We start from the raw sequence: 248846 nt of genomic DNA, 5'->3' as shown, positions 1-248846 counted from the left end.
TGTTTTGAATAAATTAATAAAACACGATTATTGACAAATCAACACCCAGGACCAGAACTATCAGTTTTATACACAAAAATGTTTTATCTCTTGGGAGCCAGTGCAGGCACATAAGCAGATTTAAGAACGTGCATTCACACTCAGGTAGAACATGTTGTCCGTACAAATTCCCTTTTTTGTTCTCTGTGTTTTATATAATAGGCAAAACCCGGAGCATGCAGGCATGACGTAACCTGACAGTCCACAGTCTTCCTCATATAAACAGCCTCTGCTTCCCCAAAGGCTTGACCCAGTCCCAAGATCTCCTGCTTCCCGTCTGCCTGCAACCCCCGTAGCGTTTAAGCTTCTTGTGACCTGGAATATCCCGTACAGCCATTCATAAACACTAATGCTGTACAGTACAGGAAGTATATACTCATTCAATTCTTTGTGTGTTCTTCACAATGTGTTGAATTCTAACAGTAGATGCATATAGGTTTATGGTGTTGTCAATGTTAGTATTTTATTTTTAGTGTAACAAAACTTGACCAATACAATACAGCCTCTTTTTAATGGGCCTTTTAATGCTTCCCTCGACATCTGCTTCTTGAAATGACAAAATCATGTTTTTTATGAAAATGCTGAATTTCAGGATTGATGGGCTTGTTTAGGCATGTGCGTTTGTAATGCTAGACTAATGTGGTAAAACCTAGACAACAATATGTAACATAAAACAATTAAAATGACATCAATGTATAAAATATAACAGAAAGCACTGCTATTTTCATCAGATTTAAGTTAAGAGTGATGCGTCAGTAACGTCTGGGGACAGTCCTTTTATGTTTTAACATAATGACAAGGCACCACGTTTTAACTGTATATTGACTCTAAAGTCACTTGTTTTGTTAAATATAATTTAATATAGAGTGTACAAGTAAAAGGCAATGTGAAATCTCCCAAACTATTTTATAGTAAAATCGCACGTATTGCCTTCTTTAATCTAATAACAAAAGACCACAAGAGTACACATATCAACTTGAAAAGGGTGCTCGACCAAAAAAAGATATGAAAAGTTGTCACACTAAAGCTCTAGAAATATTGAAAAAATGACAATAGACTTTCACAAAAACGTTTTTATTTCCATATTTTTGTCTGTCTTTATATAGATCTAATATAATGTTAATCTAAAATAATTTTTCACTAAATACAGTAAAATTATTTACAATTATAAGGATTTTACTGTATCACTTTTCCAAAATTTTCAAAAGATGTGGTTAAATCTAAAGATTTGCTCCAGTGTAGGAGAGTTCAGGGAGTTCCAGTTTCTCTCTCCACTTTCTCCTTCTCAATGCCTGTCCTCATCTGACCCTCGTAAGTGGAGCTGAGGAAATGTGGGGAGAGAGAGAGAGGGAGGCTCTTACATAATGGCTTTATACGTGTGCCGTTATAAACACGTGTGTGTGTGTGTGTGGGAAGGGGTGAGCGACAGAAACAGGCAGGGAGAGAGACGGAGAGAGCGGGGTTGTGTCATACTCCGTTCCTACTTGTTTACAATCGGTGCTACCAAAGGAGGGCGGGGGAATTATAGGCCCATATGACTATTTCGGCAGAATGTGAGACCTCCACATATAAAGCGTGTTAAAGCTGAAAAGGGGGTTTTCTTTAGAGATTTATCTAGGACAGTAATCTTGTGCAAGAGACATACGGATGGCGCGTGGTCAATAAATAGCGTGTAAATCTCTGTCAAGTACACATAGGAGCTGTAGCAAACTCTGTCACAAGTTGATTTACAAATGTTTAAAAGCAGGACTATACTATTTTCAGAACACATTATTAATAATAAATGTTTTTTATCATTTCATAAATTCCAATTCTTGCTGTGTATCACCATTGACTAGCAGCAGGACAAATGATTCTCTATATTTTTTCTGTTGAATGTGAAAATATATTTAGAGGAATTTAGGAAAGCAAACAATTCTGGGGCACCTTTGACAACCATTGTAATTTTCCCTACATGGTAGTCAATGATGTCCCAGAAATGTCACTTGCTAACATTTTCCATATATCTTTCTTCGTGTTCAGCCGAACAAAGCAATTTATACAACTAGAGGGTAAGTAATTCCTGACAGAGTTTTCATTTTGGATGAACTGTCCCTTTAAAACAATGGGGGCATGAATTAAATTCCGTACACATATTACATTTTCATTAACTTCCAATTTAGTTTGGTGCTGATAGTCAGAAATCAAACTTCTGCTTTGAGCAAACAAGGGATGGATCGAAAGGGTGTGAGGGAAAGCATGCAGCATACTTGAAATTATTTTCCAGCTGACTGTGATCCCAGAGGTACATTTTATAGCTCAGAAGCTGCTTTCTCAATACTCTCAGGGGTTATTGGAGATCTAAGATATGTTTCATATAAGCTTCAACTCAGATGTTTCTCATAAAAATCCTCAGGATAAATAAAAAGAGAGTTACAGTGAGAGCATAGCACTGTAACATTTATGTTGAACTTGGAAAATCTGATGAGAAATGTTCAACTTTTGTTTACTTATTTTTGAATCTCTGAAAGTCTAAGCGCACGTTGAGACCCTTACAAGATCTCCTCTGAAACTCCAAAGAGAAAACGGGAGATCACAGAAAAAAGTACATTATGCAAAATTCATTTAATTACATTTCTGTCAAGAAGCAACAATTGGGATTATTGACTTTTCTATGGCCTGCATCTGAGTGGAACATTCTTGATGAAACTGAATGAGTCATAGAAAGGGAGAAAGTGCGATGGCCACTTGAACATAATACTGTAGTAGCAACATAAGAGGTGGGATAAGAGGGAGGAGCTTAAATATAGACTGTCAAGTGGTGATTGGCTTTGCAGAAAGCTGCCTTTATGAGATCACAGCCTCCACAACAGCTTCCACCCACATTGAGAATCAAGCCGGTGAGGCTGCAGTTTTCTCAATGAGGTCTCCCAAAGACCTTCACACTGCAATGTTAAAAGCTTGTTTTGGTGTGAAATGTGATGTGAGATGTGATTTAGGTTTTGTAAAACTCCCAATAAACGTGTTGTGGATAAACCAAGATGGATGAATCTGTAAAAGTTATCTCTTCAATGATATCACAACTTCCCTCTTGCATATGATCATCTTGTTTAACAATGATGATACAGAATGTTGAGGAAATGGAAACTCGAAGGTCTTTTAGCGTAATAAAGAGATAATGAGAAAGAAAAATTTCATCAACGGCTGACAGACAACAAAGCACAATGAGAAAGTAAAGACAGTGGTAGGAAAACGCTGAATTAGAAACATATTGTCCTGGTATGAGATGCAGCCCTTCCATAACAAAGGAGAATTTAAAGAGAGCTGTACCTTGGATAAAAAAAGTACATACTAAATAAGCTTTTTATATAGAGAGCCCTGACCCAACAGATTCATAGTTGTAGTGTATAAATGAGTGAGGCGCACTTTCCTTCAGCGCGTTTGGAATTGATTCTATTACATCAATACTCTACTTTCATATATTATCCCACATAGACAGGTAGAAAACTAGGTTCATCAAAGAAAGTATAGCGAAGTGGCGTTTATTTAAACAAAGAATGTGAGCAGACTTGAATGTCCTCCATTGAGACTCAGGCCTGGGAGCTGTTTACTGTCTGTGCTGGATACTGCTGGCACCCGGACAACCTCAGTCACAAACTGCAACAGTTTTGCCAAACATTTGTGATGAGGACAATAATTCAGAATTCACACAGATACATCAAACGTACCTGCATCTGAAAACCCTCAAGTCCCACCAGAACAGAAAATGGAACTATGAATGATGTCAAAAACAGACCAGGGAGTCCGTGATGTAAATTGAGTCACATATTTATTACATAAATATATAGTAAAATAGACCAGCGACAATTACCATAAAAATATCTTCCTTTAAAATCCTGACCATAAACAAAGAAGTTGAAAATCACACATTGACATTGACAAACACGCTGATTGTCTGGACCTGTCGAAAACAGCCCACCACAAAAATACCTGACGTCACACCACCCAAAGGACTACAGGACAGTTACAGGTGAACGGGTGGTGGGGGTTGTCAGCGTGATGGAGGTGTGGTGGTGCGAGAGGAGATCACAGTAGATATTCAGAGGTTTTGCTGTGTGTATTTTCTTTTCAGTTTTGAGATCTGAGTGAGTGTTTTAAACGTGTCTGTTTGGCCCAGAACTTGCATAAAAGCCTTTCTACGCACTGTTAGGCAGAAATAGATCCTACAAATCTTTGAATCTGGTCCACTGAGCTGAAGGTTGCCAGAGCTGTTGGCTTCCCTCCGCACAAACTGCCCAGTCAGCGAGAGACGGATATTCTCCACTGAACTCAGTATTGAGCGTTCCCACGAAACACCTTTGATCTGTCCCCTGCATGGAGCTAACACTTAAATCTCTCTGTACATCTGAGGATGAAATTTGTATCTCCATTATGCTTCCATAAGGCCTCGAGTAATGTCACCTCAAGGCCCTGTGCGATAACATCATGGCGCTTACTCTGCATAGGTTAAACACTTTCAGCTCTCTGAGCCAATCCTCTGCCAGCTGACCCCTGATCTGAGCCTCTGATTGGTCGCGACCCCAAATTCTGATGCACATAATTTCCAGCCTCCTTTTAATTCACAGTGACGCTAACAACTTAGTATAGTTTAAAGCATTGTTTAAGTGAGTGCTACTGTTATTTTCCTGTCAATATTATTTTGCCAGAATCATCTCTGTAAAAATATGCAGAAAATAAAAAACAGCAAAAAATGAAATCTCATCAGTAGACCCACAGCAAAACGTAACTGTGCAGAAATGCCTTTTGCAGAATATGTGTTAATAATATTGTTTTATAATTCGCTGCTGTTTTTAGCTACCAAAAAGAAAGCAGTACTCCAAGGTCTGTTTAATATAGAACTGATGATATTTAAAACCATTTTGCAGATGTTTAACTAAAATCAGTGCAGAAAATGAAAAGTCTGCAGGTTTCGTTTTGGTCTGCTTATGAGGGGCATGAAAGAAACGCTGAACATATGGAAACTGTGGTAGCGGAACGTTGAGACAGAAAACTGGCGAAAGCAGAGACATGGACCTTTCCGTTTGCATCAGGACCGTGTGAGGAGTTCCACAGAACTTCCATGTATCCAGAAATACCGTGGTCAAAAAACCACATTTTATACGCTAATCTTATTTATTGTGATAAAACCATACTTTTTCAGCTATTCATGTGATGCAGGATCAGAGTACAGGTACAGTTTGCCACAAAAGCGGAAAAAGTGAGGCACCCTTTGAGGCCCTTAAAATCAAAAGCGAGCAAGCCCACACTCAAAGCACTCACTTAAAACCTGACAATCATTGCATAAGCTCACATATTCTGCAGCTGTGTTGTATTGCATAATATTTCTATCTACACAGATTCCTGTGTGGTTGTTAAATGTGGTTTTTATAACCTCTTGTTTGGCACAATTCGTTTATTGGTACATGTACATTCCTCGCTGTCCAAGAATAACCTTTTTGAAAGTGTTATCGAAGGTAATCGAAGCATAACACCAGCGGCACATTTAATCCGACTCAATATCCAACAGAAAAGCAAAATACGAATGCAAAATGTACTTGGAAAGAAATTTAATTTAGCAAGCTAAGTTATTTCTTAGAAATCAAGTGGCCGTATCACATCAGCCTCTAAGAACCGTTTTAAACAATAAGCCAAGCCCTGGGGAACGATTTGATTGGAGGATAGATCTACTTTAGCACTCGTTGAATTGCCACATGGACACCTGATACAGTCTCTGGAGACCTCCAGCTTCTACTGCACAAAATGTACTTCAAAAGGGCCTTTGTATTAAACAAGCAACCAAGTAAAGCACTCCTAAAAACACTGAATCGAGATTCATTAACAAACTAGCATCCTTCTTAAAACTGTACCACAAAATCTAATTATTTCTATCTTTCCATTCTTGCACCTTAAAGCATACACAGAATGTAAATACCTATAGTCTATAATGATAATATATGTATAGAATACCTATTTGCACATGTTTGCTATATACAGTACGTTTTGGGTTTTTGGAATCAGGCCTCAAAAGTTGCGAACAGGCAGGATGACAAAAGCATCACGTCTTAAAATAAAAAAAACGGTACCAAAAGCAGAAACAAACAGCACAAAAGCACGCACGCACAACATGCACAGTCTACAACTTTATGTAAAGATTTTAATGTATCAAAATTGGCCTCTGTATTACCATCGGATCTAGATAAAAACATTACAGGACATAAAAAACACTCGTCCAGAACCATTTCCTGTTTCAGTTTTTAGTTAATATTCTCATAAAAAGTGTGTAAATTAAGTCTTAAAGATGTTTCATTCTTTAAATTAACTTTTCTTAAAATGTATTTGTGTACTTACTTGTGTAGTATAAAACACTGAAACACAAAGTTTACGTTTTGCAAAAATATCTATATACCTATAATTCAGGTCATTGGTAAATCAACTCTACAAGACACCAAATCCAAGCCAATACTCCATTACTCTTAAGTGTAGCCTATTTACAGAGTGGACAAGCCTGCGCCTTTGTGTTCATCTTTAACTATCCAATGAAAAGAAAATGGTATCTATTGATGAAAAGTCAGACTATACTGGACTGTAGAAAAGACCCACAGACAAAGAGATAAAAGGGGCAGCAAGAAATGATAGAACACCTTGGGGAAAGATAATGTGTTTAAACCTTTTGCGATGGTTGGGGGTGTATTCAGATCATTACAGTTGACTTACTTTATGCTGTACATACATGCTGCTGTTTAGCCGCTGAAAAAATACAGTTTCTCTTGATGCAACATTTATAAAAGCTTTGTCCTGCTGGTTGATTATTGATTTCCGAAAAAGAAATGTAATTCACCTGATTATGAGCACTGCGTTTGCTATTGCATATACGTTTGTGAGTGCGCAAAACACTATTTATGGATGTGTGCACATTATGGGTTGCATTCTGGCCTCAATATCACAAAACAGTGACTATAACTTATTTTTTATATTCAATATTTTAATATTTACATTCTTGGTGAGCAAAAGATAAATACAGTAAATTGAGAAAAATCTATCACATAAAAGTAGGCAGTGAATATATTATTTAAGGTCCTGTAGTCGTTTGACTATAGTTCATTGGTGACCAAATGTTAACTGTTTTCGCTGGGATTAAACAAACAACAACGACGACAACCCAGATAAATGAAGATTTAACTTACTTCATAAACTTCACTGGTTTGTCTATTGCTAAATAGATCAAACACGTGAAAGATTTGGCAAATAACCAGCAGACCACTGAGACAACAAAACAAGACATGCATGTGTACTTTGTAATCCATAAATATCAGGTGTACACAAATAACTAGAAAGAAAAACCTTGATATATGAACCTTTTTGTTTGCACCTGTATTGTGAGACATTTAATTCCGCGAATCTCGTTTTTTGAAAACATCCAACATACAAGTCAGATTAACGTCCTGAAAGTAAACCTGAGCAAGCCGATTCGAAAGCAGCTGTTTAAAAAAACCTGACAAACATTGCATAAGAATTTCCAAGACGTAGCTTTCTTTGCATAATATTACCATCACAAATATTGGCCATAAAAATAGGTTCTTGTGTGACTGGCTAAACACATCTGCACATTCCTCTCTGTTTATGCATAAGGTTTTCTCCTCTCCTGCTTTGAAAGAAATAACTCTGAAGACAATACCAACAGCCCGTATTATCAGGCTGAACGCAAAACATTCAAACACCAACCAAGTGTCACACTGGTGCAAAGCGGGTTGAGGGGATGATGGCTTGTATCTCAGAATTTATCTTAAGGACTACTATCCCCGCTTGAAACAACAAACCAAACCCCACTGAAAGATGAGAATGAAACATTTCTTTGTGCATGTAACCGCAAATGCCATCTCCAAACTAGCCGAGATCAGTTTTCAGGCTACGCTTCCAAATAAAAATCGTCTCCTTTCCAAGTAAGCAAATGAACAACATTGACTTGGACTGTTTCTCTTTTTTTATGGGTTTTTTAATTTACTTTCCAATTAGTGTTTAATTACATCGGATGATATTGTCTCTGGAGCCCACGTGCAAATTATTACTGTACCTTCAAGTGAGCTAACTTCACTCAATACAAAAAGCCTTCAGCTACTCAACGAAGTCCCACAAAAAGCACAAGGGGAACAGCAACCGCCTTGACCAATGAATCATGCGATTGAGAAAAACAAATATTCCTTTAGCGACCGGAAAATCATTAGTGATTCTGTTTTAAGTAGGAACTAAATGCAAATGATTGAACTGTGCTGTCCTTCGCCAACATGTAACATTCCTCAAAGAAACAGTCTCAGTTCTAAATAGGATTTGTTTCTATACTGCATCAAAAGAGCCTCAAAGCACGCTCGAAGGTCCAACAACAAAAAACTCAGTCAGCAAATTCAGCCACAGAATTGCTACAAAACAGACGCACAAACACGCTCACACCCACCAGCTGACACATATTCACAGCACAAAAACATGCACACAAAGTCCAAATGATGGATATTTTGATGGACGATTTAAGACCCCATGAAAACAACAATGTAATTTTGTGTCTATTAGCTTTAATATTAGCTGTATGCTAATGTACGCCTATTTAAAAAATACACATTATTTCTCCTTTCTCTTCAGGGAAGACGGACCAAACGTATTGATAGCTTGCGCTGTAAAATACTTAATGGTATGCCCTCTAGACCCAACATTTGTCTGTGGTACAAAAATGTCAACATACGACAGAAAACAACAATTGTCAAGCGAATTCATGAGGTCTTGAAGTAGTTCCTTTCCATGAACCTGTTGAAAAAAACAGCATATGCTGGGTTAGGTATGTTTTGATGCTGGTTCAAGCTGACCGCGTGCTGGTCATGTACTGGTTTGAGCTGGTCCTGAGGAACCAGAACATGACCAGCTAAAACCAGCAAATTACCAACTTAAACCAGCACATGACCAGCATCAAAACATACCTAACTCAGCATATGCTGGTTTTTATAACAGGGTAATATGAACATTTCATATTTTGCATTAAGATAAGGAAACAGATGATAAAATTGCATTTGACAGGCTGTTCACGTTTAAAAACAGTGTTGTCTGAATCTGTCGGACAGTTTTTCATATAAAACATAATTAATTTGACCTGTTGCCTCATGCTTGTGTTTAACAGAAATACAGGCTCCCATATTTAATGTTGACATGAGCAGAGATGTGTTTCACTGCTGAAACTTTATATGGCATCCTGTTACAAGCTCATTTGAACCAGCCCCAAGATGGAGTGCAGGAGAAATGTGTGTAGTGCGGTGAGTGAAACATATGATGAACAATAAATGGAAAAAGACCACAGGACACAAACAGCACATCATAAACTCAGAGAGCAAAGAATGATGAGCTAACAAAAGGGTGTGGCTGGAATTTTTCGGTATTTATTAAAAAAAGTTTGTTATATTTCTTTTTTCATCTTTTTTATTTTGTTGATACCTGAGAGAATCCTTCAATAGCTTTCCTTTCCAGTCTCATTTGAAACAGATGTTTTGGACACCATCCCCGCTCTCTGCGCACACTCTCATGGCTGGGTGCATTTTCAACACACTTCAACATATTCAAGAACACAAATCGAATCATTTTAAGACACTTACATTCAACTTAGCAGTAAATACACGGAAATTGAGGGCTTTGACATCACAATGTCAAGAGCGACCAATTGAACTCGACAGTTGGGTTCGTGCACCTCGATTTTATGAATGTGGTGCAGTTGTTAAAATCCAGTTGCTGAACTGCATGCTCTCCAGATGACTTATGTTAAGTATGTTAAAGCTAAAGTGTGTAATTTCTGTGTCAATAGCATCACCAAATACAATTGAAAATGTTGTGATTTCTCCCAAATCTACGGCCATTGGCTGTCAATTTTGCATACTAATTTCAATACTCACTTAAAAAATAAAGCTAACCATTCTCTGCATAGTTATACATTTTATATAAGTGCATAATACATTTGAACAAATTGAAACACTTCAGCTTTAACATAGGTAGATTCAAGTACCACAGCTAAGTACATTTTCTTGGAGAGGGAACGTAAAAAGGTGTCTATAACTGGGTAATAAAAAAACAGTAAGCTCATTTATTGATCACTTCAGCTCATTCGAGATGTTTCATTCACCAGCTTTAATCTGTTATTAAATCCAGCTAAGGCTGTCTGAAGTGGGCCGCAATGTTGACTTTTGTGGTTTCTAATAGGCAGTACCAATCCACCAAACCAAGAGAGCGTTTTACACACATACATACAAACAACAGCGGATGACATAATCGAAGATCAGCGGAGAGTTGAGCTGCTGCTCGTGTTTGTGAGGTCTCTGGCTCCGTTTAACAGAGCAGATCTCGGGCAGCGGGTTCGGTCTTCCTTCCCATGTCTATGAGATCGACTGACTGATGAACAGACAAAACTCACTGAGGCTCATGCACTTGCAGTGGGTGGGGCTTTGAGGTGGGAGTGTTAGACACACCCATTTACCGGAGCTTAATGGAACGGCCAGCATGCTATCAGAGGGCAGAGCATTGCATAGACATTCTTGCTAATGGGCATTTTTTCCTTCTCTTTGAAGAAAAAAGAAAACACAAAAATTAACATTTGTTAAAAGGGTATGAAACAAAACAAAACCACCACCAAAGCCAATAAAAAACAAAACCAGTATCTACTGTTCTCCTCATTTCTGTTAAGCGAATGTGCAAATGTGTATGGACGCTTGGAGCTCTAGGAGCCTGAGAAATCGAATTGGCAGTGGGTAGGCCAGCTAAGTGCTTCTGGGTACCAGACATTGTTTTAGGGGTATAAAGCTCTTCCTCATTCTCTGAATGCCTCTTTTTTTACATATCTACCATCTATCTTACAGATCAACCATCGTGACCCTGTTAGAAACGAGTGGTCAGCATTAACATGGTATAAGCGCAGGGCGGAGGGAGGGAAGCTGAGGCACGGGGTTGGATTGTTAATTTCATGGGGCACTTCTTCATACCAGTGTCTTAAATGCGGGCTTGTGAGTGCACATAAAAGCACACGAACACGTGTGTGAAGCATTTACAGAGCAGAGTAAGCGGTTTTCTTTTCACTCTACAAACTATTGGGATCAGCCGGCGTGGCTCGGTTCTGGCCCTCAACATCCAGTATGTGAAGTTGCATATGGTTAACATATAGTGATTTAATCTTTCAATATTTTCGTTTTGTATTTACATCCTTGGTTATGGCCAAAACATTGTATAAGTACAAAAAAGAAAAGCAAATCAACAGAACAAAACTGAACAAAGTATTGCACCTCGAAGGCGGGCAATATATGCTTAGTACGTTGTTTGTGTAACATCATTTTGACAGTACTGTCCACTCTGCTGGTGACCTGAAGTGAGGTTCTTGTTCCCAGGCTCGGTTCCGGCCCGGTTCTGTCAGCTACATTCAATACCATGAAGCACCCTCTGCTGTCACAGATACACACAACTTCACCTTCAGCCTTCATGCCGATTCCTGTCTGAATTTATAAGCCATGTTTGAAACCGACGTAAATGGGCTCTCGCATTGAAGCCTGAAGAGGAAGCCACGTGTTTCTGCGATGTCATAAATGCTCACGCGCAACAAGCGCGCGCACATCCCGTCGTACGGTTCGACACATTGGATGCACTCGGACACAAGTGCCATACAGAAAACAACTCTTCCCAAGTTCATTTAAGCATTGTGTTGTGTGAGGTATGAGTAGATTGTGTTTCAGTTTTTTTCCATTTTCAGTTTCTGTTGCATTATTTCTCATTTTCTAGTCTTCTTTTGTAAAAAAAGGAAACAAAATATAAAAAAGAAAATATTCCTGTTTTCTTGTTGTAAATTCCTCTTGATAAAAAGACGGACAAAGGACAGATACACAGACAAACAGAGCAGTTGACTTATCAATACAAACTATAGTGAGGTGAAAAAAGAGGTGGAATTTCATCTAGTTTACACTGCACGCATGGTCAAAAAAGTGACTACGGCTGTTGTTTTCTCTCTTACATAGAGCAGTTAAGCATCAAAAATGAACAAACACATTTTTTTAGTTAAAAACATAAAAAGAAAACTGAACAAAACCAACAGCTTAATCAGCTCCTTTTTAACTTTGTTCTGGAGTCATCTTTTTTATTAGTTTTTTTGGGTTTGTAATTATTTGTATTATTTTTTTAACTCTTTCTCTCATATAAGATTGAAAAGGTAAAGCAGCATCGACCCTCCGATATCAGCCAATCAGAACCTCCGTTGCCATACAGCCATTTTTTTGGCGATGGTCTGTGTGAGGTTCGTTTCTCCTTCTACGCATGACGCAGACAATCACATTCGTTTCAGGTGGACAAACAACTGTCCTGGGTTTATCTCCATCCACTGTGATGTCATCAGCAGCCCACGATTGGCTGTCTCCTTTGCTTTCCATCCTCCAATTATAGAGCGAGGATCCTCTTTCACTCTGCTCCTCGTTCACATTCAGGCGGTGCTGCCATTCCTTGCGTGGCTACGGCTGCTCCCTTGTCACACAAAGGAAAGGTCCGTTCCTGTTTGGTGATCATCTAAAGCCACAGCCGGCTTCAAAGGGGCGAGGACAAAGGGTGTGTGTGTAAGACCGTTCCGCCGTTTGTTGCTGAGAGAAAAAGTAGTTGACTTAATACTGACTCTGAGGGTGTGCCCAAGAGCACATGGAGGTGTGGCCTCTGTTTGACAGAGAGGATGGGGGAGTGTCTTTTGGAAAGAGTGCACGCCTTACACGTCAATCAGCCGCTGTGGAAAAGCGAGGAGAGGCAGGTGTTTCCCATCATGCCTTAGTGCAAAAACCCCTTGGAGGTGCCTCTGGAATTGTCCATGAAGCCTCTTTCAATGCTTAGTCCTCTTAGTTGCCCCAACTGCCCTGCCCCTCCTCCTTTTTCCTCTCACCGCCAACCAGAAGAAACCAACCTCGCTCGACTTGCAGTTGATTTTTGTTTGGTGCTGAAATAATGAAATAGAAAAAACGCCGATTAACCCATTCGGTTTAGGCCTGGGTCCATCTTCTCACATGTTCGAACTCTCTCCGCAGCTCCTCTTCATTGTCAGCGGCTTCTACGGTCGAGATGGCTGTCAGCCGAAATGTGCTCCCGTTTTGACTGAATTTTCAAAGTGACACGTGGTCCCACAAGCAAAGAAACGAAATACAGAATTATTTCTCTCAGCCCAGAGTTAAGAAACCTGGAGTCTGACAGGCTACGAAAAGGAATGGCGGGCCCTCCTGTCTTCAGTGGTATTACAACTGACAACTGAGAGAGTCTGAGTCTTTCTTTCCTCCTCTTGTGTTGTTTTATGGCTGTCAGTGTGTAATTGCAGATGAGTGTATGAATGTGTGTGTGTGAGGGGCTGAGGGTGTGTAGCTGCCCTGTGTTCAGAGGTGAGGTAGAACCTGTCAGCACAGAGGCAGTCTTGGATCCACAGCCAGCTGGAGGTGTGCCCACATTTGAGGTAAAACAAAAAACAAACAAACAAAAGAAAAAACAACAACAGCCAGTCCACCAGGGCCCGTTAGGAGTGTGTATGTGTTTTCACACAGACCGGGCAACAGTAGCAGAGCGGCGCACAGAGGAACTGGACAGGACCGCCAAAGCCCCGCGTCAGCGTCCGGAACAACAGCTCCACAGTGCATACAGTAAAAATGAGGCATTCGAGTTTTGAGGTGTGTTTGAGTATAATTGTGTGTGTGCTGGGTCCGAGAGGATTTTAATACGGACTCCCTCCCAACACCTGTAAAACATACAAATCAGTGCCATTCAGATGCGTGTCAACAAATCTCGGGGGTGAAACCTCTCCCTTCTCTATTTCTCTCTGCGTGACTTTCGTGAGAGACAGAAGAGCTCATTTATCATTCTGAAAGGGCCAGCGTGACGGAGCACAAAGCGGCGCACACGGCATTCGTGAGCGGCACCCCCGAGCGTGCACTGAAAGGCCGGAGGGAGGGTGTGTTCTCTAAAGATCCCAAATCATTTTGAGAAGCTTAAGTTAAATATAGCACCTGATTTGGTTCAGAAATCTCCTCCCACTCAACACACAGGCTCAATTGAACAAGCAAGAGAATATTGAGGTCTGTTAGGACAGCTCCGCCTTAGGTGCGGATCTTGAAGTATCTGCGGTGGGTATATACTTTACTGTAACCTCTCGAAACGACTGGAATTAACTGACCACTTCACAAACTGGTGAGAATCTATGTCAGCTGTGACGCGGGGTATGCCAGCGAAGCCCTCGCCGTCCAGTCTTAGCAGATGGCGCTGACATGCTCCTCCGAGCTCTGAATTACAGAGAAGTCATCACAGCAGTGCAGTGTCTGTATGTATAATGTATATAACCTTCTGGAGGTTTTTAGTCTGTACTGCATCTGTAAGCTTGACTTGAGAGCGACTGAGTGAGTGTGAGTATATATCTGTATGTTGTGTGTCTACGATGTTGATATAAGACATTATACACAGACAGAAGGGCCAAGCGCACAGAGTTTGGTAGACGGGGAGGGCTGAGCATTCTGTAAAAAAAGCTGTCGGCTGAAACCCCGTATGAAAGCCGTTTTGGTGAGGACCCCTGCCAATGCAGCTGCTGCTGGTGAGTTTGGTGCATGGAGGGGCGTGAGAAGGGGTGAGAAACACGGTTTCGAAAAAAAGTTCCTGATTCTCCTGCCGCGGCTCGCCCGGGAACCTCACACCTCCTGATCCTCGAAGACCTCCAGGAAAAGTGGAGGGAAGAGTTCGGTGGGGCATTCCACCTTCATGTGCAGGAAGCGACTGGCGTGGCAGGCTCCGATCATGCGCAGGTCCGTCACCTTCATCAGCAGCTTGGGCCAGAAATGGGGAATGTTGTGCTTGCGATAGTTGATGTAGTGTTCGAACGCGAGGAGGTACATCTCCTGGCACTGCTCGATCTTCTCCACACTTGTCAGGCCTGTGCGATCTGGAACAAAGACAATACCACGTGACCATTTTTGACCCACATCTATTCTAACGAGAGCCTCATTTCTTCTAGTTAAAGCTGCAATCCTTAACTTTTTTTGTAAAAAATAAAATACAGTTACACAGCAAGTACATAAACAATTTGAAAACACTCCTTATCTTACCCCTCATTCACAAAGATCAGTGCACCACTACAGCATTAAGCAAACTGGTGCCAAGTTGAATCAGCAGAGAAAACAAATGCAAATGTATGCTGCTTTATAAGATAAGAAGTTTGATATATGTACACAATGCATTGCGATAAGCTCCCAAAAATGGATATATGGAAGTATATTTTTTATAAAACTTTTCATTACTCTCTGTGATAAAACATTGTGGTATCTTCTCACCTGAGCTCATGAGCAGGACGGCCTGTAGCAGGGCCACTTCGGTGTCATCCAGGTTGAACTGCGCCAGGCTCTTGCCCAGGTCGAAGATGGCATCAGACACCACGCCCAGGCCTCCGTTCTTCAGTTGCTCTCGCTTGACGGCCATCTCTCCGCTGAGTGTCAGGGTCTCGCTTTCAGGGTCATACCTGACCGCAGCACGCAAGGACATTATCTCCATACAGCAGCCCTTCAGCAAAATGATCTGATCCTCACAAGGCAGCTACACAAATGAGAAATCACACAATACATAAGCTGTCAATCAAATATAGGCCGGGAAAAATGTTGATAGCTATTTTATTAGGTCCTTAAGGAAAAAAGTCAACCTAGAGTCGACCTTAAAATTTTACATACCCCTTCAGAATCTGCAAAACTTTAATATAAGAGAAATAGAAATAGATAAAAGAAAAGAGGATAATCATACAAATAAGAGCAGGTATAATAAGAGAGTAAGAGGAATCATATAAATTACAGTTTGTGTTTCATTCGGTACTGCCCTGTACAAGATATTTCACATAACAAATGTTAACATACAGCACAAATGAATATCTGAATTTACAAAAATAACTATACTTGTAAAATAATGGCATGTGTTGTTAGTATCAAGCTTTTATTATTAAACAGACTAAAAAATGCAAATCACATTTTTTTCATGCTTTTTGAACATAAGCAAACGTGCAAGTATGCAGTTCTCTGCTTTTCGCATTTACATTTTCATAAATTACAGCGTAACACTCGTGGATGATATTTTATATGCAGATTTGATGATAATTAAAATTCAATATACCAAACTGCAAATGGCTCTTCTTAAACATTTTGTCGGGGCTTGATTTATATACCAAAATTAACTATTTATAAACAGGGACTTTCTCCATCATTTAGTGAAAAACATGTGTACTCAGTTTATTCCAAAATAATGCTGTGTATAAACAATTCAATTAATTGCATGTCAACGCATTCATTCTGAAGCAGCAAATAATATTATGCTTTTATACCACATAATGGCCCATAATCGGCCCTGAGGCCTACAGTAAGTCCTTAACTAACTATTTTCTTTTGTCAATAAACCCTGTGGCTTCTGAAATGCATTTCAAATATTGTTATATACCAGTCAAGCCTGAAACTCAAACAGTGAAGAGAACACAGGAAAAAGTGAAGGCAATCTGGCAGCCGACTGGAATAATGTTTACACTGATGTATAAAACGTTTCACATCATTTATAAAAGCAACACGCACAATGGAAGCCGTCCCTCACTTCATATAATTATTATTTTATTGTTTTTCAGAGTGTGCCAATGTGTTTAACAAAATGTGGAAAGTAAAGCCATGAAAAAAATTTAAGAAATTACAATTATTTTCTGTTTTTCTGAATTTACTATTTATAGGTTTCATTCTAAAAATATTTCTCCCAAATTTCCAATGAAAATAATATTTCTATTTGCATTTATTTGCAGGAAATGTAACTGGAGAAACAGGTCAAAATAACATATTTTTTCAGACCTCTAATACAGCAAAAAAAAACTAAATAATATTTACGGTTAAACAGCACTACAAAACCTTGGTTTTTGTCACGGTTTTCATGTGTCTTGTCATGCTGTCAGTCTTTCGCATTGCTTTTGGATGACTTTGTCACTCCTGAGGTTTGATTTTGTTGAATTTCAACAGACACTGGACTGGAATGGCCACAATACATCTAGAAATGCTGAATAAATGAAAATTTGGAATGGACTCCAGGGCTATATACATCAACGAACAAAATACACTGGGCATAACACTAGATGGATACTGTGGATGAGATAGTAAATTTATGACGTAGACAATAACACATTTCCTGTCATGAGGGTGTTGTGTAGTCTAATGGGCAAGAATGTTAACACTTGCGGTTTAAGGAGAGTTTGTGAATTTGAGATATGGAGAGAATGTCACATAGCTTCGGCTGACCCAATGTGGCAATATCGCATGCAAGTTTACACACACGCTCACCAAAGCCACAACTGTACAACTCTTCCCAACGTGAGGGATAACACACATATGCAAACCTGCCCACGCAAACACACACACTGACACATTCCCAAACTATGCCTTACTGTTCTATCAACTGAATCATTTTGGCTGGAAAGCAGAATATCTTCAACTGACAGAGGTTAGGGCAGGGGTCTCCAAACTTTTTGTAAGCGAGGGCTACCAAAATATCTAAATCCTCTAGAGGGCTACTTGTTGATAACATACATTCAAACTTTAAAAATGTGATGCCTTATTATATATTCTTTCAGACATTAAAGCTTATAACACTTGCTAAAAATAAACTTTCATGACAATGTAGCACTTGGCTGATCGGTATAGTCACAGATTTGTCAACTGTCTTGAGCATTATTGGTGAGCCCTGTGTTTAGCGGGCACCTTACAGAGTTCATGCCGGCAACCAGGTGCCCACGGGCACCACGTGGAGACCACTGGGTTAGGGTCTACTGTAATTACACGAGAGGAAGCGTTACCTCAACAAGCTTATCACTTCCAAACACAAATAAATTCAAGTCGCTAATGGCTGTCCAAAATATAACAAACACAAAAAACAATCTTAAACTGCACACCGCACTCACCTCCGAAAACATGGACAGCTTTTTGGCAAAGTCGACGACACGTGTGATGGCCGGTGTGATGATCTTGGTAAACTCGCTGAAGGCTTCCAGATCTACTTTGTCCCCGTCTGATGTGGGGGCAACTGGAGATTGTCCAATGTCCTCTGGCTGTGGACAGACAGATTCACTGAGAGTTAAAATAGCTTTTTACAAAAGACAACCTCACTAAGGAACCGCAAAGAGTGTTAGGAACAAGAAGTAGTGGTTATTTTTGGGTAGCGTTTTTGACCAGATTTGACCAATTTATCGATTCCGCTTGTTATCGATTCCCAGTTTCTGTTCAGAAAAATGAGGTAATACATTTAGATGTTTTTTACCTGTATGGTAATTTGACCTGCTTATTAAATAAATATATAAATGTATTTATGAGCATCGTTCTGTGTATATAATACACAAATAAATGTAGACAGTAGAAATATGGTTAATTTTCAAAAAGGGCTTATACTAAGATATCAGCAAATCACATGTTAACACATGCACATTTCTGAAAATAGGCATATAGGAATTAATAAGAGGAATTTAAATGTTGGTTTTATTTGAAGTATCCTTACTTATTCTAACTTTTCATTCTTGGGTCTGTGTAACAGTGGGATATGTCCCTTTGAAAATAAAGTGATTTTTATTCAAACTAAAAAGCTCCCACTAGCATCAGACTCAAAATAAATGAATACATAAAATGTAAAATCTTCTTTTTATATAATCCTCTCTTCACTGCATGTAATGTAAATGTTTAAAACTGCATAAAATATTTCTATAGTTTTGTAAATACTGTTCAGAGGTTTGTAGGATTATGAGAAAAAAATCTGTTTTCATTTGCCAACACTGCAAGTTGCATGACATAAGAAAAGCTAATATGCCGAATCCGCAAACGTCCAACCGAGTATTTTCAAGTCTGCAAATTCCTTAAGCAAAGCTGTTTACTGCAGTTACATCTGGATAAAGGAAAATTGACCACAGCATTGAAATAACAGATCTGCCAATTTCTTTAGGGCTGTCTACAAACCTGAGTGCTGAGCCATGTTCTCACACGCAGAATAAAGGACAACGTGGTTAGACTTCATGCCAATAGTCAAATGTCTGACTTGCATGACTACATCTGAATTAAAGAGCAGAGCTGTAGCTTTGAATGGTTTTATTAGTGACACACATAACCAGGTACTAAAAGTTTGCGGAGAAAAACATTCAGGGCTCTTCACTGGAGGCCCACATCTAACGTCGCCCATGATCATGACTGTCTGTAAATGCAGCATGGATTAAGCAAACAGCATTTTTTTATTAAAGGACAAATATGAAATAAAGGTACGAACACACGGAACAAAAGCAAATCCGGCAGCAGTAATGTAGATAGACGTGTGGTTCTGGCTCCTGAGTAATGTCATTTTTGGAATACCTCGGCGCATGCTATCCTCAGGGTGGATTAGGGGTCAGTGATCTGAAAACTTTAGACAAACAGCCAAGTTGGCCTCTGAATTTAGAGTGACGTTCAACTATGTATGTAGTAAGAGGCGGTTTACATGACTGAGTCAAAATAAATGCAACTACTCGAGGGCAGAAGTGCAATTACTGCGATTTGAAAAGAGTTTATAACAGCTAGCCATCGCGAATACCATTTGAATGCAGGCACGGCTGTAACTCAAGGGTGGCATATCTGTTTCAACAGCCCACCCTTCATTCACACCTTTTTAACATATGGTAATAACAACGAAATAGTGTAAATTCGTAAGGAAACGTAAGGTTCAAGGGATAGTTCACCAAAAAAGGAAAATTCTGTAATGATTTACGCATCCTTAAGTAGTCAAGATCTGTATACATTTCTTTGTTCGGTTGAACACGAAGAAATATAATTGGAAAAATGTTAGCAGCTGACATTTCTGAGGCATCATTGACTCATTGATCATTGACCATATTAAGAAGAATGTTGCTTTTTGTTCTGTTTAAAACAAAAGAAGATCATTTGAGAAATTTAGGAAAGCAAACAGATCTGGGGCACCATTGACTTCCCTTTTAAATTTTTGTCTACTATGGTTGTCAATTGTGCCCCAGAAATGTCAGTTGCTAACATTTTTCCAAATATCTTTCTTTCTGTTCAACCAAACAAAGACATGTATGCAGGTTTGGAACAACTAGAGAGCGAGTAATTCGTGACAGAATTTTTATTTTTGGTTGAACTATCCCTTTAAGTTTACATTTAGAATCAGAAATCTGAATCAGGAAGAGCTTTATTGCCAAGTATGTTAACACATAAAAGGAATTTGTTTTGGTGAAAGAAGCATCCAGTGCACAGAAACAGCAATTGCAATACACAGAGACCATAACACAATATAATGCGATACGCCTACAATACACAGATCATCTAAATATAAAAAAATAGAATACAATAAGATAAAGATTTGAAGATATTTAGGGTACCTCGTTTGTTATTGACATTCATTTCACATTTGAAAATAACAGTAAACTCATAAAAGACTATTGAGTAAAACAAAGGATTTATGTAGTTACCAAAATAAATTCAAACCAAAACTATGCTTTACTTGAGCACCTTCGAAACAACCCTTTTTGCATAAATGGTCTCTTGGCATTTTATCACATTTATTCTTGGCTCTTATTGACTCATTTTTCTTCAATACTTGGTCCAAGTCATGTAATAAATACATGGGTATTAATATGGCATATTCCCAATATAACTAATTTTAAACATTCAGATATGACTTCAAGCAAACACGTTTTCAAGATCATGAAAAGAAGTCAAGTGACCCTAAATTTTTACATGGTAGTAATGATGAATAATTTATTTGAATATATACAGTGATGTTCTAAATAATAGCAGTCCAACATCACTAACCAGATCAGTCACTGAAGGCAGCCAATGTTGTACTGTGCATTTCTCTCTTAAAATCTGAGTAAAATCCAGACATTGTTCAGAAGAACAGAATTCTTTGATTAAATGATTACAGAGGGAAAAACATATAAAGAAGTGCGGAAAATGATAGGCTGCTCAGCTAAAATTACATCAAATGCTTTAAAATTTAAACCAAAACCAGAAAGACGTGGAAGAAAATGGAAAACGTCCCGGTTACGACTGTAACCTCCGTTCCCTGATGTTGTGAGAGACTGACTTGGGTTTGATCTTGAGAACCTATCAACTCCGAGATAATTAAAAAACACGCCAATGGGCTTGGCGAATGGCACGCACACGCCAGTCTCCGCCCCGTACATACGGGTATAAAAGGAAGATGGCTGTGGTCATTCACTTACCCTTTGTACTGAGGAACCTGAGGGCTCCTACAGGGGCTTGAAGAAGCACTGTGGCATGAAGACACAACGTCTCGTTCCCTCCATCAGGGGCGTTCGCCTTCAGTCGGTCTCTCGACGTTGTAAGAGACTGACTGGGGATATATCTACACGCCACAGCGCTACGCCGTAACACGACCTTCAGCTGCGCGACCCTGACCAGACTAGCGAGTCACAAGAGTGCTACCGCGAAATGTAATCTTCCAGTAACAGAGTAGTGGTCATACGAAGAAGCCTGAACTAACGGTCATCACGGACAGTGGCGTACACCTCTATTAGCGAGGTGCTGTCCGGAGCCGAAAAACTGGGAAAACACTGCTCTCCTCCTGGAGAGTGTGTTGCGGAGGCCACATCCTACCAGAGGGGAGGTACATGTGGAGACACATACATGGTCTCACCGATGGGGAGAACGACATGCGAAAAAGGTGTCAGCCCGAGTAGGGGGACAAATCCAGGTGGGATAGCCACCGGCGGGGAGGTCACAGATTCACCAACAGGGAAATCGGGAGTGAGGAACTCAACATACGGGACGACCCAGAGGGAGTCACTACGTATGGGGCATAAGTCCTAGTGTAGGGGTCCACCTGAGTAGGGACCAGTACTGGACTTGGTTCTAACAGACTGCTCCGCCGAGTCTGCTACCAGAATGCCAATGCTTAGTGATGGATGTAATGCCTATACTTCGCCCTGAGCGGGGGGAAAGTAGGGAGGCTAAATTAGCGCGCTAGACTCCCCTGAGGAGGGGAGAAGGCGCTTTCGCAGGCGTACACCCAAACGCTTGCAGCATTCAGAACACGGGCTGCAACCGGTTCCACTCGGAGGTTGTAAAACCTTGCGAAGGTACTGGGCGTAGCCCAACCCGCAGCACTACAAATGTCTGCCAGAGAGGCGCCATGTGCCAGTGCCCACGAGGAGGCCATACTCCGTGTGGAGTGGGCTCTCACTGCCAGTGGGCACGGGCGATCTTGGGATTGGTACGCCACCGAGATGGCCGCGACAATCCCGGGTGCTGTCCCCCATAACAAACAAAGAGCTGCTCGGAGCCCCTAAGGCTCCTTGTGCGGTCCAGGTAGAGACGTAATGCTGGTACCGGACACAACACGTTGGAGGTTGGGTCTTCCTCACTAGAGGGGAGCGCCTGCAGGTCCCTCACCTGGTCCCGGAAGGGAGTGGTGGGAACCTTGGGCACGTAGCCGGGACGGGGTCTCAAGATAACGTGAGAAACACCGGGCCCGAATTCTAGGCATCCTTGGGACACGGAGAATGCCTGTAGGTTCCCCACTGTAATAAAGTTCGTTAAAAGGTAAGGAAGGAGGCGGGAACCGGCGAACATTCAAACAATAAAACTTTAATTGAATAAACAATAAACACGGAAGTAACTGACCAGCAGCCCTGACACGCTGTCGCTCGGTCCTCAGCCCAGCCGAGAGGCTCTTCATCGCGGTGCTCTGCAGTGGTGCTGGACGTCGGGGGGGAAGGTCCGCTCCTCCTCCACCCCCTGGCGGTTGGCGGTGGCTTCTTTGGCTGAGGGCAGCCGGAAGGAAGTTTTCCGTTCCCTGCTCCTCCCCTTTCCTTGGTGGACGGCAGCAGGCTCCTGCCAACGGCCCGAACTCCTCCGCTCCCTCTTATACGGCCGCCACCCCACCTAGGCCCAGGAGTATGGCAGCGAGGTCTTCGTGCCCTGGCTCTGTTGATTTGTCTGCTTTTCGGCTGCCCGACGCAACATCCGGTTGAGATTGCGGTCGGTGGCCAATTCCATCCAAGACACCGTCGAGACGAGAGTGCTGTGTTGGAAAACCCAGGGGAAACTTGTCTCTTTGTGAGAATGTGGGCACCTGGCCCTGAAAAGGGCCCAGTCTTGATGGTAACGCAGCAGGCAGCGTCCCTCACCGACCCAGCGTTTGGCAAGGCTAGTGTCGGGCCCGATATAGTTTCCGCCGGGTTCGTCCCATCATGGCTGCTTAGAGAATCTCCTGGCGGCTTGCTGACGGGGAATAGATGCCTTTCCCGCGAGGGCTGCATCTCGGGTGGGTCATCCTCCAGGAGGAACCCGAAACCCGAGGAGCCACCCGTAGATCCGGGGCTGTTGGGAAGCAGACTGCGCTCGGGACCGTGACAACCCATAGGTGGCCACATCATGGCGCTGCCTTTGTCTGCTTCTGAACCACGGAGAACTGCCGTCCTCCGCAGTGCCAGCAAACAGCCCCGCTTGCGAGATGAGCGCACTCAGAAGGCGGACCCCCTGGGTGTCACCCATCTCAACAGACACCCTCTTGGACCACCGTAGTGGATATCGACTGACCCAATGTGAATGCAAGTTAGGTCGGACCTCCCACCATCCAGATCCTTCAGGGTTTTAGCCCGAAAGAACTGGGGGACCGCCATAGCGTGGAGAGCGGAAGTGGCCTGTCCCTCAGCATTGGAAGCCCCCGACCCGTGTCGGAAAGAGCCTACAGGCCTTGAACGGAAGCCCAGGTCGACCCCCTCAGGTGGCCGCTGTCTGCGAGCACAGGTGCCCCGCGACCGCATGGTCCACGCGGGGGAAGTAGACCCCGCCCTCCAGGCAAGTCACAGCTACAGAGATCACGGAATGTCCAAGACTAGTAAGCTCCTCATGCACCACCGGAAACAGATGGCACAGGGGCAGAGCGCACGCTCCGCCCCCGAAACCACAAGTGCAGCCGCGAGCGTCTCAGGGAGGGCATGTTTTAACGCCCTGCAACCCAAGGCCCGCGGCTGCCCGGGTAAGCATGGCCAACATCTCAGCGTCAGTCTCATCTTGAGTTTGACTGCCCGGAGGTAGGAGCTCAGAGAGATCGTCCGCATCTGATGCCAGAAGGTAGCTGTCCGATGCAATGACAGAAAATTCATCATTACCCCCCCTTTAAAGTCTGCCCGCTATGGGACGGTCAACCGCCTCCCATCGGGGACGAGTCAGGTGAGCGTGCTGGGATATGGGTGGACCACGAGCCGAAGCTGACGGAGCAACATCCATAGATACTCCCAAATCACCCCCGCTGCTCGTCAACGCGGTCGACCTCGCCGGCAGTCAATGGGGTGGCGGCAATATTCACACGAAAATTGCCAGCCGTGACAGCAAATCCTAGATCGTCATGTTCTCCGAACATGCTGAATCAACGAAACCTGCCTCAACATGCTGCCAAGCATGTGACGCAAGTCTCATGACCGTCTGACCGAGGGATGAGTGAGTCTGTCACAACCAAGGAAACAGCGGAGGCTGTGAAAACAGCCGTGAGAAATTCGCTCTCCTAGGGAAAATCCGCACCAGAAGGGGAAATCCGCTGCACTGCGTTGTAGATCCAGCAGGAAAAGGTCTCTCGAAGACGATAGAAGTCGAACATCATGTGTTAGACAGGTTCCGAAGAACAAAGGATAAGTGAATGACCGCAGCCATCTTCCTTTTATACCCGTATATACGGGGCGGAGACTGGTGTGCGCGTGCCATTCGCCAAGCCCATTGCCGTGTTTTTTAATTATCTCGGAGTTGATAGGCTCTCAAGATCAAACCCTAGTCAGTCTCTCACAACGTCGAGAGACCGACTGAAGGGGAACTACCATTCGAATGGATCGAAACATAACCAAAATGGCAAAGACTCAATCAATGATAAGCTCCAGGTTGATCAAAGAAAGTCTGATGTTACCTGTGAGTACTGTAAAGATTAGAAGACGCCTATGTGAAGCCAAGCTATCGGCATGAAGCCCCCACAAAGTCCCATTGTAAAAAAAAACTAAATGTGCTAAAGAGGTTACAATTTGACAAAGAACACAATGACTGACCTAAAGAGAAATGGCGCTAGCATCATGATATGCAGATGTTTCTCATACTATGGTGTTGGGCCTATTTATTGGATTCCGGGGATCATGGATCAGTTTGAGTACATTCAAATACCTCAAGAGGTCATGTTGCCTTATGCCGAAGAGGAAATGCCTTTGAAATGGGTGTTTCAACAAGACAACGACCCCAAACACGGCAGTAAGCGAGCAGCATCTTCGTTCCAGACCAACAAGATTAACGTTATGAAGTGGCCAGCCCAATCTCCAGACCTTAATCCAATAGAAAACTTGTGGGGTGACATCAAAAACACCGTTTTTGAGGCAAAACCAAGAAATGCAGAGGAATTGTGGTCTGTAATGCAATCGTCCTGGGCTGGAATACGTGTTCACAGGTGCCAGAAGTTGTTCGACTCGGCTATACAGCTAAATATTAGTTCAGTGATTCACAAAAACGCTAAATTTGACTTTGTAAAGAATAATGTAGACACTGCTACTTTTGTCATGATTCTGCCTTCTCTTGTCTTGATCATGACAGACCCACGTGTTTTATGTGGAGAGAAACATATTATTGTCAATCAGGACATAATATGCGTTCTCTCCTGTCTCGTCATTTCGCCCCGGCCCTCTCGTCTCTAGTATAGCTTTCCTCCTGTGTCGCATTATCCACACCTGCCCATCATTATCTCCTTTGTTAGTCTCCCTATATAATGCCCTCTTGTCTATTGTCTTGTGCTGGTTTGTTGTACTTGGTTCATGCTTTATGCTTAATGCCATGTCGTGGAGTGACTGTTATTATATTATATTATATTATATTATAGTCTCGTCTCCGTCTCCGTCTCCGTCTCCGTCTGCGTCAGCGTTCTGTTAGTCTTGGTGTTTTTTGTTGTCAAAGTTCTTGTCAAGTGTTAGTCCTCAGTTTATTGTGTACTCTGTTTTGTTACCCCTCGTGGGTTTTTGTTTTGTTCCTGTTTTATTATTTATTAAAGTCCTTGTTAACCCCTTCACCCCTGTGGCTGCCTGCATTTGGGTTCTCCCCTGAGATCTCTCCCCGAGATCCGTGACAGCTTTTTTGAACAGCTTAACATTAATTTTCTTCACTTTCTGTAGAGTAATAACAAATGTGATACTTTTTTATTTAGAATAGAATGTGCAGTGTTCCCAATGCATTTCTCTATTGAAATTAAAGTTATTATAAGGATTTTGAGCTTTACTCACTTTTTGTAAACAAAATGCTATTATTTTGAACACAATATTTTTTACATTTTTACAACCAATTATCTTCTGACTTTCTTTTATCTGAAGAGGCAGTGCCACTTCTGAGAAAACATCTCTGCTGCACATTGTGTGATAGTTCCCAAAGTTTCAAACATCGCAATCACATCTATATCTTTGTTTCGGATCAAACAAACAAACAAAAACACTGAAATGGAGGAAAAAAGCACAGATAAAAGTGCAGCCCAGGCCTTTAGCCAATACACTGTTTATATCTGACCACAATTCACTGTTCAGAGACTGAGACACAGCGCATGGCTCGACCTTCACTCGTAACGCTTTACCTCAGAGAAACCGGTTGTTAGAACAATTACTCTTATTAATATTACCGTTTATTAGCACTAAAGCTGATGGAAAGCTTCGGTAGGAAATATACCGATTCAAATTTACAGCGCAGACCTCACAGAGAGGTATCAACAAAACGGTAAATAAAACAGAAAAGAATCTGCTCTGCGTTTCAGAATATGCCTCTGAGGTCCTTCTGCAGATGTTTAAGATTTGTGTGTTTGTGTTTACACTGCACTGTCCCAGGCAGACAGGACTGTTTTAACTATGCCGCTCTGGTAGATTTGTGCAAATTTTTTCAAAGCAGTTCCTCTTTCTCTCTTGCTCCAGGAGGTAGTGGGGTTGCACAGACCTTGGACACGTTCCAACTTGGCATGACACCTCGCCAAAGAGATCTAAAGACGGCCCCTGTTGGACAGGGAGCATGTTTCCATGGAGAATGAGGAAGACGGGAGGTTTCGGGGTCATGTGTGGTCCCGGCCTCGCCGTGTTATTGGAGGAATATCTAGGTAGTAAAGCTTATACAGGCTGGATTCTTTATGGCCCGCTTTATAGGAGTTCTCCGGTGAAGAGGAAGTTGTTTCTCTGTCCCATGTGGCCGATAGTCACAACGGCTCAAGTATTTTGATTGGTGCGAGTCTGGGCTCTGATAGCGCTAGTAATGGTTGAGAAGGTGGAGAGTAGACTTTGGGATGGGAGTCGCTTGCCCATCTCAAGAATTGAATATGCATTTTAGTCATTTTATAATGAAGAATAACTTATTCACCCTCATGTTCTTACAAACTTGTATGACTTTCTTCCTCCTGCAGAATACAAAAGAAGATATTTAACAAAATGTTAACCAAATAACAATTGGTCCTCATTGACTTCCATTGTACGAACACACAAAACTTTTTTTTGAGCACGTCTTCCACAGAAGAACGAGTCATAAACAGGTTTTGAAAAGCATGAAGGTGAATAAATGATGAAAGATTAAACTCAATAAGACTACATGTTTATGCAACATAGAGCGCTTTTCCACCATCTCAGTGAATCGTTCTCGTTGCTTAATCGTTCCAATCCTATTTTTTAAGCCAGTGTGTCACTTCTGAACTCAATTTTGAATTCTCTCTTCCGGTTTCCTGTCAGGCAGCAGGTGGTACTTTATTGTCATGCTGCTGTCACTGCACAGAGATTATGACTGTCCAAACTCTCTTTTCTTTTCATAAATAGAGACATATCCACAAAGGCCCTGTCTGACAGCACTGCATTTCTGTGATACCTGTCAGTAGCACACCTGAACGCTCGCAGTTGCCTGGTCACAGCAGAAAGCCATGTCTTGTGCTTTGAAGGCTTGTATTGTCACTCATTAGTTTGATTGAAAAGCTGTGTAAACAAATGCTAAGCCACGCTGAAAGACTCATTCACAGAGAAGCGCTAAACTTAAATGAACTGCTGTGAGCAGACTGACAGACAGGAAAGGTAAAAAATAAAGTAGTACATGTAGTCTGTAGGACAAAAGACATTGTAAGAGAGACATCAGGCTGACAGAGATACTGTAAACATGTAAACAATAACGAAACCGGATTTTCCGGGTTATGAAGCGTGTTCTTACTAAAGAACAGTAAATATATCCTGGTTTCTGCCCTCAGGCTCACTGATTTAAAGTATCTTCAATGTCATTGCAGATTATGTATCTGTTTGCTTATGTTTCTCAATTTCAGAGACGGAAAAGCAGTTTTTTGAAAGATGAGCTGAAAGCAGCATATCTAGTTTTGCTCCTTTTGCATCGTCCACAAAGGTAAATCGAACATCGCAGATCACATTCGGACAGCTAAGCACATTTGCCTATAACATTCTTATGTGGAATTCAATGCTTTAAGACATTAGAGTAGAGTTCTTTATTTTATTTTTTATTTTTCAATTTTATTCATGGCTATTTTTGCTATTTCTATTTTTAGGTTACCTTTTTTACAAAGACTACATGACTGATTTAACAAGTGAATTGCTTCTACAGATAAGTACACAGAAATGAATCATCTGATAGCTCATCTGGTTGTGTGACACGTTATAAATAAATAAACAGTATTTTGCAACATATGCAATCGTTTTCCAACTGTGTACATATTTATGGTCATGTTATAAACAGTCAGATTACTTTTCATGAATAAATTGTTTTAGATATGATAGCAAATTTTCAAAACTAGTGCTAAAAGGAAAGGGATATTTCACCCAAAAATCAAGTCAAATACTTATCATCAAGTTGTTTCAAATCTGAATTCATTTCTTTGTTTGTTTGAACACAAACACATTTTTTTGAAAAAATGTAAGCAACTGAGATTTCTGGGGCACCATTGACTACCATAGTAGAAAAAACATATTGTATATTTTTTCTGCTCTGTCAAACACAAAGGGGCACCTTTGACTTGACCTTTGAAGTCAATGGGTACTGCTGTTGTTCGGTTAACAGCATTCTTAAAAATATCTCAGAAAAAAAGAAAGTCATACAGGTTTGGAATAACACGAGGATGAGTAAAAAGTTTGGCCTTTTAAGTTTTGGGTGAGCGTGGTTCTTTTTGAGTTTTCTCTCCTCAGAAAAACTGACCTGACATCCTATAGTCAATGCATGCTGTGCTCCTTACCAGGAACTTGCGCTTCTGTTTCCAGTGAGAGCCCTGTGCGTTGGTATGACGGTGAGCTTCTGTCACCATGCGAATCAACTCCCACTCTGAGCTGCTGGGTTCTGGCCGATTCTGCAAAGACTTCACTATCTCCTCCTTCTTCCTCTTTTCACGGTTCTCCTCAATGAGACGTCTCTTCGCAACCCGTTTGGAATCATCCAGAACCACTATCCCAATAAAAGAGAGGGGGATTTATTTGATATTTCCATGATATAGAAAAACAAAATGGTTAAAGACGAGACGAATAAGAACATTACATTAATAGGGGTGAGGGGATGCGTTTTCTCATTTTTAATGGTGAAGCCCCACCCCTTTTTTGAGCACAAGCCTGAAAATTGCATATCTAAAACTAAAAAGTTTTTACATAAAAAAATCCATGCGAAAGAGACACTTAGAGACAAAAGGCCTCCAAGTTTTTGTAATATAAAAAACATTGCTTTGCTATTTAAAAATCAATATTAACCTAGAAATACTTAAGTTGAATATATCTTTTAATTTTAGATGATCTTTCAAATGACATATAGTTTGTCAAGGTTTTTTCTTTTGCAGTTAAAACATTCATTAGATGAAATCAAACACATAATGGGTAACTGTAAACCGTCTCCTTTAACGCAACAAATACTTAATGTCACACGCATTATACCTGCCTTGGATCTCCACGGTACAATACATAAAAAAGGGATTTACGAATCACTGAACCCTTTGTGTTCAGTGAATCATTTATAATCCTTCGGAAAAAGAACAAGAAGAACACTACTGTACATATGAGAGCAAGGACGGCTTAAGAGAGCGTGTTTGATTCTTGCTTTGAAAAAAGGAACTTCTGATCAAGAGACATAATGCATTACAGCAGGTTCGGTAAAAACAGGACTGTGGTGTGGGCTGAACATGTGCTCTACATATGTGTGTGGTGCATGTTCATATGAAGGGGGAAGCCCAGACAAGGCCTTTCAGTTTGCATAAGATTCATTTACATTGGCTGTCAGTATGAATTTGTGTATGCAAGAGCAGGGCTGCATTTGTGAGCCACTAACCTGTTATGTAAGTATGTGTGTTTGCCTTGAATGGATTTTGTTTGGTTCGATTATGAATGCTGAATGCTCGCGTACGCATCATTCCGCATTCACTTCTGTGTCGATTAAATCCTGGAGGTTAAATGTGGTAAAGTAAAAAACAGTGACGGTTTAGGACTCAGCTCGGTAACCTAAGTCTACAAGGTCATGCCCATGCTTGACATTGAACCTCCGACGTCAACACATGTTCAGACTTCATGTGTTTAGTTCTGCATGTGTGTGTTTGCATGTTCGGTGACTTTGTATGGTATTTGCATGAGTTTGTGTGGGGTCACTTACGATCCATTGCCATGCCCACGGCGATGCATTTCTTAAAGCGACACAGCTGGCATTGGTTCCGGGTGATCTTGTCGATGATACAGCAGCCATCGTATTTACAGGAGTAAGCTGGGTGGAGGTTCTTCTGGATGGTGCGCCTGAAAAATCCCTGAATGGGAAAGACGATAAGATGAGAATGAGATGAGCTCTCTTTTAAAACCTAGACATCTGACTTGAGATTTACAATAATTTACTTTATATTTGCAATTAACTATTTCTTATTGATATTTTTAAGTATTTATTGAAATCTAGATTTATCTGCATTCTTTTTTTATCCTTCCAATAATGTTCAAGTCTTTGTTTCTCCAGTATAAATATCTAAACATTTTCAATGTTCGCTCTCTTCCACCTTCAATACCACGACCGTGGTGAGACCCTTGTGTGTGTGTTCACTTCTCACTCATGTGTGTGTGCACAAATTCAGAGTATGGAACACCATACTTCGCCACACGTCACTTCACGTAACTATTATTACTGTACACAATATTTGTGGTGTTTATTACTGCAAAAGTTTTGCAGTGGTGAGACTGCGAGTCTGTTTGGATAGGAGCGGCAAAGAAATCTCACTCCGCTTACAAGCAGACACACACACCCTGAATAAGATGAATGGTGTGATTATGGAGTTTTCGAGCTTGTGCTTTGACAGACTTGAAGCCTTAAGGTTCTCTAAGCCGTGCAGTCGAGAACACAATGTGCTGCAGAACAGATGAGATCAGCTTCACACCATGACCCTAACATAAGGTGATAGTCTGGTGTGTGTACATATCCTTATTTGTGTGAGGCAGTTGTACCTGTTAACAGATGTCGCTGTATATAAACAATAGCAGATATGTTCTACCTTGCAACCTTCGCAGGTGATACAGCGGTAGTGATAGCCGGTTGCTTTGTCCCCACACACCACACATGGCTCATCCTTCTCCAGGTAGCTGGGGATATACCCTACAATACAGAAAACTCGTATTAACACGTGTGTATTGACACTTAAAGGGACAGTTCACCCAAAAATACAACTTCTGTTATTATTTACTCACCCTTGAGTTGGTCCAAATCTTTATAACTTTCTGGTAACCCTTTAATTAAAGCATATATGTATAATGCATTATAAACGCAGTTTTAATGTATTCATCATGCCTTGTAATGCATTGTAGTGTGTCATGAATAATTGTAATTATTGTAACAATTGTAATACATTATAACATCAATTCATTGTTACACTTTTTATTTGGTTTTAATTCTTTAAAATGAAAATGTCATGTATTATTACATATATTATAATACACCATGCCCTTCAATAACCCTTTATAATTCATTATACATAAAGGCTTTAAGTTAAGTGATACCAAATTTCTTTGTTCTGATGAACACAGAGAAAATATGTTTTATTTATAGCTTTTAACCACACAGTTCTTGGCCACCATTGACTACCATAGTAGGAAACATTACAATGGTAGTCAAAGGTAACCCAGAACTGTTTTCTTTAAAATATCTTTTTTTTGTGTTCAACAGAACAAATACATTTTCCAACTATAGTAGTCAATGGTGGCCAAGAACTGTTCGGTTACAAACATTCTTCCAAAAATCTTTCTCTCCGAGAGATTTGGAAGAACTCAAGGGTGAGTAAATGAAGACAGAATTTTCATTTTGGGGTAACCTGTCCCTTTTAAGACTAAATAACAAGAACAAACACCACCATACTTGCACTAAAAAGCACATGCTACTATACGGTCTCAACTATATGTTTGTTTGGGGTGTGGATGTGTTTGGCTGACCAATGGCAGAAGTGGGACATGTTCTGAAACCTCTCATTTTTACAATACTTCGCCTTTAATACCCTCTATAGAGAAGACTGTATTGTACTGTAGAATGAAAGAGAGACAGGTACTTCAAAGGCTTCTAGAAAAGCCTTTGACTTTAAAAGCATCACTTGACAGCAAAATAGATCTGTCAGAGTTTCTGAGAGAAAAGAAAGGCCAATTAAATGCCCGAGCTTCTCTGTCCATTTGTAAGACATTTCACATGTGAGAAACAAACTGCTATGGCTTTCACACAGCAGTAACTGTCTGTCGACCACCACTTAATACGAAGCTCACAAAATACAGCCTAGAGAAGATAATACACAGCAGCAGCAGTGCATTTCTGTATATCGTCGCTGTCCTTCTGAAACCTTGTACCTCCAAATTCGCTGTTTTTCAAAAACCTTTAAAAATGATGAATGACTACTGTGTTGTTACAGTTGACAAGCACTTTTTAAATACTTTTTATTGGTTAGATATTTGCAAAAACCAATGACAAACATAAAGGGTGAGTGAAAATAATGATTTATCACTAAATCTAAAAATAAATATCACTAAATATGGAGATCAAGGGTTTCAGAACGACAGCAGCGATGTCAAAGTTCAAGCCATATTAACTTTGACAAAAAAAAGATAACATTTTAACAAGCAAAATTGACATTAGTCCACATTTCCTATTTACACTCCTCATTTGCCATTCTTAAAGTTAAAATAAGACCGGACCTAATAATAATAAACCAGCGTAACAATAATAATTGATATAATATATCATATATATAAAATATGCTATCTTCAGTGATAAGCTCATAGACTTAAAAAAGTAAAAAAAAAAAGTTTGTTCAAAATGAAATGTTCTTGAAACAAGGCTGCGGAGGTGAGACAGGATGGTGGATAAACGCAGGACTTTCAAACTCTTTAAGCCTCTAATAGATGGGAGGCTATTTTTCTTACACAGTGTCTTCACCAGACGCAACAGGTGCGATGTGACATGACAACCTGCTTGTTCTTAATGGGTCTGTCCCGAACCCTAAGAGCTTGTTCGGGTAGCTCTGGCTTATTTAGCTGCTGTTGGCATGAGGTAAGCAAAGAACAAACAGCAGAGATGCAGGAACGAGCATATCAGCACTCGGCAGAGAATAGCATCCAGAGGATGTGGCGGCTGCAGAGCTTAACACTGACCGCCCAGTTTCTCAGTAACCTTGGTTTCTGCAATAGTTTTTCTATTTTCTCCACAAAGATTTAAGAAGAATTTCTGCGCTTTTTACCATGAACTAAAGTAATTGGCTCTACATTATAGACTTTGATTTGAAGTGAAAAAGTAATTAGAGGAAAAAAATTTAAGAAACACCTGAGGTGATGGCATTATGCATCCAAGGTAACATTGGGAATTGCATAAAAGATTAAGCAGTATAACTTCTGACTATAAGGTACAGATTACAGTTTATGGGAAGTGTATTTCTGGGATATCAAAGGAATTTGGAAATATATTTTTAAATGAAGTTGAAAACACTGTGCAGAGTTATCTGAACCAGACTGTTGTTTCATCGTCCTGGAAGGATGGGGCTAGCAGAAGGTTGGCTCTTTTTCACTACATTCTGAAAGGACAGCCTACCCTAAGGTCTTGGCTTGGAAAAATGTTTTAAAAATCAAACCAAATCGCATAATATAACATGAAAAACACAAGACAAGTCACATTGGCCCTAATAAAAAGCATGTCCTGACCTTTTTACATTTGTAAAAATAAAAAAACCTTGACATGCGCATAAAGTTCAATAATTTGTTGTATTGATGTAATGGTATTTATCAGGCATTCATTGCCTTAGCCAGCTATGAGGTCACCGGTCTGGACCTCTGTGATTTTTTTCATATTAAAAAAATGTGAAGCTCTGAATGAATAATCCACAGTTTAAAACTCTTCTGAGTGTCTGCGTTACACATATATGATTCAGTCTATACAGTTTACAAGTTGTTTATTGTCCGTGGTGTAAAATATGGATTAATTTCACTTGATGCGGGAGGCTGGCGGCGTCATCCCATTGAAAGAGTTCTAACTGCGTGCGTGGAGACTGTATACCCGTAATGACACACTTGCACACCCGTTTTCACATAATGACACACTTTAAGAAGTTAATATAGTGGGTAGTTGCATATGGTAACATTTTCACATGCTTTTATTTTGGGCCTGTTTTTTCGACGCATGATCTCACAGCATGCCATTGTCAACTTAAGTCATTGAAATAATTTCCCCGAACCAAAATTGTTGAAATGCTGGGTGGCTAGTGTAACAAGTAAACCGGACTCCCCGACTTCAAGAATTGCTTTAGCGACGGACGCTTAGCCTCCTCCTGAGAGTGCCTGTCTCCCATACCGGACCGATGTTGGTGCGAGGCCCACTCGGAGTGGGTCAAATAGGAACAGTTACTCCAGTCATTGTGGAATACGACTAGCCACAGTCTCAAGCCCTGTTCATAGGTATAATTTTCAAAGTTGAATGATTTATAGCATTTACTTGTAATATTATGTATTATTATTGACACCCCAACCCGGACCTCACTCATTTTCAAAACCTGGCTACAGCCATGAATGCATTTACTTCTTTACCAAACATCTACAGCAAAACTATGATGCTGGATGTTAGTATAGAATTCACAAATACATTCTACTTTATGGGACTTTCAAACATACAAATCTACTGCAAAAGAAAACAAACATTTTACTTTGAAACCCAAAACCTTACTTAGATATTGTATAGACCTTGTGACAACATTCCAGCATGTCATATATTAAATACATCTACTGACAACCCATAACAAGCCAATGCAGCTAAATATCAAAGCTGGAGTTGATGCGAGGAGCATCACGAGGTAACTAAAAACCTTCTTCTCCCTCTGGGTTTCCTGTGTGTTTCTCAGAAATGTGCAATGAGAGATGGGTTACAGAAGTACAGGGGGGTTTTTTGGGGGGGCATACTGCAGCAGATCTAAGAAACAGCAGCGATGTCTTCTGTGAGCTGTTGTAAGTGGCTTCTTACCCGACATGCTCTTCATCGAACACTGGCTGTTCTTTCTCTTCCTTTTCGGGCCATCGAGCCACCTAGAAATAATGAGAGAGATAGAGAGAAGATTTGCATTAGTATATACCGCAGAGATTTACATTTATTGCATATGATATAGCACATGAGATTTTATAATTGAACAAATGCACATTCAACTCTGAGTGTCATCTTGATTTTCAGGCGTGAAATCACAAAAAACTAAATCAGAAATACAAGCAGTAAAGCGATGGTGTGGGTGGCCCCGACAGACGGGTTCGCATTTGGTTAGTGACCTGGGTGGATTGTTCCTTGACACATGATATGATTAAAACCATAGAACCTTGAATGTACCTTAAATTGGTTGGTATCCTGTGAGATATTCTAGTAACGTATGAAAAAAGACCACTTTAATATTATTGTGACTGATTGTATTATTCAATACGAGTCAAATCTGCCCACATAAAGGGATATCATTTGTTAAAAAAAAGAAAACTATGTCAGATATGGTGGCTCAAGCATTCATCTTGATATTTTAAGTATTATACACAGCTGTACATTTAAAGTCGGCATGAAACGGAAGTAGAGATTGTATTTTATCGGGACGTATACTCGAGTGAAACGACTTCTGAAATGCGAAAAAAATGTAGGGCGGGACTTGAGTTCCTCCTCCGACAACTGATTGGACCGTTAAAAGGTGAAATACTTGAACGGCAGTTTGCAATCTGTCAGTCATTGCAGCCCCGCCCTCACACCATTCCCGTGACGATAAGTGAAGAGGGGTCGATGTCGAGTGTGGGAGTAGGTTAACGTATTTGATCAAAGTTTACAAGTGCACATTTTTTTTAAAGAAATCATTGATAATAAATACTTCACCACTGTGTAAAACAATCATAATGATAATTTTTCAATTCATGCCAACTTTAATAGTTCAGTCATTCAACCAATAACAGCCAGAATCCAGCCGTATAGTGACAGAAGCGCTCTGGCTGTGATTAAAGGGTAAGTTGTAATAGCGCACCACTAGGAGAGAAGGAGCAGAGTTGTGTAACAGATTGCCCCAATATAATGCAGGCAGAGCCTTTGGAGTCTTAACTGATGCTTATGCTAGAGTCTTAAAATATACATCAAGAAGAGGGTTATTTCTGTGCAAAGAGCTGATTTAAAGCTTGGCAGACCATTTTTTTACGCTAAGTTATATGCCAGGGTCATTGGATTCAATACAATGCAAAATTTGGAACGGCAGGGTTGAGAAAGGTTCATAAAAAAATGTAAAACACTGGAGCAGATTGCATAATAGTAGTATAGCACAACTATGGTAGTTTGATATATCCCATGGTACTGAATAATACGGTGCATTGTTTAAATATTTCTTAATGTAAAGTCACAACTAAAAGTTTAAACTTAAAAGAATTATGTCACTGCATTTACACTTTAAATGAATGCATTTATATTATTATACAATATATGAATATATAGCATTAATATTACTCATATAAGCAGTAACGCACAAATAGGCTTTTTTGTCAAATACTGATTTTAGCAAACATTTTGAATTTGATTCTGTTATTTCTTAGTTTCTTACTTATTGAAACATTTGCCAATAAAAAAATCACTGTTTTGATTGTGTTTTCAAAGACCAAAGTACTACAAACACGTGCATTAAGGTATAGTATAGCTCATTTATTGCTGCATTGTTAAATCATTTCATTGAACATGGATAGGATATTTATCTTCAACAGTTAAACATTAAATAGCAAACTATATTTTATTATTTTGAGAAAACTGTTGGCCAATGCAACAGGCATTACAAAACTCAGTCCCTTCAGGCAGATAAACTGTTGGTTTGTTATAGCAGCATTTTGATCTAACAGCTGTCAATAAATGTCAGTATATATCAATACAGTGGGTCATCTCTAATTAACACTATACCAAGTTTAGAACAATACAATATTACAAAGTAACTGGTACCAACCATATAAGCGGCTATTGATTCTAAATTTCTAATCGATCTGTCTATCCTGCCCCTTCAAAACATCTCCACAGATCCCTCTTTGGCTAACCGAGCGCTATTCTCATTTGATCGAATCTTCCGGTAATTACCAGGAGAACACAAAACAAGGTTCATGTGATGGGTCATGGGATGAAGGGCCATGCCCCTGAAGCTATTGCTATGTCACACTTCAACACACAAAAGGCGATCTTTGTTCAACGCCATGAGGGCAACGTTATAAAAAAGGTTTAAAGGCTAATACTGGTGGCTGCTATTTGCTTCTTCCGCCCGTCACGTCGTTTTCGTCATTCGCCATATTGATTCTGCAGCTGTGGCGGAACGTCATTTCTGAATGTCATTTAATATGTCTGACAGAGGTTCTGCCAGGACACGGGAGCCTCTAGACTAAGTCTTTCTCATTCTCTCACACTCTCAGGCAGACGAAAATGTCACTCTAAAGCCCCGCTGTCTTCGTCACAGTTACTGTCCCTGATGGATTTAGCGATAAAACTGTCAATCATCCGGATCAGCTCCTGTCACAGACCAAAGTTTCACGCAAACAAACCCAAACAAAAGAGAATAAACAACTAAATGCTTATTTCTTTTTGATATTTTTTTCATTTATTTACACAACTAACATTTCCAACCGGCAGCGCAGAGGGCAACCTGACCTCCACAAATGCTTTTGATCTGGAGTGATCAATACTGAAACAAGAATCATTTAACAACCATCTCCATCAAAGCACATACAGAGAAGAATCTAAAAATCCTGCCCATTTCCTTTAAAAAGGACCAGGTTTTATTACCCTAAATAAGATTTTTAAAATCCTAAAACGTAAAATAATAAGGTTCACTTTAGATTCAAATCGTCTTTTAAACCTGCCCATTTTTTTAAAGTGTCAACATCAATGCCCACAAGCACTTTATGACCAAACTGCAAAATACTGTGTGTGCAAAGCATGTTTTGCTGAAATGATGTAGGACTTGATCAAATTTGCCTTTTATATGAAATGCTTACTGTCGGGTCATTAAGCATAGTTGCTGTAAACTTGTTTATGTAAACACGTTCGTGAAGGCAGATACAAACTGTTTTTTTCCCTGCTGTGACACTCGCTATAAATAAACGTAAGAGGATGCTAGCTAGTCAGAAAAGGGACGAGAGAGGAAAAATCTAACAAATAAATAAATAATAGCCAAGTTGGTCCTTGCTCGCCACAGAAGGCATCAATTATTCCGGATCCAAATGGATGTGCTACACAACTTTCCCATTAAGCGAGAAAAGCTGTTGCAGTAACACAGCGATATATGCTGGGAAAAAGCAGATATCACTTAGCATACAAATCAGCATACAAGCGCTCCACAATATGTCCGATCTGATAGTACAGAAAGGATGTTCACCATTTCTTATTACATTCACACGGCACCTCACCATATACGGTTTAGCGAACAAAAATAAAAGCTGTTCCACACCTCACAAAGCACCCAAAGGTGAACAACCACCACACGAGCTTCTCCACAAACAAGAACCTGCAGGTATAAAACCATCAGAGGCAAATTCACGAGATGATACAGGTGTGAAGAGAAGAGTCTTACCTGATGACACAATGAGATTGGAGGATGTGCATGGTGAAGGCGAACCGTTCTTTAGATTCTCTCGATTTCTGCTCTTTACCACATTAACAGAGTTTGCCGCATGAACTACCAGAGCTAGATGAGCATGACGGGATTCACTTTGATATTCTCTTGCATAAGAGCTCTCTCTCTCTCTCCGTCACTCTCTCTGTAGCTTTCCTCCTGCAACACTCCCTCTTTTTATTTTTGCCCCTGCTCCCGGTCTCTTTGACACGGCAACAGAATTTCACCTGACTCCTCTTTGCAAATTTTTCTAAGAATCCCTTGTGAGAGATTCGCTCACTCTCTCTCTCTCTTAATCCCCCCTGTGGCCTGCGATTGGGTGCCGTGATCCTTCTTGCGGGTGGTAATCCGGGGTTAAGAGTAAGAGATGGATAGATTGGACGACTGGCATGATAAAGCAAAAGAGACGAGGCCTGAGGTGTGCCAGCCATCATAAACAAGCCAACCGGTTCTGTCACCTCTTTTCACCTTTATTTGCCAAAATCTCTGTGTTATTTTTATCCAGGGGTTTTTCTTCCAAAGGCAGAACAAGCAGTTAGCAGGTTTTGGGATAACTCAAGTTTTTGGGTTAATTGAGTCACATTTCTCAATGTTGGAAAAGCAAAAAAGCAATGTGTGTTAGACCCTGAACTAAGACATCGGTACATGTGTGTTTGCAATCCCAGTTAGGGTCAAATAAAATAAATTCCAATTACGCTGAACTGACAATGAGGTAATGACGCGAGAAACAAGATACAGATTTTGCAAGTTTAACAGAATTAAACATGAAATTCTCGCTTTTATTCAAACATACGGTATATGATGAAAGTTAATGGGGTCTGCTGTATTTTTTTACATTTAAATTGAATATGGCTTGCAAAATAGCGACCAGAATAGTCGCCAAAAATATCATCTTTCGTCTTCCAAAAAAGAAAGAAACTCATGCTGAATAATGAAAGAAGTTTTATTTTTTGATGACCTATTCCTTTAAGAATCCACAGCGAAGAATGTCCCAACTTGAGTGGCAGACAGCTGAGAGTCTTAGGAGCTGTCAGACGGCTCTCTCTTATGCAAAGAGAAGTTTTGGAGCCGCTCCATCCTTCATTTCCTTCCTTCTAAATCCCTCATTGTGTGTTGTGCTGCTTTCCCTCCCTCTGTGTCTCTCACGCTCTCTCTCTCTTCTCTGCCAGCTTTTTGAGAGCTTATTTTAGACCCTGTCTAAATGTGATCTGGCAGTTCCCAGCTAATGTCAGAACAAAAGCCACGTGCTGTCTCAGAAAGACAGCGATGGAACGAGAAGCGTAGAGAAATTGAAAACAGTATTTTGGGTGTAATGTATTTACATGTGCACATGTGTGTATGCATGTGTTTGTTTTGTATGTATTTGTCTTAGAGCTTTGAGACAACAGAGCGAGAGAGCAGATGATGTGAACAGCCTGCAGGTCACATGACTCTAGCCAGAGGGCTGGTGGCGCTGTTTTCAAACTGTGTGATGATTTTAGAATTAAGCTCTGAATCTCTCAGCAGGTGAAAACCTGGTTATTTTTTCTATTTTATTATTTAATAAGAAATTAATGCAAACTTGATGAAAAATGAAAACAAACTTTAGGAGCCAAATCTAGAAAGCAGAAATAGTATTTTTTGTTCTCACAGAGTACAAGAGTTTTTTAAGTACAAACACTCTCATGCATAATCCAATCAAATCTCATCTTGTTGGACTCCAATCGATTCAAATGCCTAATTTCACAGGGAAAATAGATTTTGCAAGACAACGGCAGGTGAAAGCGAGATATGCATAGTGACTGCTTGCATTGATGGATGATGTAAATATAGCTTGAAGTGCCCCAGTCCAATTACATTGTGCAAATATAACACGCTGAGCAGGTTTGCGCATCTTAAATTCTCAAAATCTTAAAAAAAAGATGAATCGTAATTATATACAAATGGCAATACACCACATTCAATTCAATTCAATTCAATTTTATTTATATAGCGCCTTTCACAATTTGCATTGTTCCAAAGCAGCTTTACAGGGGAAAAACGAAAAACCCAAGAAAGGGTAAAACACACTACATGGTGTGTTATATAATAAATCCAATTATTCTAGTAAATAATATCTAATGTCAGCATCTCCTGGTGGTTTATTTAGCATATGTTGCATTAAGTGAATGCTTGGCTGAAAAGATGCGTTTTTAATCTAGATTTAAATTGGGCAAGTGTGTCTGATCCTTGAATAATATCAGGAAGGCTATTCTAGAGTTTAGGTGCTACGTATGAGAAAGCTCGACCCCCTCTGGTGGATTTAGATATTCTAGGTATTATCAAAAGTCCTGCGTTTTGAGATCTTAGAGAGCGTGATGGGTTGTAGTGTGATAGAAGCTCTGTTAGGTAGGTAGTGCCTAAACCCTTTAAGGCTTTATAAGTGATTAAAAGAACTTTAAAGTCAATACGATACTTAATGGGTAGCCAGTGAAGGGTTGATAACATTGGGGTTATGTGATGGTATTTTCTGGACCTGGTTAGAACTCTGGCAGCTGCGTTCTGAACTAACTGTAGTTTGTTTATTGATGATGCAGGACAACCACTAAGTAGTGCATTACAGTAGTCAAGTCTTGAGGTCATAAATGCATGAATAAGCTTCTCCGCGTCAGCAACACACAGAATATTTCGTAACTTGGCAACATTTCTTAGGTGGAAAAAGGCTGTTTGTGACATTTGAGATGTGATTTCGAAATGACAGGTTGCTGTCTAATATAACGCCTAGATCTTTTACTGTATTTGTTGGAGTAACAGTACATCCTTCAACTTGCAGTTTATAATCAGAAATATTTGTTTTGCGTGTCTTTGGTCCGATAAGTAATATTTCTGTTTTATTCGAATTTAAAAGAAGGAAATTACAGGTCATCCAATGTTGTATATCTTTAATGCACTCTGCCAATTTGGATAGCTGGGGGGAATCATCTGGTCTTGATGAGATATATAGCTGAGTATCATCTGCATAGCAATGGAAGCTAATTCCATGTTTTTAATAATGTTTCCGAGGGGAAGCATGTATATCGGCACTGGTCCTAAAACCGATCCCTGAGGTAATCCATAATTTACTGACATGAACCAAATACAAAACTAAGACTGACAAAAAGAAACTAAAACCAAGCAGCAACACTTCCGATCTTGTGAAGCCAACACGAAAGTGACTTAAACTGCAATTCATCGACTGGCCACTAGTGACTGGCTACAAAAGAGAGCAGAATCTCATTGAGCCCCATGTTAAAATGCCCAACTTTACAGCGGAAAATACATGTTTACACCCTGGTACAAAAAAAGGATTTTGGTCTATATAGCTAATTTTACCCTCCAAGACAACTGTGAGAAGGGTGAATTTTTCTCAAGGTAAACTCACCCGTTTAACTTATTTTTCCGACCACTTAAAATTCTGCAAATCAGGTTCGTGGCCAACTGAGTGACAAGTGGTTTCAGCGACCAGGTGCCTTAGCCCCAACCACGTCCAACCATTTTCGATTATCTGAGAGTGACGCGTTGCCAAGATGGCGACGGCCGGCTCCACCCACTCTAAGCTTCAAAACAGCTCATCAGAAACCTACGGGTGATGTCACGGACACTACGTCCATATTTTATACAGTCTATGACTGAAACCAACTAAATTTCTTTGTTCTGATGAACACAAAAGAAGATATTTCGAATGTATGTAGGAAAGCGAACAGTTCTTGGACTCTTCTGACTACCATTGTCATTTTTCCTACTTTGGCAGTCAATGGTGGCCAAGAACTGTTTGGTTACAAGCATTCTTCTAAATTTCTTTCTCTGTGTTCATCAGAACAAAGATATGTATACAGATTTCGAACAACTCGAGGGTGAGAAATTGATGACAGAGTTATAATTTTTAGGTGACCTGTCATTATAATTCAAGATCTTTGTTATTATAATTCAGTCTGTGTTATTTATGTTGATAACACCTTTCTGAGGGTCAGACAGGAAAATCCTGCCATTTGAGTTTATGCATATCCAGCTGGATTTGAAAGCAAATGCTGAAGACCCAGGATGTCAGCACCATGAAGCAGCAAAACAATATATATATATAAATACGGGCATTATGTTCCGACCACTCTGGCAAACTGACTCAATGTTGTGTTTGTATAAAAACAAAAGAGCAACAACACGCCTCATTCTCTTCTACACGTAGCACGTTCAAAATAAGCCCAGATGTCTGTAGGACATAACGTCCTGATCCAGAACAAACTATACTGTTTGAGACGATTTAAATTAATATTTGACTGGCTCAAACCCTCGACTTAGAGACTTGTGTGCTCGCGAGAAGAACGGCAGAAGACAGACAAATGATAGCTGCAATCTGATTGGTCGAGCCTGATGATGTGATTTTGAAGACATGGTTCTGGCCAGATGTTTGAAACCGTCATTTTTTGAAAGTGCCACCAATAGTACAGAAATTACAGACTTGAAATGTATAGAGGAAACAGGAAAGGTGCTGATTGGAGGGCGGTTAGAAGAGTTGCCGATGAGGGTGGTGTGGAAGTGATGAAATTAGTAGAACAGAAACCAGTAATCAGGTCCATGCTGTTTGTGCTCTTTGATTTCACCCAGAATCCTGCGGTGCGTGATCAGCTAATCTGCTGACAGGTGGCCTGGGTGTAATGAAGCTGAAGGGCCCTTGTTTAATCCCTTCTTCAGCGAGCACGCTCAGAATATGACCCTGCATTCTTGAGGGCCTGCCTGTTATGCAACCGCACACGGTTACACAAATACACGCAGACCTGTAAACACCGGTCTGCCGGTCTCTGGCTCTTTGAATCGTGATCTTTGACATTGCGAGACGGACCTTCTGTTCCTTACACAATGTGTGTGTAATTATATGAGAGAACTGGTGATTACAGATAAAAAAAAAGCTTTAGCGGCTCATTGATTTAATGACTTGAATTACATTTATCGTCTTATTAGGAGAATACATTACACTGGGTGTTAAATGGTAAAAGTTTAACTTCCAGCCATAAATTTTTTGTGGCTAGTGGGAGGAGTTCATACATATTCTAATTAAAAGTACAATGCTTTTTATACAGCTCCAGTTTTACCTTTGATCAGCATTTCTGCATGTATTGTGTCAAATCCAGTCCAGTGTGTTAAATGTCATCATAAAAAAACCTCAGGAATGATCACCCAACGGCAATGTGAAAGACCGAGAGAATGCGAAGATGCATGAAAGTTGTCCAAAAATCAGGCATATTCCATTATACATTTATTTATAAACTAATCCTAAAATACATACATGTAAAACATTAGTATCGTGTTGCTTAAACACAAATATTTCGTTTTCAAGATGTGTAAACATAGCATTTTCATTTGGACTTTATAATGTTTTTGCAAATAAAACAATATTTTCATTTGGAATTTGGGAAAAATGTTGTCACTAGTTGACAGATTGAAACAAAATTATTATTTTCCTTAAACATTTACCTATAAATAGTTAATTAAGAAAAAATGTTGTTCTGTGGGTGCTCCGAAAGAAACACAGTAAATCGGACACTTTGTGTTGCAAATGTGTTGCTGGTGGTTGTAAGGATGTTGCTATGCACCAGCTAATGGTTGCTATGGTGTTCAGAGGAGATTTTAGTGCACTGCTCCATGATTTACTCTTAAAAATCAAGGTACTAAAAAGGTTCTTCACAGTGATGCCATAGACGAACCATTTATGGTTCCCCATAGAGTTAAAGATTCTAACCACTTGTTTCTTTCTCCATTACAAAGAACCTTTTGTGTAAAATGGTAAAGGTTCTTTATGTAACCATACTGCCAAAAATGATTCTTTCAAGTCAAAGAGTATCACCTTTATTTTAAAGAGTGTTGTTATGATATTCTAGGATACAGGGATTGTGGGACCAAAGTCTCCATGATTTAAAGTATTTATCACATTGTAAGTTTTATAGCTTAGTATCAGCACACCTCTCCTCGACAATCCACAAGAAATCTGAAGCGAAGCAGAAAACCAAGATAACTTACTTGCATTTGCATATCAGACGTTCCACTTACACACAAAGAAACTTTTTTGGAACGTGAGGTGGCAGTCTGTGCAGTCTCGCCAGACTATCAGCCCACAAGGCAGCACGTGTGTGCTGAATTTGGACTGTTCCGGGAATTCTCTAAGGCTTTCCTGTCGGCTCCAGGCCTTATATAAAAGTGTGTATGTCAATGTGAGTGTCTGTGTGTATGGACTAGATGGCGAGGTAAATGTCAGTCTCTTAGTCTTTAAACTCAAATGCACAGCACAGAGCCAGCACCACACTTAATGTGCGAGTTATACGCAGCAAATGGAACTGGTAACCGGGAAAACTGAATTATGTAGTAGACTGTGTGCAATGCATTGACCAGAAAGCCTCCCATCACCACGTGAGATTGAAAAATTTAATAAACACACATGGACGCGCAAAATCGACCAATTCACTGAGAAGCACAACTTACAATAGTAAACATCTTTAACAGCTTCTTGGTAGCCAAGGGTCCCAACGGCAGTACTGCAGGTATGTTTTTGAGCATATAAAACCTTACAACATTTATCAAATGATGATTAAACCTGTTCTGAAATCAGATTCCAACAATGTCACAGAATGTGGCTCACCGTTTCTCTTCTCCCTCTGATTGGTTTGTGTCCTGCTCCTTGGGCATGTGTTCCATTCACCTTATTTCCATCCAGCTGCCAATTATGTGAGACTGAGGCGGGCCCCACCCTCGAATGCACGCCTGTCATTCGCGGGTTGTGATGAGTCAGACAGTCATCGGACGGCTCTGCGGAGCGACGCCCGCAACCAAGCCCGCCTCACTCTCCGACCCAGATGCACAGCGATAATGTGACAATATATGATGAGGTCTGCAAAAAAGAGAGAGAGAAACAAAGTTAACATACAAACTAATGTGTACAAGAAAATGTAACAAGAGCGGTTGACGCTAGTGTTCACTTGTCAATGGGTACGTCTTTGCGCTACTTGTGCTACTGTCTTTTTCATGTGACATGACTCGCCTATGCATTACGGAACACAAGTCAAATCGTCTGGACCATCATCCCATCGCTCCCTGTACAAAGAACAACCTTGTTTAAACCAAATGATTTCACGTGAATCACTAAAGATGCTTTTCTAGTCCTTCATAAATTGTTCACGTCAATGATAATTGCTAATGTTGGACAAATGGAATAAATATCACCAAAGCCAGATTTTAGAATATGTGGAGGGGCAGCGTATCATTCCATGCGAATACCCTCTGAACCGGAGAATTGAAGCTGTGAGAAATTTTGGGTGGAAGCATGCAGTGCTAATTTGAGAGATGAGGACCACATCACTACTGAAGATATCAAGTTCACAAACACATACCAAAGCCTGCAGTCTTGCTTTTGTGATTTCAACAAAAGTTTCTCGACAAAACATGTTATATTTACATATTTTTGGCTATTGTTGAAAAAAGAAGACAGAAAGATCTCATTATTATTAATAATGCATTCACATATCATTGCTTTCAGACCTAAACCTTTTTCCAAATGTCCATTCATAAATCATTACTATAATCATTACTTGATGTTGTCTGTGGGTTTTGCCGATATTTTACCAATAAAAAGCATTTGATAAACAGCTTACATGTACATGTAACACCAACAAATTAACTACAAAAGTGATTTATGATCTGTGTACTAAAGAGAACGATCAAGTGTAAACACAAAAAAAATGAAGGAAGCATGCTTGCACTAGCAAACCGAGGATCTTGCAACGCAACACATCACCACACAAATTGTTTGGCACCGGTCAATACTGTCAGACAACATTATTCACAGCACAGACTCCGTCCAAATTTCTTTCTAAAAGTAAAATTTTTCTGGTCACAAAGGCAATATTATTTGAAAGTGATACAGTATATTGAGGCAAATAAATAAGAAAAGTTCCTTGACAGATGTGTCTGAGTGGTTAGATGTGCAATTGTGTTTTTCATGGTTACTAAGTGCACTCTTCAAATACACGATGACTTGTTACATAGCGTGTGGGCTATCTGAATCTATCTATGAATGGGTGGCTCTGAACCAGAGAGTGGAATTAGATCTCTTTTTAGTGTGTGAAGTGAAAGTAAGGGGATCCGGCAGCTTAAGCTGGAAGCTTGAGAGGGCCTGATCACACAGCCGAGAGGTGCCATGAGAGCGACTCCACGGCTCTGCTGGCACCTGGCATCAAGATCAGTTTCAGACGATCTGATCGCAAAACATTCGGATCACTCCAAATAACACATCCCGGGGATCAATCAAGTGACCGCGTAACTCACTAGTCAATCTACTGCCTTTAAACAAGGATTTTTAAAAACAAAACTTGTGAAACAGAACATAAAGACAAATGCACAGGACTTCACAGAGCTTCTTTAGTCGGCCTGACAGCATTGTGCTACTGGTCAAGACCACAAGTGCACATGTTCATAGTCTGATTTATTTGTTAACATCATCTTTTTTTACAGGTGTGCCTGGTCAGAAATGAATGGAATGTTTAAAAAATATCAGCAAAATGAATACTTACTTTACTACAAAACACAAATCTAAATTTTGTTATACAAATTAAAGATAAAGGCAAACTGCAAAAATTTACTAGAAATGTTTCATAAACAAGAAATTAATATATTAATATATATATAGTGACATTTTAAAAGCAAAAACTTTTACAATTTTAAAGTGTTTATAATTGTGTTTGTTGCAGCAATTTAGAGTTTATTTTAGCTTGCTTGTAGAAAAATATTCAGAAATCGATCGATCAATCAGTACACGAGTTATTGACTATTTACATTACAGTTCTCAATCCATTTCCTTCAGTATTTTATAATAATAAATCTCAAAATCAATTCTTTCATATTTCGATATTTATTTAACAATTTCTGTCCTCTGCATGGATTTTTCATTGTTTTGTTATGACAGGTTAAGGTTGACAGGTTAGGGTTACGTAGACCTATAAGATGATTTTAAGGAGTTCTGGTCTGGTCTTAAATCTGTCTTGTCCTGCTTGGTCTCAACCCTTAAAAATCTTGTTTACGTCTTGATCTCAGTTGATGTAGTTTCAACTGTAAGACGCCTAATATCATTGTTCATTTAACCTGATTATGTAAAGAATATTACAAATGTCATGAATTGCTCTCCCCAAGTCCAAATCTGTTAAAAATTCTTAGCTCGTAGAACACAAAGAAAGATATTTGGAAAAATGTTAGCAAATGACATCTCTGGGATATTATTGACTACCATAATAGGAAACATTTGAATGGTAGTCAAAGGTACCCCAGAACTATATCTTATTTTGTGTTCGACAGCACAAAAAATGATACAATAATATTTCCTACTATGGTAGTCAATGATGTTCTGATGTTCAGAAATGACAATTTTCCAAATATCTTTCTTTGTGTTCACATTTATACAGGTTTGTAAATGATGACAGAATTTTTGGGTGGAGTATCCCTTAAATCACACAACAGCAATGTTGTGACATGTGAGTAATGCATGTGGTCATGAAAAGAGCGGCCCACGTTTCAAAATCGGATCGCAAGAGGTCACAGGAGACGCATTTGATATGCATGTAACTACAAAGCATAAACAACAGTATATCTTAATTTCAGGTGTAAACAGGGCCTCTGAAACTGTGCTTGATAGAGGGTGTATATCATTTGGCATGTGTCTGTTTTATATTCTGACTGCAGAGGTGCTCTGCTATTCAAGGGCATGGCAAACAGTGATCCAGCGTGTGATGCAACCCTTTGACAATGAAGCCAAGAAGACATTTGTTCAGCATTAGTTAATGCTCGGCAGTCCTATCATCTTTCATCAGACAAGCCCGTGTGCATATTTACCAGCCTAAATAGGCCTTTTCATCTGGCCGCACAGCTGACGTGTGTATTAAAGTGCACACAAATCTATTGTGCGAAACTATGTGTGTGTGTGATGAGTTTATTAACCCCGATCATCGGGACGTCTGCAACTAATTATAATAATTAGTCCCTAATGATTCACAAAGGATACGACCGGATTATTGCTTATGTGAGAGAAGCTGCTCTGCACTTCGATCGGGGATACTATTTCCTAATTGGTGGATGGCCCGTAAACCCTGCCTCTCACGTACAATGGGTAGGCTAATGTATACACGGACGTGTCGCCGCTGCACAGCCATCTGCATACTGTAGGAGGTCCGCCCGCCCCTTCTGGTCGGTCAAGGGCAAAGTCATAAAACTCCATATAATCAAACATACGGGATCTATAAACGTGGCTTTACAAGCTGTAGTTCCTGTTAAACATGCAACGTAGCAAGAACAGGGCAGGAAGGAGAAAAGGCGAATGAAGTCAAAGACGAGTGGCAGAGATTAAAGGAACAGTTCACCAAACAAAATTAACATCGTTTCTATGTTATATGGAAGCACTATGATGTTTGCATGAAAACAGACGAGAAGAGAAATCAAATGTGTTATTGAAACTATTGGACACTATTTACTTTTATACGTTTTTGCAATAAATAACCCCTTGTGAGAGTCAGATACTAAAAAAGACACTATTCTTTTTTAAACCTGTGTAGGACTTTAAACAAGGTACCAAAGACAATAAGGCTGTGTTATAGCTTCTAAAAGAGAGCAAGATAAAAGTGCAAAGAAAGCCAAAAACGAACCCAGGCCACATTAATTCTAAATGGAGCAACACCCATATGTTTGACACAGCACCTGTGCGTGTAAGCTTATTTGTGTGCTTGAGTTGTATGTTTTCTACGTGAAGGGGCAACGCATGACATATATGTTGACACAGTGCATACATTGGTTCTGAAAACTGCAGCAGGTGCAGCTGAGTAAGATTTTCAACCTCATTTTTCTTGCTGTAACTTTGCCTGCGGTTTCTGCATTCTCATATGCGGTGCTGAAACTTTTTAATTGGCAAGAAGAAAGAATGTTTTATTCGTGCTGTGTTTTCTGCATTCCTCTTCTTCTAATTGAATGCTTTAAAATGCTGCCTTGAAAGCAGCATGAATAAGAATAACTCTCTCTCTGTCTCTCTCTCACTGTTTCTCTTTCCATTTAGGTTTTAAGGCTTAATCCACCTTTCGTAATAATAAAAAACTAGGACCGTCAATCAATTAAAAATCGAATGAATTACATAATACATTAATTATTCAAATCAATTGCACATATCACATATTTCCTATTAAAGGCCCCTATGATCATGCATTTGATGATATGTTGTAAATGTTTCAGATTAGTAAAGCATTTTATAGAAATGTAGAAAAAGTGCCTCTAGTGTTTGCTTCATATTCAAACCATTAATATGATCATAAACCTTTTACTGGCCTGCAAACATTAACAATCCAATTTATAAAACTGTATACCATCTAAACTGTTGTTCAATTGATAATGTATGTACGCATGCACAGTGGACGTTGCATTTAGCAGATACTTTAGTTAAAATCGCTATCATGATTAGAAACAAATATGATTAAAATACAGCTGTAAAAAACTTAAAGGTCCAATGTGTCATTTATGGAGGATCTATTGACAGAAATGCAATATTATATATTAAAAAATGATCTTAGAATGAGCTTTTCAATCTACGCCGCGGGTCCCCTTACATGGAATTCAACGTTTTTTCTAAACAGACAAACAAAGCGCATTTCATAAATAGTTATCTCCTTCGGCAAAGATGAAAAAACATGACGACCTCTTAGTTCTGTGTCAGCTACCGCAAAACATTTTAAGTATGTGGGTGCAAACACTTTTTAAAGGCGGGGTGTCTGCTTTCCGAATAACGCTTGTTTAGACAAAGTTGAGCCGAGTACCAAAACATCAGCAGTAAGGTGCACAGGACGGACATAAGTCAAGCCGAGCGCTGATGAAAGCGAAAGATGAGGGAAGGGGTGTGTTTGTTTTGGTGATTTGAACTTCAACAACGTAGTATGTGGGTTCAGTATGTGGGTGCTTTATTAAGCGTTAAAGTGAAATTTTATGAACATTCAATTCATGCAACATTTACTCAAAATCCACTGAAGAATTTGATGAAAAAGTAATTGACATAATAAGTACGTGGATAAGTCTTAAAACACAAACACTGGCAGGTCAATGCCCTGGGCCGACGTGTCACTGTGTGTTCACACCGAGCGCGAATGAGGCGTCAAGCGCGAGTGATTTACATGTTAAGTCAATGTAAAGACGCGATAGACGCGCTTGCGGCGCGAATAGCGCGAATGAGGCGGCGCGAATGACGCGAATGACGCGAATTGCGCGAATGACGCGAATGAAGCGAATGACGCGAATTGCGCGAATCGCGCGAGTTGAAAAATCTGAACTTTGGCGGAAATTCGCGCCGCGTTAACCAATCAGGAGCCTGCTTGAGTAGTGACGTAGACGACGTAGCGAGCAGAGGCAGAAATAAAAAATGGAGGACACGCTCATCTCAGTGTGTGGACACCCGGAGCTATATGATACGTGTTCATAAAAATAGGAATAAAAAGGATCTTGCTTGGAAGAAAGTGAGTGAGGAGGTCGGAGAATCCGGTAAATTGTAAAAACATTTTCGTGAAGCGAATTTCACTCGCGAATGACGCGAATAGCGCGAATGACGCGTTTTTCACGCGCGAATAGCGCGAATGACGCGTTTTTCACGCGCGAATAGCGCGAATGACGCGAATGAAGCGAATGACGCGAATGACGCGAATGAAGCGAGTAAACACAAAATGTTCAAGCGTCAAACTACTCGCGAATAGCGCGTTTTTGACGCCTCATTCGCGCTCTATGTGAACACACAGTCAGGCTACTAAAAAACACCCCCTTGAACCTGATCAGATTTCTTCCAATAACTCAAGAGCTTTTCCTGGCAAGCCAATAAGCCTGTGTTTCCAACACTTTGCTTATATTTTTATAAAGTTAATCATAGCAGACATTTATTGTGTTGAATAATCCTCATCTTATCTGCGATGAGAAATTTGGCACACGTCTGTTTAGCATCCTTGGCTGAGGGATAAGCAGAATGAATGGGGTGGATCTGATCCAATGAGTGAGTGAGATTATGCTGCAAGGCGGTTGTCCTGTGTAGGTCAGTCTGTCCAGGGGAAGGCTGGATGACACAGAAGGCTCTACCAAAGTCACTTCCCATGGGCACAGATGGATGTTTTAATGGAAACAAAATGGAAAAGGAAGGGCATTGTGGGAAACTGACCCCCCAAAACATATACACACATACACAAATACTTCCCTTCAAAGGCCTCATCCCACCACGCCTTGGCAGACGCAGGTTAAGACGCTGCCAAGAATGTGACTTTGCTTGAAAAACAAATTAGAGCCTTTCTCCGTCTTGATCTCGCTATGTTTTTAAGACAGATCAATCAAAAAAGAAAAACTTTGAAGCTCTCAAAAGGTAGTTTGAAGTAAGATTCTGAGAGTTGAGCTCTCTGTGGGTTTGCCGGCTTTGTGCATAGCTAAATCATGCTGTATTAATGTTTCACAAGTCCAAGCAGTCAGGAATAAAAAGAACTTAAAACACATTTATTTTTCATAACCAAAACACATTAGTCAAGTCTAGCAACTTATCAAACGAATTGGAATGTACAAACCACATGAATATGGTTTTGCAGGGATAGTTTTTTTTTCTTCATTTACTCAACCTCATTTTATTTCAAACTTGTATGTCTATCTTTTCACTGCAGAACACAAAATAAGATATTTTGAAGAATGTTGGTCTCTGAACAACACTGACCCCAATTGACTTCTATTATATAGACACAAAACCAGAGACATTTCTCAAAATATCTTCTTTTGTTTTCACAGGAGAAAGAGTCATATTCGTTGTGAATGACATGAAAATGAATAAATGATGACAGACACTGTTAAACCTATAGCCCACTTCACTTTAAAAGATTTGTTAACTTTATCTTAACACAATGAACATCATACATACTTATGTAAACAAATATAACAAGCTAAATGTCATATAGTATTTTAAATCTGTAGTTTTACACATTCCTAACGTGGTGTGTGAAGGGCTGTGATTTTTCTGGCAGTAGAACACAAGTGAGATACCAGAGTGTGAAATATCCGACAGAGCCGTAATGCTTCACCACACTTCTCCAAATACACACAGCAGGTGAGGCTTGGCAGTCAATCAGGTAAACAGGTATAGTATTTTATCAATGGACGTGAAGGCAAGCCAAGTGGAAACAAAGGGAATTCCTACGTTTTGTGTGTGTTGGCACAGGTTGGGACAACCCTGTGGCTCAGTGGCACCCGGCAGGTTACGCTGAGAGATAAAGCAGATTGAGAGGTGTGGTGTCTTGGCCAAATGCCCTCTTTCTGTTCCCGTCTCGGAATAGACCAAGACACTCACTGCCAGCGAAGCCAAGGGTTTGGGCAATCTCAACCCAAAGGCATTACATTCTTTCCTCTCTTCCTCCATCCCTCCCATTATTTCTTTTACGCTTTATTTTTTCTCTTCTAGTTACTCAGAAACATCCACAACAACAAAGTATGTCAATGACGGCAATTTACCCTCACAGCTCAAAACGGTCTGACCTCCACTCCAGGATTTTCATTTCGCCGCTACAAGTTCACTCCAAATTTGTACCTGGTTATCACTTCACTGTTGGGAACAGTTCACCGTAAAACAAAGTCTGTCTTAATTTATTCACCCTTAAAATGTATCTGTTCTGATGAACACAGAGAAAAATATTTGGAAAGAATGCTTGTAAGCAATACAGTTCTTGTCCACCATGGACTACCATAGTATAAAATTTTTCTTTGTTCTTTTGAACACAAAAGCAGTTTTTTGAAGAATGTAGGTTCTGGGGCACTTTTTTTTTGGGACGATCACTGTAATTTTTCTTATGGTAGTCAATGATGGACAAGAACTGTTTGGTTACAAGCATTCTTCCAGATATTTTTCAAAGTCGGCTTGAATGCTGTATATTGAAAAGAAACACTCAATATTTGTCATGATACAGTGCCCTCCACTATTATTGGCCCCCTTGGTAAATATGAGCAAAGGCGGCTGTAAAACATAAATCTGCATTGTTTCTCATTTTTATCTCAAATTTTCCAACATTTCATTAAAGTAAAACAATTTGAAGTGGGGGAATATCACATTGTGAAAATGTTTTTTCTCTTATACACCCTGGTCACAATTATTGGCACCCTTGTATTCAAAACTTTCTGCAACCTCAATTTGCATGAAAAATAGCTCTGAGTCTTTTCTTTTATGTCTGACGAGGTTTGAGAATATATGGTAAGTCATCCAGAAGATACAGTTTTCCTTTATTTTATTAAATGCTTTTTGACCCCAAAATTCAACTGATAACTGCAATTTTTTGCTCTTTGAAGAGTCTTTGGCCACTCAAATTCTTCTCCTCGCTGTAAATTGAGACAATATAGATACACATCTAGTTTCAAGCTGATCTTAGACATCTCCAGTCCATTAAAACTTCTTGATCATTGGAAATGATATTTTATTATTGTTTTACCTATTTCCTTAAAGCCATTTTGTATTTTGTGTAGCTCAACAGAACTATACTGCACATCAGAACTATATTCTTTGGTTTTATCCATGTGATAATTAAGGGTCGTTGGGCTTTGTGTTAGTAATATTTATTCTCCTGTACAACAAGAAGTCTGTTTCTTGTCACCTTGGTGTGCTATGAAAATGTAAATATCAATGGGAATATACTTGGGAGATATTTTACTCATAAGAATTCTAAGGGTGCCAATAAATGTAACCAGGGTGTAAAAGAGAAAAAAAATCATAGTGTTATATCCTCCCCCCCAATTCAAATAGATTTTTTTATAAAAGATCAAAAAGAGAAACAATGCAGATTTCTTTTTACAGCTTTTTTGCTCATATTTCCCTAGGGTGCCAATAATAGTGGAGGGCAATGTATATACACGTTATTTCATTCTAAGCCCATTTTCTTTGAAAGCCAAAACAATGCCTTAGTTGTCGTGGTAAAAAGCAAATGATGATGTACTGTATCAAGCTCCAAAAATGACAAATTACATTTGCTATGAAGTCAGATGCAAAAAGTGCCATATCTAGTTAAATACAAAAGATTCAAAGCTACAGCAGGAAAAAAGTTTTTTAAAGAACAATTGTTATCAATATAATTTATCAATATAATTTTTAACAACATAAAAAATGAGCATATGTGTTTTGTCATCAAATCCTTACATTGCATACCAGACTCACGTGAACGGACACTTTGAATCATTAAAAGGAATTTCTATCTTCTCTAATGTCTTGCTACACAACTGAATAAATGTAAATGTAATATACAGATTGCCTGTGGTTTTGTGTGAAGACTGACGTTTATTGTCAGCAGTTGAATCTGTGTCCAGAAAGTTCTTACAAAATACAAAACAATTGATGATGTGCAGTGTGAAAGTACACACGTGGCGTAAGGCCAAGCATCAGCACAGCACAAATAAAACACACCGGCTGCCGGCCAAAGGCATAAACACCAGCGCAAATAAAACCAGGGAAATAAACAAGGCCACATTTAGAAAGACTCCACGTAGACTTCGGTCAGGACATAACAAGAATATGTGTTTCTAATACAGAAATATTTGAAGAATAAATGCAATTTTAATGTATTATTAATAAACATTTCCAACTTTCATATACTATGGTTAAGATATTGCAACTGATATCAATACTTTCGCTGGTACAGGTTTAAGCCTGTATATTTAGTTTGTGACATCAATGGCCCCATTGGCATCCTTTGACTGGGTCTCTTTATAGTCAAAAACAGCAAAATCCCAAAGACCACTCTAAGCAGACCATACGAAGACCCGCCCTTGAATCAGCCACACGGTACTTTCATCCTGCATCAGGCCCCAATCTGCCGCACCTCGCCCTCCCCACCTACACCACCCCACCTGTCACCTCCACCCATCACCTCCTCATCTCAGTCACCTCGGTAATGAGCTATAAATGTCAGCCGCTGTGGCATATGGGAGATCGAAAGAGCTCGCACGCACCTCTGAGACTAAAGGAGCCGGCGGGTGGGTAGCAGGACCGGGTGGGTGAGAGGGGGCCCTCTCCCGGATGCTACGCAGCCTTGAAAACCGAGAACGTGGCGGCATTCACTGGGATGACGGCGCCTGTAGGAGAGAGGTGATTTTTTTGGCCTGGTGCCGTAGTCGGGACACGTCCTCCCACGCCTGTGTGGTCCTGGATCTTATTAGCACCCCTAGTTCATACAAATATTGTACATAAAAGATCCATGTACATGTATATAGAAGCTGTGGGGAAATTCTTAGTAATGCTGACTTGAAACATGCACACTTTCCACACCCCCGGGGCAAAAACCTCTCACCCAACCAGAATCAGAGCCTGGTGGCACATGTAGCGATTGGTTGATCAGTCTTTTAGTTCATACGGTTTTAGCCGCAGGACTTAATAATGTGCTGTGTTTAAGATATGTTCTGGGCAATTCCAATGTTATGGATGTGATATTTTTTAGTCAAAACTTGAAATATACATTCTCAGAGAATGTTTTTATTACTGATATATTGAACCATCTGTTTATGTATTACTAAACCCCTGTTGATAGACTCCAGACGATATCAGTTCATGCACAAGTTTTCTATTTTAAAAGAGGGAAAAGATCATATGTTATGGATGTGAAAAAAAGGACACTTTGGATTTCTGTGAATTCAAATTCACAAACCAGAAGCAAAAATAGTCAACAAATGAAGAAGGGATGGCTCTTTATGGAGCACAAAATTGTTATTTTATATTATGGTTATTCTATTCATGAGGAATATGGACCGTAATGGATGTGACAATTCACTTACATGACTATGGAAAACTACACTATAAAACGTTTTGCAGCAGGTTGCCAGTAACTGTAGATTTGATTTACAATTTTATTTTAAACATAAACTTTTCAATAAAAAAAACTAATTCTGCGTCCCAGTTCGCCTACTTATACTATGCCTTTAAAATATGTACTGTTTTTGTAATTGTTATTTATTTATTATTTACTAACACGAAATCGAAGTGGCCGTTGTCGCCAAGACGACACTGTGATCCTTAACTGTCACGAACATCAAAAGACAGCATTTCCTTGCATTTAAGTATTTATTTAGTTTCGTATGTAATGTTTACTGTATACATACATTTATTAATTTAGCGAAGCATCTGATTATTTATTTTTATCAATGCACTGTAAAATCACTAAACTCCGCCCTCTCAAGTTGTGGGTAATATCATCCGTTAAGTGTCTACTCTAACGTAATGTTAGCAAGTGTGAGAATTCTTCACTTGTCTGTTGACGGCTTAGGTGCGTTATGAGGGTGGGTGAGATGATAAATCATCACCGTATCAACACTGAAAACAAGGGGATGTTTCTTATTTTTAGACGACACTCGCACACTTTTCGATTTTCTATTATTCAATTAACTAATCGAACATTCGAAAGTCGTGACTCATCCCTACACCAAATATTGACATCTGGGTGATCAGTTGTGATTTTTACATGTTGAGAGAGCTATGCGCAGCCTACGGCGTAGCTACGGCGAAGGTCCTACGGGCGACCATAACTTAGCCTTTAGGTTGACATTTGCATCAATTTGCACTTTTGCGTCTTTGAATTATTTAAAACAATGTTGCAGTCAAAAAGATACAAACTCTTGTCATTTTGTCTTTCTCTATTGCATTTGTTGAGCGTCCCACCGCGAATGTTGCATTAAAGGGATGAAAATGAATTGACCATTTTCTTAATGACAAGAGGGTGAGTAAATGATGACAGAATAAGTATCTTTGGGTGAACTATCACTTTAAGGCACTGAAAAAAATACGCAAGAGGAAGACAAGAAGAGGAATTTTGGAAAAACAATATTCTACCTAATATAAATATGAACTTTTAGGTGAACTTCTCCTTTAAGATCGATGGCCCTTTTGTCGGTTTTAAGGAATTGTAGTTTTGCACACCCTAAATGCCTCTCTCAGGACTGTTTAGCCCGGTTTTCTGTATACAGACAAAGAGTGATGCGACAGGTTCAGGGACGTAAAGCAGATATTTCTGTAAAATAGGCCCACAGAGGCAAACGAGAGACTGATGCATTGAAGGAGTGAGGTAGATGAAGCGATCCTAGCAAATTGCCCCAAGGTATAAAATGAAACTTCATCACTTTTTTTACGTTCCTCGCTTCTCCTGTATTTATTTCACATCCTTACCCAGAGCCAAGACCGCTTTCTAGAACATTCCGGAGAGGGAGAACAAGAGAAGGTACAAAATGAAAAACTAGGTGTCTGATGGCTTTAAGCAGCAAATTCATCATTTTTCCTGTACACTGTATACGTCTGAGACTGGGAGGAGAGTGTTTGTATATGTCTGTGTATCTTAATCGGGTTATTCCAGCATATATGTTTGCTTTTCGGGAAAAGGGGTGAAACGCGTAGCTGTGCAGCCACTATGGTCCCGTGTCTGAGATTTATAAATGTCTATGTATAAATGCAAGTCTCTGTGGATCGCTCTGTCGATTTATTTTTAGGTAAACACAACCCTTCCTCTGCTTGTGAATTGTGGGTGATGGGGTCCTACTTTTTTCTTTCTCTGTTTAAGCATGCATATTATACATTATGCAACCCATATGCAGCAAAGCCACAGAGCTGTAGGTGTGGCCCCTGAGGGCCCAAAGTACAACCAGCCCCTTTCTTATTGGATACCAGTGCATTTCTTTCTTTTTACGGTGGTGTGCCACAGAGAGGAAATGGACTTCGATTCCCAGAGCGCTTGCGGCGAGACAGCTCGCACATGCTCAGTGCATAATGAGAAGAGCCGGCCCCTGGAACTTTTTCAACGGGAGTTCAACGTGGCCTGCTGACATTCTGTAGCATGATGGGGCGGGTCAATCTTTGCTTCATGCGGATGCCTTGCTAGAGACAGGAAACATTATGGAGCATGAACATTGATCACAAGCACATGGGGTGGGCTGCCGAGATGATACAACTTGCCGGAAGAGGACGAGAGGATATGAACCCTGTTTTCTCTCCTGCAGAGCCTGAGGCAAATGTTTCTCCAATAGAATGTGTCCATTCCATACAGAGCTTGAAAGAGTCTTTGAGAGACCAGATGGCTCTCTATAATAGAAGTCAAAAGCATATCCACTATTTGTATTAGTCACAATGTTTGTACTCAGATGTCTGGGCCAATCACAGGTAGAGGACAAATGAATGGTACAATCTATGAGACACAGAAAACCATAAAAACAAATGCAGATAACATTCAACTGCACAAATTCATCCTACCTGTGAGGTAGACTCGCTTAGATTTACTTTAAGATTACCTTAAGAGGTCTAGATTAATCCTTGGAGTGCCACATGAGCAGATATGTTTTCATTAGGAGTGGGAATAACTAGCGATACATTATTATACAGATCTTCTTCACAATATAACAGATAAAATGTTTGTAAAATACTGTATGTTAGCATATTGTAGAGCCGTTTTTTGCAATCCTTCTTGTTTCTCACCTGCTTAAGTGCTTTGAGCCATTATATTCACACAAGATGTTGTAACTCTAGAAATGTAGGATTTATATTATATATTTTTGTATTGTGTGTTTTTTTAAAGTGATAGTTCACTCAAAAATAAAAATTCTGCCATCAATTACTCACCTTCAGGTTGTTTCAAACCTATATACATTTATTTGTTCTGATAAACACAAAGAAAGATATTTGTAAGAATGTTAGCAGTTTTCATAGCAGGAATAAAAATATAGTGTATTTTTTGTTGTGTTAAAAACAAAGTTAGATATTTTGAAGAATTTAGGAACACAAACAGTTCTGGGGTACCTTTGACTCGCATTACTATGGCAGTTAATGATGTCACAGAATTGAAAATGGCTAACGTTCTTACAAATATCTTTCTTCTGTGTTTACCAGAGTTTATTCAACATTTTTGGGTGAACTATCACTTTAAGCTGCAATCCATAGTTTTTGCCTCTCTAACGCCATCTCGGTTTCTGACAAAAATGCAGCTTTACATCAATTGACATTAAAATGACACTATCTGCAAAATCGTACCTGACTCTGCAACTTTATTTACTGGTAAATCGCATGGGCTAAAATGGCAGCATAAAAGTTCCAGATAAAACAGCTAAACAATACTTAAAATGCAACACATAAAATTTCCTTTAGTACTCATATGTCGAATGATCAGATATTATTTCAAACATGTACATCTTCAGATTGGTTCTTGAATTTTATAAAATTTGAATGGTTTATTTTACAGAATTTTAAAAGCCTTTTTTAAATGCGGTGAAAATTGTAATACATTTGGTAATGGGGTGTAAAATAACAAGAAAAATATGTAATTTTACTTCACAAAAAAATTATTTGACGTTATTCTGATGCTCCAGCTTTCAGAATTATTATGTTTTCACAGGTATTTTTGTCAATTTTAACCAAATGTCACAGATTGCAGCTTTAATTCTTTAGTAGGCTATGTTGTACCATCTCACAGACTTGCTTCTGACAAAAGGTTGGCCTCTCCATTTCACCAAAAGTCTTAATGTCACTAATGTAACCAAATCAAACAAGAAGGCAAAATATCGCAATCGTAAGAAATATCAGTAATTTCCCCACCCAAAAGTTTTCATCTTCCAGGGGTCAAATAGCGTTTTGGCAAAGTACATGTGGTATCATGATACATTATTTTCCCTTTGTTCCTGCTGGGACTGCTGCAGTGCATCATGGGCAGGATTTGAAGAGAGTCAGAATGTTGGCAGACGCAACGTCTTAAGATGACAATGATGAAACCGACACTTTGGGCAGAGGGAGAAAGACACCACTGTTCTGTGCATTAGAGGGGTGGGGAAAGTGAGAGAGAATCGAGTGAGAGGGAAACAGGTTACACTGTAACACACTCAGAGAGTGTTCGCACTCTGACATACATACTGATTCAATAACGCTCAGGTTTCTTTCAGGTAAACTGTCTTCTGTAATCTCCTGTAACGCTATACAGTAGCTGATCTTTGAACGCCTGAATTCAGTTCAATGAGTGGACATAACACATGAACGACATAATTGAACGTAATGCTTGACAAATTGGAGTCTGAATTTATTCATACATGTTTCATTTCCTTTTTTCTCTATGGCGATATAAAGGCCACCTTGAACATCAATTAGATTTTTATGGATTTTGACAGAAGTTTAAGACAGGAAAACGGAGCCGAAATATTGGTGACTCATCATGCACTACACAGATACAACCAATCAGGCGCTCTTTAGCAAACAACTTGTTAAATTCAGATTCTGTTTCACTGAGAAATAGGGAACCTATTTAGTGGGCTCTGCTAGCCATCAAGCTTTATAAATAATAATATTTTAGCTTATCACATACTTAATACTGCTGCTATACGTCACAGGTCAGATGCCACGGGTTCACCAACAGCATGAAGAGAGAATGTGAGAGATAAAGAGAGAGAACAAGAAAGAGAAAAAAGGATGAAAATAGTGGAAGGTGTGAAGGAAAGATGTGCTAAAAGATTGCATTACTTCAGCAGGTTTGAGTTACACACAAAGCTCACCTGTGGTCACACACCTGCCAGTGAGTTCAGTTGTGATATCTCCTGTTTAAATGCTCTTTGTGAGAGTGTGAGCAAACTTTACTTTCACACGGCAATAACAGTTGGGTGATAAAACCCCCAACAATATTTTCCTTATCAGTGTTTTTCGTCTTAATAAAAACCAATAAAACATTAAAACATTCTAATAATAGGAGACATTTACTTGAAATGAAAAGCTTGTTACCTCTTTGGTAAATCCCATGTTTGTTTTCCGAGCATGTGACTAAAGTTTATTCTTAAAATACTAAAAAAGTAATGTGCCAATGGGGGGTGGAAAATAAACTTGAAAGTAAAAGTTCTCCAGAAAATGAAAGTTCAGTTATTATTTAATCACCCTCTTGTCATTTCAAACATTTTATTTCTTTCTTCCGCGGAACGCAAAAGAAGATATTTTGAAGAAACTTGGTAACGGAACAGCACAGATCCACATTCACTTCTATTGTATGGCGCCGTTATCAACATTCTTCAAAATATCTTCTTTTGTGTTCTGTGGAAAAAGGAAAGTCATAGAGGTTTGAAAGGACAAGAGGGTGGGTAAATTATGACAGATTTTTTATTTGATGGTGAACTATCACTTTAATTCAAGATATATTTTTCTGAATCTACTTTGCATATGTTTTGGGAATGTTTAAGAAGAATGTAAGGTTTCTTGTACAAAGCAAACAGAAAATTATTTCTGCTGTGAAACCTTAGCAGATGCTTTTACATCAGCACATTCTGAATTCATTTAACAGTGTATTCTTTCTTAATCCATGTGCCCCTTCAAAACATTGGAAGTGAAAAGACAAATTGGTTGCTGAATCTCTTTTAAGAGACAAAGCGTAATGGGAGAAAAGGACTGATAGATTGGAAGAGAGACAAAAATCTAGAAAGAAAATGTAGGAGCTACAGTATGCACCTGAGACCTGAGAGAGAGGGAGACAGCAGGAGGTGAGAGACGCTGAGGGATTTTGATTAAGTGCTACAGCTGAATAGGTACCATTCTTCTCAGAGCTATGACTCTGGTTTCACAAGAGGAATGTTGCTTATAGAGTCAAATAGACCTATCTACACACCCTGACACACACAGACAGACAGACACAAAGACACAGTGGCATTGGCTTTCTGTGAAGTGTGTATGATTGATGGGAGTTAAGGGCTCCACCTGGCAAATGGGTTCCCAGTATATTCAATTTGGCGGCTTAATCCAAGTGTTGTGCTATAAATGTGTCTCCAGATGTTTTAAGGGATAGTTCACTCAAAAAAGAAAATCCTGTCATCATTTAATAAGCCCCTTGTCATTTCAACCCTGTATGACTTTTGCAGAGCACAAAAGAAGATATTTTGAAAAATGTTGGTAACCGAACAACAGCGGTACCCATTCGCTTCTTTTGTGTGTACACAAAACCAATGCAAGTGAATGGGTACCGCTTTTGTTCTGCTACTTACATTCTTCAAAATATCTTCGTTTGTCTTCTGCAAAAGAAAGAAAGTCATACAGGTCATACAGTCAAGTAGTACAGTCGAACAATTATAAAACTCCTAATATTCGAATACAAATAAAAAGAAGATTGTGGTTTATCTATCCTCATGATCATCATGATGACTGGATTTTTATTTGTGAACATCTCTTGATATGATCATCACCAGTGATATGATACAACAGTGTCACAATCTGCACATCTGGAGGATGTGATGTCAGCTGTGTTTACATGTCAAAAACTAACATATACTGTCAATGCTACAGAAGTCTTTTATATGAGCCACATCATCTTTCTCTTTACCTTCTTTCTCTCGCCTCCTCTACACAACAGCTGTTCAGAGTGATAAGCGTTTCGTAAATGAATGAATTATTGCTCATCACATGATTAACATACAATTTTGTTAGGTTTTAAAAATAAACCACAGCTGTCATGTGGTTAGTCAGAATCTGATAGATTTACCTGTCTCTATTTCTGAAATTCTAAATTTAATGTGGGTTATTTATTCACGCGCTGCTGCATCCTTAAATTCTTCCATATCAATTAAACTCCATTCTGTTTCGACACAGCAAAGTACAAAGTATTGTTGTCCATTATTACACGGCTTCTTGGAATGCTTGATTCTGATTGGCCAGTCGCAACATTTGCAGGTTTGTTTTTCCCAGATAACAACCTCAAAACAAAAAAACGCACGGCAACAGGATGCAGCAGATCATCTGACAGGTTTTTTTGACAAATATAATATTTTAATAACATATATGACATAATATTTCCAAATGATTAAAACAAAGGGTCTTGTATCACACTGAAGGGGCTTATTTCGTGATATCAGCCGGCTGCAAGTACATGATCCCGCTTATTACACGGCTACTTGCCACATGAGAACAAAAATGGACATAAAATGTGAATTTAATTTTTATTTGTAATTTTATATATATATAAAAATTTAAGAAGCCCTTTACTAAGAAACTACGTTCACATGACACAAACAGGTAATTTGGTTTAATCAATATTAATGTCATATATGTTATTAAAAGACGCATTCGAACTTGCGTTGATATGTAGCATCAAAACTGTCAGGTGTCTTTCACACCACATCCCTGAAGCTGCTGGTATTTTTTCAGGGGGAGGACCAACCCACATTTGTGCTTTCGAGTCTCATAGATTGTAACAATGCTTCCACTAGCAAAAACACATTTCAGCTGTTTCATAACAAATACTGAGCACATATAATAAATACATATCTTTTACGTTTCATATAAAATACAAAAAACTTCAATAACATCAAAATACTTATATTTTCACATCCACTTGCCCCAATGGTAACAAAAATGGTGCGTAGAGAACATCACACATGTATGTTTGTGTACATCTAAAACCTTTAGTGTTTACAGACCATTCATCCATAGTTGCATACACAAACTTACAGAATGAAAACAATGAACAGCTTAATGCAGGAGAAGAGCATCTCTCACCCAAACAGTTCTAAACACTGACCCACACAACAGCAACAAGCTAAACAACCTATGTAAACACGATGTAGTGTTTTTGTGTTAGTATGTGTTTATGACATACACATGTACAGGAAAAGATAAGTGAAAAACGATGTATGCTGCATCTATAAACCGAAGATTTATGCCAAAATGTCCCTTTAAACACTGATTCAAAATCAAGCAAAACAAAGAAATTGGGGGATGCGGACAGCCTTACGTCAAACCATCTCTTTGCATGATGTTCGTAAGGCACCATTAAGACTGGTCATCAATGCAAATGTTGGTGACCTTGCCATTTGAATCAGTATGGCCAGGTTTGGTGAGGACAAATAGGGTAAACAGATGCTGACAAATTATGCATTACTAAATATCCCCGCAACAGCATGGATAAACAAACATCTTCATTTTATAGCATGCAAGGCAAATGAATACCTTGGAAATAATAGGAGGACGAATTTCAATCCAGATTTTAGTAGCTGGATTAGAAGCAGTGGGTAGGTGATTGAGGGTCCGTTTGCTGCAATGAAAGGATCATAGGTGTTGAATTAAACATCTGAGCTCAGAGCTAGGATACCCAGTTCCCAGTGAGCAGTGCTTTGATGCCCCACACGTCTTACAAGCTGAGGTTACACTTGCCTGCTCACACAACACTGCAAGCTGCTTTTCATCCCTCTAGTTTTTAAACCCCACTCCCATGGATATTAGTGTTAAACTTTAGGGCAACAACCCAGACGTACAGACATCAAACGACAAGGTAAAACTCAGTGTTATTTCTGGCCAAAATGTCATTTATTCATCGTATAAGGAAGGAATGATGAGTTAGACTTTAAATACCGGTTTGATTGGGATGTTAGGTTTGTCTTTCCAGAGTATGAACCAGGCTGAACTACGTAATTCACAGTAAATCAGGGGTGTCTAACACATTTAACATTAAACAAGTTTAACATTAAACAACTACGTTACATGTAATTGCATCTGAAATGATCTGTTCTGGCATTATTTTACTACGTTAAACGGCATGAACGCAAACAGCAAAATAGTTGACTGCTCCTAATGATTCGGACAAAGAATGAACAAACTAGTAGTAAAATAAAACACAAATAAACAAGAAACACCCCAGTGGGTCATCTGAGTCCATAAGGAGGCCACGCTAATATGCATCACTATGAAAGTAATCGACATTATTCTTCTGTAATGTATCAGTGCTGTGATAAAAATATGATCGTCACTCCCGGCGGTACCGAGACACTATGTACTTCCGCAGAGACCGCTGTTAATTGACACAGTGTATTCTACTGTTTTCTCATGTTTCATTGAAAACTCTTTAAAGGACAGGGCTTTGTTAGCTAATGCACAACAGCTGGATAATACAGATACGTTTGTTGATTAGCAGTCAGGTATTAATGGCTTGTATTAACAGAAGGTCATTAATCACATTGACTGCGTGCACTCGGTTCTTTTGACAACTGTGTCTTTAATGTTGCAGATTCGTGTTTTGCAGGAGACTAGCAAGAGTCATAAAACCCTCTAATATGCCAATGCTTAATAGTTCAGAATTAAAAATAATCAACAACTACAGATTTTCTTCACACCTCATAAGGGAAAGATATCTGTTTTGCTGTTAGAAAAGCAACTAAAGTCTGACAGACTTATTTGATGTGGTTTTAATTTTGTTTTTTGAGGCTTAATGCATGCACACTGAAATATAGCTCACATAATTCTGTAGAAAGAATGAAAAAGAAATGTCTTCATTTACCCTCAAGTTGTTCCAATGAATTTGTATTTGTTCTGATGAACACAGAGAAAGATATTTGGAAGAATGCTTATAACCAAACAGTTCTTGGCCACCATTGACTATCATTGTAGGTAATATTGAGTTTGATTTATTTTTGGGTGTACTGTCACTTTAAGGCAGGAAAATCCTTAAGCTTGTGACATTTTAAGTGGACCAAAGAAGCAGTGCTGTCCTAATAAAGCCTCTATAACCCAGGATACCCTGACCTATATTCCTCCTTTTACATACAACCTCACTGGCCTGTTGTCATGGTGATTGATGCTTCCCTTACCCAATATGTATATAGCCAATACGTAAACAGTAAGATCCTGTTAGCTCCTTCGATCCTGACCTGTGCACGGGCTTATCACATTGTGCAGTAACTATACACCATTAACCAAATCCCAGGGGTCATTAGGGATTAATTGACATCCATAGCGTTTGCTCCGGAGTTACACACATATTTGCCTTATTAATTTAGCTCGCCCCCGATTCTGCGCTGTTGCCCATCGCCACACATGGCACAGCTTCCCGGAGGTTCCCTGATCGGGTCAGCGACCCAAGGAGAGAAACGTACAGGCATATTTTCACTTAATTGGGTATTGTGGATTTAATTAAAACTCATTGAGAGGTAAATTAAATGATGGCACTGAGCCTGCGGACTCGACCCTGGACAGCTGCAGCTCACGCTCCGTGCTCTGCCAAAGATGTGCTTATCTCTCTTCACCTCATCTATAGCTTCTTTATCTACCTTATTCCCTTGTACTATACTTACTGCATTCTCGTTTCATTTTCTTTGTTTTTCTTTGTCTCACACACACAAAGCTGTGAGCTCATAGTATGTGTGTGTTCTGAAAGAGCTGTATTGTGACGAGGCGAGAAGAGTTAAACAAAGTCAAGTGAACATTTTTCTGTGCTGCACATACAACAAGGTGAATGTCAGAGTGAATTGACATCACAAAAAAGTAACTTGACTTCTATATACTGTATATTCCATAAATTCCGACATCATTTTGTCATCCAAATAGTATTCAAACACTGTATACAACGCAAAAGAAGATATACAATGGAAGTCAATGGGGGCCAATGTTGTTTGGCTACCAACATTCTTCTAAATATCTTCTTTTGTGTTCTGCAGTACAAATAATGTCATACAAGTCTGTAATATATCTTTTGTTAATAATCTATTCTTTTACTATAGATGTCACTTTCTCAAAACCATTAAATCAATTTCGTCTAACCTGGACAAAGCTGGCCCAGAGCAGGCACAAGCCCGGGAGAAAGATCCATTGTGTTGCGATGAAGAGCCTGTGCCGAAGAGGATCTGTTAGCAAAGTGCTTCTCCTTTGGGAGCCCAGCCAGCTTCTCTCTGTGTTCTGCCCAGACAAACACCACTCCTCCTGGCAGCGAACATACCGCTCGCTGTCTGTGCCAGCCCGGGCCACACTAGTGGAGGAGCACAGCACAGCAGCACCTTACTCCTACTTGAGAGGAACCTCTATGTGCAAAATCTACAGCCAACCTCACAAGACACACCTCTGGAATATGACATTACACATTTAGGAACAATAGTAGCTCTTACTTCTTCAATCTGATAAAAGAGAAACACCATGGTTGTGACAGTTAAGAAGGTGCTAAAATATTGTCAATAATAATAACAAGATGCTATTCTCTCAAAGGAAAATGAAGCATAGACTGTTTGCTGCTTTTACTGCTCAAGTTCCCATTGGTAAGTGTAGTAAAGCACATCTTATTGTTTCTAATTACAATGCAGCTATGAGCATTTGGTGCGCACCTAGATAAAATAGGTTGATTAGAAACATCCCCATTAAAACATTTACATGTGCGCAAAGAGGAAGTCCTCACTTTCCTGTGACGTGGTGGTTTCATATCCTGCTTTGTTTTCACAGCAACGGAAGGTTCGGTTTTGCTTTTGAACACTTTAAACAAAGATTTACGAAAGTTACGACAAATACTTATTTGTCAAAGAATTAAAACAATGATCATGATCAAGTCCATGGAATTGAAAAACAGCCTTTATTTGTTTTGGGATTCATAAATGCTGTACTGCAAATGTGTGACTGCGCCCCCTACCACAAAACAATGAAAACACATATACCCGGAAGTCTACGGAATGCATTATCTCAAATGACAGAAAATTCTGTAAATGCTGTGAAAAGAGTTCAACTGCTGTATTTGCGCAAAAGCACTGGGAAGAGCATTTGTGTCTCCCGGAAATCTGGTTATGTGTGAACGGTTAAATTCTTTTTTTTGGTCAACATGTAAGAACTGTCTTTTTTGTTTCGTCTTACATGAATGTCGACAGAAACAAATTATTAAAGTACCTGACTACTGTTGCCCTGCAGTGTAAATCCCAAATAAACCTGTCACCGTCTATGATGTGTCACTTTTACTATTATATTTCTATGCTTTTCATTACTGACTATTTCCTTCAACCACACTATGTAAGCAACGTTTCTCAGAATGTCACTCTACATGTGACTACATCACCTTAAGCAATCTAGTTTACATTAGGTCCCACATTCCACTGTGAAATCCATTCATGTTTTGTTTAATCAAACAAGACATTGACATTACCAAGGGATGAGATCTAGTTCAGAAAAACAGTAGGAATTAACATATTAACTCAGGAAGGAACTTATAACTTAGGAAGGAATGCAGGCTGCGTAGCTTCAGTTTGCGAGGCTGAATTATTCTTATGGGAATGTTTATGGTAATTATGCATTTGCGAACCATACGACGTGACAGAATATGACCTGCCTTTTTTGAGAAACAGAAATGAGAGAAATGTATTTGACGGATGGGAGTCCAAATAGACTTTCGCTCAAAGCCATGTAAGGGAATGGAAGCAGAGCGAGCTTCTACTGACTGGTTTGCTTGTCTTCATGTTGTTGGTATTTCATCTGGGTTAAAGTTGAAGCTATCATGTAGTGGTTGGAATTTCAGCTTTGTTCCTATCTAATGATCCTAATCCCTCCTACAGGAACCATAACCTTTCACTGTGGGGAGGGGTAGCTGGGCTACACCTGTACAGGTAAGAATGATTATAGTCATTTGCAGGCAGGTTTTGAAGATTAAGAAGTTAAAGCATTGAGAAAGAGTGGGCTTGGTGATATGACTGTATAACAATAAAAATGTGTCAAACCCCTGGCAGACTTATATGCACAGTTATCAGTCAGCTTGTCAGTTAGCCTTAGTGACCACGTTTTAATCTATACACAAATTTTGGACACAGTTGGGTTTCTACATATTTTCTAAGATGTTCTCTTCTGATACCCCCGCACTTAAAACAAAACAAACTGTGGCTGGTCACTTTACATACACAAACAAATTGAAAACTTGTAAATTGATTTTATTTTTTTATTTTTGAATTTCTGAATTAAGATAAATCAAGATTCTTAAATTTAAGCTATTGAGTCTTGTTTTCAGAAAAAAACTATAAAAATGAAAGGGGGATAGTTCACCCAAAAATGAAAATTCTGTCAACATTTGCTCGCCGTCTTGTCATTTCAAACCTGTATGAGTTTCTTTCTTTTGCAGAACACGAAAGAAGATATTTTGAAAAAGGTTGGCAACCAAACAAGGGCGATACCCATTCACTTCTATTGTACGGACACAAAACCAATGCAAAGTGAAAAGTCAAACGCCTTAGGTAGGTAACCAACCTTCCTCAAAATATCTTCTTTTGTGTTCTTAAGAAGAAAGTCATACACATTTGAAATGACAAGAGAATGAATAAATGCTTTGAAACCAGAAGTAAAATATCTGCCAATGGTGTATACAAAATAAACTTGAATTAAGTATTTTATCATATCACTTGATATGTTTTGTCATTCAGCTTTTTTAGGTAATGTATCTTCTCGATTTCTGAAAACTGTAGTTGTTATTTGAAACCGACAACAAAACATACAGCTACTCAACAGGAACACGCACCTTTCTGCATTGCTCTGCCCACAATGCATACTGTGCAATGCAGGGATAAAATGCTTTGGTTTATAATAGGTTGGACCATGAAATAATCAAAGATGACACGAGTGCAAGCAGCCCAATGGTTCCAGATGATGCTCAAAACTGCTCCGTTACACATCTAATATTACTACAAAAACAACAAAAACATATCTTTGTTCAGACAAACTGCAAAACCAATGTTACTTACATACTGCCCGAATCAAACCAACCTCATCGGGGGTGATTTTTAGACGATATTGCTCTCTTGCATCTCTCTGCTGGAAAGCAGGTGCTAACGTTTCCCCGCTAAAAGCCATACAGCGGGTCCTAACGCATCTCCGCTGGAATATCTTTATAATATTAATGCGGGTCCAAGCTCCTGCCTGGCTTTTATACTTCTTTATATACTTATACCCTTTACTTTTATGTAATAAATAAGACATCGCTCTTTCTACAGTCTTTAATTTGTACAAATTTTATTTCTTAATATTTGTACTAGGGAACAAAATGAAATGTATATTTTCAGTGTATAAATTCTTTACACATTATATAGAGTAAGCCATCTTCAGTTGAATTTCCTGCTTTTTAGACAGTAAAATACATAACTCATACTGATTTTGGCCATAGCACCCATCCCTATGAGATCGTATGTGCTTATTTGCAGGTGTGGTGGAAGCAGGTGCATCATGCATCATAACTGTGACGGATCCATAATCTATTTAAAACTAAATAGAATTAATAACTAATTAAACTGATTAAAGAATACAGACTCTAATGTGTTTCAGAAGCACAATCCGGCTCATTATGCTACCCTTCCATCACCACCAACAGAGACTGCAAAAAACAAACAAACACTCTTTTCATCATTCTTACAATTAAATAATGCAAATACAAGCCCTGCTGCACGTCTGACACTAATAACAACACTTACGATCGGGAACTAAACATCATCCAGATCAACTTTCCGTGTCGATTGAAACCACAATATTTTAAACCTCACTTACATGAAAGCGTGATGTAGGTTGACATTGCTGGCAATGTGTTCTACATGAATTCACCAAGCAAAATTGGTAAATCCTCTTGGAGTATTATTAAATGAAGAACAGATGTCACAAACTACGAAATCAAGCCCCGAGGGACAAAAAAACACAAATTGATTACACTACAAAAAACACACAAAATGATTTCCGTCTGTTGAAAGTAATGTCTTTAAATGTTCAAACATATCCACTGGTTTCCTGTCAGTGTTAGGGGCAGGCATATAAACTATTTGATTGAATGTTCATCCTTACTATACCTAAATATTATTTTGCGTGATTTGTGCTTTAATTAAGTACTATAAAAAATGCGTGTACACGTTTTCCAAAGAAAAAAGACTTTCTAGTAGAAAGAACACCTTTTAACATGACTTACTGTAAATCTTTTACCTGTTATATAGTCTAAATGCAATGCTGGAAAAGCCTTTAACTCTTAAAGAACAGTTATTTTAGGACCACCAACTGAATGGGTAACTTTAGAACTTGCAGTTAAATATGTCACTTTGTTAATGAAAAAAATTAAGTGTAAGAAGCTACCTAGAAGGATAAAACATAAAATTCTCTTTTTAAATGATTTCATAAATGATCGATAAAGAATCTGTACAGATAAAGACCACAATAGGCTTGAGCCCTTTATTATCCACGCACTTTAAAACAAAGACAGCAACACATCCATTAACATGGCGAAACAGAAATACAGCAAACAAACATCATTAGTGTCTGTGAGCCTCATGCTGGGAGCTCCCCAGGAAGTCTCCACATCCATGCCTAATCCATTTATAAATTCACAGACAGTAAGTTTCCTACACACATGCAACCACTTCAATATACACACACAAACCCACAGGCTACATGAGACACACACACACCGGACATAAGCATGTTAACCTTTTAAGATTTTTTATATGGATTTCTGTATGAGGCTTGTTTCACATCAGAACAGTTTATTCTTGTGAACGGCAAACTCAAAATGCTTTTTTTCAACCAGCCTGTGTGATTTTAGATCCCATTAAATGAATTTATGCAGAAATGAACCTTTCAGCTAAATCCATCCTTTTTTCTGCAACTACATGCAAACTTATAAGGGTGGAAATGATCACATTTCAACTGCTTTTAAGAAATAAAATGATTAAATAATTATTATTAAAACATGTTTTTCAAAATGTAGTGAAAAACTATGTGAATATGATAAGATACTTAAAGAGTGAAGAAAATCACAAGAGCTATTCACATTGTAGATCTCCTGGGGGGCGACGCGTGAGGCCTGTAAATGAAGCGTATGACATTTAAAATGTGTCTGGGGGTTTATGATCACAGGGCCAGTACAATTTTTGAGTGAGCAATTCATATCAGCACTACAGCGTGGATAGCAAACCAGCGTGAAATCTTTGCTTTCAACAACGTTTCCATGACCCGAATAGCTCAGAGTGGACAAGAGTCGCCATCGGCCGGGAAGACACAACTGCAGAAGATCACGAGCACGAAAATACATACACATACTAGGGACGGGCAATATAGCCAGAAAAAAATAGTTAATTAATTATTATTAATAATAATCATAATAACATAAATGACATCATATATACTATATAAAATGGTTATATAACATTATATAATATATATTACTAGGAATGCCCAAAATACCTACAAAAAATTAATTAATAAATAAGAATAATATAAATGATAAAAAAACTGAACTTTGCACCGCGCAGCCATTTTTGCAACTGGAGTTAAACAGAAATGCTATAAAAACGATTTTATTTTCATTTCCATAGATAGAATGTTTAAAAGGTAAAGGCTTTGCAAAAATAGCCCTTTATCCCTCTTCAGAAGGATAAAGTGAGTTCTTGTAGACCTTTTGTGGGAGGTAAACTGGAGCCTCTCCGTCCTAAATGTCCCGCACAAACGTTTAATAATGCTGGCAACATTGGAGGGAAGTGTTATAGGAACGGGACACCCACCTTTCCTCCTGGTCTATTTACCCAATTTCCTGTATTAACGTTAGGCCCGTAGGAAATCCTGACCAGCTTTGCAGTGAAACAGAGCAAGAGAAGCAGAGCTACGACACATGTGCTGTCTACTGTCTATTTTTTATTCCAGGAAACAATTTACTGATTTAGGAGAAACTAGAAAAATCAATGATGTGTTAAAGGTCTTGTAGACACTGAGCATACAAACCTTGGAGACAGAAACACTTAACACATGTGTATGCTGCTCTGCTGCATACTTTTGAGAGAAGAGCCCCGGGACAGTACGTACTGTACTGTTCCCTTCGACAAGTCTTTTAACTTTTCTATTTCTCCTGTGTGGGGGATGGTAAGTATACATTTTGCCTACACTCAAAGCAACTGGAAATCATTCGATTTCAATGGGGGTCGGTGAATAAAATCCTTTCTGGAGGCTGCAGCACTATGGAATTTGGCTTAATAGAAGGGTTCATATATTTTTTACCATATATATTTTAGTCAGTTACAATTTGCAATTGATGCATTGAATTTTCATTGTTGCATTATTGTAAAGTGATGCATATACCAATTATTGGTATTCAAATAAAACAAAACATTGAAATTAAATACATTTTATAATTGAAAAAGTAAAATAGAGACTAAAATCTCTTAACAGGCACTGAATGTGAATTTACTTTTTATTTGACTGATTCCAGGTACATGGGCAAGCAGCTAGGCAGTTTCTTGAGCGAGATCTTTATCCGATCTTAAGACACTCTCATTTCGGGGTTGCCTCAACGAACGACAGGATGGGAAGTCACGGCAAAGCAATATCCCGCACAGATCTCCCCGCATACTTCACTTCCAGTCAGCATGCTTAAAGTTCATCGGGCATTGGTGGCGTCACAGCAAGTGTAATTTATGAGGTGTCAAGAATGTTGGGCCGAAACTGAAAAATACACTGTAAACTCCAGCTCCCCCACTACCCCTCTAACCCCGAAGCGTGAAGCCCCATAACACAGGTAGAGGGCCTCTTACCCTGTAAAGTCCCCTATGTAAAAAACATTTCACATTTGGCTCTGGTTTCCATTCTGCAACACCAATTTCAGAATTCCACTGAAAAAAGAAAGCTCACAGCTACCCAGACCTGTAAAGCTGGCAAGGAGTTATGTGTTATGTATTGGATAATGGTGCTTCAATAAAGTTTCTTGCTTCCCAATAAGACCTTATTGGTTAAAAAGCTTCACCAGCTTCATTTCACTTTGAGGTCTAGCTGCCAGTCTAACAAAAAAACTGAATAAATCACCCAAAACTAGAACAAACTGGCCAAAGCTGGTTCACATGGATTGGTTCTACACTTTGTTCTACTGGAGACATGTGTGCTCTTCACATGCTGCTGCTGACTGAACTATTTGTGCAATGCTCTGGATGGCTGGTATTCTGGTCTGATGTTTCTTTCTAAAGCCCTCGGACTGAAGCAAGCATAATACTACAATTACGCTGCGTTTCGATAGCGGCCGTCCGGTTTTGAATGAGAGAGAACAGAGAAACCCACTTTCGACACAGCTGAGATTCTGTACAGCCAAATCTAGATGCAGACAGGTGCAGAAAATCCACATCCTAATCCAATGAAACAGCAATTCGTTTTCAGCGTGAGACCCTGGCATAGGACATCTGTCATGCTGTGATATCCCGCTGCAAAGACGTATTGAATTAACTAAATTAATATGAGGCAACGTTCGCAAGTCTAGACTAAAAGGGTGTTAAATTTCATTTGGAGGCAGTTTAAACTCACGTTCATGGGAAGAGGCAAATTTCCAGCCCGACGTACAGTAAGCTGGAATTCAGGGAATGTTTGTCTCCTATTTCTTTCTCCAGAATGGTAAGGCTAGATGTCATTTATATCAGTGTCCTTCTTAAAGTAAAACCACTGGACAACCTAGACCCTATTTGGATACATTTGCTCTCAAAGCCAAAAAAGTTGTGTGTGGAAGCGGATAGCTTATGTGGATATGTTAGGTGTGATTTTTAAGTGATAGTGCGCCTACAATTTAAATTCTGTCATCATTTATTCACCCTCGTCATTTAAAATCTGTATAGGACCTTATCTACTGTGGAATGTGAAAGAAGATATTTTAAGAAATTGTGTCCATACAATGGAAGTCAACGAGGGTCGAAGTTGTTTGGTTACCAACGCTCTTGGTCAAAAATGTAATCTTTCGTGTTCTGAAGAAGTAAAATAGGTCAAGTTTGGAATTACATTAGGGTGAGTAAATGATGAAATATTTTCATTTTTGGTTGAAAACCCAGGATCATTCTGGGTCTGTCTTTCATCTTCTCAGATCTGTGGCGCTTCAACCTTTCTAAAATCAAACCCAGCTCACTCCCAAAATCTGTTTGTGATTCCTAAAAATGGAATTACTTGAGTCATAATGTGCAGTGCCACTCTCAAAACCAACCAAACTCATTATGTGTGAATAGAAGGACGTGTACCAAGCCAAGTACAGCAAAGAGATTGGACTTATTCAGGAAGGGAAGACCACAGAACCTACCAGTGTCCTGTTGTGTGTTGTCTCTGGTTAAAGATTTCCCCAGGCCTGAGATCTCTGGAACTATAGGACGCCACCCTGCAAGAAATAAACAGAAGATCAATCAGAGGGGATTCAGACGCAGGAGGGGAAAAGAACGGCATGAGGAAAACAACAAGGCAGAGCAATACAGCACAAAGGCTAATGAAGGCCCCCTCCAAAAGCCATTCTCCTCTTCACAAACCCCTGCCTGCATTGGATCCCTTCCCTCGGTCCTGATGGAAAGCTAATCTTCCATGCCTTAATACCAACCCCGCAGTGAATCGAAAAACTGTCTGCTATGCACGGCTGCACCCTTTTCTTAAAACACCGTGTTCTCCTTTTTAAGTGTGGGGTGGGATATTTTCTTCTGCTCCTGTCATCTTTCTGAATTCCAGTGGCTGCAACAGGTAATAACATGTACATTCCAGAAATGTCTCAAATCAATGCATCATTGTCGACTCAGAATTATAAGGCAACACTAACAACCCTGGAGCAAAAGGAACTATGCACAGTTGAGTTACAGCCGAAAAAAAACATCAACTCCAAAACACATTCCTACATGTTTGGGTGAACTAGTAAAGCTAATCGGCAGATCTGAACTTTTGGGGTTAATCTTGTTATGTAATTAGATTTTAAGAAGTTCTTTGTTGGAGGGAAGGAGGATTGGAATGGGGGGACTAATGATGTCATAGAGCTTCGAGTTGAAAGAAGAAGGATGACCCCATATGCCACACACAGGCCGAGCCCAAAAAAAAGAAAATCGGGGCTTGGGGAGTGTGTTAATAGTAGCGGAGATGCAAGACTGAGGACAGGCTTTCGACATGCCGAATTTGTGCCTGATTAGCTTAGGTCAGAGATCAGCCCATCTGTTTGCTCAGAGGAGTTATTACAAACTCTCTCACTGGGAGAGACGCGTGACAACGGCTGCTGAACGTGTTTAAACCTACAAAAGCACAATGCTGGTGTATCGTACACTGATGCAGATATCAGAATTGTTACAGAACAGCACATGTACTGTACATCTTCAGCATGATTATATTTTTATTTAGCATGACAGTTTTATTTAAGGATACAAAATAAGTATATGATACTAAACGTGGATTACGTGGAATATTACATATTACAGGGATAATAATATAAGGAGAGGGATATAAAGGGAGATATTCTTTTCAACAGGCTTGTCTTTTTAGAACTACAACAAAAAGTTTAAATGTAAAAGTGTATATAAAATGCTACAAGCTTGACACGATCTATTTGCTCATTGAGAAGTACCAGTTTCACCTTTAAAAATTGTAGCTGTGTAGTTCAAGTTATGCAATAATGGCACATCTGTATTGGACTCACACACACGTTCTTCCCCTTTATGCTTATCAAAAACACAAGGTTCTGCACTGTGAACGTTCACTAGATAAGGTGAGCCTAAGTTCGTGCTAAGTTTCTTTTTTTTTCTTCTCTCATTTGGTGTTAAACACACTTCAAAGACTTCTCAGGTCTTTATTTTTGAGAACCACTCTACAGCAGTTGCATGAATGGGTGCCTTTGTGTATAAAGAAAACGCGAACGATTTGTTTTAACGGCCAATGTCTTTAATGAAACAACAATTCAATGCTTTGCTGAAATTGTACGAATGTTTAAATTGGGACGTATTAAGCTGCTAATGCTGAAAGATACTTTTAACGTAATAAAAGAGTGACAGAAGTGTGGCACTTTGTCTGTTTAACTGTGCAGTCTAGTATGGCAGATCTTGAGAAGGTTTAGCTTCCTCTGGGGAAGGCGAGAGGGAAAACGCAAGGGCTCTTTCTTTAAAAGGCCCCGGTCTCAAATTGCCAATAGAGTCCCTGTTTTAATTACAGCTCTGGCATGGCTTCTCACTAGATATAGATAACAGATCTAAAGCCACTGAGTTGAAAGCCAGCAGTATTAGCTGTCTGATCGCTGAAATAAATCCACATGCTGCGACTCCATCGGGGGGTTTGGTTGTATTATATTTATCTGACATTCAAATTCATCTGGTTTCTCTGTTCCACTTCGTCCAGATATAATATAGGGACCCAATATGGGCAACTGTGCCTTTAAGATTCTAAAACGTCTGTAAATGTTTCGGGAGTTGTTGAAGGAAAGCTTTAAAAAGATAGAGGAAGCCCTTGGTTAAAAGTAACTTAATTAGACTTTGAGTTTGACTTTATTTGGTTTCATATTTGGTACACTCCACGCATACATTACATATACTGTAAATAAAAAGATTTTTACAAGCATGGATGTGTATTGCATGTTTCAGAACTATATGATGTTTATGTACTGTATGCAAGCTGACAAAAGCATCTTGCTTTTTTTAGACTGTGTAAACATCTACATGTCCTTTCCATGTTTTGTTTAAAGCATGCATACTTTGAAATACAAAAGACTGCATTCTCATTTTTTGGAGACATCAAACAGCTGCAACAAAACAAAAGCAGCAGGAATGTTACATGCATGCACAGAGCATTTCTATTGCCTAAACAAATAGATAATAAAATCACATAAACCACAACACTGCTATCCTTCTGAAACCTCGTATCTCCATATTTTGTGATTTCTTTTTGCCCAATTTCATTATAAATCATTATTATTGGTCACCCTTTGTTTGTCACTGGGTTTTTTAAATATCTAACCAATAAAAAGTATTCAAAAGTGCTTGTAAACTTTGACAACACAGTATTTTATTCGATTCTGTGTATGTTCTCTGAAGGTCATCTTTTGAAACTATTCACAGATTAATTTGAACTATTATAAACTTCCATGTCTCATATAGCAGAAGTGTACAGAGCTACATAAACCTGCAACGCTGCTCGATGGCAACACACTTCCTGAAACATGGCTGCGAGTCCTCCCCACACACAAAAGCTTTCACATAAACACACACACATTCAGTCTAGAACAGACATTCCCTACCTGACAGCCAATCAGATGCTTGAAATTAAGCGATGCCAGCATGTGCAGTCAGCAGTTGTAAACATATTTGCCTGACCTATTCTGAATCTTGAACCTCAAATCATTAAATTGGAATCGTAAAAAATGGTGCCAAGTCGAGCACTTCAGTATTTACAAGCAGGAACTGGCTGCATTCAGACTGGAAGCATACAGACTCACATTTCTTGATGTGGAGCATCTGGCCACGACCATAGCAAAAGGACTTCCGTGCCAATGCCACGCCGACATTACATTTCCCAAAGACCTCATCAATGTTTGGTCATTATATTTAAGTAGCGCAAACACTGTTAGATTTGAGTTCAATTGTTTTCTGCGAATCACTGACCTAGTCAATGAACTGATTTTAAACTAAATCGCTGAACCATTTACAGCATATCATCACTCAGAAATGTTCATGGATGTCCCACTAAACAACAAGTCAGAGTTTAGCCTTTGGAGCATACTGTATAATGTCAGGAAACCATGAGAAGAAAGTGCATGCTGCAAACCGCCAGAGACAACCAAATCCATTTGTTTTCTAAACCTCTTCAAAGACTTGAAATGTTTGCTCTAAATCATAAGAGTGAGCACATCAATAATTAATTAGATTTCAGGGTTCACAGATTCATTTCATAACTTGAAACTGCATCACGAGTAAAATAAGAGCAGAAGAGAACAGAATGCGTGTCTGTTGTCTAATAAGCCGATGCAGGTATTGCTTAAATATTGTTGCAGTTTGAAGATCATCGCAGTTTTGATCTAAAGCTCGTGGCCCCTGCTGCTCCACGGGACGTCCGTCAGAACCCAGTCCAATGGGAGAACAACGAATGCTCGACCTCCAGCGGAAAGCGTACTGTAGATAAATAGAAAGACAGAGAGCAACAGGCTTCTCTGTTTCTGGATCAGAGCCCTCCACGTTGCTCGCTTTTTGGGTCCAACCCAAGCTCCCACGGCCAGGGGCCACAAGCACTTCAGATCGTTCAAACACAAACATGGACGCTCCTCTGGGACGCCAGCGCACGGCACACATCCTGTAGATGACTCTTTCGAAAAATAGCTGGTTTGTTTGGTCTAGAAGCTGGATAGGAAAAAGCGCACGGAGATATTGTCTTTCCTCCGTGGAAGACTGATGGAGATGTTCCAGGAATGCTCCTGCTCTCTTCTACAATAATAGTGGATAAGGACCAGGGGCTATCAATCCACATACAATTCATGCATAATACTGAAAGCTATCCAAAGGCAATCGATAGCGATATGAGAAGAAAAGACTACAACATTTATTGCTTTTCCATGTCAAATCTGTCCTGCTTGTCAGCTGTGGTCTCCACCATCCACTTGTATTGTTTAAGAAAATAAACATTTAGCTTTAAATATGTCACATGGTTTTTGAAAGTCGTGAAGGTCAATTTTGCTTACTCTTGAAGTGCTTAATGCTGTGGCAGGCTAAATGAGGGCCATGGTCACATTAGCACAAGTGTGTCACTGAGGAAAGGTGCAATCTAGAAATGTGGGGCTTTAAAAATAAATACAATATTCTTCTTGATTCTTTGGTGTCCGCTTTTACTTCACAATAGTAAAATATTTGCCCAGATGATTTAAAGCCTACTTAAATTTAAGCACATTTTTTTATTTTTTAGTAGCACATTTACAAAAGTAAATAATGGAGTATACTATCGTTATTTTTATGCGGGCATGTCATAGTTTGCTCAGGTTAACCACAATAAAAGTCCTTTTCAGTGTGTGTTGACAGTGCAGCTCATATATTTCATTGCTAACGGATGACATTCCGCATAATATTGCAAATTCTATTTTCATGCCTGGATGCCACGATTACGCCTGTGTTTTCCGTGTTGTGGAAATCGTAATTGTAGGACCCTAGCAAGGTCAAGGTTATTTTGATTAAGATATATGATTTTGCATACGTTCTGATATTGTAACCCTGATGAAAGCTTAATAATTAATGCAGCGGATTAAAACACGGATGTTATCTCCAAGGTTTACTGCAGTCTGGTGGGCAGGGCAATATCAGGAGAACAGGGAGATCTTGTAAAAGTCAATGCTCCCTGTTGCATTAAACCCTCTGATATTCCCATCTGCCTACCACTGCCTACACTCCTTTCGCCTATGGTACATTCCACATCATACTGACCTTTTCCACGGTGACACCAGCCACCACTAAAGCCCCGCCCATGCTGCCTCAGTGCAAAGGACAAATATCCACAAACACGCCATAAACATGAGATTACAGGACTGTCAATGTCACCTATGCTTTATGTGTACAGTATGAATTCACACACTGATCGACGGACTATGAATGAATCATTAGTTACACATTGACTTCAATGCGCACGTTTATTCGTTGATGCGTTGAAACTCGATCACAGTGTCATGCCAAGGGCACACGTTAAGCCCCATTGAATGAGTCAATTCAGAGGAGGAACAGATGCATAATGAGCAGCGAGAAGCAGATAGAGATTGAGAAAGAACAAGAGAAATAGCATAAGAGAGCGAGAGAGAGACCACGTTTGTGTGGAAGAAACAGACAAGGCCACGTTGAGTAGCAAACCACAGCTGGTCAGCTCTGAGCTATGGGTAGGTTAGCTCAGGGTTAGAGCTGGGCAGGGGAAAACAATGCAGCCCAGCTTGTCAAAATTCTAATTTATGGCCGGTCGGCCAGCGAGCAGCATTTTGGGCCAAGTGGCTTACAGTTGTGTTACAAGGGGGATGGGAGGGAGAAGAAAGCGTGCAGCCGTTTGCTTGTAAATGCGGCGATTGTGCCTGTTACAGGGATAGATAGAGGAAGAAAGAATGGAGGAGTTTGTGTGGTCGGACCACTCGCTAGATCATCTGCTGCGTTGGCACGAGATGAAACTACTTGTGTGTAAACAGATCTAGGAAGGAAGAAAATAAAAAAAAAACATTACATCTGATTTGGTCTCTGATTTTATTCAGTGATATCAAACGCATTCTAATATACAAACTTTGTATATAAATGACCCGAAGTTATTAAATAGAAATATACCATACATACACCATATGCTGTAAAATGTAACCTTCTATAAAAAGTAATATGGTAAAGTTAAGTATACAATGTCAATTTGTACAGTATCTGGACAGCTTTGCACATTGGCAGATACAGTAAAGGTACTCTGCACAAACCTCCCTCAATGCCCTTAGCAAGACACCATTAAACAGTTACTGACAGAAAAACTGACTGCTTTTGAATAGAGAATCCCTGTTAGATGTAACTGGATGAAAAGAAACAGTAATAGATCAGTTTACAGTGACTGCTCTAAATATACCCTTATGAGCAGGTTCTTACTTAGTCTAAAAGAAAAATAACACAGGGATTAATGCGCTAAATGTGGATGCATGCTTGTGTGACAACTATTGTATATACGTGTGTATCCAAGAGTTACTTCGATGACTCTAATTTAACTGGCCAGAGAGCATTCCAAAAGGCTTGATATTTAGCAATGGGATGCTTCAATGTTTGTACAAGTCTGCTTGTTTGCATTAATAGCATTGCATAGTATAATACATAGTCAAGCAAGCAGTGGACCTTACATCATTCTCTATGATATATCCGAATGGGTTCTCTCAATAACTGATGCTCCAAATAAGAACCGTGTTAATTCAATGATTGAGTCAATCAGGATTTCCTTATTATACTTTGTGATGTGATGAGAATATAATTGTGATGAAAATTCAACTTTTCTTAATCTATAGCCCTCAACTCAGGGTAGAAACGAAACATTTTAGTGAATGAGTCGTTTTGAGCTATGTTAACTAAGGTTTTTTGAGTAAACACTACTAATGTAAACCTGGTTTCTCTACTACATCCCATAAAGGGATAGTTCACCCAAAAAAAGAAAATTCTGTCAACCGAAAAAACGGTGGTAACCGTTGACCATAGGTTTTGTGTTCATACAATAGAAGTAAATCCGTTGTTTGGATACCAGCATTCTTCTTTTTTTGAGTCCTGCAGTAAGTCATACAGGCGTTAAATGACAAGAAGGTGAGTAAATGGTGACAAAATGTTTATTTATGGGTCAACTTTTCCTTTTCGGTTCCATATTAATACAAGTAAACCCGTTTGGTTTCCTTCCCTGTAAGAACTCAAAAGTTTCCATGCAAATTTATAGTAAATTCAAGCAATTTGTGTTAACTTCGAGAGTTGTTGTATAAAAGCAACATCCCATCACTATTGTGCTGAGCAGCGCAGCTGTGACTGCCTGTGGGCAAATCCCACTCATGCCTCCCACATGTGACGCTGTTAAATTACACTGTTGTCATGATCATCTTTGATGAGGACAGTCGCAACCAGGGAACGCTTGTCCTTCTTGTCCAGACGCTTTAACCTCTGTTCCCTGGGACGTCTGCAGCCCTTTGGGCGATTTGTTTTTCCTCACTCCCTTCGCTCGACTCCCTGTGTCAAGTCCAATCGTCTCTCAGCCAGCGTGATGGGGACAAACACATCAACTAACAACCCAATACACATCACCGGTACGGACGGGGCGATTTCCTCAACAGACGTCCCCGGCTTAGAGGCCCTGAATCATCTGCTTGAAAGCCGGTAGCCTGCCTGTGTCAAAGGGTAAAAAACGTCCCACATCCATCACAATCACTCTGATGCGTTAGCTTTGCTCGACTAGGTCACCATAGTAGATGGTATGCTTTCATGACTCGCCTCTGGGAAGCAGACCGTCGCAGCACCCAATAAAAATCCATGTTGTTTCACACATCCGCATCAACAAACGGAGCAGTGCGATCATTAGCAGGTACTATGTGGAGTGGAGTGTCATCTCAAATACACAGAATGAGAAAGAGTAAGAAGGGATTAATAAAGGAAGGCGTGGCTTGATAGACAAGCTGAGCTGTACAGAGGGATTACCATGATGGACCAGGATAGTTAATGAAAGGCAAGCGGCATAGTCAGCACGAAAGAGGAGGAAAAAAGACACCAAAGCCTGCAGGAGGGGAATACCAGCAGATGAAGGCTGTTACACTATTATATAATTAAAACAGTCATTAAAGCCAATTTCAGATCCTTGAGGGCCTGGAGCCAACAGTACAAGTCTCATTATATCCTGGGTCTGCCTCATCTCAGATCATAGCAAAAGTGTTTTTTTAAAACAACCAGGATCAGGATTTCTTTTCTCATTTTCCCATTAAAAGATATACATCAAGCTACATTTACAGAGGTTCATAAAAGGTTCAGATAACATTTCCTAAATTACTTATTTTCTTAACCATTGTTATTTTCTTGTTTTGTCATTAATAAACGTTTGCTGATGAAATCATGAAATTTATATTGCACAGTTATGCTTCTCCGGTTTATTTTGTTTTATGATATTTTTACTGTAAAACAAAGCAAAAATGATGCTTAAGAAACAATGTAGAATAGATAAATGTATATATCTGGGTAGTTGAGAAATATACCATAAATGCGTCCTATGGTGTGCCTTCAAATATGTAGAAAAAAACCCTAACAATTAAGATAAATCTCTCTTATGTTTTTTTACATTATAAATATAAATGATATAAAATAGTATATTATTAACAGTTTGTTTTTTAAATTGTTTGTTTTTGCGATGTCACACCATAGGACACATCTATATCTTAGATCTATATAGATAGGTAGTTGAGAAACATTTCTAAACAAATTTTTTCTTTATTTCTTCAATTTTTTGCTGTTTTTTAAGTCACTCTTAAATTAGCATGTTTACAAACCTGATCACCATACAGCCTCACAATACGCAACCGGTCACAATGTTATTGGCACATTTCTGACATTGATTTTATATTCGATTGGTACAGACAACAGAATCCCTCCAACCGCCAGGGTTTCTATTGACTTTTCTGAAAGTAGACATACAAGGCCATGAAACGACACAATGCCGGTTTGTGTCGATGTGATGTGTGTAGGTTCAGTAGAGAATACAGTGGTCAGGGCTGGGTGACATTCACATCCCACTGTTTGCATTCCAAGCTACAATGTGACAGAATACGGTGATAAACACACGTGTGGACTGTCTATTAGACCCCTTTGACAGTCTCTCTTTACGTTTCTCTATGATTCACAAGTATTTGGTGTTGACTGCATAGTGACAGACAGTGAATCCAATACAATAGCCAAAAACTCAATTTGAAGTAGGGCTGTAAATAGATTAAAAAGTTTAATAGTGAAATTAAACATACACTACACATTTTGTTTATATGTACATTGTGTAACATGTTTATTTTTAAAGCTACAAAATCACATTGACTTCTTTTCCTTAATTAACGTTAGGAGTCACACCGGCACGTTTAAGAACGTGGCCCCTTTAAGAGCTGCCAGTCTAAGCAGGTATAAAATGTGCTTCCTATTTTCCACTACTCTTCGCATTCATTTAGGCTTTACTTAACTCATCGAAGACTGCTTGCAAAAAAACTAGACAAAATGTGCTTTCTGGCATAATCTTGTGTGTTTTTGTTCATTCAAGCACGACAGAGAAGTTAAAACTGGTGCCAGGGCCGTGCACAGGGGGTGCCCCGCTGCCCTCATCGTCTGAGGTGCCCGAGTAGGCAGAGTTTAGTGATGCTCCACTTCATTAATAAATTATATAACTTACGTGTCACTAAATTAAACGATGCATCGCCTATGTGGAACTATTACCTATTACTATTATGTTTCGAGAAACAATGAAAAGATTTGCTATTTGCCGTGTATGTTCCAAATAAATCTCACGTGGAGGTGCATTGTCCAAATTCGTTTAATATGACAAACCTGATTTGGCACTTAAGAACGAGCCACCACTAGACGTATGCCAGAGGTCGCATTAACTGAAAACTACTTATAAACGCCTCGCCCATTCAGGAAAACCCACCCGGGAATGTATCTGATTCTTTTCCGTTCAGTAGCACATTCATAACCAAACAGCATCTTAAAGTTACTTGTAAGTCAATAAATGAATGATTACAAAAACAGCGTTTATAAGCACTTGTCATTGTTAATGACTTTACATATGATTATAAACATTTGTCTGTAATTATAATTTTATGTCTGACAACAGAAACATTAAATATGTAAAGGACTTCTACTTTATTGGGTATTCAGTTCAGTAAGTTGAGTTCAGAGAGTAAACGCATTTACTGTACATAGCGATGATGTCACAAACATGCGCTATACCTTGCACCATAGTGACGGGTAAAAATGGATTATTACGAATTTTTTACGAGCCTAAAAAGTCTAGCGCAACCTCTGTGCCGAATACTAAAAACTGGCAACTGGCAAAGGCAATGGTTAGTAATGTGACTCCCACTCAGCCATCCATTATATTGCATTTTTAATAAATGAATTTTGTCTTCCTCAAAGTTTACTATTGGACAATGTTTAAATAAACATTGTAGGTTGCATCAGACTGGTCCATTTTGTTTCTGTTTATTTTTGTCTTTATTAAGTTATATGCATGCATATTGTTCTGCACTTTTACTAATTGCATGTCTTAAAGGCATATTAAAATGTACACTGTATAATTCATATTTTTGTGGTTATTTAGTACTCGGTTAAAACAATAGTTATATTACATTAACATACATTTCATAATTAAAGTAAAATATAACAAAATATACGTTTGCCTTTTATACAAAAAGAAAACATCTATAGTATGAATTGAACTGAAAAAGGTTAACTGTGATCAGAGGGCTTACATTTCAGTTATATAAAGCTTGAAGCATCGGAATCGTGATCGGCAAGAAATCAGTTCTCCCCGTATCGGCTGCAAAAGTCCTGATCGGAGCATCCTTAATAATAAGTACACAGTTAACAATACGTACATACGAAATAATGAATGAATAAATACCTAAATGTGGAGAAGAGCTGTATTTTGATGTGTGTGACAGTTATTGGCCACAAAGTCTAGGCAACAATGGGCACTTCCGCTTCCTGTTATTATGTACCAGTTTGTGCAATCTATTTTGCCATGCAATCGGATCTAGTCACTATTGTGACACAAAAACAGTACCTACTATTAGGGCAACTATTAGGGCCACTATAAGTAGGCGAATTGGCATGTGTAACATTTCATCCGAAGGGACCGCTGTCGCATTGCGTCGAGCCGTGTTCCACAGCCAGAAGCTGTCAATCTATACTGGAAATGTCAAAAGCATTACAAATCCCGCTCAAGTAGTTTAAAGGCCTTTATGAATAAGAGCGTAATTATGTAATGTATAACTAGACAATGATGACAAAAGAAACGTATGTTTTGTTAATGCCGTTAAATATTTTCTACACGTTAATCTGAAACAATTTTACGCGTATGTTAACGTTGACAGTCCTAATTTGAAGGCATATTTAATTATATAAATTAAAATAATATTGCATACTATATAAGATAAAGTAAATAAACACATAATGGATGAATAGATGAAGAAATGGATAGACTGGTTACTAACTTACAAAACAGCTGGGAAAGTGTTTAATATATGATACCAGATGACTCTAGATATTCTCTAACTGTTTTCCCCCACATCTTCCACAGAAAATATATGCCTAAGAAGTTTATGAGTAAGGTCGGAGAAAAATATCTTCCCATCACAGCACGTTCCCTTCAAAATGTAGTCCAAACCCCCAGAAACCCGCCAGGAACACACTGTAACGACACCCAACTGCCTAAAACACTATACAAAGAGCGTTATTTTTATACTTCGTTTTACACCCTGACATGCCTACACCGACATCTTAACAGGTTCCTTACACTTCCATTCATTTATTTCTAAAAATGGTTACTCAAACAATGTAATAAGCACAGATGTGTTTATTTTATGTCACAGACACCAGCATAAAAATGTTCAATTCATAAACACAAAAAAATGTCTACATATCATTGAAACAAGGTCGTTACAGCGACTTACCATTGTAAAGCCTGTAAATCCTTTCAAAGCACATGTAAGTAAACAATAAATAAAATGAATGTTCGGTACGAATACAAATGTAATTTTATAATAAGATATTTAAGCCTATGTTTGTACATTTGATAATGTATCATGTTTCAAAAAGAAACTGAGATATTGCAGTTAAAAAACTCGGTTCAAGTGACATTTTAAATGCGTAAATAAATGAATATGTTCAGGTGTTTACATGTCCTATCAAGCGGATTACAAACGGCATAAACCATCCCTCACAATCCGACTGAATTTCAATCGGTTTGTGCATTTTTTATCTGATTGTTTATAGGGAGCATTTTCATTCGGATTGGACTTTTAATCGGATTACATTGTTCCATGTAAACGTCAGCTTAGAGCTAGGAATGGAATTTTCTGCCATTTCCTATACCAATGCAACTTAAAAAAACATTTCACTTGGATTATTAGTTATTATAATTAACCCTTAGTCATACTGAATCTAAAAAACATTATTTATAAAGAAAAACTCTGAACGATTTCATATGTGACCAGTAGTCCTATCATTCTGGAGGGTTCTTTAACCCTAAATGTCTGTATAAGCCTACAACGTTTCGCAAACTGTAGGGTGGGGAATCGAGAAAAGTAAGTTGGGTAAAAGTTAGCAATAAATTAGGGTTGGCCGATGTTTACCAAATTAGCATCGGACGATGGCTACATTGAAACATCGCGATAGACAATGACATTGCACATCTTTATACAGTACAAGCTAGGCATATATCAATTCGGGCATCTTTACAGCGCGAGCTTCACAGTTATAAAGTGAGGCTTGTTTTTATTCTCATTCTGAATTTATATTCATTAATTATAAATGTTATAAAGTGAGACGCGTCTTCTTTATACAATGCAAGCTGCGTGGACGCGCGTCTTCTTTATACAGTTATAAAGTCTGGGGGGTCTGATCTGTAGAGAGACAAAAGTGAAACATTTGTTTGAATCACGATGCCAGCTCAACATCGTCATGTCTATCGGCAATGGCATGATCTATCCTAACGGCCCAACTGTCATGATTCTCGAGTGGTGAGACACGGAGAGAGGACCCAGGTGCAGACAGCGGGTAAGGGGTTAACAAATAATTTAATAAATAATAAAACAAAGACCCACGAGGGGGTAACAGAACAAAACATGGATACATAACATGACAGGACTAAGACTAACTACACTGAAACAAAACTTAAATTAACTCTTTGACATAAACTACACATGACTAAACTAACATAACACAGGAACTCACCACACAAACCACAATGAACCAGCACAAGACAGAAGACACAAGGGCATTAAATAAGGGAGCAAATCAAGAGGGAAACAGGTGTAGGCATTAATCAATAACGAGGTAACAAGAGGATGGGAACAATGACGAGACCGGAGAGAGTATGGAAGGCCATAAGAACAATAATGTCTCTCTCCACATTTAACATGAGGTTCTGTCATGATCCTGCCATTAAATCAAGAGAAACATGACATGATGCAGCAGAATCATGACATAAGCCTCTCCTAAAGGAGCAGCAACCTGATGCTCCTCAAGGCACAAACAAGACAAGACAGACTGTGACAATGGCAACAATACAACATGACAATACAATAAATCAAAACGGGCAAGCACAAGAGTCCAAGGGAAGTCCAAACATGGGCAGACACGGACTGGGTAGCTCCGGTAGACATGAAAACACTAGCCGGCAGACATGAACAGGATGGCCGGCAGACACGAACACGATAGCCGGCAGACACGAACAGGAGAGCCGGCAGACACGAACAGGAGAGCCGGCAGACACGAACAGGATGCACTGGGCTGGAATGGCCGCATGCACCGGGCTGGAATGGCCGGCTCCGCCAAGCAGGAAAGCCCGGCTCAACCAGGCGGGAATGCCTGGTTCCGCCGGGCGGGAGTGCCTAGCTCCACCGGGCGGGAGTGCCCGGCTGCACCGACCTGGATGCCCGGCTGCACCGACCTGGAATGCCCAGCTGCACCGACCTGGAATGCCCGGCTGGGGATCTTTGGTGGCCACAGGATTCCGGCGGCTTCGACCCTGGAGGGAAGACCGGCGGTCTCAACCCTGTAAGGCAGTCCGGCGGTCTCGGCCCTGAGCAGGAATCCGGCAGTCTCAACCCTGGTAGGGAGTCCGGCGGCCCCGACTCAGGAGGGAGTCCGGCGTTCTCGACCCAGGAAGGGAGTCCGGCAACCTCTAACCCTGGAGGGGAATCCGGCAGCCTCAACTGCTGCCACAACGATCCCTCTGTCTGCTGGGTCCGATTATGGCTGGTTCATTCTGTCATGATTCTCGAGTGGTGAGACACGGAGAGAGGACCCAGGTGCAGACAGCGGGTAAGGGGTTAACAAATAATTTAATAAATAATAAAACAAAGACCCACGAGGGGGTAACAGAACAAAACATGGATACATAACATGACAGGACTAAGACTAACTACACTGAAACAAAACTTAAATTAACTCTTTGACATAAACTACACATGACTAAACTAACATAACACAGGAACTCACCACACAAACCACAATGAACCAGCACAAGACAGAAGACACAAGGGCATTAAATAAGGGAGCAAATCAAGAGGGAAACAGGTGTAGGCATTAATCAATAACGAGGTAACAAGAGGATGGGAACAATGACGAGACCGGAGAGAGTATGGAAGGCCATAAGAACAATAATGTCTCTCTCCACATTTAACATGAGGTTCTGTCATGATCCTGCCACTAAATCAAGAGAAACATGACATGATGCAGCAGAATCATGACACCAACCCTACAATGGTGTGACATGGAATGAAAAGAAAACCAGAAATTCTGCACCAGCAGAAAAAACCAAGACAGACGGTGGACAAAGTTTATTACAATTTTGTTGGGGCGATTGGGGACAGGTGGGGCTCGGAACCCTTCTGCCATTTCCCACTTGTTCTGCAATGCTGTCACCATTTCAAAGATATACTTTCTCTTTTTGTGTACAATAAAAGGCTCAGTTGCAGACACAACTGATATGTAGCACGATTAATGTCCCTATCAGGCAGGCATTGTATAATAACATGTCTCCTACCCCAAAACAGAGAGAAAGAAAGTACGAATGAGGGATAAAGCGACATGGGGAAGGTTTATGACATAGACACACCCAGGTTTTTATACAAAATCAGGCTTCAGCGTGTACACAGTGTACTATACAGTCAAGTAAAAAAAAAAACAGTACCAACCTCTTAAAAAGGGTTTTTCCCGCATTGCCCAAGTAACACACGTGGGGTGGAATACGCCGTATATGAAATGCAACCACCAATAGAGTTATTTATGGGACAGAGCCACTTTAGAGGAATATAAATCAATCTGTGATAAATTGCAATATAATGTTATACAATCCAATCCAATCATGCTTTGTGTTTGTAAAATTAATTTTGAACTAAATTGACATGTATTTAAAGGGATAGTTCACCCTGAAATAAAAATCTGTCACCATTACTCCCCCCTTGTGACTTTATTTTAACACAAAAGATGACATTTTCAAGAATGTTGGAAGTCGAACAACAGAACTTGACTTGCATTGGTTTTGTGTCCATCCAATAGAAGTGAATGAGTACCAACTTTGTACGATTGTCAAAATTCTTTAAAATATCTTCTTTTGTGTTCTGCAGAAAGTAAGTCATACAAGTTTTAAATGGTGACAGAACTTTAATTTTGAAAACTTAAATGTTTAATATTCTTTCACATCATTGGTCATGTTCCACAGTAGTCATGCCAACATTCATGTGCCAGTTTCACCACTGTCAGGTGAAACTCTGACTTTACATAACCTTTTGAAATAATAAAATCATTTAGTTATTACAAACCATTGCGCAATGGATATCTGTGATATTTCCATTTACACACTAAAACCGGGTGATGCCCACAAAAACTGTGCAAATAAATGTATCTGCATAACACAAACATGCACCAAATGTATTTTTCAATTCCACTGCCACAATCAGCATTTTTTTAAATAAAATTCATTTCACCAATTGCTTTCTGCTGGAACAGTTTATCGCAGCAGACAAACAGCGATGCATTTTGTAAATGTGACGCATTCTATTATGAGTCTAATTAACCAAGAATGGTTGCGTGTTTCTGCTAACAGAACATAAGCTGACACTAAACAGCATTTTGCGCAACGAAAAAAGTACACGCAAACGTTCTGTAAAAGTTAGTGAAATCCACCCAAAGCAGTGGCTCATTCACCGTGACACTCAATCGAACTGCTTTTGTCCTGAGCCGAATCGACACTAATGAGTGTACAAGAAAAAACCAGCGACAGTCTTCATGGAACACAGTCACAAAACCTTCTTTGTTCTTGAGCGAGAGGTTAAAACCACATTAGCGAGATGTGTGAGGGAAAAAAACATGGCAAGGAGGTTTAAAAATGATGGCGAGGGAGTGAAGAAAAGCTAACATATGAACGTAGTTATGAGGGCCATAAGACTGCAAAAGTGTTGCTTTACAGGCCCCATGAGCCAATAACTCGCCGGAGCTCTCTGAACTCACCATACATGACAGGCCAGCCTAGTTACCCTTCAAAATGAAGCGTGATGTACCTCACACCAGGAATGAGAATCGTAAGTAAATGAACAATTCTGGTTCCCATCCCAGGGTGACACTGTGGCTCGGTGGGTAAAGCGGTTACCTCACAGCAAGAAGCTTCCTGGTTCAATTTGGAGAACGAATGGTTGGGTCTTAATGATTATTTAAGTACCAGAACCAGCTGGGGGGTCATTCATTTGGAAAATGAACAACTGGTGTGCCTCTTCAAAAAGGGTCTGTTTTAAGACTTCCCTAACCCCAGCCCAGACTGACCAACTTAAAGCTCTTTCTTTATCTCTCTTGGGAATCCATTCTACAGTGTGAGAGTCTGTAGTTCTGTGTCTCCTAATGTACAAAAACTGCAAAGGCTTACTGTACATGATCTACTTATGTTAATGACACATGACATCCTGAGCGGAAAAGTACCTGATCCGTCCTCGCATGAACTGGACCGACCGGCCGTCCTCCTGAGCAACAGATACCACCTATAGAATGATGTCTGAGAGGATGTTAAATGTCACAAACAAAAGCCAGATTGTCCTGCAGTATAGCAAGACAGAACGGCTACAGTAAAAGGCTTTCAAGCTAATACAAGTGTCCTGTTATTGAACCACAGACAAACTGGGACTCGTGAAACCAGACAGGAGCCAAATAAGTGGAGATTCACATACAAATCGACCAAAATTGATAAAGACAGTAAATATTGTGATTCGTACATGTTTGTCCTGTAATATATGGCATATGTGAATAATCCCTGGCTTCATGATGGCCGTATTTCAGTGACCCAACATCTGAATTCAACTCCTTCCCCTATTCCAGAGGACCACAACAACAGCACGGAGTTGGAACCAGATTAAAGACGCTTCCAACACCGCTTCGTCAATTTTTTGCATCAAGTTAAGTCGCCAGATCCTCAAACACTGACATCAGATAAAGTAACAGGAAACGCAGCACAAGAGAGTAGCGATGAGTCACGCTTGACAGTTTGCCAAAACATAATCATTGAGTGTGCGTGTGCCGCAAAGCAGAATATAATTGATAAGACAGCTGAATGAAGAGCGCAGGTCTGTTCAGACATATGAGAACTAGGGGGCCGGGTTCGGTCATGGACAGGCTGGATATTCAAGCCATGACAGATTTTACTGCACGAGCAAAACAAAAAATGCTTAGAAGGCTTGGAGCCGATGTAACATTCCTTAAAAGCTCAGGGGTAGTGCTCTGGGTGGGGTTAAAACTAGACACAACATTGTACAATTCAAATATCATTCATTTAAATATTGATCGATTCAAAGATGATTTACATATTCAATAACATTTAACAGACGCAAACCATATTCTTCGAATACTTTCAGTGACAAATATCTTAACCTGGTAGAGATTTTGCGATGACCCAAATGCACATTCACACACGTGACATCAAACAACAATAATACTTGTGGTTTTTTTAAAGATGCAAAATAAACACTTCGTTGCTTTCGTGCCCTACTGAGTTGGTTGACATCTGTGTTTTTGAACACAATGTGTTACATCTTTTTTCTTAGCTTCGTAAACCACATCTTACACAGTTCTCGAAAGCAAGAACCTAGCTTTCTGTCAAAGTGGGACACGGTTAAAATTGATATAGTCTTTCACCGCAGTATATGGCGGAGGAAATTGTGGGATGCTGCTCTCCACTTACTGCCTCGTTCAAATCCCTAAAAGGACCCTAAAAAGCAATAATCCACAAAGTATAATGCATAGAGCGATGAGTCTGGTTACAAAAAGTTTTCTTTGTTTTTTAAAGGCGTTTTTGTCATGAGTATTGAGACCACCTCAGGCTTTCTTCTGTACAGTCATTACTAAAGAAACAGTTCACCCAAATATGGAAATTCTCTTGTTATGCACTCCCAGATGTAAATTACTTTTTTTCTTCAGTTCACCACAAACAAATAATCTTATATTACAATCACTTCATTTTATTTATTTATATGGGTCTTAAAATGTAGTTGAAGTAAACCTATTGACTCCAGTGGGGTAATAAATGACTTCTAAAGTGAAACGATATGTTTCGTCTGTAAATTTGCAGCACAGTGTGACACGTTGTGTTCCTAAAACTTTGTCACTGAGCTGTTCATATTTGTCATCAAACTTCTAGCAGCTGCTTCAATCAAAATCTTTTCACTATAAACATATTGGTATTAGGTTGATGCATCAACTTGTGTGTTTTGTATATAACAGCTGCGTCTTTGGATGACGCCCCATACTTCACTCTCAAAGAGACTGTTGCAACTGGCTGTAACAGGTGTCGCTGTCTGACTATGGGCACAAAACATGACAGCCTGATTTCTGGGAAATAAAAACAATCATCATCCATTCTTTAAATTCCCTCAACCTGAAAAAAAGCTGATTTTATTCATAGAGAAATAAAATTGCCCGACCACTCCATCAACAATCATCGTTCTGATTCTAATTCTATTTGATAAAAACATTAGAAGAAACATTAAAAAGGCATTATATGATACCCGAACCTTTCCCAAAAGAAAAGGAAAACATTACCAAACGGCATTTACAAGTCTAAATTTAAAGCTTGCAGAGGCACAGGGCTGAGACGGACTATCGAATGACCTACATTCAATATACCAAGCATTAAAAGGTAAGTAAAAAATAGCAGTGACCAATTTATGGTGATAGTAATTCATCACATCAAAGCAAATCCATCTGAAACGCATTTTGTGGGAGGCTGATGCAATGGCTCGCCCGGTCCAAAAAGGGCACAAACACTCGGAAATAACTGTGATTTAATGCAAAAATACTAAATGCAACCAGTCTGATTTATATTGGGCCACAGACCATGTTGCAATACCTGACTTTTTCACCTCATTCTGCTTGTTGATGTGATTAAAACCACTAAATAATACCATAGGAAGAGAATAAGGACAAATTAACAGCAGCATTACATTAAAGATCTGGCATTTATCAGTCCTGACAGACTGAATGCCTGAGTATTGAAGAATCTGCTCAAAATACACAATACTGAGCTGTTGTATAGCATATGACTTTGGCCAAGTGTAAGCAATCTGTCATCTGTGAATCTAAAGCGTCGCAAAATGTTTTGCATCATTGCAAAATGTATATGCAAAATGACATGTCGTGTCTCTGTAGTCTAACTGATGTCCAGTCTTCAAAGAAATCTGTCGATCATCACTTCTCCCATCATTATGTAAAGTACGCACATAAAACATCTTGAACTTAGACAACAGCTGAATCACATACTTCTGACGCTTACGTGGAGAATTCTTTAGGCCATAAAAACCATGTGTAACCATCATAGTAGGTTAAACACTAGACGTCCTTTTCCTTACTTTTATTGCATATCGTCCAATTAATTCTACAATTAAAAGTCAGACATGTATTGGTTTGAAAAATGTCTGTGTCCTAAGAGATCATGGATGTACTTTGCATAGGACTGTGATTTTAAAATGTTAGATTTATGATCATATACTTTGCCCCTAAAATGACATTTGTGTACCATCACAGAAAACAATAAGGTTTTGTTAGCATTAGTTAACTACATTATTAGCATTACTTAAAATACTTCCACATTGAGTCATCTTAGTTAAGATAATATAACTGTTATTAAAAAAAATTGATTTTTTTATTTTATTACCATTTCATTTATTACCTATTCAAAGCATTATGCTTTGTTCATGATTCTAATGTTACGGTACTCCTATTACATATAGTGGATAATTATATTGGATATAGATTTGTTGTTACGACACGAAAACAATTTACGGCACGCAATGTCAAGAAGGTTGCCGACCCCTGGAATAAACTATTTTGGCCAAGAATCAAATATTTTCAATCCCTGAAATTTGTTTCGGATGGTGAAATCTAGGGCAAAATCTTCACTGCGCACTTTCTTAAGTCTATAAAATGGCCAAAACATTAAGGTGAGGGGTTACAGAGAGGTTCCTTGGATTAAAGCTCACTCAAAGGAAAGCCATTGAGTTGATGGCCAGAAGATGCGTCACATCAAGTTACCCCTGCAATACGGTACGCTGTGCTTTTCAAAGAGTGCCTGGATAAACAAAGCAATTCAATACATTGACACTAAAATTGTCTGTGCCATTATTCCAAACAGCCGCACAAGACCAGAGCTGAAAGAGAAAGAGAGAGCAGTATAGAAAGATATGGGGCTAAAGAAAAATACTGAGATGGAAGAGGTCATGGAGAGGTAAAGAATTTTAAAAAAGAGAGAAGAAGAGCTGGACTCAAAAGAGTAGCACGCCAAAGATGGCATGTGTGTAACTAATTTTTCCACTTGGATTTGCCTTTTTGCTCTCTTATACTTGCCGTTAGAGAAGCATTAAGCGTGTCTGGTTGAGGGAGGAGAGGATGTATGAAGCAAGAAGCCAGAATAACCCCTCACCCTGGGCCTCTGCCAAATACCCACTGTCATATTCTTTTATTACACAATTATTTATATTGTGCCTAGTCTTTGTTGAATTGAGGGCGAAATGTCGAGGCACAAAGAAAAAGTCCAGACTAATAAATAGAATAAAAAGAAATGCAGAAGATCATGAGCAGGATGGATACTAACTAAACTGTACTTAAAGGAGAGAATCAATATCCGTGAGAAGCAACAGGGCAACATTAACTGCACTACTCAAACAATTTTATGAATATGCAACAATGACGCAATATCATTTCAATCCAGCGTAGTACAATTTGAGTAGATTCAATTCCTGGTTAAACTGGAGTGCAAATGGGTGAGAGAATGAGGTTTCCACGCAGAAATACCGCACAAGAAAGTGAACTCTCCGCCAGCGGCTGTTTAAAGAAGACAGAGACGGTAAATGGGGAAAAGGTTACGCTGCTGTTCTGGGGGGACCTCAGGACAGGTTTCCTAGTGAGTATGGGGAGGCCGCCTGTCTGTTTTATCCTGGCTCTTTACTGTGCAGAACGGGTCTGTGTCCACATGTGGGGTGACGATCTCAAAGCAGTGGGGCCCACCGAGAAGACGCACCGAGACCGAGCTGTGGTTGATTTAGGATTTTTGAGCGCAAGCCAACATTCCTAAATAGAAGACAGTAAGCGAGCAAAAAAAGCCTTTACAGAGAGCAAAGAAATAAAAGGATGGTGTATATGTGTGTGTGCGTGTCTAAGGGGGGTCTGGAATTCATGTGGAGTATCACGGAGGCTGGAACGCCACAGAATTCCACACTGGGATTCTGGGAAAACAATACACGAGTTAAACGCACACACAATCTCTCTAAGACTAAGAATGATTGAGCGGCAGAAACAACATGATCGTAAAATGGGATTACAAAGCAGATAAAGGGATCTGGATGGCAGCCAGTAGTCCCACTCCAGAGAAGAATGCGTAGGGCTGTTAATTCAGTAAGGATATAAAAATAAAAGCAGGTATGCAGCGTAAGAACTGGGACAATGCTGCTTTACGTCTTCATTCACTTCCTGCTACAGTAGTGCTGTAGTGTTTTTCAGAAAAGATCCTGCCCAATTGACCTATGAAGAGGTTCTTCGAGTGCCCGCTTCTGGTAAAAACCAAGTTTTTCATAGACACTGGGCCTCTCAGTACTGACAAAAATGAAGATGATGCCAACCTACTGATTATACTGCAAATAAAATGGATAAGTACATAAAGAGATGCAGTAAATATCAAACGAAAATGCAGAAGGTTTTATCAATGTCCATTAGTTTTATATCTTAAACATTCATCATGGGTTGGCTTTAAGTATAATTCACCAATGAAAATCAATAGCCTTATACATCTTTTTTTATAGTGAAATTAAACATCACACATACTGTATGCCAGCAGTTACCAGCAATATGTTAACATCTATATGCTATCATCTAATCTACTGTAGGCTTTATTAAAGAAGCGTACATATTGTCAAAGCGCCGCAACAAAAGTATGTGAAAGAGCCGCAACAGTGAAAGTAAGAGAGAAAGACTCTCTGATCAGTCACAGCCTTATAACACATCTGAGTTTAATTCTGAGCGTAAAAGAAAGAGTTTCAATTGTTTATTATTAATAATATTAGATAATGCAGTAAATAATAATAGAATGGGAGGAATCGTGACCCTCTGAATAGTAATCGAACCAATTGGCGAGGCAAGTGAATACTCGCAGCTCTAAAAGTGATATTAGTACATAAATGTTAAGTAAAACGACTATGAATTATCATCCTTCCCCGCACCTGACCAGATATACTCTACCTTACACTTAAACGCTAAAGTCAGAAAAATTCTGTCATTTAAAAACAAGGATAAAATAGAAAACCTGGCCGTCTCTCTTTTGCTCTGCATGAGCAAACAGTGCTCATGGCTCTACTTTAGCAGTCTTGTATCGTTCCCTTACAAGAGCTTTTAAGAAATTGAATACTAGTCTAACAAGACTGTTATAGTTCCCAGGCTCTGAGTAGCTCTCCTGGCTGACAGTTTGACATGAGTTTGCATATTCAGCACAGCGGTGAAACACTTCAGTTCCAACCCTTACAGGCTTCGCACAGGCCTGTAGACCTCCATTTGGGATCTAGACAAAATTTGCTCAGTGAGGACAGGAGAGAATTTGCCGCCCATTGATTATCATAGTAGGAAAAATTAGTTCTCAAAATCCTGTTGAAAACACTGTACTATTTAGTCAAATATTCAGCTGAGTTGCATACATTTGCATGGAAGTTTACATGTACGTTCAGTGATATATAATACTTAACATATGCTTATTACTCAGAGATGCAAGCCCAATAATTCACTCATTTCAAAAATCAAACAATGTGTTTGTTCTTGTAAGTCTTCTATTAATGCAATTGCATTGTGAAAATGCTCTGAAATGTTGTATGTTTAAATAGATTAGGTCTGGAGCCTATAGTCTCTAGAGAACACTACATTTTTTACCTAGTGTCTGTAGTATAAAGTGGAATGCAATTGCACAGTTGTTTTATATTCCTTATTATATATTCGAGAAAGGATGTTGCTAAATACTTCAGGGGAATAAACATTAAGGTTTCCAAATATAGATCCATTGTGTTCATTTTATTTGTCTTTGCATCCATTTATTAATTGCATTTAGCTAGAAAGATATCATATTTAATTGTCTAATACATTAATGTTGTAAACATTACATTATCTACTGCTTGTTTGTATTCCTCAGGCACTGCGATTCTGCACAAAAGACACTTAATGACTCCAATATCTAAAATTAAAATATTCATCTTTAATGAAAGTTAAAACCCTTGAGCTTCATGAGCCGAGGCTATGAGGTATTCACATCTCAAGTGTTCCTGCAAGCTGATTCTACTAAGAAAGTTCCTACGGAGACATACAAAACAAAACTATCAAAATCTTTTCAAGTCTATGCAATACAGCTTTGATTTGTCTTGTATACAAACATTTCTTCAGCCTGGCATAAGCACATAATATGAGAAAAGATGCTTACAATAGCTGGTGTGTGCAACTGGACTTGACTGCAAAAAGTCAGCAAAAATGGATATATTAATAGGACTGAGAGAGGCAGGGAGAAACAGGACGGTGTGGAAATAGGACAGTAAATGGTGAGATACACTGACATGCCTCAGCAGGCAATCTGATACATTATAAAACATTACATAAGCATTTCTTGTGGCTTCTTTCATTTGGTGGCAAATGTGAAAAAGACAGAAAGCTGAGAGTAGTCACATCAATAGGGCAGAAAAGAAGATTTAACATTATCACAGTGGTCTAGTGAGCGAGTGGATATTAAAGGAATGCTCCGGAAAAATGCTCCACATCACATGGTGCACACAGCACCTACAGCAGTGTTTCCCATTCATTGACGAGCCTATGGTGGCCCGCTATGGTATATTTCGTTCCGCCACAGTCTTAAACCGAGCCAATTTTTTTTCTTATTTCTTATAACAACAATTATTTCTAACGTTGATTTCTGCACCGTTGTTTCATGGTTGTGCCATTGTTCACAGCTAGATGAAATGCGTCCCCCTTTCTGTTGCATAAGCGCAATGTGGGAAGGACAAACACATACTGTACATACGAACGCATGCTCACTCGTTCTTACGGGTTAACTCTAAACATTCGCCGCAGTTTATATTCAAATAATGACATGCAAATCACAACATCCGGCTTGTTGTTCAACAAAGAAGATCACCTACACAACTAGTACACAAGCGACCACAAGTTTCCAATTTACTGATAACATCTGATAACATTACTGATTTTCAGACAAAGACTTTTTGAATACTACTGCATTTGTAATCATAATATCAATTTGAATTAATGTCTCTTGTGTATACTGTACATGTGTATGTGTGCCCTGGTACTGAATAGTGTAATGCTCGACCAGTTAAGCTAAAGGAACACTGAAATAAATTGTATTCTACCAATATATAAGACAGCAAAACCAACACTATTCGCCTATGATGAATGAGTGAGGTCAGAGTCTTTACATTCAATATGTGACTAGACTTAAATATACATCCAACCGACCAACCAACCCAAAGACACACGCAAACAGTGGGAAACGCCCAAATGTTCCTGATTAAGGTTAGAAAAGTGCCTTTAGGGAAAACAAAGCGTACATTGTGAATTTTGGCCAAGGAAAGCATGGCTTAAGTTAATGCCTTTCTTCAACTTGATATATTGATGGAAACTGACTTTAAATACAGCAAAGAACACATAATTCATGGAAGACTTAATCTTTGTTAAATAATAGCTATTAATATGACTGGATACACAACTGAGATGTTTGGTCTGTAAATGAGAGAAAAACCACAGCCATCTATTAAAACAATGAGTGTCAACCTATTTTAAATGTAACCATTCCTTGACTACATACAATAAGTCTGTTTATACAAAGAGTATAATAAGGTAATGGAGGGAAACTGGAATGACTACTATACCATCATTTCAGACGGGAAAAATCGGATGTTTCAGAGGTTAATCACATTTTAATCGTGATAGCAATTTCTACTTCTCAATATTCATTTAGCACAACTGTTGCGATATTAACGTGCTAATAGAGGGTATGCATTGACGTCATTTTCCCACGTGAACACGCTAAGACACGCCCCATTGACTGCCAGGACACGTTCCCTTGAGTTGCAAAACAATTTAGAATTTGTTTCAATTGGAGAAACAGAAACCAGGACTAAACACGTGCTGAAATTAAACTTGACGGTGATCCTTACGACTTACAAAGGAAACCGGTGTCCTTGGACACAAATTTCTAACACGGAATTGCATTTCCTGATATTGTAAGTGTTTTGCCACTCAAGGGAGCGTGTTTTGGCGTGTTTACGTGGGAAAGTGGCGTCACGTGCATACCACCAAGCAAGCACAAAACCTAAATCTCCAAATATGGAGATACAAGGCTTATGAATGACAGCAGTGATCTGTTATTAATGAATCTGCCGATATTTTAACAATTGACAAACATTTGATATCGGCTATAGTGTGAAAAAGGCTGTTATAACAAAACAATACATTTGTAGCAGGTCAATGTTTCTCGTGTTGTTTTTTATTTTGAGCCTCCCATAAAATGTTGGCCTTTTGAATCCAATGCTTGTTTAGTGAAAATGGAACCAACAGATCTCTTCGAAAGGGAGGGAGGGGGTTGAAGTTCTACGGTGGCTGACACAGGACTAAGATGTCGTCACGTTTTTGTTCCTCTGCCGAAGGAGATTAAGTATTTACAAAACGCGCTCCATAGAGCAGTTTGTCTGTTTAGGGCTACTGTAGAAACAACATGGTGAATTCCACCCGCAGTGTATGTAGCTATAAATAGCTCATTCTAAGGTAATAAAAACATAACGCTTCATTATGTAAGGTCTTTATACACCTCTAAAGACATAGTTATGCATATTATCTGTCAATACATCCTTCAAAAAATTACACAAAAGATTAATTTGGTAACGCAATCAAAACAGTAATCTACTGTATATAAATGACAAAAAACACATAAGGGAACAAGTTACAAATCTGAATCATCCACCCGTCTGTCAAAAAAATCCCATTGGGGAATTCCTAGAGTTAATCTAATTTATATTAAATGTCCCCAACAGAAATGTCAAAAGTACCAGTACTACTTGATGATACCAATTTCTCTATAGCCTTTAACAGCACAATCGGTTGTTCCGTTTGGCGATACTATAGTGTATCTGATTCAGTAGTTTACTTTCTCTCGTATAAAAGGTTGCTGTGGGAAGTAACAATGTTGCCAGCTGTACTGAACTCACACTCTGATAGAATGCTAATTTCAGCCACACACGGGCATTTTTGCCACGTTTGCTTCTGTATCTTGTCCACAAATCCAGCTCGTCTTTGATAAATGCCCCACCCCTTGATACTACCATAAATCCAGTGCCAACAAATAAATGATTACTCTATCATTTCAAATATTACAGTAATAAAGTTTTTGATTGCTTGTTTATCCAATAGGTTATGTAGCCTAGTGTTTCTTTAATTCCCAGCTAGGCCGACTTTACACTGCTGTAAAATCTGTTCGGAAATAAAGAAGATATGTTAAATGAGAAGAACAGGCTGTTCCTGGTTCATATCTGGCTGTCCTCCAGCATCGTGTACATTTCTCCGCTGTATCAGTCTGCACAACAAACAAACTCCTTTGTACACGCTCAGATGACTGCTGTCAAAACCACCTGACAATAAATAACTCTGCCTCTTTCCCTAATATAGACAGCCTCGCTGTATATTTGTCACAGTTCCTTCTGCACCTGTCTGCCTCTCGTGTCCTTCATTGCCCGTTTCTCCCCGTGTTTGCTCCTGGACTACAGTTCCCATCATGCTTCACGTTATCGCACCAGTGTCTTATCAGTAATCACCGCACCTGCCAGCTATGACCCCCGTCGTAAAGGGGCCGTTTACACGAGACCGTTTTCAAGTGAAAGCGCAAAACTATTTATGCCAATTTGGCTGTCCGTTTACACGGAAACGGCGTTTTAGGGGACTGATAACGCAAACTTTTGAAAACGGGTTTCAAAGTGCACGTTTTTGAAAACTACAGCGTTCTCATTTCCGTGTAAACCCAGCAGTACGCAAGAATGAGAAAATGACATTGTCCGCATGAATATTAGGTGTGGGGGTGTGGTATGCGCGTGTCCATCCAAACACAACGAAGAAGAAACAAATACAACAATGGCGGATTACATGGTTTTTTTTTGTGCTGCATAATAGTTTGTTCTCCAGCAAAGTGTAGATTTACTACACCAGTGCTATAACCACCAGCGGACACTAATTGTTTAACTACCTAAATCTTAACACTCATTCACTGCGACGAAGGGTTTTTAAACGGCGCTTTTGGATCAGACCCGGGAGGACGAGAAGATGGAATGAAAACCTTCGAATGTCCAAACTTTTCGCCATCTTCTTTGTTTGTTTGTATATGTGCGCACGCTTCTCTTCACTTTGAATGAGGAGAAATGCAGCGCTCTTTATTGTGTGGTCTCTTTAGCGATGGAAGTCCACCTTCCAATAAACCGTCAATCAATCGTCAGTACAATTTCTTTACAAAGTGATGTCACCAACTACTGGCTTGGCATGCGTAATACAGCGTTTTAGTCGTTTTTGCGGATCTGTGTAAACGCGGATTGTTATGATAACGTTGTCGTGTGTGCGTGAAACTTTTCCTTTTCTTTGTGTAAAACGTGGCCTAAGACTCTGCCTGTTTTCATGTTCTTTGTCTCGTCTTAGATGTAAAGTATAAGTGAATGTTGTACCTTCCTGTTATTGGTTATCATTAAAGTGTTTTTGTCTAGAACTCTTCGCCGTCTGTGTTTCATGGGACGTTCCATTACAACATTAAAGCATACTGGCATTTATATTACTCCTTTCTTCTGCTAAAAAAGGATTAAAAAGATCCGACTACTGAAAACCTGATGCTTTCAACGGAGCCAGCAAAAAGTGGAAATGGAGACAGGAGAAGAGATGATGACACATTGACTGCCTCAATTAAATCAAATTACTGCTCAGCACGTCTGCCTGCTGTTTTGTTTTATTGAATTCTATTGAAACTAAATCAAGGTGCTACGCCAGACAGCAATTCAGTGAGATGAATGCGACGAGATGGTTTATTGAATGTGCATGATTTCATCTAAATTGTTATAACAGAAAAGCATCTAAAAAGCGTTGTGATTGCAGGTATTTGTCTTCCTCGTTGCCCTTCTCGGTGATACCGCAGCGAAAGGCAGATTTGTTTTTGGCATCAGTCTGGTGCAGGCATTGGTCGTAGAGATATTAATATGATTTTCAAAATGTCACATTGTCCTCATTATCGAAGTTGCCGGCTGATGAAACCTCACCCATTTAAACGGAGCTGCACTTCTGTTACCGTACTATGGCTGAATTCAGTTCTTCATACAACCTAATTCTCATCACTGGGCATAATGCGGTCACAGGGAAAGAAGCCAGTAAGAAGTTAAATATTTTCACACAGCATGTGAGGCCATTTAACCTGGTTCAGAAAGTTAATTAAGGGCTCATTCTGTTCTGCGAGAAAGAGCTTTTTTTTAATCAATATCGCATCCTGCCTTTGTTCGCTCTATGGCCTCTTGTGTCAAAACAGTTCAGCCATTTTACTAAAACGCTGTAAAGTATTCGGGAAAGCCAATTAGAAACAAGTGTTCTGGATACAGAGCACATGCAGGGCATTTCCAGAAAATGGATATTGGGTTGCTTACATACAATAGAGATAATGCACAAATGTGAAGATGATTAAATTCTACTGTACTGACAGTTGTCAAATTGTCATTTGTTTTGAGCAAGAAAAGTTCATATTTTAACGTCTACAGTTTTTCGATCTATTTCACAAGGTGAAACAATAAAGTCATCTCATGTTCATCACATCTTTGCGATCCAAACTCATTGCAGGCAACTGTGAAATCCGAACATAACGCATTAAAACATTCAAAAAGCATGACTTACTTCTGCATTATTAACAACGTGAGGAACCTGAATGAAGATCTCAATTAAATCCCGCTTCCTCTTACCAACAATCGCCTGATGTGTTCACCTTGCACCCCGATCGCCTGATGTGTTCACCTTGCACCTCCAGGACACACCCGGAGGTGCCACTATATATTTCCTGTTGATTTGGAAAAATAAACATCTCCCGAGCGGAAAGGGGCAGGATGCCAGGAAGGCTCCACAGGAGCTCTCGCCATGACAACATCATCACCGTGGCAGCTGTTCTGCTCCACATACGATGCTTCCAGAGCACGAGAGCAAAGGTAGAATGTTTACAGCATCGTAATGACACAGTAAAAAGCTGGAGAGAGCAAAATGGTGGAAGAAAAGCAACACCCATTGTCCAAGACAAACAAGCATTTTGAGTATTACAGGCTCACAAGGTCTTTGGCTGAGGTGCATCAAAGTTAAACTGAAACTATCAAAATTGTTTGTGTATTATCATGGTTTTGCATTTACATTTATTCATTTGGCAGACGCTTTTTTTTAAGGAATAGTTCGCCCAAAAATGAAATTTTGACCGACTGTACGGGACCCATTGACTTGCATTCGTTTTGTGTCCGTACAATTCAAATGAATGACCTCTCACTTCAAAGGAAATATTAATTCAATGGCAATTAATACTATTTGAAAAATGGCCACCACCAACCAGTTGGAATAACACACTGCCTTACTTGTATCTGCATATTAATCTGTGAAATGTATACAAGAACAAAATTGTAGGTAGATAGTAAATGCATTTTACTATGGTATAACAATTCTCATTTCAGCTTTAAAAATGCAATGCTTCCTACAATACAGTTACCAAAACACAAGATCTGCACCATAATATTCATGACACCTCAAGGACCTTTTTTCCCTGAGTGCACTTTCAGTTCAGTCACCCGATCTATTAAAGAAACCACAGCAGTGTGATATATTCCTGACATAAATCTCTCATTTCTCCAACGTATTACATTTACACACATGACAACTCTCAGAATCACATCATCAGCTATTATCTCACTTCTGTTCCTTTTTTTTCCATCTACTGCCATTACACAGTGACACCAAATAATTCTGCACATAACTAACATTTCCTTCTCAATCTGACTGAAGCTTTACTGGCTCACCTCCTCTTTGGCAGACACTTCTTTTGACCAGCTGTCTCCCAAAAGATGTCTAATGAGCCTTTCTCAAGCCTCTCTCATTAAAGTGGGAGGCTGGGTGCATACGAGGCGTTCAACGTTTAAGTGTTTTAAAATGTCAGGAAATTCTATACCTGCATGATGAAATAAAAAAGTGACTGCCTTAATGGCCATTATGTAAAATGAAGTGCTCACGTGGTGTCAAGGATCCGTGCGTTGCTGAATGAATGGTTAAAATATGAGGGCGCTTCACAGCCGAGAAAAAGGCAGCCAACCGTCCGATGTTCCAGCACAGAGATGTTGATCGCGATCCATGGACGTATTTGTGTAGTGTAAGGCAAACCCTACAGCTGACTTCAGCTGTTTATCACACACTCCTGTTCAGCTTCAAGTGCTGTTTAAAAAATCAAACAGACAAGGAGATTAGGGCTGACATTTATTTATAACATTATATTATAATTCAATGTTTTAGAAAGTACATTTAGATATATTTGCTCTGAAATTACTCAATTTGATGATGTGATGACACAAAGAAATTGCCAAAGTAATGAGTCGTTAAAATTGAAAAGTGCAAAAATAATTTGTGAGATTATCCTCACATTTGGAAAAGCACAGTCCGCTTTCCTCACCAAGCCTTAACTGAAGAGATGGCCAGAGGAAGCTTTTATGAGCAAATGCTGTGCTGGCTGTTGTCAATCATGTTTTTGCCTGATGCTGAACAGCAACCAAAAGCGTATTACACTAAAGGAAAACCAACCCCTTACCTGTTACACTATAATACTGACTGACTGCTGCATTTCTATCCCGCCATCTGATTTATCCCATGTGGGAACCAGAATGACATGGGCATTTGGAGACCTTAAGGAACACTGAGCGCAAAAGGTGACCTGTGGCCTGATCTTAATGTTTGCTTCATAGACATCTGTCAGGAGTACACAATAGCATGTGACATCACAGCTATACATGCAAATATGTTTTAACTGTGACATCTGTGATTAGGAAGTAACTAAACAGATAAAGAAAAGCAGTGGTCACATACTTCTTTCTGTCATTGCCACCAAATAATTTAAGAGAGGTCTCACCCAACGCCACTCAATAACTGAACTTGAAGTTGAACTTGTATTGAACTCCCTATTTACTGCAAGTGCGGAGAAAACCTAAAGAAACTAAAGACAACAACAAAGACGAAAAGGTAATCTCCCAATTGACATATGATGAGTTTACAGAATAACTATCATGATAAGCAATGTTCTTTGCATATTTCTTACTTTTTTGATATTACTTGTCATGCAGAGTCTCTGCAGCAGAGATACAATATATCAGGCAGATTGCTTAAACTTAAACATAAAACAGGAGATTTTCCTCTTGGAACAGAATCTTAATCAGATTATCACTCAGAAGACATGTTGACTAGAGAGTGAGGCAAGTCATTGAGTCAGAGTTGACCAATCGCAGGCTTCGTGTGACTATATTACCTCTAAAAGGCTTACTGAGATAATCCTGCGGATACCGTGACTGAGGTCACATCTAAAGCCATGTCTAGTAAAATACCTGCAGTAAGTACAAAACACTTCCTTAAAGAAGGATCTTTTTCTGTACTTCAACTGGTAAAGCATGGTGCTAACTTAGTACAAAAAAGGTTTTATACCCAGGGAACACACATGCCGACATAATGTATAGCATGAACTATAGGTCACTTGGGTCATCCATAGGAATTTATGCATGCACATCATATACAGAAACTGAAATTAACTGTGGCACATGACACCACACTGCAGAACACATTACAATAATTCATTTAACTATGCTTAATAGGTCTTTATGGTTATTGACACCAGTGTAAACCTTCTTCAATAATGATGACCCCCCCCCCCAGAGGGGCGAGTTATAAACAATTTTTGAATTTTATTCACAGTTAATGGCTCATCTACCGGCCTGCTACATTGCAAATGACCACCGATTCGCTACATACAATTTTCAGTAAATCATCTGCACACTGTGAGCTTTAGCGGCGCTCAGCTTTGGACATTTCTATAGTGTAACATAATACGTATGTGTCTCTCAGAGTCTTTTTGGGTGGGTGGGTCTCATTCTTCCATCAATCAACTATTTGAGGGGAATCTAGTTCATCTAAACTTTTCATGATATTTATTGTCGCTGGCTTAAGTTTCACAAATTATGTTAAAGAGACAGTTCATCCCCAAAATAAAAATCCTGTCATCATTTATTAAGCTTTGAGTCCAAATCTGTATAATTGTTTTTGTTCTGATGTACACAGAGAAAGATATATGGAAGGATGCTTGCAACCAAACAATTTTCTAGGGCACTTTTGACTACCAATGTCGTTTTCCATCTATGGTAGTAAATGGGGTCCAAGAACTGTTTGGTTAAAAGCATTAGTCCAAAGATCTTTCTTAATGTATTCAACCAAAGACATTCATGACGGAGACATTCATTTTTGAACAATCCATTTAAAATATCCACCAAAATACATTATGCCTTGTCTAGATATTTGGAGTAACTGCTCCTCTTACATACTAGCATTGTCAAGCATTTTCCAAAAGCTGCTCATCCACACTAAAATGTCTGAAAATGAGTGTGCTCTTGTACTGGCCATAAGTGCAACGTAAGTCAAGTTTATCCAAGTTGGAGAGCATGGGAGATTTGTTTTCACTGACAAAAACTCAGGCCAAAATAGAGAGAAAAGACTTTTAAATGAAAACCTATTTATGCGGACAAGGCATTAAAGAGGAGAATAAACAACACCATAGGTAAAAACTGCTTATCTATGATGTATTTTCAATAAACATCTAAATGTAACAGATCGGCTAATCTTACACACAACGTCTAGATTGTCAAAATATGTTTTGCACAATCCTACAAATGACATTGAAGGTTGTACATCCCAGCTTCAATTATGTGAAAGACATATCATCCCTTGTGCATTTCCAACCTAGATTTCATCAGTTTCCATTAAGAAAGGTTACAATTTGAGGAGAGCAAATCTGATGGCATTTCAACTTGCTGATGTTCTCGTCTGGCTAGGCTGGAAAGGTCATCTCTGGCGACCGATTAAGACAGAGGCTGGATGACAAGACGCCACATGCACAGATGAGAGACGAGGAACATTGAGGTAGACCACCCGTACGACAAAGAGCCAAGGTGAAACTGAAGACCCGAGCCGAAACAATATCTTGTGAACTTTCACTTTTTGATCTTGTCGCTGAATATCAAGTGTTACTTAATATCTTTGAGAGCACATACTGTGGCGCGGTGTCAATGTACAATGAATCAATAAACGGTATAGAGAATGACGGTAAAGATCTCAGGCGTGTTAAGGTAAGACATTTGCATCTTAATAGTCTCTATGCATCAGAGTCTTCAACCAGGTATCTGTAAAGCTACTCAAGGGAGTCTGGGAAGAAGATATATAAATGTTTTTTTTCAATTGATGCAAATGTATAATCTACATTTTGAAAAGTTCAGGACTTTTCTTAAAACTTTTTGATGCTGAAATAAGCTTTGTAGACACAACCACAACTGCACCAACTAGCTAGTTTCATTTATTATGAAAATTTTAATTGTATTTTAACAAAATATACTAAAATTAACAATTGAGTATATTATAAACTAAGCAAAGATTGAAAGTTACTGTTTGAACACTGATACTAAACGTATACACAGTTGTGTAATGGTTGAAACCACACTTCCATACCAAAAGGCTATAAGTAGACGTTTGAGATCATATAGGGTGATGCATATTTACATTGAGTTTTAGTTACCTACAGTAGCGGCAGGGGTTCTCAATTACTGTCAGTTGAGAAGGGACGTCTGTGTATCAAGTTAAACTATATAGGTCACTTGAATGGATTCTAGATCCCCCAACACTGACACGAGACACCATTATTGGAACCTCATCTATGTCTTTTTTTACCGCAAAGTGCTACAGTGAAGTTTCCATTAAAAAGCAAAAGGCTCTAACACATTAGTCAGTTGATGTCTGGCACAGGTTCTCCTACACCCTATCCAATAACCCTGCCATATGAATAATGTAGTTTGCCATGTGTTAAAACCACCTGAGCTATATGAATGAGAAGAATATTAAAGGCAGCTGCAATACAATCCGCGAGCCATTTTGCGAAAAGAAAAATGTATTTAGTCAAAAAGTACTCTTCTTTTGCACGGCCCAATTAACAGTTGCATGCAATGATAGGATCAATAAAGAAATACTAAACATTTTCTAAGCATGTATGTTTAAAGTCCATTTCCTTAATGGGATAAATCATTCAGAATCCTATCCAAAAATTAAAAAGAAATTGCTAATATAAAATCAATACTTGTATACATACAGGTGTCTACCGTATATTTGTGTTAAAGCAAATCTAGTGTGACGTTACTGAAGGAAAAATGTATAGACAGACTGCACTGTAGGTCACATTGGATAAAAAGAGTCTGTCCAATGTAAGCATGTGACCACACTGCAGTTCAATCCGGATTGTGGTGCATGTCACATGTCAGCTAGAACACAGCACCATACTCATGATGCATTGGTTTGCCACCTGGCCATGCATCTGATATATGAATCTCGCTTCAATGTAAGGGATAAAGAGAATACATTTGCGCATGCCGCTCAAAGGAAACCATTTGACTGCGTAAATAAAGCCATTCAAGCCTTTCTTCTATCTCTAAACGAGATTCACGCAGCAGTCTGCAGAGGAACGGCTTAAAATTCACAGCCAATCCTTCATTACGCTAAAAACGTGTCTACACCGGACACAAAATGTATAATTATAATGGGGTTGTGAAAACCGCACCACCGTGATGGTAAAATGCCATGACGGTGGTGAACTGCCACTGGCGGTCGAGCATGTCACTGTGACAAATATAAAGTTAAATGTAATAAAAGTGACTGTTGCGATATGATTGCTATTTGTAGCCTTTCAGTTGTGGATGGTTAAAATATTTTACATAACACAGAAATGATTGGCATACGTTTCCGTTGGTGTGTTCGAGCGCAGGCCTGCACGGCAAAACCAAAGTTGTTCTGCAGGTTCTGCAATAGACCTTGTTGTGAAATGAACAGACACATAAAATCAAAACCGGCTATGACCCGCACATATATTCATTTGCGCTCTCAGCACATCTTCTGACACGCATTTAGTGCAGCTGTACACATCTTAATCTGAACAATGTCAACATGTTAGTTTTCCATCAACGAGTAGGAAAAAGTAACGTTTTTATGGCCATCTGAACAGGAAAGCCAAGGTAGGTTTAAACAGTACGTTTCAAATGGATTGTTAAGGAATGTAAGGGTTAATACACGACTGCACAAGAGCATTTTTATTTCATCTTTAACGTTCTTTTATTATTTAAGTTTTCATTATTTACTGATGTTTATTTAAATGTTTTATATGCTGTTGTGTGCCGTTCACTGATGGATTTGGGCATTAAACATGGACGGATGTTTCATCCTCATTTATTTCAGATATCATATATCAAAATGTATTTAAATCTATATTTATCTTCCAGTCGTCATGTGGTTGCTACATGCAAAAACAATAATATATATATTATTTACGTACAATTTATATAAAAAAAGATATATTTCCCAAAAAACTGACACTGTCACAGCTAGTGCTGCACGATTAATCATATCGCAATCGCGATGTCGGGCTATGCAATTACATAACGGAAAAATTGTGTGATTATATTAAAGAAACAAGTGCATTCGTGGACGTAGCAAGACATTTATTCTAAGAAATATATGTCCATTATCTATGCGAGAAAAAAAAACGAGTCGTCTTGTGTGGCGGTGGCGTGTGCGTTGGTCACGTGACTTGCGGGGCGCAGTGTGGAGACGGGAGAAAATGGATGCCGACACTGAACTAGTGCCCAGAAAAAATGCTACCTCTCTTATTTGACGATATTTTGGTTTCAGGATATCAGACACTGAGCAGAGAGAAGTACTGTGCAGAATTTGTTAAACTAAAGTCCTAAATTGAATGTTTTAGAAAGAGGATTCAACCAGTTGGTTAAGTAACAACCATTTAAAGAAACAACAAAGATTATAGAGGTTTAAGTTTTACAGAGTGAACCACACATTTATATTCTTTTTCAAAAGAATTCATACTAGTATATGTTACATCCTGCTTAAATGTACGTTTGTTAGGATTGTAATCAATATTTATGTTTTATTTGTTTAATTTACCTGTACTGTTGAGAATATATATATATATTTAAGTTAATTTAATTCAGTAATGCAAAGATGTCACAGTTATTTAATTTTATAACATTTTATTTTAATTTGAAAACTTTGTGCAATTCTAGTTGTTGTTGCTAGTTTGAACTGTATATCTCAGTTGAGAAAAATACATTTCAGCATTTTCAGTTATCTGTGTGTGCATTTTCCTTGATAGCAACCAAGTTGACTCATTATACCCAGTTTATCGTAATCGCAATCGCACATCAAAATTTTTACCTCAATAATTGCAATGTGACATTTTCCTCAAATCGTGCAGCCCTATTCACAGCCAGTACAGTAGAAATCAAAGCGAACCGTCCCTCATCCAGAAAAGCCGTAGACTGACTGACACATCCACTAAGTCACCAACAGTCAATCAACAGTCAATTCAACATAGAACCCCTCTTACACCCCTCATGAGTCACATGAGAAAAGAAAATTGAGTTTGATTACTTGTGAAGTACCTGTGAAGAAATATTTTGGGATTCCCACAGTGTAAACGCAAGAGTCTGTTCTGTATGTTCTGTTATTTTACCATAAGCTTTCTCTACAGTCACAGACAGTGTTATATTATGTACATCTTTTTTACACTGACATTGTATTGTGTTATAATTTATCTTTACCCTAGACAGCAACTGTGATTGGTCAACGTTGCACCCTAGTTAAACAGCTAGCCCGCCAAAGTGGGCTGCTCTTGGGCAGTTTATGCAACAAAAAGAAAGAAGTCATTTAGCCACAGTCAAAGCTTAGGCAACACATGACTACTGGCAGAATAACAGAGAATGAGAATGGGAAAACTTGGTGGTTAATGTGAAAGCACTGTTATATATAATCTCTGTTTGGAAATTGACACAAACGGTTGATCTGGAAATGTCTCATTGACAGATGAGAACATGAAGTGAACTTGCAACATCTTCGACTGTTGTGGAAAGTGTGTCCCCTGGACTGCCTCAGTCCTCCCTCACTTGAGTAAGACCAAATGCAAAGTTACAAAGCTGATTATACAACATTACTGTAAATTGCACCATACAACAGAACAATGCCCTACATTGTGAAGCAACGGAGGAACGATGCTGTCGGTGAAAACAATACATAATTGTTCAATAATAATAAATAGTTGTTTTAGCCATTATAAACATTCCTATAAATAATGAAATTATTTCGTCTAGCTGTTTACGGTTGCGAAGCAACAGTGCATGTATGTATATACAGTATATATATAGAGAGAGAGAGAGAAAAAGAGAGAGAGAGAGCGACAAGATAAAATTACTGGTAGTTTTATTTTTATTTAAAATAATGATATTATTACCAAACACAGACCGGAAGTTAACTTCGGGCCAGGCGCATGCGTCCGATGACACGTCTAAACAATAATATTGTGTTCCCATTCTATTGCCATTTCACAACAGCTCCTAAGAGGTCTAAGAGAAACAATGCCTTTTCAACAACTGTTTTCTTTACCCGAGTAATTATCATGCCTTTTGTCAAAGTTTGTGGCTGGGTTTTCATTTTTGACTGATCGAACAACAGCCAATTAACATAAAAAGCAATAGAGTAAGCTTTCACACACACATAGAGAAAAAAAACACCCTTACCGATGTAGAGATTCATCTGCTGGGGTACGAGCCAAAATGGGGCCCAGCCTGCATGCCAAGTCAAACAGGCCTCCCGTCTACACTCAGTGCAACATTCGAAGAGTAAGGCTGCTAGGGTTTGACACCTTTTTCATTTTCAGATAAAGTATTGCTTCTCGAAGGCATGACCTATTTTTTCTCTCTTTACTTCTTCCACACTTGTTAAAATCAGAGTCTCTGGTCCTTTCTGTCAGGCATAGCAAATTGTGTGCTCCCCTCCATTGGGATGTTTGAACGTATTGTTTCTACGTTCCTCTCTGCGGCCCGTTTCCAGGCCAGTTCCCAACATCATATGATACCAGGCATGTGATGACATCACAATTTTGGCACAGAAGGTCTTTTGATGTCGACGTCCTTGAAGGCGAAATCGTTCAGGTCTGATGACCACAAGAAGGCAATAAAGCCACAGGCATTATTACAAAAGCTTTACATCAAACATCATTCATGAAACGCTCTATGACTCCTGTTGTCTTATTAAATACAGGTTTCAGCCAAAACTGGGTTCACAGCGCTAGGTCACGATGCGTGATAGGCCGCCACATACCTCAGCCAGGTGGGAACATGGAAAATGTGCTTCAAAGTGCACATTACTTTATTTAAAAATCCAACAAACACACACCAGCTACGTATGGTCGTCACACCTATGCCTGTAATTCTGTTATTGACGGTGTCAAAATGACAACATAAACAAACATTATGTGGACCAAACTTAACTTCCAGTAGACCTCTGCAAATGAGTCTATAACTGTTGAGTAGTTTTAATTTAATACAATTAATATAGAATAAAATATTAATATAAATTCATATTAACGTAAATTAAATAAAAAATCAATTGTTATAACCAAACACCGGAAGTTAACGCATCTGTCGAAACCATCTATGCACACACAGTTTTTATTATTTATTAGAGTGACAACCAAATGTACTTTAGAATTTAATTTAATCCCAAAACAAGACACAAGCACAAGACATAAAATCTGTGTCTCCACGTAGTTTACAAAGCGTCTTATTTTCCTTCACAATCGCCGGTAAAACACAGCAGACTTGAGGCGTGACTGCTTGCGAGTCACCCCGAAAATCATTACAAAGGCAAGCACAAATGTTTTTATATGCCAATGTTAATTTATCCGCTAATGTGAGCTGCTCCATAATGTGACACATGGTCTAATATTCTTTGTGTTGCAACAATGCATATCCAGTAGTAACTAAACTTTTCTGAAAAATAAAAAGGTAGTTACCTGGTTTAAATCAATTCTAAGGTCAAGTAAATTATGTCAAAACAGAAATATTTATGTCAGGACTATGTCCTTCCTGTCTCGAGCTTTCTAGCTCCCTGGGCAGATTCATAACATTGCCACGTCTTTCTGGTTTTTGTTGTGTTATGTGTGGAGACACATGGCTTTTTGTTGTCACTTGGTGCCACGTGTCCTCCTGTTTTGTCTCTCATCCCCGCCCTTCTGTATCCCGTCGTCATCATGTGGTTAGGGTAATTACTCCTTGTTAGTGTCTCCCTTTATATAGCCCCAGTTTCCCTCTGTACATTGTCTTATATTTACTGTTTAGTGTTTGGATGTATGGTCTCACGGGTATTCTCCCCTTTATACCTATCCTCGTGTTTTTTGGATGACCCTTGCTCCGGTTTACAAGTTTGTGGACTTTCCTAAGAAGCCTTGTTGAGTGTATCGTTACACCCCAATGATTGCAATAGCTGACCGGAGATGTTGCAAATATGGCCGCCAATCAGCATGATTTCCATAAACAGACTTTGCTTATTTACAGTATTGTTTGTCAAATTTTAATTCTTGACTATACACAGATGTTCCTATCAGCTCTGTGGACTCCAAAAAACGAAACTTCCATTACACAATTGTAGCCAAAAACACCAACAGCTATCTTCGGCACATTGTGCTAACCATTGTGTGAAACCATTAGTACTAGCAAACAAAACAGAAACCCTTTATGTGATCAATTGCCATACTAATTCTAGTCAGATATGGCCGTGAGAAAAGGAGCTTCAGTTTTATAAATCACACTGAGCTTCTGATCCTATGAAGGCCCTCAAGAGATAATTTAGAAAGCTGTGTCTTTACAGACACTGTGCAGAGGAAACAATGGGCAATGTGTGTGACTTTCTATACTCACAGCCAACGAATCGTAAAACACAAGATATTTGGATTCTGCTCTCTCTGATCTGATAGCTGACAGATGTTGCGACATTGTCAGAGCTGAGCTGGCGACCTTACGCCTCCAGATGGTATACTGGCGTGCAAAAAGCTTTAGATTGCCAAGGCATTCATATCCACACTATACGTGTACATCTTTGAGACTGTAAATATATTACGTCAACTCATGCATTATTGTGTATTCAGTACTGTATATATTTGTTATGTATTTTTTTAGCGGTGGGAGAAAAAGATAGATTTACAATGAATATCGATTCACAAATTAAAAAAAAAAAAATTTAACGTTACTAAATATAATAATGTGAGGTCTTTGAGGCAAATAAGGCCGAAGTCAAATTCAAGAGCGGTGCCTCACCCGGACCTTTAACAGAGTGCACACCTCAAGCGCAAGCACAGCGGAGCATATAGGAGCGGTAAAGAAAGAGAGAAACCAAATACATTCAGCCCTGTAGGACTAAACTGCAAGATAAACAAATTTTTTTTTAGGATGGTCTTTCTCTGGATCTGCTCTGTGCATTGAGTGTAACAGCGAATTAAATTTACTATACCACAGCTGACTTGTCAGAAAGTGCAAAATAGCAGTTCCCAAAATTGGTAAAATATCCGCTCTTTTAAAGAGAAAATATTCCTTGGTTTTTAAGGTCCTATTTTTGTTTATGTAGTGTCCAACAACAAATTGACGTACAGACGAGGTGTAAAAACACTATAATTTTCTTATTTCGTCAATTATTCTTATCTGCGAATCATCTGTAAAACTCAGCCGTTAGAACTCTAAACCATAGGAATAAGTAAATATATTCAATACATTATATAAACGTATAACAAGCAGGTGTCCGGTGTAGACACGGTGTAACACTACCGTTAACTTGGATAAAGGCATGCTATTATAAGCATGTTGAAATGTTTATTTGTCCAGGGGTGTAAGAGTAACATGGTAGCATAAAACTAAGCATGCAATTTGTGTGTACTGAACTAAATTCGTCCAAAGCGTGTTGCTACAACTTGGCAGACTGCATAAAATGTAATTTACATGATCTCGAAATACGTATTCTTTAATGTATGCGTATGATGATTTTGTCATACGATGTGGCAATGCGTGGAAGTGACACATTGCATTGATTCATGATTGAAACGTGATTCATGTTTAGTTACTATTATGTAAAACAGAATATTCATCTCTTGTGCTTGATGCACTGTGCCATTCAAAACATCCTGCACGTGCACAACTGTCCGTCCAAATCTAAAGGGACATTCTTCCATAACATTGAAACTTGTGTCTTCCGAGACGCTACCTAGCAACCAAATAAACAGCTACGACATTATAGCGCGGACACGAACATCCTATGATCCTACAATCCTGACCCATAATGCAATGTGAAATCAAACTCTGGTTTGGGCCGAGCAGCCACCAAACAAAGTGTGAAAGCTCAATTGTGTGTTTATTACTCTACTGTGTTATGCGGGCGGCTCAGCTCATTACTCACAGAACCACTTGGCAGGTCTCTCTTCACAGCTGCCTCAGGTTTCACTAGTTCAGGGTCATCCAACGAGAGGTCTCCACGCCAGTTCCTCTCCCTCCTTTCTCCATCCATGAATCACACAGGCCACTCCAACGCAAAAGTTGGACCGGAGCGCTGCAGATACACCTGACTGGAAGATTTACAGGCCCTCATTCATTTACCCTATAGTCCATACAACTGTCTCCCTTGCAATTTACCTTAAAAGCCTTATGAGCAATGAAGCATATGTTGACTTCACTGCATGTGTTTTATACTTTATGGAGAACTGCATGACCATTAATGATCCATTGTATGAAATTTGGCAGTTGACACTGGGCTAAGATGCTGTCACATTTTCACTTCTTTGCCCAAGATAACGTATGCAAAACGTGGTTGCTTTTAAAAGATAAAACGGTCCAGTGCATAGAACAGTCGGTTGCTGTTACAGTATACACTATTTGGACAAAAATGTACAGACAGCCCCTTCAGGTTTTAATATTTCAGTTACATTTAACAAAGGTGTAGAATCATGAGGCAACCTCCTTAGACAAACATTTTCAGCAGAACAGGGCACTTTTCTGTTCCAGTATGACAATGTCCCTATGAGCACAGCATGAACCAAAAAAGTGATTTACTGAATCTGGTGTGGAAAAACTTGACTGGTCTGCACAAAGCCCAGACCTAAACACCTTTGGGATGAAAGTGCCCCAACATCAAAAGCAGACCTCAATGATGCTTGTGTTTTAATGTGTAAAACCCTACAGCCATGTTTTATAAAACCCAGCCTTAATATTAGATTTTAAGTTCTTATAGCAGCAAATTAAAACAGCGAACTCCATGATTTAAAGAAGAAATTAAATGTTTATTAAACACATAATGGTGTGATTGGCTTCACTTTTAGCCATAAAACATATTTAATTACTTAATAACAGAGGTGTAGAATATAAACGCTCGAACATACTCCAAAACTTGTCAATCTGGTTTAAGGTAACTTACGTTATAATTGAAGAGTACATCACATTATCTGATAAAGCCTGCAGAGAATGTGCTTAACAAGATCCTGATCCAAGTGCTTTTTCCTTACAGTCTCTATTGAAGTCAGTGTTAAAGGCTTGTCTAAGGTGTTGCCAAGATCAAACGTGCTAGACATGACAAAGAAAGACTTGACCCTACAGCATCAATAAATCCAGTGACATCCCAGTAAATCTGCCTTTAGATACACACATCCAGAACAAGATGCATGCTCCTGTAACATACACTCTAAAAACTGCTGGGTTGTTTTTTCAACCCAAGCGCTGGGTTAAGACCGCTGGGTACGAAAACTGGTTGATTTGACCCAAATTTGGGTTGGCGACCGTAACCCAACAGTGCTGGGTTGTTCATGCGGACGTTAAAGAGAACGGCACGTTACGTTAAAAAGGTTCCGACGATTCCCTCAGTGTTGATAATACTCCGCCACCGTTTGCGGCGCTTGACAAAATATTGCGGCTTTTGGCAGAAATATGTTTGTGGAAAAAACAACTAAATAGCGATAAATGTGAAAATGCCTGAGGTGAACTTTGGGGGTTAAATCAGCCTGTATCCCGCAGTAACCAGTGGGAGGGACAAGTGAGAGGGAACTTTTAAACTTTCTTGGGACATGTAATGAAAACGCTTCACTAATATATTTTTAAATAAGCCTTTTAGTGTTCTTTTCTTGACGAAAAGAAACCCAACGCTTCGGGCTTAAGGACTACTTTTTGTTGGCGGATGTGCTGCGCAATTAGTAAACGGAGTCTGCTCAGGGAAGTGAGACGACGCGAAAACTGAAGCTGAGGCTCGTCGATGAATTTTTGAGGCCAGAAAAGGTAAGATGGTGTAAAATTACTTTTTCTATACTTTATAAAAAAACTATTTCTATACTTTATATTTAAGATACATTTTGTTGTATTATAAGTCGTTTGTTATAATTGCGGTTATTTACGGTCAAGTTGGGCTTGCTGCCCTGAGTTTCTGTTAGCACGATAATTTCCCGCCTAGCTAGTTTTCAGTTTTCGACAATTTTTATGAAGTTATTCATTCATTACATCACAATTTATTTGTTCACAAAGAGAATACTATATTTTTGGCTGTCTTAAACGTTCAACCTGCCATGATTTACCCATTAAGATAACTTACGTAACGTTATATCATGACGTTCATTTTCCTTTTTCTTGAATATATCAGACATTCACTTCATTACCATTTATTTATTTAATATAAGTTTTTAGATGCCAGTGTTTCGATTCGAAAGTTTTAAATCTAACGTTAGCATGCTGCTGGTATACGGAGGGGCCTGATAAAAAATGCTCGTTTAAACAAAATGTCGTCTGACGGACTTAAATTAGAGGGTTTTGCATCTAATATAGATTATTATTTACATGCCACTTTATGTAATTGAGGATTAAGATGTATGTGTCTAGAATGCTAAAATGTCTTGTAACTCTTTTTTTCAGATGGATGATTTTGTACAAAGTAAGCTTAGAGAATGGAAACTTGACCAGTTAATTCCCACATTTGAAGGTAAGTGTGAATGTATAATATTTTACAGTGTTGTTTATAGCAATGCACTGCTTTTCAAGGTTAAAGTGTTATTAAAAGGGATAGTTTATCCAAAAATACTTTTTTGGTAATGTTTTGTCACACACATAACGCTCTACACGATTCAAGACCTCCTAGCATCTTCAGAACACAAATTAAGATATTTTAGATCCACATCCGAGATATTCCATACCACCTCATAGACATCATGCTAATTGTGCCCGTCAAGGTCCAGAAAAGTACTTTTATCAACATATTCTTCTCTACCCTGTCAGGCTAAGACGTGCGTCCATGAGAGCACTACAACACATTCGCATCCTCTCGGTGACGTACTTCGTGTCGAATTCGTCTATCCGAGCTTATCCGCGATTGAGAACAGTGTTCACAGGATTTTGACAGACTTTTGGCGTATTTGTTGTGACATTAAGTAAATGCATTGTATGGGTAACGCAGGAGTATCCTCAAGAAGCTGTGTGGACGCGTTTGACATCATCATAAAGCAAGAGCGACACAGAGAGCAGTGTGCTGAGTATTGCGATGTCATGCACCAATCGATTTGCAAAGCAACGCATTAAGTTCAACGCTCCCTGTCATTGCCATAGGCACCAAATCACATATTGCAAAAATGAAAGACAACCATGGGACACTCATCGGATCTGAACAGTTGCTATAGTTTGGACAATATATAATTTAAATTCAATTTTAATCGGATATGCACAAAAATCGGAGTTGAAGTTACAGTCTGTGGCGTAGCCATTTGTTTTTACATGATTGTAATTTCCTCAGTTTGGTCTGTTTCAATGTATCTACTTTCATTTAGCAGATGACAGACTTACTAACAATAGAGCATGTAATTGCCGCATCAGAATATAACATGTTCTGGATGTAACTTCTTTTACAGCTGAGAAGATTGACCAAGAAACCCTCTACCTTTTGGACGACTCCACGCTGACCTCGCTTATCCCTGTTATTGGACTTCGAAAAATAATATCTGGCCAGCAAGTCAGGTTGAACAATACATGAAAGAGACAGCCATCCATCGGGCCAAATGGACTCTTCATTTACTGTCCAACTTACAAACTATGTCAGCAGGTAATTATATTTTGCCCTTTGTAAAAAATGTAACCCTTGGTGTCAAATGTTAAGGATGCTAGCACTTTAAGTGTTTACATGAACTCGTTTAATTTTAATTGCAGACCATCAGAGTGACATTGCCTTAATTGTCCTACCTGTAGTCCTTCCAACTTCAGTTTATAAGATCGGAAGGAAAATGTTCAAACCAACCTTTATTGAAACCAGGAGGGCATTCATAGACATACAACCGGTAAGTAAACAGCCATTGCTAAAAGCACATCAAGGTGTCACAAGACATTGTGCTCTCCATATGTATTAGCACTCTGTCAAAATGTGAGCTTCAGCTGTGTATAAATCTAGTAAAAAATGCAATCAAGCATTTAAGCAATTTTTTGCCTTCACATTTCCCAAGAAATCTTAAATTAATTTGAGCCCAAATCAACTATGTGAAAATAGTAATATCGGGGTTCTTCCAAAAAGGATTTTAGCAAGTTTTTTATTTATTCCCTTCAGATTATTTGAGCTCTGTTCTCACATCATTTATTTTTCAGATTGGTACCAACATGGCTGAATACCTGAGATCAAAAGGCACAGTCGAATTTCCCTATGTTCTCATGCTGGGAGACAACGAGTGCTTTCAGGCTTTTGTTATAGTAAATGGAGAAGCACTTGAGCAAAAAACATTGCTGGCAGCAGTAGATGTTTGCTTTAAAGCTTTCTACGTCTTGGATATCAATTACCCCAAGCAATGCTCCCCCGTCTGGCAGTTTCTACAGACTGTGGTGTTTGGACTTCTTGGAGATGAAACTCCATCAATAAGAATTCTACGTGCTTTTATTTCTGCTGCTAAACAGTAGTTGTTGTCAGTGAGAACAGCTTTGCCAGGTCAATTTATAATGATTTAAGTTCTTAAATCATTAAGTTCTTGACCCTTTCTCTCTAAGGAAGAGCAGAATGTGTGCAGTTTGTTATTTTGGCTGAGTTTTAACTGATTCTGACATTATGCAGAAGTGCATAGAGTATTAAACAATTAAACATGTTGTGATAGTTTTAATGCCAATGTTTTTACAATTTATTTTTCTGTGACAATTTCTCTCTTAGGAAAACAGAATATATGCAGTTTGTTGCTTTGGTTGAATGTTTATTGATTCTGACATGCTGATGTTTATAAAGTGTAAAAGAAGTTAAAATGTCACTGATTTTTTACTCTACAATTGATTTTATTGTGACAATTTCTCTAGTAGGAGTTTATCCAGTTTATTTTTACACAATGTTAACTGATGCTGACATTGCGTAAAAATAAACTGGATAAACTCCTACTAGAGAAATTGTACACTACAATTAATACATTTTTATTGTGACCATTTCTTAGGGAAAAAGAATTCATGCAGTTTTTTATCGCTGAATGTAAAATAAACGAGTTTTTTCCCTACTTGATTTGCCATGCGCTTCTCTCAGACCCCAACACACAAACACAACATTTACTTTTCACAAATAGACTATTAATATTCAAATTAAAATATTTTTTAAATTAAAATACCTAGTTGTATTTTTTAACCCATTTTGGGTTGAGGTTAACCCAGCAGTTATGTTTATTTTTAACCCAATTTTGGGTAAAAAATATAACCCAACATGCTGGGTCAAAGCCATAACCCAACCCTGCTGGGTTAAAACAACCCAGCGTTGGCTCGGTCCATATTGGACCCAGCGCTGGGTTACCAAAATAACCCAAGTTGGGTTATTTTTAACCCAGCATTTTTTAGAGTGTACGCTAAAGCAAGAAAACACATAAATCTTAGAAGCACACTGTCAAAATCCTACTTGAATATGTTAATCTAACAAATGTAATTGCCTTACTTGAACGAGCCAATATAAAATTGTGTGTGTGTACTGAACTAAATTCGTCCACAGCGTGTTGCTAACAACGATTATTTTGTTGCCTGAAATTAGGTAAACTCGACAAACAGAAAAGTTCCCAGCATGCATTGTGCCATATTTAGTTTGGTTTTGAATCCAAATTTTAAAAAAGATTCCTGTTTTAGGGTTTGCTTACTGCATGCAGTTTTTGTTGAAAATGCTTAGTTGCCTGCTTTTTTAATGAAGGATGTTTTGTGATTGTCACCATGATTGATGTTTGTGTTTCTCGGTTGAGGTCTAAGTGCATGATCCCGTGCTGCTACCCCTGAAAGTGGACTCAACACAAACTGCTTTAGCAGTAACTGAACCATAAGACCATAAGTCCATAAGACTTATATTATTTTGATCTCATTATAAACATGCTCAAACACAATTGGGTGGACTTAAATCCACAGTTGAGTGAACTCACAAATTTGCTTGTTGTCCAGTTATTTGAGGTTGGTTCAACTGATTTTTATAATTAAGTTAAGATAAACTACTTAATCAAAGTTGAGTAAACAAGAAAAAACAAGGGGAAATTGGTTTTTTTGTTGTTGTGTGGTCTTTTTACAGTGCAAATATAAAAGTTCAGGTGTTCCATGTCATGATCCTACCTCTCCTTGTCTTGGTTTTCGAGTCTTGTGGCAGGATCATGTCAGTCCCATGTGTTTTGTGTGGAGAAAGAGCATTGTTTTGGTTTGAGAAGCCATGCTCTCTCTCCGGTGTCACGTCCTTTAGTCCGCCCCCTTGTTTTCCCGGTTAGCGGTCCATTAGTGTTAGTCTTGTCTCCAGCCCTGGTCCATCTTTCCCTTAGTGTTTCAGTCCCCTCACCTGCCTCGTGCAATCCTCCTGTTAGCTTTCCCTTAGTGTTTCATCCATGTCACCTGCCGCCACTCTCCCTGTGTCATCAGTCCTTGTTAGTGTTTCCCTTTATCAAGCCCCAGTTTCCCTCTGTCTCTTGTCGGTTCATTTTGCACTTTGCACACTTTGCACATTTACCCTTCGTCTGTCTGGATTACCCGTGTTCCTGTTCCCTGGACTCAAGTTTGTGGACTTAGTTTGTTATTCTTAAGACCTTGTTTGTTTTGTCCCCCTTGTGGGAAGTTTTAGTTTTCAGTCTTGTTTGTGTTCATGTTTTCCCCATCGAGGGTCTTTGTTTTGAAATAAAGTCTTGTTGTTCGACACATGTCTGCCTGCGCTTGGGTTCTGTCCACAACCATAACATTCCAAGGCTAAGAGATAGTGATCAGGACACGCTGACAAATGAGAGCAAACTCAAGCAGAAATCTAAATACACAATATTTGTATAGTTGATATGGGATAATTGCCCTGGTCGATTATCGACGTATATATTAAGCATTTTTATGATTATCGACAACTGTCATTTTCAAAGCCGATTTGCAGATTTATTTATTTGTAAAATGCGCTATTTGGCTCGAATGCAGCCTCCTCTGTTGCAACACGCCACTCTCTGGCCTAGAGCAATGCCAGCCCACCGCCCATCTGATTTGCTGAAAGTCACGGGTCCGGCCAATTAACGCTGGCAAATCAATTTTCTGCAGAAATGAAACACAGCCAAGACTTTCTGAGACTTTGGAGGCCGCCTGCAATTTGGTTTTAGTTTGGTTAAAAATTTTTATTGTATCTGTTGACTTGTTGGCTGTATATATTTGCCTCAAACGTACGACAGCGCACCATGGCTTTGCAGTGAAGTGGCTTGTGCACATTTGTTTGCCATGTAAGCTTCGTAATGAGCTGAATGATTGTGTTATTAACAGTGCCTTTTGAGATGTTTGTTTTTGTACCATTTTTGTAAACCCCATGTACCATTTTGATACATGGGGGTTAAAATATTGAAAATATATTCAGGAAAAATATTGGACGGCGTCCACCTGACACAAAAAATAGGTGCCTTGATTTTAAAGCAAAGCCTGTGGAAGATGTCACTTTTCCATTCACAACATTGCATGGGATCAAGGGGACTTTTATTTTAACAGTTTGATATAAATTAATTAAAGACATATTGGCAGCAAAAAGGGAAATGCCAGTTGCCTACAGCTAAAAGGCGCAAAAATTACAATCTGTGTTCACACAGAATCAAGAACAGCACAATTGCACTCAAACATAAAAATAACACAAACAGCAAAAACAGCAGACTGACACAGCACTAGGGCTGGGCGATATGGCCAAAAATTCATATCTCAGTATTTTTAGGAGGAATAGCGGTATACGATATATATCCGGTATTTTTTACCAAAAGGAATAAATGGTTACTCGAAAATCAAAGCCTTTATTAAACCTTCATTTTAACAGTTTTTGAGCAAAATAGAATGCAAATACAGGGTTTTCCCTCCCTGTTTACAAATAAACAGCTTCACAACATATTTTAAATTATATAAAATATTTGATAAATAAAATACAGCACACGCAGTTTTCATTTCCCAATCTTCAAGAAAATTAACTGTCAAACTCATATATGGCTCGCATGTCCTGCTTGACGATAAATCGGATGTTAGCGTGAAATGAGACACTTTTGCGAGCCGCTCGGAAAGCTTCCGTCTGCGTCAGAGCTTCTGTTGCAAAGTACTTGCGACTGGGTAACTGGTATCTTGGGTCAACGGTTTTTAGCAGCGTTTTAAAACCTTCTTGTTCCACTGTTGCAATAGGAACTATGTCTTTAGCAATGTGATAAGCTACCGCCTTAGTTTTATCGCACCACTTGCGACTTTTCTTTCCTCCATGTCGCATGCTACCTTGTGTGCTGGAGCAGGCAAGCGGGCGCGATCTGGTTCGCGCAGAGCGAGCGCGTGCACGGCATCAAACCATATCGATATGAACGATATAGGCTAATCCCGCATCGCGTTGGGTAAACATATCGATATATCCCTCCAACTCGGTATACCGCCCAGCCCTACACAGCACACACAACAGACCTGACAAAAATGATCCTAATAAAATATCACACTCTGTTGTTTGAGGAAAATAATAAATAACAACACTTTTCGGGGTTTATTCTGAGGTATTTGGCCTAAAAATAGAATCCTGGCTGTAAATGGTGCCCTTCACATCAAAGGCAAAATGAAAAGAAAATGATTAAGAGGTGAGGCACACCAGCATTGCCAAACCCTCAGCTCAAGGACTCAATCCAGCTGAATCTCTCAAGCATGATCGTTTATATAAAAATGACAACCAGCTACACACTCCAATCAGTTTCTGTATTATTTCAGTGACCCAGACCTATTCATAATATTCTGCAAGATAAACACTGTACAACAAGCAAACATTAGGATTTGTTGACAGAAGTTCACAGCGTACAATGATGCAGATATGCAATGCAAATAATGTTCCTCAAGAAATAAAACCTTTGTGAACAATACCACTTTCATAAGTCTAAGTGCTTTTTTATTTGCCTGCCAATTCACTTATCGTCCATTTTAGAGTACACTATCTATAGAAGTTATATATTACCCAGGATTATTTGAAATGGAGGTGATGACACATGCGTTTTTCTGCTCTAAAATCAAACCATAAATCAATTTATCAGACTTGCAGTTTTCAAAAGCAGTGTATTCTCTGTGACATAAGCACAAGAGATAAATATACATGGTTTGTGCTGTATTTGTCCAGCCAACAAAGCATGAAAAATTCTACAGTTATCTTTAAAGTTATCATTGTTGGTGTGAACTTAACAACCAACTCGACAAAATAATCCCCAACAGGCCACACAACCGTTTCCTACGAATCATTTATCATAATTGAATTACATTCGTTGTTATTTTTTCTCTGCGCAGACCTGAAGAAGCATACATAAAATGAGAAGGTGTGCTTAACAATTTATTTACACAAGAATCATAATTGTTGATCATGCGGTCAGAGGCATCATTAGCGCTCAAGCGAAAGCAGACGCTAGTTAAGCCAGTGCTGTTTATTCTTTAAACAAGTGAGTTAGTAAAGCGCTGGAGATAATTTAATTCCTTGTAGCTCTGTACAGGACAAAGAAGCAGTCATTAAATAGGATTTATTATTTCTTGCTTCAAGGTGTCATGGCTACAAGAGGTGTCCCTGCAATACACATAGATTATTTCATTTCACAGCTATACAACACGTGGAACACTAAAACCAGAAGTGTAAAATGTTACGGGATTTCAGGACATTTGATTGTTCAGGTTATTACTGGAAAGTGAATTTAGACCTCGGACCTCTTGAAAGTTTCATTTGATACCCCTGACTGTTCTTTACAATAATTCAATGTTGGGCTGCACTTATACCACCAGTCAGTCATTCTTATGTCTTCTTTGCACTCTTTCCATTCAAAAAACAAACCAGCAAAATCCAATTCCAAAGGAACAACGGCGAGGAAGCGCAGATTAAAAAGCTTGTCTGAGATGTAAAGTTGTTAATAAGTGTGAAGTGTGGCCTCTTCTAGCACTCTAAATCCTAGCATATATTCGTCTCTTTTGGTTTCGTGTCTGCGTGGGGCGAGGGAACGGGTTTCTAAAGCTGTTTAGAAAGGCCACATGAAACGCTGGTCCTCATTGACATGGAAACCACAATCTCTCGTGAGCGAACCAGGCTACAGACAAAAGAAGACAGTTGAAATAAGGAGTCGTCTTGCAACCGGATGACAATGGAATACAGACCCAGCAGAACTTTTGGTGCATATCAGACTGGCAGAAGATATCAAGAAATCTACGAGTGCACGAGGCTGCGTACACGTGTGTGTGTGTTCCGTACGTCCATGTTGTGTGGGCAGCGTTATCTTAAAGGAGCCAGAACAGCGACAGCTGATGTTCACAGGCGATGAAACTGAGTGCTGATAATTTCTCTCATGTTTCGCAGGCTTATCAGAAATGAAAGCTGCGCTGCCCTCAAACTGAAGTCAAAGTTCACTTCAGCATCTGCCGTGAACGCAGTCGAGGAAGAAGATTAACACTCATTGTAGCACAGTCATGAATTGTGTAAGAGATGACACATGTCACGGGTGAGGCTGCAGTACCTTAAAGCCAGTATTATCTTTAAAGATAAACCAACAAACTGTAGTGAATGCATGTTAATACTACAACACACAGAGTAACATAAACGCTATGCTTAAAATATTTGAACATGTATACAAAACGAAAGTAGACACTGCAAGAACACCTCGCTAAACACTATTAACTGTTTTTAAAAGCAGATTAAACTTTTACAGCTTTTTACAAAACCAACTTTAACTGATAACACCGGTCAATGTTTTACAAATGGGCTTATCTTTAGTGTCTAATTTGTGTGTTTTGGATAGAAATGCATGACAGATATACAGTAAGGCTAGAGAGAGAATATTGTGATGTACTATGGGTCACAGGCACTCCTAACTACTTGGTCAACAAAAAATGTCACACCAATGTGAGTATGACAATGCAGAGAAGCACTTTTCAGAAACATATTTATCATATGATGCATGTTATGGTATTGGAGTAATATAATTTAATTATGAAAAGCAGCAACTGAGGTTTAAAACAGGATGTTTACTACGATTCGGGTGTGAAGTTGCAAGGACTTTTCATGTATGACGTAAACGATTAAAAACTCTTCAAGTATTTCCAAGGGCTTGATGGGTTTGCTGAAGTGGTCACAAGCTAACCACGTTCATATTGCAAACCCATCATTGTTAGACTGACAAACCACAAAGCCATTTAAATTACCCAGCATCTGGTGTAGTACAATATTGACGGGTATAGCTGCAAACCCTTCTTTTCCATTACACATTTTCACTTTACATTTGGCATTTTTGTCTTATATAGGAGGGGGCTGTGGGTATAGCGAGCTGCTAGAAGAGGGGCCACGGAAGGTCACTTCCTCCCATTAAAAACTCATCAGGACCAGGCAGAACATCCCATGCTACTGTTGGATAATGCCTGCAACTCATCTTTGTCTGGTTTTTATAGCTCGGCCCTGGTAAGATGTGCATACTTAAAACATTAGGCGAAAAACATCATTGACAGAACCTACAATGTCTACACAAAGAAAACTCTTATCTACGAATCCTCCAAAAGGTAACTTAATATATAGTTTCATAATGCATAAGTCATTATTATGCAAAAGACAAACCCTACTGAGCCTTTTGGAAAAATAGAAATACATACCAGATGAATGTGTAATCATAATGTGGCAACAGGTGGCATATTTCAAAATGATTCATACAGTATGTGTTAACAGTATAACACAAAGAAAAGCTATCGACTTGTTTTGGTTTTGAGTAATTTCATGCGCATAACAAAACTCTATTCGGTCTTTAGATCTTTAGATCTTCAATCAAAATATGACAAAGCAAAAAACAATAATCAAAACTAGGTCTTTTCAATTGATACCTATGACAGAGTCCTATCAGAGAAGGCTGACTGATGTAAACTGTGTACATAAGTTAGCTATATGAGTCAAAGTTCAAACTGCAAAAAAAATACAATAAGGTAACGTCATTGTATAATGTTTAACATGTCTTTAAAAATTTCAAGCAATGAAATAACCATCCAGGCGCATTACAATGAAAATGTGTTTTTCATATATAAATGTACATAACAATGTAATAACGCGCCATAAAAACACAAGCCACGTCTGTGCTGAAACGCACAGAGACACCGGTAAGATAACAGTTTACACTTAACATAAACTTCGTAAACCCATAGATGACTCTAATTTCATCTCTATTTCCATAAACATGTGCTATCTGCTGTGCAAATCTTATAAAGTGAATACTACCTTAATTGAACCCATGAACACAATGCTGCATGCCAGCTACAGTACAGTGTGTGTGTAGCAGAGGCACATACTGTACTAACACAGCTACAGTATGCGCTCGCTAAACTAGGCCCCATACACATCAAGACACTCTCCTCGCCGGCGACCTGTGCAATGTCAGTCGAACTACAACCCGAGCAATAACATGCATTTAACTCGCGGGACGTCTGTAAGAGATGAGAAGACATGAGAACAAATCATTTCATCTTTACGGCTCGCGATCTGTCAAACCACGCCGCTAGCGCACACACCGGAGACAGCTTCGTTTTGGCTGTAACGCACGCACGCGCGCGCGCGAAAGCTGTGAATATCGGAGCACGTCGTGCCGCTCACCTTGTGAATGTTTGGCGGGTTTGGAGGCCGATCCGGGGGATCCGGAGAAGTCAAAGAGTCCAGGCGGTTCGCGTATCCAGTGTAGTGCAGAGTGAACACAGTTGAGCCGATACCTCCGCAGCGTGCACCCAAACTAATGTTTCCTCCTCCTAAAGTCCTCCTTTCGGTATTTAGGACATGCACTTAGCTCTCGATCTTGGTGTTTTACACCTTGGCTGCGAGGGGGGAGAAAAGTGCTCTGGCCGGGCTGCCACGACAGGGATTTGAAATGAGGAGAAATACTACGATCGCTCCTCCCTCCCCAGTCCCGCTCTCATGTACAGTACCACAAGGCGCGCATAAAACCATTTATTAAACTATCTACCGCTCTCTACAGGACTGACATTGTAAAATACTAGAAGACTTCTCTCTCTCTCTCTCTCTCTCTCTCTCTCTCTCTCTCTCTCTCTCTCTCTCTCTCTCTCTCTCTCTCTCTCTCTCTCTCTCTCTCTCTCTCTCTCTCTCTCTCACGGTGGATTGTTGCCGGAACTGCTGTCAGGGAATGACAGTGCATCAAGCATTTGTTCTGGTGAAGAATACTCACCTCCGCGCAACTGTCTGAGTATTTACATCTCACGGATGAAACGAAATATTTTGTTATTTATATATGTTATTGTTTATAGGTCTATGTGTCTGTGTTCTGTATCGTTAAGTAATAAAAACATTACGCCTTAGTAAAAGTTACAAATTTGCTTTAAATGCATATTTTATAAAGCTATGAGAGATTGCATGTGTTAAGAAAAAGGTTTAGACCATAGTCCCTCAGAAAGGTATCATGAGCACATTTGTGCCCAAAAAGTTTATGCGGAGTACAAGTACAGAGCCAGTGAAATGCAGTAAAATATTGATCCCTTGAAAAGGGAGCCCACCATTTCTGAGCACGGTACAATAGGTCAGTACGTGGACGGTGCAAGCCCTCCATTTCTTTATCCCAAAAATCTGCTTGATATATGCTCCCTATGGGTTGGGGCGTAACTGATATTAACTGATATGAACATACCCTTGATAGTGGCCAGAGAAAAGGCGGAGAGGTAAAAGCACAAACAGAAAATATAAAGCCATCGTTTTAGGTTAGATTTAATAGATTGCACACACTCAACATTAAAACACTCAACAACTTGCCACAAAATGTCATTTATGTAAAGACATCTCTTATGCTGAGAATAGAGTTTTTGGTTTCAGTTAAAATACAAAATATTCTCTGAAAGCCATCATTAAAATTAAAATATACACCTTTTGTAGGGACAAAATGTAATTGTATGTAAAGAAAAGCACAATAGAAAAAACAATTACGTATTTGGCAGACACTTTTGTCAAAAGCAATTTACATTGCATTGAACTAGACATTTGTATTTGAGTATGCGCCATCCCTGGGATCAAACCCTTGGTGTTGCCAGCGGATGCTCTAACCACTGAGCTACATGATTTACTGCTCAGAATTTGTATGGAAGACAAAAGTAGATATTTTGAAACATTTCTCAGTGGTTTTGTGTCCATACCAGGAGAATATTATTGGTTCAGTGTTCAGTTCAATATCCACACACTTGTTCTGTAACATTTTGGAGTAAAAAGGAATTTGTAGGAAATTACTGGTTTAAAAAAACAATAGGCACTGGAGGCTTTAAACATGTTCAAATAATACTGAATAAAAATTAACTGTGTGATTTTGCAGAATACCTTTGCTAAGGTTAAAAAGCACAGTTAATCAGACCGACAGCGTGCTGAGCTTCAGTTCAAGGCCATAACGGTCTTAAAGAAAGTGTACACATGCACGCAAATTCACCTTTTTTATTAATTAGAAAGAAGCAAGCAGAGTCAAGGCAAAGTCCTTGAACATTATAGAAAGAAATGTACAGGGTTTTAGGACCAACTTAAACGTTTTCATCAGCATATTATCTGGACCAAAGCAAGTGATCATATCTAATGATGATTTACATCAATAATTAATCATTACCATATTTCGAGCTTATGAAGGGTTTCTAACTTAAACACATTTTTGCTTGACGTTGATGTTTTCTATTTAATTTATCAATATATATTAAAAGTTTCTGTCATCAGACCAGTATCACAATTGATATTCAAAATATTAACCCTTTCCCACGCAAGTCCTAAATATGTCCTATGAGTGCTGTTACAATTTAAAATATAGAGTTTAAAAACTAAAATGTATGGTTTTACAGACAGACGTCTGTTATTTACAGGCAGTGACAACTTCATCAATATTAAATTCACATAATCCATCCATGATTTTTACTGCTATGAAATTCCTGAAGGGTTGCTACGGTTATCGCTATGTCAGTTATACAATAGACTGTTCCAGCGTGCATGTTGCCATTGGCTCCAGAGGAGGAGGAATCTTTTGCCTTGTGAGTTTGCAACCGGAAACTGAGCCAAAGGGGCCAAAAAAAGCATGATGACCTCATTGTGCCAAGGATTTCTTTCTTCCTCATCAAACCATAGTCTCCCAAAGTAGGATCTTTGGTAAAAAATGTAATGCCGTATGTCAATCCTTAAAACGTGGCTACATCCTGTGAGATACAACACAGTTACTGCCTCAAAACCACAGCTAAGAGACTAATTAAACTACTTTCAAATGAAAACAGCCACCATACACGATAAAGTTAAAGAATCCAATTTGTTTCTGTTGGTTCAAGGTAAACCAGATATCAACAATAAAAAATGTGTTTAAAAAAGCTCCTATTTTTTCTTTCTATTTCTTTTATACAAATGGTAACTTAGAAATCTTTGAACTCAGAAGGCCAACTGTATTGTTTGCAATTTTAGTTAAATGAATGTGAACCTAATTAAGAAAGAAATAATAAGTTTTCATATCTAAACCAAAATACCATAATGCTATAGGACACCAAAGAGCACCGTTGTGAAATGTGCCACAAATAGAAATGGTTGTGCTGCTACTCATTACAATTCATTGTTATCTATAGTAATACTATTGAAACTAAATGGTAGTTTCATAAGACGCTAATAAACTCATACAAATGAGACGAAAGAGATAATGTGTGACTGAAATCTATAGCAGGTTTGTCTCAGAGATGTTAAAAAGTCAGTGGTTGTTAACAGTAATAGACACCAGTTTCATATCTTTTAACCAATTCTGGTAGATGTTTAAAAGCTGAGAGCTCCTCAGCATTTGGATTCTGGATGGGAAGTATTTATAGAGAAAATCCATTTTGCACAAGAGTGTAGGAGTTGCTGGTGTTCCCATCTTTGATGAAGCATATGCCAACCATCTAGAAACAACCTTAATGCTGCATGTGATTCCAGTGTATATCCCCACAGGGCACACACACCGTTTTTTATTTGTATCAATGCATTTTCTTTATTAGATAAAAGTGACTTTTGTCATGGTGCCTGGTTAATGAAATCTCGACAGAGATTGAAGATGGCACCAAAGAAAGTAAACAAACGATATTACTGGCTGTTTATGACACTACACGCATACATAAGGGAACATCGGTTAAAAGTTCTGCTGTGATTGTGGTGCCACGGCTAGTTATGTCTTATGTTTCTATTCATTCAGACATATGTAAATAAATACTAATCTAGCAAATGGAGAAAGAAAACCCCCACAAACGTGCATAAGAGTAAGAATCTGATAAAGCCGATAGTGCTTTCTCTATCCTCTTGAATAATTGCAGGACCTGGCAGCAGCTGCGGTTCATATAGGAAGCTTGTTTGTAGTCCTGCTTAAATGAGTTGATATATAAAGATATAGAAGTTCTTCACAGAGCTGTTAAAGTCGCTATCACAATTATCAGTGACCTTCACATCAACATCTCCTGAAAGCGAAATTATTATTTTGTGAATTGCCATTTGGGTAAAATAACTATTCCATTCTGTCATGCCTTTTCATTCAGGCTGAATACATCCTAAATGAACAAATTGCGTTGAGGTACAACTATTTTCTTTCAGAATAAAAATATCACCTTTTGTTATCTCATCTTGTGTTGCACAGAACAGAGAAAATACACATGAATGACGTGTAGGACAAGTAGATAAAAGCAAAATTGTGTCAATTTTCAACTACAGTATGTTTGCAGAATAGAGATAATGGCTTTTAAACTGCGACTGTCATACTGTACATTCCAATCCAATTTGTAAAGTGCACACATAATTAACATTAGTATTGTGTATCTGAATAGCCATCTATGGAAACTGTTTCAAGGACAGTTAGGGTTGTGTTTTTACTTACGTTCTCATAAAACACAAATAAATGAAAGCAGATACGAAATATCTATTTTTAATATGTAACATCTACCTTTGAATTCTGGCATAATATCATTCACGAGGTGCCAAGTTTGTTGTCTTAAAGCGGAAGTAACATGCAATTTCTTGCAATCATGCATTAGACACTGTTAAACGTGTTGGTTTCTCAAGCTTAACATGGTCAACTAGTAAAAAATGGAGTTGAATATATGACCTAGTATTTCTGTTCTCAACTCACTCCGCGAGGGTTCCTACAGGTTTCCGAAAGTTGTCATGCCCATGCGTCATCCAGAGAGCGAAAGAGAGACTCCCACACGCAAGCATGATGCCCATCAATGGCTGACGGAAGTTGAGGTGTGTTTGTTTGCTCACTGCATTTCGGTGATGAATGTAATATAAACGGTGGCTATAACACTGGATTTGGAGACCGTTTAAAACTGTCTACAGCGCGGACTCATTGAAGCTCCGGGGCATTGCAATTTTAAATGAGGGGGTAAATTAGCCGGTTCTGCCAATCTTATGTTAAATAAACCGGTTCTGCCAATCTTATGTTAAAGAAGGGGTTAAATAAGCCGGTTCTGCCAACCTTATGTTAGTCTTGAAGAAAGCCAACTTCACGGGGCGTTACAATGGGCGGAGTTTAAGACGAGGACATGCAGCCTCTGCGTGACGTCCGCCAGCTGTTGCATGGATATAAAAAGTTTTGTACCAAAAGGTTTTATTGGTGTCATAACGTTAACTATGGCTTACAGTTTGATCCAGGATCAGACCCCAAGTCTGCCGTAGAACAAGAACCACAGCAGCAATGATTAAAGATGGACATCTCTATATGGTAAACATCGTTATTCCTCCTTAGTTTTGCCACTGTTTTAAAATCGTATAAGTCACTAAAATCCAAATCATTTTATAACCTTTATATATATTTGCTTGCCAGATTTTCTTTTGTTGATATTTGGTCAAAGGTACCAGTTAAAGAAATTGTTCACTTTCAACATACAGTTACATGATAATTTACTCACCCCTGTTGTCATCCAAGATGTTTATGTATATTTTTCTTTAGTCAAAAGAAATTAAGGTTTTTGATGAAAACATTGCAGGTTTATTCTCCATAAAGTGGACTTCAATTAACTCTAAATGGTTGAAGGTCAAAAGTACAGTTTCAGAGCCCCTTCGAAGGGCTTTTAACGATACCAGACGATGAATAAGGGTCTTATTTAGCAAAACAATCTGTCATTTTCTAAAAAAAATAAAAATGTATATGCTTTATAACCACAAATGCTCGCCTTGCCTTGGAGAATAATCCTGGAATGTTTTCATCAAAAACCTTAATTTTGTTTTGATTTAAGAAAAAAATACATAAACATCTTGGATGACAACAGGGGTGAGTAAATTATCATGAAAATGTATGCTGAAAGTGAACAAACAAGGGGTTAACAAAAGATAAACAAGGGTGTAAAATAACAGGACAAGGGAATGAACATGAGGGGTAACAGGAACAAAGACTTTCTACTCTGGACTCTGGACTCTGGACTCTGGACTCTGGACTCTGGACTCTGGACTCTGGACTCTGGACTCTGGACTCTGGACTCTGGACTCTGGACTCTGGACTGGTGGCAAAGGTAATGTCACATACACAATGATCCGGCACAAGACAGAAGACACAGTGCCCTTAAATAAGGGAACAAATCAAGAGGGACCGGTGCGGGCATGAAATAACTAATGAGGAAACGAGAGGGCAGGAACAGAGACGAGACCGGAGAGAGTGGACCATAAATGCCTCTCTCCACATTGAACATGAGGTTCTGTCATGATCCTGCGACTAGAGAAACCTGACAAGATACGGCAGAATCATGACGGGATTCATATGAGACTGGCAGAAACTATAATTATAAAAATAATTATTTGCCATGAAATTATATTAAAATGAATGTTTGCTGTATTAAGATGTTTTTGTGTGCATATGGCTTCATGAACTCATGCCAATTTAACACAATCTGTAAAGAGGGAGCATTCATCTTCATTTATCTTACCCATTTTCTAAGTCTGTCAGTGAATCATTTATTGAAAAGTAAGAAGGTAACCGGTGTCGACTGCTCTGTTGAAAATCAGCAGAAGTTTATTTTCACTGAAAATCTGACGACAAGGCTGAGCATGACAAGAAAGACACTGAGACTATATTATTCACATAGAAGCCAAAGAATTTCTTCCACGGAGAATAAACCAAAAACAAAGCGTGTGTACTGACTGAAAACATCTGTGAAAGATGTACACCATAAGATTTGGTTTTTCAACAACAGGACTTGCTGTAAATTATAAACTTTCTCTGACAATGTAGGCTAAGTGTTCATTTGGTTTGAATCTTGTTGGGGCAGATTCCTGAACGGAGTCTTGAATATACATCTCACTCAACCCTTAATGTCCAGTAATGGGATAACAGCTGTCAAGCGTCAAATTAGTTTTTAACTATGCTGATTTTATAGGCTTCGCAGATCATAAAAGTGCTACAGGTTTGGATTGAGACATGTGATTCACAGTCCGGAAGCTAATTTTATTACATCTGTGAACCCATCAGATGAGCCCAGCCATAATTGAGTGTAATATTGTTCAGATTCAATATCAGAACAACGGGTCACCTGATTCCACCAGAGGGGGTTTTTATTAAAAGGTTCAGAATTGGCATGCAATCATAAGATCTGACAACATTATGAGCATGAGAGCTTGTTGGCCTACTTGGGCCTTGTTTGTGGCATAAAGAGCAGAACACATCCCTAAATCTGTCTGTAATATTTATGAAAGGAGCTGTATTCAGATGTTGACTGTCCATAGAAAAGAATGGATACCCCTTCAGTCGGTCTCTCGACGTTGTGAGAGACTGACTGGGGTTTGATCTTGAGAACCTACCTTCTCCGAGATAATTAATTATAAAACGCCAATGGGCTTGGCGAATGGCACGCGCACGCCAGTCTCCGCCCCGTGCATACGGGTATAAAGGAAGATGGCGGCGGTCATTCACTCATCCTTTGTTCTTCGGAACCTGTGTGTTTGCTGATGCTACACGCGATACTCGACTTCGAGAAAACTTTTAACCTGCTGGATTTATGACGCGGAGCAGCGGACTTCTCCTTTCGGTGGACTTCCCCTGGGCGTTTCGGCAGAAGTCTACAGACCTTAAGAGGTAAGTCCCTCCGGCTACGAGCATGCCTCGTAGCTGTATCCTTGGGTGCGACAGACTCGTCCGGGAGTCTGACGGCCATGATTCCTGTGTCACTTGCTTGGGGCTCAAGCATGCTGAGGCAGGTTTCACTGATGCGGTATGTCCCGTGTGTGCGGACATAGCAATCAGGGTGTTGCGGTCACGGTGGCTACGTGCTTTTGAGCGCTGCCACCACCCCGTCTGTTTCCCAGGCGTGTTCAGCTGCCGTTTCGGCGAGGTTGACCGCTTTGGCGAGCGGCGGGGGTGATTTAGGGACGCCGATAGATGTTGCTCCGTCAGTTTCACGCTCGCGGACCATCTATACCCCTTCACGCTCACCTGGTTCGTCCCCTACGAGCGGCAGACGGCCGTCTCATAGTGGTAAGATTTCGCATACGGATGATGACGCTATCTCTGTCGCTACGTCGGACAGCTGCCTGCTGGCATCGGATACGGAAGACTCCTCTGATCTCCTGTCGTCAGGCAGTCGAGCTCCGGAGGAGACTGACGCTGAGATGTCGGCCATGCTTTCCCGGGCAGCCGCGTGCATCGGGTTGCAGGGTGTAACAACATCCTCCTCGGAACGCTCGCGGCTAGATGCGCGGTTTCGGGGGCGTGGTCGAAAGCCACGCCCCGCTCCGTTACCATTCTTCCCGGAGGTGCATGACGAGCTCGCCAAGTCCTGGAATGCGCCCCTTTCGGCGCGTTTCAGGCCGGAGGGCTCGGTGGCTGTGACTTCCCTGGTTGGTGCGGCGGCTAGAGGCTATGTTCACGTCCCCCGTGTGGAGCGTGCAGTCGCGGGCCACTTGTGCCCGCAGACAGCTGCCACTTGGGGGGGCTCGACCTAGACTCCCGTCCAGAGCATGTAAGCTCTCTTCGACACGTGTCGAAGGCTTGCAGTGCTGCTGGACGAACCGCCTCCGCTCTCCACGCCATGGCGGTCCTCCGGGTTTTTCAGGCGAAAGTCCTGAAGGATTTGGACGGCGGGAAGTCCGACCCAACTCGTATGAGTGAGCTGCGTACTGCCACAGACCTCGCGCTAAGAGCGACGAAGGCCACGGCACGTGCCCTGGGTCGGTCGATGTCCACAATGGTGGTCCAAGAGAGGCATCTGTGGCTTAGTCTTGCGCAGGTGAGCGGCGCCCAGAACGCCCGTTCTGGATGCGCCCATCTCGCAAGCAGGGCTGCTTGGTGATACCGTGGAGGACGGCAGTTCTCCGCGGTCTGGAAGCAGACTGAGGCGATCGAACAGATCCTGCCACGCCGCAACGCGCCCGCCAACAGGTCGGCATGGTCTCGGGCACAGCCTGGTTCCCAGCAGCCCTGCCCTCCCGCGGCGGCCCTCCGGTTGAGGAACCTCCCAGAGGACGACCCACCAGAGAGACCCCCGCGGTAGTGGGCATCTGTTCCCCGTTAGCAGCCCGCCAAGAGGTCCTTTAAGCGGCCCTGACGGGACGAACCAGGGGGAGATTTTACTGGGCCCGAATCCCGGCCTTTCCAACGCCGGATCGGAGAGGGATGCTGCCTGCCACGTTCCATCGAGTCTGGGCCCTTTTCAGGGTCCGGCGCCCACATACTCTCAAAGAGACAAATCTCCCCTGGGTTTTCCTCCACAACACTCTCGTCCAGACGGTGTATTGGATGGATCGGGCCGCCGACCGCAATCTCCCCTGGACATTGTTTCAGGCCGCCTGAAGCAGGTAAACATACAGAGCCGTCAACCTCCCGGGGGGTCCCCCCTGTGCGAGATGACCGTACTGTCAGCCACTGAACCAGCCTTCCCCGGCACGGTGAAGCAGATTGTCCCTCTGGTCCCGTTGTCGCGGTTCTTGGGCGCTTGGTAGCGCACCAGCCCGTCACACTGGATAGAGAGGACAGTCCGTCTCGGTTACTCGATCCAATTCGCCAAGCGCCCCCCCAAGTTTCGGGGCATTCTGTACACCTCGGTGCGAGGAGAGAATGCTTCCGTGCTTCGGCAGGAGGTCGCCGCCCTTCTGGCGAAGGGTTGCGGTCGAACCCGTCCCTATAACCGAGATGTCGTCCGGGTTTTACAGCCCGTACTTCATCGTGCCCAAAAAGGGCGGGGGGCTGCGCCCATTTTGGATCTGCGTCGCCTGAACAAGCACCTGCACAGGCTGCCGTTCAGAATGCTGACGCAGAGGCGCATCCTGGGCTTGGTACGTCACCAGGATTGGTTCGTGGCAATCGACCTGAAGGACGCGTACTTTCACGTCTCTATTCTCCCCCGACACCGGCCGTTCCTACGGTTCGCGTTCGAGGGAAGGGCGAATCAGTACAGGGTCCTGCCATTCGGTCTGGTCCTGTCTCCACGGGTTTTTTCCAAACTAGTGGAGGCTGCCTTAGCTCCTGTCAGGGAGCAAGGCGTGCGAGTGCTAAACTATCTCGACGACTGGCTTATCTTGGCACACTCGCGAGATGTGTTGTGCACGCACAGGGACCTTGTGCTTCGGCACCTAGACCGTCTAGGCCTCCGGGTCAACCAGGAGAAGAGCAAGCTCTCCCCCGCGCAGAGCACCTCTTACCTCGGTATGGAACTAGACTCTGTACGTATGACAGCACGTCTCACCAACGAGCGTGTACACTGCTCCTTCTGGCACTGAGGAGGCTCCAGCCCCTCGTGCAGGACAAACACGTGCTAGTCCGGGTGGACAGCACGACTGCCGTGGCGTACATCAATCGCAAGGCGGCCTACGCTCACCGCAGTTATCACAACTCGCCCGACGCCTCCTCCTTTGGAGTCAGCAGGTGAAATCCCTGCGGGCCACGTTTCTTCCGGGCAACCTGAGCCAGACAGCCGATGCGCTCTCTCGACAGTGTACTCCCCGCGGAGAGTGGCGACTCCATCCCCGTGCAGCCCGGCTCATGTGGGAAGCGGTTCGGCAGGCACAGGGGGACCTGTTGCCTCCCCGGAATCCACCCATTACCCGCTATGGTATTCCCAGACCGAGGGTCCCCTCGGCACGGATGCCCTAGCACACAGCTGGCCGCGGGACAAGCGGAAGTACGCCTTCCCCCCAGTGAGCCTCCTTGCACAGGTCCTGTGCAAGGTCAGGGAAAAGGGGCATCAGGTTCTGGTGAGCGGCGCCATACTGCCCCAACCAGACCTGGCTCTCGGATCTGGTAGATCTGACGACGGCCCCCCCTGGCCCATTCCCCTGACGAAGGACCTTCCGTTGCAGGGGAAGGGCACGTTGTGGCACCCCAATGCAGGCCTCTGGAACCTCCATGCCTGGCCCCTGGACGGGACGAGGGCTTGCCCGTTAGCGGTCCGGGAGACTGTCTTACAGGCTAGAGCCCCGCCTCTAGGCGGTTATACGCTTAGTGGCGCCAAATTGTCCTGGTGTTCTCCCCGGGAGGAGAACCCGCGGAGTTGCCTGATCGGATCAGTGCTGACCTGCAGGTAAGTATCCCCGTCAGCACATCCTGGTCACCAGGTTCCTCAGGAGCGCGAGAAGGGTGGATCCACCTTGGTCGCGCTCCGTACCCTCTTGGGACCCTAATGTGGTCCTACAGGGCCTTGGTACGGCCCTGGTGAGCCCCTTAGAATTGCCAATCTTCCTCAGTTGGATGAAAGATGCACTCTTTGTGGCGCTCACCTCCTTCAAGAGGGTGGGGGACCTACAGGCATTCTCTGTGTCCCAAAGGTGCCTGGAACTCGGGATCGGTATTCTCACGTGGTCCTGAGATCCTGTCCCGACGACGTGCCCAAGCTTCCCACTACTCCCTTCCGGGACCAGGTGGTGAACCTGCAGGCGCTCCCCTCCGGAGAGGAAGACCCAACCTTTTTAAGTGTTGTGTCCAGTACGCGCGCTGCGCCTCAGTCTGGACCGCACACAGAGCCGCAGAAGCTCTGAGCAGCTCTTTGTCTGTTCTGGGAGACAGCACCCGGGGGGGGCTGTCTCCAAACAGAGGTGGCGCACTGGGTACCAATCCCAGGATCGCCGTGCTCGCTGGCAGTGAGAGCCCACTCCACTCGTGGGCACTGGCAGGGCGCCTCTCTGGCAGACATTGTAGAACTGCGGGTTGGGCTACGCCCAGTACCTTCACGAGGTTTTACAATCTCCACGTGGAACCAGTTGCAGCACATGCCCTTAAACGCCGCCAACGTTTAGGGTGGGCTCCTGGTTTGGGCGTACGCCTGCGAAAGCGCCTTCTCCCCTCACCAGGTGAGACTAGTGCGCTATTGTAGCCTACCTACTTTCCCCTCTCGGGCGAAGTATAGGCATTCCATCCATCACTAAGCATTGCACTTGGTAACAGACTGAGCGGAGCCGTCTGTTAGAACCAGGTCCGTTATAGGTAGAGTCATCCCTGCTCAGGCAGACCCCTGTATTAGGACTAGTGCCCCATACGTAGTGACTCCCCACTGGGTCGTCCCGTGTGTTGAATTCCTCACTCAGGATTTCCCGATTGGTGAATCTGTGACCTCCCCGCCGGTGGTAATCCCACCTGGATTGTCCCCTATTCGGGCTAACACCTTTCCGCACGTTGTTCTCCCCGCCGGGGAGACCATGTCATGTCTCCACATGTACCTCCCCTCCGGGTAGGATGTGGCCTCCGTAACAAACTCTTCTAAGAGGAGAGCAGTGTTTCCCCAGTGTTCGGCTCCGGACAGCTCCTCGCTACTAGAGGCGTACGCCACTGTCCGTGAGGCCGTCAGTAGAGGCTTCTCAGTATGACCAATACTATATGACTGGAAGATTACGTCTCGCGGTAGCACTCTTGTGACTCGCTAGCCCAGTCAGGGTCGCTCCGCTAGAGGTCGTGATATCGGTGCAAGCGCTGTGGCGTTTAAGATTGATCCCCAGTCAGTCTCTCACAACGTCGAGAGACCGACTGAAGGGGAACGTCTCGGTTACGTCTGTAACCTCGGTTCCCTGATGGAGGGAACGAGACGTTGTGACTTCATGCCACAACGCTGCACCGAATCACTGCAGTGAACGGGAGTGCCCTCTCAGGTTCCTCAGTACAAAGGGTGAGTGAATGACCGCCGCCATCTTCCTTTATACCCGTATGCATGGGGCGGAGACTGGCGTGCGCGTGCCATTCGCCAAGCCCATTGGCGTTTTATAATTAATTATCTCGGAGAAGGTAGGTTCTCAAGATCAAACCCCAGTCAGTCTCTCACAACGTCTCGTTCCCTCCATCAGGGAACCGAGGTTACAGACGTAACCGAGACGTTTTCATTGCAGCATGTTCTAGAGCTAAAGATAGAAGCTGTAAGTGTGGTCAAACTCTACCAATTGCAAATGAAATCCTTTTAAATTATATTAACAATTTATTGATAGTATAATTAAAGGAAATGAGCCAATGACATTTGTGCTGCTAACATAACATAATCCTTTGATTCTGAACTGATTCTGTAGAAAGCGTTGGAGAAGTATAGCAAACAAACTAGTGGTGTAACTGTTTTCACTTCCTGTGGCGTAAACTTAATTTCTTGTACACATCCGCAAAGTAAAAAGTACCTGCAGATTATTTCTGATAACAAGCAGAAGAAATAACAAGTCAATTACATTAGCTAGCAAGTTAAAAGTATTTCTAGCCAATATTATTTTGCGTTACCAGTAGAAGAACCATTAATCGGCTAAACTTAAATGCAACAAAGTTACACGACTCATTCAACAAATTGTCTATTTAATTTAATCATTTTACAATTAAATATAAGTTGAAATATAAGTTGATTAAAATAAAAATAGTTATATTATTAGCCACTAGCCAGAACGATCAACAAACCCAGAACGGAAGTTAACTTCGGGCCAGGCGGGTGCTTTAGAGCACATTTTTTATTATTAGATTATTCATACAAAAGAAAAAAATTTGTCGTCCTATTTTCCATTTAATTTAGAATAAAATAAGCCACTTCATTTTGATTTTATGGGGACTGTGCTGGGTTTTGGAATAGCAAGAACATGATTTTAAACACAGATTTTCTATAGACCATCCAAAAGTGGATTTTTTAAACAAAAATAAATATAACATATGAGCTCTGTGCAAAGCATATTATGTAAATGATTTATTCATTCTAGCATGAAGCATCAGCTGAAGAGCTCAAAATCACATGCCCTTTACTAAATGCAGTCCGAAGCATTTGCCTGCAAGCAAACATCTCTCATTAGAGTATTCATCCGTTCATGCTTCAGTAGCCTAGCCATCAGTGACATTATTAAGCAGGCAAAAATAGAAAGAGAAACATTAGTGCCATGGACAGTGCTGTAAATGAGGACTCCTGATGTGTACATAACTAAAAATCAACAGATAATCTGTTATCGTGCCAGTTTCTGTGTATCCCTTCGCCACATTTGTGAGAATACAGATTATTATGTGTCAGTCTTGTAGACCGATGACATCTAGTGCTGAAGACAAGTTGTTCTTGAGCACAAGTTTCTTATCTTATAAATTTTTGTTTGCACAGCTCTGCTTTATCTGTAAGGGTGTTCTTACAAACAGCTATTGCATGGAACACTATGGCTTTGAACCTCAAGCGACAGAAAGGTCATCTACTCTAGCTTCATTTTATGCTCTGACATGAACACGTTGCTGTTCACTAGGAGATAAGTGCACTGGAATTTATCTTAAGGCCGGTGCCTCTGATGATTTGTTGCAGCTTGTGGTATTGGTAAATGGCTTTATCTATGATATCCGCATTTGCATGTTCTCTTGTTTGTCTGGGTATGACTGTCCCTCTTAACACATATGAGAATACATGTTCGCACATGTATGCAGTGATAGAGAAAGACCAAACAATGCGCTTCCATACAATCCTTAAACACCCTCACTAAATATAAGCATTTATTCTTAGAATAATTTATGTCATTGGCTGGTCATGAGCTAAGTGCAAAGCTGCTAGAGATGGCAAGCTAAAAAAACACATTGAAATGTAACACACTATTGCCCCTCGAAGAAAATTGGGATTTTCTCAGCAATGTTGCGAAGAGAACTAAATATTATATGAAACAAGATAAGGCAACGTTACAGGATCGGCCCAGGAAATATTTTTTAAAGTCTAGAACACTGAATGTCGTGATTTGTTCTTACATACAGCTGCATAAAAAAATCAGAGACTACTACTGCATTTTTTCAGCAGGACAAACAGTTCAAAATAACATAAAAGATTCAATGCAAAGTAAACAAGTTTATATTCAAGTTTAAACAACACAATACTAATGTTTTGACAAAAATTAATGTACAATGGAATTTGTATTCGTCTTTGCATTCTCTCAGTCTTGCACATTGCTGTTGGGTGACTGTACGTCATTTCCGAGGATGGTTTCTGTAGAAATTCAACAGGCCCTGGACTAGATAATTACCACAATACATGCAGAAATGATGCTTGAAGGCAAAACTAGCAGTCTCTGCATTTTCTTCAGTGGCGGTAGTCCCTTGCAGGCTTTTAGATTTTATAAAGGTTATTAACCTAATAGGATTTAATTTGAGTCATTCTAAATCAAACTATAAATAAAACAAGGGAGGAAAGAGAAAGAGGAGAAAAAAAGGACTTCCTGTAAAAAAATGAATTTAAATCTTAATGGTATCCCATGATGGTAATAATATGAATGGTATGCACTTTACAATGAGGTGGAATGTGTGTGGAGGAAGAACCCAAGTGCAGGCAGCGGGGATGAAGGGGTTAACACCAGGACTTTAATAAATACAAAACACAAAACAAACACCCACAATGGGGGAAAACCCTAACCAAAACACTAAATTGAAAACAAATACTTCCCACATATGGGGGGCAAAAACAAACTACTAATTTAGCACAGAGACGCTCAAGCACAGAGACGCTCAAGCACAGAGACGCTCAAGCACAGAGACGCTCAAGCACAGAGACGCTCAAGCACAGAGACGCTCAAGCACAGAGACGCTCAAGCACAGAGACGCTCAAGCACAGAGACGCTCAAGCACAGAGACGCTCAAGCACAGAGACGCTCAAGCACAGAGACGCTCAAGCACAGAGACGCTCAAGCACAGAGACGCTCAAGCACAGAGACCACGTGAACTAGGAACTCTTACGTACAGGGCAGGAAACATGTACAACGAACAAGCACAGGACAATGAACACGAGGATGTTTTAATGGGGAACAACACAGGATAATTAATAAGGGGCAGGTGTAGGTAATGAAACACTAATGGGAAGGCTAACGAGACAAAAGGGCGGGAAACAACAACGGGACACGAGAAAGCACATGGCAAGTCAAAATCTAAACAAAGCCATGGCTTTCTCACACCAAACCTAAGGCCATGCCATGACTCCGCTGCAAGACCAAGAATAAACATGACATGATAGCGGAATCATGACAAATAAGGATTTTTTTGTAAGTGAACTGATGTAAAGTTTTGGCAGAAGGAGTGGAAGCCTACAAAGTCTTGAAATTTGTGCACGGAAAACTGAAGCCAGTTCTGGGTTTGGAGGTACAGGTAAAGGTTTTTAAATAAGATTATACAGGCTAATATATTTTTTAAGACACATTTCCTAAAACCTTAAAGGTTTCTCAAAATTGTAACACCAAAATCAAAACTACAAACTCATGTGTACAAACTTAAAACCTCAAAGACAAATGCTCTATTTAAAACTATATTATCTTTTATGCAATTTAGATCTTCAAATACTAGGCTACACTAAATAATCCTCATACTGAAACGGATGTATTAAAAACATCAGGACTGCTTATACCACAGCTTTGGGCTTTTCAGAGCAGCCATATGATGTGATTTTTCTATCAGTTGATGATGTCGACATGATCTGCTGCCAAGAAAAAGCCCAGTCCATGAATGCATGCCTCCACAAAGACGTATTGAATAGTTTGAAATGTATACCTTAAATACGTTGTAAGTCGTTTTAGATAAAAGCTTCTGCCAGATGTATAACAATGTAAATGTGCAATAAAACATCCTTTCATGTCATTTTAAATGTTGCTGGTATGATACACACATTATGTGTATACCTATTTTAGCGTGTTTGATTCTACTTTTGTAAATGTAAATGTACTTTTAGACTTTTATAATTTTACTATTTTATATTTACTTTATATTACTTTAATATAAAAATGGACACGTCCTAAACAGTATTCATATTCTTGGACACTTAAGGCACAGTTCCCCTTAGGTGGCCTAGCAGTATGAACATGTTCTACAAAGTTTGCAAACCAGAAACTGTCCAAATACTTTTCTTATCTTGAACACCATATCTTTTGTTTTATAATGTGAAACATAAACTTTCTGTGAAATGTTTAGCTTTAAAACAGTGTCTGTTTAACATGTCTACAGTAAGTGCCACTTGGATATTTTGTTATATTAGGCATACATGCTTATACATTTTTAAGTTTAGCTTATTTTTTGAGGCCACTGGACAGTAAAATCCCAAGGTACTGCAGTGAAGCGGTTTTCCAAAACCCTCGGTTTTTCCCTTTAGAAGACTGCAAATTAGGAATGTCTACATCTCTCTGACCATTTCTTTACAAACAAATCTCAAGGACCACTGGAAAAATATATTACTGTAATGCATCAATATCGTTTTCCTCAAAGGTTCATTTAGTGCTTATCTCATTATGGGCTTTGGGGCTCTCCAAAGACTGAAACTGAGCCATGATTTTTACAGTGAATGTTGCCATTTGGAGGTTATCCATGTCGCCCCTCGGACATATAGTACGTTGAGCCCCCGACTGATGAGGTTGGGTGTGATGCCAGACAGAGGAGAGGATGCTGGGTAGCTGTGCTTCAGTGACTCCTGAGATTTCAGATTTTGGCTTCTTTCCAGCTGGATGCCTCTCTATTCCCTTAAAACAAATCAATCCACGAGCCTGCCGCTACAGAGAACTCTCAGTTACACAGATTTTCCAGCTCATGGATCAGAGTTTGCAAAACTAGCGTATTATATTATATATTGTAAGATATATAAGTAGGGGACAAACGCTGTCTGTCTTTACACTGGGTGTAGGCTCAACTTTAGTGTTTTGTACAGGGGTCCCTATATAAACATAAATAACAAATGTTTCTTTTACTATTATAAAATAACATTTTGTATAAAATAAATTGATCTTAAAACTTTAGTTGCCTCATAATCAACTAAAGCCCGACAGAAATGAACAAAAGAACGGCGTTGACAGAAGAAAATATGCCTTCTGGAAAGTCCTGACCTCAGCCTGTTTGAGATGATTTAGAATGACCTCAAGAGAGCGATTCACACTGACGTCTCAAGAATATGGCTGAGCTGAAAGAGGAATGGCGCTGAATTCCTGCTCACTGCTGTATGGGTCTGATGTGCAATTACAGGAAATGTTTTCTAGAGGTTAATACTGGCAAATGAGGGTCAAGCAGACATTAACCAGACATTAAATCCACCCTGCAGTATGAACGTCTGCTTCACTTTGTTCAATCCAGACATTAATATTTTATTGTTTATGTGTTATTCATGTAGACTGTGTTTGTCTGTCGTTATGAACAGATTAAACTCCGTTACTGATTTATGTAAAAAAAAACGAGTAAAATGCAAAGGGCAAATATTTCCAACCTGATCTCGTGGGAATTCGTAACTCTTTAAGATGGCTAATATGTGCAATCTTATTCGTACGTTTTAATACGATGTGCTTTTGTGCCAGTGATGGTCATAGAATCAGGGTTGGGGGCTTCAGTAGAACTTGTTTTTAATATCGTACGTTTTGCACAATTTACATCATACAAATTTATATGAATTAGCCACCTTGGAAAATACATATGGTCAGATCAGGTTGGTATTTCCTGCACATCAATATTGTAAATAAAATATTTATGTATATACTGTACATTCAATTATAGATGGTAAAATGCTCATGGTGGAACAGAAAGCATATTTGTGACCCTGAACAACAAAACCAGTCTTATGGGTCAATTTTTCAAAATTGAGATTTTTACATCAACTGAAAGCTGAATAGTTAAGCTTTTAATTGATATATGGTTTGTTAAGGTGGGACAATATCTGGTGGAGATACAAGAGTGTAAAACTCTGGACGTAAAGGGAGCAAAAAATCTCAATATTGAGAAAATCGCCTTTGAAGTTGTTAATCCGAGGCACTGTAGCAGGCCATCCACTTACAAAAATAAAGTTTTTATATATTTTGGGTTGAAAATTTACAAAATATCTTTATGGAACATGATCTTTACTTAATATCCTAATGATTTTTGGCATAAAAGAAAAATCTATAATTTTGACAAACACAATGTATTTTTGGCTTTTACTAAAAATGTTCCTGTGCTACTTAAGAAGTTTTGTGATCCAGTGTCAAAAAACAGGCAAAATTTGTTTGTACTCCCCGAAAGCCCTCGAGAGTAAGAGAGAGAGAGTGTGCGTTGAGAGAGAGTTTTTAACAATATGTAATGTGGTGGGCATTCGTTTATGTAGAATGAGGACAATGAGTCATTTCCACCCATTTTTTCCATGGGTATTTCCATACATTCAACAGTTAATTTTCAGTTTTTTTATTAAAATTCCAGTTTTTGCTAAATTGAAATCTTAAAAATTCTTTCTTAAAACAACTCACTTGGATTTTGGTCATGAAGTGATTCACAGTATATTGTGAAAATGTATATAAATGAATTGTATTTGGCATGTGCATTTACACCCAGATGCAGTGATTGGTTACAAAGATGACTCATCCCCTCCTCATTCTATCCCATAAGCAATGTATCACAGCTTCTTTTGTAACCTATTTTTCTACCCATTTCACAGCAATCCCCCCCCATCACTCTCACTTTTCTGGTCGCCTCATATCAGGATTCAATGAACAAACTGATGTTCTTTTGTACAGGTTCATTCAAGAAAGTCGTGACTTGCATACTTCTCGTCGCCTGTATCCAACTTATTCTCTCATGTCATATTGTGTTTTTGAGGTAGATAACGTGTGTTCTTCTCGGTGTGGGATTTGCATTTCAATCCTGTTTTTCTGATCTATTTTTCTTCCCTCAAAGGCAAGACACTTTGATGTCCCTCAAATCTCATTACTGTGGGATCACTCGACTGCAGATGGCGATTTCCAGTGCGTTAGACGGGGTGATAAAGTGTGAAATCCCAAACAAGCTTGCGCTGGATGAATAGAAGTAGGAGAAAGACAAGAGGGAGATAGAGCGAGAGACCGGAAGGGTTTAGGCTTAGTGCCACGCTGTGACGTGTTCTCTGGCCAGGGTGTTTAGTGGTAATTAGCATGCCACAGCATGGCATTACCTTCTTCCATCCGCTAGCTAAGTCTTCGAACAAACAGGACCCTGCGCGATAAACAAAGTATCTTGTCTAGTCATGCGTGAAGATGTGCGATGATGACGCACAACCACTCTGACAGGCATCTTTAGCTGAGAGCTGGACTGAGATGACACTGTGAAAATGCTTCCGGGTGCACTGTGATTTAATTGAGGACAGTATAGAGTCCCCAAATGGTCTCCAAACTTTCAGTATCGCTCACTAGAGGAAATCCACGGGTTTAATTAAGGCCATCAGAAGATACCGGTAGGAGAAACTCACATTTGATGACCGTTTTTAAATTATATAAAACACAGAACATGATTCATGCTATTAAATAATAATATTATTTTTACTCTTTATTGTAGTTTTTTGTTTTATCTTTTTCAACACAATTATCTGAACACCATTTAAGCTAAATAAAATGACTGAAGAAGCAAAATCCAACAAAACACACATCTGATGACCTTTTTGTCAAAATACAATTTTGATGTATCTAAATGTCACCAAACACAGAATATTTTTATGGTAGTATTTTAATATTTTTGTGTAGAGTAAGTATATTGTAATTATGAAATTGTTCATGCTCTAACCAACACACAACAATAAGGAAGTAACAGGACAGAATAATAACAGCAAGAATATTTTAAATATATATTATTTTTACTCATCGTTGTTGTTGTTTTGTTTTTTCTTCCAATACAATTATCTAAACACCATTAAAACAAACTGATATGACTGAAGAAGCAAAATGACACAATCTTTTGCATCTTCAGATACATCGAATAGAATTTTATTTATGACTAAAAGAAGAAAAATGATGAGGGTAAGAAAAATGCTTGTTTTCCTTTTCTTACTATAAAAATGGCAAAAACAAAACTTTTAATCAATTCAAGTTTCTATAGACGGTGGCCGAAGTTAACTTCCAGTCTGTGTTGGCTAATAATATAACAATTTATTGTTAAAAAAACTTGCATTTTGATTATTCCGCTTAAAAGCACCACAAATAAAAGATGCTAGAGTGACAAAAGCATGTTACATTATTAGAGAGAAGGACTAGTGCATGATTTATATGATTTGAGCAGCAAAAAATGAACAAATCTTTGCATATCCCATTGGAGCTAACCGACCAACAAAGTTCTTTTGCAGAAATACTGCACAACTTATGTGGTCCCACAAGTCTGAGTGTATCAGTCTGAAACATCAGAGGTGTCTGTGCAGTGTTCCTTCATGTTTGCATTACAGCATGTAAGTGAGGACAGGGATTTGTAAATGCTTAACTTTACATAAAAGCCTGTCATTTCCATCCCCATGTTTACATCTCTGTGTGCTATGAAAGACGTGTGCTTAAACACGAGTGCATCGTGCAGATCTCAAGACGCCCTGAGAAGCTCCTCACCAACAGCAAGAAAAGGAGAGAGGTCACACAGTGTCTGACATATTTACCCTGTTCTCCAGCCCGTACTTACAGAAAACAAACATTTACTCTACAGAATCCCACTCACCAGAAGTGCCATGCTTTTAAGGGCCTATAGACACAGCTAAAATGATGATGGTCATCAACCCTTTCAAGACTTTCCAGATGGCTGTCTCAACATCTGGCGGGACATTCAGTTCTGTACTAATGGGTGGAAAATATTGCTCCCGCACTCCCGTTTTTAAGTTTTACGTATACTCACGTTTACAGTATCACTCAAGTATAGTTTTCCAGAATCATCCTTGCATTTCCTTTTAACCCTCGTTATTATCAATTTTCATCCAGCTTTTATGCTACTTGTGTTTTTTAATAACTTACACGAACCATCAGGTATCATCAAAGTACCAGTTTCCCTAAATGCGCTGCCCTTTTTACACCAAACCAAGTGGTATCGATTTATTTTTCCTTTTTTACCTTCGTCATCCTCCTTTACTAAGAGATCATGGTTCTGCAGGGGTTCCAGGGCACCAGCATCCGACCACTTTCTATATCAGAGTTTCCCAAGGCCGCAAGGTCACGAGGGTGGGGGTCGCAAAATGATTTCTAGAAGAGTAGCGTATTTAATCAATAAGTTAAACAAAATATCAAAATATTAGTTAAGTTAAAAATAAAACCATGCAAAAAAGAAGCCATCTGCCTTTGAAATTTCCTCCCACTCGATCGTGACCCCTGAGGTGTCACATGAGCAAACGCATAAGGTCCAGCAAGTCAATTTACAGCACCACGTCAAACATTTGCATATATGTTCAGGCAGATTATTTTCCACGCTTTAAGTTTAGGATATTTTATTTGTCGAAATGATACGTTGGTTAATATTGACCAAAGAAAATGCAGCGGAGGAGGGCGGTCAGAAAGGCTATTGTCCTGAATGAAGAGGACCTCCATCAGCACTTGAATTTGTTCGATGAAATTCGATTGTCTGTAGTAACAGTTGATGGTTTATGCATAACAACAATTACAATGATGAGTAAATAGCTATAAAGTCATATTATGTCAGACTGTGTTCTTTTGTTTAGTCTTTTGATTGAGTAATCCTATTAAGAAACTAGACTGATTTGGAGTAAAATAGTTGAGAGTACAGTAAATAAGACACAGTAGAACAAATCTACTTCAGGTACAGTAAAAAGGAGATTTCAGGTATAAGAATTCATGCTTAAATAGCAGTATAGTTAAAAGTGCAAAAATAACACATAGTAAACTACAATCACTTATTGAAAACTTACAAGTATATTTGCAATTGTCAAACTAGTTGCTTACTGAGTGTTTACTTGAAAGTGTACTTTCAAATGTGTTGCAAGTATTCAAAAAGTAAACTGTATGTTCTCTTGTAGTAGATGCATGTACAAACAAAAAGTATAGTTGTTTACTACTGTTAAATTTAAAGTACACAATTAATTGTATACTTGTATAAACTTAAAGGTGTGGCAATTCAGCCTCTAGTTGTATTGAAATAATACACTCACAAGTATACTTCTTAAAAGTGCATTGGTATTAGTGTACTGCATATAGGGGCGATTCACATTTCATGTCTTAAACCACGCAGAAAACAGGAGCCGTATGCTTTCTCCTTTTATCCAAAGCGCCTAGGTGTTTGAGCACTCCTGGCGTCTGTCGTTGCTAAGCAACCATGGGCCACGTTAGCCGTTGAGACGGGGAGGTATAAACAAAGGATATATGGATTATATGCACTGAAAATACCATGCAATAACTCTGCTTTTAGATTTATTAATGCTTTGATCATCTGTGTCACCACCTTCACTGAGCTTGTCTGTATATTGGTTGGTGGGTTCTTTTAACATGACCTGCGGTGCACGTGCGGCATTCTGAACAGTTGAAATATTTTAATCTCGATGCGTCGCCGACGCCCCTATATAAACGGGAGCATCGCACCGCAAGCGCCATGCTCTAACAACTGAGCTGCAGGAAAGCTAAATGTATACTTTTGTTAGAGAATGTAGTTCGGCTTGTTAACTTAATCATGAATTTTGTGCATTGTGCAATGTATGTCTTTGATATTTTCATTATTATTTTGGCACACAACCAAGCATCGCCCATCCATTAATGTCATTTTTACATTGACAGTGCTTTGCATCTGGATGTCTGCTACTGCCGGCTTCTTAGGCTGCATGAGGCCCAAGGGAACAGGACCCATTTGTCCATAATCCATTTTAACTCTGTTTACGTAACTTTACCATCTCCACGCTTATCCATGTGTCCCTCAAGCACCGTGTTGTCCAATATTTCCTCACGCACTGAGAATGCAGGTCTCCCTGCTCTTCATTAGCTGAATGATGTTTTCTACATTGAAAAGAGAGGAACGAAGAGTGTTGATAAAGAGAAATGAAGATGGCAAAGAGAGGCAGAGAATTGGAAAAAGAAGAGAAGAAGCTCATTTAGATCTAGGAGAGAAATGAGAATGGGAAATGAAGTTGAAATAAAATCAGAAATAAGAGCCTGTGCATGTGCTGGGGGGTTAGGATAGAACATTACATTTACATTTATGCATTTGGCAGACACTTTTTTCCAAAGCGACTTACATTGCATTGTCCTATACATTTGTTTTTAGTATGTCCAATCCCCTGGGATCGAACCCATGACCTTGGCGTTGCTAACGCCATGCTCTAACCACTGAGCCACAGGAAAGCAAAAAGTCAAACTTCAGGAGAAGAAACAGAAAGGGTGTGAGGCAGAGCGAAAGGATGAGGGCACGTGTCGATGTTGCTCTTGGCTGAAGACAAGTACATAGACACCCAAGGGAGACCATGTCAGTGCGCAGGCTGGAGATTCAAGGAAATGTCACACATGAAAAACAGAGTGAGTTGGAGGTTCATCCTGCCTCATGTTGGACAGCTTATAATGCCAATGTTCAAATATATATGATCCTCAAGTGAACAGAATTTACTGTAATAATAACACAAAACTCCAACTCCATAAAAACACAAAAGCCAGTGGCTGATAGCAGGCAACTGCAATGGCAGCTGGGTGGAAGTGCTCACATGGCTTTTAGAAAAGGGAAGGTGAATGACCCATGTTGAAGATGTGTTTGTGGTAGATGTTGAAGATGTTAACAATCGTGGTCCATTTCAATCATAAGGCACGGGAGCCGAGGGAAAAATTTGGCATTAATGTTCTCTTAATATTTAAGTCCAGCTGTGCACCTGAGCCTCATACATTAAAATTGTATTATAAAATGTACAATCCGGGGCGTTACAGACAGAAGAGAAAGACAAAAACTAGGGTGTAGTACACAATGCAGAAATTCTCAGGGTTACATGCATTGCTCTCGTGCTCTCAATATTTGCTTAAATGCACCCTCAAGTTGGATTAAACCAACAAGGTTTAAGGTACATGAAAGACTAAACAATCAACTTCTTTTTTTATTTTTTGGCAAAACTGCATATTGGGTAATTTGAGTTTTATTATATAATATACATAAAGAACACATGGAAAAACCAAAAGGTTTTTTGACTACAAATGCACTGACTACAAATGTATCTGTCGTTGGTCCTCACTTGTGGTCATATTTTATAGTCATACTCCTGGGCTATATCTTTGTAAAAATTTGTTTAATTGTGTGTGCCAAGCCTCTGTCAATTCTCAAACTCAGAATGAGAGATTTTTCATGCATGTTTAATAAAATATTTGAATCAATAGGAGGAAAGTAGTCATAATGGGGTTTTATCCCTGTAGGAGTACACTAACAGATCTTCCTTTGTCTCCTTTAGACAGGATGAAAGTCACATGAATGAGGTAAGAGGCCGGCTAAATATGCATGTGGTGTGATGGACAGAATTAGATAAACAAGGCCCTTAATATTTGTTTACAGTTTATAAAGAATTTCACTCATGTGAGATGAAATATGCATTCATATTATTAGCTTACAGCAGTTTTATTTTACATGCATGCCATGGATCATATCATGGGGCTGACATGTTAAGATCACATGACCAGTGGAATACTGGGGCAGGGTCTGAGCAGACGTACGCACATTTGCTTGTCCGAGTGCTGCAGGTTTTTGGAAATATAAGTCATTCTTGCTGCTCGTAGAGGATTTGGACGTTGACAGGCACTCTTTCAAATATCAATGACATTTATTAGACATCATTGAAAGGAGGAAATCTGAAAGTGTTCAGCTGCACGCAACTTCACGATCATTTGCGAATTATAGATTTCACAGGCGTACCTGGGTTTTCCGTGTGTACGTTTGTATAATGAATGACATACGCTCTTTGAGAAATTATCGTAAAATACAATTTTGGGACGGTTTCTACACAACATTTAATAAATGCTCATTAAATACTTCTCCCAAAAATGAAAACTCGTTCATCATTTATTCGCCTTTGAGATCTTCCAAATCTGTATGAATTTCTTTGTTCTGAGAGGCAAAATCATCTGTATTCTTCCAAATATCTTTCTCTGTGTTTATCAGAACAAAGACATTTATACAGGTGAGTATGTAAATGATGACAGAATTTAGTTTTTTTTGTTGGAGTATCCCTTTAACCCTACTCTAACTAGACATGTTCCTCTACACCTCCATTGTTTATTGACAAAGAATAAAAAATATTAGAAAGTGATATCTCAAGTCACAACATGAAAGACATTGGTTTGAGAAACATTTTTTACTTTGATTAAGCTATCAAAGAGTGTAGAGGGCATTTGCTTCATTCTCTATATAGTGCAACTACAAATAACTATGTGATATGATGCTTTTGTGAAGAATTGCTTGTAGTCTTTGTACCAGATATAGCTGTCAATAATAGTTTTTTTCTATCCGTCCATCCATTTTCTTCCGCTTATCCGCGGCCGGGTTGCGGGGGCAGCAGTCAAAGCAGAGATGCCCAGACATCCCTCACCCTAGACACTGCCCCTAGCTCTTCCGGGGGGACACCGAGGCGTTCCCAGGCCAGCCGGGAGACATAGTCCCACTAGCGTGTCCTAGGTCTTCCTAGGAAGGCGTCCAGTAGGAATCCGTAACAGATGCCCAAGCCACCTCAGCTGACCCCTCTCGATGTGGAGGAGCAGCGGCTCTACTCCGAGCTCCTCCCGGGTGACCGAGCTTCTCACCCTATCTCTAAGGGATCGCCCAGCCACCCTGCGGAGGAAGCTCATTTCAGCCGCCTGTATCCGGGATCTTGTCCTTTCGGTCATGACCCAAAGCTCATGGCCATAGGTGAGAGTAGGAACGTAGATTGACCGGTAAATTGAGAGCTTCGCCTTGCAGCTCAGCTCTTTCTTCACCACGACGGACCGGTACATTGACCGCATCACTGCAGACGCTGCAATAGTTTTTTTGATTCCCAAAAAGTCTCTTGTGTGTTGTAAATAAAGATTAAAGAGCTTGTATGACAGTTCTACCGTATTGCTTTAGATTATGGAGGGAGACTTCATCTGCAGTATTAGGTGGCATTAATTCTTCTGTGATCATTCTTGGAATAAACCGATGTGAGCAGGTCAATATTTCTTAAGTGCATTTCTTTTGACATGAGCAATCTAAATCTGAATTATATTTGTGTGTGAATGAGTACAGCGTGTGTAAATAGTCCTTTTCACATTTCTTGCTCTTGAAAAGCTTTCAGCTTAATGTGCATACACACTCTAAAGAAAGTTGTTGAACAAATTTAATTATATTAAGAAAAACTTTTCCAAAATCTAATTTGTTTGAAACTAGTCTTTATATTCTTGTTGTATGAACAAAATTTTTCTTGAAGTCTTGAATTAATTAACTTGTGTCATATACATGCATATTTGACATAAAACCAGTATAAAATATCCAATTTTATCGATAAGATCAAATGAAATCACACTAGACCATATCTAAATTTGATTCCTTTTTAACACAAAGTTGGATTTTATTTCATTAGAAATGCAAATAAAGAATTGTAACCGGCCACTATCTATCCAAAGACAACGCTTTCCGGAACAATGGTAACCACAAAACTACAAAATATTACAAACTCTTCTAAACTTCTTTTTTATGTTATTAAAGATAACATTAAACACTTACTAATATAAAGTCGTTCTTTTACTGAAAAATGCATAAAATAACACTTATTTTAGAGAAAAACTCTCAAAATGCAGTTATTATAAAATGCAGCATTCTGGGAAATATAAGTCCTCTACCAAATTGTTAACACAACCTTCCTTATGTTCTCCAAACATGAATTGATTCAGTTATGTGACTAAAACTACAAAAATCATGTTGTGACAAAATTTTCCAACAGTTGTGTTGATTTAACTTCAGCAAGTTAAGTAAATTGAACAAACATTTCCCACTAGAACAGCCACATATGACTCTTTTACACAAGTTGCAGAATGCAGATACATCCGAATGCACATAAGGAGCCTTACAGCATGTGTGTAATGACTGAGCTTGTCGATCATCTAAGAAAGAGCATTTCTGTTCAATCTGCTCTTAGGTCAAATTTTCTCTTCTCTGAAACATGCAACACAATGCAGGGCGTAGGAATCCAGTGGAGCATGCATGCATACTCAAGAGACGAGAGAAAGAGAAAGAGAGGCCACACACGTATAAACACAGCTCTGAGAGACGGGCTGTGATTGTGAATTACAGAACACTGTCTGAGCCGTGTGTATATATACGGTGCAGATTTATATTATACCCGCACTGTGATGTGAATGTTATTTTAGATGGAACTTAGTCCAATGCAAACAGATGTGGGGAACTGTCAAATTTGTGGATGTAAGAACAGTGTCTGAGTTTCTAAATACACACACATATGTGAAAAGTGAGAGCTGTGCATGTGCACTTGTCAGCACGGCTCCATGCTCTGTGTTTATCTATAAGCTCAGAAAGCTTGCAAAAGGCTGATATCACTCACACAAGCATTTCCTCTGAGACAGGGAATAAACACAACACACGTTCAGAGTCCACTTTTGCTTTTTTCCAAATGAGGTCATTGATTTGGGGCTGCTCGACTGAACGAAAACCTTCAGCTTTGTCTTTGCAACCTTCAGTCTCCCTCTGTCTTTTTCTCTCTTCTTCTCTTCCCACCTGTGGCTCTCTGGTCTTTGCTTTTTGATGTGCTCAAGTGGTGAAGTAATGTCTAGCTATTCGCGAGCGGGACGTCATAAACGTGCTCGTCTCCGCTAATTAAGTGTCATTATCCACCCACTGCTGTTTCCAACACATTGCTTTCTGGCCTCAGTGACTCTGAAGGCAAATGAAACAAACTATGTTTCCTTAGGAAACAACTTTTCAAAATTGACAAGCGCTGTGAAATATACATCCCACAGAGGCAGTCAAAAACAGGGCAAGATTATTTATAATATTGATGACATCAATGAAAATGAAATGAATTATTTTTATATATATATAAATGATATCTCATTTTAAGTCTACGACACTGGACTTCAGGACAGTTTCTTAAACCTTACCTCAACTCACTCCTACAGGTATACTGTACGTCCCCTCCCGCCTATGTTTGGTAAATGACTGACGTCTGTTTGTTCTCCGAAAGCAAGGAACCACATCTTAGGGGAAAAACATTCAGCCATTCTGGTGCTCTCCAGTGGAATGAGCTGCAAACGTCCGCCCAAACTACTGACTATCAGGAACGTGGTAGGAGAACCCAAGTGCAGGCAGCAATACGGGGATGAAGGGGTTAACACAGGGACTTTAATATATTATATATAAATATAAACAGAAAAACAAAAACCCACGAGGGGGTAACAAAGGAGTACACAATAACAAACACGATAAACTGAAAACTAAAGACTCAACAAGAACTCAACTATAAAACACTAAGACTAACACTATGACGAGACAGGAGAGAACGTCTCAGGTTACGACTGTAACCGTAGTTCCCTGAGACAGGGAACGAGACACTGCATCAATGTTGACACTTTGGGGAACGCCAGCAGCGTGACGCATCTGAATACGTTGTGTGAAACTAATCTCGCGACTTATCGTCGCGCCGCGATTTATCGTCGCGCCGCGATGACGTCACTATGACGTCACGAGTGACGCGCGGCACCGGAAGGTATAAATATGAAGCGGACGCAATGCAAATCAGCTTCTGCTAAAATTATTGAAGCAAATGCTCCAGGCACAGGGAGTTATGGCACAACGACGCAGTGTCTCGTTCCCTGTCTCAGGGAACTACGGTTACAGTCGTAACCTGAGACGTTCCCTTTCGAGGGAACTCTACACTGCGTCAATGTTGACACTTTGGGGAACGAAATGCCCACTACGCCATAATGCATTGTGTCTGTCCAAGTGTGAAGGTGTCCACGCACATCTCAGGACAAAAGTGCCTGGGTTCCAGGTAAAGAAAAGAGGTCCAGTTTGTAGTACCATATAAACATCCTGCATAGACGCCCGACAGAAGGGCCCGCGAGGAAGCCATACTCCGAGTTGAATGTGTCCTTACTAGCAGAGGTGAAGGTATTCCACGCACCTCGTAAGCTAAAGAAATTGCCTCTACCATCCATTTACAAATGGGCTGCTTAGAGGTTGGTTGACCTCTGTTACGAGGTCCAAAACAGACCAACAGTCGGTTAGAATTTCGTCATAAAGAAGACCTGCGCACATATTCTTCTAACGCCCAGACAGGGCATGACAATTATTACCTTCGGTTATCCGCTATCTCGTGAGGTGGAGGATGAAAAGCCTGGAGCTAACTCCAAACAAGATTGAGAAGCTGATAAAGCTTGAAGGTCGCCTACCCTCCAAAGAGAGGTAATGACTTCCAGACAGGCTAGCTTGAGGGATAAATGAATGTCCCAGCTAGACTCAATGGCCTTAAAAAGCATCTGGGAAAGCCCTTCTAGAATCACAGTCTAGAGCAGGAACTTTCACCTGAGATGAAGGCCTCATCCTCATGGTTCCATGCAGGAACCGAACAGCTAAGGGATGTCTCCCCAGAGAACCCTCGGGTATAGGGGTTGACAGGCCGAGATAGCTGCCACATACACTTTAATGTATGTCGGACTCTTTCTAGAAGTCCTGGGAGCAGAGCGATCGGAGGGAAAGCTTACAGATGCCGTTGTGGCAATGTCTGTACCAGGGCGTCCAGTCCCAACGGAGCTGGGCGTGTAAATGAAGACCACAGAGGACAATGAAACGTCTCTTGGGACGCAAACAGGTCGATGGAGTCTCCTCTCCCCCGGGCCTCAGCCCCTGCCTTGACAGCTTGTCTGCTCCCACATTCTGGACTCCAGGGATGTACACTGCCCTGAGCGATGTAAACTTCTCCTGGGCCCATAGGAGAACCTAGTGCGCCAGTCTGTAGAGAGGGCGTAGTCTCAGGCCCCCTTGAAGATTTATGTAAGAGAACTGTCGTATTCTGTTGATAAGAACATGATGGCCTCTAAGGACTGGAAGGAAGTACCTCAGTACTTGTAGTACAGCTAATCTCCAGGCAATATTTGTGCAGTTGGTGATGCTGCACTCCAATTTCAACCCTTGATTGAGAAACCAAGGATTCTTCCATATAACCAGGAAACGAAGGCATCTGCCCGTTAACCTGATCATACAGAACGGGTTACCTCTCGAGGAAAACCTTTTGCCTTTTAGCCACCACTGTAAAGATCTCATGTGCAGGAGGCCAAAGGAATCACGTTGGACGCTGCCGCCATTAGACCAAAAAATTCACAGAAATGCTTGACAGTGTAAGCATGACCTTACTTGATCCTGGACACCGCTGTCAGGATCTATTCGACACGTGCAGGGGACAATCGTGCCTGCATCGTGACCGAATCCTATACTACCTCTATTGAGGAGTTTAGTTGCTCTTTCTGGCATTGAGCCGTAACCCCCCACGCTTCATATGGTCGAGAACGAGATCTCAATGTCGAATCGCCATATTGTGAACTGAACTAATATTAACCAGTTGTCTATGTAATTTAGTATATGGATCCCTTGAAGTCTCAATGGAGCAAGGGCTGAATCCATGCATTTTGTAAAGGTGCGTGAGGAAAGAACAAGGCCGTATGGAAGAACTCGATATAGGTAAGCTTTGCCCCCGAAAGCAAACCTGAGAAACTTCCGATATTGAGGAAGGATAAGAGTGTGGAAGTATGCAAATTTCAGCACTATTGTGGTTAACCAGTCTTCTGATCTGATTCCGGCCACAATAATAGGGACAGTGAGTATCTTGAGCTTGTATCTCTTCAGATTTGTTGAGATTTCTCAGATATAAAAATGGGCCTCAGCCCTCCATCCTTCTTCCGACTGTGAAGTACCGGCTGTTTAAAGCCGATCTGACTCTCATGGGGGGGAACATATTCTATGGCCCCTTTCACCAAGAGAGACAACTCTTACCCTTCTACTACCCCATTAGAATTTGTAAAGCTTTCTCCACTCGTGGAGAAAGGTATGCTAAGGGGTCAACCTCTCGACATTGATGTCGGTTGTGTGAAGCCCAATGCCCTGAAGCGGCTGACCGGCAGGGAATGGTCGGACTGTTGATTTTATTTGCAGATTCACTAGGTCTACATCATCTTCGGGTAGACTCTGATGATTCCATGTAATAGAAACTAACGTGCCCCGAAACGTCTTGGACGGCAGGGTTAACGTAAAGATTTTCTGAGGACTTCTTGGAAGGATCGAACTTTTCAGTCCTCCAAGAGGAGCCGCCCTCGGATGTCCTGAAAACCCATCAGGACCTCTTTGCAGCAGCCTTCCGGTTTGAGACGATGACTGTCCTCAGATCCGGCTTCGCCTGCCTAGCAGGTTTAGGAGGTTGCTGCCTCGACCCCCAAGCTCTCTGAGGGGGGGTTCGAGTAGCTACACTCTGTTTCTGCTGCTGCCTATATGAGGAGCTTGTAGATGGCTGGGGCTGTCCTTGGACTGCAGACCCCTGGGGATAAGAGCGGAGAGGTAAATACTTATGAAACGCAGCAGCCTGGCGTTTTGTCTCCTGGAAACGGTCAACAACTGTCTCGACCGCACCACCAAAGAGGCCTTCCGAGGAGAGAGGTGCATCAAGCAGCACAGTTTTATCTCTCTCCTTAATGCCTGACAGATTTACCCACAGGTGTCTCTCTGTGGCTACCAGTGCTGACATGGAGCGCCCAACAGCTTGGGCTGTCTCCTTAGTGGCCCGAAGAGTAAGATCTGCTGCTGTTCTCAACTCGTTGAGCAGACTTGGATCTATTACCTCGCCCTCTTTAATATCCCCCAGCAAGTCGGCCTGGTATGCCTGCAATAGACCCATGGTGTGTAGGCATGATCCAGCCCGACCTGAAGCCATATATGCCTTGCCTACCAAATTAGATGTCACTCTACATGGTTTGGAGGGCAATGTCGGGGACTTCAAAGATGATGCCGAATCTGGTGAAAGATACACGGCCAACGTATCTTCTACCCTTGGCATCTTGCCATACCCCTTATCTCTAGCCCCTAACACATTCGAAAAATTCGTGGATGTGGAAGAAATGCGAGAAGAGTATGGTTTTTTCCACGATTTGGACACCTCTGAGTGTAAATCGGGGAAAAAAGGCAACCCCCGACGCTGAGGTTGTACCCGCTTTTCCAAGAATCTTTCATCCAATTTACTGACAGACAAAACTTCTTGTTGCTCTGTGGGCCAGTCAATGCCAAGTCTGGCTACCGCCCGGCCAACAACCTCTAACAGCTCCTCATACCCAGGGGAAAGGGGAATTTCATTGGGCTCATCTAGGTCCCGTGCATGAAAACCAACACTCTCTAACTCCTCAGAGCTAGAGCAGTGCATTGGGCTTCTGGATGGGGCGGGAGAAGCCGCCATGCGGGCTCCCGTATCCCTTCCAGAGGCAATGGAACTGGGGGGTTGAGAAAAGGCCGAAGCCGTCTCAACACCCTCATAAACATCCATTTGCGAGCCCCACGAACGGAGACGCCGCGCTGCCTCGGCAGTAGCGGGTCCCGATCCGTGAGGCTGGCGAATTTTGCCTGACTCATCAAACAAAGCAGCACGAGAGTTGAGTGTTTTTAGTGATAGCCACAAACAATGTTCACAGGGATCACCCTTAAGAGCTGCCTTAGCATGCTCAAATCCCAAACACTCAACACAGAGTTCATGTGTATCCCCACCCGTAATAAAACGAGGACAAGGGGAAACACATGGCTTAAAGATCTTTTGTCTACTCATTTCTAATAAAGTTTTCAATAAACAATCTAGACAACGTCGTAAACAAACAGACAATAAACTTCACACACACAGAGCGCTTTGCTGAAATGGCAGAAGCTGATTTGCATTGCGTCCGCTTCATATTTATACCTTCCGGTGCCGCGCGTCACTCGTGACGTCATAGTGACGTCATCGCGGCGCAACGATAAATTGCGGCGCGACGATAAGTCGCGAGATTAGTTTGACACAACGTATTCAGATGCGTCACGCTGCTGGCGTTCCCCAAAGTGTCAACATTGACGCAGTGTAGAGTTCCCTCGAAAGGGAACGCATATTATGTCCTGATTGACAATAATATGTTTCTATCCACATACAACACGTGGGTCTGTCATGATTCTGCCCCTAGGGGGCAGCGCTCGGGTGCTCGAAGTCCCAGGGGCTCTAGGGGACGCCGGCTGGAAGGCCGGCAGGGCAGGACTTGACGCCGACTGGAAGGCCGGCAGGGCAGGACTTGACGCCGGCTGGAAACCTGCATATACCAGACTAATTCCTCACTTTCCATTGTTTAACTGCATTTAACATTGCTGACGTTGTGTTAAACGTTAGCTTCATTCCAACTTGAAAGCATATTGTGTTTATTGTTGACTCTTAAAGGGACAGTTCCCACGCCATGAAATCATTTTTTCATGTTTATTGTTGTGCAGTTCAGAACATGTGTTTGACTCTGAAACACGAAAGAAGATATTTTGAGACATGTTTTGTTTCCATACAAGGGTAGTCAATGCAGTCCGGTTTTCTTTAGTTACCAACGTTCTTCAAAATATCTTCTGCAGACGAAATAAGTAATAGCTGATCATATGACAGGATGAGTATATGATGAAAGAGTTTTTATTTTTGGGTTAAAGCTATTCCTTTAAAGTGAAATTTAAATGTTTAGTGTTGCAAATTGAATGGACAACCTTTAAAGTATTTGTATTATTTTCTCCTTTTTTTCACAGTCCCATTCACTTTCATTATAAAGCACTTTTTGTTTGCCATGGAAGAAATAATTTTAAGCTGCACTGTGCCTTTAAACCCTATAAGACCCTCTGAGACATCAAGAACCTGAACCTCTGAGTGCGGTTGATGAGCTAATGCTAACCTAAACAACTTTTTTTAGATTTTCAGAGACAAAAATAATTTAAATGACTACATCATCCAAACGTTTAACAATGAATCTTCAAGCAGAACAATAGAATGGTGCATCCGCACAGTGAACTAGACCCTTAGCGATATGAGCCCAATCGTCTTTATTACACCCCCGAGCCAAGATAAAGCTGTAACCTCACAGCTCAGTGTCTGACTTCACCCAGCTCTCTGAATGTATGTTAGTATATGCAGGCCTGAAAAAACACAGCTAGGGAGGTAAGGAGTCAAGAAAGTGCTATGAGAGGTATGTGAGGGCGATGTGACAGCTAATTTCTCATGTACAGTGCCAAATAAAATGTCTTTGTGTTTGAAAACCTTTCCTCTTAGCTCCTGCCAAGTCTGGGCCTTTTTAGTTTACACTGACCAAAGCGTAACCTGGTAACCACCTTTACAAAGATCGCGCAGACCTGCCAGAAGAGCTTTTGAAAAGGACACAATGGGAATCCTTGCTGATGGTTTTGCACCCTAATGGACGCTGACTGAGCCTAAAAGTGTTAACAATGAATGTTTCAGCATTTAATGATGGGGTATATTTGTGTAGGCTTAACCATGGGGGTATTCAATCAGAAGTGGAGAAGGAGGGCAGGTAAGGGTCTGTGCCAGGGATGTGCTTGTTATGAGGTTGGCCAGAGAACGGATTTCTGTCTTTTCTCAAGAACCAGAGTGTGGGTGTGAGTTCGAGGAGGGTGATTTAAGAAGCATCAAGCACTTCCAATGCTCTCTTTACATGCACTTTAAACAGAATGAATTGCACATAGATTATCAGTTTTTTTTGTTATCTGTACCACTATGCTAAAATCTACATTATACTTTTACTGAAAGAAAAGCAGCAAGCAGCTTCCCCTTATGCAAAGATAGAGAAATATCTTTGCATAAAGAAATATAGTATAATAAAGATAAAGAAATCTATTTTATAAGGAATATATACAGTATATAATATGTATGGAATAAACATTTTTCATATATTGAAAATATAAGCACTTGGTTCCAAAATATGGAAATATGTGCTGGTCACTCAATTGGGAGGGACAAAAGTTTTCATGGTAAAGTCATCATTAAAGTAGTGTCTCAAATCTTCTGAAATATGACAGGTTTGTGTGAGAGGCCAAAATATAATCTGTCAAATTCAGCTTGAGAAGTCGTGACAAAGAAATGCTTGTGCCTCTCCAAGTAAGAGCCATCCTTCGTCGTTTTAGCCATTAGAAAATTGGTTTAGATCCTTTCAATAAAGATATATGACATGAACACAATCCCGCTGACATTTTATTTCATCATTGTTTCTTGGAGGAATGTCTACGTCTCTGTGTATTCAACATGCGCAGGGGAGGAAGAGATGTAAGAAATGAGAGCACCTGCTTTATCCTCTGTCTCAAACTTTATTGCCAAGATTACGAGGGTGAACTTTGGCAAAGTTTGTCTTAGTTCATTGCTCTGAGGTAGAAAGTGGTTTAAATAGTGGAGTGACAAATTTAACCCTAAATTTTGTGTAAAATAAAAAAAATCAAGAATCAAGAAAAAAAAGAATATGAATTAATCACAATTAATTATAGTAATAACAACAATAATTATAATATATCATTATTATTTAAAGAAAGTGATGTAGAATGGGTATAGATATTGTTAAATTAAATAAAGTTATTTTTGGGGACAGGACAAATGATTCTGGTTCCCCATAAAATGAGTAATTAAGAGATATTAGATCATTATTGAAATGTGTTTGTTACAACAATATAATTTGGTAAAACTTTAAGGTCCTTTTATTCAGGTTTTGTCAACTTTAGTAAATGCATTAACTAACATGAACTGACACTGTACAGTATAGTTTTCAGCATTTATTAATCTTTGTTAATGGTATTTGTCATGAATCTGCCTTCATGTCATGTCTATTCTTGGTCTTGAGGCAGATTCATGACAAAGTCTTTTGTTTTATGTGAGAGAGAGATGTTGGGTCGATCGGCTTTCTTGCTCTCTCTCTGGTCCGTGTCTTTGTTCCCGCCATCTCGTTTCCTCGTTAACCTTCCCTGAGTGTTTCAGTACCCGCACCTGACCCTTGTTAATTATCCTTTGTCTGTCTCCCTTTAAAACATCCTCGTGTTCATTGTCTTGTGCTCGTTCGTTGTACTTGTTACCCTGTCCTAAGCCTTGTCGTGTCAGAATCCTTGAAGTTTATGCTAGTCTTTGTGAGTGTTTGTTTAGTCTTTATAGTTGAGTTCCAGTTGAGTGTTTAGTTTTCAGTTTATGGTGTTAGTTTTTGTGTACTGTCTTGATACCCCCTCGTGGGTTTTTGTTTTCTGTTTATATTAAAGCCTATTTGTTAACCCCTTCATCCCGCTGCCTGCGCTTGGGTTCTTCCTTCCACGATCCCTGACAGAACGAACGAGCCATCACAGAACCCAGCAGCAGCATGGACACTGACCGGTCCAGCTTGGCCCGTCACCTCTGCAGTCTTCGCCAGGGAAGTGAGACTGTGGACGAGTATGTGGAGAGGTTCCTGGACATCGCGGAACAAGGTGTGTTCGGGGAGAGGGAGCTGGCGGTGCTTTTCAACGCCGGTCTCAGAGAGCCACTCTCTCGCTCGGAGATGAGGGCGATGAGGCCGTTGGACTTCGACGCCGTGTGGTTAACTGCCGCAGCGCGTTCGGAGTCCGCGACCTCATCAAACCCAGTTTACTCATCTCCGTTGGTAGCGATACCAGAGAGTGGTCCTCTGCAGATCGGTGTTGTGGGCATCGCCACGAACCACTCTCCAGCCTCTGCAGCCTCTCCACAACCGCCCAGTCTCACTGGCAAGCGGGGGAGACGGGAGTCTTGGGGGTCCTCGTCCGAGGCCTCCAATCCCGAGCCGCCCGTCCCATTCACATCGTTCCTGCAGCCGACCACCAGGCGGGTGGCTCGGCTGAAGAAGAAGAGGCAACGGAGGGCGGCTCGGAGTCCGGTGGTCCCGGTGGTCCCGTCGAGTCCGGTGGTCCCGTCGAGTCCGGTGGTCCCGTCGAGTCCGGTGGTCCCGTCGAGTCCGGTGGTCCCGTCGAGTCCGGTGGTCCCGTCGAGTCCGGTGGTCCCGTCGAGTCCGGTGGTCCCAAGTCCGGTGGTCCCGTCGAGTCCGGTGGTCCCAAGTCCGGTGGTCCCAAGTCCGGTGGTCCCAAGTCCGGTGGTCCCAAGTCCGGTGGTCCCAAGTCCGGTGGTCCCAAGTCCGGTGGTCCCAAGTCCGGTGGTCCCAAGTCCGGTGGTCCCAAGTCCGGTGGTCCCAAGTCCGGTGGTCCCAAGTCCGGTGGTCCCAAGTCCGGTGGTCCCAAGTCCGGTGGTCCCAAGTCCGGTGGTCCCAAGTCCGGTGGTCCCAAGTCCGGTGGTCCCAAGTCCGGTGGTCCCAAGTCCGGTGGTCCCAAGTCCGGTGGTCCCAAGTCCGGTGGTCCCAAGTCCGGTGGTCCCAAGTCCGGTGGTCCCAAGTCCGGTGGTCCCAAGTCCGGTGGTCCCAAGTCCGGTGGTCCCAAGTCCGGTGGTCCCAAGTCCGGTGGTCCCAAGTCCGGTGGTCCCAAGTCCGGTGGTCCCAAGTCCGGTGGTCCCAAGTCCGGTGGTCCCAAGTCCGGTGGTCCCAAGTCCGGTGGTCCCAAGTCCGGTGGTCCCAAGTCCGGTGGTCCCAAGTCCGGTGGTCCCAAGTCCGGTGGTCCCGCCTGCACCCACTCCAGTTTCAAGTCCTGCCCAGGCGTCCACGCAAGTGCCAAGTCCTGCCCCGCCGGCCTTCCTGCCGGCGTCAAGTCCTGCCCCGCCGGCCTTCCTGCCGGCGCCAAGTCCTGCACCAAGTCCTGCCCCGCCGGCCTTCCAGCCGGCGTCAAGTCCTGCCCCGCCGGCCTTCGAGCCGGCGTCAAGTCCTGCCCCGCCGGCCTTCCAGCCGGCGTCAAGTCCTGCCCCGCCGGCCTTCCAGCCGGCGTCAAGTCCTGCCCCGCCGACCTTCCAGCCGGCGTCAAGTCCTGCCCTGCCGGCGACTTCGCGCTCTCGAGGGCCGCCCCCCCAAGTCCCCTGGGACTCCGCGCTTCCGAGCGCCAGGGACAAAAACTGTTCCCCCATGTCCCACACCCTTTGGACTTCCTCCCATGAACTCTTGTTTGGCCCCACCCCCCCTCCCTTGTTTGTTATTTTTATTGTCCCATCCCAACCCATTTATTGTTCTTGCTTGTCTGCCCTTAGTTTTGTTAAGCATGTTTTGTTGGTTTATGTCTGTCACCCAGTCGGTCTTGTCTCGTTAGTCTTCCCCTTGGTGAACACCTGGGGGTGTTCATTAAAGGGGGGGCTTCTGTCATGAATCTGCCTTCATGTCATGTCTATTCTTGGTCTTGAGGCAGATTCATGACAAAGTCTTTTGTTTTATGTGAGAGAGAGATGTTGGGTCGATCGGCTTTCTTGCTCTCTCTCTGGTCCGTGTCTTTGTTCCCGCCATCTCGTTTCCTCGTTAACCTTCCCTGAGTGTTTCAGTACCCGCACCTGACCCTTGTTAATTATCCTTTGTCTGTCTCCCTTTAAAACATCCTCGTGTTCATTGTCTTGTGCTCGTTCGTTGTACTTGTTACCCTGTCCTAAGCCTTGTCGTGTCAGAATCCTTGAAGTTTATGCTAGTCTTTGTGAGTGTTTGTTTAGTCTTTATAGTTGAGTTCCAGTTGAGTGTTTAGTTTTCAGTTTATGGTGTTAGTTTTTGTGTACTGTCTTGATACCCCCTCGTGGGTTTTTGTTTTCTGTTTTATACTATTAAAGTCCTTGTTAACCCCTTCATCCCCGTTTCGCTGCCTGCAATTGGGTTCTCCATCACAGTTCATAACAGGTATTAAAGGTCAATACAAATATTCATGTTAGTTCATGGTGCATTAACTAATGTTAACAGACACAACTGTGGAATTCAAACATGTGGTAAATGCTAAAATTAACGTGAACTAAGATTAATAAATGTTGAACAAGTATTGTTCTTTGTTAGTTCATTAAGAACCTTATTGTAACCTATAACTTTAAAAGATTTCATTAAATATTATATTGAGTTGATGTCTCTAAAAGTTTCATATAGAACAAAAACATGTTAAAGAAACACATGTAAACCGTAAAAAAAAATTGTAAAGTAAAATGAGATGTTTCATTTAATTGTTTACCTTACTAGTGAATTTGCAGTCTATTTCTGTAGTTTGACATTTATAAAAAAAAGTTAAATTCCGTAAAATGATTTTTTTCAGGGACACTTCACAAGAAAATCAATGTCTCACACACACTGAAAGCAGCATCAGTGGCATAAATCACTATAAAAGAACATAACTTTTACTGAGGAACAGACAAGATAACAACCAGTTACTAAAAGCAAAATATGTGTCTGGAGTCAAAATAGAGATTAAGTGTGTTGCAGATTGTTTCATCTGGTTTACAGCTCTCTAATGCTAGCTTTCAAAACCATCACCGGCTCCTCATCCGCATACTTTCACTCCAGAACCATGAGATCAGCAAATGAGCAGCACCTAGTAGTCCCTTCACAGAAGGGCACAAGAACAATCTCCCACTGATTCTCCTTCGCTCTTCCTGGCTGGTGGAACAAGCTTCACAATTCGTTCAACGTTCAACAACGTTGAAGCTAATCCTGCTTGTACTGTCCCAGGTTGATAAATCACTCTGGCTTGAAGTGATACGCGAGAACAAGCAGGTTTTTTTTTATGGTTTCTGATGGATTTCCACTAAAAATTTAATAAATCTACTACTGTCTCTTGTGACTCTGTGCAACGACTTCATTGCATGTTGCATGTTGTCCACGAAGCTTGCAGGGAAAGGCACATCAAAACAAACTTACTGGGTTCTTGTTTTTCACGTTTTCTGGGTTGCACCGGGGACCAGATTATAGCACATAAACACAGAAAATTTTGGATTTCATCCGATGACTCTAAACTAAACACTTCTTTTTCTCCAGACAGGTATTGTCTTGCTTTGTGTAACCTGGTAACTTGCTATAGCACTTCTTCTTCCTCGCATCGCTTTGGATAAAAGAGTCTGATGAATGCTTAAATATATATATATTTTTTAAATATTAACACAACTGGTGTCAGGTCATTTGAACAAAAATGCTTACCTGCAAAGATGAAAGATTATTCAACGAATAATTATGCACCTGCCATTTACGAAGAAACTTAGACTCAACCAACAGGACTCGGCTATTGCTGAATTCCTCATCTCCAACTTGAAGATGAGGACGTTTTTTTGGTCTTTGCCTATTATCTCTCTTTTTAGCATTGAATGGCAAACAGGACACTTTCGTGTAGCTCGACATTTTCAACATGTTGAACATTATGCAAGTGCAGAAGTATGCTGCAGAAATGAAATTGCGTGTCTTCTACAATTAAGTATGGGAGCGTGTTGAGTTTGCTGCAGTGATTATAGTTGAAAACGTTCCACTGTGTCAGATGGCAGGACTCAGATTTAAAAGTTGAGTGTGAATTACTCACCATACGGAGAAAGAAAGCGAAAAATATGACAGAATAAGACTTCACGTCTTTTGAGGTGTATCGTGAAACATGCTCTCAGATGTAACAATTACTCTACTTGATATGAATGAAAGGAAATGTTTTTGGCCTGACACTACACAGATGGTTTTCTGAAACTCAAGCTTCTTTTGTTTATCTATCTATCTGTCTGTCTGTCTGTCTGTCTGTCTGTCTGTCTGTCTATCTATCTATTTATCCATCCATCCACCCACCCACCCACCCTCCCTCCCTCACCTACAATTCTGCAACATAAACAGAGAGCAAACTATTATATTTTGGTGTCTGTCATAGAGGGTTAATAATTTTAAACAGATTTTCTTTTTGATCACTGTTTGCAATGTTGTATAAATGTTGTGCATTTCTTTTCATTCATTACTGTTGTTGTTTGGTTACTGTAAGTAATCAAATTGCAGATGTTGTTGTGCAACAAGTCAAATATCAGATTGTTTACATCTCAAACTCAATTCAACAGAAAAAGTCAGCTTCTCTGGTATCCGTAATCAGGAAGACTTGATCCAGACAATCACAGAAAGGAAATTGAAAGAGGTTATTTGCTCTGTAGTAACTGAGTGATTAGAAACCCTATTTTCACTTGCATATCAGTGATATTATTCAGGAAATGAATTATGATTATATTTTGAATGCCTTCATTTTTCAAAAACAGAGGAAAAAAAAAATGTGAACAAATGTAACATGAAATGATAACAAATCAGAGACTGAGAAAACATACCAGCATTTCTAAGCAGTACATGATTGTTCCCAAAGCATGTGAATGTGTTTTTGTTACACCTCAGTTGTTTTTAGGTCAAACTAAAAATGTATTACCTTGGTATAACTCTCCTGACCAGCGGGAGATTGTGCGCTCACGATTTGTACTTCAGCTTGTGGTGTCAACTCAAGAATTTCTAGGTAGAGTTAATATGTTATATTATTAAGATTTCATCTGCACGTCAGTGAATCACATTCTTGTCATCATAAGAAGATTGTGATGTGTTTTTAAGTGCAGCTAGGAGGCAGTGTTCAGACCCTCCTTCGTGAAATGATTTCAAGTGCAACAAATCAATAAGACAGTGGGGCGTAGAGCCATGCGTCTGGGGTAAAGTCTGTAGGGAGGCAATTGGAGATGGAGGACATGAGATCAGGTCCTGCCAGGGCAACGAAGGCATCCACAATATTGCTACTGAGGAAAGGAAGGGGAATAACAAGGACGTGATTTGCTCTAGAGGACCGTAAGAGAACTACCAAAAAAAGTCCAGAATACAAAGAAATTGAGCCTAAAAAGCCAATCTTTGTGGGAGAAAGACAATGGGATACAATAAATAAACCAAATGAAAATACAAGAAAGATATTTCTGATTATTTATCATTTGGCGATGAACTTGTAAGGATAGCAGTGGAGGGAATTGTCTCCTACAGTTTTGCCTGACAGGGATGTTCTCCTTAACAAATCTTTTATCAAAAAAAGAATAAACTTTTGTTGGAGTCTAAAACGTTAGAGTTCTCTCAGGTTTGTCATCAAAACTCTGGATCTGTTTCTTGTCTAAATTAGCCCCGTTTTTCTCCTCACATCATTCTAAACTTTAAACAACTATATAGAAAATGTTCACCTTTCAGTTTATTTTAACTGACAAGAATCCTGCAATCCTCAGAGCGTGTTTTTCATATAAATGATCCAGCACAACCGAACCATCTATCACAACCTGATAAAAGTGTACAATAAGCATTGTGCCATAAACACATGTCACTGACGTCCTACATCATAGTAATCCACCACCGCCCTAAATGTAGCTTGAATCTACTCCAAGATCAAGGCTGAGATATCCCCGAGCTTAAAGAGCATTCACTCAAATCAAAGACAGACAGTATTCTGTGCTTTGTCTTGCCCTCTTTTCATTCTCGCTCATCCCGCTAAATCAAGAACACATGTCGTCCCCCACCCCATGTCGTCCCGCATGGAATAAAACTTTCTCCGCTTGCATTCATTACGTCCTCCTTTTCATCTGAATCTCAGTCCATTCCTTCAGCCATGCCATCTGATCACTTCATCGCTCCCTCCGATACGTTCAACTTTGATGCTGAGCTCAAGAGAGAGAGAGAGAGACACTGTGATCTAAACCAAACGGATTTTTACGTGGCCCAAATATCATATCGTTATAAAAACTTTGTATATACAAAATTTGACATTTTTAATTTCTTGCTCCCAAATTTGCGCCCAGTTTTACTGCTCAGTTCTTGCATGCCTCGTTGCCTCAGGAGTCCAAATTAAGTTCTCAGTTATGTTGTAATTTAAACTTCGTCTTAGATGTTTCTTAAAAAAATTCTTTAAAAAAGGCACAGATGTGGTAATTGTTCACAGACTGTGAGAGAAGAGAATATAATGAATTTGGACAGCTCAGATCATCCGGTCTTGAAGAAATTTAAAGAAGAATTTTATCAAATCTGAGTGCACCGTAAGACAGTATTTAGCTTGAGACACATTTATGATTCAAAGGAACAGTTCACCCAAAAATTTAAATTCTATAGTCAATCATCAGAACAAAGAAATGCATACAGATTTGAAACAACTTAAAGTAAATGATACAGTAGCGAACCCTTAGGGCCCTAGAGACCCTCTGAGATGACCTAAACTATCTTAAAAACAATATTTCAAAACTTAAAAATATCATTTTCAACAAAAGTCGGATGATTTTCCCTATTAGATATGGGTAACCTGGGTCGATGCGGACTCTATCCACGTGAGATTTCCAAGTCTCACAAGAGTAATTCAAGATCACAGAGCAGTCGCAGTTCTGCAAGAAGTGCGTATTTATGTCGGTGTCTTCACTGGGGTATAAGCATTCGGATCGAACAGCCAGGCTGTTTAATCCAGCACCGTAGGGAACAATGGTGTTTCGCTTCAGGAAGTACAAAGGGTTACGACCAACAACATCTAATAATTCAAACACTTTGCCACACATCGACAACCAAAAAGGAGAAGCTCTTCAGTCTATCCGTTTCAAGTTACATGAACAATATTTAAAAAAGCAAAGTTTACTTTTGCACTTACTAGAGGCATGATCACAGAGGCACTTAACAATGCTCACCCGTAGTGCTGTAGGTTAGCTGAATTTTTTAAAAAATTTCTTACTAAACACATCGTTATCACTTTGTGAAAAATCCCTTAGTGCAATGAGGGCAGATGTGACCTAGCCAGCTGAGATTTTAGCGGAAGTACGTCATTGCCCTGTGTGCATATACTCCAGTAGCATGCTGATGACAGTAGGCTACAATAAATCAATGGGAGAGATTAATTTTGAGTGACAGTAAAACTCAATCATATCATCTTTCTAAACTGGCACACTTTTGCTAACTTTCCGCCATTTTGGTGGTTGTTCACCAGCAGTCTCGTAAAGTTGAAGAAGCACCAGAAGTTGGTTCGCCAACCGCCATAAAACTTCAAAAGAAGAAGAAGCAAAGCATAAAACGTCATTCAAAAGAGCATGTGGATGAACCTTGTTATCAAGTTTCGGAAAAAAGGAGGAAAGCTGATAAACATTGTTCAAAACAACAGGAGGAAGACTTATGGTTTATTAGGCCGCCGTGCCTCAATTCATTCTGGTTGCTGATGTGCACATTTGTTTATGTTGCTCAGTTTTATTTGAGACGAGTGATTTGAGACGATTAAATGTTTTTTCCTTATTACACATTATTAAACATTCTATATCGAAAGCCAATGCTATACCAAAATTGTCAAGCTTATAAAGCATTGTTGAATTCAACTAAGAGGAAAAGAGAGAAATAAAGGGAGAAAGTGAGAGAGATCAGATAGCAGAGTTCTCATTAGCAGTTTCATTACCTGCTGTGGAACAGCAATCCAAAGCCTGAATAAAATCCGAAGATCTGGATCACTAATCACTTGCTGAATCCTATAGACAGCTCATCTGTTTTTAAGCATTTAAGTTTGAGAAAAATAGTTGTGAACAGTTTGTGGTTGTAAATGTTAATCAAATGTTTATTGTACAAGTCACTCTGATTCCATTATCAAGCTCTCGGGAGTTACCCTTTTATCTTCATGCTTTTTATATTGTTGTGGCAATGGAATTATCTTAGCCTTTTGTGCAGCCGCAGACTCACAGAACATGAAGAAGGCATGCGATACATCCCTGTTGTCATGGCAACCTGTGCAGAATAAGGAAAGCTGGGACGAGGTCAAAACCGAGTCAGCCTGTCAGCTCTTCATCTTTCCCTTAACCCTCAGGTCACACTGTGACACCCTGTGATCCAGCAGAGGAAGATAACTAACTCTAAGGTGTATATATAAAGCTTTGAGGGTTCCACTTGAATGCTGATAGATCAGAAACTGTTTGAATTGTGAATCATTTTGGAGCCACAGGATATAATAAATTAAAAGAAATCCCAACACGCTATTTTTTAAAGTATAAAAGAACATATTTAACAAAATGTACATTTAAAAGGTGCGGACAAAATTGCTTTACAAGTTTCTTTGTTCTGTTGAATTATTTTGAATTATATTTTGAATAATGTAGGAAAGCAAACTGTTTACCTTTATTTCCTCGCCGAAGGTAATCCTAGAGCCTTTAAAACATCCCCCCCCAAAAAAGGTAATTCTTTTTATTCATTTATTTTTTTCGTTTTTAGAAGGACATCTTTGTGCCTGAAAAAGGTTCACTGTGCATCACAAATAAACTTTATTTTGTGGAAAAAAATCTTAAAGAAAAAAATTAAAGCACCTCCAAAAATTGTTTCACCATCTGAGGAGCATCCAGAGGAAGACCATTGATGGATTCCCAAGTTCATCTATGTGCATCACAAAGAAAACAATGTTTGTTGTGCATGAAATTAAATTATTCACTACAATTTATTACAAACAAACTCAATTTTTTTTGGGATTGTTTATACTGTTTAACTAGTGATGAAAAATAACTTCTGTTAAACACAAAAGAACATATTTTGAAGAATGTAGGACAGTTCTGGGGCGCTTTTGACTACCATTGTAATTTTTCCTACTATGGTAGTCAATGGTGGCCAAGAACTATTTGGTTACAAGCATTCTTCAAAATATATTTCTCTGTGTTCAACCAAACATAGAAATGTATACAGGTTGGAACAACTAGAGAGTGAGTAATTCATGACAGAGTTTTCAATTTTGGGGGCAAGATCAGACATGCACATTATACAGTACATTAAGAGTACAATGTTGTGTGTCAATCAGAAAAGTATAGAGAAAACAGATGATGTGTGGAGTGGGAAGGGCCCATTGGTAGCGAGTAGACATTTTAATAATATAATGTTTAATGAATGAAGAAAGGAAGATACCAAAAAGGAGGCAAATCAAGATGTAGATGAATGGTTTGTTTTGATGGGTGGAAAAAAGATGAAAGAGCAAGTGTGATACATCACATTGGTAACAGTTCCCTTGCAGATTACCAAGGTTCTGTATACGCCAATATCAAAGCAAGAGCTCGAGAAGCTTTCACAGGCTGAGGGGAAAGAACATGTCAAGACAAAAACTAAAAGTGAAATGATAAATGTTATTCTAGTTATGTCAACTGAATGAGAACGCAAGCATGTGTGTATGTGTGGTAGTAAGGGTTGGCATGATCCCACCTCACCTGCATGCAAAAAGAATAATTTCCTGAGAAGCTCTTATGGCGCTGTCTTCAGGGGCTAATATTTTATACAGTAGCTATCTAAAACCTCCAAATGAGTTCTGGGCTCCCCTTAGATTACTTTTCAAAAACATGGTAAAAAATGCAAATGCCTTCAAAGGAAAGAGAGATTTCCACTCCCTCGGTGTGTTTCAGAATCACTGTGATGATGGAGTAGAGTTTCTGGATAATGAAAGGATTTGTCCAGTTCCCATCAATTCTACGCATCAACCACATCTTCTGAATTTGGTCCTCTTTGTATATATTTTAATAGGATAGTTCACAAACCAAAACAAAATTCTGTCAACATTTACTCACTCTCTTGTCATTTTCAACTTGTACTGTCTTTCTTCAGCAGAACACGAAAAAAGACATTTTGACGAATGCTGATAACCAAACACTTCTTTTGTATATAAAACTGATTGTATAAAAAAAGTCAATGGGTACTATTATGATTTAAGCCAAAACATCCAAGATTGATGACCTTCAATTTTGAGTTTCATTCACTATGATTTTGAATGATATTATTTTTGACATATTGCCTTGAGTGATGATCATGACTCATGCGTATGTACATCACTTATTCCAGATCATAGCTAAATCATTCAAGTTGATACGATGAGAAATTAAGGACTTGACCTGGGATGTGTTTTAGACAGTTCTCTCTTATCCAGAGCTCTAATCTATGTTTTGGCTAAAATCCACATCTTAAAGGGGTCATATCATGGTGGAATCCAATTGTCCTTGATCCTTTAGGATAAAAGAGTTCTTTGTCCTATGAAAACATACTGTAAGGTTCCTGGCTGGTTCCGGTTCCTTTCTGCATCGCTGCCGGCGGTTTGTTTGTATCCCTGCACTTACACTTCTTTTAATATTAGTGTATTTTTTTATCATTACTTACCACTGTCGTTGCTCACTTATCCTAATATCACAATAACCCTGTCCTGCTTATTTACTTGAAGATCTCAAACCAAAATGTATATTTAACTCAACGCTGTTACCATAGCATTAGCGTGCTAGCTTGCTTTCTGATTACACTGTTGAATATCATCTTGCCTTCTAGTTGTCTTGTGTGCTAACTGTTTCTCGTTTAAGCCTATATACTACGATTCATCGAGCAACCTTGGTAAATTGGAATTACTCTTCAAACCCGGTGAGTTAAGGCTTCTCCTCTTATTATTGAGACTTCCACCTCATGTCAAATGTTTAGCTTAGCCTTCTCTGTCAGCGGCGAGGGCTTTACATGCGATAAATGCAGGGGAAAAGCTAGGCCGACAGAGAAGATTTCAGAATGACAGTCTCGCTCCAATCTTAATCTGAGGATAGTAGCCTAAGGACCATAGAAAACACTTTGATGCGAGCAACGTTAGAGTGCACAGCTCAGTTCCGGTTGAAGATCCCTGCAGCTGGGAAACTTTGTGACTGTGAGACAGTGTAGTCGCAGGTCAAAACATCACTCGTTCCGATTATAATTCTCGAAAAGGTTTGCCCCACTCAGTGACGCACCGACTGAGAAACCTGCTGAAAGTGCCCTAGTAATCTGTTATGTTATTGTTTGGAACATTAACATAGAGGCACCAGCCACCATAGCCAAATGTTTACCAGGAGCCAGAGCACATGACATCAAGTCAAACTTAAATATGCTGGCTACGGCTAATCGTAAATTCAATAAGATTGTTATTCACGTCGGCACAAATGATGTTCAACTCCGTCAATCGGAGATCAAAAAAGATAATATTAAAGAGGTGTGTGTAAAATAATGCGAAAACCTCTCAAAGGTAATTGAATTAACATTAAACAAATTAAACATGAACAAAATACAATGAACTGTTACGACTCGGATTGCTAAATATTAGATCTCTCTCTATTAAAGCACTTTTTGTTAACGATATGATAACAGATCATAAAATAGACATGCTCTGTCTGACAGAAACATGGCTAAAGCCAGATGATTATATTACTCTAAATGAGTCTGTCCCCCAAGATTATTATTATAAACATGATCCTCATCTAAAAGGCAGAGGGGGAGGTGTTGCTGCACTTTACAATAACTCTTTTAGCATTTCCCAGAAGTCTAACCCTAAATACAATTCTTTTGAAGTCATGGTATTTGGTGGGTCCTTATCAAAACTAGTACTGGTCACAGACAGAGTCCTTGTTGTTGGTGACTTTAACATCCGTGTAGATAGCAATACAGATGCTTAAGGAATGGCTTTTAAAGACACTCTTAACTTCATGGGTTTTAGATAACATGTGTCAGGACCCACTCAACTTTGTAATCATACTTTTGATTTGATACTGTCTTCCGATATAAATGTGGACGACATTAAAATTCTTCAGCAGAGCGAAGACATTTCTGATCATTATGTGTTATTATGTTTGCTTCACTGGCCTATGGCTGCAAATCAAACTCCAAAAATATCTAATCACTAATAGAAGAAAACCAGTACAACCCTTGGTTTTTATTTAACACAGTGACTAAATTAACAAAAATAAATCGTCGGCAAATTCTGATTCTGTATATCAACATAGCAGTGATGAATTTATGAACTATTTCACAAATAAAATCCAAGATATTAGAGAACAATTATAACTATGCAACCAGAAGTGAAACCCGCTAAACAAACAACTAACTACAGCGCCCCTTAGGAGAAATTGCTATTATTTTCTACTGTAGATCACGATGAACTTCCTAAAATCCTTAAATTATCTTAATCAACAACATGACTCGGCAAGTCCAGTACGGTGTACCACAGGGCTCAGTCTTAGGGCCTATGCTCTTCGCATTATATATGCTACCCGTAGGAGATATAATAAAGCAACTAGGAGTTAGCTTTCACTGTTATGCTGATGATATGCAACTTTTTATTTCCTCAAAGCCTCATGAAACACAGCAATTATATTGACAAAACAGAAGTGTAACTTATTGGACCGAAAACCGGCATCCGTAACAACCAAGAATACTGCTTAACTATTAGCGGATGTTCCATAAAAATTCTGAAATATGTTCGACTGTTTTCTTGCCAGAAAATAAACATTGTATTGCATGACATTGGAGAGAATTAAGATTTTAAGATGTATACACTTTTTCTGAACATGCTCTGTAACGTTTGCACATTAGTTGTCACTAGTTATCATACCATTATACAGTATGTGACTGCCAGAAATAGAGGGGCGAAGGAAGAAAAAGAAGGAGGGGTAGCCATCATTTAAAGCATTAATATGAATCATGGCTGATATTGCAGAGACCATCGTGGCTCTCAGCCAGACACTCCCCTCAGCCACCCCCTCCCCTTCCATCTGCAAGGACATGACTCTGAAAGGTGCTGTGTCCTCAAGATGTAAGACAATAAATAAAAATGAGCGATGGATGGCTCAACATAGGGGGTATAAGCAACAGCATGTACTAAAGAGCAGACAGGACAAGCAGGAATATGTACAGGTTGTTGCCGGAAAAAAACCCAGAAAAAGCAGGAGAAAGCAAACTAGATGCAGCAGAGAGGAAGAGACAAAGACTGTGACAAAGTCAAAGTTCAACTGTGTCATGTTTTATGTTACAATGTGTTCTCTTATTCCCATTTTATATGCAGAGAAAACCATTTGTGGGTTCATTTCCATGAAAAGCGTAAACAGGGGAGTGTTCAAGAAACTAAATCATTTTTGGAGATTCTAGTGGAACTGAAATTACACAACTGACCTTTTGAGACAGGAACACAAAGACAATATTTCTTCGACATTACTAGAAAGTTAATAGTCTGAGTTTTGGGCTCCAGGATAAAAATAATCTTCAAAGCTAGTTACACAAACATCAAAGTCTTCAATGTACATAAATTGAGGAGGCTGTGCTGCTGATTACCTTTCCATAAATGCAACGAGACATTAGAGATTACCTGAGGCGAAAATTAAATGGCGGATATTCATTCTGCGGATTAGGTGGCTTGTTGCTGTGGGCAAAGATAAAGCTTTGATAAAATATGACTTTGTACCTAATGCAGCATTCATGAGGCACTTTGACACATCGTGCACATAAGGTTCTGGGCAAGAGGCTCTGAATAAAATGCCCTTGTGAGAGACAGAATCAGATAAAATGCTAATGAATAAAGTCAGTTTAGCTTTAAGGTAGCAGCTAAGCTTTTTCAATGTTAAAAGTTTTTCTTCTCTCCCAGGATAAACTTTGGTACAGTACGTATCTCAATGTAGTTTCAAAATGTAGTTTAATTGAACAATAAATATAATAAATAATAAATGTAAAAAATATTTTCAATAGATACATTTTAGACTGTTTATTTAATTCATGCTTTAAAACATAAAATGTTTTTTTTTAAAACATTTGCCAAATGCTTTTCTCTCTTTATTTGCTATAAAATTCCATTGGACAGTTCACACGTGGGGGCAGCCAATCAGCTTTTGGCTCAGTTTTAGGATACTCCCCTCTTGTCATTCGAAGTAAATGTAAGGTGGAATTTATTTGGACAGCGAGCAAGAAAGACCTTGCGCACCATAACTACATTACATGGCAAATTTCAGACACTGCATTTGGCAAATAGAGAGAGAAACTTACACTTACATCAGGATGCTCTTTATTTATTATAGCTCTGCCTTCAATGCGGTCATCCCTCACAAACTCACCCAAAAACTGATTGTACTTGGACTACACCCCACAGTTTGTGACTGGCTCCTAGACTTCCTGACTGGCAGACCACAGGGTGAGCAGCTGGGGGATGTCATCTGGGGGTCCACATCAGCAAGGACCTCACCTGGACACTCACCCAACTGGTTAAGAAGGCACAACAGCGGCTGTAGTTCCTGAGGAGGCTGAGGTTTGGCATGTCACATAAGATCCTCAACTACTTCTACAGCTGTGTAGTTGAGAGCGTCTTGACCAGCTGCATCACTGTGTGGAATGGCAGCACTACAGTAAGGGACCGCAAACGTCTGCAGAGAGTGGTGAAGACTGCTGAGAAGATCATCAGTACTCCACTGCCCTCTCTGCAGTCCATTTACCATCGCAGAGTCCACACAAGAGCTGAATCCATCATTTAAGACCCCACCCACCCCCAACACAGACTGTTCACATTCCTACCCTAAGCACGAAGGTACAGGAGTTACCCTAAACTGTAGGACTTCCAGATTAAGGAACTCATCGTTCCCCTCAGCTATAAGACTCATAAACAGGCAGCTAGCTAGTGGACTTACCTATCTCAGAGCAAAGTCGGTCCAATTGTTTCATCTCATTTGAACATTTGTAATGTTATTGCTGTTATTACGATTATTGTTTATTTGCTAACATTACTCATCTTGATGATACTGCACTATTGTTTTTTGAACTTAAGTTAATACTGTACATTCGCATATATATAGTAGATATCATATACATAGTCTATGTTTAGTTTTTATTATTATGTTTCAGCATAGTTCATACATTGTGTTTCTTACATTGTACGTATGTATGCATGTATGTGTGTGTGTGTGTATAGTGTTTGTATTTGTGTATATAGCTTTGCACTGTCTTGGCATTCATTGTGGACAGCAAAGTAAGAATTTCATTGGGCATATGACAATAAACACTTTGAATCCTTTGAATCCTGTAAAAAGCATTTAAAATAATTTATTATTGAACTTTTTATTGTTTTAGTTTTTTTACGTTTTAAAACTTCTTGAATTAAATAAACAGTATTAAATCTATCTATTTATTTATAAATAACTATAAAACGTTAAATAAACATTTAAATTAAATATTTTAAAATATATTTATTTATACATTTATATTATTTAACGTTTTATTGTCCGATTAAACTACATTACAAAACACAAATTTAATAAAACATTTAAATCAATTTAAAAAGTGATTTATTTGTTTACATTTATATGTTTTAATTATTAAATTGATCAATTGAATCATCATTTTATTTCTAATCGGCTACCCGGTCCTCCATAGTCGATCCCCATTTCTGAAACAATTTTGTTGGGATTTCTTCATACACTTTTTGGTGTGAAGGGGCCTTAAGCATAGCTTAGCAACAGCATAGCAAACGCCAACAACCATAGAAGTGTGCACAATGTTTTCTTTTCAGAAAATAAGTCATATTTTCTCTCTTTAAAAAAACGCTTGATTTTAAATACAAAATAACTGTGTTTTTCTGTAAAGTGCCAGCAATCAGAACAATTTGCAGAGCTGAAAGCAATTTGCTAAAAATGTTATGAATCACCAAGGGAGTCGCAGCACTCATTTTCAATCCATTTAAAAGACGTAAATCCATCATGACCACTGAGGTCACTAAAGACTAATCAAGCCCTGAGATCTCTCGGGAGAAACTTTCATCTGTTTGATTAATCATTTATGTTAAGTATTCATTGAGCAGCGTCTTTGTGCTGCGGCTTTCTGTAACTTTCCCTCACATCCCCAAGACCCAGCAAACACCCTTCACAACACGACCAGCATCATCCTGTCATGATCCTGTCCTCCTTTTCAGGAGTTTTCTAGTTTTGTGGACAGGGTTGTGACAGTAGCACCATGTCATTTGTGCTTGTTGTGTTCTGTGTGGCAGCACATGGCCATTGTTTTGTCGCTTAGTGCCATGTGCTCTCCTATCGTGTCTCTTGGCCCGCTTCCTGGTGTTTTTGCCCACTCGTGGGGAGAGTTTTGTTTGAGTCTTTAGTTGTAATTATCTTTTGGTTCTTTTGAGTCTTGTTTTGTTATTTGCTGTCTGCGAGTGGGTACTCTGTCCGAAAATTAGGACACATTCACGACACTGTACTGTACTGTCATATCACAACTCAATAACTCTTATTGTTTTAGGTGTTTTTACATCACTGAACTAATACTGTAGTTCATTAAAATACTTTCAGTCTAGTTTGAACTGTAACTGAAAAATGTTTGAATTTTGGCTGGATGGATATTCAAAGTATATAAACTGATGATAACCATGAGTGGCACAGAATGAGCAGAGCACGATAGGCTTTCCTATTCATTCTCTATGGGAGCTGAGTGGTTGGCTCTCCCAGGGCATTGTGGGATTGACAGCGATGCTGAAAAGTGGTGAAAATGGCAAACGCTGAGCTTTATGCAAATAAAGACCAAAAACACCTTGAGGCAGCAATCAATGTGAGGTGAAGGCAAGTCAAGGTTGTGATACCTGTCATAACTGTTTTAAGATCTGCCAGTAATGGTGGAATATCTTGTGGATTCAATGCTAAAATTGCACCATTATTGAATTCAGGATTCAAATACAGCTTGCACACTAACTGAAGTTTCGACCACGGCTGGGTTAATAAAATGTATAAAATTATATTAAATGTGTATTTTGACATTCAAAACTAGTATAATGCATATGCAATAGTAGACACAAATATTGCTCTTTTCAAACATATTAAACATGTATTAAAAATGTTGCATGCATGTTGTGTAGTTGTGTTTGAAGCTCAACTTAATTTCAAATAATTTAAAGAGACAACACACAAAACATAAAAGAAAACAAATTTATTTATTATTTATCTAACTTTATTTCCTATAAGATTTGAGGTTTTACGTCTTTTTGTATATTATAAAACCATTATATCCTGAAATGCTGTATGTTGCTTTTTATTTTATTTATCCATTTATTCTTAAATACATACACTCTAAAAAGTGCTGGGTAAATACTGGACTAATCACACTGATGGGTTAAAAATGACCCATTGCTGCAAGACAACTATGCCTTTTGTATTATTATATTGTGACCAAATATTGTATCTATATTTTTGGACATCACTTTTGGCCAAAACTACAAACTATGACTTTGTATAAAATGCAGAAATAAACCTAAGATACTTAAGCAATTCTGATTCGTTGTGTATTTTTCAAACACGCATCAAAGCAACAGACCTCTGGTAAAATCCCATGGAGCAGATTTCTTCTGAACCCCGAGACCACTGTTAAACACGATAGAGTGTGAAAGTGTTTTAAATCCTCAGACAAATAAAAACATATATTAATATAAAAATGATTGATGGCCTGAACATAAAATAAGACAGTTACAGGGAGCTTCTTTACAATGAACAGAATGAACTCGGTTAAACCTAATAAAACCAAACATTAAGATTCCTCTTATTCCGTCATTCAACGTAATTTATCTTTAGAGTACAATATTTTAATTCGACAGCACCCTCTAAAAAAGCTCACATGCTTTTAAAATATGAGACGTGAGTCTTCCAGCCAGACTCATGACCAAAAGAGGGGTAATTCCATGTCAGGCACTTATATGGAGACAGGAAGGTTAACCGATCTGGAGATGAGGAACAATTCTGTGTGAACAGCTAATCGATGCACGCTTCCATGAACATTACTTTGCAGCACTCATTGAAAAGCACATCTCTCTCGAGGCAGGTGCCCTCCAAAGCAAACGAGCAAAGAGCCCATCTAAAGTCTCACACACATGCACAAACGCACACACAGTTCCTCTTCTCAGTCTTTTATATGAGCTATCCATTCTCCTCAGCAGACTATTGTAAATTATCACTAATGGGACTGTGAATGCTGGTTGTCAGGGTAATGCATGTGAGGAGAACAGACTTGACCTCTCTGTCTTTTGACGCAGAGCTGGTGGAGGTTTAAATCTGGTATTGGACTCCATAGTGCAATATGCACAGCTCGACTAAGCTGCACAAAGCCCGGTTTTCCTCAGCGGAGTGTGTTGGACTTCTTAATTGTTAAGTTACAACTTCTATTTGTATCTGACACTTAGCGGTTGAGTTGGATGAGTTGCTTTGTAAGTAGGCCTAATCTATCCATTCCAACCATTATGACTTGTGTGTAATCCACCAATCACAACAATCTAGGGGCATGTGACATCAGACCCGTTGTTTTTAATAAACCATCTAATGCACCATTAGGTCTTCCACAGTTTTACAACAGCCCTTAGCAACAAATTATACTAATTGAGAGCCTAGCTGGACCTATGCATATTAGTCATCCATAAGCGGAGACAGAATATTTCTCCTGCTTAACAAGACGTGACCGACAGACCTGCCTGTCTATCTATTCCACTGATGCACTGATGCACACACACACACACACACACACACACAGAAAGACAACTAATGCACAGCTATCAGCACATCTGAGGTGGATGGTTTCAAACAGGTGTAGTCTTTAGGCAGACTCGAGTAACAGGCTGTTTGTGTAGATGTCCACCTAAGCAAACACTCTTTCACTTTCTACATTGGGGCCATCTGCAGCAAAACTATTTGGAGCAACTGTCTGTAGAGCAACAAAATGTGACTTTGACATGACAATTCTCGCATAAAAAGCGATATGGTATCTTAGTACAGGTGAGATCTGTTTTTATTTAGTATTTTTTTCCCTACTATGGCAGCAAATGGGGGATGAGATCTGTTTGGAGACTGACATTCTTCCAAATATCTTCATTTGTGTTTAGCAGAAAAAAGAAATGTATACAGGTTTAGAACAACCTGAGGATGAGTAAATGATGAAAACATTTTCATTTTTGGTCAGCGGTGCATAGAAATGGAGCGAAAACGTATTTAATAATCCTATGCACATTGGCTGCGAGCGTGATGTGCTTCTTCCCTCGAGACTGCCCTTTATAACTCATTGCTATACTTTATTCATCCTGTGTGTCTCCCGGTACCACATACATCACCTTTTCATATGCCACCCTGGAGATTAAGTAATGAAATTCTCTAATGTGTAGATAAAGGCATGAAGGGCATTCAAAGAGCCTTGTTAACCCCAATAAGAAAAAACCTTGTGATCTCCAGGTTTCAGTGTGGCATAGATAAATAAGACCATGAGCTTCATGTCCTCCAGAATCGTCTCACAAATCACATCCTGTTTTAAAATAAAGTTCCATGTAAACCATATGCCAAGCTGAATATTTAACAAAAAAAGGTTCCTTCATCATTTAGTCACCTTTAAGTCATTCCAAAGCGACTTTTTTATGCAGAACACGAGGAATATAGTTTGAAGAACGCAACTCATCAAGAAAACATTACAGTGATTTTACATGAAACACTTTACACACAAAAATGGAGTAGATTAGATTACTGTTTATCTTTGTGATATTTACTAAGCCGCATGAATTATTTTTAGTACCAAACATTATTGGCCCCCTTTGACTTCCATTCCTGACAAAAAACCCACAGAGACATTTTTCAAAATATCTTCCATAAAATGAGACATGTTTGAATGGCATGAGAGCGAAAACATGATGACGATATTTGTATTTTCAGGTGAACTATCCCTTTAACTGCATTATTATTGTCTCTTAACAGCAACAGCATGTGCTAATGATTTGAAGCAGATGTTTGCATCAGTTGCTTTTAAGGCTAGTGTCTCACTATATATATCAAAGTGATTCTCAACCGCCTTGTGCATGTGAGAAGTCTGATAACGCATTCGAGTTGCTAATCGCTCATGCTCGAGATGGTACATTTCCAAAATGTCCATTTAAAGAATTCTTTCTCACAAAGGGTTGTGTGTGTAATGATCATAGCTCTAGTAAATGGGTCATTCTGAAGGACCATAAAATGCAGTCCTGTGATAAGTTTCAATGAATGCACATCTGGAAAATCCAGAAATACTATAAACTATAAATAAAATCGAATTAGCTTGGAATATTCGTACCTGACAAGATTAATGTCTGTTAATATTGAGTTATTAAAAGTAAACTTTAACGTTCATGCCCATGACATCCCTCAGATATTAAACATATTCATCTTAGTCATCATCTGCCGATGCTTTCTATGAGGCGAGGCTGAGGTAAAATGTGGTCAGTGCAGTTATAAATTTAAACATAAATTTTAAAACAGGTTAATAAAAAATAATCTGATTCGTGCACTGAGAAAAGCAAAGCAGCAAATTAAAAACTGAGCTTTCCAGCTCTTTACTTTATTGGGTGTGCTTTCCATCCATAATGCTTTCACACTTAAAAGATAACACAGATTTAGGCTTCCTTTTAAAGCAGCATGTATCCTTTACATATACTGGAGGAATCAAGCGTGATTCGTGTTTAATGCACCTAATCAGGGACAACTTTTTATACCCACAATCCTTTCAGTTTCCCTTCAGTCTCCAGTGCATCTGCAGTTTGGGAAATGGGACAAGTGGGACATGAGATGTTGTGAAGTACCGTCCGAGCTCTCGCACACTGGGAGAGGATATCACACCCCTAACAGCCCTCATTTGTTGGCTTATTTAAATACGTGTATAAGTAATTCCACTCATCCAGGTTCGGTTTCAGAAGAAACACACAAACAGCTCCAGTATATACGGCACCTCGGGCATTTATATTTCGCATCCTGCACTTTGAAATAGGATTTTTAACAACCGTGTGCTGCCTTTCAAAGCCGGTTCCTTTAAAACCCAGCATTTCACGTTTCCGTAGGAAGAAAAGCGACTTCAAATGTGTTGCAGAGGGAAGTCGAGAATATTTTAAAACCCATGGGGTTCCCTGTGTACTCCCACTGCACAGATTTCAGCCATGTTCTCATTCAGCTGACTGAACTGATGGGTGGAACCTGACACAGAGAGAGAGAGAGTACAAGACTGAAAAAAAGCTGTGGGTGGTGAGAGACTGCCAATTTTTCAGATGAGAAGTCACAAACACTGCCTTTTTAACCTTGAGAAAATGTCAAACTTCAGGAGTAAACCAGGGTGAGAAAATATCAATGGCAGTTCAAATGACTACCCGCCCACAATGAATTAAATGCATCAAATTTAGTTGAATGCTTCCCGGATCTAATAGAATATATGAAAAGCCTTCATCCAGCGCCACTTCTATTTTTAGGTGGCAAATGCCATTTTGAATTACCATCAACTGCCCCCTGCTGCACAATACACACAGTATTTACTAAGTGTAGGATTGTTTTGGGAAAAAAGGATTGAATGGTATGACGCAGTGGCTTTCAAAGTAGTCACCTTATCAAAGGCAGCACAGGATGCAATAATTATATTATCAATGAAAATGCCATATAGTGTGTGAAGGCTGCCAAAAGAAGAAACATCCTGCTTGTTTCCTGCTTTTCATGGTCAGTAAAGCCAGGGGGATAATAATCGTAATGCCTGCGGAGGCGAGCAAAATCCACAACGAACAGTTATTTTTCCAGTAAAAATAAACCATTTTTCTACGCCACATTATATTCGCTCGACAAGCAACATTTTATTTAATGCCCTGCGCTGACACCTAGTGGTCATCAAATTAAATTGCCGTTTTTAAAGTCACCATGCACCGGAAGTTGCAATTGACTTATTTTCCATATCGTGACGTTTATCAGAGTGAAATGGCTTCTGAAATGTGAAAAATGGGAGGGGCTTTATTTTGCCTTTTCCTTTTTGATTTGTTTGTTGTAAGTTGCTGGAGGGGAGGGCTAAAAATGCCTGTCCATTGGACTGTCAGTGTAATGCTACCTCTTTTTTTGCCGCTGACGTCATGTGGTGAAGCGTTGTTGAGAGAGGACCTTAATGTTTTTGATGAACGATCGAAAGTGGAAATACATTTTGAAAAATCGTGTGCACAGATAAATCATTTTTAATAATCACCGCAACACGGTGTAAAATACGAAGAATTTTCCTTTTTGATTTCATGGTGACTTTAAGCACATCAGGCCGGTGTTACAAAGACCAAAATGTTTTGCTTTTAGAATAACTTTTATTTTAAATATCATACAAACATATCACTAAAAGCATTTTTGGTCATACAAATTATTATATGTGTTCACATACTAGTACATATCAAACTTTCAGCTAAGCCAGGCAAACATGTTATGTGTTGTAAAACATAAGATATCAATCGCTCATCACACAAACAGCTGTCAGCATCACATCCAAGCCTAACACAAAACACAGTACGATTTAAAAGTTGTTCATACATAGCCTATGTGTGTGTGTGTGTGTGTGTGTGCGTGCGTGCGTGGACTTGGTTTTTAAATGTTAGTGGGGACCTAAATCTGAATGCACACCAACTCATGGGGACTCGTGTCACTGTGGGGTCTTCACAAGCACAAAAGCTTATCAATTGTACAGAACGATACTTTTTGAAAATCAAAAAATGCCAAATGTTTTCTAGGATCTTTAGGGAAGGCGATAAAATATACAGTTGATACAGTATACAACGAAAACAATGTGAAAAAATAGTTTCTCTAAGTAAATTAAAATACATTTTCAAAAATGCTAAATATTCAGGTCACTTTAAAAATAATTCAAATAACAGTCAACTTTGATCCCCTGGTCCTATAGCCCTTCATGCAATACACATCCCATATTAAATATAAATCTGTAGAAATCTTTTCAAGGTATATGTTACTGTGGGGAACCATATTTTCTTCTAACTGGTATGTACATAAACATCTGGTTTCAGTACAATGTACTGAATATGAACTTCTGGTTTTGTGCCCAACCTTTGTGTGAATAACATGTAACAAGGCGGACAAACATCTTTCAACAGGTGAGAAGCTACTTCACAAAAGGCCTAAAAAAAAACATTTGCACCCATATATTCATGAGTAGCATGAATACTGTCTATAATCTGTTATGTAAGCTTAATATGTGTCAACACATAAGTAAATGCATGGTTGATTTGCAGGCAGTGTAAAACGGGTCTAGCAACACTGCGGTTTACGATATTAAAAAAGCAAAACCCAGGCACCATCTGCACGGTGAACAATGCTAGCAAGATCAGGTAAACCACAGCGAGATAAGCGTGCAGGTGGAAGGAAACGCACCGCGATGGGGATCGATATGCTCAATGAGGGGAGGTGTGTAGACGTGTCGACAGAGAGCTTACACGAGCTGTAGCTAGAATTGGAAAAGTCAGACTGATACACGAGGACTCACTCTCACTGATTCTGACTGACTTTCACCCAGTCAATGTTTAAAAAGTTCCTGGCTTTGGGTAACAGAGAACGTGACCTTGGATCACGTTGCAATACTGGTGCGTCGGCCACCCAGATCAGGCTCTGACCCAGATGCAAGAGTCCTGTGAATTTTCTCACTGGTGCAACAACAAGAGTGTACCGGGAAAAATCACTTTCATTAAAACCAAACGGGCGAGATGATTTTGAATTCCTCTAGATTCGTTAAATCTCTCCCTTAATGCAAATACTGCACTTGTCATATCTTTATCGTGTCTAAAAAACATTTCCCTGGGTCAAAATGACAACACTACACATCAACAAAAACATTAAACGTCATTAAAGGTTCATACATACTGTGTTTCACATGAAATAATGATCGGACGCTATCCCATATCATAACATCACGAGCCCATTGAATTGTGTTGGGAGTCACTTCAATCGCGACAAATCACGATCACAAATCACAAAAGGAAACTCAAGAGTTGTCCAATGAAGCAAATGCTCTGACATCATTACACAAGTTTATAATAGCAACTATATGAACTATTATACTCAACACATCAGATTATCATGGACCAAATTCTCATTTGGTGCAATACATGTGAAAAAACTGTGTAAGCACCTATTTTGTTGTGGACTACCTGGATCAGATATGCCACTGGATCTAAAATTCTCCTTAATTTAAACATATATAACAATACAGTTTTCATTATTGTAAAAAAAATATTACTTTAAAACTGATCAATAATTAAGAAACATGTAACGAAAAATATACAGAAATAATTAATATAACTTACAAATACTAACTATATGCCATACATTTTGTACTGAAATACAGAACTCAATTGATGTGCTGGATTATGTAATAACTTTTCCTTTGTACCTTTGAAGAAAAGCATCACGCTCCGACCACGTACTGCATTGAGACCATTTTTGTACAACAAACTGCTACAAAAAAACAAGAAAATGAAATGTTATGCTACACAAAGGCGAAGGACATCGTTCTAAACAAATCCGTAAAAGTGCCTATGGGGGTTAGTCAAACCTGCCCCATTTTGGAAAAAAAACATTTTAACATTTTCTGCTACAAAAAACAGGACAAATATGAATAATAAGAACTTCGCGTGTACTATCATGCAAACCATCATAATAACAGGGCCTGCTTATCCACCTCATATGCCTAATTTACATATTCAGACATGACATCAGTCCCTATAGTGATGCTCTAATGAAGAGACATGCTAATTGGCCAAACATCAAAGTACTTGATCATCTCACCATTCACATTTTGTTAATGCTTCACCAGAATATTCTGCACATCAGCACAGTACGTTAAGATCTTTGCACCGGAACATGCAGTGCCAGAGCTAAGCACAAGCACAACTTCTAGGTGACAATTTGACAGGCTGTGGTTCTTCATACAGATCATAAACAAGTTCAATATTCCCTGTGCTGATCGTAACTTTCGCTCACATCCAACCTATTCATCTTGTTACTTAACACTCATGTTGTGTGAAAGACAAAGGTTTGTTAAAACACTACTGCAATTATGGAACATCACATATGTAGCACAACAACCCAAATATGCCTTACTCTGTTTTAACATATGTATTAATTATATAAAACCCCACTGGATTTGTTTGAAAGCTATAATTCGTCTATAGGCAAGGCATTTCATATGCAGGGCTGGCATACACTCAACCTGAAAGCAGCACATAGTGACAATCTGGACCAACTGGATTCATTACAGTCCATGCATCTCTGCCAAGTGACTGCAAGCACTCAGGTCCAATGACTTACAGAATGCTGATAAGCCACACTGCTTTAGCAATATCTCGATTTCAACACAGTAGCACGGGGGTTCTAACATATCCAGAGACCATCTATATACAATAGCATCTGCTGCAATCTGCTGGTGATACAAAACTATTTGTATATTTACCAGATGTAATACAAAGAGCATCGTAAAACATGATACATAGCAGATTATTCGGCCTCTCAAAGCACCAGAGTACCCAATGAAACCCCACACTTCCCCTCTCATAAAAGTCTCACGGAAAGTCATTAAAGGGTTCTGTGGGTCAACCTCACATACACAACAGATCCTCTTGGGCCGTAGATCAAAGAGCGCCGACGTCCCGCCAGCTGGACATTAAACAGGTTAAGGAACCCCTCCTGCGGTCCCATCAGTATTTATTAATCCCAAAGAGACGCACCCCGTGGAACTGAGGCAGTTTGGGGATAAGCACGGTGAGCAGGGAAATGGTGTTGATGACGAAGTGGACCCTGTCATACTTTGTATAGAAACTAGTGAGGATATACCTGTAGAGGGGAGGACAAGGATAAGATCAAGTCAGATGTGAGAGCTACACAAGATTCAGATATTATATGCAGCCGCAGAAAAAATTAAGAGACCATTTCGAAGAACATTTTCAGTTTTTCTGAATTTGGTATGGGTTTAGGTAAAAAAAACGTTTTTGTTTTATTCTGTAATCTACAAAACATATTTCTTCCAAATTTCAAACAAAAGTTAAGTTTCTATTTGCAGAAAATGAAAACTAGGTCAAAATAACAGAAAAGATGCTCCGCATTTTTTCACCTCTCAAATGCTCGCAAACAAAACAAGCTCATTTTCACCTTTAAGCAACACAAGAGTAATATTTGTACAAGTATGTAGGAAAAGATCAGGAAAACGTTTTATGTGATAACCTCGATCTTCATCACAGTTCGCATTTGTCGTCATGCTGTCAGTCTTTTACTTTGCTGTTGGATGACTTTATGTCACTCCTGAGGTTTGATTTTGTTGAAATTAAATGATATTTTGAAATGTTGAAACACTATGCTGTTAATGCATCCAATAAAAAGATGATTTAAAGTCAATATCACATCTTATGTAGGATCAGTGTACATTATTGCAAAAACAAATAATAGTTTTGTCTTGATAATCTAAAATGAAATAATTTTGCTCTGCAATAACTCAGCTTTTCCTCTGAAACAGCTTTGTCTTTTCCTGTTATGTTATTTGGACCCTGTGGGTGAGTAACACCAACTTCAGCATTGAACCAGTTTCCCACAGGTCAAAATCAAGACCTGCCCACATTTTTAACCATTACTGAAGTAAAATGGGTCAAGAATCTCAGATTAAATTAATAATTCAAAGAATGGTACTAGATTTAGTGAACTACCTTCATGTTACATCAAATATTATACCGTATCATAGAAAACATTTATGTGTTCACATTTTAAAAGGAACATTTAAGGCTTCATTTTGTTCCAACAAAAACTAAATTAAAAACTAAACTCTCTCTCATCCTTCATTGTTGGAGACAGACATATCCTCATCATAGGAGAAGAGAATACAACATGTGACCTGAGTGACTGACTAACTGTTAAATCCGGCTCTTCTTGCCGGCAGACACCACAGGAAGTCAGCATCACTGACTTGCTCATGGTCCTGCAGAGCAAGCTGTGTTTCACAATGCGTGTGCTGAATGCCAGAATGACAAATTAGCGTGACAGACAGAATAAAAGTGTCCTTTTAAGGAGAACAATCTTACAGTATAATAGGGGTGATGGTAAGAAACTTCCGTGAGGCAGTGAACTGGACGCCATAGTCCATCTGTTCCCAGTGGGTCAGCAGCCGTGCCTTGCCTTGGTCCGGGGTTTCAAATGGCGTCCCTTTGACCGTGTGTAGGAAGATGTACATGCACTACAAAAAGACAAGTACAGTGAAAGCAAACCATGATGTCCCTTGGCATAATTATTCAAAGCTTTATCAGCAGGTGCTGTGAAACTTGAAGGACAACAGCAAGAGCTGATCCATTTGGGGAACAGGAGGACTAAAGCCACGGGTATACATGACTTTCCGCATCCGCATCCGCACAGCTTCTTGAGCATTCTCTACGCGGATTAAGCGTAGAAGTCCGAGTTCGACACATGCGCAATATAAATGTGTATGTGTGCTCAATAAGGATAGAGGAAGTCATTCATAATTGCAATAAATCCGATCAAACAACAAGAACAACCACCAAACAGTATGCAGAACGATATGCTTATTGGCTTCCTGTTCTTGGTTTCAGCGTGTTGGTTTTGTATCATTGACAATGGCACACTGCACACTTTCTGTGTGTGTATTTGACCCCTAGTGGAATAGTGCACTTTTCTCGTGCATGCGCTGTTGTACGAGTCACGTCTGCGGACCCCCCTAATGCCAAAAATTACATCATGCGGGCTGCGCGGACGCCCGGACTATACTTGCGGCTTAAAGCACACATACTTATTTGTATTGCACATGTGTCGAACTCGGACGTCCGCGTTTAATCCGTGAAGAGTATGCTCAAGAAGCTGTGCAGATGCATTTGTGCGCGAGACGGACGTGGAACGTCAAGTATACCCACAGCTTAAGAAAGGCGATACAGGATGGCAACAATGTCTGAAATTACAGATCCTGGAGTCAGCATCTAAATGGGCCAAAATTCAGCGAGTAAAAATGTTGCCGTTTCAGACGTTTTGCAGCTGGGGAGGACTGTCATTGAACAATGAGTGATTATATTAAGCCTTGGCATTTTAAGGAGCTCTTAAAGGAACAGCTCACCTAAAATGACCTGTTATCATTTACTCACCCACATATATTTCCAAACCTGCCCTTGCTATAAAAAGCTGATCTTTTTCTATACAATGAAAGTTAATGGAGACTGTCTCCAGTCCCCATCCACTGTCTTGGAACGAAAACGCAGCTTTGACAGAAAACTCCCATACAGGTCATTGGACTTTTACGACACATCAGAGGGAGTCTAAATTTGACAGCTGGTTGACTTAGCCCCTTCAAGCGAGCAATTGTGCCACATCTACAAAATGAAACCTCAAAGCGTCAATGCACTATCGCAAGATGAACTTTCATCTAGTCACGAGTCCACGTGCCATTCAACAACTCTTACCATGTTGTGGATGAGGTTGGTCAGAGTCCAAACAACAGGTACGCTGACGAAGGGTATGCTGAGCAATATGATGTGCAGCAGGCCGATGCCAAGCACATAGGAGAGCCATATGCCCCTGCTGTTCATCACGCGCGTGTTTGGATTCACTTCACTGTGCGCCGTGCCCACGTTCATCCTCGCGCTCCGGACCACTGCGCACCTACTCGACACACAGATAGGAATCACATGGAAATGCCCACAAGCGCTCGAGCACAAACTATTAAAAGTCACACACACAAAAATTGAATATGTTGAGCTTGTAAAAAGCGACAGAACTTCTGAGAATGTTTCAACGTATGTTATGCATTGAAAATAAAGCACGGATCACTTACAGTAAAGTCTTTTTCGAGAGTCTTCTTTAAGATTCGATATAAATCCTTACGTAAACCAGTCCGCAAATAATCGCTATTTCTCGCTGGCTGATAAACCTCGTAAGGAAATCTCCAGCGCTCTTCAAAGTCGCTACGGTTCAGTACCCTTGCGGTGGCGCGCAGTTGAAAGCTGACACGTCTGTTTATTCCGTCATGTTTGCGTTAAAGCACTTTGTTCCTGAACTAACAGATGGTGACAACACAGCAACACTTCATCGATGCACGTCATCGTTTTAAGAACTCACCTTAGAAAGATGGAAACGTTTTCATCGGACTAGTGGCTGATTGGACGCGGGGAATCACGTGGAGGATTTGCGCCAATGGGCGTCGGGTGCGCTGGTAATTTGCTGAGAATGCTCACGCCTCATTAACGTCACAGAAAGTGCTAGGGGAGAGTATGTAAAGGATATGGAGATTTGTGGGAATGGTAGTTTATTTAGACATCTTGATGCGTAACTTTACACGTTTATACGTCACTGAAAAACTCAATGGGCTCAGATGCGTGCCGTCAATATAGAAGTGTATGAACTGACAGTGTCGGAGCAGCGGAACTAGACATCGACATTCTGATGACGCAGTTTGCAAATTGTAACACATCAGATTGCTGAAATACATGTAAAAAACTATATTTTCTAATAAAGCTCTTTTATGTGACAATTACGTTTTTACAAATACGTGCATAAGTCTGATTTCATATTCGTTATTTTTTCTAATTCTGTGTTTTTATTTAAAAAATGATAATACACATTTTATATACATTTGCTTGCTATGAAACCTAATTTTTACCATGAACATTACATAATAGCTCCAAAAATGCTGTAATAAGGAGCGGCATCTGGTCAAGGGCCAATTGATGTTCTTTTACTGTGAAATTTCAGCTCTGAAACGCTTTCTTTTTGCCCCGTAGGAACTGAAACACGACCCATGTCTCTGAATGACGCTGGAGCGTCTTCACTGATCACTGTAGCGAACGCACACAACTTCAAAGCATTGTGGTCTTCCCGATCTTGCTGGTAGCTACTACATTATAAACAAGCTGTTAAATTATATCTTGGAACATAGAACATGCTACTCTGATATTCTTTAACTATACAACCCCTAGGCCTGATGATTTATGTTTCTTAACGTGATTCCCTCAGAAAGATATCTGCCTGTTCAAATTAGGCTGGATTATGTTTAGTCTCCTTTAGAATTGCATCAACACTATATCATTCTGTCACTCGAGGCACAAATGCTTGTCATATGAATTTACTTTTGTTTGATGACTTCATGCAGAGTAAACCACTGACTCAAGTTAACGCTGGAGGTTTTGCATTTCCAAAATAAAGGACAGGCCAGGAAAATACTATAAATTCAAAATATTTTAATTCTTTATGTCTCTTCAATCAAATTCTTTCGTGTGCTAATATTTGTAACAGACACTGTTTTGAGGTTTCTGATGACGTTATAGAAGCACACACACATTTTTCATTTACAGGAGTGTCAATAATTACCACTAATTTTACAGTGGATAACAGCTGAGGGAATTTGAGGTTCAGATTAAAGTTTTGCTGTCTGTTCATGTTTCTGTTTCTCAAGTTCTTGCCCCAGAGGTTTTTAACTAGAATTTGGAACATTCCCGTAACAGCTGCATGACTCAGATATTTTAAGCCAAACCCAACCTATTCCCCTTTAAAATACATTTATTGATTCTGAGAGGGTTTTAGTCATATTTATTTTAGGAAAAGTAGATTTTTTCCCTTAAATAAATATGACTGAAACCTCAAAGAATCACTCTTAGGTAACTGTCAGACAATTTGTGTGAAAATGCTCAAAATCCAATAAAATCAAAAAGAAACACTTCACAATGAGGTTATAAATGTTAGCATTAGTAAATGCATTAACTAACATGAACCTAATTTACATAACACGCAATGTAGTATTTCTACATGTGTTCTCCTTCACAACTCCTTCCTGGAACGTTCTTCCTAACTCAGTCCGATCAACCACATCTCTCACAACCTTAAAAAACTACAATAAAGCCATCTCTTCTGTGAATACTTGACAGACAAATGAAAAAAAGTCATGTACACTAACCCTCTCTCCTTCTCTCAACAGGTAGTGGTCTAACATTTGTTGAAACTAGTAACTTTGTATTAGCACCTATCGTACTATTGCTTTTTTATGACATATCGCTTATTGCTCCCTGAACTCTTTGTAAGTCGCTTTGGATAAAAGCGCCTGCTAAATGACTAAATGTAAATGTAAATCCTTGTTAATGTCACATGTTCACAATAATGTTCACGGTTACAAACAATTGATTTTAAACATGATTAAATTCTGAAATGAACAACTAAGATTAACAAATGCTGTATAAGTATTGGTGATAATGAATACTTTACTGTAAATAATTATTACCTGAATTACCTTCCAAATGTGAAATTAATTTCAAAGCATGAAACAAATTTGCTGACAGTACTAAGATTAACCAGAAGATGTCAGTATTGACACGTTGTTGTATTATTCCAGTTATATTGTTCCACTAGAAAATAAATCACTCTTTAATATGATGCCGGATGGTGCTTCAGCACACCTTTATACTCATCTTTAAAATATATATTTATATATTTGTTTGTTTCTGTATTTTTGTGAACTAGATCCTCGACGTTTAAGTGCACTTGAATCACAGATACACTGAATGAATTCTGAATTCATGTTCATGCATTGATGTTCTTTTCTGCTGAGGTAAGGTTAAATACATCATCTAAACAACACACTGTTCACCAGCAGCAATCTACATGTAGTCTGTATATTATGTTCTAATTTATTATAGTTTCAAATTAAAAGCGTGTGAAGAGGTTTGAGGGAGCTGAGGAAAGACTGTCACCATGAAGTTTGCTTTCAGTTGAGAATATCTACCCTTGGTAAGATCCCTTCAGTGGTTGGACTGCTCTGTCAAAGTCCTAAGAACTGGAAATGTAAGTTTTAAATACCGTGTAACGTTTCGTCCCCAATGAGTAGGCAATACCATAAAGAACCCACAATGGCCAATGTTCCTGATTGTGACCATGGCCCATCTCTTAGGGGTCATATTGAAGACATCTATAGCGCTTGAAGAGTGACATTATTTCCACTACTTTTTATCAAAATCATAAATTTAGACCTCTCACATATCTTACTTTGAGGCCTAGGGTTTGGACTGTTGCATTGTGAAAATAAATATGCCCTCACATCTGATTTGATATTTGCTTAAGAATATGTGCCAGACAACACGCTCTGCGAACAAGGATAACAGTAACCCGAAATATGGAATACGCACTTGTAATGTCTTCAGTTTCAAGCTTCAATAACCCTGAGTCAAGAATAATTTAAAAACTGAGAGGAAGAACGGCCTTGTGACCCGGACCAGCCTAATCATATAGCACCCTAAAAAAACCTAAAATACTGACACTCCATTATTGTCCTATGGAGGAAGCTGAGGATTAGAACACCAAAGAATTTCAATAAAAGAACTGTCTCTTGTGGGGCTGAGGGTCCTGGGGGGCTGTGGAGCTTTAGGCATTGTCCTGGAGGGTGATTGAGAGTGAGAAGAGGGGAGTAGAGGAGCATTGTGTTGGGACGGAGCCTTTCTAAAGGTGGTTATTAGGAGAGAAATGGCGTGGGGGTGGCTGTTGACTCTTCATCTTGTGTGAACAAAGTATCTGGCATATAGCTCTCTCTCACAGTCCCTGAGCTTCTGCTTTACGACGGCCATGAATACTGGGGCGAGCCCACAGAGAGCCCTGCCAAGCCCAGACCTGCGCGAAAGCTTATTGTCCGGCTTAAGTGCGGTTTAATTAAGCGAGCTCTGTGTCTTGGGAGAAGAGAGGCGCTTAAAGGGCTCGGGTCCTGCGGAGATGCCGAGCTCACCAATGGCGAGGATGATGCGTAGTATTGGGCTATTGAAGGGGAAAGTGTTTGCTGCACTAATGAAAAAGGTTTGTTTGGGGGGAGATGAATGGGGAGGGTGGAGGAGTGTCTGGGCTTTGTCCTCAGCTTACAAAGTGGGGACAAAAGCAGTGATATTATACAAATGCATCCATTTCCAGGACATGATGCTGCAACAGGGGCCTGGAGACGGGTCAGACTGCTCGGTCTCAGCCGCATGTGAAGCACGCATTTGCCACATTGGCAAATGAGAAAATTATTTTTTCCCCCTGCCAACATACGCAAACAAAGATACACACATGCACTTTAGTTAAATGCAGAGCGCATGGCCTTCTGGGTTAAGACAATTTGGGGGATCTGGGTATTAAGCGGATTTTCCCCGCAACTGTAAGAACAAGCTAATTCCTCAGACCTCCTTTATCTCGAACACAGCAATAACAAACAATGACATTCTGAAGAGAAGCGAGCAAAGGAAGAGGAGGGGAGAAGCACAGACACAAAAGAAAGAAAGATGGATGGATGGAATGAAAGAGAGGAAAGACTTTTGCAATGAGAGGGTGGGCTTGGCCGTGTTGAGAAACTTTCTCGCTCGAGTGTTATGTGTGAACACTCTACTAATCCAGGTTTTATTGGTTGCCTGTGTCCGGCCACGCTGTCCGGATTGAGTGTGTGTGTGAGGGATAGTGGGGGTCTACACATGTCCCTCTTTCAGAGAGGAAAGCCTAAGAAAGAGCCGGACCTGGTTACGGCCGTTTTCGGGTCGCCTTAGAAACATACACCACAGGGGTCCTGTGTGCATTCTCTGCACATGCTGCTACCGAACACACAGATTAATGCACACATGCAGAACGGCTAACAGTGAAATGCATATAATGCATTGGTGGCATTTTACCCCAATGCCTTTAGTCTTTCCTGAGGTTTGGAGGGATCTTTCATGTGCGCGTCAACAGCTCGTCCACTTATCTAAACGTTAATGATGTCATTCATAAACAGAAACAACAGGAAGCTGAAAGGGTATCTTTCCCAGATAACAGGGACTACTTTGTGGGTGTGTAGGGTGATGTATTGGACTGGCCCTAATAAAAAGCAGGAGTGTCCACAAACATGACTTAATGAGGGAGGATGAGAGACTCCTGACCCAGAGGTCAAAGCTCCGGGCCAATCTCTTTATTCCCATTGATCTGCTGGTGCACTTCATTTCCATGCTCTAGGAGCCACTTCAGTAAATTCATTAAGTGCGATTGATACGAGAATCAAGACTTCCTCCGTAGCACAATGGCTATGCGAGGAGAAAAAAGTCTTGTTTGTGCTGTAGCTATGTCAAGCGTCCCTACGGCTTTTGTCCTGGCTTCACACTGTTGCGGCGCATGCTGGGGCTCAGATCCTTGAGATTCCAATCATCGGTTCATTTCCAGACGGTCCATCATGTTACGGACCTCATGGTCTTGACCCGGGAAACGTGGTTTTAATGTTGTGGAGAAGCCGACCGCAGACCGTTCCTCGCCTCCACTCGTAAATTACGCTCCAATCACGTTTTCCCAGCCAATCTTGGCAGGCGGATACGCGTCTGTCACTCCTTAAGAATGCAGAATCCGATCAAACCGCTGATCGCGGCACAACACAGCTGATGGAAAGCAGATCTTTATTCCCGATGTCAGGAGCACAACACTTACACGCTAAATGTTTCTGGAACCTGCGCTCTAACCAACAGGTTCATATCTGTGTAGATCAATTTCTATCAACTGAGAACTCCTTTCACCGTCATTCAAATGTTTTTAAGACTGTAAAACTGTGGTTTATACAGTTCATGCAATATTTCGCTTTTTAACAACCACTATTAAGCTTAAATAATAGCTGTCAATTGAATATAACACCTATACAAATTTAAAGTATGTTGATGATATATTACAGCTATTATTACAGTGTGTATATATAATAATAACATTATAATTTACATTTTTGTATAAATATACTACTCATATTTCAATATGTCAACATTTATTTTGGAATAATCCCGATGGACCAATTTGACATCACTAGTATATTAGCCTATTGTTTTATGATAAATACAACAACATAACATTTAGTAATAAATAGGCTATACCAGTTCAACTCCACTCTTCTCAAAAGTTTGACAAACGTTTAACTTGTTGGATGTTAGAATGACCTCCCATGCCTCGAAACACAGCCACAGCCAACTTGTGCTCTGGCCTCTTTTGATGTGGGAGAATAAAGGCAAAGAACGGAGCGATGGAAATATGACCTCTAGACTGTGGTCATAGATGTCTGTGTCGCTCCATGACTCCTGTGGTGGCTGCACACAACCCATATCCCTGCTGAGTGGGACACGTAGATACATAAGACAGATAAACAGAGAAATAGAAAAGTGTCAGTCCTTGATTGCTGGATTGGAGGAGAGTTTTATTCAACCACTGGCAAATATCAACACTGGACAATATCACAAATCAAACATTCATGGTGGGTACTTTATACTATATGAAAACAGGAGGTGGGTAACCATGGAATATGTAACATTTACTATTTATTATTAAGGACATTTTTGACATTCTTTTAAAAAGCGATTAGATTAAATGAAACGTAAATACACACAATAATGTCATATGCTTTTCCTGTTTGATCCTGATCGTAATAAGATTATGTGTGTCCTCTTTACAATTTCAGAATTGTTTTCACAATCTCTCATATGCCAAGATACGACAACTAATGGAGTTATTTAAACAGAGAAATGATTTGGAAGAATGCTTGAAACCAAACAGCCTTGGCCACTATTGACTAACAAAGTAGGAAAATGAATTTGTTTTATTGAACACAAAAGAAGATATTTTGAATAATGAAGTGTGGTTACAAGCATTCTACCATATATTATTAACTGTGTTCATCTAAGAGAAATTGATATCTAAATAAAACAACTGAGAACTCCAAGCCTCCTAAAATGTGTAAAACGTGAATATTCTATTGTAAAGTTTAGATTATTATTGTTATGGATTAGATTAACATAAAAACCTTTCGATGCTCAAAATGCATGTAGATCATACTGTATTAATGTACAACAATAAAAGCCATTTAGTGGAAAACGCTTAATACTCTCACTAATATAAAAAGGAAACAATATATTTTCCTAACAGGTCTCCAGAGTTTGCACCTGAAACTGTGTTGAGTTCACCTTTGTCAAGGCGCTCTAAAACAGAGCCTATTTCTAAGTTCAATGCATTGCCATATTTTAGTGCCCTGTCTCTTTCTCAGCACCGTCTGCCCTTAGCCCATCCGAATGACAATAGTGTTTATGTAAAATGTGCTGCCTTTGGGCCACAGGGGCATAGAAGTCTGCATGCCTGGCCCTGCCACACCACCTTTTATGGCTTTTTATTGTGTTCCCTTTGTGTTGCATCGTCACAAGGGGAGGATGCTATCATCAAAATTCTCCAAGACTACACAATGCGTTTTAGTGTAAGCCTCACATGTATCCGAAAAATTCGTTCAGGTACGCCATGCTTAAAAATGAGCTCCTGTATTCGGAACAAGCCTACACTAGGCCCGATTTGCCGCCCAGTCCACTACAGCTGGGTTTCCTGACATTATTACAGACAATATAGATCTTAATAAGACAAATCTGTCTCTCTGAAACTCCAATCCCGACACCCTTTTATTCCTCTTCCCTCCCTGCCTCCTCTCTCTCTCTTTCTCTCTGCTGTCTTTTTCTTTCTTTGCTACATTACCAGGGGGTGGTGCGTGATTGACAGATGGGCAGGAATAATAATTTTTTTTGCGTAACCTAAGGCCATGCACTGTGATTGGCTTGCCAGCTGACATCTCCAAACCTCGCTTGTCGTTCCCCCTCCCTGATATTGCCCCTGATGATCCTAAGGGGAAAAAAGTGGGGAGAAAAAAAGATATGTACCTTAGGGAAGAACCTTAGTGAGAGGGAGGGAATCAGAGGACGGGTAGAAGCGCGTGTGCGAGTGTGTGAAAGAGACACTTACTCTCCTAACTACTGGGAGAAAGGCACACTTTCCTTACCCAACTCAAAGCAGCAGCGAACACAGGAGATTTTCTTATTTTTGGTTACCCACAAATTCTACTTACTCATCAATCTTTTCCTTAAGACTTGCTTATCGGGACTTAATTTTTAGCCCCTCTCTAGGAACTCTATGTGCTGATCAATAGACATTTCCATCAACACAAGACATACCTCATGGATTTGTACCTGGTTGGATATCTCATGTGGATGTGGTTGTCCAGCTCTCGGGTGCTTGGAGGCTATCCCATCTGGTGGTGAGTAGCGACGATCCCTACTTTCTACATCACTTTCTCCACTAGCATTGGGGGGGAACGGTGGTCAGTGATAATTTTTCAGAGGGCAGTTAATACAGAACACTTTCAGTTGACTGCGTGGAAAAAAGGTTGTCTGCTCAGTCCAAAGAATCTTAACCTCAGCCGCTGGTGGGACGGAAAAGGCAAGCCAGTCTTTTCCTCGCTGTCGTATTTCGCCCGGATCGGTTTATTTTAAACATGAATATCTTGAGTCAAAAAAGGCTTTTTTCATTTTTGCCCTGAGTGTTCTTAAAAACGAGTCAGAGACTGTTTGTCAGAGATAAGGTTAAGGTGTTAGCCCGCACACTGCTGGATTAGGTATATTGTTGTCTTCACCAACAGCTTCAGTTCTCCGGCCGTGTTAGGAGTGTTAATTGGGGAATTAGTGTGGATGTCTCTTGGCTTGGGTCTCAATAAATTCATTGCGGTTTAACCCTAAGCATCATTACACTATAAACCTAAAACGGCTTTTAGGAACATTTATTTATGTCATTTTCTTTAAGTGTTTAATAAGCATATTAAGAGAAAAACAAGTGATAATTCAATAAATTTCTCTTGAAAAATAACACTAGGCTATTTTGCAACAAAACGTATATTGAAATGGGATTGCGTAAAGATTCCACATGTGCCTTGAAACTTACTTTTCAATTTATTTATATAAAAAAAAATAACTCTACGTCAATGTGACATTTGATATAAGACTAAAGTTATGTGATTATAACATTTTATACTTTTTTCTTTAGTAATGTCCTTCAATATAAACAAATGAATAATTAATAACTAAATTACCAACGTTGATTTTGTTTATTGGTATTACTTAAATGATATTTGGATTTGATTTGTGTGAACGATTCAGATTTCACATCACACTGCTTCTGTTAAAACACTTCACAAAGGTTTCGCTACATTCTGCAGGGATCGTATTTACTTCAGAACGCTGCTGATATGTCATAGTTCCACTAATTACCCCATCCTCAATATACCACTGACCTCACTGGGTTCTCTTGTAACACAAGTCTTTTTGCAAAAATATTTGTGTAGGCGAACGACAAAAGCCCCCCTGGCTCACGATACAATACTTGTCAGAACTAATGTGCTTTAGTAGTCCCGGTTAGCATGTGGTCCCCACTGCACTTTCCTTCCAAACCAACAGCATCTTCTGGTTTCGTTTATGAAACAGGGCCTGCCAAACATGCAGTTGTACTTCTCGTACATTTACACGCGCACAAAGGCCACAGGGCAAAAGCGTTGATAGTATTTGCATGGCTTTAAACACATACTGACATCCAGTGCCACCAAACCAGGCAGACAAAAAGCAGAAGAGTCTCTGGCTTATTGACCTGCAGCTGTTCTTTCTGAAGCCGCATGGTTTATGTGACAGTGTTTTAATATTCACCCATTAGCATAGCCTCTTTGATTTGGATAACAAATTGGAAACGGGTGAAAATAAAGAGGATAGAGAGAGGAAATGATGAAAAATGGCATCAAGAAAGTGGGTAGATGCTGAGGGCTAAGAGACCATGGTGCAGCATCATCCAATCTTTTATCTTCTACTTCAGGAAGAGATGCGTGATGTTCGAAAGCCTGTGGTTTTTCAAACACTTAACACTGATTATTAACAAACATGTGTGGGTAGAGTGCAGGTGAAACATCTACTGAAATGAAAGTGATAGTTTCATTTATACTTTTTTTATGCATTGTGCTGATACAGTCATGTCTAGCCCAAATATGCATAATAGTTAAGAATAATAAATTCAATAAATTCAAATTAAAAAAAACATCAATGAATATTTATAATTAATTATATTTTATAATAACATATTAAGAATTTAATCCACCCACCACTTAAAATTAGCCTGTGTCTGAATTCATTTTTTCACTGATAAACAGCATGCAATAATCAGACCAATTTAATTCCTAATCTATTTTAACAGCTTACCAGGCCACTAATATCTGAATTTATCCTCTCAGGATAAACTCATTAAGTCTTAGACGTAAGAAGGGAGAGCTATTGAAACAGATCAGCCTGTCTAGCTTTGTTCAATTTCACATGCATGACAGATGATGAGCTGAGCTCTCATACCGAGACACGTCTGCAGTCACTCCAAATACCAGACAGAAAGGAGCACAGTATTTGTGGCTTCTTCCCACAACAGCACCGCAAAGCCACCGTCCGTTCACATCCAGTTGGCCGTTTTCACTGATGTTCATCTGTTATCTATCAGGACCTGAGCTCAGTTACCACAACAGCTCTTAAGAGGACTGGTCCTAATTGATCAAGTTATTGCTTGTAAACAAAGTGAATGGGGACTGGGCTGCCAAGGTCTCTAAAGCAACAATAAAGCACCATTAAAGTATATGCACTTCATTTAAGTACTATAAGCATAGTTGCTCTTTTAGTTATTACTTATTTGGCAAGCATTGAAGGATTTTAAGCTTTCATACTTTATGTTTTCAGATGGAAACATACAGAAGGACATAACATAAAACGCTAATTCTGAAATAACGAAAATTCTTTTCGTAACAATTGCCATGAAGGAGATTGCACCGGGAAGCCAGAAAGCATTCTGACCTGCTCTGGTCTCCTGCTGGCTTCAATGGGACTTGACTCATCTCTGCGAGAGAGGAATGTCATTATAGACCCCTCATACCAAACCCCCCTGCACGTCAGCCAGTGTCACTGCGTTAATGATAGCGCAAGAAAATCCACCAGCTGCAATTCAGTGTGAAAAGATCAAGGATGTTAAGGGACAATGGGGGCCACTTAGGAAAAGTAGGGTGTGTGGAAACAGATAGCCCGCACAGAAGAATATTACTAGTACAATACTGAATTAATATCAGTAAAAGAAAATTCACTTCATTCGATTCTGGATAGTGGCGTTGACAAGTTTAACTGTAAGCTCCTCTTGGAAACAAAACATGACAACGAAAAGTTCTTCATCCAAAATTACAATTATTTTATAATGTACTCACGCTCCTGTTATTCCAAACCTATGTGACTTCTTTTCTTTTAAGAAATGTTGGTAACGAAACAACATTGGACACCATTGACTTCCATTGTCTGAACAAAGAGAGATTTCTCAAAATATATTTTGTGTTGCACAGAAGAAAAGTAATATACAGGTTCAGAAACAGCATAAAGGTTAAATAAATGATGTCATTTCGATTACATTTTTGGGTCTGTTTAGCAACAAAATAAAAAACAAAAATTATAGGTTGAAATTATTTTCTTCAGCCTTTTCCTCCACTCTTAACCCCCAAAACTCATCACACAAACACATGAAACACTAATCTACACCTTTTTCTTTCTTAAACACACACTAAAATCACATTAAACAACACTTCTAACACGCTTACACTCTCAATACGTCCCATGTAAAGATTGCTGGAAACTGGAAATGTCCTGCCCATGTAAACCAAAAATATTCATGTAAGCCCAATGTAAACAAATTAAGTAAACTTCTGTTTCACATATGGAACCTAATTGCAAACTGTTAATTTGTGACAAAAATGTTTCAATGGCTTTTTTAAGTAAAAGTATTAAGGAGAATTTAAAGTGCCGTATTAATAGTCCATTATAACAGTGATGTTGCTACACAGCAGTGGTATAAATCTCCCAGAATTACATGGATTTCTGTTTTCTTTAAATAGAAAATACTTTTTTAGAACATTATAGATAAATAGGACTACATCTCAAAAGTTTGCCAGCCAGAAGGCTTAGTTTGTTATGACTGAGTTTAAAATCTGTGACGAAGGAAAATGTTTCACTCATTCAGGCTCTCTAGATCATTCAGACCACCTGAGGTTATCTCTAGTCATTCTATCACACATGCTCGCACACACAGAATACTTTAAATAGTGATAGCGGATCTGAGCGCATCTGTGTTTGAGAGTGAAATAGTGTGTGTGTATCAGAGATAGAAGGTATGTTCTGTCATAAATTACTCACCCTAAAGTCGTTCATCAACCCTAGGACCTCCGTTTATCTCCAGAACGCAAATTAAGATAGTTTTCGTAAACGCCTGTTGGAAACGAACACAGAAGTCAGGAAATTGTTGAATATAGTCGGTATTTTTGGTTGTTTGCGCACAAAATGTATCCTCAACGCTTTATATAATTAAAGCTGAACCACTGGAGTGACAGGGACTATTTCTTTACTCACTTTCAGCGCTTTGAAGTTTGGTTATGTGCAGTCTACGGAGGGGTCAGAAAGCTCCGGGACCTCAACAATCTTAATTTGCGTTCTGGAGATAAACGGAGGTCCTAGGCTTGACAAATGACTTTAGGGTGAGTAATTTATGACATCATTTTCATTTTGGGGCGGAGGTTCCTTTTAAAGGTATCCTGAGCTGGCAGTTTTTATTATTTTATACTGCGGTCTACTTATGAAGTTCACTTGGTTTTTACATTCGAAAACATAAAAGTAATAGGCAATTTTCTACATGGATTTTGAGGCCAGCTTGACAAACGCTCTGTTTTATGGGCGTGCCGCATTGAAGACTTGGAAGTAAAAGCCCACTGCTATGATTGGATAGCAGTTTGCGTAGTAAACTTAGTTGGAGCCTTCTGTGAATTTGGTTGGACACGTAACGTTAGGTTACACATTATCAGGACATATCCAACGGACTTTAACAAAGCAACAGGTGACGCATAGGCATAGTACAAGTATGTTTTACTCACACGAGATTGATGCGGCATTCCTGTCGGATCCAATACTGACTGCACAGCCCTGCTTTTTAATTTGGTCTCTCCGCAAATCCGGAGCTGGAACGTCTTTAAAAATACATTTCAACCACGCATTCCTAATGTCGGATCCAAAAGGTTATACAGTGACGGTGTTCTTCCACAAACAGGCACTGGACAATTTTTAACAAGCTTTTTAACGGCATGTTTATTGCTTGCTCGCTCTATCTGGTTCCGCGCCACTTGTGTTACTTTAGTACTGTCATGCTTGAACCAGTGGACGGGGCTAGAGAAGTAGTCGTTGACATCCTTCTGTGGAGGCGGTGTCCATCTATCTATGACATAGATAGGTGCATTCCAGGACCTCGCGTTCGCTAAAGTTGTCATTTTAGTAACAAGGGTGTTTTCAGTTCTGCCACTTAAAGCATGTTCGCTTATATAACAAAAGCTCGGGTTAAAATTGATGTCGTAATTCATCACTCCTTTAAAGCGATAGTTTACCTAAAAATGAAAATTCGGTTATCATTTATTCACCCTCTAGTCATTTCAAAACTGCATGACATAACAGAACAGCGCCTGCACCCATTCACTTCTTTTGGGTGGATACAAAACCAATGGATGGCGGTTAACAATAAGTTTAGAATATCTCTTATGTTCTGCAGAAGAAAGAAAGTCAAATGTGTTCGAAATAACAAGTTTTGGGGTGAACTTAAGTGATTCTATAGTACCAAAATCTTTATTGGTTACAATTACTAAGATGCAGTCACTGGCAAATTTGAACAGATCTAAAAAAGAAATAGAAAAAACACCAATAAAACTACTTTAAGCTGCTGCTGCCTGTAGCGACCTCGTTTTGACATTTGGCTACTGTCTGGCAAGGTTTCCAGATGAAATTTGAAAAAACATCTTGGTTCTGGCTGAACCAAACATCTGCGTCCATCTCAATTTATTCAGAATGGATTTTAGCAAGTTGTGCAATACATCACAACTTTAATTGACAGTGTCAGCTTGAATTTGAGTCAGTGCTGTTCCCGCTCGGTGGCCCTCTGACAGCTTCTGGTTAAACAGGGACAGGCGGCAGCTCCTGGAGAAAGAGCAGGCACACGTCACAGCGGTTTCCACACAGCAAAGTCAGGGTTTAGCCTTTCGGGCGGAGCCAATGACGACCAAAGATCCTATGTTATCCTTATAGAGTATTATACTAATGTAAATGTACAAAGAATACTCAACGAGAACCACAAGCATGACTCTGCTGGAAAATCCGGCACATAATAGTTTGGGATAGTTAGGTGTTAGCAATGGAGGTAGCGAAAAATTAAACCTCAACTTTGTCACTGTCTTGTTTTGATTTATTTGTATATTATTTGCATGTGATTCTGTTCAAATGATCAAAGGATGAATGAACAGAAGAAAGGTGCACCTGCAACAGGGTTGAAACAAGCATTATGAAATAAACCCATCTTTTAGAAATGGGCGGGCACAGAGATGCAGTCTTTAGAAAGAGAGCAAGAACAGGGACGAAAAAACAGGTTAGGACATTTTTAAGGGTTCTGACATTTTTTATCTGATAAGCCCTGAGCTGTTGAACTGTCAGTCACAAATGTGGCGGGGAATAAAACAAAACTGTTGACAGAGCTTGTGTTCCTCTCCTGACAGAATGAGTGTGGAAAAGTCCCATCCTCAGGCTAACAACCCCCTCTATTCTTATAGGCACAAAACCCCCTTAAAAAGATTTTAAGTGGAAATCGAGCCAAAGCCATAATCAGATTAAACTGACATTGAAAGAACTTCTGTAATTTTATCAAATATTGTATTGAAAAATGTTCACATCTCATAAAGGTGCACATTAAAGGAAATCTGATCCCCAATGTCATACCTTACGGGAATCTCTTGCCATGTTCTTGCGATTAAAATAGAAGAAACTGTTAAACAAATGTACCAGCTTTAAACAGGAATTAAAAATGAAAGGTTGCTTCTCTTTTTAATCCGTCTTCTCTTTCTCTCTCCCTCTTTAAGCCTGACTTTGGTTATGCAGCCTTAGGCGAAGATGCTTTCCATACATTTGACACATAAAGGCCTGTTTTTTTCCAAAAATCTCTCATCTTCTACTTCCTGTCTTACAATGTCAGGTATGAAGTGGAGGGAGTGGCAGAGATCCTAAGCAAAGATCCTGTGCTGTCCATTTTAACCAACATTGGATTGACTACAAGATTTGGAGAGCCCACCACTTTAATCTCTTTCTGCAGTCATAAATAGCGACGGAGCTCATGCTTCTCAGACAGGCAGATAGTCTCCTTAGTAGGCGTGTGATACATGATGATCATGATAAGGCAACAGGCCATAAAAACTGCAAATCTGAGTTGTTGTAGTCATTGAATACAGACGAATAACTTTTTGATAGAATCTTATCACTTGTCTCCTGGTTTGGAGACAATGTTACGATTTAAACAAAGATCAATTTAAGGTTTATTACCTTGTTATGATATCTGATTATTTAAAGAGCTGTCTAATTATGAAGTCACAGACGTTAGAAACACTCTTCATAGCAGTTCTAAGCAGCTCCCAAAAGGTGCGGGAGCTGGCCAGGAATGTGCGGTGAATGTTCGCTGACCTGTCTGGGGCCTGGGGTAGCAGGCCAAAGCTGTGGCCTTGTAATGAACTCAAACACAGCTTTAACAAGGCTTCAACCTCAAGAGCTCCAGGGGTCGGATGTCACAAACTCACAAGTTCAAAGAGTTTCTGATTTCTTCTGCCTGTGGACAAAAACAGAACACTCAGCAGCTTGGTCATAGACAGGTGCCTCATCTCCAAATATTTTTGGAGAAGCTGGTGAATACATGAGCAGAAAAAGAGAATGATATTTAAGATAGTAAAATGTTGTTTTGATTGGACAAACCTATAAAGGAATAGTTAGTCAACCCCACACAAATTCTGTATTTGCATAATAATATTTATCTATTGAAAAGCAGATTTCATCTCCCCCAAACAATTCATAGTGACAAAAGTAAAAAATGTCTTAAAAGAAGTCACATGTACGTTTTTCATCAAACATTTCTCATCAAATCTGCACAAACCTCATTGATTTTACAGCTCTATTCTCTTTTAAACAATTGTCTCTTTTATTTCCCCTAAGCATTTTAGGAGAACCACTAAGACTGATACTTAGATGAAACACGGCATCGAATCTTACTGAAGAAGAGAGCAATCTCTGAGCCTCTGGGTCTCTAGTTACGGCAAAATATATTATGTAAAACCTTTATTTAAGTTTTAAAAACGAAGTTATCTCAATTTGGAACCAAACTCTTGAAGACAGCTTGAAAATTCTGTTTGTGTTCTAGAATGAAAACAAAAAAAGGCAAAATTGTGGCAAATTAACATTTTACTGTTTCGTGTAGAGAAGCATTCCCCCACTTTTTTTACTGTAACTGCAGTTTGCAATGGCCCATTTATTCTTGCATCATTTTCATCTTCAAGCATTGAAGACACCACCCACCCAGCCGTATGGAAAGAAAAAAGAGATACCTAGAGGCTAGAGGTGGCCCTAAACCTGCTCAGACAAGCACCTGCTAGACCCTAAAGCTTCCCTGCGTCTCCTCTCAGTAGCAGATTCCCAAAGACAAATTAGCAATGCGCATCAACCCAGTATTTATGTTCCCAGCTTGGATGTGACCGCCCCACACCTCCTTTTGCAGTGCGAACACGGTGTATGCATTTCAGTGTGCATTTATGTTTTTGTCAGCCCGCACACTAAGAGGTGTTCAACATCAGAGTATAGTTCGCACACACCGTCTCGTCCACTTTAGACTCACTGGTGCTTATTAAAATCAAGCGAAACACAGAACGCTGGGTGTGAAATGAAGCATGCCACATCAAAGCAGGCAGGCTGGTAATTGACCTAATAAGACCAAATTAAATCTAATGAAGAGGTTCTGTCTTGTACATAACATGAACTTCTGATGTCTGAGGTGCCACTACAGATGGCATATCCACTTTATCTTCAAAGGTCAGCACAACAATCCCTCCTTACATAATAATCATCTGCTGTACATGGGTAAGAGATTAAAGGGGGGATGCAACTAGGTTTCATGCGTTCTGACTTCTTTCCAATATAAAACTTGCTGTCTTCTCATGCTTGACATGGTCAACTTGTCAAAAAACCAGTTGGTCGTATTACGTAGTATTTCTGTGCTGGATACACTCCCCCCCAAGGTTCGCTACGTTTTTTTCGAACATGAAAAACCTTTACGTAACTTCCAGACATGAACCGCACGCGGTAAGTAAAACCGAGTCATATGTCTGTGTTTTGTTGCCAATGGGTGCGCACGTGCTTTAGTTCCGCCCACCCCCGGCAATTTAATGGACAGTTACACTGTAAGCAGATGTGTAATCATGTTGCTTACTCAGCGACACAGCCTTTGCTTCCAGTAAGCTACTACATGAGGGGCAGTAATAGCAAAATGCTAATATATTATAAAGTAATCCAATGATCAACTAAATATAAAATGTGTGATACTACGTGACTGTAGGAACATAATAGAGCAATAAAATACCATTATAAACACGGGCACTGGTGTTTTAACATAATTGTCCTCTAAACCTGAATGTTAAATTTAAGCGTTGATTTATAAGGGTTCATATTTATTTAAAGATATATTTTAGGGGCTTTTTTCTTTTAATTTGTAGGAAGGAGAACAGAGAGGAAAGCACTGGATAGAGACAGGGGTTGGGACCGGCAAAGGGCGCTCGAGATGGCAATCGAACCCATTTCGGGCCACAAGTGCGCTGGCACTATGTAGTCACACTAACCACATGGCAACCAAAAGGGTTTAAACATTTCGCTCTTCTTTGCTGCTGCATACATCTTCCGTTTCTTTACTACGATCTCCATTATAACACTGAATTGAGTTTAGGGCAGTATTCTTTGTAAATATGCTATGAAAAAGGATTCATTGTGAAAGTTGCTGCAGAAAAAGATTGAATTCAAACCATTTCCTGTTTACTGTTGGTTTATTCAAGTGTAGCCAATTATTTACGTTTGGAAACAACATGTTGTCTTTATCACTTACTGTTTACCTAATCTAACTTTATACACTGCTCAGGGGAACACTTGATCATCACAGCATAACACCAAGTCAGTTAACCTTCAGGAATATCAATCAATCCGGTAAGGAAGCATAAGTGATTGTGAACCATTTTCACTTGGTGCAAATAAGTGACAAGACAACAGGTAGACTATGATTGTCAGATCTTATTCTGGTGCCTGAGAATGCCCGACCTCATGTGGTCAGAGTCTGTAGGCAGTTTCTGGATGATGGAAGCATTGATGACACTGACTGGTCCATGATCTCATGTAAGGTCAAGAGGCACTATAGACTGTCCAGGAGCTCACTTATGCTCTGATCCAAGTCTAGGAGGAGATCCCACAGGACACCATGTGCCATCTCATCAGGAGTATGCCCAGGTATTGTTGGGAGTTCATACGGGCCATGCACATCACTGACTAACATTATGAGTTACTGTGATGAAACTCAAACAAGTTGAATCACAATTGTGTTAAAGAAAATGTACAGGAATTCTATTGTAATTGCTGCCCTGAATGAGTTTATGATTTTGGCTTTGGCTTATTTCTTCCTCACAACATTGTGCAAAGTATATAAGTGAAGAATTTTAACCTGGAGATTTCGTTCATTGAGATTTAATATTGAAATATTTAGGTTTTCCCTAAAATTTTTTGAGCAGTGTATATAAAATAAATAAATAAAAATACAATTCTGATAAAGAAAATCATGAAATCTTTAAGTTGATTTCTTGCACACTCTTAACCAAAATATACGGAGTAGATGGGCTGAAATCATTACATTTTATATACATACATTTACAATTAAATTTCTTATTTTCTCTAACATCTTTTCTCTGACACAATTTTTGGTTAAGGGATGTTTTAATAATTTACAATAACTCAATCCAATTATACTAAACGATATAATTTCGATATAGTTTGGAGTTAAAGTAAGAAAGACATGTTTTACACACTTAAGCTTAAAGAGAATATGGCAGAAAAAATAAATAATATACAATGAAGCTAACACAGGAATAGGCATGTATTGTAAATCAGTGCTACCACTAACATATTTATGCAAATGTCAACTAATCCACATTCTCTGTCGCTCACATTCAAAAACTCAGCCTTATGACATCAACTCAATGACGGGCTTGATAATGTCATAACTCACCCACCAGGTCTAGAGCATCAAAGACAGCATCACCTGAGAATCATCCTGGCTCCTCTGATACAAAGACCCACCTTTAACACCTCATACCTGGCAGCCCGTTAACATTTCCCAGCTCTGTGTTCATTCACACTACATCAAACACACTGGAGCGATGAGGAGAGTAGAAGGAAAGCCAAGAAGCCTCGGAGGGGCATTCTTCTCTTCTAACTGCAGTGGTGATGCTTTTGTATGGACAAGGTGCAGTAGTACACTCATCTGTCAGAGAGATTGGTGCTGTGATAGGGTTGCACCCTGCGGGGGGCCTGAGCTCATCATGACTGGCTGATCTCTAAAAGTTGTGATCCTTTGTTGGCTTAAAAGGGGAACCAGGTAAAGCACTGGTTAGAAGACCAAAGCCAAATGCCAGGACTGACAAGCTGAATATCTCATCATGAGAGCAAGGATACAGTGTCTTTTTGCTGTCATACAAACACACACACACACACACACACACACACACACTTGCGTGCGTACTGTCTTTGAACACAGAGGAATGGTTTCAAATCTACTGGTGGAAGAACCCGCTTTTAGTCGTGGTCTCACCGCAGGAACTGAGAATAAATGTAGTTATAGGGATGAAAGTAGGGGGGACACAATTAGCTCCTACCTTACAGTATATTAATGCGTTAAAAGACATAAGCATACATAAAGAAAATGTTCCTGGCATTTAACTTTTGTCTTTGTCTGTGGTCTTCTGTTCTTTTCTCAGATTTGATCTTATGTAGCACTGCAAGTTGTTGAGAGAGACTTTGTTTCTTAGCCCTCCTATTGCTCTGTTAATTCCATAACCTGTACATCTATATTACATCTCCATAATCCACAGAAAAATACGAAAACCGCTCCAAAGGCCACTCTTAAATGATGTTGCTGTCAGCCAGTTTGTCAAATCTACGTTCATTTGGCGGAAAAAGGTCCTGGGAAAATTGTAGTTCTAAGTGGACAGTCCTGAAGAATAAAACCCCTGGTTGAAACTCATAGTGTTGTGCATACTTTGTTCCACCAATAAGATTTTAAGGTCTCAACGTATCACTCTGATTTAAGTATACAGCCGCAGAAAAAGTAAAAGACCATTTTCTGTTTTCTGAATTTACTATTTAGAGTTATGTCTTAAGGTAAACTGATATTTGTTTCATTATGTGAACTACTAACAATATTTCTCCTATAACCTTGATTTCTATTTCACAGTTTTCATGTGTCTTGTCATGCTGCCAGTTTTTCACATTGTAGTTGGATGACTATGTCACTCCTGAGGTTTGAATTTATTGACAATCAACATAAACTGGACTGGAATGGCCACAAAACATCTTGAAAAGCTGATAAAATGAAAATTTGAAATGGTCTCTTAATTGTTTGCATGGCTGTAGACCTGTAGCCCTAATACGTGTTCATTTTGTTTTCAATTTAGCAAACTACATGTTTTCAAATTAGTTAAATAGACATTAACATTTTACATCCAGTCATTTAGAAGACGTTTTGTCCAAAGCGACATATAGAGAGTTCAGGGAGCCATAAGCGATATTTCATACAGGAGCAATAATACAATAGGTGCAAATACAAAGTAACTCGTTTTAACAAAAGCCAGACCACTACCTCTTGAGAGAAAGAGTTAGTGTGTTTTTTATTTATTTTATTCTTTGTATCAACACATTGGAATTATTTAGATTACTTTTATGTGCATGGGCATTTGCAAAAGTCTAATACCAGGATAGCATAAGGGTAAATTTACGTTTTTGTGTAAACTATTCCTTAAAGGCACTTAGCCACAAGTGGCCACATAAAACAGTGATTTCTCCTAAATAAGGGCAAGTTCTTAATCATTAAAACCCATAAACTGGTAAAATCACTGTCCCTGCCCGATGCAACATGACAAAAGGCATTAGAAACACATTAGAACCCATTATAATTTAACATTTTGTCCACACTGGATGCGGCACGCAGCGACCAACCCACTAAAAAAAACAGTGTCTTGTCGCGTCACGGTGTAATGCTCAGTGTCTTATTGTTATTATAAAACAGTGACAACAGTGATCACATTTACATTCACATTTAGTCATTTAGCAGACGCTTTTATCCAAAGCGACTTACAGATGAGGAAACATTGGAAGCAATTATAACAAAATAGGCAACAATATACATAAGTGCATCAAACTAGTCCATTAAAGCCTAGCACAGTATACAAAGCTAAGAATAGTGAGGTTAGTAATATTGTTTTTTTTTTTGAGAAGGAAAGGGAAAAGAATTAGGATAAATCAATCAGCGACGTGTTGACGGAAGAGATGCGTTTTAAGGCGTTTTCTAAAGATGGCGACAGAATCTTGTAGCAGCAGGTAGATCATTCCACCAATGTGGAACAGATCCAGAGAAGGTACGGGAGAGTGACTTTTTTCCTTTTTGGGATGGTACCACTAGTTGTTGTTCCTTTGCAGACCGCAGTGATCTGGCAGGAACATAGATCTGCATTAGCGAGTGGAGATACGATGGTGCAGACCCGGTGTTTGTCTCGTAGGCCAAGAGCATAGCTTTGAACTTTATGCGGGCGGCAACAGGGAGCCAGTGTAACCTGATGAAGAGCGGAGTTACATGCGCTCTCTTCGGTTCATTGAAGACCACTCTTGCCACCGCATTCTGGATCATCTGGAGAGGTTTGATTGTGCAAGCAGGAAGTCCAGCCAGAAGCGCATTGCAATAATCCAGTTTGGACAGGACAAGAGCCTGGACTAGGACTTGCGTAGAGTGCTCTGATAGGAAAGGTCTAATTTTCCTGATGTTGTAGAGGATGAATCTACAGGACCGGGTGGTGCTGGCAACATGAAAATATTTAATACATTTCATTAGGCCGGGGCTCCAGACTAACTTTTTTTACCAGGAGTACTGTAGCCCCTGACTGAAATCTTTAGGAGCGCAAACTGAAAATGTAGGGGCACACCTTCAATCACACTGCAATGCAATTATTGACATTTCCCCCAAAATAGCTGTATTACTAACAAACACTTAAATAGACTCGACTCACAGAAATTACAATGTTATTTTCATTTCAGAGGGATATGAAATTATGACAGATGATATATGACATTACTCAATACCAGGGACATTTGGAATCTGCAGACTTTTTTGTTAATTCTGTGCTAAAATTGTACACCGGACCAAATTAGTACTGAATTCTTTTGAACCAACAGAAAACGTGCATGTCATTTTGTATGAAAAAGTATAAATTCGATTGTTTAAAGTTTAAGAAAAATGAATGGCTCATCTTAATACGTTCTTATGATGATTTTATTGTCTATTAACACATAGGCCTACATAATACATACACTTTTCATCATTTTCACAACACAATGTAAAGATACCTTCACATAAACTTAACAAGAGCATTCGGCTGTCCTTCATTCTTCTTGTGATCGGATTGGAAATGATTCAGCGCTGTCTAAAGTAATAAACAGATAAATGGCGTATTCTGAACTCCTCTGTGGTTAGTTTAGTTTTAAACGTCTCAAATATCAAACCGTTTATCCTCAGGCTAAAAAAATCCATCACAGCACACAGCGAATCATAGTAATGCACTCACGTTTTGTTTGTAAACTTTTCAATGATGAAAAGAGCTGTGACCGACCCGACGATAGCAAGAAATATCAGTCACCCAACCGTGCACAGCTCCGGACTCTCCCCTTCTCACACACATAGGCCCACACTGGTGGGCTCATGATCTACTCGTCTTTTCACATGAGATATAACAACTAGAAAAAAATTGGCAGGTCGCACATGCGTGAGTACTTGTAAAACACGCTCACGCTGTCTCAAGAACTGGTCGCAAAATGCATTAGGCTAAATACACAAGTTGACCACCAAGTAATACAGTCCTTGGAGGATCTGCAGAGGCTTGCTCCAACACTGATAAAACAATCCGAACTAGCAAATTGCGATTTCATAAGTATGAAGTAAAACCCTTAAGTTCAGTGGTCGTCCCAGTGCAGGATTAGAAACCTTTAAAGCGGTTGTCACTCGGGCAGTTTCTGCATATCTCAGGTTAATCTTGAGTACATTCAGAAAATATCCGTTGTCTTTAGTTTGATCACGTTTATTAAAGACAGATACAGCTGTACAATTATTTTCAAAAACATGATACGGCGAGCACAGAAATAGTACGTAATACATCCAACTTGTTTTTTGACCATGTAACCCCCTTTGCATCCACCCTTTAAGTAAAATCACTTAGCAAAAATCTGCTTGTCCAATAAAATTCAGAATTCTGACTGCACCCATATAAAAACATTCTTAAATGGTTGTAACAAAGTACCTGGATATACATAGATAACACATATTTCACTTTGGGAGTCAATGGGTTCAGATGTTTCTTCAGGTATGTTTTATAGCACAGTCTGTGAAAAAATTTGTGTGGTTCTCTTAATAGATTACTCTGCTTTAGAATGAAACCTTTTCCAAATGCCAAAAAGGACGTATAACACTGAATATGTGACTTACAGACAGTACTCCAGCTCAAGAAAGAGCAAAAGGGACATTTTCCCTGCATGCATATATCAATACATGTGTGTTCTGCAGATATGAACGTATAAACACCCACACAAACATTTTATAAATACTCTATGCAACAAAAATAAGGGTGCAGTTGTTTATATACCATTTCTAACAGTAAGCATGTTAAAACAAGGCCATAACAACAATCACGTATGTGTGTTCTCGTTGTTATTTTGGGCAAGAAATAAGCGAATTAAAATAATTACCAATGTGAAAGTATAATAGTTTCTGGCACAAACAGCATAATGGGCTTGCTTCCATAATGTTTTGTTGAAACCGTGTTTAGGCAGATGCCAGCTCACTGTTTGGAGCAAAGGGAACGCCTTGTGTCAGATATAAGTCACTACTGCAATAGTACAGATGCACAAATTTATAGTTATCCAGAAACACACAAAGAATGTCATACACTCTTAAAAAATGTGCTTCAAACGGTTCTGATATTAAGCTTGAGTACCTATACAGTAGTATTGCATCTGCTGTATCTTTGAAGAGTTTTAGTTTGATCACATTTGTAAAAGATAGATACGATCTTTTCCAGAAAGACACAAACTGCTGGAGGCAGGCAGTGGGACTGAACTACAGCACGAGCGCACTATTATGAACCTACGTGCCGATTGCCAACAAAACAAAGACTTAGTTTCACTTACCGCGTGCAATTCATGTCCGGCTTCTTTCAGCACTGGGAGCGTCATCTATCAGTTCAAACGATCTCCAAATCCAGCTTTATGTCCTCCGTTTATATAACATCCATCACTCAAACACCGTGAACAAATAGACACACCTAAACTTCACTATCGCAATGAGCTGCAGCGCAGCGTCTTATGTATTTCTGAACTTAGACCGCTGTTTAAAGCTGTTGTTATTGATCAAAATTAACACGCGTCTGCATCTTCTCGAGGTTCATCAATAAAACGTGCGTTTGAATTTAGTTTTGAAATGCAGCATTGACGAGCTGCGGCAATAAAGTGTAAGTGTCTGGTTGTTATATACAGCTGGTCTCTAGACGTTTAAGTATATGTATATTTATTTATCTTCTGTGTTATATTATTTTGACCTTTTATATAGGTTTGTAATAACTTAGCCTTTCTGCAAGTCCCCACAAATTCTTTAATCCCCCATAAGCATAATTTACAGAGCCCTGTTTACAGCGCACTACAGAAGAGTGTTTTGTGTCCACTTTTACTGCAGACCAACTTGAAAAACATGGAAAAAAGTTCTTTAGTTTGAAAACCGCTTGAAAACAAAAACAAATTGTATTATTAATAATACATTAAAATTGGAGGTCGAGGTGTAACGATAGCTCTCCTATTCATTTTAATGTTAATTCATCTGATTTGTCTATGGCGGTCATTAGGTGGTACTTGGAACTAATTTTATCAAAGGTGGTACTTGATCTGAAAAGTTTGAGAACCACTGCCATAGAAGAACCCGTTGGTTCCATAAAGAACCTTTAACATCTGAAGGTTATAAAAAAGTAAGAAAGAGATGGTTCTTTAAAGAACCTTTGACTGAATGGTTCTTTATGGAACCAAAAATGGTTTGGTAACACTTTACAATAAGGTGCTATAAGTTAACATTAGTAAATGCATTAGCTAACAATGAACAATTTAGTTTTAATCCTTGTTCATGTTAGTTCATGGTGCATTAACTAATGTTATGTATTAGTAAATGCTAAAATGAACATGAATTAATATTAATAAATGCTGTAGAAGGATTGTTCATTGTAAGTTAATTTTAACTGATTGTTAACAAATAGCACCTTATTGTAAAGTGTTACCAATGGTCGTTCTGGCATCGCTGGGAAGAACCTTTTAAGCCCCTTTAAAGAGTGTAGGGCCCAGACATGGCTTACACATCTTTGGTTAAATATTCTCCTCCATTAAGTATAAATAATACAGGACACTGTGCCCGTGTATATTATTTGTATATATTAGCTTTCATCACTAGATCACATCCATCTATAGAAATGCCTAGATCTCTCATGAGTACCCACAGATCAGGGTGGCTCTAATCCATATCCAATCTTGCCCTTATTTTTCAGGTCCCTGGCCCTGGGGCAACAGTACTCATCTCTAGGATCTCAACCCATCTTGTGTGGCTCCATTCCCGGCCTGGTGCCCAAACAACTGCGCTTCTGCCGCAATTACATTGAGATCATGCCCAGTGTAGCAGAGGGAGTCAAACTTGGAATCCAGGAGTGTCAGCACCAGTTTCGTGGCCGCAGGTGGAACTGCACCACAATCAAGGACAATCTAGCCATATTTGGTCCGGTACTTGATAAAGGTATGGTTAAGCAGCACATACGCAAATTAAAATATAAACTAGATAAGGTTTGTCTACCAAACAAATTGTAATCAATTGTACTCTAGAACTACAGTTCTAGAATAAAAAATGCTGTTAATATCTGAGGTTGATTAACAAGTAATCGCAAAGTAAACACTAAAAACAGGTCCCACAGACCCAAACAATCATGCATAATCTCATATCTGAATGGAAGAATCTTAGCCAGAATAAGCTACAATGTGCACTAAATGTAATGCCAATGGTCAACTTTGTCTTCCGAGACCAACAGTATTGTTGGATCTGTTTACGAGAGTTGGCAATAGGCAAGAATTATTACTGCGGGTATTCTGTACAGATCACTGGTAAAGATTCCAAAGCATTTAACAACAGTAAAGAACCTGGGCAGGAATAAGCACTGAGTGAGTGGGAGACAGAAAGAGAGAAAAAAGGAAGGCAGGCCAAATGAGATTACAAGCAACAGAAAAGGGCTAGAGGGTTCACTTCGACCCCTACTGTGCATGAAGGCCAGTATGAGCCATCCCTGTGTGCCCCTTACCGCCCGGCTCCCACGGATGCCCCATTCACACGCCCTTTTGACTGTGTCATGAAAGCAGGCTGAAAGGGAATCTCCATCCGTCCCCATCATGAAGGAAGAGAGGTGGAAGGCAGGGGGAACTAGAGAAGGTGAGGGGGAAGGGGGCGATGGGCAAAGGATGAAGCAGGCCTGTGAGGTACAGATAAGGAAGAACGGCCTTTGGATTGGTTCACTGGGTTGAGTGAGATGAACATCAGTATGGATGGGTCCTGACTGGGGTTCTTAGGAATAAACGGTTATATTTTGGCATAGTGGCTGGTATGAGATGTATGAGGTGTGTTTTGTGTATGTGTGTCACAGAAGAGGGGGTGCTCCTTTTGGAAATGCCAGCCCCTGCTCTGGGCAGCACTGAACTGGGCTATGGGGTGAGGGGTGCTGGGTCCTTTTGTGTGGGTAATACAGTGTGACAACACAGAGACAATGGCGGATTCATGGACCCAGCAGGTAGCGGGAGCTGCACTCCTCTTGGCCCTTGGCCAGGGCTCCTGGGGCCCAAAGCTCACAGTTCTCTGTTGTAGCGATCTCAGCTGGGCCTGCCAGAACCGACTGGGCCTCCATCTGGCCACAAACCCAGAGAGGTGCGCACCCAAACACAACCTTTAAAATAGGACAAAGTGACTCGAACAACAAAAAGCACGCAGTTTTCCCTCGAAATTACCCAAAATTTGTCACAACATATCCTAGCTGTAAAGTTAAATCATTTATATATTTCAAATAATTTATGTATTTTTAAAAATCCTGTCTTTACATTACTTTACCAAAACTCTTTGCAATGACACAGTTTTGTAATGATGATAACAAATGTCATTTAGCAAACAAATCGACCTGCCTTTAGGAATTTCCCCTGAAAATTAGTTGGTAACAGTGACAGCAAAGGTCATTTTTTTATTTTTTGCAGAATTATAAAGGCCACAAACCAGTCTCAGGAAATATGTACAGTAATATGTCACCAAAATAAGATCACACTGTGACACATTTATTTAATGCGTTACCACCACAGTTGTAAAGCCATGTAACATTCTCTTTTATTTTAATCCAGTGGTTGACGAGTGTAACCTGTCTAATTGTGTACCTGAGAGACTTGGTCTGACCCAGGGAACCTGCCAAACAAATGTTTAAGCTTTACAAGCTGGATGGCTTGTATATATTGTGCTTTCTCCTGTGGGAAGGTGAAGGGACACCGAGCGAGTCGAGCCACAGTAAGTGTGCTGCGATTGTGAAACGATGGTGTCTAGTTACATAATAAGCTGTTGCATTCAAAGCAGGCGTAACACCATCTCTCACAACATGCCTTCAGAAACCAAACACGCAGACTTATTGCTGGCCTTAACGCATGTGGCCACAGGGCTCAGAGAGGTGGGAGATGAAGAGGGAGAACTCCTGAAACACGATCGAGAGAGAAACCAGCACACCTTTGAGACTACACACATCCCTGTGCTGTCAAAGAGATTGCTGTCTTTATGACGTTGCACTCAAACTCATCAATATACCTGACGCAAAAAACTAGCCATGCCCTTAAGACACAGCACAGATACATGAGAGACTTTCAGGGCGTTCGCAGTTTATGGCCTTTAAGGGAGAGACCTCCTTGATACCTTAGATAAGACCCAAGGAAACTCCATTTCAATACTTAGTGACTTGTCTATACTGTATACATAAGCATGAACTGTATACAGTAGCAAACTAACTGTCATGAAACCTCAGACATAAATGATTTCAATTGTTCTTCAAAGCCTCTGGGTGCCTTATAAACAGTGCACAGCGTGGAAGCCTCTCAAGTGCTATCAATACATAGGTACAGCATTTTTTTAAATTCACTGTATTTTATTTACATTTGTATTGAAAATTACTTATAATCTTGGATCAAAGAGCATTATGGGATTGTCTTTTTCATAAAATATGTGCCATTAATTTTTGCAAAAATATCTTAAAAGGTAACCAAAATTGGTGCTGCCTCCTAAGGGAGTCACTGGAAGTCAAGATAAATAGACCATGGAATTGAGCTAATTATTCTCTTCTTTCTAGCTACAAGAGAGTCTGCATTTGTTCATGCCATTGCATCAGCCGGAGTGGCATTTGCGGTCACGCGCTCATGTGCAGAGGGGACGTCCACAATGTGTGGCTGTGACTCGCACCATAAAGGCCCACCGGGAGAAGGATGGAAATGGGGTGGCTGCAGTGAGGATGCTGAGTTTGGGGTTCTTGTGTCACGGGAGTTTGCTGATGCTCGCGAGAACAGACCAGACGCTCGGTCTGCTATGAACAGGCAGAACAATGAGGCAGGACGGATGGTAAGAAACAGCTCTTTGAAAAACCTGTAAATGGAATTCATAATTCTTTAAAAAACTATTTACGTTGATAATTGTACACTTTATAGTATGCCAAAGCTGAGGTGAACAGGTTTGGCTAGGCCCCTATAATTTTTGTGAAAACTTGAAGACCTATGGTGTACACTTTTTACACGTACGCAAGGGGCCGTGTACAGTTGACATAAGAGCAGTATGCGCACCACTGGATTTCTTTGCAATTTCAGAAGCTTAAAATAAAAAAAGCTTTCTCAGAAATACGCTTCATCTTTTAACCAGCAGGTTCATGCTAACCAAACAATGAACAAAGCTGTACTTGTTGTATCGCTCCTGGGTGGGTCTTTTACCGCACACTTCACACAAGGAGTTAATAGAACGCAGGTCTGTCAAATATCTCCTGATCCCTTGTCCCAAAGACGTCTGACTTGATAACTGGTATTTTGATGAGAAATTACTGGGTAATTACTTCCCTTATCCTTTCACGCCTCCCAAAGCGGGCATCTCTACAAATTCAGTGACAGAGCGTAAACTCAGTTGATGGTTTGAAGCAGGCAGGGTGGAAAGAACAACACCGGGGTTCAGGGTTTAGCCCGTCACCGCTGCTGTCATGACTCAGAGTTGCTGTCTTTTGCACTAAAGGTGCTTAAGGGGCCACAGGCTAGACCACACTGCAATAGACCGCTGCTTTGATCAGTGCTCGACAGGAATCAAAAGGGACCACAGGAGCAGGTAGTGAGAACTATAAGGACCCCAGCTGCCTTACCTGCGCCATTGTTTTCAGCGCAGCCCATGGATCCGCCCAGGGCCTGAAGAGTTAGGAACATGATGTCAGTGGCCCCAACCAGCACCCCCAGGGTCCCTCAAACACCTGCCTTCCGCCGCAGCAGGGGAATTCTGCAGCTAAATATAGTAAGAGAATTAAGGCAAACAAACCAAAACAAAAGCGTAGAGTGCCACTGGCATACTCCATTAAGCGGGACTTCAGAGGAGAATTAACAAAGAACCGCAAGGGCCTGTCTGCATGCTCGGCAACAAACAACACCTGTGGCCTGAAATCATGAAGAAAGAAGTTAGAGTCCATAAGACCGTTTCATAGATTAACCACAAGTTCCAAGTTCATTTTCATAACAGAAGCGGCAAAACAGAAGCAGCACAGAAAGTGAAAACCACCTGCCAAGCTGTTTGCGACACACCCACAGAAGATAAAAAGATTTCTTTCTTTTCACGCCTCTTGTGTCATTGACCAATTAGACAAGATTTTATTTATATACAATTGCACCTCAAAGAAGAACAGGGGAACAGAAAACATACTCTTGTTGATTTTCTTAACCTCTATGTAGCTACAAATGAATGTATTTAGGTTATCTAGTATGTGAACCTGGATCACAAAACCAATCAAAACGGTACATTTTTTTAAATTTAGATATATACATCATCTGAACGCTGAATAAATAAGCTTTCTATTTATGTATGGTTTGTTAGGATAGGATCGGGAATCGGAGGGTGCAAAAAATTGAAATATAGAAAAAATTCCATCAAAGTTGTCCATCAGACAACTGTCTATAGCAGGCCGTTTCTAAGATAAAAAAACATGTTTGTTTTAACGCTCTCTAATGGCTAACCGCTGTAATGATGTTGCGGAGAGTAGAACCCGAAAACAGAAATTCTAAGCTTCACATACAGGAGTTAACAAACTTGAGTGGGTGATTCCCAAAGAGCGGGCAGCAGCGAGCGAACTTGGTAGGCAAGTTTCTGGCCAATTTTGTTCATGATTTTGCAGCAATATTTATGTTAGGAAATTTACAAAATATCCACATGGATATTTTTGGCATAAAAGAAAAAATGTAATGTATAAAGTAATGTAAAATGTATTGTTGGCTATTGCGACAAATAAACCTGTGAGACGTATGACTGGTTTTGTAGTACAGGGTCACATATGTAAGAGAGGCCTGCTTATGGTATCACTAACATTTATGTGGATCCAAATAAAAACCTCAAAACACTCTGTAAAGTCAAGCTGATAACAATTAACCACTACCAATTTCCAATGTTTCTCTTCACCAGACCATCCTGGAAAACATGCACCTTCGCTGTAAGTGCCATGGACTCTCAGGCAGCTGTGAGGTGAAGACCTGCTGGTGGGCACAGCCTGACTTCAGGCTGTTAGGAGACTACCTTAAAGACAAGTATGACAGTGCTTCCGAGATGGTGGTGGAGAAACACCGGGAATCCCGGGGCTGGGTGGAGACTCTTCGTGCGAAATACGCATTCTTCAAACACCCCACAGAGAGAGACCTGGTGTACTACGAGGGATCGCCAAACTTTTGCGAGCCGAACCCAGAAACGGGCTCGTTTGGCACCCGTGACCGCATCTGCAACGTGTCGTCGCACGGCATCGAGGGCTGCGACTTGCTGTGCTGTGGACGTGGCCATAACACTCGGACAGAGAAACGCAAAGAAAAATGTCACTGCATCTTTCACTGGTGCTGCTACGTCAGCTGCCAGGAGTGTGTCAGAGTCTACGATGTGCACACGTGTAAATAAAAGCAGCGGGTGGAGATGACAGGGACCTGTGGACATTACAATTCAGACAACCTACACACACTCAAAATGATGTATGATCATGATTCACAGATAACAGTGGCACTTCTGTACTACGACTTTTTCCTAATGTGCCCTTTGATATCCACGTCCCGAAAGCGACAAAATCGGTGATGCTCACCAGGATCGTCATGTTTACTACTGTCATTCTTCTCCCGGATCCTGGCACGCATTGCTTTGGGGGAAAAATGCCTGGGCTCTTCCTCACAATTCGCTGTTATCATTCAGACTCCTTTATCTGTAACACCATCTCTCTGATCATCTCGCCCTACTGCCCAGAGGCTGAAACGGGATCAGTCCACCTCTGCTTACTGACACACACTGACACTAAGCATGCATGAAAGACATAAAAAGCAGGACAAGAAAGTCCTGGTTAACTACTGAATGGTGGCCCTCTCATAAGCCCTGCTGTACTACTACTGAATCCAATGTATTTCCATGCTTTCTCCGTGGCCCCCGAAATTTCTCAATCTGCACACGGGCCAGTACTAGAGGAAAGCACAGAAATGACACGAGCCCTCGGCAAAGCTTCTAATTCTAAAAGAGAAACATATTTTATGGAATCTATTGAACACTACAATTCAAATCACATTCCATATAACCATGTATGTTTTACACTGTTTGCAACATTGAGACTCCTGTTTATCTGCTTTATATAGCGGACAGGGGATGCAATCGATACATAAGCACAGGATGCTGTAGGCGGTGAAGCAAAATGGTGATGTGACACTGTGGATAAAACTCTGTCCCCCTTCAGAATGTTGGTATTTTGTATAGGCGCAGAACGTGTAGATACAAAGCCATCGGATTCTGTCCTGGATGAGTGCATTGAAAAAAAGCAGTGAAATTCGTGACAGCAGAGTTTAATGACACACACACAAACTGGGCTCATGTGCACCCGATGAGTAAAAAATTGCACTTACAAAACTTCTAATGATTATACTAATTCTAGAGATTACAATAACTTTTAACATATTATTTTGTATGACTGTGAAGGCTCCGTTTCAGTACATTCCAGATAAGGAGGTTACGTGGAAGTCGGAGAACAAGTGATGAAGAGGAGAAAGAATAGTAAGGAAAGAAATACGGGGTAAATAAAGGAGGGAGGGAGGGAGGGAGGGAGGGGGTGGCACATAGCTGCTGTTTGGATTGATGCGGGCTTGTGTGTGTGCGATACATGGAAGAAGCTGCGAGAGAGTCTGGCTTCACGACTTGCAGCAGTTTTCATACATGTCCTGACAGCTCTATGCGCTTTCCATTAATAAAGTTTAACTACACAACGCTAAAGACAGACAATAGACCAGATTCACACCGATCTCTGAGGAGCCCTTTCTCACTGGCCAGATCTATGCTCCCATTTCCATTTCTCCTTCCGCTATATCCAAAGTTTTGTACAAAGTTCATAATTCCCTTTTTATTTTATAAACTGAAAATGTTATGTTTTTATAAATATTATTTATTACACAATGTATATATCTGTATGACTGAACTAAGATTATATATTTGAAGAACGACTTGTCTCGTGACTTTGCTTTTTAACTGACTTGATCTATTGTTATGTGTTCTCATCTATTTCAATCCAAGATTTATATTATAATACTTTTCACAACAAATTAGAGACGCTGGCACACAGCTAAATAAATGCTTCAACCTACATCTACTTGATCGCAATCCTCTCACCCATATGTCTGCATGTACTCTATTATTCAAGCGCTGACATCATCCCGTGGATGTGCAGCTGACCGGTCTGGTTAAAACACACCAAAGGATTGAAATGTCCCACGTAGACCGTATTCTCACGTCTCGTACGTACGCTCGTCACGTATATAAACCCTTTTACGTAAAGACGCAGTCATATTTTGTTATCTCATTTGAGTCCACACTGATTTCGAGAGAGAAATTAGTTGGCGTTTTTTGAATTCGCAAGTATGCTGTACTTTTACACAAGTTTACACGAGAGGAACAACACTCTTGTTTCTTTAGCCTACCTTCTTTGACACGCGAGTGCTTAATCAGCTTTGTTGAAGCTTTATTTGATCCACAAAAAACGTACAACCTATAACATTTAACTTAAACTCAGAATTCACACCTGCTTCTCGTGACAGACGTTCTTCGCGACGCGCGTGCTGTCCAATCACAAAACTCAAAAGCGGCCCTCTGCTAAATTCAACCAATGGCGTCTATATGCGGTAGCGCCTACCTGCTTAATTGACCAATGAGAAACGGGAGAGGTTTCGGAAGCGATCCCTGCCGCAATCAAGTTGAACAGGAGGCGCTTTTAGCAGTAGGCTAGTTTAAAACAAGTCAAACTTTAAAGAAACACACTCAAATGTTTGGTTACATTTTTACTAATGTTTTTTTATTCAATAAGTTATCTTACAGCTGTGACGTAGATGTTAAGTAAAATATATAATTTTAATCACAAATCTTCGTTCAACTTTGAAGGAGGTGATTTCTGTATAGTTTTCAGTCTCAGATCAGTGCAAATCCTTCATAAGCAAAACACAACAAGCCTTAATTGAAATCTCATAATTTCATTTTAATTAGGGAATATTTGAAGATAATTTACTTCTCAAGAGTAATACAATGTTTGTATTGATTCATTTCTGTACATGGCATGAAACACATTCATTTAGAGCATATTTTTACTCCAAATGTTTTACAATGACAAAACAGTTTGTGCGAGTGTACATATAACACAGAAATAAGAATTTAAGGCCAATGTGAATCATCCTGGCACTGTGGTGAGACTGGCAGTGGGGAGGAAGGTCCGCGGTTTACTCCATCCTTACAATGCTTAAGGCCACTGTTATTTCGATGCTTGTCCCCTTTCTTAGCATCTAACCAAAACATGAAACCCTTAGGAAAAGGCCTTTGTGTTCTTCACATGGAATCAGCTTGGAAGCATAAGAACGGTGGACATTTCCTTTTTATAAAAAAAGAAGTGCTCTTAAGAGTCAGAAAACCATAAAAGTAAAAACAAAATAATATGATACACTGCCATGTAACGGCAAAACAGTGAGCATTACACGATTATTATTGGCAGGCACATTTGTTTGTAAAAGAAGTCAACAATAATAAAGAGAAAAACAAGCAGAAGAGTTGGTCAGAGAAAATTCGGCAATTTAAAGGATTTCAAGACTAAGGCTTCATTGACAGAAAAGGCTTATGTCAAATAATTTATATGATATACATATATATGTATAAAACTCATATCGTTCAAAAAACCTGACATTCTGTACAAAAATAACACCTTGGACACTTGTTTTTTATTCTACTGAGGAATTAAGAAACTAGTGTTAAACAGTATCATTTAGTAGCCAAAGAAACATGCAGGACACAATACAAAAGAGGCAAAGTGAGGGAAAGAAAGATGTTGTAGGCTTTCTCTCTGTCGCTCAAGTGTTATCCAGACATCTTTGAAACTGTTTCTGTAAAGTAACACAACAAAAAGAAACAAGATAAAATACTTGATCCAATCTTTAAATGAGTGTCCCTGAACTCATCAATACAATTACTTAGAAAACTGGCTACCTGAATAACAGGTAATACATTTCACCTCTAAAACAACTTTTTTTCTACGTTGGAAAAGAAAAATTAAAATGATCACTTTTTACAATCCAATCAAATGTGAGTGGTTCAAATAATATTATTGCCTGCCCAAGCTTCTTCTACACTATTGTTATATTTCAACGTAATTTCAATGTAAATGGGATAAAATGCTGTTTCATGTTATCTACGTTTTTCATTATTTGATCATGTCTAGACCAATGTTGATGCTCAAGGCAAAATATCAAATCACACACACAAAGTTAAAAATGTCAAAGTTAAAAGTCAATCCTACCATAATATCCCTGGTTCAGGCAAACCTCCCAAACAGCGAGACTATATGGACATATGTTTATCAGAACCAAATCTGTAGAGAAACACAAACATTTAAAGAAGCAAATCAACATACAGGAAAAACAGATACGAAGCCAGAAATGGACTTACGCTCCTTCTTCTCTCAGTAGTGCCAAGAACTTGTTAACTCTGTATTCAAGAGGCATCTGTGAAAAAACGCATACATGTAATAACATACACACCGGGGATAGGTGAAAAAAGATTAAACAAGTGAAATCAGATCTGATAAAGATTCTTTTTGGTTACATTGCTCTACCTTTTCTGCAAAGTTTTGAGATGTTTAAAAGACAAAGCCCTTGTCAGCTATGTAAAGCCTGGAGGGCTCAGAGGGGCCCTGAGTGTGTCTGTATGGAGGGGTGGCAGTAAATGGCTGTTGGGAAGGGGAAGTGACAAGACTGGTGATAAATCCAGCAGGCCAGAGGACCTGATAACCCGACGCATTAAAGCTGACAGAACACTGAGGTATACTTTTGTTTTGAGAAAAATGTATTTTTCCTGACAGGCTTGGGCTTAATAATTCAATTGTGCTACTAATGCACCGTCACAGACTAGAACTCGACAGGCCTTTTGGAGGAAAGCTTTGAGCAGGAGAAGTCAAGCACCATGGAGGAAAATTAATGAAGGTGTATGCGTAACTTCACTTTTCATTTGCCTGGGGCTGATGAAGAAGTGGAAACTACTGAAAGCATAGAGGGAATGGGAGGCGAATGCAAGTGCGGCTATGTGCAGCATGTCCCGGCAGACTCAGCCTCATTCCTCTCTGAGGGGAAAGCGCTGCCACATTACTGCATACCACAGCAATTACACAGCATCAAGCATAAACCCGGCTGCAACTCCAATTATGCCACCACGAAAACAAGACAAACAAGACTACGATTCTATTTAAATCAGACTAGCACTTATCAGTGGTGCACTACTAAGAGAAACAGTCTTATATTAACACAAAACAGTTTTTTTAATCTGGTACGTGATTATTAATTCTATGTATTTATTTACACATATAAAACATATAAATTACCCTGCCTGTGAAGAAGTCTTTTTTGTGTTTGTTTCCTACATAAAAATATAATCTTGATATCATTATTTTTAAGATTAAATAAGGTTTTATTTGTAATCATGAACAAACTTCTGCAGCATTTATTGGTCTTAGTTCATGCTAATTTTACGATTTACCAACACATTTTCAATATTTTTTTATAATTTTTAACTTTTAACATTAGTTATTGCGCAATACAGGAACAATTATACGTGTATGAACAAAAATCAACAAATGCTGAAAAACTATATTGCTCATTGTTAGTTCATTTTTGCTATTGCATAAACTGATGTTAAAAAATACAACCTTATTTTAAGGAGTTACTTTTATTTTATTATATTCAGATATATTAGTCGTTTGAGAGTGCAGAAGGATTATTTAAAAAAAAAAACGAATTTTCTATGGAGAAGAAATATGAGAGCCCTCTGTACACTCTATTACTAAGAAGCATACTATATTTGTCAATATATAATTGTTTTCAAATGTTTTCATAATTTTTCCCAAGTATGTAATTTCTGTGGCACTACTGACACCAAACAGAAGGACACGGGAAGAGTTTAAATGTGTTTTTTAAGTCATTATTCCGAATATTCTTTATATTAGAGTGTAAACTGTAATAGTAATGTAATAGCATTAGGCAGCTAGTATGACTGCAGGATTTTTAAGAGCAGTCTGTTTTTGGCAAGGAGCACGAAAGGCTTTAGTCAACTCCAGAAGCAGGTCACACACCGGCAGCGATGCGTACCAGCAGCTAAAGCATGTGCAGATGAAGACCGCAGAGTTTGACTTTGTTTACTTGCTTGTGTCAAGAAATGAATTCTGGAGAGGGCGCATCTGGAGGGGCTTGTTTTCATTACGATGCCACAAAATAATTTATTATGATAGCAACTCAACCACAGTTGATTTAGTAGGACTGCTGTGAGTCAGGGAGTCGTCTAGACAATCCGCAGGTTAATGAGGTTTATCTGTGTCTCACCTGCAGTGACATCTCAATGAGCATCTGAAGCTTCTTGATGCCCAGCCACACGGTTTTTCCTTTCACCACTCCTGCGATAGTTGCTCGATCTTTGTCCTGAAAGCCCCCGAGAAGCTAAACCCACCAAAGAGACACAGACAATCAAATATGATCCAAATTGAACACAATTTAAACCTCTGTTCAATTATTCTATTGTTTTCCTCTATAACACTCTTTTTCTACCCAGAGAAACCCATGAACATTTTTTTATGTCTTGCCGAGTCATTAGATGTTTATTCTTTATATACTTTGTCTCTCAGAGACACACCTCCAGGGCCTCCATGAGATGTTCTCCACTAGAGATGTTGGGGATGTGAATGGTAGTGCTGAAAGAATCCAACATGCCCATCTCCTGCAGAACATCTTTCCGGCTGGTAGTGCCGAGAATCAATAACTTACGACCCTGTGAAGTCAATCAAACAAAAACTCTATCAATATCATATTTGTAATTTGATTTAATTGATCAAAATATACTCAGCAAGTCAAACTCTGTAATCCAGAAATATGTGCTGCTAGTATGGCCGTGCTATCTAGGTGAAGCAAAGAGGTAGGCCATTCCCAGAGGCCCCAGCGAGCACAGGGGATTATGGGTCGCCCCCCTGTGGCGCTCAGTATATGCTAGCGCATGCAGATGAGGTGCCACACAGGCAGCGGGCCTGCCAGGTCCCGGTTCTCTCACAAACCCTTTCTATCGATTCACCCAAGACCGACTCCCTGCTGTGTGCTGCTCTATACAGCCCTGATCCGAAGGCTATTCAAAACACCTTACAAACACAGCACAACACCTATTCCTGTTTGACATACAGACTCAGTGCCATTCTCGAATGAAATTCTAAGACGACACAGCGGTAGCTCGGGGGACCTGTACGCTATAAAAAAAATGCATTAAACTGCTGCGGCACAATAACACCGTGGAGGCTTGTCATTATATGCCTAGTTCATGTTTAAAAATTATGACAACATCATAAACTAAATTTTTTTTACATTGCCCTAGGAATGACTTGGGTTAATACACTTCAATGCGAGACCGCAGAATGTTATCCTTAGCCTATAGTCTGCCAGGTAAGAATCATAAGTCTGATCACTTAGAAAAGCAATAGCACATGCTCTTTAACAAACCATGTGGTTTAAAGTACATTATGATTTATGTCTGTATCAAACAGTGCAGAAAGAAATATGTTGAAGCTTACGGATACGTTTTGATAACCCTCAATAATAGAAATGCTTACTTTAGCAAGCTCAACTTACTCTAATTGAAAAAAAACATAATACCACAAAATCTTGCCTCAAAGACTATAACAAGTCCTAAATGTCTAAGAATAAAGTATGATGTAAGGTCCTCCATAGCAGTCAGGGTGAGTGATGAATTTTCTGTCAAAGAGGTGCTGCCCCCTGTCTGTGGCCTGTATTACAGCAGGCGTAAATAAAATCCGTACTTACCCGAGGAGGTGGTTTCTTTAATAACACCAGCAGAGCCTGCAGCACCAGGTTAGAGAAACGTGGACCGATCGGAACAAAATCTGCGGAGAAACAGAAATAAAAAAACAAGGAAAGAACAAAAACAATGAGTTTGGGGTAACACAATATTCATAAATCACAGTTTTGTTTATTTGTATTACAATGTAGGTTTTTCTTAAATCAATAGAAGTCCTTCTCCTGCAGATCCCAGCCTAGCCCATAATGCAGAGCAGCCCATACTTATAACATATGAGCAAATAACAGACTTACCCAACAGACGTTCTATATCGTCCACCACCACGCAGCTCAGTTGGGACTTGTAAGCGTCCTCAAATATCTAAAGCAATGAAACCCACAAACCCACTTTTAAAGTCCACTGCTACCTCCTCACGCACAGATCTCTAAGCTTCCTAACCTACAGGAACGATGTTGCTACCTTCTTGATGGCCTGACACTTGGCGTTCTCGGAAAAGCCGATCATTTTGTCTGGCGAGCAGATCTTGATGAAGGGGAACTGGGAGTCTTCTGCGATCTTGGCTGCCAGTGCGGTCTTACCACTGTGTGCAGGCCCTGAGGGAGAAAAAGGTTCACACTCTCAGTCATATCAGATTGCAGCGTTATGGTGCATGTTTGCTGGTGTGAACGAAAGAGCATGAACAGGGAAGAATGTTATTCTCTCAACTTTTGTGTGGATGTGTGTGTATGGATCTGTTCCAAAACTGACAGTCTACATAAGCAGCGGCCTTCTACGGCAACATACAAACTCCAATGGGACTTCGTAAGGTGCATAATTTGGAAAGCTCTAAATAGGGACTCAAAAGTGATAGTTCACCCAAAAATGAAATTCTGTCATCATTTACTCACCCTCTTGTCATTTTAAACCTTTATGATTTTCTATTTTCCGCAGAACACAAAGGAAGATATTATGAAGAGAGTTGGTAAACAAACCACAAAACCAATGCAAGTGAATGAGGGCCAGTTAACAACATTCCTCAAAATATCTTCTTTTGGGTTCTGCGGAAGAATGAAAGTCATACAGATTTGAAATGATAATGATGACTGAAGTTTTTCTTCTTAGTTAAAACATTACATACGCTCCGTTAAAGTCCACTGTTAAATGTAAATTTTTCATACTTTTAGAGCTCTGCTGTACAGTATAATTATTATGCATATATTTAGGTAAACCCTTAATACAGGACCATGCCTATGATTGCCTTAAAACCTGGTCTATGGAGGCAGCTCACTAGTTTTGGAATAGAGTATGTCTGTATGTGGCTGTGTCTATGAGACTTGCCCTCCAGGAGCACAGCTACGAGCGGTGTCCGTTCACTGTTCTTAGTCTGTTGCACCAAAAGGTCTCCATCTCCTAGTATATCAGACACAGCATTGCTCCATTTCACAATGCCGTTCATGATGTAACTTGAGTAATCCTCCTGATTTGTACCAAAGGCCTATACAGGAAAAATAAATGTGTTTGGTGAGGAGCACACTCTTAGACTTTCCACACAAAGTCTAATGCATATTGCACACAAATATAAGAAGAAATCCAAAATGACTTCAATCTGCATACACATCTGTTTACAAGATCAAATGAGGTGATCAATAATGATGATGTTACGAGATACAGCGTCATCGAAGTTTTGAAAGGGAATTTCTAAATGGAATGTTAACAGGATCTGTATACTGTGCTCTTTGTCAGTTACCCATGAAATAGCTCTTATTATGTTTAGACAGACACACATTTATTAGTGTCACGATGGTGTCAGTCAAATTTCCACTTTTGGTCTAAACCGTAGCTTTAAACAAATAGACTGCAGTGTGGACCAAATTTAAAATCTGGACACATAAGAGTTTTTTGTCTGTTAAGGATTTAAAGATAATATCTCATTTTGTCAGCTCTACTGGCAACCATGGAGAGCGTACTTACAGGTTTAATATCATTGTTCAGGGAGGCCAAGAAGTCACTTCTTGTAACCAGGAGACTGTGAGCTTTTTCCGTGTCCACCTCCACCCGAGTGCTGGCCTACGGGAGCAACAACAACACACACATTTATCATCAAACTCACCCCCTTAATCAATAAAAAACATTGACAAGCTGAAAGAGAGAGAGACAGAGAGACCTATTACACCTGTCTAAGCTCCCGTCATTGTGTGTCAACACCTTCAAATTTGGGAGTGTGTGGACTGTGCCACCTTAACACACACACATTTGCCCAGCTGTCCAAATGAGGGCACACAGTGGACTTCAGTTGTTATATGTCAAGTTAATACAATTATTTTACCCTTAAATATGTGCATTTTAGAAAATGAATGAAAACATATGTTGCTTTTTACTTCTGAGATCATTCTGGAACATCCCCAATGCATCTAACTGCTTATTTCTGAACCCCAGTTTTTCCCCAAACTATAACTAAGTTAACACACAACGTGCTGAGTTTAGCAGTGCATTTCAGAGTTTTTGCTTAAAATAAATTTAATGAGAGAAACTCCCTAAAGACAAGACGAATTAAGCAGATGGATAAAGACAGATCAAAAGTACACCTGATAGACAAAGAAGGAGAGACAAAATTGAGATTTAAGGGTTTTAAACACTATATATCTTAAACAGAAAGCAGACAGTTTAATAATCCAACCTTCATTTTTACCGGTTTTAAATAAGTAATGCTATTGTTGGGAATTCTGGTTAAAGGTCAACAAAGATGTATTTTCATCATTATATATATATATAAATAAAATAACATATGTAATATTATAATAATGTTTTATAATCTGAGGTTGTCATTTGGTTACACTCGAGCACAAATGTAATCATATATGCACATAAACACCTCAGTCCTCATATGTTGCTGTAATCTGATGTCAATTGAATTAAATAAACCAATTTTGTCACTTTGGCATGCTGAGCTTCCCGGCAGAGCTCTGAATATAAGTACATTGTCATATGATGCAAAAAATTGCTTCCCCGTGAATTAAAATGTTTGGTTACTTTTTGTACAGTTATACTACATATACACAACTACAGACCTTGATGTGGCGGTTCATAGCGGTCGACTGGGCAGCCCGAACCAGACCTTCCAGCTCAGCTCCGCTGTAGTTCTTGGTCTCGACAGCCAGCTCCTTGATGTCGACATCTTTGGCCAGCTTGTCGGACTGCTTCATCTTCGCCGTGTGGATGTAGAGGATCTGAACGCGGCCTGTCTCATCAGGCAGACCTGGAAAGGAACAAAAACTCGCACATAATTACCTGGAATTTAATGAGATGTTGAAGTGGAAGAACAGCGTGTGCTGATGTGTCCTAATGAAATGAGTCATGATGGCTTGTTCTTACCGATCTCCATTTTGACCTCTAGTCTACCTGGCCTCAAGAGTGCATCGTCGATCAGGTCAGGCCTGTTGGTCATCCCTAAAATAAGTACAGATCAAAGAAAAGCTGAATTAATTACGATATTGAAGGGCCGCTGACGCAATACAGTTTTCAACTAAAACCAGAAAACTTTAAACATTTAGCTGTTTCTTCACAGGGCAAGAGTGTATTTTGAACCAGAAAATGCAAACTTTTGAAAACGGGTTTCGAAGTGCACATTTTTGAAAATAATGGTATTATTGTCTTTGTGTAACCAACGAGAACATGTATAAAAGGTGACGTCATGCACACGCGCCTTCAAGGTGACATCATCTGACATGGCAAAATACGGCATAATTCAATAAAAAATGTTGTGCTTTTTTTTTGTGCAAAGTTGAGTAAATGTATCCTAAATAAGACATCAATATATTCCTTACAGTACTACTCTCTCAAAGAAAGAAAAATTCTTACCAATGACCAAGATGTTGTTAAGCTGCTCTACACCATCAATCTTGGACAGGAGCTGGTTGACTACAGTGTCATGGACCCCCGTGCTGCCCGCCATGCTGCCACGTTGCTTGCAAATAGCATCGATCTCATCAAAAATGATGATGTGCAGTCCGCTGTTGGCCCCCAACTTCAAAAGCCAACAAAAAGACAGAAAGTGTTAACCCGTGTGTGCTAAATATTAAAGGTCATATTACTTTATGATATACATTGTTAAGAGTTTTTCTTGTGAATGATTTATATATGCTGCCGGGTTTTTAAAAGAGAGAAATTCTGTCATAATTTACTCAGCCTCTTGTCATTTCAAACACAATGTTGGTAACCGAAAAACAGCAGTACCCATTCAGTTGCATTGGTTTTGTCTCCATGCAATAAAAGTGAATGGGTTCGGTTACCAACATCCTTCGAATACCTTTTTTGTTATGCAGAAAAACGAAAGTCATACAGGTTTAAGGTGAGGTGGTAAAGGTATCCCTTTAAGAAATACCCCAGTTGTTTTAAACCTCTTCATCTCCCAGTATCACCATTTTACTAAACTCTGTAAGTAACTGGTTTGGGAAAGGACGTTCAAATTCCCTTGGAGACACCCATGAGTACAAAATGTTTTTTATTATCCATCTTCCTCGAACGAGAAAGTTAATTTTGTATACCTTGAACACCAGCTTCCGCTTTCACACACTGACCAATATGTTGTTGACCACAACACTGAAAAATCTAAATCACGGCTTCTCTCTAACTCTTTCTCTATGGTTTAATGCCAGGCAGGTGAATGGACTGTGACCGCACGAGCACTGAGTAAACGCTGTCACAATGGTCCACAATTAAGGCTTATCGTCTTCATCTCTGAAGCTGTCAGGGGCTGCGCTGTTACATTTAGCATAGATGGGAGGCCGCGATGAGTGTGCGTGGCCTCCCGTGAGATGGGGTGACGGGTCGGAGATAGCCGAATCCTCTCATTAAGAGGTGATGAGTGAGCTCTTCAATGTCATGTAGTCTCAGAGTCTACAACCACAACATGACGCTAAGAGCCAGCAGTTCACTGCCAACACTTCACGACACCCTTGAAAGAAAATCTGAGACAATATGATTACGTTCCTAAGCAAACACCAGGGCATTTACAGTAATAAGTAGATACATTTCAACAATCTGGAGTTATTTGTAGAGTTGCTGAGGGGCTCAAAACAAGAAACAAGCCTATGTAAAAACATCCTTCATACAAACCAAAATTTCCCTGCCATAACATTTTCACAAACTTGTTTATTCCAAGTGTTGAATGTCAGTGGGTTCAGTCAAAGAGCCAGAATAATATATGGGTGCGTAAAAAGTCTCTATCGTCTATTTACACAAACTGTGTTAGGAAATTTTATCATTTTTGTTTCCGCAGGATTTCCTGCAGTCTTACCCTTTTCTGTTCCTCCTCAGCATCCGCGAACAGCTTTCTGATGTTGGCCTCTGACTCGCCCACATATTTGTTCAAGATCTCTGGCCCGTTGACCACCTTGGGCTCTCTGGCATTCAGCATCTTACCGATCTGACGTGCCATAAGGGTTTTACCGCAGCCGGGCGGCCCAAACAACAAGATTCCCTTCACGTGTTTACAGCCTGCAGACAGAGCAAAGGATTGTGAGTTGTAAGGACAACATCTGCTGAGCAAACAAAGGCTGCCTTTGGGTTGGAGACCTCCCAAAGAACATGAAACATTAGACAAATCACGAAAATGGTATACTATACAGCGTACACGGGAGCCTTTTTCATAATAAATGGCATTTGGATTAACCAAGAGCAATTTTCGGTTAGCAACATCTATTGACTGCCATTTGGAAAGAGCGGGAAGGCTCCAGATAACCAGGAGCTCTGAGATGGGAATCAGAACGGCCATTTACAGCCGATGACAGACTCGGGTTGGGAGAGGGCGTGAGGCCAGGAGAAGAATGAGATTGTGGCCGAGCAGGGTGAAATGACCTTTAGGTGGTGGGAGTTTTGGGAGAAACTGGGTGCACGGTGTAAACTCCCACCCAGGCATCAGACAATAACATACTCAGAGACACGCGCGCATACCTTCCTTCAGCACCTGCCATCCAAAACCGACCCCAATTAGGTGCTCACCTTTGCGCTATCAAGGCCCACCATCTCATTAGAGCAGCCAGCTGCTTGAGCCAGAGGCCAACTCCTGCAGCCATCACCACCCGCAAAGGTCATCTCTCTCACACACTGAAGGCTGTCTGTGTGTGCGTGTATATGTACATTATTTCAACCAAAATTGTACGGAAATAGCTGCTTTGTAGAGTTCTGTTTGACACATCCATAATACATTTATTTGTCTATTAAAATAGAAAACTCATGCATAGACTGATATTTTTCTGATGTCGAGACATGAATTTTGTTACTTAGTGTTTCAGTAGACATGACCAAATCCAGAATGTAGTTATTTAGTCACATTTTGTTTGTCTAGAATTGTGAATTAAAGGACTAGACATTTTACAAGCAATTCAAAAATGTCAATTTCGAAGAGTTCAAAAATTGTTTTCTTGCAACTACAGAGAAAATAAATAAAAGCATAAACGCACTTCACAATTAGACCGTTTAAGAGCTGTCAGTCCAAACTTTTGGCTGCTTTTATTTATTCTGGCTCTATCCTCTCTCTTTCTCGTGACATATTGGAGTTGCAGCATTCCGTGATTCATGTCACCCACAGCATGCTCTGCTTTTGCCTTTCTGGCCATTTAAACTGAGCGAGATGTGGTTGTACAAACAGGACAAGTTGTGGAATGTAGAAGAAAAGAGGCAAAAACACAGAGGCCCCCCAAAAATGATTTGGATACTCAAGTCAGACCTAAAAATAGCTTATTGTCATTGAATTATAATTGCATCTTGCAACAGATCATGGGCATGACTGAAAGAGAGACATGGAATATGTAAAACGAACAAAGGTGACTCACCCATCTGCTCAACTATATCAGGAGGAAAGACTCTCGAGGCAAAGGCCCGGCGGAAAATGTCTGAAAACTCCTTGTCCAGCCCTCCAATGCCCATGCGCTCAAAGTTCCAGTCAGGGTTAATGATGGACTGGCGAGAACCACTAGTCTTTGCTTTTCCTGGGAAAGCATGAACAAAATACAATTGTTGAACAATACACAAGAAATAGGGGAAAATTCATACTTGCTTTTCATTCACTTTTAATTTAATCTAGAGAAGACGTGGTAAGGTTTCGAAGAGCAAAGTGTTTTGGCTGCCATCTTGTGGGTAGGTTGGGTTATTACATCATATTAAGACAACATCATGTGTTTTTCTTGTTTTTCAATGCTCTGATAAGTGCTTAACATTTGTTGGTTAAAATGGGGCTGTGTGGGCTTATGTGTGGCTGAGCAGTACTAACCAATTAAATTGATGGATGAGCTTTCAGCCTTTTCAAAAATCACCTGACTGTTGCCGTGCAACAGACCGATCGCAATCTGAAAAATTAAAAACAAATGTCAAGAAATATTGCTGGAGAAAACAATGAACATGAACGACTTGAATCAAAACAGTCGTCACTGAAGGTTTATATGAACTTACTTTGGCTTTTTTACTAGAGCTTTGCTCGCCCCTGAGGATGCTGGGATCCATGGCCTCAATGTCTTTTATAATGAACCCAAAGAGCTTGTCACAGTAGCTGAAGGCAAACTATAGAAGAGAGAAAGACTGTGTATGCAAATGTGATGCTACATCCACCACCAGCGAAACTTGCATTTAATTTGACAGAACAATTCCTGAACCTGACAGGTTTTTAATATATTACCTGCTGGCCAACACTAAAGGCCTGAGCGTTGAAAAATTGGATAAATTCAATGGCCATTTTATCCGAGTCGTAAGGGTTGCTGTCGACGCTTTTCTTCTGCAGGAAGTCAATCTCTAATGTCATGGTTCCTACATACTGTTTCGACGGGTCAAAGTTATACACACTGACTGCAAATGAGACAAGAGAGAGATAGTATTGACACATACCTACTACATTAGAATATCTGATTGTTTTGTTTCTGTTCAGTGTAAAGAAACTATAGCTAAGAGGTTCAGACTTCAGTAGCAAAATCACTTCAACTCCAGATCAAAATAACACCTTAAATGATGCTTTACCAGGCATCTGTGCTCCATTATACAGTTAATTTCTCTAACCCAAACATGTCAAGTTTTAATTCAATTGTGAAAAGTTAAATGAAATTGTATTCGTACCGTCTACATCCTGGTTAAGTGAGAGTCCAGCCCATTTCCTCTAAGAAACAAAGAACATATTATCAAACCTTTATTAACTTACATAAAGTGCTACATATATCATTTGTATCATATTCCAGGTGCAATAGACTTAGTTTCAACATGTTCTACATTTATACATTAAACAATGGAAAATGTGGTATTATTAGCATAATCCTATTGCTAAATGTTACACAAATACATTGATGTAACTTTCTCTTAATAGATGGTCTTATTGTATAACACATTAATACTGTATTTGGTTGCCTAAGTTGCTAAATGTTTAAATGAATTTCTCGGCTCTGGTTTCTTTTATCTTTATTTGTTTAATGTATATTGTACAATTTCACATCGTGCCATAAAATGAGACCAATAAGAGAAAGGTACTGATGTACCTGAGAAGTCCCGCTGTCAACAGATGAAGGAGAATCAGGTAAAGACAACGCAAAAAGACATTAAAAAAGCAGCATGCTGCACAGCTGACAACAGCAAATTGTGTCAAAGCTCAGAAACAGGACGCCTAATACATTATTTTAGACTCAACAGATAGCTTAACAACAGCATAACATATCCACCGATATCCCTAAAATGAATATATAAACTGGGGATGGATGACCCAAGTGTGTACCTGAGGTAGACTGAAGGCAAGGGTTCCAGGAACCACGCTTGGATGGGTTTTCACCGTGAAAACAAACTTCTGAGTGGGCATAGTTTTAATCATCAAATGCCTTGAGAGAAAAGGATTTAAAAAAGTTTATTGGACACATGTATGTTAATACAGAAAAAAACGTTCAGATAAACACAAAACAAAAGTCAAGCGAGTAGAGAAAGGCTTCAAAAGTCAACTCGCACGCGTCGACTCTGACACTTTGTTTGGCAGGGGTTCATTTTGGACCTTGGTTGCACTTCTCTTATTTCTGATTCATTATATTGAATACTCACTGTCCAGATTTGAAGTCCTTTTCACTTGCAACCACACAGTTAGTGAGAGACAGTTCATCTGTCGGACATCTCGCTGCTTGCATTAACTTTGGAGAAGAAAAGAAAAACAAGACCAGCACAGGAGTGATTTAGCGATAAGTGATAGCGAACCGCAGAAGCTGAAATTTCAACTTGGATGGAGAATAAATCTGTTATAGCGAATGAAATCATCTCTCTGAGTGATTGTGCAGAATGAAGAAAACAGAAGTGGATCTTTAGTCCGTCTCAGATTCTGAATACAATTATTATTCCCAGTTAAACAATTCACTTGATTACAGTCATTCTGAATTAGGCTCAAATGCAAAAAAAAGAGTCATATCACGTGTTCTCATTCCTGCATTTCAAAGCTACAACCTCTTAAACGTTTCACTTAAATGGTTAAAATGATCATTTTGGTGATAACACAATGCAAAATGACAAGTTAAAATTGGCAAACAGAAAGAAACAAGTTTCTCAGTTTTCAAAACTTTAGTTTTTAAACTGAATTGTTAAAAGGCAGAAAGGTGAATAAACAACAAGACCAGCACGCAGACGTTCAGTACATGACTTCAGGTCTCAGCTGAGCAATTTTGCATGGTAAATGAGAGGCCGTTTAACAAACAAGAAAGACATTTTCGTTGAATATGTTTATTAAACAATGTTCTTGCTGTTTGTCAGGAACAGTCCTGCTGTCACAAGCATCCCTTTATCAAATCGTTAGCTCTCATTTAAACTTTCATTCAAGTTACGCTATGTTTTAAGACAGCAGCAACACTTCTATTACTGCCCACTTTGTCAAAGTCAACTTTTAAGTTCGTTTAAAGAAAGATTCACATTTCCACACGTGAAACACTGTTGTGTTTACAACACTTCGTTGGGTATTTCCCCTAAAAAAGTCATAAGATGTGATGTTGGACTGGTCTTCCGGTACTGTATGTGTGCTGCGTGTGAATGACGTGTACAGCTCCCTGACAAAAACAGTGCGTTTGCATGAGACTCTTATCTGTGGGCTCTATAAATATGTCCCTAAATTATAAGTTATTAAAATGCGACTCGAAAGCAACTTTAACATTAAGAAATACTCACCCGGCCTGCCATCTTTGCGTTTATCAGGTGATCGGGAGTAATTCCGCGCAAGCGAGAAGTTGGTTGGGTCGATGCTGCCTCTAGCGGTTGCTTTCGGCTATGGCACGTACAACATGTCGGAAGTACAAAACTATCATAATAAAAGCACGGTTAACAATTTCGACCACCAAGTCCACCACTCGTCGTTTTTTATCCAGTCCTTATCCAGACAGCTTTTTATGTGTTTTCAGTATATATTGTAAGTAAATACATAAATACTCTTCTGAATTATAAAAGACGCATACTGAAAAAGTCCGCTAGATGGCGTCACAGGCCTTGTCAACTTTAAAAAATCTAAAAAAAAGTCTAGATTGTAAAAGAGAAGAGAGACCTTTGACCAATGACATTATATCATTTCACATCGTAAAATCAAAAAGTGAACGTACATTCCAACAAACTCTCAAACAAAGCTGCATAACAAAAGGTGTTTTAATGTAGTTTTTCATTGAGAAAGATTAAGATACACAAACTGGAGTGTGTCATAACACGCTACCCCATGAGGTTTATTTCATGACTTATCTTGCTGTTTATCTCTTACTATATAAAACAATATATGTACAGTTCTATTCTGGTTGAGTCGGTTGAGTCTTTCGCTCTTCAAGTCCAACTACTCAGGCTACTAAACGAAAACAACATTAAGGTACCATAGCACAGCAGCATTTGTATTTATAGTCAACACATTCTAAATTGTACACATTCTTCCAGTAACAAAGACCAGCCATGTATGTTTATTAAAAATATTCCACACATCTTAAACAGAACGTGTTATATTTTTGTCATCCTGCACCACTCATCTATTCTGTTTTTCCTGGATTCTCAGTAGTTTGACAATGTTAAAAGAAGTGCTATAAACAGCACACACACTTATTTTTAAACCATGTACATCCCATAATTGGATCCTATAACAAGCAAATGAACATTGCAACAAAAGGGGTAGTTTTGCGATACAGTAAAATATTTTGTTTATGATGTGCCAAAGATTCAATCCAAACAGTACAATGGAGTGTTTTCAAAATATAAAATTCCAATAGAATTATATTTTTTATCCTTAAAAGGATTTTAGAAAGACATCAAATTGCATTCCATAAATATAGAATCTGTATCAAAGTTCCGGAGTTTCAAAGATTATTCCTATATCCCAGTCTGTTAGGATGTAGCTCCTTTATGTAAAGTTTTAGTCTTGTTGACAACGCTGGCAGCCTGCATAACACGGTATCGCTCTCTGAGGTTGCGTCGCCGCACGTGTTCATTGGTGATTTCCAGTACGTTCGCCACTGGAAACCAGCCTTTCTGTCCATCAGACAGGCGAATCCCCTCATACCATCCTTAAGAAGACAATGTGAAATTAGTAAACAAATGAGTGATGTAATACAATACTGTATACATTTCTTGATAAAACACATTCAGTTTTTTTTTCAAATAAAGGTAATCCTGAATTTATTTCCCCTGAAACTAACTAGTAACATGCCGTTTTTGAGCTTCTCAGACAGATGTTTCTTAAACGTTGATGCTATGCCATGTGTGTATGGATCACAGAATGACTAGAAAGAAGTGGGGGCATTATTCTAACCCACAAAACCATTTTTTTTATGCAATAATGGTATATATAAACAGTGATTAACATATCTAATTCAACAGAATCCTACTTCAAGAAAATTAAATAATCAAATTTTTTGTCCTATTGGGGGTGGCTTTTTGAGAGCAAATTAGAGTTACTAGATCTATGATACATTTTCTACTCTTGTAAACAATTTTGTAGTCTGGTAGTAATTTACATTTAGTCATTTAGCAGACGAAGAGTTCAGGAAGCAACAAGCGATATGTCATAAAAGAGCAATAGTACGATAGGTGCTAATACAAAGTTACTCATTTAATCATTAGTTTTATAGTATTAATGGTGTGATAAGTCAAATTCACAACACATGGGCAATTCCAACGTTAGGGACATGACATAAAAATGCTCAGAGAATGAATTTGTTACGAAAATATTGAACCATCTGTTTATATTTTACTAAATCCTTGTTGATATAGTGCAAACATTAAAAAATGTCAGTCTATGAACACATTTTCAATTTTAAAAAGGGGAAATAAACATGCGTTAATGGATGTAACAAAAAAGGATGTCGTTTTTGGGATGTCGTGGGAAGGTTGACATTTTCACGGAATTGCCCACATAGCAACAAAATCATAGTTTGCCAAAACAGGTAGCAAATCCAGCATTACATATGAGCCGTCAAAAAAGCAAAAGTGATTACCTTTTTGAGCTCGATTATTTCTTATAATAATTAGTGGATACAGATTTATTATCCATTTTTAATCTACTACTACTACATTTTGAAATGTTACACAAATGTGAAACAAAAACAATGTAACTTCCTTTTAAAGCTACAAAGATTACAGCGAAAATGAAACATGAAAATCGGTTTCGTAACAACTTTTCTTAGTCCCTTACTGGGCTATTCTCCCAGAAAAGCACGCCCAAGAGGTTGTATTTCTTTGGAAATAATCGTACAACTGAATCTATTATTAAAAAATGTGATCAAACTAAACACTCTTGGAAGATACAAAGTAGGCAATACACTGAAGATTAATATGAGATTGGCAGAAACTGCTCGTTCACCAGGAACTTTCAAATGCCTTGAAGTCTCCTATCCAGGAACCACACCGCCCCATTTTTATTTCTGATTTGCAAGTAATGTCGTTTGGTTGAGAGTGAAAGCTGTGTTCCTCTCATACCATTGGTAGGCAAACTTATGAACTCAATTTGATATCAAGAAGCTTTTTTAAATGTAATATTTGCAGTAAATATTTTATTACGCAACTCCAGAACGGTGCCGGAAAACTTTAAGCCCTGCATACGCGTATCTTATAATCAGAAAACATACGGGACTATATTTACTGCAAGTAAAAATATTTGTTTAATCAAGTCATTTATTACTTTATTTATTTTCCTATTTATTACGTTTTAAATAATGCCAGTTCGGTCCTTCATACAAATGTGCTTGTGGTGAATGAAAGGTAACATTACAGTGTGACTCACCTTCATTGGTTTTGCGTATGACATTGACAATCTCTGTGGGTTCCAAATTTAACTCATCGGTTTGAATTGCCACATATCGCTCCGCACACTGCACTTGAGGGCAATCTGACATTAAACACACAGACATTAATGAACACCAACAT

At 39.7% G+C, this 248846-nt stretch overlaps 5 protein-coding genes and 1 long non-coding RNA gene across 13 annotated transcripts in view; 2 read left to right on the top strand and 4 right to left on the bottom strand.

Annotated features, from left to right (window-relative positions):
- Nucleotides 1-9451: 9451 nt before the first annotated feature.
- On the bottom strand, nucleotides 9452-131103 carry thrab (thyroid hormone receptor alpha b). 6 transcript variants are annotated; one of them, XM_079476575.1, is made up of 12 exons: nucleotides 130807-131103; nucleotides 106809-107007; nucleotides 76050-76124; nucleotides 45845-46093; nucleotides 35592-35653; nucleotides 31799-31837; nucleotides 31606-31706; nucleotides 30729-30876; nucleotides 29338-29543; nucleotides 18035-18181; nucleotides 15399-15657; nucleotides 9452-15010 (listed from the first exon to the last, which is right to left on the bottom strand). In XM_079476575.1, the coding sequence occupies exons 4-12, from the start codon at nucleotides 45898-45900 to the stop codon at nucleotides 14760-14762; spliced, it is 1269 nt and encodes a 422-aa protein (XP_079332701.1). In that variant the 5' UTR covers nucleotides 45901-46093; nucleotides 76050-76124; nucleotides 106809-107007; nucleotides 130807-131103; the 3' UTR covers nucleotides 9452-14759. The 6 variants fall into 6 exon arrangements, with proteins under 6 accessions (XP_079332701.1, XP_079332702.1, XP_079332705.1 ...); XM_079476576.1 differs by lacking the exon at nucleotides 130807-131103 and adding an exon at nucleotides 130435-130535; XM_079476579.1 differs by lacking the exon at nucleotides 31799-31837.
- Nucleotides 119601-123289, top strand: LOC306905380. The gene is made up of 5 exons (XR_013787727.1): nucleotides 119601-120017; nucleotides 120645-120711; nucleotides 121631-121821; nucleotides 121926-122053; nucleotides 122355-123289. It is a non-coding gene; the product is annotated as an uncharacterized lncRNA (long non-coding RNA).
- Nucleotides 131104-190005: 58902 nt separating the features above from the next.
- ormdl3 (ORMDL sphingolipid biosynthesis regulator 3) lies at nucleotides 190006-196834 on the bottom strand. 2 transcript variants are annotated; one of them, XM_079476205.1, is made up of 4 exons: nucleotides 196540-196834; nucleotides 196169-196367; nucleotides 194789-194940; nucleotides 190006-193553 (listed from the first exon to the last, which is right to left on the bottom strand). In XM_079476205.1, the coding sequence occupies exons 2-4, from the start codon at nucleotides 196340-196342 to the stop codon at nucleotides 193418-193420; spliced, it is 462 nt and encodes a 153-aa protein (XP_079332331.1). In that variant the 5' UTR covers nucleotides 196343-196367; nucleotides 196540-196834; the 3' UTR covers nucleotides 190006-193417. The 2 variants fall into 2 exon arrangements, with proteins under 2 accessions (XP_079332331.1, XP_079332332.1); XM_079476206.1 differs by having other exon boundaries at nucleotides 196169-196424; nucleotides 196540-196790.
- A 7863-nt stretch (nucleotides 196835-204697) lies between these two features.
- wnt3 (wingless-type MMTV integration site family, member 3) lies at nucleotides 204698-228032 on the top strand (the record flags this gene model as incomplete). Its single annotated transcript, XM_079477193.1, has 4 exons — nucleotides 204698-204777; nucleotides 222346-222587; nucleotides 225208-225473; nucleotides 227553-228032. 4 exons carry the CDS (start codon nucleotides 204698-204700, stop codon nucleotides 228030-228032), a joined length of 1068 nt encoding a protein of 355 aa, XP_079333319.1.
- A 2392-nt stretch (nucleotides 228033-230424) lies between these two features.
- Nucleotides 230425-245742, bottom strand: nsfb (N-ethylmaleimide-sensitive factor b). Its single transcript, XM_079477108.1, has 22 exons — nucleotides 245625-245742; nucleotides 244521-244606; nucleotides 244207-244306; nucleotides 243561-243600; nucleotides 243130-243296; nucleotides 242907-243014; nucleotides 242728-242803; nucleotides 242291-242446; nucleotides 240754-240953; nucleotides 239316-239481; nucleotides 238830-238904; nucleotides 238526-238713; nucleotides 237429-237524; nucleotides 236796-236952; nucleotides 235938-236071; nucleotides 235772-235838; nucleotides 235484-235563; nucleotides 234312-234446; nucleotides 234005-234118; nucleotides 232083-232138; nucleotides 231934-232005; nucleotides 230425-231520 (listed from the first exon to the last, which is right to left on the bottom strand). The coding sequence occupies exons 1-21, from the start codon at nucleotides 245634-245636 to the stop codon at nucleotides 231975-231977; spliced, it is 2244 nt and encodes a 747-aa protein (XP_079333234.1). The 5' UTR covers nucleotides 245637-245742; the 3' UTR covers nucleotides 230425-231520; nucleotides 231934-231974.
- A 333-nt stretch (nucleotides 245743-246075) lies between these two features.
- Nucleotides 246076-248846, bottom strand: part of arhgef15b (Rho guanine nucleotide exchange factor 15b) — a 12797-nt gene continuing 10026 nt past the window's right edge. For both annotated transcript variants that reach the window (XM_079475923.1, XM_079475924.1), the window contains 2 exons: nucleotides 248704-248808; nucleotides 246076-246988 (listed from right to left, as the gene is read on the bottom strand). In XM_079475923.1, the coding sequence (XP_079332049.1) occupies nucleotides 246810-246988; nucleotides 248704-248808 (284 nt within the window). In that variant the 3' untranslated portion in view covers nucleotides 246076-246809. The remainder of the gene's footprint in view (nucleotides 246989-248703; nucleotides 248809-248846) is intronic.

Source organism: Barbatula barbatula (assembly GCF_947034865.1).
Source record: "Barbatula barbatula genome assembly, chromosome: 16".
NCBI classification, from domain to species: Eukaryota; Metazoa; Chordata; class Actinopteri; order Cypriniformes; family Nemacheilidae; genus Barbatula; species Barbatula barbatula.
Note: the sequence above shows the minus strand (reverse complement) of the source record. Positions and strands in the feature narration are given on the sequence as shown.

Bases quoted from the DNA above. Each gene is read 5' to 3' on its own strand.
- thrab (XM_079476575.1), bottom strand. From the start codon at position 45,900: ATGGAACACATGCCCAAGGAGCAGGACACAAACCAATCAGAGGGAGAA. The intron at 35,654-45,844 runs GTGAGCCACATT...CATTATTTCTAG, and splicing joins TCAGAGGGAGAAGAGAAACG to GTGGCTCGATGGCCCGAAAA. The intron at 31,707-31,798 runs GTGAGTAAATAA...TCTGTATTGTAG, and splicing joins AGATTTGGACCAACTCAAGG to GGTATATCCCCAGCTACCTG.
- ormdl3 (XM_079476205.1), bottom strand. From the start codon at position 196,342: ATGAACGTGGGCACGGCGCACAGTGAAGTGAATCCAAACACGCGCGTG. The intron at 194,941-196,168 runs GTAAGAGTTGTT...GTCTTTTTGTAG, and splicing joins CCAACCTCATCCACAACATG to TGCATGTACATCTTCCTACA. The intron at 193,554-194,788 runs GTAAGATTGTTC...TCCCCTCTACAG, and splicing joins ACCATCACCCCTATTATACT to GTATATCCTCACTAGTTTCT.
- nsfb (XM_079477108.1), bottom strand. The intron at 244,307-244,520 runs GTGAGTATTCAA...TTTTCTCTCAAG, and splicing joins AAGGACTTCAAATCTGGACA to GCATTTGATGATTAAAACTA. The intron at 238,905-239,315 runs GTAAGAATTTTT...TACTTATTTTAG, and splicing joins TAACAACATCTTGGTCATTG to GGATGACCAACAGGCCTGAC.